Source organism: Gymnogyps californianus, chromosome 2 (genome assembly GCF_018139145.2).
Source record: "Gymnogyps californianus isolate 813 chromosome 2, ASM1813914v2, whole genome shotgun sequence".
Classification (NCBI taxonomy): domain Eukaryota; kingdom Metazoa; phylum Chordata; class Aves; order Accipitriformes; family Cathartidae; genus Gymnogyps; species Gymnogyps californianus.
The window spans coordinates 103,980,280-104,240,363 of record NC_059472.1 but is presented as its reverse complement, the minus strand read 5'-3'; the positions used below and the strand labels follow the sequence as shown (position 1 = coordinate 104,240,363).

The window sequence follows — 260,084 nt, the reverse complement described above, 5'->3', positions numbered from 1 at the left end:
TGAAATTTTGAGCCTGGTGAAGGTGAAGACTGTCAGCATAGCACATTAAAGTGCTTGGAATGTGGGATTTTATAACAGTTAAGTAATCCTGAAATAGCGAAGTAAAATTTTTTTTCTTTGCTTGCAAAAAGCAAGCGTAGGCCCTTTGCCAAGCTGAGCACTGGTTATTTTATGAGATATTTCTATGACTAACATTTTTCCAAGCAGCTAAAAATGATCATTTCTGATCCAGATCCTATGACATGATTTTTGAAATTGGGGGAGAGGAGGTTGAAGAGGGAAGGCTTTAATTACCCAATTTATCTACTGGAACTTATGCAAAGACAGTGATTTTTCTAAAATGAATCTTAAAGGTTAAATAACTGTCTAAAACTTTGGACCTGTGGAAATACACAATTCAGTTCAAATGATCCTACTTTCATGGCTCACTGTTAGTGCAGTGTTGCACTTTATAATTTTCAGTTTAGAAAGGGATGAGAACCCAGGGTAGGAGAGCCAAGCCAGATGCTGAGAACAATATGACGATTTTAAAGCAAGTTTCTAGAAATCAACAGAAGATTTGTGTTTAATTTATTTATATGTTATATATGTGTAAGAGTTGAAGAGAATAAAGTTGATGTGGTCCGCTAAAAAGCAAGTGTCAGGCAATTTGATAAAGAATGAGGACGTAGATGCATGCATTTTAAATGAGGCATCTGGGATTATATGTCAAAACTACTGGGTTCGAGACAAAATAGCTTTGTCTACAAATTTTAATGACGGTACATTGAGTTCTCTAAGGATCATCTCTGAGTTTAAATGAAAAATAATTAAGATCATTAAATAAGTTAATTAAAGAAGCATTTCTTTGCTCAACTTCAAGCCAGATGAAGTTATATTTCATACATAATGAGCCTTTACTGGAACAATGATTGAAGGTCCAGTGAGGTCTTCTGGGTAGACTTGAGTAAATAAAAGCATTGTATATAAAGCTGTGGTGTACTGTCCATTGAGAAGTACAAAATATATACTTTGGAATAATTCTCTCCTTTTACTTAATAAAAATTACATTTTAATCATAACCCTTCCTTTTGTTTTTATCATTTGTTCTGTGCCGTGTAAAGAAATCCGCTACTTGGCATCTTTGCTCTGACATCCTCTGAATGCGTTTCTGGACAAGTTGCTTATCTTTTAATTGCCTTAATTTTCTTACCTGTGATTTTAAATTCATCTGCCCTCCTAAAGTGTGTTCAAAGGATAGACTAGTCAATATTTGCTTCTATTTCATTTGTCTGCTAAGTCATTCAGGGAACAGGAGTGGTCTGTGCCACTCTTGTCCACTTCCACAGAAAGACAGAAATTAGGATGCTTGGTGGTATGATTTCTCTACAGAATTTCTAGCACTGATTGTCACTACCCTGCATTGTCTTTTACTAGTCAGGCTGCCATATAGTGTCTCCTCTCTGCTGCTGCCGAGATAAACTCTCTGGGAAGAAGTTTCCAACTTTTTACCATCTCTGTACGAGTTGGTAGGGGAAATAGCATTTCCAGTGGAATGCCCAAACTTGAGTACAATGCTAGTAGTCACAGCAAAACACCTTTTACCCTTTACCTTGCTGCAGATCAACTTAAACCGAAAAGCAGGATGCAATCTGTTTTCTTCCTTTCTAAGTCTGCATGGATTCTTGAGGCACTAATCTAGTAAGTAGAGGCTGGATCGAGCATGTTTCCTCATAACCAGTCGCTGGTTTGACCTACCATGCTTATGAACAATGGCATGATTCGGGCAGGGACCACAGACAGTGCCATAGGAGAGAGTGTCTTTTCTCTTGCTGCTGGTCTCAAATGTAATTTGAGTAATTACATAAATTGAGTAATTTATAATGAAAGGCTGAAAACAAGAAAACAATAGCGTCTGAAAAGGGATGAAATCCAAAACTCAGTAATTTCTAAATGGCGTAAAATTCCAGAAAGGAATTTCAAAGTCCACCCCATAAACAACAAAAAACCCCATAGAATAGTGGTGAGAGTGACACAAAGTAAGGTAGATTATTCCAGTACACTTCTTAACCACTTTTTTTTGCTGTTTTATATCTTGAGGGCATTTACATCTTGCATTGATTAATTGGTATTAGCCAGAAAACAAAACAAAGCAACCCCCCCCAACTTAAGTCTTTTTTCTGCTGAAGAGCTGCCGTTCATGAACAGCTGCTGTTTGCAAAGAGCTGCTATTTGCTGGCATTCATGGAGAGCTGCGGTTCGCAAAGGGCTGCCCTTCACGAAGAGCCGCTGTTTGCTGCTGTTTGCAAAGAACGGCCGTTTGCAAAGTGCTGCTGAATATAAGCTCCTGTCTCAGTTATGTCACAGTTCATGTCACAGTCATGTCACAATCTGTGTCACAGTTACAGATGGAAACTTAAATGGTAACTTTTTGAATCGGATCATGTATACTTTTTAATACCAAGTCAAGAGCTGTTTCTTCTCTTACGGGTTCCTTGAGTAGCCTTTCCAGCATACTTTGTTCTGATGTTACATCCTCCCACTGATTTTTTTCCTTCATTCTTGACATATCTGTTTACCAATATTCTCATTTAAAAGCAGGCATTCCAGTTACTCTACATTATTTCCTAGGTTTCCTGAATTTGTGTAGGAAAACATGTTTGGGGGGTTTTTTTGCATCCTTTTTAAATGACATTTGGTTTTTTTCTGACTTTTTCTTTGTTTTCTATTTGACTATTTCCATCTTCCGCACTATCTGTCTTTTGAGGCTAGATCAAAATGTACTCAGCAATATGCAGCAAGCTAGACTGGGGAGCATGCTATTTTCCAAGCAACTTTCATTTCCCCTAGATTTCTTTTGTTATGGTATAGAAATAAGCTGTCATCATTAGAACTGTAGAAATATTTGTACAGTAATTTGCTCTGGAATTCCATTTTACACAATCTCAAGCAATAGCATGATGCTGCATATTGTCTGATTGCAGACATGCTTTAAGTTTTCGTCCCCAGCTGACCATTCTTATTTCTTGCAGCAGTTTGTTATCTCCTCATTTATGCTGGTGCACTGCTTGTAGAACTCTGTGGAAGAAGCAGCAAAGAGCTGTCATGGAAATGTCTTTAAGAACTTTTGCTGCTAGAGAGAATGATCTTCAAATTAATTCATCTGAGGTAATCATTAATCATTAAAAAGGGCAGTTGCCTTACTCCAGTTGGTAATCTTCTAGGAATAACACTAGGCTGGTACTCAGCCTCCTTAGCAATCCAGGTGTGAAGCAGTCAAGAATCACTCTGCTCCCAGGGAAGGCCCTCATCCTAAAACTGCACAGTTGTGCTCCCATTCAAAAGGGCCTGCAGGAGCATGCTGGTATTTTCACTCTGGCTCAGGATCGTCACAAAAAATTCTGCTTGAGGGACTGTGGGCTGGCAATTTCTCACTTGAACAGAGCTCAGCATCATCTTAAACCCGCCTGTAAACATGTGGGCCTTGTATCAAAGCATGCTGTGAGCACCACAGCTTGGGGGCCATGTGTAAAGCAGAGCAAAACACAAACCTAGGCCACTCAGTTATAAGCCTGTCTGATTTTTACCATCTGCTATCAACAAAACTGCAGAACCCCATTTTTTCTAATGTCTTGACATTACATATAGACAGGAGCTTGCTATGTTTCAATGCAAAACTGAGCTTATAATTACAGATAGATACAAGTAAACCAGCTACAGTAGCTCTTACCTTTATGTGTATTTCAGACTGTTAGAGACTTACTGGCTACAAGAAATATTAATCCATTTCGCTTCCATATTTCAAAGAGTAGGATATTTTTTTTTAAATAGTTCATTGGTGGTGAGAAATGCCAATCAATGTTGTCTGGAATAACAAATACCTCTTCTTCAGTCTGATTGAAAGACCCTTAATGTCACTGCAAGGCTTAGGTCTTTCTTTTGATTTCAGAAGACTTTGGGATCAGACTTGATCCATGGAAAGGATGTAAGAGCCAGAGGTAGCTTGAAGCTTCCCTGCACTTGTCCACTGCAGCTCTTCAATCAGAGTCACTAAGAAAGGAGAATCACGAAGAGGAAAGAAGAGCCATTAAGAGCTCATTTATGCTGCACTGTACTTGGCCTCTCTCAGCAGGGCTACCAAAACAGGTGGACACTTGAAGGTGCTTAGGCTTTTCTCAGTTTTGCTGGAAGAGCACCTGAGTAGGTTGTTTATCGGCAACCTCTTGTGCTGGCAGTCTCTAGAGCTGTCCAGTAAGAGATTTTGCTTCCAAAACATTTTTTTTTTTCAGAGTAAAGACTAACCCTGGAAGAACAGCCTTTCTTCTGAGGACTGGGAAGTCATTGAATTACTTTGTTAAACATTTTAATTAAACTCACTCTAAAGGTTGATCTTTTCAACACACTTACTGCATAAATACAATTGCTGGGACCTACCATAAGTAGAAGTGCACCTAAAGGGGAGCAATGTCCAGGTAACGTTTCCCACTCAGAAAAAAGCTCTCTAGGGGACAAAGTTTGTCTAAGAAAGCAGGCCCCAGATCTGATGGCTGTAAGATTACCCTGTCAACTCTACTGGCTGAATGAAATATAGAACAGACTTTGAAACTGAACTCAAGTATTTAGCTGCTTATTAAGGTGTATTATCGCTTAACTTTTTGTGACTGTTTCCAATTCTAGCAATTATTTTCCTAACTATATTTTATTGGTATAAAGCTCGAGTTTTTTGTAATCTTGCCTTTAAACTCTGTCTAGTCTGTAAATATACATAAAATGCTCCTAAAGACTAACTTCATGTTGCTTTGGCAAATACTCACACATCATCTGCACTAATGAAGGTATTAGTGTATACTGGTTTATCCTTCAGCTGACATACTCTATACAGATAGAGCCTGTGGACTCATCTTCCTCAGCTTGCAAAGAGCTGGCTATAGGGTGCTATTAGAGGCAACCAGATCTGGTGAAATAAACATCTGTGGGTGGGTTATAGAGTGCTGGCAAGCAGCTTTAAAGTAGAAAGGGTTGGTGACTTGGGAACACTCCAAAAATTTTGACAGGTTCTAATTCAGAAAAGCATTTATCTGGAGTACTTCAGGATAGTCCTTTGCTTGAGTTCCTCAGGGGTGCAGGAGACTACTTCTGTGCTTAAAGTTTGGTGCCAAAGTTAGGTTTTTAAAGGACATAGGTCCAAAGACTGTGACTATCTAAAAGAGTTTTCTTGTAGTAGATTTTTTTTTTAAGCAGCTGTTTTGTCTAATTAACACATCTGCTGTAAAGCATCTCATCTGAGCTGCTCTGCCTGTTCCTTTTTCACTTAGTCCAGGCAAGGCTTGAGTTTCTAATGGAATCTAAATAAATGACAACAGAAGAATTGTCATGTGTGCACAGAGAAGCTAAGGTGTGTTTCCAACTATTAACTTAACTGTATCGCTTTTGTTGCTTTTTCTTGAATTACCTCACTGTACATCCCTTCTGACATTACCAGATAAGTTGTATGGCCTTGTTTCAGTGTTTAAGCACCTGTGATACCACCACTTAGGTGCCAAGTTAAAATTTATTTTCTAGGAGTACCAAGGTCTGCAGCCTTGAAGACTTATTTACAAATAAAATATGATAAAAGGAACTTTGATAATATGTCTTCTCCCCAAAGGCGTATAAACAAACATGACTGAACTGAAATCTTAAAAAAAGAAACAAAAAAATAATTTCTTGAGTATTCCAGGAAGGTTCTTGCTCAGCCCAAGGAATTATGCAAAGCAGACACCAGCACTGATAAGAAAAAGGGTATGGCAGTACATCAGAAGCTGTACATCATCATTGGAAAGTGCAGAACAAAAAATCTGCACAAGTGAATATTTCTTGATAGAAATAAATACTGAGATCATTTGTATGAACAAATACTGAGATTGCTGATACAAACCAGGAATTTTCCCATAAAGGTGATGATTAGGCAAATAACCCATTTACACAAGCATATATATGAGTCTCTCTGATTGTGGTAATCATACTGTGCAAATTAGATGAACGACTGTACAAGATTTTTCAATGACAGAGTGTGCAGCTAATCTATTTGAGTAAAAACTCACTGACTTAAACTTTGGATAATTATAATTATTATCCTTTCTCATTGAAAGCATTTGGAAACTTGACAGAAAAAGCAGTCTGACAGCAAGGCTGGAGTCTTAGGGGGAATAATAATATTACTTCGAGAATTTTGTGTAGGAGGTTTAACATTTGTTCTGCTTTCCTCTTTTCTCTCAGGAATATAAAACAAATATTGGGATGGTGCCATGGGAACTAGAACAGCATTTGCTTTTCTGGAAGCCCTCTTTTCTGCATTAACCTGCTGCCAATTATTGTTCTAACATTCAATTCTTATTTGTAGATTGCATATTAAATATAATGTAGAGCAACACTTCTGAAACTGAACAGTAAGTTATGTCAAGTTTTCATATAGCTAAATCACTGAACCTTTGGGGAGTGTAATCTAGCTCTAAATGGAATAAAAGATTCGTGTCAACTGATAGCTCCTTTGACAAGGAAACCAAGAGTCAGGTGCAGTTATTCTGAAGTTTTTATACCAGAAATCTGAATTTCATTATCCGCATCAGGGGTTACTCCTTTCTGAAGTAACTAACTATGAACAGGTTTATCACAAAATAAAGTGACTAATCAGAAGCAGAATTGGTAAACTTGTCCTAGAAGCATTATCTTTCTGTTAATGCTTTGTTCGAAGAAATGAGAAGACAAGAGCAACAATCTTTGACTTGGGGGGAAAAAAAACCCCACACACAAAACCAAAAAAACCCAACACCCCCCCTCCCCCAGCTAGTTTTCTTGTCTTTTTCTGAGGAGGATGCTAGAAGGTAGCTAACTTTGGCAGGCCTCAGAACCCAGGGGGATTCCTGCTGTCCCAGCCTGCCAGATGCAAACCTGCTGCAGCTCCATGTCCCCAAGTCCAGCCAGTAGCGAGACTGAGCATGTATGCCCAATAGGACTGTTAACACAGGTGACCCCACAGATCACAACAGATGGAAACAGTGTCTGGTTTGAAGTTTTTTAGCATTCACACACATAATCAAGCACATCCACAGAGAAAGTGGCTAGGAACAGGATTTCATGTCAGGACAGAGTATAGTGATGGCACAGTCAAACAAGCATACTGAGCAGCCACCTATTTAAACACAGCTGACCTCTTATCCACTTTTCCCTCTATTTTGCCTATGTGGAGGTATCACTGTGTGCCTTGTAGAAGAGCAAGAAAGCAAGCAGGCAAGTAGGCAGAACCACAGCTGTGCTCTTCCTGGAAGTCGCTCACGTGGCACAGTTTGGGAACTTATGAATGCTCCTGATTTAGTGAGTTCTCTTCCTTGTGAGATGCAGCCAGTTTTTAGCTGCATCATGCCAACAAATCACTTGGTCCCTGGATACATCAGTTTCTGCATCTTAAAGAAAGAAGATTCTGCATAACCTTGTGCAGTCCCAGACACTTCATGAAATCAAAAAGGCACATCTGTGCTTGCATATGAACGCAGAGAGAGCCAACAGAGAGCAAGGGAAGAGCCAGAGGCAAAGAGTTAGGCAGTTAGGCAGACTTCTATCAAGGAAACCTTTCCCCTCAGTTTTCAGAAGAATTATACCTGTCTCAGAGCATTCATACTGAGAAACAACACGTCCTCCCTTGTTACACTTGTACTGAATACAGACCTACATGCTACATTACAGTAGCAATTTTCAGCCTATTGGCTCTTGGGAAAACCAGAGAATAGAATATAGTTTTTCCTTCTGGGACAAACACTGCCTGCTAGTGGATGGTGGAGCTCATGGACCTCAGTTCTATTTTTGTAACAGTTTCAGCCCAGACCACTCTGCAATGGACTGAGCTTCCTGAAGCCCCTGGGTCATGGCAGCACCAGGAGCAGGGCTACTCAGCGAAGGGGGATGAGCTGGGGGTGGGAGGTAATCACAGCACAGGCACTGTTAACCAATGAGGGTGCAGTCCCACAGGCTTTGAACATAGCAGTGCAGGGTGCTGAGAACAGGGTCTGTTGGAGGTCCCCAACAGGGCAAAATAACCCATCAGATCCAGGGTCCACCCACAAACAGCAGGAGATGGGACCAGAAGCAGGACTGGGGACAAGGGCAGAATGCACATCCAAGAAGCTCACCCGGTAGACAAGCTACATACAGCATAGGTCCAAAGCTGACCCAAGAGCCAGGACTTGAAACAGGCACACCTACAGCACAGCTCAGGCAGAGAGTAACACCCCAGGCTGGGGCTTTGATAGTGCTCCTGGGCCTATGGACAGAGGGTGTGGGGGGAAGCCCCACCTGAGGCTGCTCAGGGCCATTAAGGTGGCCCCGGTGCACTCAGAGCCCTGACCTGGCTGATGGCATGTGCCCCTTTAAAGCTAAATGGGGTAGTGCCACCTCAAATGTACTTCATAGTGTTGTTTCTGCGTTTTGAAACAAAATAGAGCTTGGATGAGCATAGGATTGCCTGCAAACCTGCTTTGCAGCTGTTGCAATAGTTTAAATACTTGGACTCTTATCTAATGTAAAACCTTCTCCACGTGCTTGGCTGGATTTGGGAACCTTCTGAAGGCAATTAGTCAGATTCATAAATGGGAGGTGAGCCAGGTTTCAATTCTCTGAAAGTGCCTGTGGGATTAGTTCTTTAGCCTGTAAATACTATTTTTTTTCTTCCCTTTGTTAGCTTTATTCTTCTTCTACCATTTTGCTCAGTGTTGTTCTTTAGTTTGCATTCAAGACTTGTAACAGCATAATATGTAGTTGTCGTGGTTTAACCCCAGTCAGCAGCCAAGCACCACGCAGCCGCTCCCTCACTCCCCAGGACCAGTAGTGTGTATGGATGCTCTGTTAGTTTTCCTCTTTTTAATCATCCACATCTGTTAACTGGGAGGCTGGTGTGCTCAGCAAGCATTTACTGAAGTGATTAACTAAGTTGCATTTTATAATACTTGAAAACTTTTTTTTTAGTTACTGAAACAAAATGTGGATGCTTAGTGTGGATGTTTGCACAGTGCTTATTACTTTTTTTTTTTCCAGCTTTGCTCAACATAATACTAAGGATTCTCACAAAAAGAAAATAAAAAAATGTGACTGATGTGCTTGAGCCAGATCATTCCTAGTTTTAGAATAGTCTATTCCTGGCCTTGCTACTGACTGTTAAATAGCTTTGAGCAACTTATTAAAGCTTTATCTAAAGTACATTGAGGCAGCATTCGTGTGGGTGCCCTTAAGATCAACCTTCATAACTCTACAATGCCCATGCTTTCAAACACATCTGAGGTATTACAAAACCAGCTCTGGGGGACAGGGGTGCAACAGTAGAGAGGAAATCTTGGCCTGGCCACTATAGTAGCTACATTAGTCTATTGGGTTTGTGTGGCAAGGTTTTGGTAGTAGGGAGGCTACAGGGGTTGCTTCTGTGAGAACCTGCTAGAAGCTTCCCCTATGTCCGATAAAGTCAATGCCAGCTGGCTCCAAGTCGGACCCGTTGCTGGCCAAGGCTGAGCCCATCAGCGACGGTGGTAGCGCCTCTGTGATAACATATTTAAGAAAGGGAAAAGAAGTTACGGGGGTAGCAGTTGCAGCCAGAGGGAGGAGTGAGAAGATGTGAGAGAAACAACTCCGCAGACACCAAGGTCAGTGAAGAAGGAGGGGGAGGAGGTGCTCCAGGCACCAGAGCAGAGATTCCCCTGCAGCCTGTGGTGAAGACCATGGTGAGGCAGGCTGTCCCCCTGCAGCCCATGGAGGTTAACTGTGGAACAGATATCCACCTGCAGCCCATGGAGGAGCCCATGCTGGAGCAGGTTTGCTGGCAGGACTTGTGACCCTGCGGGAGACCCACACTGGAGCAGTCTGTTCCTGAAGGACTGCACCCTGTGGAAGGGACCCATGCTGGAGCAGTTCGTGAAGAACTGTAGCCTGTGGGAAGGACTCACGTTGGAGAAGTTCGTGGAGGACTGTCTCCCATGGGAGGGACCCCACGCTGGAGCAGGGGAAGAGTGTGAGTCCTCTCCCCTGAGGAGGAAGGAGCAGCAGAGACAACGTGTGATGAACTGACCGAAACCCCCATTCCCCGTCCCCCTCTGCCACTGCAGGGAAGGCGGTAGAGAAAATCGGGAGTAAAGTTAAGCCCGAGAAGAAGGGAGGGGTGGAGGGAAGGTGTTTTTAAGATTTGGTTTTATTTTTCATTATCTTACTCTGATTTGCCTGGTAATAAATTAATTTTTTCCCCAAGTCGAGTCTGTTTTGCCCATGAGGTTAATTGGTGAGTGATCTCTCCCTATCCTTATCTCGACCCATGAGCCTTTCATTATATTTTCTCTCCATTGTCCAGCTGAGGAGGGGAGTGATAGAGCAGCTTTGGTGGGCACCTGGCGTCCAGCAAGGGTCAACCCACCACAATTAGGCTTGTCAGAAGACTCAAATCTGCCTAGTCACCAGTGATGTCATGGTCAGGATGACACTAATTAATCACGGCATGATTTCTTGGCCAGTGTCCTATTTACACACCTGCCTGATGTGCACACCTGAAAACATTGGGAATTTTTATTCATGCATACAGGTGAAGCCCGTTTGGACATGTCCTCTGTCACCCCCTCTCATGCCAACCAGTGGAAGACAGCCTCAACTACTTAGGGTCTTTCAACAAGTGTACCAGAATTATGAATGCATGGGTACACAAGTAGGAAAAACCCAATGTTGTCTTTAGGTGTTGTCTTTACATGTATTCCCGGACTTTCAAGGTAGTACTTCCACACCCCAGGTTTAACTTTGCTAGATCAACACTTTGCAAAGGGGCAAGGTCTGATATAAGCCATGGAGAGCTGTCTCATCCTTGAGCTCTACATTATCTAGCCTGGTCTGTATGCTGATGTCAGGAACACAGTCTTGACCATTGTGCCTCACGGGCATGGGCCTGGTCCGCCCATCACCATCCCTCCTACCCATGCATCATATGCCATCCACCCAGCTTTTCCTTCCATCTGCTGATGCCTGTTACAGTCCAGCCTACACACATCCCAGTCTGGTTTCTGTGTTTATCTCATTCCAAACATGCAAAGTATACTTTCCAGAAAAGGTCAGTCTCTTTCTGGTTGTGGGATGGGCTTTACAAGGACAGTTGCGTGATTCAAATGGGCATCTTCTGAGGAGCATGTAAAAGGCAGGCTTGGTATTGATCTCCTGCTGAGAGATTCTCTCTGCTCATACCTCAGGACTGCATGTTGGCAGTGTGAATGGGCCCTTACAGTCCTCCTCCCCACCAAAAGCCCCTGTGGAATCATAGACCCTTCCAAGAATTTATACTAGAAAAGATTTATGGATGTCATCTGGTACAACCCCTTGCTCAAGGCAGGACCAACTTAGATCAGATTGCTTATGGAATATCTCCAAAGAACAGAACTTTTGAAGCAATCAGCCCCACTACCTGCTGCATTTGCTCACTCTCATGCGTACAGATGAGCAGTCCTGGGCCAGTTTCTTGCAGCTGACACTGAAATATGCTGGTCCTGCCAAAGCTGAGACTGGTGAGATTTCACACAGCAGACACACGGGCATGGGGCTGAAGGCCTTAACACGTTCAGATTTTGTGCCCATGAAGGAAATTAGGAGATGCATTCCGTACTCACGTCCCTGCAGGAAAAACAGTTTTATTTCAGTCTTCCATGGAACACAGATGGAGGAAAGGCTTCTTCCTTAGCATGCTGTCTCTGTGCTACCTGAGCTGCGGGCTGCTAGGCAGACTCTGACTACTATGTCCTTTTCTGACTGCATTTCTTAATGAAAAGTCCTTGTCTCAAATCTTGTATATTTTGATTTTTATTTTTGCACTCATCTGCCTTTTTGGAACTTCTTTTTCTTAGTTATGGAAAGAGAACAGTTTTTCTCCAGGGTAAGCCTGGACAGAGGAAGGAGAAAGACCTAATATCTTCAAATGCTGTTTAAAATGTCCTCCCTGTCTCTATGCAAAGAAAATCCATAGTTGGCTATTGCTTATTTCAAGATGAAATCTGACTCTAACATTGAGTTAGATATATTTTTTTCCTATATTAAATCTTTGTTTGACTGGAGTATGACAGCAGTAAGGTGCAGGCATATTGTTATCAGTTTAATTGACGTATTTATTGATAATAATGAGTATATTCAATAATATCAATCTGTTTGTGAGGATTTTCTCACTTCTTGCAAAAAATTATGAGTAGATTTGTGCTCACATTCCTTTAGAATATAAAGACTGCTACTGAGTTAAGAAACAATATCTGGTTTTCCTGTTGAGGTTTGTCTTAGAAATTCAGATCCTGAAAATATATCAAGCCACTGAGAAGCGACAGAATAACTGGATGCTCTATGAGAACTTCAGCTATAGGATATTGCTTCTGTAGATCCACAGGAAGAGCTAACTTGTAAGAATCACTTTTCTTTTAGCCCGCACACCTGTAATTTTACCACTGCATTTCTTGACTGAATGACTCTGACTCATATGCCTGGATTTTTCTAGTCACAAACACCTGTATGAACAAATCTTTAATTAATATGCAGTATACACGGGTGTGAGTGCATATGTATAATTATTTAATATGACCAGCTTATCTTAATTATTAATTTCATAATATCATATAATTATGGTTATTGTAATAAATTATGCATTGTATTATACATAGGTATATTGACGGTATGTAATTTATACATGGGTAACACATTGTACTGAGAAAGGAAATAAAACTGCTCTGCTGTGTGCACTGTTGCTGTATTTAGTACAGCTGCACATGTGGTGTTTATGCAAAGGAGCCAGTACTTACGTCTGCATTATGGTAAGTAAATTCCTATACCCTTAATATTCATATCAAGGAAATGTGAGGCATTAGCTCTAGTGAAAGAAACCTTCTGTTTATCTGCAGGCAAGCAACTCTCACGCACTGCTTTGCTCCCATGCCTTAGTGTGAGCTTGGGGAGAACAGCCTTTGATAGGAGCACGTCCATCTGCTGTAACCTATTTGATTACTTCGATATCTTTCCTCTTTCTGTCATAGACTACACACTGCGATAGTGAGCTGTGAAGGTGTGACTGGTCAACTTAATCTCTTTCAAACTCAACAAAGCACGTTAGTCGGGAACAACTTGTAATTCAGACTAAAACAAAGTGGGATTTAAAAGGTAAAAAGGGCTGAGGAAAACTGACAATTTTCTTAAGCCTTCAGCCTGAATGAGGGTGCTCATTATCTTTTTGAGAAGAAGGCCTGTTTTCTGGGAAGGTGAAGTTTGACCTTTAGAAAACTTCCTCAGGCTTCCCACGTCTTCTATCCTCTGTGCAGATAGACACATTCCTGAGACAGATACTGCTTTTATTCAGGCAAACTTATTTATTATCACTAAGTACAGCTGGTCAGAACTATTTCAGCTAAATACTTTTTGTTAAAAATCACTCACTCTGTCAAATCATCACTTTGCAAAAATACTTTTTTTAAAAGTATTTTTTTAAAATACACAAAAATGTTTTTACCTGAAGCTTTTCAGTTCCAGCATGGTTCTGGTGAAGATGTAGCTGAAAAACATCAAAGAACAGCCAACATCATGGTCTGGGATGACTGAGGTTCAAGTCCCTGATTTCAGGGCCTACCCTTGACACCAAGGTATCAGGCATAAAGCCATCTGTGGTAGTGGACTGGAAGAGATGAAAAGGCCAAGGCCTCGCTATCTGCTTTGTCTCTGTCAGTCTGGGTGCTGCTGTTGAGGGAAGGGTTGGGTTGTGTGATGAAGGAGCTGTGCTACTACTGAGACAGGAAAGAAGCAACTGCCAGAAGCGGCAATTGTTGGACAACTCCTTCCATCCCTCTACTGGCACCATTATCAGGAAGATGGACCTGATCAGGAAGATCAGACCCTCTCAGCCCAGTTCTCCATCTTAGCTATGCCCTTGTATTTCTTACGGTCTTTCTTATAGCAAGCTTAACTTTCCTGTGTGTCTTCATCCTTCGGGTGGTAGCAAAATCAATTTTAACTTCACTGCAGAGAAGTCACAAACCATCTTTGTCTGAGCTGAGTGAACCATAGTAGGTTTCCCATACCCCAGGCTATAAAAGCCTCTGTAGCCTAGAGTTTTTCAGGGCCGGGTAGCTTCGCACTTAGTACACGGGCTTTCGTGGGTCTCACTTTTGGGCATTTGACTCCCACATGTGCAATTTAGGGGTAAATTGCAAGGCTGCAACACCCCTGCACCTGGATCAAGAGTGCAGAAATATTAAATGCAGTCAGTAACTTAGTTGAAAGCTACTGCTTTTCAAATTCTTGATTTGTAGCTCATTCCTCAGAGAAGATTCTCACTTATTTGAAAGTTAGACTTTTTTTTTAAAATGTAAACAAATTAATAAGCCCCACCAGAAGTGTGTGAGCGATACTCAGGATATATGAAACATTGCAAGCGTACCTGGGTTAACAATTCCTCCCAGAACTCTGGAAATGCAAGAGTATCATTTGTTACATTATCCAGGGTGTATCCTGGTTTGCCTGGTTATTCCATTCCCTCCATCTCTGTCAGGGATTTATGCCTCCTGGGCCAGGAAACCAGGGGTTTCTCAAGCTGTTTAGGATCTGAAGAAGACAGTGGGACTCTTGACTGATTCCCTTCCACTAAATCTCTCATAAAAGGGTATGGCAACATATGGCTTTAAGCTGTCAGAACTTTGTCTTAGAAAAATAGATATTACTGTGAAAGCAATACAATTTACCTAAATGTCCAGCATCAAAAACACAATAATCTGTTTCTTAAATATAAGTGCCATTATTAAATGAACAAATTGATTTCACAAAAGGTAATACTAATCCAACAGGGAAGTCTTAACTAAAACAGTCTGAAATCAGAAGTATAATTAAGGATAAGGTCCCACTACAGATCAGCTGTGATCACTATACCTAGCAGAATCAATATTTCACTGTACACAGGAAAAGAGTACACAAGTAAAACCATGTCTGCAAATTAAGTTAAGGAAAGAAAGATACAAAATGGAGTATTTCTCGCTGGTGATAAAAAACTAGTCTTTTGAGTAAATTCTGAGTGAAATCGATTGCACTAATCAAATAGACTTAGTAGATTTACTGGACAAGAAGAAACGATTGACAGTTCATTACTCATTGTACTCTACTTATTGCATAAATATACAGTGCAAGATGGAGTACTAGCTTGAAAGAATCTGCTTACATTTGAATACATTTTGTGTTGTTTTCGTCATTTTGTCTCACATGTGGGGGAAGACTTTTATGGCATGATGGGCTTCTTGTGGTGTCCAAAACTGATGAAAATAAAGAAAGCAAGTGGTCTTTCCCTCCTCCTCCTGCTGCTTCTGGCTGTACATCCATGCAAACTCCTCTTCCTGACCCCAGTTCTCAACTTTCATGCAGTAAGCCAAATGTTCTTACTTACTTGGTAGAAAACTAGTGCAGCAGAAATGGACGGAATAACTCTTTGCCAGTTTAGTGGGCTCACAAAAGTGAGATGAGTGTGAGAGTTGATGAAAGAGCATGGACAGAATTTTACTGCTGGAAAACCTCATTTCTAGGCTTTGGCTTCATGGCAATTGAAGCCAAACTGAGTGCTGACTGTCATGGTGTTGCCCATCTGCTGCCCCTGGCTGTGAATTCCTGTCCTTACCTTCCACCTGACTCTGATCTTGCTCTGAGTCTTCAGTTGCCTAAGTCTTCAGGAAAGTACACATTTTTTGTTGCATCAGTTTTTCTGCTGGTTTAGTACAATCCCTGATCCCAACTCTCAGTGGGGCTGCCAGTATAGATGGCGGTAGTGGACAGGAAACGTTTTGGGGCAATGGGGAGAAGCAATGGGATGGCTTGGTTTTTCCCAGGATACTGGCCCTGCCTTCAGGATCTGTGCTCATTAAACTGTATGAATATTTTTTTCTATTATTTTCCTTAATCAAAAATAAAAGGTGTACTGAAAGCACACAACCATTTTCTTTTGAGTGGAAAGTACATGAATCCTCTGCAAGTGATTCCTCTGCCAGCACAGGATTTATTTCCTGCAGAAGGCTTCATAAAGTTAATTTAGCTTCTCCTATTATTTTAATGAAACTTTTTTTATCAGGATTTTATCAGGATTCTGAATACCTACTTCTGAGATATGAACCAGATGTCTTATACACATCTGTGTGCTACTCTTGCTTAACAACCAGAAAAAATTAAGAGCCACTGGAGCCATGCTGTCTCCCAGAGCCACCCTGTGCACAAGATAGAAGACAACACTAGGGCTACCTGTAACTCTCGCTGTTGAGGCCTCGTCTGCAAGGGCCCTAGTCCTGACAATACTCTTTCTCTTTCGTGGTGCTCCCACATTGCCCAGTGGAGTAACAAGGCAACTGTATGTGGAGATCTTAATTTCTCTAGAAAATTTTTGCTCACTAGATTTAGACAAAGTGTAATGGTTTCGGTTATTTGAATCAAGACTTTCAATAATGAAGAGGTGGGAGGCACAGCCAATGCGTATCAGACTGTGGAACAAGCAATGCAAAATTTATTTTTGGTACAGTTAATGCTGCCAAAAAAGCCTGTCTTGCAAATGTATTTTGGGGGATACTCTTCCACTGACAGGAAATCAGATTGAAAAGTTCTCCTACTTTGGTTGATACTTTAAGCATCAGATACAAGTGTAAAAAACAAATATTCATCCAAATTTAGTATTCTGGAGAGAATAGTAAAAATTCCCCAGGTAAGAGTGAGTATAGATTTTGATTCCAACAATTAATTACTTGTACATTTTCTATATTATGATTAAAATGCCTAGTTTTTTTGCCAGTTCAGTATTTGGAATGTGACATGGGATTTTGGGTAGAGCAGATCGAAGTTTTTATTTTATATATGATAAAATTTTCCAGGTTTTTCCTGTCACCCTTTGCTTTTCAGCAAGTGCTCTCAGACATGGTAAGTTTTCAAGATCTAAAATGTCACCTACAAGGATGGCTTTCTAGATGCCGTGGCACAACAGTTTCATAAAATGTAAGGAATTGCTTAGGAATCTGAATTCTTCTTAACTGCAGAAGCAAAAAAAAAAAAGGAAAAGTAAGTACTGACAGTAATTTCTATATCCTGGAGAGCCTCATGCATCCCTCTCAGGTCCTGTTAGTGTTGAAAGCCAAAGAATGTAGGAACATATAAATATTGGAATGATAAACGAACCTTACTCTAGACAAACATTCACATCAGTTCCACACAAGACGTTTGTAAAAAATATTTTTACTAAAATGCTAAACATCATTATGTAGGCTGGTTTATATTCAACAGCGGAATGGACTTGCAACTGAGACAGCCACAACCACTCTTGTCAAATATTTTCATTTGAGTCACTGCAGGCATTGCTTATATTACATTCAAACTATGTGTTTGTTGCATGAATCCTGGAACAGACATTGTCTACAAAGAAAGCTGTATTTCTAGCATAACCATGTAATGCCATGCGCTGTCAGCCTTGATCTCATACTTTTGGCCTTTGTCTCCTGCTCGGCAGGCACTACTCTACCATATTCTGCATTCAAAGTATTTTTCTGCTCCACCTGTTTTCCTGCTTCATACAGATATGTCAGATAGGAATTACTCTGTAGAAACAGTCTAATTTTAATAAAGTCAGTGAAAATCACTGAGGTTTCAGATGTGTCCTGGTTTCAGCTGGGATAGAGTTAGTTCTCTTCTTAGTAGCTGGTACAGTGTGTTTTGGATTTAGTGTAAGAATGATGTTGATAACACACTGATGTTTTAGTTGTTGCTAAGTAGCGCTTATCCTAAGTTAAGGATTTTTCAGTTTCCCATGCTCTGCCAGCAAGCAGGTGTGCAAGAAGCTGGGAGGGAGCATAGCCAGGGCAGCTGACCCGAACTAGCCAAAGGGATATTCCATACCATAGAACGTCATGCCTAGTATATAAACAGGGGGGAGTTGGCCAGGAAGGATGGATCGCTGCTCCGGCATCGGTCAGTGGGTGGTGAGCAATTGCATTCTGCATCACTTGTCTTTTCTTGGGTTTTATTTCTCTCTTTTTGTTTTTGGTTTTTGCTATATTCCTTTTCATTACTATTACTATTATAATATTATTATTATTATTATTATTATTATTATTGCCAGTATTGTATTTTATTTTACTTTAGTTACTAAACTGTTCTTATCTCAACCCACGAGTTTTACTTTTTTTCCCTGATCCTCCTCCCCATCCCACTGGGTGAAGGGGTGAGCGGCTGCGTGGTGCTTAGTTGCTGGCTGGGGTTAAACCACAACAAGATGGCAGACAGAGGAATCAGACCTATAGGACTGCAAAAAATGGAGGGAGCTAACAGATGCAGCAATCTATGAAACAGTTTCCTCACTCTGCTTGTAGGTGTCCTAGATCTTGTGGGAACATTTGGGATCTTCAGAGAACTTCTAGGAGCTCTTCTTTTCAGGGTGCCTGCCAGACTCTAGAGATATTTGCTGGTAACAAACTCTAGCGATTTCTAATCACTTCTGTCAACCATTCCTTATGAAATGTGCCTTGATCTGACTGCAAGATCTAGAGGGCAGCTCCCAGAAGCAGTAGTTTCTGCAGCAGCTTGTGCAGAAGAGGGCTGTCCAGTGAAGACAGTGGGTAAGTGTTCAACAGTGGTGGAGATGTGCCACAGGGCATAGTAGCCAGCACCAAATGGAGTTTGTGTCCAGGTTTGAGTCCTGGTACATCAGTAGCCTCAACCCAGACAGAGCTCCAGAGAAAGGATGCAAACCCTCCAGATCTGAGGCTGCAGGGAGCATGCCTGTGGCTTTTCTCTGGAGCTGAGGCAGGCAGAGTCAATGTCCTTCCCTGCAGGAGGTGTGTGTTGGTTGAGAGGCTGTGATACCAAGTTAAAGAGCTGCAGGAGGAGGTTTGCAGATTGTGCTGTGTCAGGGAAGACAAAAAGGAGATTGACTCCCTTTTGATTTTGCAATTGATTGATTGCAAAGGGTGCAGGGTGAGAGATACAAGAGACACATTGAGATGGACCCCCTTCCACTCTGTTTTCTTGTTCTGAAGTGTCTGTACACAAATGCACACAGCCTGGGAAACAAGCAGGAGGAACTAGAGCTCCATGTGTGGTCACAGAACTGCAGTATCATTGGAATGACTGAGATATGGTGGAATGCTCACAAGGCTGAAATGCTGCAGTGGATCAATACAAGCTAATTGCAAAAGACTGCGAGGAAAGACAGGGAGAGTGGTCATCTATGCAAAGGAGCTCGGATAAATGGAGTGCTTCTGTGAGACAGATGACAGTCTGCTTGAGAGCTTGTGAGTCAGAACCAGAGGAGAGGGCCACTAAGGGTGACATTATGGTGTGAGTTTGTTACACACCAAATGATCAGGGTGAGAAAGTGGTTGAAGCCTTCTTTAAACAACTTAAGGAAGTCTCTGGATCACAGTCCGTCATTCTTAGGGGGTAATTTAACCTCACTGACACCTGCTGGAAGTGCAACATGATGGGAAGTGAGCAGTGAAGATTTCTGGAGGATGTCAGTGATAATTTCTTGGTGAGGAATGAGCCAACAGGAATATTATGAAACTCAACAAGGACAAATGCAAAGTCGTGCACCTGGGAAGGAAGAACCCTTTGCAATGATACAGGCTGGGGACAGACTGGCTGGGGGCAGCTCTGCTGACAAGAACCTAGGGGTCCTGGTAGACAGCAAGCTGAACATGAGCCAGCAGTGTGCCCTAGCAGCAAAGAAGGACAATGGTATCCTGGGCTGTTCCTGTATTATCAGGAACACTGGCTACAGGCTAGAGGTCTAGGGAAGTGATTATCCCCTTTTATTCAGCACTTGTTAGACCAGATCTAGAATACTGCATCCAGTTTGGGGCCCTATGTTACAAGAAAGATACCAATAAATTGGAGTGAATTCATCAGATGGCCAACAGGACAGACAAGGGCTGGAGTCCTTGCCCTACAAGAAGAGGCTGAGAGAACTGGTCATCTTCAGCCCGGAGAAGAGAAAACTTCTGGGAGACCTAATAGCAGCCTTCCAATACTTAGACATTGATCATCAAGAATATGGAGCTAGGCTCCTCATAGTGGTGCATGGTTGGAAGATGAGTGACAATGGGCATAAAGTTGAAACAAGAGAGGTTCCCACTGGATATAAGGAGAAACATTTTCACCATGAGGACAGTCAAGCATTGGAACAGGTTGCACGGAGAGGCTATGCATTCTCCATCTGTGGCAGTTTCATGACTAGAATGAATAAAGCCCTGAATAATGTGGTCTAGCTGACGCTTCTTTGAGCAGGAAGTTGGATTAGATGATCCTCTGAGGTCCCTTCCAACCTGAATTATCCTGTGATCCTATGATTCAGAGGGATATGGGAGTTTTTTCACCCAGCAGTCCAAGTTTCCTCATAGCCACAATAATTTCCATCTGTTTTCTCTGTGGTTAACATCAGTGGTTTTGGTCCTATCTCCAGGAGAGTGGTCTGCTATTACTCTTCTGGGCCACCACTCCAAGTAGCCTCAGGAACTTCTGAATTCTTTCAGGAAGCTATTGGGGACATACACGATCCACATGGAACCTTAGCCAAAAATATATTGACTAGCCTTTTCTCAAGTCTTCCTTTGCCCCGATTCCTTCATCTATGGCTGCCAATTGCTATAAATAGTCGGGACCCACGTTGATCAAGCAATGGCAATGGTTCTGAGGCTTGAAGACCAATGTACCAACCATTTGGTTTACCCTTCTTTTCCCAAGAAAAATGTAATGGTTGTACTCACTCCAACTGTCAGCTTAGCTGTTTTTAAGAGAAATGCCCAAAATGTTGCATACATACCAATCAGGACTGGCCCATACTAGTCAGCTTCCTTCTCTGAAAGTGTTGACAGAGCCATAGGGAACCTCTGAAGTTCTCAGAGAAAGGAAAAATGCTACACTCCCTGTGGCAGCATGGTATTAGAGAGTAAGGCCACCAGTTTTACACTAGCACAAAGTTAATAAGATGTTAAAAAAGCAGGATGAAATGTTAATAGATTTTACCTGAAAAGAGCATATGTCTCATCTCAAAAATATTGATGAAACTGTAGTTCCTGACAAGTGGTACATCTCTGGTTGTTTCATAAGACTTGCTTGGCAGAATAATATTAAAAGCAAGGTACTTAACATTATTATCCAATGTTAAATGAGCCTTTTGAGAAAGTGGTATAGAACATTCTATTAGTTAATGGTGTTTATGTGCATTTATGATTTCATAATCTGTTTGGACAGCAATGACTGAGAAAAACAGAGTCTCTTTATAAAAAAAAAAATGACCTTTCCCTCCCTTATGGATTTTACCATGCACTGCTGACACTAACTGTTCAGGAAGCATTTCATATCCAATCATATAATTTCTCCCATGTTCTGTCATGGTTTCTTCCTCACTAAAGTTGTAGAAGATGGCAAGCAAAATATCTCTTAGTAATTTTTCCATCTTTAAGCAGCATGGCATTTTCAACAGAAATGTTGACAGTTTGAATTACAAATATGTCACACTTCTGCAGAGTGTTTCAGAGTTTTTACAATGGCACACTACCTGAGTCTCCTGAAATAATCAAAAAGATCAATTTGTGAGATACTTCAGCCCTCATAGGCGAGTCAACATTTGATTCTTCATTTTGTTACTCACTCAAAAAGAGAAATAATTTGAATGAATAAGTTTAAAATTCAGATATTAATTATTTCTGCAACATCCATTTGAATAATCCAGATATTTCAGATGATCAACTAATGGCAACTGGTTTTTGAGAAAAGGGCTCTTCTAGTGCATTTCATAGTTTTCAAATGGTTTTTGTGCTTGCAGTAAGCATAGGTCTGGACGCTTACATGTTTCATCACCCTTTAAGAAAAAGCTCCAGTTATATTTTATATATTTTCAATCAATGGCTTTTAGCTTGGTGACACATGCTGACATCAAGTGATATGTGAAAGATAACCAAGAAAAAACCCACGTCTTCTCTGGAAAAATGTTATGGCTCAGATCTTTCAAAGAAACAGTGCATTTTATAGGCATACAGGTAAATTCTCCGTATATATCTCTTCAGAAGTCTATAAAAAACCTCCAGAATTTGCAGTATGAGTGCACCAAATATGCTAGTCACATTTGACTTCTTCTTGGATGATGCCAGGTGAGTCAAGATATCTCTAAGTAAGGAATGTGGAGTGGAAAGGTATCTTATTCTCCAAGAACAAAGAAAACTTTCCAAGCTACCATCCGAGTCTGTGCCTCTCAGACCCTTGGTCCCTGCATATGGGGTGACACTTTTGTCATCCTTTGCTTTTGTGTTAGCTTGTATTGCCAAATACAATTTACAGTTCTTGCAATACTTATACTATTTATAGATGTTTTTCTTAATGTCACAATTCCTGAAGTCATACAATTTTTAAAATACTCATTTACAATATTTTGGGAGAAAAGCTTTAAGAAAATGTCTAATTTCTTATTTCAGACTCATTTGAGGAGAAAAAATGCAGAAGAAAAAGTATTCCTAATTAATAATTTAAAAAAATCTCATGTGTTTTTAGGCTTGGGTTATGATACCAACAGTATTGGTAATATTTTTGAAAGTTATGTGACTAGTATTTAGCTGTCTGTGTTTTATCTATAGTCAGACTAAAATGTTCCAGTTCCTTTTGTCTTAGTGGTCCTGCGAAGATCCTTTCTTTCCAGAACTGAGGAAACAAGGGAAACGTCAGCACTTGTGAAAATGGAACAATCCAGTCCCACAAAGGAACCAGAAAATATTTCTGATTTCCTTTCCAGATTAACCTTTTTTTTTCTCCTTTTGCTTCTAGCCATTATCAGGAAGATATTATCTATTCTAGCTGCTATACATAAACCAGAACAATAACTAAGCTTCAAAATTATCGTTATGGCTTGTTGGGATATGATCCTGAAACTTGCATGGAATAAACTCGGAACTAATCCAGAGCTAACGCCTTTGACTTCTCAGAGACATAGTGATAGTGCAGAGTGGAGAAAATAGTCACCTGAATTTTTCTGAGGATACTTCAGGCTGCTGAAACTCAGCTGCTCTGCAAAGCAGGTTAGCTGGCCATATGTCTGACACAACAGTAGACACCAAACTGGGAACAAAATGGCCTTCAAGAGCATTCTCTTCTATCCAAATGCTTCAAGGAAGGAAGCTGATGCTCAGTGAGTCATGTCGGGAAGATGGGACAAAAATAAGAGAACTGTCAAAAGTCAGATTTCTCATACAGATACCATATGTGGGGAAGAAATTGATTGAGATATGGTGAAAAGAGGGGAAAACATCACCTAAGATAGGGAGTTTGAGGACCAATGTATGTCTTAATTATCGAAGAATCAAGGTGAAGCACTGCCCAATGCCTTTACAGAGACAATGGCAACTACTCATGGAGTCATTAAGAAAATCAATGTTTCTTTTGCTTATCTGTACTTTGATAGCTCTGGTATCAGAAGTCTTGGCAACTGTAACAGCTACTGCTGTGGCATAATCAAAAACCTTGAGATTGTGAAGACAGTCTAGAAATACTGGTGTGCTGGGCCACGGTCTTGAGTTTCAGATAGTCATGTTTGTTAATTATAAGATACTGAGGAATGGGTATATAAATCCTTGTTTCTCTCTCCTTCTGTTCTGCTGATCTTTCAAAGACACAGAACACTCTATCCTAGCAGAGTAGCAAGGAGCCAAATGTGTTGCTGGTTGTCATTTTCTGAAATAATGTTGCAATTAAGATTTTTTTAAAAATCAGGATCAAATCCTTTAATATATTCCAAATATATCCCAGAACCTCCAAAGGAAATGAGGCTTATGCAATCCTCCTGCCTTTGTGTGTGTGTCATGCTATGTGTGTCTCCAGATTCGCATCCTTTCTGGTCTTTTTAGCTCGTTTGTTGGCTTGTTTCAACCATTTGGTACAAGTAGGGCCTCAAGCAGGTTAGTTTTCTACACTTTTCACAGACAGGCAGCAAGAGATAAAAGACCTGATTTATTTAATGGCAAGTGGCTAGGAGGGAGCAGTGTGGGTCCCCACAGTCTTGGTTTTCCTTTACTTTCGGTCACTGTATTGCTAACTTGATTTTCCGTTACTTTTGGTCACTGTATTGCTCAGGCAAATCCTTCTTACTGCTGTTCTGTCCTTGCCTGTGTCCCAGGCACTAATTCTTAGCTGCATTCACTAGAAGCTTTCCCTGCACCCCCAGACTGATGTCTCCCTCTCAGTTTGTCAGCTGCTGGCTAATGATTCTACATACAGATCTGAAGTAGCTGGATGCCTCATGCTCTTAACCAGTTTTTTCTAAGATGGAGATTATACACAGTACTTTCTCTTTGCCCAACTATCTGATTTTTCTCTTCTCCACTCCACACCTTTCTTCTGTCCTCTGATAGAAGAAATACTTCTTCGATCCACACCTTTTCTTCTATCCATGTGCCCATGAATTATGACTGACTGGGGCAATTTCAGCCAAGCTTGACGGAGAAGCATAGACTTTCAAAGATGTTGCTCCAAGTTTTGTGAGAATTGGATGAAAGAATCCTAAATTCATGCCTACAGTGAGCGAAAGGCAGCGAGAACTTCCACCCTTCAGGCAATCCAACATGCAGAGATCATCTGGGCAAATAACACATGTTGGTATGTCAGCGTGCCTGTAGCTCAGAACCAAGTTTACCTCTCCAAGACAATGACCTGGGAAGGTCAAAGTGACCTGGGAGGTGAGATATAGTACTGAGTCCTGACAGGCAGAGGAACTCCAACAACCAAATCAGAGGGAATAGAGCACCTTGACCACAGCTGCTCCCAGGGCATCACAGGATAGTGTGCAGCCCACTGTCGGGACATGAAATCCATCAACATAAGTCAATGAGAGAGGCTCTCAGGACCACCTGACAGGCAGAGGAGGAGGTCACTGCCTACAGCAGTGTGGGACTCATTATAGAATGCTGGGCAGATGCATCTTGGGATTGCTTAAGGGAAGAACTAAAGGTGGAGAAAGGTGGGGGGATCACAATGGTTTGAGGAGGAGCAAGCATGGGAAAATAGATGGATAAAGGGAAAAAAGGGACCGGTCATGTGTAAACAGATGGCTGGTCACTACGTTTTTCTGGCCATGCCTTGTTCCTGGTCAGTGCAGTCTGTTGTGTCTTCTAATTAAACTCGATTTCTGACCATTTCCTGGGTTAAGGGACTCTCTGTTCTGTGTGGATGTGTGTGTATGGAGGTTTAAGTGGCAGCAACTGGAGTGGGGACTATAAGTCATATAATTATAAGCTGGATACTGAAGAGACCAGAGGGTGTGTGAGTTGGCTACTGGAGGGAGCACGAGGTTCAGGCCAGCTGCTGGAGAGACCATAGGGTCTGGGGGTTGGTTGTTGGTAGGGCCATAGGTCTGGACCAGCTATCAGAGAGAACTGTTTGCATGTGTGTGTCTCTGTGTGTGAGGCAACTGAAAGACCAGGGGATCAACGGGACAGCACCTGGACAGGCTACGTGTTTAAGGCCAGTTAATGGATGGATCAACAGTAAGTGTGTGAATATGTGTGTAAGTCTGAGTACCAGCAACTAGAGTGGGACTGTGGACACTGGGGGATTGTATGTCCAGGTGCCAGCAACTGGAGAGACAAGGGAATCCAGGGGTCAGCTACTGGATAGACCTGAGTGTCTAAGGAGGGGAACATATTATGTATACATCTCTACATATTATCCACTAAAGGGCTTCCATCCTAATCAGTCACAGGAGGGAACAGGATGGTGCTCTTTGTATGTGTGTGAGTGCTGTGTTTTCTGTCCGTGTTGATCTGTGTGGCCAGCCATGTGTACTTATATATTACATATGTTTCTGTGCCTACAGGGAATACATGCTCAGCCCCACTACAGGCAGGACCTGGGGAAATGGCGCTTCTGCAGCCTCACCTCTCTCAGGCTACTAGATTTGGCAACTCCTGACAGATACAGATATTCATGTTATTAAACCCCTAGAATAGTCACGGTGTGAAGTAAATTTTTTTCAGTCACTTAAAAGGAGTTGATGGGCTTCTGGGCTTCAGGACTCAAGTTAGTATTTTCAAGAAAAATTGGTAAGATAGAGATTATTGTTACTGCTTCCTTTATGTAAAATGTTTTCCTTTTAGAGTTTCATAAAATCAAAGCTTTTAAAAAATCTTTGTGATTTTTTTTGAAAAAGATGTGATTAAACTAGTTTTAGAGTAAGGACAATTAACGATTCCTAACTGTATTTTTCTCCAACAGAATTTCATCACAATAGGCATTTTCCTAAAATATCCTAACAAAAACAGCTGCATTTTTTTCATAACACTGACACATTTTCAGCTAGCACTAATGGAGATAGGATTGTGATACAATAGCACAGGCTTTTTGGAGTCTATGTCACGAGCAGCTAGGACTGACTGCTCTGTAAGGGAAGGTGAGCCAGGAGCTGAGAGTGATCACAGCTCAGGTAGAGACCTTGCTGACCAGGGCACTGTCCCACAGCACCTGAGCTGGGCAAGCAAAGCAGGGTGCTAGTAACAAGGTCCATTGGCAGTCCCAGACAAGGGAAAGAAATCACTCAGATCCCAGGTCCATTGGGGGAGTCTAGTCAGAAACAAATAGAGTCAGGGCTGGGGATAAGGCTACAATGCATGTCCTGAGTCCATCCAGGAGACAAGCTAACTGCAACATAGGTCCAAAGCCCATCCAGGAGGCTGTACCAGAGACAGGACCACAGGTAGGCACACCTGCAACATACCTCAGAGACTGAAACCCCAGGCTTGATCTTTGATAGAGTTCCTGGCACAACAGGCAGTCAGTGTGAGTGGAGGTCCCTGATGAGGCTGCTTAGAGCAATTAATGCTTATTGGTGCAATTAATGCTTATTGGTGCACTCATGGCCCTGACAATCTGCTACTTTTTTGCATCAAACTGAAGGGAAGGTTTTAAATTAAAAGAAGAACAACTTGAATGCTAAAGAACTTGGCAGTACTGGCTTCTGCTTCATATTCATGTTATGAGAAGCTGCTTCTTAGCAATAGGTCAGGCTTCAATGTTACGCAGGAAATTTAGAGGTGAGCAGACCCTAATTGTCCTTCTTTGTCTAGACATACTCATGTTGTGAGTAAAAATCATTTATCTGAGAGCTTAATACGTTAGCCTATTTTAAAAAAAAATTCTGATAAAGCACATTTGTATAAATTTATTATTAAATATAAACCTTGTCCATGCCATTAGGTTTATTACTACTGCTCCATCTCTCTTATTTTCTTATATAATTATTTAGTTTGTTTTGACTTAATAAATAAAAGCCATTACCACTATCAGAAATGAGAAAACAAAAGCAGAGATCATTGTTTGCGCTTTAATCACCTACATATTGTATTTACTTTTACATAGTGTTACTATTGTCTTGTAATTCTTTTCTCACCATTTTGGGTTTTTGCTGTCACATGAAAGGAATGAGCAAGTTAAGGGCAGACTAACAAAGGGATAATAAATCCCTGAGAAAATGTTACTGAGGAGAGGAAGTTCATCTAACACAGCTGCCAAGAATGAGGCAAATGAACATCTGCATTGGATTATAATGCTGCAGGAAAGCTAAAATGAGTCTGCTAAAAGAACCCTCTGTTAATCTTACTTGTTTTTTCCATTTTTCCTTTGTTTACACTTTCTTGGAGTCAAGGAAACACCAGTGTCTTTATTAGTACAACTACCATCCAGATGTGCAAACAAGTGCTTGTAAAATGCCATTTTTATATATGCTAGCATCAGGGCTAGTAACAACAACAAAACAGAATGCAAAACTTCAGGTATTTTTTGAGAAGTCACCTCTGTAAACACAAACTTTAACTGAAACAACCCCGTGCTCTGTAGCAGCAGCTACTACAGCCAGGAATTGACTTATTCGGTGGCCTCTCTCCTGCTGTTTATAGCATTTCTAAAGGAAAGAAGAGAGAATTCCTGAGTAACAGAGCAGAAGCTCTGTGATCAGCATGTAGCCTTGATCTGTGGAAGGACTTCATAAATCTGCATAGGCTATCAATTGCATATTGGTCACACCTTACTAAATGCACTCAGTTTTAAATTAAAAATGTAGCTTTCTTCTGCTTTTTGCAAGTTCACCTGTGTGCCAAAAATCCAACCAAGACTTTTTTCTTGCTGGTGTATTACCAGCTATCAAAATTATCTCAAAGTAAATCCTTAACTACTCTTGTAAGATCCCACTGCTAGTCTGGGCACCTCCCAAGCTGCTATCATTGCCATTGCAGGCGTAACTGGTTGATACGTACTGCTCAGGTTTTTTTGGCAATACTGAAGAAAACGTAGGAGCTGGGCATGCAGGACTGAGAAGGATAAAAATCTGGAAAACTAGCATTTTGTTGGTCTAGTTAGCAAATGTGATTGTTATGTAAGTCTCCTGGTTTTGTTGTTTATTTTGTTTTCTTCCAAGAAGCAGAACTGTTCTAGGCAGTCTGAGTCAAAAACATAGAGAGGATGAGAGAAACTACAAATAACTGCCATGCTTTATTTTTGGAAAATCCAGAATCTAAGATCTGCTTCCCCTCCTTTCTCTTACAACTAACATTCAGAAACTTAGCTTTAGCTTTTCTTGAAAATATATCCTGCTGTTTTTGTTTGATTGTTTGTTACATATATCACTTTAAACTGCTGTTTAATTTTTAAAAAGGTTGAGATTTCCTTTAATCTTGGAAGACAGAAAGAGAAATACCTCTTCTCTCTTCCTCTTTTGCTCTACGGTGCATACCTCTCATGCATGATCCTGACTGATGTAAAAGTAACATGTGCAAATATATATTTTTCCCTCTTTGACTTCCTCTTTGCAAAGCATGTAATTTGAAGGTTTTTCCTCTTCTTTTTGTTGGTGTTTTTGTGTAACCAGTACATCAAAGAAGTGGGTTTTACACAATTGTTGTTGAAGATCTGAGGTTTGTGGCTGTTCCAGCTGAACAAGGCAGTTAGAAGAAAACCCTGAAACCCAAGTCAAAGGTCTATACATATACTTCAGGGATGCAAAAATAGAAGTGTCATCAGCTGGTTTGGCTAGGCAACAATATGAAAAGGTTAGCTTTTCTTGAAATGCGTTATAGGTAAGGAATTAATGTTTGATGTCTTGAGGAGTGACTGACAGCATTAATATACTAGCACCCAATTTATACCACAGTAGCAGGTATCACAGCATCACAGAGGGCACCACACTAGCAGATGTAACTCTGTATCTTAAGCTTATTTCAGGTATTCTGTTAATTCAGTCCTATCACGTAAACACAAATGGAAACTTGAAGCATGTTAGTTTAAAACTCATAAAAAGAAAACACTGAAAGTGAATGACAATGGATTTTTTTTTTTTTCCATCTGAGAGCTGACTAGATTTCTAGAAGGCTTTAGGGATGTGCTGTGTGTGTGCCGAGGAGAACTGCTTGTTGAAGTGCTCAGCATTCACAGTATTGGCTCATGCCCTTAAATGATTTATATTTTGCTAAGCTTTGACTAATTAGCTACTACAATTTCCTATCCAGGAAACCTATGTCTGCCTTAGGTTGTGTTATATGGAAAGCTTAAAATAATTCAACAATGTCTGATAAAGTATCAGGTGAATCTTAATAAGCTATGCAATCTTTAAGCCTTTAGAAACTAACATTTGCACATCCTTAGTGAAACTGAATGGCTAAAATATTGAAAGTGTCTCTCTTGTTCTTGACTCATTACTCTAAGCAGACTTCAGGACTGCATCAGAACTGAGAGCAGAAGGACTAGACTCCTGATATGGCTTACTCTTCTGCGGCCTCACTGCATGGAGGAAGGAGTCATCTGTTTTCAGTGATCAGAGAACAAAAGATGAGTCTCTGAGGCAGTGGGACTAGATAACATAGTGGAGGAAAAGGTTGAAAGGAATGAAATGGGGCATAAACTGCGTTTACAGTCTGTGAGAACATGGAGAGACAGGCAGGGACTGCAAGCTGGAAGAAAAATGTACTTATAATCAGGTGAGACAGTGATGGAGTGGGTAAGAAAGAGGAGTGGGACTCAGGACCACAGGAGATGATTAGTACATGCTTCTCTTCACTGTTCAGCTGGTTTCTGAAGCAATGAAATATGATGACAGGGTATTCGGAATGGAGTCTGATTAGTGTTCAGGTAACACAAGACTGTATGTCAGGCAGGGATAAAACAGATGCTGAGTTAGCACTGCCTAATTTGTGTATTGAGCAAGGAAGGAAATAACGATAAAGAATTTTGTAGATAAAGACCATCATAAATAGACCTAAAAAGCCAGATGGAGGATGTTGCCATGGCATTAATTCGTTTACTATTTCTAAGTAATTTTTTAGAGTTTATTTTTTAGGAAGCAAGCAATGCATCTGGCAGAAAGGATTTGTAGCATCAAAATGTAAACTAAGCTTTTACAGTTTGTTTTTAACCCATGAACAAGGTGAAGCTCATTGCATCTCAGCAGCAAAGGGAGAAAAAAGAGAATGAACGCTTAAGTTGATTTACCAACAACAACCACAACAATTATAGGTAGTGGGAGTCTTGAGGGACAGGCAAGATAATTTAGACTCTTCCAGCTAGTGCCAAACAAAATGGACAGAGTAGAACTGTCGAAGATAGAAATTTCCTATCCCTGTAGTTGTTCTCATGACTTGTGTAGGAGTGAGATTCTCCCTGCCCCTAGGCTAGTGGTCCTACTGATATCAAGGCAGCAGAACCAAACTCTGTGTCTGTTCTGAATGTACATGTGTCCATCAGTGTATGTGTATTGCTCAGAGCAGCTGCTGCAGCACAGCAGAACAGGCAGAAGGTGTGGCGGGAAGGAGCAACTGCAGGATGTGAGTTGTTCAGTTAGAGGATATAGGATGCAAATCTCTAGGAAATCAGGAAAAATACTCTGCATCTATCTGAAGACAGTAAGAGAAATAGATGCCCTCTTATTTATCCAAATGTGTATTCAAGGACTACATAATTTACCTGGCTAAAGCACAGAACTATTTTGGTTACTGGTAGTTTCTTCTTTTCAACATATGATTAAACCTTTGGATGATGAAATTTTGTTGTTTCAAGAGCTAGCAGGTGAAGATAACCTTTTAATTTTATGTTTGATGATGACAACTTACAGTCTGTTTTGACACAGACCTTTAGCAGTGATGCACACACCATTATACGAAACACTGCACATGGATATAGTCACGCTTCTCTGCTTCCTGTTCTCTTTCTGCTGCCCTTCCCTGCCCTGTGGTTATCAGTGCATTGCTGGCTTATCAACACCGGAACAGAATACAGCAATGCATTCTGCACAGGGCTGTGCAGGGGAGTTACAGGGTAGATCTGATGCAGATCAGTTAGGCTTGGGCAAATGCTGGAGGGAGCTATCCCTGATGCTACTGGGGCATTGGGATAGGTGACCCAGAGGCTCCTACTGGCCAGCGGTGTGGAATGAGCACTCTGGACTTTGAAGCTGCGACTGAGGATGGCCTACGGAGCATTGGTGTGGTTACTGGGGTTGGCTCTGGGGCCTGTGTTTGAAAGAAAAACAAAACCATAAGCGATCTAGGTAACTGGCAGGTTTGTAACCATAGCGGTCCCAGGACCAAGGCCTCATGTTCTGTAGGTAGATGTGGTACATTCCTGAAGACAGTCTAACTAGTGATAGCAGAGATTTTGGGCACATAAATAACATGTCTACTTCTTCTTTTTTCTGGAAATACTAGTTCATTTAATAAGAATCACCTCTAGTTATAAGCCTTGTCTTGATCTGTGTGAATTCTTCTAGCAGTGTTGAACAATCCTTGTTGGTGTGTCAGAAGGCATGCATTTGTTTAAGTTGTGGAGTGGAGGGAGGAAGAGGGCTTCTTTTTCATTTTGAATGGTTTTTTGTAAAGCATTATTGGGTGTGTTTGTGTGCCAAACAACTCTTCCTAAAATAAAAACAATGAAAAAAAGTCGGACTTAGAACATGTGAATCATGTTGTTGCTCAAAGCTTATTTTGCGCACATCTTATTTTTAAGATGTATAACTAACTGTATTTTAAATTTTGGAAAAAGAGTCAAGCACATGGGTAATGTGTTTATTTCTGTCTCGTAACTGTGGGTGGTAGCTATCCTGTAACAGTCACAGGCAGCATAAACACACTTTCTGTCCTGATGGTATTGTGTGTTTCATTTTTGTGGTACTTAAATGCCTAGCTTTTCTTTCCCCTGCTCCCTTAATTAGCAGGCTCGCCACCTGTGGCAAGTTTCATTTTTAACCTCTGTTGCCTTATCCTGAATAGGCATTCCAGAGGTCTCAGCCAGAAAGTGATCAGAAGAAGGAAAATCACAATTGGTAATGTGAGGATAGGCAATATGGAAAGCAGAATTTACTGTGTTTTGAGAAGAGAGGGAGAACAGTCCACAAAATTGCATGAAAGTAGTCTGCCACTTGGAAAGCATTTTCCAAAAATACACTGATGAAGCAGAAACAGGTATACTTGGATAAGAGTGAAGAATGCATTTATCTGCTAAAATGTGATGCCAGACTAAGGTGATCATGTACCGTCCTTATTTTTAAAGTTCTTTGACAGATCATAATCTCAAAGAAAATTATTCTCAAAGAAAAAATTTCCATTCTGTAAACTGAAAAGTGAAACTTAAGACATAAAAATTGGCATTTTTATTTAAAGTGGTTTCTCCTTTGAAAGTTTTTATTTATTTATGCCCCTTTGGTCTTAAGAATAGATGGCATGGAGTTTGGTTTTTTTAAATAATTTGCCAACAGACTGTTCTAAAGATGATTTGAAAATGCTTTGATTTTTTCTGCTTTTGGTATAATTATTTCTCCTAATCATCACAAATATCTTCCAATTTTAAGACAGTTGGATGCCTTAATTTTCTCTAAGTAATATAATGGCAGCTCAGCTATTGGGTAAAGGAGATTTGAAGAGGGAAGAGAAATCTATTTCAAAGATCTTTGTGACACTGCTGCTCTGTGTTGGCAAATAAAGCTGCCTCCCTGTAACATGGATTTTTGTCATTTTGGAAGTGAAGTTTGGTGTTCGTTAGGAATATATTTTCTACAGCACAAATATGATTAGATCAGCCTGCCAGCAAATGTAGCCATCATACTGAGATCATCATAGACAGTGGCCTTGCTTGACTGACATTTTTCCACTGACAGCTGGTGAGAACCGTGCCTGTTAAACTTCATGAGATCAGGAACTTTTGTTCTTCCACCTCTATTATTTGGACATTTCAGCTTAATATGTGATGGCTTTTTTTCTGAATAGATCTTAGTTTTACCTTATATCTTGTTTTCATTTTTTATGTCCTGGATTTTATTTAAAATTTTTTAAAAGTCCTAAATTCAAAGCAAATGTATCTCAGAGGGGAGGAAGAAGAAACAATCAGCATGAATATAGTATTCCTCCCAGTAAAGGGCTCCAGATGTTGACAACTTGCTGTAAGACCTCATCCTCATGGCCAACACCAGAGTGAAACCACCAACATTAGGACCCAGAGGAGCAGTGGAAGGGTTAGCATAACACCAGAAAAGGGGTAGAAGCTAAGAAATGTGTCTGTTAAATTTTTAATTGTATTATTGCTATTATTGCGTCTTTCCCTGTACGTAAGTACTCTAACTACCGTATTATTCATTCTTTTTCTGCAATAATTAGATGAAGACTAATCATGATCCTTGAATTAGACTCTTAAAAATTTCATTACACTAACAATCTCACAGTTACAGATGGTTGAGGTGGGAAGGGACCTCTGGAGGTCATCTGGTCCAACCCTCCTGCTCAAGCAGGAGTAGGCTGGAGTAGGCTGCCCAGGACTATGTCTGTCTGGATGGCTTTTGAATATCTCCAAGGATGGAGACTCAACAACGTCCCTGACCAACCTGTGACAGTGCTCAGTCACCTCACAAGTGTTTCCTGATGTTCAGAGGGAACCTCCTGTGTTTGAGTTTGTGCCCATTGCCTCTGGTCCTGTCACTGGGCACCACTGAAAAGAGCCTGGCTTCATCCTCTTTGCACCCTCCCTTCAGATATTTATACACATTGATAAGTTCCCCACCCGAGCCTTCTCTTTTCCAGGCTGAACAGTCTTAGCTCGTTCAGCCCTCCTCATAGGAGAGATGCTCCAGTCCCTTAATCATCTTCATGGCTCTTTGTTGGACTTTCTCCACTATGTCCATGTCTCTCTTGTACTGGGGAGTCCAGAACTGGACACGGTACTCCAGATGTGACCTCACCAGTGCTGAGCAGAGGGGAAAGATCACCTCCCTCAACCTGCTGGCAACAGGAATGACCTGTAAGCCATCCCACCATGTCTCCGTGATTCCAACAAGACTGTAGCCCTGCAGCTGCACACAGATCTCTAACTCATCATGTTTATTCCCCGTGCTATGTACATTAGTGTACATGCACTTCAGAGAGGCACCCCAGAATCCTGATTTGCCAGCAAGGGTCTGGGGTTTTCTGATAATGTTGCCTTGCTTACATGCAAATGCTGGAGGTGACCCTGCTTAAGTCTTGTTTTGCTGATTTTGTGTTTCCTTTCTGACACATTACCCCATGCCCTTTGCTCATCAACCCTATCCATCCCTCCCTCACAGGGCTGCTGGTAACTCTGTCCCTCCACTGTCATTCCTAGTTTAAATCCCTTCTTCCCAGGTCAGCCATCCTGGTGGCAAAGATACCTTTGCCCTGCTTATTGAGGTGGATGCTATCTCTCCCAAAAACCTTGGGTTTATTTATTACAATTTAAGAGGTGTGCTGCCTTTTTGTCCATAAACAAGATTCTGAGTGTAACAACTAGATCTGGAAAAAAAATATTGCTGTGTTCTTTGCTATCATGCACGTAGTATAAATACCAGGTCTCATCCTGATCATTGTCTTGATCTAAATATATATTTAGGGCAAGTATGTTGAGTAATATCTTCACACTGTAGGCATCTGAAAACCTTTTTCAATAGGTTTCAATATGATTTTTAACATTTATCTAAGCAAAGTACTTGTACACTTTTTACCTTTGAAGGTAGATTATCAGTCCTGTCCATGTTATCATGATGATTTACAAAGTAGAAATTTGAGACAATAATCTAATGGTGGCTAAAGATTTGGCATTTGCATCACCTTGTGGTTGGCTTACAAAGTAGGATTTTACTTTTCTGAAAACCTCTACTTCATATAAACCAGTGGGACAAGAGGTTTGTCCCAGTGTAGGAGAGCATGCTTTTTACAAGTTTATCTCAATGCAGTGTAAAAAGTAGTCAGTGAGGTCACTCCTTGGGTCAAGCTCTATAAATATTTTTAAGAGGAAAATATTTGAGTCAAGTTAGCTTGTACAAAACGGGGAAAGGGATTCTGGTGAAGTTTTTTACTTTCTATACCCTGTGGTAGGCTGTGTGTGCACGTGTGCGTGTGTGTAGGAGAAAATGTTTCTTCAGCTCAGCTGAACATGGAGACAGACCGCGAAAGTGCTACATATAATTCTTTCTGGGTTTATTCATATAAAAGGAATGTATGACATTTAGTCTGAATGGAGCCTTTCAGTGCAATGCATGTACTTAATATAGTTAAGACTTATTTTTTAAATATGCTTTAAAACTATGTACACTTCTGCTAATGATAAATTAATTTAATATAGCAATAGGATCAGTGCTGACATGCAAGTGAGTTTAAATTACAAGTAGAATGTCTACTTATGCCTGGTTTTACAGTTGTCCCACACGCTGTATTGAATAATTTCAATTGCTTGTTCAGTTTCTGAACACTGACCATTTTGAATTCTGACTTTGTGTCTCATGCCAATACCATAAACTTCATCAGAAACAGTTCAGCCATTTCTGGAAACAATAATTTTTGTGACCCCGTCAAATAATTGGTTAATAGTTCTAATGTTTTTGCATTTTAGAACACAAAATTTGATTGGGGCATACTGACACTTGCATGTGCCATCAGAAGTACTAAAATATCCTGATTCACAACATATACCACTTGACCTGTTGTTAGAGTATTGCACAAGACATGCTTTGCTAGTAGGTTTCATGGATGCTTGCTTATAGCAGAAGTATCACAGTGTTTTTCCTTTTCTAGTCATGCTGCCTAGCGAAAGACTGAGTCAGAGTTTGTAGAGTGGAAATATGTACGTCTAAACATTTATTCTTGGTTTTCTTGCCACCTAGTGTCAGGTAACATACCCAGACTTCCCTTTCCTTATGCTTCCTAGCTGGCTTTCAGTGGTCTTCTCAGCTTTGTCCTCACCTCTTCCCAACTTCCTGTCCCTGGCTTTCACTCAGTCTTATTCTCCTTTTTGAGCACTTTCCTCTGTAGTATTCATCCATCTTCCCCACTAGTCTGATTCCCCTCATACCCATCTGTGTGACCAACAGACCTGGTCTCTTCCCTTTTAAAAATCATCTTCCAATATAAGTATTGATGGGAGATTCCTTTCTTCCTAGGGTTTCCATTGCAAGCTTCAGGACTCTGATTCCTCTTTGCCTTCTTTGCCATCCAGCTCCAGCTGTGTGAAAGTTTTAACATTTTTTTCCAATGCTTTTTATAATACTGTGAGGGAGGGGTAGAGTAGGCAGAAACATTCAAATTATGTGAAATGAAGCACTAAAGAGCTAGAAAATGCCAGAATTCTTTGCCTCTGTGACCTTAATTTGTACCCTTCTGTAGGGTATGGTACAGGCCTGTCTTCAGGTACATAAATGTACACACTTATTCCTTCATAAGTATATATTAAAAACAGCATTTATAGACTTCTTTTTTTTCCCCAAAGGTGCCTTGTTTAAAGGAGGAAAAAGCAGAAAAATAGAGTATTGAAGCATTTGTTATGCTTGTGAAAGTGTATTATCAAACCATTGTGAAAGTAGCTGTTTAGCAGCAGTTAGCTGATGATATTCAAAACCAAAATGTCATTCTGAGTTTCTGGATGAATTGATACATCCTGCAGCAATCCATCACTTAAATGATGTACTCATAATGATTGACAGTAGCTTTTCAGGAATCCAAGGCACAAGAAGCAAGGTCTGTGCATGAACAATTGGTTAAAAGAGAGGCAAAAAGGTGAGGAATATACAGTCAACCCTTGTAGTAGAGAAAGGTCACTGCGGTAATTCTACAGAGGTTTGCACTGCCTGCCTTATCCAGTGAGGGCAAGCAGTTACGTGATTGCTGTGCAGTTAAGTTTGCTGATGAGGGATTTTTTAAGGACAGGGGCAGATTGTAAAGAACTACAAACGGATCTCCTAAGAGTGAATAACTGGAGAATAAAATGGTAGATGAAATTAATTTCTACCATTTGTTATAAATTTATTGAGAGAGGGAGGAGAAATCCTAACTACACATAAAATTACCTCTTAGGTGCAAATTATTGAGCTTACGAGAGTTCCATGAAACCGTTCTCTCGGCTGCGGTCAAGAAAGTACACCAGTTGTGTTCCTCATCAGGAAAAATACAGAGAACGTTGCTATGTCACTAGAGAAAACTTGGGATTATTTGCATCATGTGCAGTTATGATTCCCCCGACTCCACCACAGATCAAAAGTGATGTACTAGAACACAGAAACTCTGAGAAAGGCTAAAAAGATAACGGGAGTTGTGGAATGGTTGCAGTACAAGAAATGACCAAGGTCACACTCAGTACAGAAAGCAGACAAGTGGAAGGGGTATATAAAAGAGGCTTCTGAAATCACAAAGAGCATGGAGAAAACAGAATGGACAGTGAATAGGTGATCCCTATTCAGTACAAGAACTTGGAGGCATTGAAGAACATCAGCAGGACCCAAATTGAAAACAAAGAAGCAGAGACTTCTTTATGAAAGGCATAACTGAGCAGTGGACCTCCTTGCCAGAGGATATTGTGAATGCCAAACATTTATACATGCTCAGGAAAAGTCTAAGCAAAAGAGAAATCTTTTATTCTTTTCTAGCATGGTTCTTAACTCACTCAGGCCTTGGTGCATACTGCTTCTCTAACACTAATCCTGCACAAGAATATTCTTATGATTCTTAATTCCTATGATTATTGAGGCTAGAAATGTGCAGCTAAGAAATTTGTGTTGCAGTCAGGAAGAAACAAATAAACTTCTTAACACAGAGATGATCAGAAATATAAGAACACCCAGCCAGACTAACTCAGTGAACGAGTAAGAACTGCAACAGCAGAATTGTAGTCTGCCATTTCAGATCTTAAGGAATGCAATCAGTTGACAGAGCTGAGGAAAGTAAACAAAACTTCTGCCTGGAAAATGGAGATTTTTAACCAGCAGGAAAACTCCAGCCTAGTTGAAGACAGCTGGAGACAGTACTGAAGGAAAGCACTTACGTCCTAATTCAAAGGAGTCCTGCTGTGTTTGAAAAGGAAGAGACAAACAGCAAGATTAAAACTGAATGGATGTGTACAAATGTCACTGCCCTTGTGGGGAGCAAGATAGACATAGATAGATAGATATAGCAGATAGAGAGAGCCTGTTAATATTCTGTAATTGTTAGGACTATAGATGAACACTAGAAATTCAAGAAATCTCAAGGCCCTACAGGAATGGGGGTAATAAATTCTTTGTATTTAGAGACTCCTCCACTGCTGTCCATTTAAAACTAATGGAATGCAGAGGTCAAGAACATGCTTTGCCTTGCTTTCATTTATCCAGTAGCACTAAAAATATTCAGCGTTGGCCAGACATCCATGTTAAAATATCCAGCAGAAACTAAAGGCTCTCTCAGCAGCATTTCATGTACATCATCTGCACGAACAGTGTATTACCTATGGGAGAAGGAGAGGTGTTACTTCCTTTTTTCTATGAATTTTCTAAAATCAGAGGAAAAACCCATCAAATTGTAAACAATAGAAGTGTTATCTTTTTAATGAAATCTTTGCAGCTTATACTGTAAAAAATCCTTAATAAATAGTCATCTAAATTTTATAAATCTGGAGTCTGATCATACGTTTGTCTCTTAAATATATTAGTCTACTGTGAGGCATCAAAACAGCCATATGTTTTGGCCATATATACCAGATAAAAACTATACTGTAACAGGAGGCATTATGCAGGTAAGCCTCTGACATTTTATGTGTAGAGAGATAGAAGAATTACTATTGAAAGAAGGAACTGAGTTAAAAAATAGTTTAACAGGACTAATAATGGCTCTTGGTAGCTATTGCTAAAGATTACCTGAAAAAAATGGAAAACTGAGCCAAACATGTAAATACATACATTTTACAAGGATGCTTAAAAAACCAGTATTTTTCTCCTGGGATAACATATATCTAGTGTCCTAGATAAAGGCACAAAATAAATTCTTTTGGTATATGATTTGCACAAATGTTGCAAACACTGTTCCTATAAGCCGCGCTGCTGGTGGTGATAAAAACGGAGAAACTTTAGGGAGAGAGAAAGGCAAGAGCTGACAGCCTCATGTAGAAAAGGTGAATGATGAAACTTTTTCCAGCCCTGATATAGTACTATGGAACAGAAAAAGGGGGGTCCTTAGTCCTCTGAAGAAGATAAAACAGTGTGTGTTTATAACAAGAAACTTGATTAAAAGATAGTTCGATCTCTTGCTTCCTTATCATTAAGCAGAAGGTGGATAGCAAATAATGCTGGTCTGTGGCTCAGCTAAAAATATACATGAAAAGAGCTGACCTGTTGTGGTTTCTAACCTAAAAAGGGAGTCTGAGGCAGAATCAAGATTCTAGCTTTTAAAGCCCTAACCTCTGTATTTCCTTATTAAATAAAATAAAATAAAATTTAAAAAAACCAAAACAAAACACAAAAAACTCCCCAAAAATAGTCAACGAAGCAAAACCCCCAAACTCAAGCATTTTATTCACGGTGCAATTAAATTCTTCTTAATTCTGTTTATTGCTTGGGATTGTCCTCTCATTACTGCAAAAAAATTTACTCCTGTCTGTGCCCCACACCCCATCCTAGGTAAATCCGGTTTTAGTTTTGAATCTCCTAAAGCATTCTTCAGCATCTTCCAGCCTAGATCTACCAAGAGCCCACTGATCTCTTTCCACATGCAATGCTTTCCAGGCTCCCTCCTGTCCCAGTCAAAATGTGACAATTGCAGTCTTTCTTTGTTAAAAATCTCATGACTTAAAAATTGTCTGATTCATCTCAAGCTTATTCTTCCAAAAATCCTTCCTTGAGCAAGAATTGGCTTTGAAGAACTACATGTGGAAAAAAGGCTTTTCCTGAAGCTAGGAGGGAGGGGTAAAATAACACTTTTAATGGAAACTATTAGAAATGCTTAGCTACAGGATCTCTATAGCAGACACATATATGTACAGCTGCTGAGGTAGACACACACTTAATCTACATGCAGGGTGGAAATCTTTGTAAATAGGAGATTAGACTTAGAGAATTTGTCAGAGAAAAGGGTGTGGTTCAAAATGTCTCTGTAGGTGACAGAAAATCTATAAGACAGTATGGCTCCCAGGTGTATGTTGCAATTTAACTGTGACTGCTCCGTCTTGCTCATATCTTAAAACTTGCGTCTGTTAAAGTTCGGTTAAAATGGCCAGAGAAATGTCCTATTCCATATAAGAATGCTTATCATTGGCTACATAATGCTGGAGGTCATGCTTTATTGGATAAGTAAGTGGAGGTTATGAGTGGGCAGTGCAGGGGGAAAGGGGAAGCTGGAGAAGCTGTGCTACTATCTGTCACGGTACACAGCAGTTAAAGACAAGACTGGACAATGACAACGTTGGGATGATGTACTGCAGTAAGGGGTGCCCATCAATAAATAAAGTAGGAAGTTTTCGGCAGTGGTCTGACAGGAAAGTCTACACGGAGTCAGATTTCAGAGCTGGAGCACTGAATTGCAGTGAGTCACACAGAGAGCCTGAGAGCTGCCTTTGTTCCACTTGTGTCTGAACGTTGGAGGAGAAACAGCAGGCTCCAGTTTTTATTAACTTCTTATTTTCATAAGCATAAAACTCATGTGCACTGAACTTTTTCCTCACTTGAGGTCTTTCAACTGACTCTCAAAAAATGCTCTCATGGTAAGAACTCTCACTTCTAAATTTTACTTTTTCTTTTTTTTTCCCCTTATGCTCCTGTATTACACTCTTTGGTCTCATTCTTTCCCACCCCCCATCCCCCTTTTATTTTTTTGGCACACCTGCTCCAGGCATGCCTGGTGGACCTGGGACTTGCTGCTACTGCTCTTTGGCTTGTCAATCCATGCTGGTTCAGCAGCTCAGATCATAGAAGGTAAGACTTCTCCAAATCGTGTCTATAAATTGAGAGTAAGGGTTAATTTTAAGATATGCTTTCCTAATATGGCAAGAGACTCTACATTTCAGATCTTCATTTTCTCTGCTGCTTACTGTTCTTCATTTCATATAGGGAAGCTGCTGCCAGTTAAGATCTTAAATTGCCATTCATTCTGGAAAAGGGAAAATAAATACGTTGGTTCCCCAGCTGTAAGGCAGCCTATGATGCCTGCTCTCTCCATATTTCTTCAGAGTGTAATAATCAACAGAAAGTACTACAAAGAAATTGAGAATACTGAATGTTTTTGGGTGTATCACATCAGAGAAAGGTAGCAGAAAGCAATTAGGATAGACGTATGTGTCACTCTGGAGATATCAGGAATGTGCCAGGCACGGTGTGAGTGCAAAGACACAAATGTGATGCTTGTTCCAGTGCATAGAGATTTCTTCTGGTAAGTGTCTGAGCAAACAGTGATTTTCAGATCTCGAGTTAAATGTTTAGTTTTACCAGCCTAGCCTTTATGGACTTTCAGTGAAAAGTCTTTCTGTAATTGCAGATCATATGTTCTTGTAACAGAGCCAAATCCCTCAGCATCTCTGGAAGACATAGCTTCAAATTTAACTTAAGAGAGAGAACATAGATTTAAAAGTTTACATGTAATTTTGAGAAAAGTGAAAAAGCTTCATATATTACTTTTCCATTATGAGCAATGATACTTATGTCAAAAAGAGGTTTTTTACCATCTCATCAAAAATACTCTGCATTTGTTATGTAATTGACCCCTAGATAACTATGTGATAGGAGCATTAGAAATTATTGAAGGGAAGTAGATATTGCACATGAAGACTTTAATGTTACTCAGACGTTTTTTTTCCTTTTTAACTAACACTGCCATAGAATAGATGGTGCATCTAAGAGCCAAAGCTCTAGGTAGTTATTTCAGTAGGAGAAAAAGCCACAGATTTGTTTTCACTAACGAATGCTATAAGTGCAGATGAGAAATATGTAATGCTGTATTACAGATAGTTAATTAAGGAAACAAACTGGAACCAGGTATTAGAATGAGGAAAATGTTAATATATGTCTGAATAGCGACAGAAACACAATATATTGCATATATATTGGAGATAAATCTGTTGCATCAGGCAAAAATGTTTTTCCTGAGCTGACGAATGACAGTGCAGTGAGTGAGATCTGGACAGGAGAGAACCAAATTTTGGCACGTAGAAGTTAATAAGCAGAAGCTCATTAAAACTACAAGTACAGTGATAAAAAGAACAAATATTTATTTGACACACAATTTCTTTTTTGGTGGATCTATGCCAGTTTCTATTACCTGAAGCTTTGGTTCTTTAAATATCCTACCCTATGAAAGTCAGATCAGAAGTCAGAAGTAGGAAAGGTAACGCCTACTGATACAGGACAGCTTCTTCCTGTGCAGAATCTTATTACTGCTGGAAGGACTCCTAACCTTGCCATGAATGAAGATCAAGTGTGGTTGTGCAAGTCTCCTTAGATCACTGGAGACTTGGAGACTGTTCTGGGAATGTGTTCCTGCATGATGGTCCTAGCCTAATATTCTTCCCTACTCATTTGTCTGTTAATACAAAAGTTCCTGTTCCCAAATGTTTACTAAATTTTTCTACATCTGATTTTTAAGTGCCTGACGTAATAGGGAGCTCATGCTTTCTATTCCACAACATCATACTATGTTAACAAGCAGTATTTTCCTGATGCTTGGTTTAAATGTTTTCATCTCCTGAAATCAGGTGTTGAGTGCTAGAAATAGGAATAACCTTTGTTTTTTTTCTGGTGCTGCAAATACATGAAGGGTATAAATTCTCCCCATAACTATTTAAGAGTGAATAAGTAAAGAGGTATATACTTCAAATCTTTTAGTCTAGCTATTGCAGAAATAACCTCTTTTTCCTTTCCTACAGTTCCTTTTAGTAATAGAGCACACAGAAATAAATGATGTATTTAAGATGAAAATGTTTGGAGACACAGGGAGATGACTTGACCCTCTGGTATTCAGGCCTTTTGCTGCTAAACTTATGCTTTATCCAGTGTTCATTTTGTCACTGTCTACTTTAAGATTACTGCTTTCCAGGATTCTCCAGCCCATTGAATATTGTTGCGCTGCTTTTCTGATGGCTGACCTCTCCTCTGTCTCCTCATAGCACATATTTATATCTCTAACTTCCTTTTTATGTAAGAGGAACTGGGAATGAGTAAACGTGGTTTTAGAGGAACAGCACAGGTGTCTTCTGCTGTACCATTGTACAGGCTATATGCAAAAGGAAAAAAATACCTTGAGATGTTCTTGAGTTGGTTAAATAATGTCAAGAAAATTTCTCGTGGATTAAATTATTCACTGAGGGATGAGGAAGGAGTAACTTATTTTTTTACAAACCTGTAGACAAAGTAGTGACCCTCAAAGAGTTTAGAGGAGAAACATGTGTCATCTTTGCCTTCACCAGTCAGACAACCTCTTCAATGAGGTCTAGTGAATTTGCTTACTGGTATGCGATTAGGCAGCTATAGCCTTGTCTTCTTGTTTTCCCCAGGGGAGCACCGAATTGCGGAGGGGGGTGGAGGGTGCAGATAAAAACAAAAGCCTCAGCAGCCCTCCAGCAGAGGGCTTGAGCTCTGCCATGTACTTGTGAGAGAGATTAGAAAGATTAGTTAGAAAATTTTGATCAGTTTCCTATCAGGAAAAGTGTTTTGACCAAGTCTTGTTCTTCTTGAGGAAATCATATAATTATGGACAGTTCCTACAGAGAAGGAGGAAACAAACTGAAAGGATGGTGGGAAAGTGTAGCAGGAAAATTCAGATGGCAGTCTTTGAAATTGTTTGAGAACTTCTGGGTTTTAGTTTAACTTTTTAGTGAACTTGTGTGATGTTGGGACTTTTGTAGAAAGTGTTGCTTTCATTTCCAAGTCCTAGAATGTCTGACTACTGCTTTCTTTATAAAATGGGACAGACAATAAAACAGAGTATTTAAAACCGTATATTTAGAATCATGAGTTACTAATTCACAGTACGAGCTGAAACCCCTTCTTGATTAAAATGACATCTGTTTAGTTTGTTAAAATGAAGTTTGATATCTGTTATGTAACTTGTAGATCAAGCTATGTATTGTGACAGAATATAAAAATTTTTTTACCTATTTCAGTTTAAAATTCTGTTGCATGTTCTGCAAATTGATGGGATTTGGTCATTATTTCACCCAAACTCTTAAGAAATACTTGGATCTTGCTTTAGAGTGAAACTGAACAGGAGTTCTGAAATCTCAGCAGTTCCTGTGAGATAGAATTCTGAATTTTTACTAACTCTGTTGGAAGATTTTAGTCCCTTTCATTGCAGCTAGCATTGCACGTGTGCAAAAAGGTAAGGAATAATATGCCTTCTTCCTCTTCACCCAAATACAGTGTCATTTGAACTATGGAGCGCTTTTGCAGTTTTTCTCCTGTGTTCATGAAAATTGTGCAAATATAGTACCCTATTCTAAATGGGTTTATGTGTGAGAGGGTTAAAGATATGTTGGTGTCTTAATAAATTACTTCATCACTTGTCCTTTGTTCAAATTACAATTAAGCATGTATCTATCTGTACATAAAAGTGTAGTCTATGTTATTCTATCTTGTAGTACCTTGTGGTGCATGTACTTGGCCTTTAATTACACCTGATAAAGTATCTTGGTTTACATTGGTTACCCTGGCTGTTTTTTCCATGCGGCTTTGCATCTTCAGCCACAAATTAAGTTAGTGAATAGGTGCTCAGAACAAAGTCCTGGACATACTGGTACCCAGACAGTGGACAGAACTAAAGCTATAAAATCTGAATGTTAACTCTGCTGAAGTTTGAATGATAGAGTCCTCTCTGTCACTTGCTCTGGCCTCTTGCAGAAGTCATATTTATTCTTCCAGGCTATCTAGGCAGTTGTCAGTGTTTTTCAGTTCTTGGCATTCAAATCAGTGCATGCCTTTAAAAAAAATTTGGAAAAAAGTTGTTTAAATGTATGTGGTTCAGCAGTTTGTATTATGTTTATGTGCTCTAAAAGAAGCTTTACAAATTTCTCATTGACATCTGGGTTTTATTATTAGCCAAGCTGAACAGCGCTTTCTTGCCCTAAGTAACATGCTCAGCAATAGTTTACATAAAGTAAATATTTGTCTCTTTCCTTGGCTCTCTGTACACAGAATGGCTGTCATTAGGCTGTTGACATAAACTTTGCCCTCATGACCTGCTGAGTTTAATGGAGGAATCCTGAATGATTGACTTTCATTGGCTGTTGATGAACTGGTGTGATTCATACAAGCAGCTAGCCGGCACTTCTCTTCACAATGAACCGACTTAATGAGTGGAAATAAATATGTATATACATTTAAAAACTTGTTTCTATCAAGATATTACTGTATGTGCTTTGAGTGTTAAATGTGTACAATCACACTGACTTATGTGGTGATACGGATGGTTCAGTCTATTCTTTCCTAAGACAGAACACAATTACAGTAATGCTGGTCTGTAGGGAGCACAGTATTTCGTAAAGATAACTTAGATGGCACTATATCCTCTTGTACCAGACCGAGCATTTGGACATCATCAAACTGCACTTGAGTCTAAATGAAACAAGCCACTGTGTATCTTTCAGGGGCGTCTTCAGGCTGTTACCAGCTGTTGTGCATGTTTTTAATGTGGGGCTGAGCATGATTTCATAGTTGATAAAATGCCTTTCCATGCAAAACATAGTTAATTTACTATAGAAAATCAGTTGGGTTCAGTCGGGGTCATCTGTATGAGTAGCTGAAGAGATTGATTTAGTAAATTTGTTCCATTTTGTCACTTTTCTAAATGGATTCGTTTTCTGCGTAACACCCTCTACATGCTAATTCTCTTGGACAATAAACTACATGTTTGCTAAGCTACTCTACCAGGCAACAGAAGATTTTTTTTGGCCGCCTTTGAGGCCTCAGAAGGGGAAACCAGCTGGGGTGGATATAGCGTTATAATGGCTATCTTCATTTCCTCTCTGAAGGCGCCCTGATCACACTGGAAGCCTGCAGTAAGCAGGTGTTTCCATGATCTGAATAGAACTTGAAATCTCAATTGTGCTTGCGTTTGCCACTAAATGGTGTTTGAAGGACCTGCTCTGCTGAGAAAGACCATACTGAAATACTTCCTTTCTATGTTGTTCTGGCTCAGTTCTAGACAATGCAACACAAGGAATTTCGTGAAAGAAGTCCTAGTGGTCTCCTGAGTATTTAAATGCATATACATCTGTTTGGGCACTGCCATGCCCACTCATGGATTTCACACAGCCTTGTACTATTGCTGTGTTACTCAATTTGTGTCCTATGCAGCAGCTGCTGCATAAAAACTGCTAGTTCCAGGTACTCCAGGTACTTCTGGTAGTACCTGCTAACCAGCATCAATTTAATTAAAATGTTTCAACTGTGATTCATTTCCTATATGTTAAGGACAATGCCTGATACTAATGATCTAGTGTCAGGTACTGAACTACCACTCCTTGCTACAGAAGTGAAGGGATGACTGGAGAGAACGAGAAATACCGCTTTAAGTGGCTAGGAGTAGCTAGCAGAATACAGTGATTTACACTGTGTGCATAATAACCTTGGCTTGTTTGGTTCAAGCAGGTGAACACAGACACAACTACAGATTTCAGCTGCCAGCTGCCATTTCAATAAAAGAGCATCGGAAGAGAAGATTTGATTGCACTATTTATGTTTGGGATATTCAAAGGGTTCCAAAGAACTTATTTCTTATTCTAACATGTTAATTTCCAAATCAAACACTTGTTTTGGAGGCTGCCTGTCCCTTTGGCTGTGATTTTTTCCCCTTTCTTTTGGTGTGTGAGCTGTGGATTGGTCTGGTTTTTCTCATAGTGGTATCTCACATTTGACCAAATTCATGCGGTAGCTTTGCCAATTTACACAGTGTGCCTTGGCTAGAAAGACAGTGAATTGTGCAGTCTGGTGAAATCTGAAGGCTTTATTTCAGATGTCATTAGTGTTACCCATTTAAGAGAGGATGACTATTTACCACCACTGTTTCTAGGTCATCAAACAATCTTTTCCCATTTGGCCAACCCACACAATTACAGCAGGTTTAAAAACCAAAAAAATTAGCCAGCAATTTGGACCGTAGTGAATTCTATCCATGTAATCTTCCCATCTCTAGTAGCTCCTGTTCCCAAACATGGAAAGTAACAGACATTGCAGAGAGTAGAATGCAGGTAGAATTCTCCCAAAGAATAAGTAAAATGGGCAAACCCTAATTTTAATGTATATGCATATGAGGAGTGTGAAACAACAGATGTATTATTCAGGATACCTTCTGATGAGAAAGCCTTGGAAAAAGCAACAGACAGGGCTGAATGTGCCCTGCCAAAGAACTGCAGTATTTTCAATCAATATCTGTCTTGCAGCCCAATCTGAGAAGAACCACAGTCTGAACCAAGTTTTTCTGAGGGGTTCTGAAAAGAACCAGGGTTTTCTGGAGGCACACAAGTGTGTTTCATTCCAAACATTCAATTGACGGAGGCCTGAAGTTGGTAATAGTGATTCAGTGATGAGATTTTAATTTGAACTGCACCATCATTCATGGTCTTTTGCTTCACCTTCAGTACAGAAGATAGAATATTAACAAGAATGGGCTTTAGCCAGTTCATTCTATGCTTGGGAATCTCCAGGGTCTTATGACTCTGGGTCTACCTCCACTGCTGCCACCGAATCCACTTTTTGCTGTGATCAGTTCCTACCATAGTAACTTATAACTACTCAGGTAGCATTAAGTTCCAGTCCTATTTGTGGCATATCTTTCGCTGAACGGTGAAATCACAGTTCTATACATAGTCAGGATGTCTGATTCTGCTTCTTTGGAAAGCTGAATACAACTTTTGACTTCCTCTGTACTTTTTTGGTGGTCAGGGACTAAGAGGGCATTATATTGCATGGTCATTGCTCATTGCATTTTATATCCACTTCCCTTCTTGCAAGTGATACGCATTACCTAACTCAAGGAGAACAGAACCCACCTAGAAAAGATTTTAATTTTGTGCTGCCTGCTAAAGAGCAAGTTGATGACTCTTGAGAGAAAAGAATATTGCTCCAAGACATGCTTCAATGTTTCCTATAAGCACTAGCTATGTTGTGTGGATATTCTGAATAGCCCGTAACTGAGGTTTACTGCAAAACAGTTTCAGAACATAAATCAGTGTGGCATCCAAGCTCTGATTCATCTCTGGTGATATTTCATGTGACTAAAATCGAACAGTAAAAGGACGCATACAAGAGGTGGAAACAGGCTCAGGTGGCATGGCAGAAACATAGAGACACTGTCTGAGAGTACAGTAATGAGGTCAGGAAAGCCAAAGCCCATGTGGAATTAAATCTAGCAAGGGATGTGAAGAGCAACAATAAGGGCTTCTACAGGTATACCAGCAGCAAAAAGAAGACTAGAAAAAATGTGGACCTGCTGCTGAATGAGGCAAGGAACCTGGTGACAGGGACATGGAAACTGCCGAGGTATACAATGCCTTCTTTGCCTTGCTTTTTACTGGTAGGATTTCCCTTCAGGAAACTGAGCCCCTGAAACCACTGGGAAAGTCTGGAGCAAGGAAGATTTACCCTCCATTGAGGAGGACTGAGTGAGGGAGCATTGAAACCAGTTGGACATATGCAAGTCCACGGGACCTGATGGGACACATCCAGGAGGGCTCATCAAGTTGGCTGATGTCATTGAGATAGGACTCTTGATTATCTTTGGAAGATCCTGGTGATCAGGAGAGGTTCCTGAGGACAGGAAGGAAGCCAATGTCACTCCTAATATCAAGAAGAGCAAGGAGTAGGATCTGGGGAACAGCAGGCTGATCAGCTCATCTCAGTCCCTGGGAAGGTGTGGGAGCACATAATCACAGAAGCTATTTCCAGACCTAGTAAGAACAAGGTGATTAGTAGTCAGCACATATTTGTGAAGGGAAAAATCATGCCCGAGAACCTCATAGCCTTCAGCAATAGAATGACAAGCTCAGTGGATGAGGGAAAGACAGTTCATATTTGTGTCTTGACTTGTGCAAGACTTTCAACACTATCTCCTGTAACATCCACATTGATAAACTCATAAAGTACGGACTAGATAAGTGGTCAGTGAGGTGGATTGACAACTGTCTGAACTATGTGCGCTTGAAGGGGTGTAATCAGCGGTGTGAAGTCCAGCTCAATGCCAGTTACTACTAGTGTACCCTGTGGTGCATACTGAGACCAACACTTTTTCACATCCTCATTAACAACATGGGTGATGTGATAGACTGCATCCTCAGCAAGTTTGCAGATGACACAAAACTGAGAGGAGTAGCTGATACATGGGATGGTTGTGCTGCCATTCAGAGAGCCCTTGACAGGCTGGAAAAAAGTATCAACAGAAATCTCCTGACTTTCAGCAAAGGAAATGCCAAGTCCCACACCTGGTGAGGATTAACCTAGTACAAGCTGGGGTAGGACTGGCTGAAAAGTAGCCTTGCTGAAAAGGACTTGGAGGTTTTTGTGGACAAGCTGATCATGAGCCAGCAATGTACCCTGTGGCAAAGAAGGCCAAGAGCACCCTGGGCTGTGTTTGGAAAAATATAGGCAGCAGGATGAGGGAAGTGACCTTTCCCTTCCTCCCAGTGGTGAGGCCACATCTGGAGTACTGTGTCCAGCTCTGGGCTTCCCAGTTTAGGAGAGACACGGACATACTGGACAAGTCCAGTAAAGGGCAACTGAAATAATTAAAGGATTGGAGTGTCTGCCTTAGAGCAGCAGTCTGCTGAATCTGCTCCAGTTTATCAATGTCTTTCTTTTACTGGGGTCCCTAAACCAGATGCAGTATTCTACATGTGGTCTAATGAGTGTCAAGTAAAGGGGAATAATCTTTTCCCTCTTGCTACTAGCTGTGCTCCTGTCATTACAGCCAACAGTGCTGTTGGCAGCTTTTGCTGCTTGGGCATGCTGCTGGCTCATGTTGAGTGTGCTGCCTACCAGGACCCCCAGGTCCTTTTCTCCAGAGCTGTTGCTCGCCCTGTATGCTTGCAGAGATTTCTTCCTTGACTGGTGTAGGATTTTGCATTTGTCCTTGATGAATTTTATAAGATTCCTGTTGTGCCATTCTTTCAGCCTTTCTAGGTCCCTCTAGATGGCAGCCCTGTCCCTGAGCACATCAATTGCCCCCTTCCCCCCCCTCCTCCTTTGATGTCACCTGCAAACTTCATCAGAGTTCACTGCATTGCCTCCTCAAGTCACTGGTAAAGATGTTAAACAGGACAGATCTCAGAGTAGACACCTGTGGTCTGCTTGTTACCTCAAGGCAGAGAATGACCCATTAACCACTATGCTCTGAGCCCAGTCATCCAACCAGTTACTTACCCATGCAGCTGCCTGCCCATTCAGAGTTGCACTTCCTAACCTGGATAGAAGAATATTGTATCAATGCTTGCAGAAGGGTTAGAATGGCTGAGTGGTCTAAGGCATTCTGGTTTTAGTGGGTTAATTATCTGGTTAATTATCAAGCTATTTAGCTAAATAAGAGTTACCAAGACTGGCTCTTCTGTGCCATTCAGAACAGAGGACCAAGCTAGACTTCTGGATTTCTGCGTACATACCTATCCATATCATTGTAAGGACCTGGAGCTTAATGTTACAGTACATGGTAGTGTAACCTGAAGTTCAGCTGCATTATCCTTTTACAAACACAGGCTTCTACAAGGTGCAACTAGTCACTACATGCATAAGAAGATAGACTTTATTTTCAGAGCTTTGTTTTCTTTCTTTCTTTCAGTGACCAAATGGTCAAATTTCTGAAGTGACAGAGAACTGAGTCTTCTATGAGAGACAAAATTGTGCATGGTATCTAAGACAAAATACTCTGACAGCTAAGATACCCAGATTTAGATCTCAACAAATGCAATCAAAACTGACAGACCGTGAATGTTTCTGAGTCCAGACTGAAATGTACTTGTGGACAGTGCCCTCCTAGTGCGTAAGGTAGAGCTCCCAATAACTTTAAGTGTAGATCTCAGAATCAAAAAGTTCCTAAAAGTGCTTTGTTTGCCTAAGAAAGATGAAGCTTAGAGTAAGCCATTTGGATTACATTATTTTGCAAGTGACAGTGGAATATGTGCGATATGGGCAGACAGAATGCAAATAGCAGTGTTAGCTCAGAGAAGTCCTTCTCAGTTTTGTGGCAAGAGTACTACAGAAGACCAAAAGACTGTCAGTTTGACAATAGAATCTTCATTTATGTATCCAAACATGTATGTATACAAGAAATAAATACATGAAAAAGAAGCGCTTACTGCTTCCCCCAAGGAAAGAAGATGGTGGAGCACAATTTGCTCCAAGTATTTTCTACTTGGTTTTTCAAAAAAGTGTCATTGAAACTTCAGAGCATATCTGTTATGTGCATTCAGTTTCTGTTTAGGAAGTACTATTTTCTCAGACTGTCGTTATATAGTGTTCTACTTAGGTAAACTGTTTAACTAGAAAACACTACATGATTTTTATGGGCTACAAAGTAAGAGATATCAGTTTTGTCCTGGGGAATAATAGTGGAAGAAAACCAACAGAAGCTCAAAATTGCCTTGGAAGAAGCCAGAACTACCTCACTAAAGCTAAACAAACAAAACTGAAAATGCCTTTTAATGGAAATAACTACCTGACAGCAAACTTACCTGAACATCTCAGGTAGAATGTGGTCCCATAATTAAAAGCGATCCCTGCAAAAATTTTAAGACTTGTTGAGCCATGAGCCATGCTCATGGGAAAAACAAGCACCTAGAAAGAGCAGATCTGTTTGGGGTGGGAGAGGAACTATGTAGCTTTTCTAGATGTATTATTCTCTCTTCCTTGATGGTACCAAAGAAGCTGAACAGATGACAGTATGTATCAAGTCCTTTTTTCCCCACCATTATATGTATATACTGCATCATGATATGTTTGATGTCTTAATTTGATAACTAACAGCCATCATACTCAAGCGTACTTTGCAGCGTACATTGTTTCTTGAAATACGCTAATTTAGAGTTGTTACTGTTTGTCCCTGTGTTTCTTTCTGTCCCACAGAAAACTTCTGGCTCAGTACTGTTCTGTTTCATTAGAAGGTATATCTTCAAGAAGGCAAAGGGCTGTTGTGAACAACCAAAACAAATGTACTGGTAGCTTGTTTAATTACTAGGCAGCAACATGTATATGGTGGTCTACAAAGCGAAGTATGTAGTGGTGAAGAAAATAAGGGGAAAATTATGCAAAACCTAAGGCTTTTCTAGGAATTCTCTCATATTTGGAATTCCTAACATCAAAGTATCCATTGATCAGGCTCAGTAATCCTCCTTGCCAGTCCATTGGCTGCATCGCAGAGTGGGGTGTGAGGGCACAGTGTCTCTCCACAGTACGGATCTTTATTTCTGCCATCCCACTTTGGTTAACTACATACTAACTTAATACACTGCATCACTTCTGTGAATATGATGCTTTTTTATTCTCAGAGGGCCAAAGTGTTAGCTTTTCTTAGTCTTCAGCTTTTCACAAGCTGTTCCAGTTCCATCTGTTTCAAGCCTTTGCCAAACCAACATAGCTCTTGACTTGGTCGGAGGAACTACTCCTGTACAATGAATGCTCCACAGTAGTACTGCCGTTTTGCGGTGCTTGCGATTGTGTGTATGTATGAATCTAACCCGTTCCTGCTATTCACTGTAAAAAAAAAAGCAAACATTTCATCCTTTTCAGACTAGCTGTGAATGTGGTTTGACACACATGGTTTGATTTTTTTTTTCTGTCTTTAGTTTTCTTTCAAATGCAATTACAGGAAAGGTATATGACACGTGCAAGTTTTCTCAGCTGAAAAAAATCTGGCTTTTGATCAAAATAACCCATCAGTTATTGTAGTGAAATGGTATTAATGTAAAAACACTTATCTGAAAGAGTTTTGAATTTTTAATTAGAGTTCTACAATATATGATATATTAGTGTATAACTGCATTTTTTTTAACAAACAATACTTGGCTGAACTCAAAATACTGCTAAAGTGGCCTTATATTATAATCAAGGCCTTGATTCTACATGTATATTTCTTGCTGTGATTTTTTTTCTGATGCACTTACAGTGAAACAAATATATATCATGAGATGCAAATCTGACAAATAAGTACCACATGGCAATTTCCTGGTCCAGAGATATGATGAATGGGGGGTGGGGATGGTGTTCAGTATAAATCTGAACATGCTTAAAATTTAAAGGATGCATTCCCAGTGGAAAAATAAACAAATCACTGGTGACCTGAAGTATTGTAGCTCCTTTTCACACTTCTCTTACAGAATTTCAAAAGATAGAACAGAATTGTGGCAACTCTGTAACTGCTTTTCCCACACCAGCTTTGAATTGTCCAACAAGGAGGCTTTCGTAATTTCTCCTGAAATATTACCCTTCAGAAAGCTAATTTTTTCTATGTTGATCAAAGTTGCTTTTTATTTCTGAAAAAAAGACATAACCAGTGGGAAAAAACTGCTGCTCCAACTAGGAGTTAATGCAGACACCCCTGAGAATTTACAGTATGAATATTAAATGAATACTTACTTAGCAACTCTGTGGGATACTGAAGTTACTTGTATCCTAAGCATCCTATTTCAAGATATATTGTTTCCAGACACATTGCAGAATTCCCATAAAGAGTGTTCAGAAGAAGTTAGTGTCTCATTTCGCTCCTATACAGTCAGCAGAACAAAACTTTACTAGTAAATGCATGATTTGGTACAAATCCCGGAGGCAACTATGGGGAAAGCTAGCTTATCTACATGAATACCTTGTCTTGCCATCTGTTCTGTGTATAATTACTATACTGTAGCCACACACTGAAGTATTAAACTATCCCTGTGTGATATGTTTATTAGATATGAACAAAAATTATTTTTCCCCATCTGAATATTTAGCTCTGCTGTGTTTTCTCTTCTTTATGGATAAATCTTTATATGCAGATCAGTGCAACACAAACAACGCAGACCAAAATCCATGACAGAAAAGTCACGTAGAACAGTCTATTAGAGTGACACCATCATCCAAGTGGTTGGTAGGTAGTGTTTGTTTCCTTACTGAGGAAGCTGGGACAACAGTGTGCCTCAAACTCCTTTTGGCATTTCCATTTTTGATTCAAAGTATGTAGAAGGAGCAGACTTTGCATTCAGAAACCAGAAGAGGTGGGGAGGCACTCAGCACTTTTCTCCATATCCTCATGCATCTGCACAAGGATCAGGGACGATCTCAGTCCTAATGCCTGTATCTTTCCTAAAGTGCAAGTGTATCGATTTGACAGGCCTCAGATGGTTCTCTACATACTCTATAATGGTCATGACACAAAGAGGTCTCAATAGCCAGATTGCTTAAAATACATCTTGTAAGTTGTAGGGAAAACCTAAAGATTGAGGGTTGTCTTCATGTTATCTGGGGATTTCCCAAAATGAACCTCTCTTAGTCCACTTTAGAAACTTAAAGCATTCTTCACCTGAAGACAAAACTTCTGCTAAGCAGCTAGAATAGCCTGGAGTATGTAGTATATATACCTGGCATCATCCTTTCTTTCCTTACTGGAGCATCACCACTTCGTCAGCTGTTCTTGTTCAATATTCTATTACTGTTGACTTGTAAACACTAAGTGTCTCTTGTAACTACTTCAGCCACCCTGTATCTCAAGAAATTTCCACTCCTGGGTAAGGTGACGATGTGGGCCCCATCATCGCTTCATAGGTGATTATAGAGATGACAGTCAGACCCTTCTCAGAGGACAAAACAGAGCAAGAGGACAAATTACAGACAAAAGTTGCAGCAAATGAAATTTTGATTGAACAAGTGGAAAAAATTTCTTCACCATGACAGTGATTAAGTTCTGTAAAATGTTGCTGAGAGAGGTTGTGGGATCTCCATCCTTGCAGATATCCTAAACTTGACTAGACAGGGCTCTAAGCAACCTGATTCTTCAGGTTAGCCCTGTATTGAGCAGCAGATTGAACTAGATGACCTTTAGAGGGCCCTTCTAAACTACTTTTTTCTATGATTTTAAATAGGGAACTTAAAGTTGGACTTCACATGCTTAATTCCTTTGTGAATCTGGTTCTCAGTGGCTTGCCCATGGTCACAGAAAAGGGCAGTTAAAGACCAGGAGAGTGAGTACAGGTAATACTATATGACCTGGATCATGCTTGGCTGTCTTAATCCACTGCTGTTTCTGAAGCTTGTTAGAACAAGTTAGAGAGCTGGTAGGCTGCTAACACTAATTCAGCCATCAGTAACACTAAACCCAATATTTGTATGGAATCAAATACCCCTTTTCCACTTTACATATTTGTCTAAAGATGGGTCAAAGAATGTACCCTTTTCCTTTTCCCTTTTCCCTTTTCCTTTTTCTCTTTTCCCTCTTCCCTTTTCCCTTTTCCCTTTCCTCTTGCCCCTTCTCTATTCTTCCTTCTCCCTTTCCCTCTTCCTCCTCCCTTTCCCTTTCCACTTCCCTTTCTCATTCTGTCTTGTTTTGAAGTTCTGTAAAATGCTTTTGGCAAAAAAAACTTGGAGCAGAACACAGGAATATGTTACTGTAACCCTATGACTTTTCATCTTTCCTCATGGTGCTGCTGATCCTGAGGCTGAGTAAACAATGCTCTTGTCCTCCCTTCTTAGGGGGTGGAGGTTAAGGATTTTTGAAGTGTTAAGCCCTTTCTTGTTCTCTGTCCTTTCAGGGGCTCATGGTCAGGCATACTATACTGACCACAAACGCTATGGTCCATCCTTCTCTGCAGCTGTTGCACCCTGCCTCAGAAGACCCTATCGCTGTAACTATAGTAGCATTAAATGACTCACAGGAGGGGAGACCTTTGGGCAAGTGCTTATTATAGTATCTGACAAATCAGCTAATGTCCAGTCCATCAATCTGCCCCAGAAGGACTTAGTAACCTCCTCACTTGTTGTCTGTTGATTTTCTGCTCAGCAGCATGATGCTGAATAATCCTGATACATGTAAAATATCCTCCTCTTTTCATTCTAGTAGAGAAGTGGGGAGGCCAGTACCCTAAGAATGGGGAACTGGAGCAGTCTTTTTTCAAAAGAATGAGCCTCAAATTACAACTTAATTTGAAAGTGAAATCTAGCGTAGGGATCGTGGGGCCATGAGGAACCACAGCATGTCCCATAGGCATTTGACATATGCACCAGGACCCACAGAAGTCCATGAAAGGCTTTCTAGTGACTTAGGCTTTGAATTACATGGGTGCTGTAGCTGAATTCCTAATCTTTCCATGAAAATTCCATGAAATAACAACTTTAGCTGTTTGGGACAGAGGCTGAATGTAGCTCTGCATTATTACAAGCAAACCTGTTACTACAGTGACTATGATGACATTAGCTCCTGGATTATTGTCCTTCTACTACTGCACAAGTTAAACTCAATATAAAAAGTGAAGTCTCTGATTTCAAGAAGTATTTCTCAAAAAAAAAAAAAAAATCAGATCCTGAGCATGGAAAAATGTCTAAAGGCAGAAAATGAAAAACTGTCTGCCAAAAGTATTAATGATATCACCAGCATGATCAATACAGTACGTAAGATCAATTGCCTTTTCTTGATGTTCTTTTTACATGCATTTTCATTTTTGCAATACAGAATAGTATGGAGGAGAATTTCCCCTCTGTCTAACTCGAAGACATAATTCATTACCTGGAGTTAATTACTTTAAAATGCTATCTTATTATGCCAGATATGCTTACCTCAAATGTACAACAAATAGTTCAGACCCAGAGGACTCTGTCCTACAGGGGCCAGACTCCTAAAATATCAGTTTTGGTGACTTTGTCAGCTAAGCTGTGATTTATTGTTCTAATTCTGTGTTATTCCTGCTATACATATGCATATGTCACAGAAAATAAACAGCACTCTAGTTTAGGATAATCACTGAACATTATGAAAGGTTCCCATCCTGCAATATTTATGTACATTTTAAACTTAAAGCAGGCAAGAAGTCCTTGCTGAAACTGGGGCTTATACAGCTGCTAAAAGTTAATGACATACATAAGTGATTGTAGGATCAGGGCTTGAATAAACAAAGAAGAGTAGGTGGGAAGATTGAGAAAACAAACATATATTTCTTCCCTTAGTTACCACAAATTCATAAAATGCAATCAAACCTAGCACAGGTGTACACTCATTGTCTATACTTCTTTCTCGTAATTTTAACTCAGAAACAAATACGTGTGCACTGCCCAAACTGGAAATCAATGACTGCTGGAAAAAGACTTGTGCCTGTCTTAGTTGTGATATAAATCACTAATAAATTCTTATGTGTGTTCCTCATTATGTAAATTTTTACAGCTATATGACCTTACAAAGTGTTACTTGGCAGAATTCTGTCTTTGAAGACCAAGAACCACTTGCCTTACAAAATTCTTTGTGGCATGATATTAATCTGACAACACATTTCATGTTTCTCTAGATACAAGAAAATTTTGACACCCAATTACATGAATCAATTTTTTTCATTCATAGTTTTTCTTCACTTAGAAGCCATTTGATGAATATGTCTGTGCTCTAAATATATACTCAGGAAGATGTTACTATAATTCTTATTTTCTTGATAGCAGGTATAGACTGTCAGGGAGCATCAAAGGCAGGCTGCTCTGTAGAGGTCAGGGAGCTGGAAGCCAACCATGTTAAGTGACCTCATCAACAAGGGCACGGTTCCACAGTAGCAAAGCAAAATGAGCAGAGTATGCTTGCTGACGGTAAGCAAGTTCAGCCAAGAGTCCAAATCATTGCACAAGTCCACAGTGATGAGGCAGGTCCAATGTCAAGCCAGGAATTCAAGTCTGTGGGTAAAGGTCTGGATCTGGATCAGCAGGATACATGGCTAGACATGGGCATTGCTACATTGGAGCTGCAGCATAGCACAGGCAGGGACCAAAGGCAAGATCCTCTGTTTAAAGGCAAGTGCCAAAAGGAGGAGTGAGGGGAGACCCTGCTGCGGCTTCTTAGCACTGTTATTGCAGGGGATGTTAAATGCATGAGACCTAACTGTCATAGAACAATAAAACCTCTGTCCCTGCTCTGGAAATGAACCTCTTTGTAACTGAGGTGTCTTCAGATTTTAATGTACAGTAGAGAGCACTGTCTTGGTTATCTGCCTGGATGCAGAATAGTGAGTAGCTCCTCCTGGTTTTTATTACAGCTGAAGTGGTTACACCACTGATGATGTGGTTAACCTTTTCTCACAGAGAATTGTAATTACATTGCATGATCTTTTGATCTAGGCTTTCACTTCAGGATGTAGCCTTATTATTCATCTATGCATATTATGTGACTTTGTTGCACAGAAGCAATGGTGCAACCACTGGTGTGTGAGCAGCAATTCTTGTCAGATACAAAATGGCAGAATGGTAGGAATCTAAGCCCTAATGGATGGTCCTACTGTGATATCCTTGGTGCAATTGTGCCATTTGAACTTTGTCCCACCTAGGGTATAGAGGAAGATTTGCAAGGCTTTGTGGTACAGAGCAGAGCCCCATGGTAGCATGGGCATTGTATGATTTGGAGATTGAAAAGCTTAGAGATGTCACTATGCAAATCTCCCTTTTTTTCAGCTTGTTTTGCAGATATGCCAGAAGTTACTCTGTCACTGATGATGATGAATTCTCTCTGGGTCCTGGGATTCCCTGCTCCATCATAATTTTAACTGGTCTAGTTGCACTTACACACTGAGTGAAAATATGCCCATTTCTCAAAACTGAGAACCAGATATTCTCTGGATTTTCAATGCCATTTTAACTATTGACATAAAAATTAATAATTGATGTGATAGCTAATATAATGACTACCAATAAGAAAAGCTAGTGAGAGCTGTATGGGGCTCATAATGATTTTGAGGCAGCATAGCTTACACTTAGATGCATGATGTTTTGTCCAGATAAAACCATGTTGCCTTCTTATTAGTAATAATTTGGTTTTAGCTTTGCTGCCTTGTGTCTGTTATTTTAATATGGCCAACAGAAGTCTGAGAGATGGAATGGCATGTACTTCTTGAGAATCTCTTTCCTTGGCAGACAAAAAAAAAGGGTTTTGAAGTTTTCTTTACTGTCTGACAAAACCCAGCAGCCTTGTAACTGCAAAACCTGAAGTATTTCAGAGATCAGTTTTGTCTGTGTTCATGGTGTCTTTATTTCATGCCAAGGGGCTGACAAAGTCCATTGTAATTGTTATTTATTAAACTGTAGGTTAGGAATTGCATACAGGAATGTCCAGATTGTTCAGAGAGAAATTGTTATTTATAGCTGCTTCCAGCCTGCTCTTTCTCTACATTAAAGCGTTTTATGCTACGGCCAGCTGTTCAAACATATAGTTCTGCGTATGTAGAACATTGACACTTTACTTTGAAGTCCGAATCATTTCAAAAGAAACTACCCTCTACTTTCTGAACTCAGTATTGGTACTGGCTTCTTTTATCCCTGGTTATTTTGAATTCTAACCGGGGGGAATTCAGTTTTGCATGTAACTCTTCTCAAGAAAAGTTAATTGCAATGCATTGTGTAGAGACAGTAATTTTATTTTCTTAGGCGTTTCTATAACACCTCTGACCTCTGGCTATAAACCAACACATTTGTGAGGGGAGGTGCTCTGTGTACGCAGAGTGAAGACCTACAAGTGTGACACAGAGAGCAGCAGTTGATCTACAGACATTAATGAAGGAAAACTGCTTTTGGATACCTGTCAACTTTTAATAATTTTTGATTGTAGCAGATGTTCTCCAGTTGCTACTAAAGGAAATGAACTTTTTTGTACTAATAGTGGCTTAGCTCTTCCACTCTCCTACATCAATGTTCATTCAGATGAACTGAATACTAAAATGAATGCAAGAGCTAGGAAGGAATTTTTTTTTTTAATTCTGGAAGGAATATAGCTCTTGTTCCTCCAGGGACAAGCTCATCAGTGAAAAGATGCTAGGATTTTGCAAGATTTGAAGGATTTAGGCTTCCCTATGGGCAGTCCATTCTGTAATCGCTCATTTCAGATTTTCTTGTACTCTGCTTTGGGTACTAGCCATCACTGAAGACTGAAGGAAATAGATGTCTTGTGAGATAGGAAGTGGGTGTCGTCTTTGTTGCTAACATTGTACGACTCGTGGTGTACAGAAAAAAGTTGCCGCTTGCAGAGGCTGTGCTAGGGTTTTTATTTACCTCTTTTCTTTCTATTGCAGATCAAAGTAGGTCTAATTACTGCTGGATATATCCTTGCATTTGAAGTTATGCCAAGGCCAAGGCAAACCTGCTATGATTAAACATAGATTTTTTTAGCTTGTACCTTTGCCTTCCTTAAAAAGGCTTATGTTTTCCTTGCTTACAAGTTTCATTCTGGAAAGACTGCAGTAGTGAGAGCGAGCTGCAGAATCAGCTTTCTATAGATTTAACCATTACTCGAGACAAAAGTCAGCATTTGCATTCCTTAGGCAATTCTGACACACTCTTTAAAATAATAATAGCAATAATAATTTGGGATTTTCTTAAAATGTAAAGTGAAACTTTGAAATTTGTTCAACATTCCTCCACTTCCCTCAGTAAGATCTGAAATGTTACTGAGCCTTGGAAACCTGTTCTAACATCTCCCAGTTCAGCTGTGGTTCCTGAGAGTCAAACTCCCAGCTCTGTGTCAGTCACAAGATGCAGTGAGCTCAGAGGAGCTATCAGCCATAGAAGTCCTGCCCATGATGTGAGAAGCTCATAGCATTTGATTCAGGTCTTATGGGGATGCCGGCTCAAAGGTGAGGAAGATAGAAAGGCCTCTTGAGATTTTCATGCCCCCTGCTTTGAAGTCAAGGTTAGTCCAGGTTCTACTGGTCCAAGTGATGGGTCTTCCCGGCTCCCAGCTTAGTCTCAGGGCTTCTGTGCTTCTTGTTGTGGAGCTGAAAGCAGAACTTTGGAAGCCATGAAGTCCCTGTCTCTGGGAATTCTGTACTATGGGACTGTCCTGAAGCCATGAACTCTAGACATTCAGGTGAATTGAAAGAATCAGTTAGAGTTTTATGTTTAGTATCTGATTTTATGTAGCATGTCAGATCTGTCAAAAGAAGCATACTTGTGTTTTGGCAGAAGTTCATTGACATTAACATGTTTTCTAAAAATCTTTAATCGGTGGGTTTTTTTGAAAACTCACTTCATTAGAAAATTGATTCTCACATCAATTAGGACAAAAAAAATCAGAGCTATGTACCTGAATAACAGGAGTAGCTGTATGTAATAATTACTGCTAGAAAAGAAAATTCAGGCAAGCTGAATGCTAAAATGAATACAAAAGCAATGGAAAACTGGAACCAGAGGGATTGAAATCTTTGCTGTTTTCTGCTAGCTTGGATCCTAAACCAGCATGCAGTGTGGTAAGGCCATAGTACCATCATGAAGACTCAGCACAGCCTTGAAAACAGAAACTGCACAGAGGAAAGAGTAAGGGCAGATGGAATGTACTGAATCTTGTCAACATTCTTTTCAATGTTAGTGACTGGGGTGTGACCAAACGGTTGCAATATAGGACTAATGAGTGGTTCAGTCTTTCTGTGCTTGAGTTGGAAATGTTCAGTAGACACAGGGGTGAGTGAAGTCGACACATTTGGGTCAAGATACAGTTTGAAAGATGGCTTCACTGCACAGAAATTAGAGGATGTCCAACGTAATTCTGAATGGTTTGTAAAAATTGCTATGAATTCCACAGATGAATATGGATTTCCTGGTGTACTGAACACATACAAATTTTTGAACACATAGAAAATTTTTAAAATGGCTAGGAACCTTACAAGAACTGTTGATATTGAAAGGACTTTTATAGAAGCTCTAAATCACAGAAATGCATTTTCAACCACCTATATGGAGAGATTGTGAATTTGGTGCAAAATTTAGTTTTCAGAAGTCCTGATAAAAGTTTGGGCCTTGAGGAAGAAAGGAGAAAAAATTGTCTTAAATTACAAACTTTATAAATATCGAAGGGTACTTTGATTTGATCATTCTCAACTTTTTCTCTTTCTATTATCTGCAGTGAAAATCTAATCTCATGAAATTTGCCAAGTAACTGATTCCTTGTGTTTGGGTAGTAATAATGATAAAGATAACCAGAAGTCTGTGAGATGTCTTTGTCTCTCTTAGCTGACTTATATGGAAGTGTGAAACCACTGGTAGAATTGAGAGCTGATTTATATCTCTACCTCTTATAAGAAGTTGCACAAACAATTTTAATTGCATTCAAATAAGAGAAATATGTCATGCACTACAAATCCCATAGCTTTTTTCTTTAACACAATAATGGCCAAAGAGCTTGATCCAGATCCACAATGCGGAATTTCTTTTTTCACTAAAAGGTGTTATATTTTGTGAATTTGGTTGGACACGGAAAGACAGACTGGGCAGGGATTTGGATATTGTTATTGTTGTCCTTGTCACAAGAAGTTATGTAAGAAGCAGTTAATCAAAGGGAAAACATTTCTATGATGCCTATAGAGTAGATAGATAAAAAATAAACAGACTAAAGGTACGCCACTATCAGTGTTTCAATCATCTGATGATATTCTACAATCAATCAGAATATTCAAAAGCATAAAATTAAGCATGAGAAAGACATGGTCCTGCTCGAGCAGGTCCATAGGAGGGCCATGAAGATGCTCAGGGGGATGGAGCACCCTATGAGGACAGGCTGAGAGAGCTGGGGTTGTTTAACCTAGAGAAGGCTCTGGGGAGACCTTATTGTGGCCTTCCAGTACTTAAAGAAGGCCTACAGGAAAGATGGGGAGGGACTCTTTATTAGGGAGTGTAGTGATAGGACGAGGGGTAATGGTTTTAAACTGAAAGACGGTAGATTTAGATTAGATATTAGGAAGAAATTCTTTACTGTGAGGGTGGTGAGACACTGGAACAGGTTGCCCAGAGAAGTTGTGGATGCCCCCTCCCTGGAAGCATTCAAGGCCAGGTTGGATCGGGCTTTGAGCAACCTGGTCTAGTGGAAGGTGTCCCAGCCCATGGCAGGGGGCTTGGAACTAGATGATCTTTAAGGTCCCTTCCAACCCTAACCATTCTATGCTTCTATGATATACTGCCACTGAGCAGTATAAAAATAAAATAAAAAAAAATTATACCACCATCAGACGTCAAGCACTGTCTCCCAGAGCCACCGTCTCTCCCTTGCAACATGGTAAATGCCATTGTAAATCCTAGTACCTCAGGGATGGGTGCTGACATGCAGTCTGATTTCTCCCAGGAAGGTAAACTGTTGCCAAGTAGTTTTGCAATACATTTGCTAGGCTCACTGTTTGCTTTTTAAAAACAACAACATACACTTAAAATGCAAAAGTAGTCTGAGTATTATAATATCAAGACTTGCTTGGAATAATACTTTACAGTGTTTTCAGTAAGATTCTGCAGGACTTCTGGGAGTTGCTAGTTTAAGGACATATATTATAAAATTTCTTTCTGTAACATTTACCTCATTTGTCTTTTTTTCTTCCTCCACATTCTCCCTGTGCTGCCTTCAATCCTCGTGCAAGGACTTAAACTTTTATAGTTCTTGGGAACGTTTTACAAAGTATTTGTTTTGTCATGTGCTCATTTTTATGTTCTCTGTTACAGGTGACAGAAGAATATCTATTCTGAGGCTTTTGAGATTGTATTTCTCCAAGATTATTTCTCATATGTCCTGTATATCAGCAAAACCCCCATATCATTCAGTAAAGTTAACATAAGAAAGCTGCTTGTTAGAAAGGTTACAGTTGTTAACAAGATAAAGGAAAAATTTTACTCCACAGTCCTTCTAGTATAATGCTATTTGTGAAAGGAACACTAAAGTAAATGCTATTAGTGTCTGTCATGACTTGCTTCTGCAGTGTTCTGGACTATTTCCCTTAGAGTGCTGTTAATATTTACAGCCCTATCAAGCATGTTAATTATCAAAAAAACCTCCCTGCTGCACGGAAAATATTTTTCATTATATGATCCATTCCATAGCATATATGATCAGTGATGATGTCAAAGTCTGATTCCCTACTGATTGTAGTCAGGTCAAAGAATATACAAGGACCTGATAAATCAGTTCTGTAAGAAGCACAGTAACAGGTCCGCTATTACCCTGTATCACAGAGCTGGACAAATCTGTCTGTGCCTAAGAAACATCTGTTTTACTAACTCTTCACACAAAGGTGCTTTGTCTTTCCCTTTTAAACAAATAATCCTTTAGTCATTAGCTTTACTTTTGGGGGATTTAATGCTACCTATCAACAGGACATCTGTTAGCTTTTTATGGTAATTATATTGTGTAGGATTCTTTTGCTAAAGCTACGTGAAGTTTCAATGAGATGTGAATTCAACATAAATTTAGCCAGAAAATAAAAATGTCTGTTGGCAGGAACAATGAGGATATCACCATATAACAGAGGAAAACTTTATCATTTTCTTAAAAGCACCAAGATGTTCAGCCTTTTAACTACACCAATAGTTTTGATTGTCAGGGATCTGTTTTGGAAATTTCACATTATATTGCTAATAATTAGATGATTATGAGTAAGAAGATAGCACAGCCACAGTTCAGGAGAGTATTTCAGCATGTTCCTGCTTTTAGAAACATAAGTACTCACATCAGTGGGGTGACATGTCCCAAAAGGCATATCTCTAAGTGCCATTCTGAACCAGAGTCTAAAAAACACTATCCTGCAGCCTAGTGATATCCTGAGAAGAGGCTTGAAAATGTCCAATATCTCCTAGAAGCAGAACTTGGGAAGCAGTTCTTCCAAACTTCCCAGGATTGTGCCCATAAAAATTAGTAGGATGGAAAATGCCTGGCAAGCAAAGCTGTATGAACATTTAGGTGTTTGTAGTATTGATATTTACCATAAAATTAATGGCAGGGATTTTAATAGCACTCCAGGAGCCTCAGACATCTTCCATGTTTCTTTTTTACTGCAATTCCTACTCACCCTGTTATCCTAGCATTTGCTGCTTAAACCTCCCTCTCACCCTCATGTACTTTTCTACAGACCTTTTTTAAAGTGTCTTCTTCAAAAGAAATGCTGTCTACCAGTCTTCCACTCCTCCAAGATTTTTCTAAAGGCATGTTACTTCCTTAGGAAATCAGTGGAACAGGTTCTTGACTTGAAGTGCATGCATAAAAGTTTGTGCAATGTGGCCTTGAAGTTCTCAGAGCAGACTTGTTGCCTCCTAGTCACCTTTAAAATGCCAATAATATTCACAGTAACGTGTCAGTGAGTAATGACAGCTACAAAAGATGATTGTCCACCTGTAAAGCAAAATCATGGAAATGCAGGTTGGAAGGAAAGGAGCTCTGAAGATCGTCTATTCCAACTTCTCACTCAAGTGGGTCATGACCATTACTAGACCAGATCAGCTTTGTCTGGTTAGCCTTGAACTTCCTCGATGTGATGTACCTCCTTTGAGATAAATCTCTTAACACTTCTAACTGGTTGATACACGTGGCACTGCCTATAGCCTGGCAACTGAAAGCAAAACATAATGCTTCTTGGGAAGATGATCCTGCAAGCAGCACTGGCAACGTCATTCTCTTCTGTGTACACTGTTACTCAGTTCTGCCCTGATATAACACTGGATTCCAGTCACTGGAGTCTGTAGCTAGAAGGGTTTGTACTGTATGGCCAAGGAAGAATCTTGGCCAGTATCTTCAGAGCATTGAAGAGAAAGGAATGAAAAATAAACTTACATATTAGATACATAAATGAAGTAACTATTTTAAGGGGCTACTTTTTAAATTATGTTTTAATCAGATATTCCTACATTATGTACTCATTTCACTGGCATTAGAAAACAGTTTGTTGTGAAATGCATGTCTGGAGAGTATATTAAACAAGCATAGAATTCTGACTGCTCTTGGTTCTAAATAGGGTTTGCAAAATCTATGCTTAAAAATGTGAGAGTTATTAAATGTGATTCCAAAACAAACAGTTTCACTCCTCATGGCCTCTCATAACCCTTAACGTGCTGGGGACAAATGAAGTAGAGCTGCACAAAAAAATGTTAAAACATGGCAGTGGCTGAGTTTTTTAAAGATCTGCACCTAGAAAAACATCTTCCACAAACTGTGAATCCAGGCTGCTGTAATTCAAACAGTAACTCCATTGATCAATGTATGGAATGAAAGAAATTCCTATGGAATGTAGGAAACTGTAGAAAGAGAAAGGTAGCCACTAGAGCAGTCCGTATAAAGAAAACAGTCAAGCAGTGTGTGCTTTGAAAAAAATCCTTTTATTTTGTAATCATGTTTTAGATATGATGCTGACTGAGGCATTTAGCATTTAGATGATACATTTAGCAGATGATACTTTACTGGGCTTCATTTTGAGAGTTAAAACATATTTTGTCATAAGTGAATTTGATTCAGAAGCTAAGCAATAAATTCCCATTCATTTTCACTTTTAAAATAAAGACTTAGAAGGGAATTTTAAAACTGCTTCTCAGGAGTATGACTGTCATAAATATGTATGACGAAATCATAAAGACATGAAGAAAAAAGTGGAGAAAGATCATGTTTAGGCATACAATTAATCTGCTTCCTCTCTCAGCTTGGGATCCTCTTGGAAATTAAGTAGAAAAATGTGACAAATATTCAAATGTAGTACCTTTCCCTAGCTCTGAATTTCCAAAAGTTGAAACTACGTGTGTCTGTAAAGCATTGTTTCTTTTCTGTAGTGGAGGATCTTTAGTTCACTGAAGAGAGTGAACTCTGGAAATAGTTGTAGTACATCAATATGTAAACGATGCAGTAATATGTGTAATGTATACATCTTCTGTGGACTTGATTAGATTTCAGAGTTTTCAACAGAAAAGAAATTGAAAGAAATGACTGAAAGTCTGTCAGCCAAGTAGAATAATTTCAGCAGTCAGGACCCAATCCTCTGATTGGGCTGAAGGATTTATAATTCCACGTAGAAGTAGGCTTGTGTGAATTAAAGATAATTATGATATTGAACAAACAGGTTGTGAAGTAATATTAAAATATGTTTGGAAATAAACAAATACACATATCTGGCATTACTTTTTTTCTTACTATGTGCCTACACAGAAAACACTAATATATGTTTTAAAAGTCAGAGTTACAAATATTGGAATATTTCTACATCCACCACAAAAAGTGACAAAGATATATCACACAGTTATTCATACAGAAGTGAACAATTACGTGAGTCATGCAGAATGGCTAATGAAAGAGGCAGTTGCTGTTTATCCCTCCCAAATAGCACATTACACTTTCAGGATTCTCAGAAAAGATTTTTTTTATCACTGTATTCATTTTCCATCATAGAAAAAAATGCCTAAAGTATCTACAGACTAGGAAGTCTTCACTGATACAGTCTAAAGTACAAAAGAAGAGCCAGTCTGGGGAGTTTATGTATGAAGTTGGTAGTAGGTAATTTTCTCTGCTTCAAACTGTTTGTAACATAGAAGGGAGACATCTGTAGACGATTTTACGCGTGTGGATTAAAGGAAGGTCACCAAACCGGCTTAAAAATCGTCAAAATCCAATCTATTCAGTTGCATCATTGAATAACCATTAGCATATCTAGGTTTAGATGGATGTAAGAACTTTTTTTTGTATTACGAGAAAGGACAATAATAGTGTGATCAATATCTTTTGAAGTAGAGTAAGTGTGTTTTCCAAGAGGTGTCCCAGTTATGGAAGTATTCAGTTAAAACATGGCTAAGAAATCATCAAATAAAGTTCTGGGACCATATTTTGAGATGTGCTGAACAACAGCGAAGATTTTTGAATAGATTTTAAAAAAAAAAAAGTTTTAGTAATAAGCTATAGAAATGTATTCTGCTTCAGTATTTATGAACCACAAAAAAATGTGGTTCCACAATCATTAATAGCTCATCTGTGCATTATCCAGTCATGAAAAAGTATTTATTTGATATCAATCAGGCAGGATGTTTTACTGGTTTAGATGAAATTTTTCTGTATGCCTGCATCCGATCCAGAACTGGGCAGTCCAGGAATACACAAATTTCAACTTAATGCTCAAGGCTCAGTTCTACCATATTGGCTTTATAGTACCAGTAAGGAGATAAAAAATTCCTGGCAGACTGTAAAGGCAGTCTACACAAAGCTAAACTAGAAAATGCTGTCTTAACGTTAGGTGGCGATGATATTTTTATACAATTCCAGAAACCCTGCAATCTAAATTTATGGTATTGTTAAATTATCCCAGAATTATAATCCATGGCATGGCTTCATGTTTTATTTTACAATGAGATAATGTGCATCAATGCATCTCTTAAAAGAGTTACTTGTGTATCATAACGATTTTGTTGTGTTGCTTTAATGAATTTTAAAAGGCTAATTAAAAAAACTTGTAAAACAAACACAAAATGGGTGCATGAAATTAATCAGAGTTCACAAGGCATTTGCAATCCCTGTTGAACTAACTTTCTCTGGCCTATATGAAGTCTCCTTTTCACTCAAAAATGGCACAGTTAGTTAATTTCATTAGTGGCTATGGTAAATAAATGTTACAGTCCTGTTAGCAGTTAATGACCCATCAGTAAAATACATTTTCATTTCCAAAGGGAAGTATGTGATTTTTCCAGTTGTCTGTGGAGAGCATGTGCTGTTTTTCTTGCTTTTCAGCATATTATTCCTCTGCCTTGTGTCCACTATTTGTTTTTCTTCAAGAGAGTAAACCACAACCATTCCTACTTGAAGTGCTTTACATCTCCTCGGTGCTTGTTCTATCTGGGTGCAGCAAGCATGCTGGCTTGTATTTTCATTCTGTCCCACTACTGGTCTAAGTACAAATACAAGTGCTTATTTCAGACTTGTCTTAATGGAAATAAATGAGCAAAAAATATCCAATCTTTAGTCTGAAATATCTGTAGCTGCCGCATAGGCAAAGCTGGATCAAGCAGCATAAGGTCCTGCTGTTAGCAAACACTTTACCAACTGCTTCAAAACTAGACTGAGCAGCTCTTGTTCAGGAAAAAGATCTGTTACCACATACTGTTTTAATGTTTATGGGGATTCCAGAGTGGTTGCATAATTTGAGTGAATTTGTCATACTTGTGCATTTTGGATCATGTAGTCCCAGAAAGAAAATTTTTATCATTATAAAGTCACAACTGGATAAGTTAAATATATTAAAAAAAAAAAAAGTGTGCATGTGTGTGTGTATGTATACACACACACACACATGTATCTCAGCAGCATTGATCAAGAGCAGAGTACATGATTGTAGGCTTTTGGTGCATCACCATGCTATCATGGTTAACTACCTGAGCAGTCTGGCAGTTTGCACAGCAAGAGTTATTCAGTCCTTGGTTTTTAGACTGTTTCTCCTCAGTGGCATGTTTTGTTGAAAATAAAACAGGACTTCCAAGTGGGAAGTCAGTAAGTGGCTCTCTTCACTGTGAAAAATATTTTGAAATGAAAGAATAAGAAAAAATGGGAAAAATAAATACTTTAGAATCTATTCATTGATACTTTTTAATAGATATAGATATAGATATAGATTATTTTCAATATATATTAATATGTGGCCTATCTGGATCCCTTTTCACCTTTTTTGTCTCTCAAGAATTTAACTTCCTCTCCTGAAAAATGTTGTGCTTGGACACTTTCTGTTCCCTTTGTTTTTCAAGACACTTGCACAACTGTTCTACAAGTGTTGTACTGCTAGAATCAGTTCTGGATGGAGGTCAAGGGTGAAGGAACCGTAAAGGTAGGCTTGACCATCTGTTGTAATCCTGTCTCTTGGTCACAGAACCACACAATCACAGAAGCACAGAATGGTCTAGGTTGGAAGGGACCTCTGGAGGTCATCTGGTCCACCTCCCCTGCTCACCCAGGGCCACCTACAGCCTGTTGCCCAGGATCACATCCAGACAGTTTTTGAATATCTCCAAGGACAGAGACTCCACAAACTCCCTGAGTAACCTGTGCCAGTGCTTAGTCACCCTCACAGTGAAAAAGTGTTTCCTCATGCTCAGAGAGTTTCCTGTGTCTCAGTTTGTGCCCATTGCCTCTTTTCCCATCACTGGGCACCACTGAAAAGAGCCTGGCTTCATCCTGTTTGCACCCCTCCCTTCTGGTATTTATATCCATTAATAAGAACATAATAATGAGATCCTGTATGTCAGGTCCTTGACACTCCTTTGAGAAAGTTGCCTCTAATAGCTACAGAAATATGAGGCTTCAAAGGACCCAAGCTCTCTTTTCTCCAGCCACGTTTCCTGTGGAAAACTCGTATTTGTGTGTGTGTGTATGTATGTATATATAAATATGTACATATATAAAGAAGCTCTGTCTGGTTCCTTATAACTCATTCTTCCTTTGCGTACAAGGAAGTCTTTGCCACAATATGAAGTCTTTGCCACTATGACCAAACCAATGAACCAGGGTACCACTTTCTCAAAAAGTGTTTATGAAGGCAAGGAAAAGGCACAAAAGGAGGGACAACGGTGAAAACACCCACTCTTTTTAAACTACATATATTATGTTGCCATTCAAATACAACACTGCCTCATAAGCAGATTTTTTGTTATTAACAGACTGCTGCCATGAGCTGTATTACTAAGTAGCAATTATTTTTAGTAATTAATAGCAGTTACTATTAACCACCAAAAGTTACAAAGCAAGACAGGAGTATAAAGATAGTGACAGTATTGCTGGCATTTCTTTTGAACACTTTTTCCTCCGAGTCAGAATTTGTATCTTTCTGTTGGTTCCCTTTCAGACTGGCAAAGACCCCTCCACTGGGACACAACTCTAGATATCTACTCACTGTTTTTTAAGAACCTGTCTTTATTTTCTTGCTTATCAGAATTCGCTAGGTCACTTCAGGTCACTGCAGATGTTCACATACCAGTTATGAGAGTGTAGCCAAATACATTAATATCTGTGTGACTTTGGCTATGTGGTCATGTAACAGAACCACAAAATTTCAGTTGCAGAAAGAGACATGCTGTTAGATCCAAGATAAATGTCTTGTCCTGTTGAGTCTGAAGTTCTGCAGTTGCATTCTATAAGCCAAAATAATTTTGTGATTATTTTCCTTACTTTAAAATAACATAAAAGCCCCCTATATAGGACCCCACAGGCTGTATCAGCTAGTTCCTTGGTGTTATTCCAAAGCAAATGATGCAGCTGCCAGGTAGACCACTGGGAACTGACCTGGCTCACAAGGAAGTTAATCTTTATGGAAATGTTCTTGGGGACGGTGTGGGGAAATTGATACTTTTGATCTCTGTATTGTAAATTTCAATGTTCTGGTTATATCTTCTACTTCCAGCTGCAATGATCATGTAAAATTGTAATTTGTGTTTCTATGGAACATATTTAGCATTTAAACAAGAGGGTGATGATTAAACAAAAGGGTGATGAAATAACTGATGAATACAAGTTTGGTTTTACCGTCAACCATATGTTTCTACATTTGCAGAGTCTCAGTTTGGGTATTGGGGGTAGCTGCTATATTATATAAAATTGTCACAGCTGTACTGAAAGCAGCAGAACTACTATAATTCACCCCATCTGAAAATTGGTTACACTACTTTGTTTTTCTAACAACTACAGAGCTTTTGAGAAAGAAGAAATCAATTTAAAAACAATCTTTCCTCCTCAATTTTCAGAACTGTTTCAGGTTTAACCTATTACAATATGGTTCTGCTGTTACTTGAATGTTCTTTGTTACTGCTGCATTTTGCATGTAGAGCAGCATGTAAAAAGAAGATCAAAGCTCACTGAGTGCTACCAGAAGTCCTAATGTTCATCTTTCAGGGGATGAACATGAACATGTTGAGTTTTTTGTTGGCAGGACTTTTATGACCTGCTGTATGCCAGCAAAAAATCAGTGAAGCTACCCACTGTAAAATTGTGACATAGGGAGCTGTACCCACTCTGTTTTCTAAGCAACTCATGTTTATCTATTGAACTATTAACTTCAAAGGAGGACTGACTGAGACAGCTTTGGATTTTTCCACTCGCTTCTCTCTTGTTAATCACATTTTCTGTTACCTGGTCTTTTCTTAAGATATATTTTTCCAAGGGATGAGTTGTGATTTGACAGTGGAGTTTCCAATAAATGGATTTATCAAGATAAACTTCTTTAGCAAAACTATATCCAGATGCATCAGCTTCCAGGTTTCTCACATAGATGGCAAGCTGAAAATGTGACCTTAATTGAAGCTATATCCTCCCTTCACAATCATATGTTGTATGCATGCATGCATACACATGTGCAAGGAGGGTAATCTACTCAGTTATGGAATATACTTATTTCTCACATACTTTGGCCAGAAGAATAGGTTATCTCTGTCGATTCCAGAGCAGTCATGCTAATTGGTGCATGCTCAGAAAAGTGTACATGGGTATTACTATTCAATTACTAGGACAGTTTATAAAACAAAACAAAAAACCCTGTATAAGCTCAATATTCTTTTCAAAGACTGATAAGAGAGAGGGAATATCTAGATCCTGTTCACTTTACATTTTCTTGATAGCTGTGCAAATGCAAGTAGGGAATGTGGGAGAGAGAGATGTAGACGTTCGGAAGATTACTGTGACATTTTTGTTGATAAGAATGACAACACATTCAGAAGAGACTGAAGACTTTGATGCCTGTTGGTCTTATACAAGCTCATTACTGTTCACAGGTCTGGCAGTAGTTTGCACAGCATATGCCACAGAACAAGACTAAGCTGTGGTATGTTCTCAGGGAATAGGGCTGCAGCACGACCTATAATATTTTTCAAAAAACCTAAGGTTTGAAAAATGCCTCCTGAAGCTGGAGCTCAGTGCATTGGATGGCACATCTTTGTCCAGTGTTTTCGGCAAGAAGCTGCTATAGAAAGTCAGAACAAAGATGAAGTCATATTCGACTATATATGGCATGGTGGAGGAGGAAAGTGATTCCAGCGAATGGTGGAAGAAAAAGGAGGCAAGAACAGACAACTGAAAGGATTTGGAGAACTCACTGTTCAGAACTTGGGAAGCTTAGCCTTTAGCCTGCATGATGCTGTAATTTCCACTACCTGAAGACTTCTGTTGAAGTCCTGACACACTGAAGTGCATGCTTTAGTTCAGACATAATTAAAACTTTATGCAACATAGTTGTGCTATTACTAACACTCATCTGTTTTTATCACCAGTGAAACTGGTGAAACCAGTGTCTTACAATACAAATGAGGGTTCAGACAGTGAAAATAAAGAGCAAATCCTACAATGAAAGCCAAAAAATGCCAACAACCTTGTGGTTTGTTGTTTTTATTATGTGGGTTTCTTTTTTTGACTTTCTGAATATTCAGTTCAAATGAGCATTAACAAAAATGCAATAAATTCTAAGGACATTACTTTTTCTTCTTCTTCTTCTCGTCACAATAACAGCCTTGAGAAAGTAACCTTTGACATTTAAGCCAAAAGTACAATATTTTTTGTCAACTAGCTTTTTAAAGCAGAAAGCCAACATGTCTTTAAATGGATTTATAAATATTGGATACAGAGGCAAATCAGCTATATTCTTCAAGTTTGGGATAGTATGCAGTTGAGACTTATGTGGGAAAGACTTTCAACTGTATATCAAGCATTAAGACTTCAGAATAACTGCGTATGCTACTTTTATCTTTTTGGGGTTTTTTCAGCTCTTGGATCAAATAACATTTGAGTGAACTAAAAATATAATATTCACCAAAAATAAGACTTCTGCTATTCTCTACATACTCTGGAGGAAATTAAGTTATTTTTGGCCATGCACATGTAAAACATAATATATTCTTTGTGTGGAAAAAAAAGAAAAAGTTAATTTTTTCCCTTTGGTCATACAACTTTAAATCCTGAATAAAATGTAACAGACAATTCAGTTATTCTAGACATAATCTACTGATTAATCCATGTTGTATACAAGCAGTGGAGATCAGTTCTTGAGGGCAATAAGTTGCAGAGACAAAAGAATTAGTTCAATAATTAAACATGATAGTAGAGCTGTTAAAATGAATGTTAGCAAGATGGAAGATGTATTATCTACTATTTCACCTTGAGTTGGTGATCTTACTGTTAATTATGATCTACCTGACGATCTCGTCTATCCGATTTAGTTGCCAGGCAGTGATCGACATTGTCATAGATAGATAACTCAAGCTTTGGTATACATATAAAATTTTATTTACATGCTACAGTCTGGTTAAAATAGTGAACTGCATTGATGAAATATCTGATCCATGCGGCTGTTCTAATGTTGTCATACTGCTTCTGCCATATTTCCTTGGAAATAGCACAAGGGAAATGTAGCTTTGAGTCAGAGAAAAAGTTTGTCTTAGCGCTCTCAAATTTCTCAAGCTACTGCGTGAGACTGCATTTTGGGTCATGTGATGGGGGCAGATAAGGATGGAGTGAGAGGGGGGATGCGTGCTTGCAAATGCAGCTACACTATGAGGAAAGACTTCTGGTCTTCAGCTACATGGAATAATACATCTCATAGCATGGTCACTTTCTGCATAGGACCTTTTTGGAAAAAATCAGCAGTTTATTAGTGTTCCATGGTATTATTTCAGTTAAAAGTGTGGGGTCAAAATAAAAAAATGTTTATAAATCTTGTTTGTAGAACTTGTCATGAGTATATTGGCCTTTTTGGAGCTATCTGACAGAGCTAGCAGTGAGGTTAGTATAGGTCTATACCTGAGGATTTATTCTGAACTTGTAGTATTTCTGGTTGTGAAAAAGTCCCTGAAACATGGATGATGTAATGTCTGAGGCTGTGTGCATCTGAAGCCAGGTGAAAGTAAAGTCACTACACTGATTTACTCCATCTATATGAATGGGGTGCAAAGTCTGAAATATCTATATCCAGCATCCCATTAGTATGTCTTATGCTAAGTTCAAGTAGACTTTTTATTTCATTTTTCTTCTAAAGAAAAATTTTATGTTCTTCTTAATGAAGATAACAATTCCCCTAATAGGTGCTTTGCAAAATATTTGTTTATGAAGTCGTGTAGCTAAAATCGGATTTGCTTGGTTTACTGTTGCATAGGATCATGCGAGGTCCACAGTGGGAAATCTGTGGTTTGTAAGTAGTAAAAGCAGTTACTCCACTGAGCTGAAGAAAGAGCCTGCTGTATTTGCATTCAAGAGAAGAGCTGTAGGCATGTATTACAGTGATGCATTGAGTTTAACCTGGTTTCAAAAGGAAACGAGGCATATATAATTGCAGCATGTGTCTGTGCAACAATTTCTGAGTCTGCTTTGAGTCTGAGCTTGTATGCACCAAATTTGACAAAGACACAGAGGCCTGACGGCCATTAAGTTCTTACAAGTCTCATGGAACAGGAACAGAGTAAGGATGGGAAATGCTATTTGTGTCTCCACTAAGAGAGGGACTGTTTGGAGAACCAGCAAATTTGCATAAAATGTTTCAAATGCTGGAGAAGCTTTGGTGAGTGCTTACCCTTTCCCGACAGCAGAATCCAATCACAAGACAAAATTCTAGTCAAAATGAGGCTTCAGCAGTTCTGCTGCTCACAGCATTTTCTTATTCAGGTGGCCAGTTGACTTTTCCTTCCACTGGAGTAAAGACAAAAGTGGCCAGCCAGCTCCTTCTCCACACATAACAGGTTATAGTGGATGGTTCCCCTCCTACAGAGCTGAGAGACTCCTGTACAGAGTTTTTTCCAAGTTTACTCTAAAGTGTCAGGAGAATGTTAAATTAAACTGACAAAACTCCAACTGACTTTGTAAGCAAGATGAAAGTGCTTTTGCTTCTGTAATTGTGATATGTTCTTAGGAGACAATTACTCAAAGAAATCTGTCCTGAGGTGAAAAGTAGCCCTTGAACAGCACATTTATTTCTGTCCCAGCTTTCTTAGCCTTTTAAGTTTCAATGTGAAAGCTATGGCAGGTGAAGTTGGTCAGCATTCAGAAAACTAATGTTGTCACAAATAGAGAAAAAATATGATGCAATCAACAAGGTGGTTCAAGCCGTTTGACAGAAGTGTATCTAAAACAGCTTTCCGTGGATCTGGTCCTACTGGTCCCTGGCTGAATTTGCCACAGCAGCAGAGTGTGCTTTTGCAAATTGTACTTGCTTATACTGTTTCTGACTGTGAAAGCTTTGTCTGGCCCTAGGCTGCCATTAACAGTGTGCTGTGGGACGTGATCATTTATACTAATGAGTCACTTTAAAACAAGAAGGTCTTTCACTTAGGACTTTAGCCAGGATTTTAACTTAGAACTTTTTGTACCAGAAGTGACATTTTTAAGATATTCTGTTTAATCCATTCAGTGCATTCACTGGGGAAATGAAAAAACATGAGCATAATAAAAGCATATGTGATTTACACTAAGATATAAAAGTAGTGTAATGTAGCTCTTGGGAAATGAAATTCTTGGGAAAAGGAAGATGGAAGAAGTAGGATTACATTGGCTGGATTTTTTTGTCTACATTTTTACTGCTGCATTCATGCTATAAAAGCATTTAGCTGTAAGAAATATTAATGTCCAATAGAAGACATATTTTTAGATTTTACTGTTCCCATATCACCTACCTCACAATCGTTTTTCAACTTCTCTTAATCCCGGCCATTTATAATATCAAATCTATTAGCTACTAAATGCAATAGTGTAGAGAATATATGAGAATATACTTAGAAGGATAAAAAGCAATAATAAGTGTCAGGTAGATAAACTGAAGAACATTTATGGAAGGGATGCTCCTGGAAGACAACAAAAGTCCTCCTAAGGACTTGAAAGTAAAACTTTAGTAACAACATATCAATTTCTGTTGCTTAACATAAAAGAATGGATAACTCAGTCATCTGAGAGAGGAATGCAGTCCACCGGGTCTCAAAGTGCTGTGTAAGAATCAAGGATGCATTAAAAAATCCTTTAGTTTTCATTATCTTAATAGGTCCATAACCCTTAATTTCAACCAAAAAAAACCCACAAAAACCCAAACCCCAGTTATTGCAACATTTTTATTTTTTTCTGTTCTGATCTAACCTGACCTGGAATTAAGTGATTTTCCACTCTCAGATTAGTGGAAGGTCTCATAAAGCTTTGCCTAAAGCTCTGATGATGTCTTATAGATGTATCAGCCTCCATCACACAGAGACCGTGCTAGACTGTAGAAGCTACACAAATATATCAGCTATTTGTTTCTCTCATGTCCCACTCAAAGACTCCCTGCAGGCAGCCTTTCCAGCTATATTTGGATAATGCTTGCCCTTGGGTGTTCTTGGGTAGGCTTAAGGCTCTGCTTGCAAGATTGCACTGCACACAGCATACAAATTTGGCCTGAAGGCAAGCCTCACTAGATGCACAGACTCTGGCTCTTAACGCTGTGATGGAAAAGGTGTCGTGAAAGTGGTATGAGCAGGCAGCATGACATTTGCCTTCTTACAGCACCACTGACTATGCAAGTGGTGGTCTGGAGGAGGATTTTCTGACAGGAGAGAGAATCCTGGGTCATTCACAGTGTCAGAGGAAAAGCAGAAAGGCGTGCTAAATTACTCATGGGAAATATAGGGAGATGGTAGTGTTTCAGATCATTTGATTGAGCTAAGAGATATGGTGTGGTAGGTGTGAGGAAGGAAGGAGCATTTCTGGATGAAGGTATCTAATTTTCATAGAGCGAATTGTAACCCACTATTCCCATCTGCTCATATCTTTCTTACGCCCCTGGTCCGAGGACAGAACTTTGTAGTGGAGGTGGGGGCTAGCAAGGACAGCAGAAGCAACTGCAGGAGCTGCTGATTAAGTGTTCTGTATCCTGGCTTCCCATTAAATTTCTTTATATGGGATGAGAATTTATATCCAGGTCAGTGTGCCAGACTATGTCAGTGTCTTTAAATAGGTGTCCGTTTTTCCACATTTGGGCAGAGACTCTCTGCTGGCATATACAACTGTTAAATCTAGGAAAGTGTCAGACGTCTTTCCCAGTACTTTAAAAGAGAACTGTCTTCATCATCTTAGAAACACATATTTTGGCAATGAGGGTGTTGGTCACGGCCTTGCAAGAATTTTCTCCCTTAAAATTCAAGATAAAAAAAGAGAGAGGGAAAGAGAAAACAAGAACAGCAATGTAATTTTTTTCCCCATGAAAATACACAGCAGACTTAGTTTAATGTATTTTGTCTGATTTCCAAGGTCATTGTGAAAGAAAAAGGGCAGGGTGATAATTCACATCTGTTTTGTTATGAACGTAATGGAAATTAAAACATATGCTAGCTTAGATGTTGTAAAAAAGCACACACAGCAGACACTGACACTGGTGATTCATAAGTAACATTCTCCTTTCCTAAACCAAAGCTCCAATCTGATTTATGAAGTGCTGTGTTGCTGCCTAGTGGTGAAATGCAAAAGATCCTGCTCCCCTGTAATCAGTAAAGGCTACTTGTCCTTGCAGCTGGCAATGATATTGCCCGTATCATAGTTTACATATTTACACCACACACAAATTTCATTCCATAAAGCCAGTGTCCAACCTTGCCACAGGTGCATACTATCGAACAGCTGCAATATTCAATACAGACTCTGTAATTCTTATACAGATTAACTTTGTCCAGTTATCTTTAGGAGGGTGGATGTCCTAGAAGACTGCTCTTTCGCTCTCGTACACACACCTGCCCTACCTGAACAAGGCTGGGTGCAATCGCAGCTTTGCATCGTTCTGAGTGCAAGAACTGCACAAAACCCATTTCAGTGCCGACTTTGTCACAGGAAAATAGTTGGGATAGGGTTCTGTATTTCTAAAGAAATAGTAAAGTTGCTCAAACTTATACTTTTGTATAAGGTTTTGTTCTACCACCTTGTGCTGAATCCTTTTTCAGATGAGCACCTCGGATGAGCTCCTACTTGTCCCAAGCCCTGTCCCTTCTGAGCCTCCAGCCACCCTTCAGCAGTTCAAGTTCTGCTGCATTGGTCTAATTCCCCCCAGGACTCTGTTCCCTTCCATCCAGCCTATTTCCATATTCTCCCTGACACAGATACCAGCATAGCACCCCACACATTTGTGCCTTTTTTCCAGCTAATCCTCATTCTCTCCTTCCCTCCTGCTGTTGCTGCTGTTTGTCCAAGTACCTTACCCAGGATTATGGCTGAATGTATGGCCTTGAGAATGTCCTTTAACTCAGTGAAGCCTGGTCATGCAGTCTTTATCTTGAACATATCCCTGTCACCTTCCAGAGCTGAACCATTCCTCCCACAACCAGGTGTTTCAGAGAAAGAAGGCACTACTCATCTATCTCATGTTCATGGAGAACTTGGTATAATTTTCTACAGATACACCAATCGGGTCAGATCTAGTAATTTGATTCAACATCCAGCAAAGAAGACTCCTTACTGTGATCTATTATTGAGTGTCAGCATTGGACACAAAGAAACATGAATTGCATTACACTGCAATGAGAGAGGTTAGTTTTACGTTATGCTGCTGTTATTGTAAATGCTGCTTAGTACCAGAGGAACCATGGGTCAGACATTTGGCGTTTTTTAGTGTGGTCACTTTCAGATTAAGATCTGGGTAGCCCTTTCACAAAGCTGTGCCCCACTTTAGGGTTCTGTTTCGATATTCTGCTAGCTCCTGATCCACACATTTTTAAAGAGAATAAATATTACTAAAATAGTGCAAGACCAAAGCTCACATCCATTGAAATTGATGAGGACATTCCTACTGACTTCAGAATCAGTAACAGGTCTCTGAGGAAAATCTGACTTTTTTAAAAGGGCAGTGTTTAAATTTAAGGTTCAGGCAAACATTGATCAGTTCTGATTCTGTCTTGATCTTAAAGATCAATAAAATGTTTTGTTGTGCTGCCAGAACACGTTTGAGGTAGTACTAGGGAGATGGATGCAGTAATGTGCCACCCGTGTTTTAAGAAGTAACTTCCACTCAGAAATATTTCTTCCCTGAGATAAATGATATAGCCTAGCAGAACAGGATTAAATGCACTTTTTGAAATTTAAATGCAAAATATTATTTAGCAAATACATTAACAATTAATAACTGTGAGAAAATACACAAAACCTTATCCTGGAAATACATTTTTCCCACTGAAATCTTAATAAATGTAAATAATGACCTGATACTGTGCCTATATTGTGTACCAGCTGGTGAAAACATTTAAGATTCAGTATTAACCTGACTTGTGGAACAAGATAAAGAAGTTTGTGGTGCAGCCTTCTGCACATTCCTGTGCCTTCATCTGTCATGTAAGGACAGTTGTTTTCATGGATGTAAACAATTACCTAACAGAAAAATTCTCAGCAGATGGCACATGTGAATGCATCTCATGGTTTCTGTTTTGTAAAGGACTAGGTGAGCAAGTGCAAGTCTGTGCGCTGCAGATGACATCTTGTTTGCTGCTGTTTGCTGAGATCAGAACTGTGCATGCACAAAGGAGCCAAGTGATCTTGCTGCATAGTATCTCCCTCAACCATGCATAGGAATGGAAAGGTGGTAGGTGATTTTATCATAAACAAGTAGATATTAAATATCTCTGCACAGAGCTCAATTATGCAGGGTACAGGCTGTCAACAACAGCCTGTGCTTCACAGCAATTCTTTAGATGCCGAAGGCAGAAAATGTGAGCTTGCTAATTCAAAGTGAGATTGATCTATGTAGAAGTCTCCCACATCACTAGACATACCCTGATGCTACAGTGCAACAAGCATTCTTGTGTGCTGACAAGCAGTTTTACTTTGTCTGGGATAAAGTTCCATGGTACATCTGCTATCTGATCTGGCTATTTGGCTAGGTACTACATGAGTACTACTCTTGTTACAAGTAACTACTACTAGTTACACACAGAGACAACCCATGATGCATGGCTGCCAACTGTCCAGCAGCAAATGTCATCTAAATGCAATCAGGCAATGGAGAAAAGGAAGTTTTGTTTCTTGTCCTCAAGGGCTGGAGAAAGGCAGATTGATTCAGTCAGAGAGTTCATGCACTCCACCAGCTCAAAGCATGAAGTCAGTTAAGAAGATAAAAGTTAGAGAGGAAGCAATTAAAATGGTAACTCTTGATGTAACAGCCAAGCTGAAAATGTTTGCTGACGCCTGTTGCTAAAGCCACTGATCAACCCTCCTGAAGTATTGAGAGCGGGTGAAGAATCCATGGTCCCAAATACTGGAAGTTGGCACGAGTTAAAAAGGATCAATCAGAATTCTGAAAGACTTGGTTTTCAGACTTCCACTGTTCTGAATATTCTAAAATAGAATAGAGAAATGACTGTATTTTCCATCAGTGTAATCTGACAGGGTACATAGACGTAATTAACCATTTATCCTGACTATTTGTACTACTATACCATTACGATAGCCAAGAAGTCTATTTTTCATCAAAGAAATGTCATTTAGAAGGAACTTCTGGAGGTCATCTGATCCAGCTGCCTCTTCAAAGCAGGACTATCACCAGCACTAAGACTATGGATTTGCCTAGCCAAGTCCTGAAAATCTCCAGGGAAAAGATTTCACAGCCTCTTTGAGCAAGCTGTGTCAGCACTGCTCCACCCTCTAACAAACAAGTTCATCCTGAAGTCCAAACTGAACTTGCCACACTGCAGCTTGTGGCTCTTGATCCGTACTATGTCATCTGGCACTACTGGGAAGAGTTTGCTTCATCAGCTTTGTAATAGGCTTCAGGTAGTTAAAGGCAGCTATCTGATCAGTTAAAGCATGTGTTCAAGATAGAATTGGCCAACTAGTACATAGTTTCTGTTAACCAGGAATGAAAAGTGCATGGAAGAAGTTCTAGGCATGGTAGTTTTATCTGTCTGAGGAACTTGTTAAGTGAGTATAGGTGTCATATGACTACTTCTACTGAAAGGAAGCATGGAGGAATCCTGTCCCTTCACTTTCAGAAATACATCTGTATCTCTGTTAAAGCAGATGCTGACAGCTAGCAATTCTGGCACACATAGATAGAAAAAACTCTACTTTGTAGTTAGAGAAATTGTTTGTGCGGTATATATCTGCTACATGCTTGTGACAATGCTAAAGAACTGACACTCTTTGGTTGCTTGAATACTATAAAAGCAGGTTGGTTCAAAATTCTGCTTTATGAAGACAGTGAAACTGTTACTATGGCATTGTAAATATGCTTAGACTCAGAATGAAGGAATCATTGAGGTTGAAAGTGACCTCTGGAGATCATCTAGTCGAACCCCCCTGCTCAAAGCAGGGTCAACTGGAGCTAGCTACTCAGGGGTCCAGGGCTGTGATGCTACTGTTTGCCTTGTTTCATCTTCTCAGGATGCTGAGAAGATCATATTATGAACATCATTTTATGATCACTACAGCAAAGGCTGCCCCCAGCTTTCACATCCCCCACTTCTTCCTTGATTGTAAGTATGAGGCCCAGCATCCCCTCATTGGCTCCATGATCACCTCTATTGGGAGGCTATCACTAATGCACTCCAGAAGTCTCCCGGACTGCTTGTGCCCTGCTGTGTTGCCCTTGCACGCTTCTAAATTCACGGTAAATATTTTGCAATGTTGGGGTGGGGGGCTTGTATGTTTGGTTGAAGCTCTTTTTACACAGAAGTATTCCTGCAACTCTGGAAATCTTCTTTTTCCATGAAGGGCATCTTTACTAATTTGTCTTTGCTTTTTGCACTAGTGCACATGGAAATCAGTCCTGTTTCTCCTTCTGACCTTGCAGCCTCCTGACACTTTTCTCTGTACTTGCTATACTCCTTCCGTGCCTGGTTCACACTTTTCTTATGAGGCCTTTGAGCCATTTAGTTACCCATGAAAGGTATCCCTTCAAAGATGATTCCCTTTCCTCGTGCTAATCCTTTGGGGATGTACCAGGTCCAGACGTTCTTTCTTTTCTTTACAGTCACATATATGCCTACACATGTGCACACACAGTTGTTCATTATTATAAAATTAGGTGGGTCACTGTGATTGTTTGACCTTAAATATAGCCTGGGCCATAAGGTTGCCCTAGATCATGCAGCAGACAATGGATGGTTTTCACTCTATTCTGAAATAGTCGACTCTGAAATCTCTTCTGGTTAACAGCTCAGTTAGCTTTGCCACACCACTGGCAGTGGTAGTTGAATGGCTAAATATTTCCCACTTTTACCTCTCATCTGTTTCTGAGGAAAGAAGGACAATAACTATTTAATGTCTGTGCTATATTTGATATTCTATACTGCTGTGGCTCAAAGAAACTGATGTGTTTTAAACACAGATTTTTGTCATTAAAGGAGAACAGTTCATTGAGTAAAAGTACATATTAAATGTCCTTGGTTTTACATACAAAAAGCCATGTGCACAAAAATGTATGTGAAAGATCTAGACAAGCAGCTAACAAAACAATAAGAAAATAGTCGAGTATTAGATCAGAAAAACTGAAAAAATGGCTTGTATGGAACACTTTTTTTTTTTATTGATTAGCTTGGAAGCATTGTAATGAAATAAAGTTTCTCAAACAAGATAAGATGGAAAAAAAGGAAGACTATTTTGTGTAACATAGATGCATACCTAACTAACTGTATTTAGGTACGTGAACTGCATACATTTTTGTCCAGTAGAGGGCAGAATGATAATGACTTAAAAGCGGGAGCTGGCAGAAAGCGTTGGAAAACGGTTTGCACAAAAGAATGTTGGGCCTGATGTTGCGTGTCAGTAAGTACCGCAGCTCCTACTGACTGCAGCCTTACTTTTGGCTGTGCAACACCACTAAAAAGAGCTTCTGAGGTTTCCTTAGGCGTCTGGAAGAAAATGCTCCAGCCTTTAATACCAATATATCCTAGCCATGTTTTCCAACAGTGTATCAATGGCAGCTAGAAATGTGTTCAAGCTGGGGAAGCAGAGCAAACGCTGTTTTTCCTGCGAGCAGCCATGACGCTAGCCTCTTCTATTTCATGTAGCACATCTGGGACTGTGTCGAAATATTTCCTTTATTTTTCCCTTTGCAGTACTTGATTAACTTTTATTTTGTAGATGTGGAAATTCTTCTCTGCTTTATGTTATTGCTATAAATATTTCTTGTTAACTGCAAAATAAACACACTTTGGCAGCAGGGAAGAAGACATTTTCTTACTGCATCTCACAACTGCGTCCAGTATAAAATAATGTTCTATTACAGTTGCAGCATTTCTTTGAATGCAGAGTAGAGACAACATAGGCTGAGCACTGCGCCATCAAGACAGAGATGGTTTATTTACCCTGCTGGAAAGGGAGCTTACAAGCTAAGTTTATAATTATTTGGACTGGAAGAGGACAGAGAAACGAGGTCAGCTTGGCTCAAGTTTACAGACACGGAAGTGCCTGTCGTTGGCTGCTCTGAGCCTGGTCTGGATTTGAAAGCCTTCGTGGAATATTGCTTTTATCCCATTGCCTTAAAAGAACATGAAAAGGAGCTGCCAGCAAGGGACATGCAGCAGTGAACAGCAGTGACGCAAGGTGTTGTTTCACAGGATGCAAAGCCAGCCACCATGCAGCAAATGGGTTTTCACAAGCATGAGACAAGATTATGGACAGCAACTCTGATAAAGAGTGTCTGAAGAGGAACAGGGAGAAACTCTAGGTGAACTTAAGTTATAAATTAAAAAGAAAGGGAAAGCAATAATTTCATTCAAAAGCCAGCACCCACCCCGTTCCCATCCCCAGACCTCTGGAGCCATCCAAGCCCTCCCTTGACTGAGTTAAAAACAGCTGCCATGATGCTGGGTGGTTGGCTTCTTACATTTAGCAAATAGCATCTGCTTGAGCATGTTATTCTGACTTTTTTATGTACCTGTTAAGGTTCATTAACCTGGAGTGGAATCTGGCTAAATGTGGCAGCTGATGTACCTGAATAACTGTGTTAAAAGGCATTTCTGGCTAAAAACATGATGGATGAAATAAATGTGACAATCCTTAAAATATCAGCTGAACAAATATTACTGCTAAAAACTAAGTGGTTGGGGCCAAATATGACAGTCCTTTATGTTCGACTTCAGTCTTTGCATTCATGTAGTCGAGATAGTCGAGCTCAAGCATCTTCTTACAGCATGGAAGGGAACAGCAGTGTGTTTATTTTGCGGTAGTGCAACAAAGGTTGGTCTCACCATACAGTGTTAATCATTTTCTTTTGCTCAAAGGACTTGTCATCAATATTGCTTTTCTTTTTTTTAGACTTGGGCCTTTGGAACTGTATGTTTTAAAATGGGGCTGAGATGGGTAATTCTGTCTATGTCAAGGATGACAGCTTTGCCTTTGAACTCTGCTTCTGATATATGTTCTAGTGGTGAAACCAAGGATAAAAGTACACTGAAAAACAGTGTCCTTATCAGTAACCCTCTAGCCTTTGACTCTGTTGTAGTAGGTTTCCTAAAGCCTGTATGCTAGTATACTTTATACCACCTTAGAAGTTAGGTTGTGTGGAAGTGCAGTGTATTAGCTAGAAACAGGGGCTGTGGGTATTCCATGTTTTATATGAGCTCTGTTAGACAACAGGAAATACACATACTCTACTCCAGGTGTTAGAAGATCTCAGGTTTATAATTACTATTTGTAAGAAAGGTCCAGATTCTAGTTGTATTTCTAAAATAGCTTTTAATAGAAATCTTTACGTTCTTGACAGCATTTAAAAAAAAAAGGCAGGCAAATTCAGTCTTGGTCATGGAGTTGCATACACTTACAACAAGGCATGTGTCACTTCACCTGCACTTGTTAAAAACGGGTAAACAAGTACATGAATCCATGAATCCACTGTTAGTCTGATGCAAAGCCTGCTAGGTTCGTAAGGAGTCTTTCCACTAATTTCAGTGGACTGACATTGGTCTGATGAGGCCTGATCATCCAATGGTTTTGGATCAGGCCTAGCATTGGGACTACCCTGCTCCACATGGGAAAGCGTGAGGAGAGAGCAGCCAGTATGAGGTCATGTGCATGCACAGTCCAGAGAGCAGTCCTCTGGGTTCCAGAACTGTAGATCCAACCAGGCTCTGTACCCCACCTATCCTGACCAGGCATTTTTTCTGCATCTGTGTTCTTTCAGTGATTCAGGGATCTTTGCTACTGCTCTCTATTATACAGTACAGATACAGCCTGACCTTTGGATATGTCCTTCATCTGCATCCATGTACTTGAACTCAGGTCCATTTCCTTTAAGGGTAAGAGACAAATCTGTGCGTCTAGATTATGAGAGAGTGACATGCCTCCAGAAGCTGTTAGGTTGGAGCAGATTGCCTTTTGGTGTCACTGGTTACTCTCTGCACTCTGTCTGTAAAGACAGCTAATGCATCTGAAAGAAGGCTCCTAACCTAAGAGTTACAGATGGGTATAATAAGCTAAATGATATGAATCTGGGCCTTTCTCTGCCTCTGCCTCCATTCTCATTTATAAGATATAAATACTGGGTTTGTGCTTTAACAATTAAAGCAAATGTAATAGACCTCCAAGCAGGCAGGCTTTTTCCTTTCCTCTGTACTTCACCCCTTGTAAGCAGTGGAAAAGTACTTTGGATCCCACAGGTATGCGATTCCACCCTGCTTAGTTTGTGTGGGGTGAAGGTGAGGTATGTTTCTCTTGCACTCCACATACCTGACAGTGATCTGGAGAAAAGTAGCGCCATTTGGGGTCAGGTGAGTACCAAGGCTTAAGTCACAATATTTGTCACCTCACAGCTGCAGTTTCAAAATGGCTCCCACAAATGCCATTTCTATACCAGTAACTCCGTTTTTAGGAACTTCTCCAACTGCTGCCCTTCTACTGTCAACATCATGTTTCTTTCTGGTCTCCTTTTCTGTCTAATGAGTAAACCCTTCTCCTCCTACCTGTTTCTAAAGAGCTTTGCCTTTTTTTTCCAGTCCCTTTTGAGCTTCATAATCTTCCACTGTTATTGATTGCTGTGCTAGAGACACAATAGGGAAACCAGGTATCTTCCAATGCCAAAATGGTGGTTTGTTGTTTTTACGGTTACACTATTTTCAGTAGTGAAGCAGTGAGGTAATTACATGCAAAAAATGTAATTAAAAGAAAAAAAAATTCTACTATTGTCATCTACAGTCTTGAAACAATCCATATATAGATTTACAGGATGATTTTTACAACACACTGATACTTCTCAGCTGGTCCCTGAAGCTACTCAGTGGGAACCTCCAGCTATCTGCAAATTCTGTAACAATTCCAACTATAACATACAGTAACAAATGGTAACAAATGCAAAGTATAGCACAGCTCATAACTCTAGAATTATAAAAATACCATCCCAATTTATGGTACTCTACCACTTTCTTTTTTGAGATAAAATACAGTTAATATTAAAACTGCTTCTGTATCACACCTTCCAGTGCCCCAGGTCTAGGAAACATGGACACAAATGGGATGAATTCTGAATGCTCCCCAATATCCAGTGACTTAGTAGGAATACATGTTTGAAACAAAATTATACTGGTGCAGCATAGTGCTCTGCTGGCTTAAAGGTACTTAAAATAGCATAGCATTTACCTATTGATTTAAGGGAATAAGAGGGCATTTTTATTCTAACATAACTGCAGCAGGCGGACATGAATTTGTCAGAGATAATTGAATGGGAACAAAACCTGTGGCTGTAAGTCCATATTCTGCTCTTAACTGTAACTGTAGGTCCTGATAAATCCATTAAGAGTTGGGGATGAGCTGTAAGTACAGAATTTGGCTAGAAGCTTCTTGTTTTGCTTTTCTGTAGTGGATAGGTGCAAGCTTCTACCCCAGTCTCACTGAAGTTCAGATATTTGCTGAGCCTTCTGACTTGTTTTACTCATATGAAAATCCTGATTCTTCTTTACTGTCTTTTGCTGCCACCTTTTGCAAATATGTTTCATTTGTCTCAGAGCCTATGCTAAAAGAGCAAGTGTTTTGGACTCTGTATGTTACTGTTTGGTATGTGACTAGGAAAATGCAGCTAGACCACAGCTCCACATGCTGTGTGGGGAGAATTAACAGGCTTTTTTGCATTTGCCAAATCTTCCTTTGAGAATGGGAAGTGGGAAACTACAGTTCTATTAATTAGATTTTCTTCTGGGATGCGTCCTGCTATCCAAGTCTGAGAGGCTGATTGCTGGCCTCCATCTGCTTTCTAGGTCACTTTTCCCATGGCTCTTCGGGAGTAGGTTTGGTATCTGTGTACAGATCCTATATTCTCCTTCAAGCTTACTATTTTCCTTACCTTTTTACTCTTGAGTAATGGCTTATGCATTTCATTTGTAGTTGAGGTTCCTTTATGTGTATGTACGTGTGAATATAAAACATGACACTATGTTAGATTCACAATCAAAAAATCATTAGCTTCGTTTGGCCAGAAAAAGAATGTGTCCACTTTTCAAACTATTAGGAAGGGACAAAATCTATCAGGCAAAGCATTTAAAAGTGCCTAAGGGAAATAGCTTCTGGAGAAGGAGCTAGTTTTTCTGCTTCTAAACATAGCTTCTATACTTTCTAAAAATACGTAAGGGAAATTTTTTCTGTATGGAGCACATCAGACATATTTTTCCAGTTAATGAGTTCCCTTAGCAAGTAAGTGTTGAAGCTAAAGTACAGAGAAGATGATAGATTAGAATTTATTTCAACTGGACTATAACATCTTTGGTGCAGGGAGAACATTTTACCATTTCTTTGCAAAGCCACTATGACAATGGAAACCACTTTGCAAGACATAGCCCAGGATGGTAGTGCATATGAATAATGAATAACAGAAGTATATTTCAGCTGAAGAACCTCTCTCTAGCTCTTCATCAGAACCAGCTTGCCAGGTTTCAGAGCAAAGTGCAAGATTCATTTATTTTGCCTGATTTTAATCAGGTATTTTAAATAAAGTTTTTCAGTTCACTTTGTTTGCAGTATTCAGATGGACTGTCATACCTTTTCCATTTCTATTCCATTTGAATTTATTCAGCCTGTATAGCTATTAGTTACAGTAGCTGAGTAAGTTTAAAAGTTGAAAGATACTTCATCAATCCACACTGCACAAATATATACATTATGAAGGACTTGGGAATGCTTACAAATCATGGAACAAAGATTAAAAGTCATGTTATAACCAATAACTTTGAATGACTCTCTACAGTCATTTTTAATTGTTTTGTACAGTTTTGTTTCAAATCACCAGCCTGGGGGAAGGTCACTGTCTCCCTTGAGAGATTAGACTGTAGGCAGAGATAGCATTGTCAGTACGATTTTTCCTCATATTAAGATATTTTCTGCTTTTCTCAGTTTAATTTCATCCCATTATCTTTCCTGTAACAGAGGACTCTCTATGTAAGAGCACTCAGCTTTATTATATTCTTGAAACCCCCTACCTCATGATGTGGGAGTGGCACATAAGTATCTTAATGAGACAAAGCTATGGTGAAAGCTGTGAGGTTAATTATCCAATTTCTCCTTCTTGATGGCCAATTATCATGCCTGAACTGGCCAGCTAATACAATCACATGCAGCTTGGAACCATCCTTTAGCACATACTGGGGCAGGGGAGGGATGTAGGAGTGCTACAGGTAATTGGAGGCAGAAATAGGTCCTATGCACATGAGGAAGAACTTGAGGTATTCCAGGTTGGCAGGATGTACTGAGCTGAAATTAAAATAAGGACGCAGATCCTAGGAAACCAGGTGTTACAAGTTCTGAAGCAAAAGTTGTTTGTAATTACATGTGTACATCCCATGATTTTATATGCAACCAGGAGACTTCAGCTCATCCTGTGACGGGAGTGTACAGGCTGCTGGTAAAATGCAGGTCATCTTAGGGTGAAATGCATCAGAATCTGGGGATGACTTGGTCCTTGGCAGGTAGGCTGAGCTAGGAGCCAGCTCCATGTGTCTCATCACTGCTTACCTTTAGGCAGACCGGGAGCTTGCTTTCAGCTTCTGTAAGTACTTGTTCAAAAAACAGATCTGGGGACTGACTCATGTCTGTTGTCCCTAATGTACCTATAAAAAGATGGGCTGGTTTTAGCTCCTGTCCTCTGTAAATGTCTGCAGTGTTAGACTACCATAGGTAGTATCAGTTCTCCCCACGTTGTGTTAAAATTAAGTGACCGTTGAGCAAGCTAACTTTGCTTAATACTGTCTGGGGACATCATCCTAAGGAACTTTCCTGATGCAGAGATGTCATCACAAGGAAGGGCCTTGGGAATACTAGCAGTGGGAGCCCTAGTGGATGACAGGCTGTGTAGGTACAAAGAAGTACCTGACCACCACAGATACTCTTCCAGACATGTTATTCACACCTGCTGTGGTAGAAGGGGGAAAAGTGAAGCGTGAGACACAAATTCAATCTGTTCTTAGTGAGGTTTCAAGACTGTTTGCCTCATCTGTGCTGTTCTACCACAAGACCTCTGTTTTCCACACTACTTTTTATCTGATGGAGTTAATCTGAGAACCATGGTAGACTGGGGTGTGAGGTAGATAAAGAAAGGAACTGCAAAACTGGTTCCAAATATATCCTCTCTTTTACCCAGGATCTGAAGATTTTCAGCAGAGAAGAATGTAGAGAGAAGCTAGGATGTATTTCATCAAGAAAGTGATTTAAAAATCTAACTTTCTTGGATCATGGAGATCTTTTTTCATGTCTGCTGAGAAAGTCAGCAGTTACTTAGTCATGAACTGGAGTTTACGAGTGATTATAGTTTCACATGATGTAGCTACATTAAGACCTACCCTAGCACTTTGTTTGCTTCTGCATACAATAAATATTCTCAAAAGGGTGAAAATGTACACCGGGAAGAAGAACTGAGACTTAGATAAAATGAGAAACTTAAAAATGTAAGGTTAGAGGAGATTGCAAAGGGAGGAAAGGCTTTAGATTTGAGTGGAGCTCTGTATAGATTCAGATCTGAATCACTCATGATTAAAAATGGTATCATTTTTTGCTTGTTTTTACTTCTTAGAAGGAGAAAATTGGTAGAAGTTCTGTTTCTGGTATGCTGCTAGACTATTCCTTCCCAAGGCTCTAGTTAAAATTGGATGTAGATACTTAGCTGTCGTCATTGCTCCTTCATTGCCAGGAAGGAGTGGTGTCTCTGGGCATGTTTGGCAGAGATACTTAATTCCATGTGTTTGCCAAAGCAAAAATACTCTCATTTCAAAACTGAATTTTGATTGCTGAATAGTTTTTGTTATGTACACAGTGCAACTGAGGAGATAAATCCAAGAATAAGGGCATAAATAAAATCTAACATCTGCTGTAGGAGCAGGTAACTGCAAGGGCTAAAGCAAATCCACTGTAATTTTTATCCTGTATTTGTGAAACTGTGTCATGCTGTTTGTAGAGAACTCTTGCTGTCTTCTTAGTTTGTGAGGATAAAGGATCTCAGTTTATTTGAGAAAACAAAAGATTGCTCAGTCTTCACTGAATCCACTCTGCAAGCACATTCAGCACTTTTCTTTGTAGTTTATGGGCAGCTGAAGTAAAATACATGTTGCAGGAACTACTTGTTACCACTCAATTTCACCAAATGTTTACATGTGCCTTTCTTTAGTATATGAGTAATCTCAGTTAGTCAAAGGACAAAGAATGACACGTGTACTTAGCTAGATGTGTTTAAGCACTAACTGAACTGGGGCCTAAAGTATTAGAACTGTGTTACTGGTATTATAACGCTTCATTACAGTTTTTAAGGCCTTTCTTAAACCATTAAATTAAATGGGCTGTGCACCTCAAGAATCAATAACATGATTTTTCTCACACACTTTACAGAACGAGGTTCAAAAGGACATCTTGACCTCACGGAGTTAATAGGAGTTCCTCTTCCTCCTTCCGTCTACTTTGTCACCGGCTATGGAGGGTTTCCAGCTTACAGCTTTGGTCCAGATGCTAACATCGGTCGATTGACAAGTGCTATAATACCATTGCCTTTCTATAGAGATTTCGCTATCGTAGTTACAGTGAAACCAAACAGTGATCATGGAGGAGTGCTATTTGCAATAACAGATGCCTTCCAGAAAACTATTTACCTGGGAATGAGACTTTCACCGGTTGATGACAGCACCCAGAGAATAATTATGTACTACACAGAGCCTGGTTCCCATGTCTCCCGAGAGGCTGCTTCATTTAAAGTGCCAGTGATGACTAACAGGTGGAATAGGTTTACAGTGACTGTTCAGGGAAATGATGTTGCTTTGTTCATGGACTGTGAAGAATATCAGAGAGTTCAGTTTCAAAGGTCAGCTCAAGCCTTGGTATTTGAATCTGGCTCTGGGATATTTGTTGGTAATGCAGGAGCCACAGGATTGGAAAAGTTCACAGTAAGTACTGGCTGATAAATTCACATGCCTCTGTTTTATGTGTGTACTCTCTACCCAAGAAAGTCTGCTTACAATGGTTATATCCCAAATGAGGTTACAAATTATATAACTTGTATTTTGCGTACCTGACTAGCACTCAGGCAGTGCAGATATACAAACTCTGGCTTAAAATGCAAATGTTCCTAGAACCTCGGAAGTTTATTAATGGTCCAGATATTAAGCTCAATGCTCAGTCTGAATACTAGGAATTTCAAAGTAAATATAACACATAACTTTATATGGCCTTTTTATGAAGGGCAGATTTCAGAGTATCCATTTGTTTAACTTCTGAGAATAATACCTTAGTAGAAAGTCAATATTTTAAACTCTTATTAGCTAGGTATGTTTACTTCACATTCAGCATAAGGAAGAGAATGATCTCATCAAAGATAAAGATAGTTGGAAGATGAAGCTGTATTTCTACAATTTATGTATTACTTGAAGCTTATTGGGTGCTTTGGAAAAATAGAAAGGACCGAAACTGCTACTACAAGGCTCCCAAGCCTTCTTAGCTTGAGTGCAAGCATCCTTCCTGCTGCATCCCGACTGGAATTCCCAGCCATTGAGCTTCCAAATGGAAATGTGAAAGCTGCCAATATGCATGAGATTGACTCATTGTCAAACTGAAAGGGAAATGTCACACCTTTTCTGTCTTGTTTTTGTACTTCCCTTGTACTTCAAAACTTGTACAGTATTTTGTGAGATTAATATTTCGTCCCCTAAATTAGTAAAGCAGCAGCACAAAACTGAGTGGATCCTTTGCTTTAGAGAAAAAAGATGTTCTTTCCAAAGTTCAAGTGTATTGGCAGGTTGTGAGCTCCATCATTTATCTGACTAGTCTAAGCACCTAGAATTACAGGAATATATTGATTAGCAGCAAATAAGTGGTGGGAAGGGATATGTAGGAAAACTGCCTGCTGGTGACCTTTCTTAGACAGATGGGATGACTGGAGTATTCAGGATGCCTGATTAGTAAGTAAGAATGAGAAACATTCAAGAAAATGAGACCACTTTGGTACCCCACCTGGAAAACGCATGTGTGATGATCAGTTGCTGAGATTATCACCAATAAATCTGTAAATATGGTGACAGGAATGCATGGTGGATTACACTTTAAGGCATTTCCACTGAAATAGGCTGTTCTGTATGCTATATTGAGTACATACATTTCAGCCAATATTGTGATTGCTTCAGTACTACTAATTGTGACGTGTACTCTAGGTCTTGTGACTTTATTTCTTCATGCATCACATGTCACAATTGCTTTTGGGTAGAAAAACTAAATGGTTGATTCCTCCTCAAGCTCTGTTTGTATGACAAGAACTGTTTACATCGATTGCCCAAACCAGAAACAATTCACAGCAGATGATTGTGCAAATGTCTCTGAACGGATGTCAGTTGCTGGTTTGCTCTGGCTAATGGGAATTCGTGTCTAAAGCTCTGGTTGCCAGACACAAAAGGACATCACTATCATCAGATTTTATGGAAACAAAAGGAAATTCTACCTCTGGTGCTTGTAAAGAAAAGTAGAAACCAGACAACAACCAAATATAGCTGAATCAGTGATGATGCCAGCTTCTGAAAACCAGCTTTAACAGGGAAGGCAACAGCAGACACAAGACCCAGAGGGGGACTACAATACATACCGTTCCTGCCATGGCAGACTTGGCCATGACTTTCCTGGTTGGAGTAATTGGCTAGCAGCAACACGTGGGAAACATTAGCGCTCTCCGTTTTGCTTCCTTCACCATCCAGGGCCACAGATTAGAGCAAGAGGAGAAAAATGTGTTCTCCAAATGTGATTCACTCGTACTGTGAAAACAAAGCATCACTTCCAAGAGACTGCTTAAGTGTCTGGTTGTGCCTCCTTTCATGTATAATTTTCAGTGAACTGTTCAGTTAGTCTGACATCATTCAATATCTGAGTTGCCCATTGTTAAGTTCTGAGAGAAACAGGATGGTTCAGTTCACTGAGCTGTTATCTCAGATTGCCTGCAAACCCAGGAGGCACCAACTGCATGAGTTTCATGGTCTTTGAAGGCACAGAAATTAGAGGATTGTTAAAGATAGAATCTCAGATTTTGTTTCTTTCTGAAATATTCTAGAAGCCACCAGAAATATTGCTTCAAAAGTACTTCCTTGCTTATAATTCCCCAATGCTTCTGGGACAGGGAGAAAGGACCGCTGCACAGAGGAAAGAATGAGCAGAAAGTCAGACATAGCAGTGTATACAAGTAGTAGCTACCCCTCCTCTGGATTTTGCATTTTTTGGTGGCATTAAGTAACAGCAAAGCATACTACTTTTCTCATCTCAACAGTTGTTGCAGTTTTCCTTACTGAGACTCAGGCTTTCTATACCCCTGAGTGAGCAGATCTGCTGTGTGTCTGTGGTAATACTCAGCAGACAGAGCACAACCAAGATATCATTGCACGGTATAAGCGTTCTAGCTCCTTGAAGAGAAGTCACTGGAGTGAGAAGTATTCTGTGTCTGTCTAGAGAGAAAGACTAAATCTGTCAGCTTCTTCAGGCTCTTCTCTACAGAAAATACAAAAGCAGAGAAACAAAATATACAGTCAGCAACACAGGAAGAGGCAGGTCATATGTGTTAGTAAGATGGCTCTTGATTTGAATATCCATCTTTTTGTCCTACGTGTGCATCATGCCTAACTCTGTGAGACCTCATAACAAGGAAACATCCCCCATGTGTTTCTTAAAACACTTTGTGTCTTTGTAATCTAAGAAACAAGACTTAAATGTTTAAAAAGAAATTGTTGCTGCTCCTTCAGCATGTCAGACTGACAAATATAATTTGTAACTCTGAAAAAAGAAACATTTGTTATCAGAAAATCCATCTCCTTTCTTTCCGCTTCAAAAAGTTTTAAGCTGGTTTCTCCCTGACCCACTTCATCACTTACTGCTATTTCCTTCCCATCCTTTGTCTCCATTTTTAGGGGTTTTCACACACCATTTTTGGAGCTGGAATGCACTTCTTAACTAGAAAAAGCAGACAGTGCTTTACAGACTCTAGGACGTAATGTAGGACTAGATCCTTCAGTTGGGGCACTAACAATACAATGTAGCAATTGTATTGTCATTGGGACATGATAGTCATTGTATTCTAGCAGCTTCAATTTTTTCTACATTTTGCAAAAGGAAAACATAAGAACATATTTACATTTTTAAGTTGGGTTTATTATCATAAAAATTTATGCTTCAGATCATTTTCCAAGCAAATCAGAACAAAGCCCGGGGTTTTTTGTTGATTTGTTTAATTCCCACCCCTCCACCCCCACTTCACACATGCTACTTAAAATACTACTTCATTGAACTGTTTTTGTTGTTTCATGTAGGGCTCAATTCAACATCTGACAATCAAATCTGACCCAAGGGCTACTGAAGATCATTGTGAAGATGATGATCCTTATGTGAGTACTCTTATAAACACTTATTAATATATCCTCAGCGCCTCAGAGATTTCAAAGTCATTTGCCATTAGACACTTTTCGTAAGACTAAATGTAGTATTTCTTCTTGGGAACATAGTATCATACTTAAAACTATCTGTGTGGGGGAATCTCTTTTTTTGACTACACAGCCCCTAAAACTGTGATTTTTCAAAAAGCATAGAGTTTTTTTGTCTATAACACCTTTGAGAAAATGAACTATGACTTTTATTTTTCTGAAGGGTCATTTTCATGAAATGCTGTAAGTACTGAAATAAGTTAATCTCATAATGACACTGAGGCTTCACCAACTGAAAAAAAAAAAGTTTTTTCTGCATTGAAGTAGCCAGTTCCTCGGAGATCATACTTTTTTATCCTGACTTTTATGAACTTGCTCTCATGATTGGGTTTTGCACAGGCTTCAGGGGACATCAGTGGCAATGGCAGCACTCAAGAACATGAAGGTATTTCTGAGACACAAGAAGTCCTTGCACCTTCTCATCTTCCCATAAGGGTAAATTTATTTGATTTATTTGCTTTACATTTCTGGTTTAATATTACTTTTTTAGATAGTGAGGTCTGGATTTTGTCACTAGTTTTTCATATGTGGCAACTTCCAAAGGCACCTGTGAGAACAACATGCACCCATCCATAAGAATGACTGCACTGTGCCAGATCAAAAATCTGGTACATTTGACAACAATCAGCAATCAGTACTTTGGGAAGAGTATAATAATGGATCAGGAACATAAATATGACACTTACCGGGAATACTCTTTCACTCTGCAACAGTTCCCACCTCAGGAAATGCTTGAGCCAGGAGTGTATTTTTTTATGTTTAGTGGACCTCAGCTGAGTTTTTCGCTGTTGAATTTCTTGCTTTGTGGGTTTTTTAACCCATGGGAATTTTACCATCCTCAGCTACATACTTCAGAGTTACTTAGCTTATTTAATGACATGTTTTGTGAAGGACTTTGATCTTTTGCTTGCCCTTCTGAACATGCTACCTGCCACTCTCATTTGGTGGTAACTATAGTGGAAGACAGAGTAAACAGTTGTTCCTTACTTACCATAGCATTTGTGATTTTAGAGATTCCTATCACATCATGTTTCCCCTCCCTTTTTGTGCCGGGCGGAAATGTTCCAGTTCATTCCTCACAATGAAGCTTTCCATGCAGCTTATATCAAGCATTCTTCTTTTATCCAAGTTCTCATTGATTCCTTTAGAGAAAACCAGTAGGTTTGTGAGAAATTAATTTACAGAAATCATGCTCACATTCCCTGATATAGCACATACTTCAGCTCTTTCATTGTTGAATCCTTCAGAACTCATGGGTAAATACTGTTTGGTTGTGATGATTTGTTGCCGTTCACTTAGTCAGTGTGTTTCCTACCCTTTTCTTACAAAGACTTCAGTTTTAGACATATCCTCTGCTGAGTTTCCAAAGAATATTCTTTCGCAGGAATTTTAACATGAATGCAAAAAACTTTTTTTTTCTGCTATGGCTTAAAATTCTCTGAGCACTCTTTTTACAACTTAATTGTGTATTGACCTGGCTTCCTGCTCCTGATGTGTTTGAAAAGAGATTTATTATTAATTTTTATGCCTTTTACGTACAGCTCATTAAACTCTTTTTGGCCTGCATTGTGCTTTTCACAGAATCGCAGACTAGCTGAGTTTGAAAGGGACCTCTGAAGATTGTCCTGTCCAACTCCCTTCTCAAAGCAGAGTCAAGTACAGCAGGTTGCTCAGTGCCAGCGGGTTTTAGATTTCTTCAAGGACAGAGACTCCACTTCCTCTCCAGTTCCAGTGTGGTTTTTTTCTGATGTAGAACTGGAATTTCTTGTATTTGAATTTGTGTCCATTGTCTCTTTTCCTTTCACTGACTACCACTGAGAAGGGTCTGGCTCTGTCTTCTTTACTCCCTCCTGTCAGGATTTTGAACACATTGATAAGATTGCTCTGAGCCTTCTCTTCTTGAGGCAGTCCTCGCTTTCTTATCTTCCTCTCCTAGGTCAAAAGCCCTAATTCCTTAATCACCTACATGCCCTTTGATGGACTTGGTCCAATATATCCATGTACTGGCGAGCCCAAACCTGGACACAGTACTCAAGATGGGGGTCTCACCATTGCTTAATACAGAAAGATCACCTCCCTCAACCTGCTGGTGATACTCTTCCTAATGCAGACCACGATGCTGCTGGCCACCTTTGCCAGAAGGGCACGTTGCTGGCTCTTATTCCACTTGTCTACCAGCATCCTTTCCTGCAAAGCTGCTTTCCAGCTACTTGGCCCCCAGCTAGTACTGCTACATGGGGTAATTCCTCCCCAGATGCAGGACTTGCATTTTACTTCGCTGAACTTCAGGAGATTCTTGTCTGTTTATTTCTGCAGCCAGCTGGGGTTCTTCTGAACGGCAGCAAAATCACCTGGTGCCTTGATGGCTCCTCTCCATTTTGCATCACACCACAAAATTTAACCCGTGAAATCTTATTGTGCTTTCACTTTTTCTCATTTGGATACAACTGTAGCTAATTCAGGAAAGATGTCTAACTTCTCTAGTCTGTCCAGAAAAAATCAATTATTTTTGCTATTGCTTTAAGTTTCTGTTTAATAATCTTCATAATTACTACACTGCTCAAAATTACACACAGCAATAGTAGAATTTTTGGGTTTTATTCCTACTTTTACAAGGATTCCTACCACAAGATGTCGTGGTTTAACCCCAGCAGGCAACTAAGCAGCACACAGCCGCTCATTCACTCCCCCTCCAGTGCGACGGGGGGAGAGAATGAGAAGGGTAAAAGTGAGAAAACTCATGGGTTGAGATAAAGACAGTTTAAGAGGTAAAGCAAAAGCCGCGCATGCAAGCAAAACAACACAAGGAATTCATTCACCACTTCCCATCGGCAGGCAGGTGTTCAGCCATCTCCAGGAAAGCAGGGCTCCATCACGTGTAACAGTTACTTGGGAAGACAAACACCATCACTCTGAACATCCCCCCACCTCCTCTTCTTCCCCCAGCTTTATATGCTGAGCATGATGTCATATGGTATGGAATATCCCTTTGGTCAGCTGGGGTCAGCTGTCCCAGCTGCGTCCCCTCCCAACTTCTTGTGCACCCCCAGCCTACTCGCTGGTGGGGTGGAGAGGCAGCAAAGGCCTTGACTCTGTGTAAGCACTGCTCAGCAATAACTAAAACATCCCTGTGTTATCATCAACACTGTTTTCAGCACAAATCCAAAACATAGCCTCATACTAGCTACTATGAAGAAAATTAACACTATCCCAGCCAAAACCAGCACTCAAGAATGTTGTTTCTCAGCATAATCTCAGCATACTATTCACTGTTGCAGAGTACAAAAGGTAGAAAATTTCTATTTTAATGAGCAAGTGTTATTGTTACATTGCTAAAAAATTAGTAACACATCTATGATTTACATGAACAGGGACCTAAAAGTGTAATAGCTATTGTTCATTGCTATATACCACTCCCAGGGAGTAAAAATGTGACATTTTCCTTTGATTTTCCAAACATATGAGATCAGTCTTGGGTGCCAAAATGTTATTTCAAGCTCTGACAATGTCAACGTAATACAGCAATGTCACGCCTTCTTCAGAAGACCTAGAAGTTGCCTACAGTTAACTTGAATTCCATAATTAAGCTCGAATCAATGCCCAGAAGGAAAAATGTCACAGAAAAAGTATTACAGAATGTAATTTATTAATTGGTAATGATGAAGCTGTGGTTGTCATAAATGAAGACACAAAGCATACCTTTTCCTGATGCGCCTCTCAAAGACACACTTGCTCATCAATGATTATATCATTGCTAACATTTTTCCATTCAGCTGTAATACTTTCCCTTACTTTATTTTAATTTCTCCACAAATTATTGTCTGCTTTGGCGTTATTTTAATTTCCTCGTTAAAACATTTTTAAGGTTGTCTGGGAAACTGTACACAAATAATTTTCTCTGAAGTACTACATCACAATGTTAATAAAGCAAATATATATATATATAGCAGATTATCACCCTTAGAAAACAAAAAGGAAAGAAGCCTCTTCATAGCTCTTTTTTATTCTACAGACACTTTTTTGGTGGCGGATTGTCAATTTCTTCAACTGTGTAGAAACAATCTTCATTGTGTCTGTGTGCAGTCCCAGTTACTACTACAGTAACTCTTTGTATGAGCCAGTCACAGAATGGATGATGATACATAGGTTTCTGAGCCAACTAATCACAAGCCTGAACGGCCAGTAAATGACTATTTTCTTCAAAATCCAAGAACTTCATGTGAAAGTATTTCCTTGGATCACACACATATTTTTTCTAAAATCCGTGGGGACTTCAAAAGGCCACACCAGCATGTCAATAAATACGTAGTCTCCTTTAGCAAAATGTTTAATGCTATTGCCAAATTAGAAATGTCTAAATGCAAATGACTCATGGGATTTGCGTGCCTTCCAAAGTGACTGCCCATGGAGTTTTAATGGGTTTATTATTTAGAAATATTAAACAAGAGACAGAGAAACAAATGACAATTTAACAATTAGTCCAGTCACTGACAGAGGTTCCTGAGAAAGTTTTTATTTATCTTCTACTCTGAAAAATAGCTGAACAAACTCTCTAAATCAGCACTTCGAAGTAAATTGCTATGCTGAGCTGGAATGAAACAAGTCAAAGGTCATACTTGAAAATGCAATCTCTGAATAAAGACACTTAGCAATGTTGCTGGTGCATATTCTAATTTGTATTTTTCTGCTACGTAGTTCAGTACTGTGCAGTAGGAATGAATAGCGTTCTTTGGACTATTTCAGCATATTTCCATTTAATGGGCCTTGTGAATCAGCAAAAAAGGCCTCAGTGAATCAGCAAAAAAGGCATGTTTAACATTTGTAGAAGAGGTGTCTCTTCATAAGAATTTTTCTGTGGATTCCCTGCTAATTGATTGAATAATGCCAAAAACTGTCCTTGGCATGTCTTATCTACAGGGATCTTCAGAAAAATTTAGCCTGAACTACTCTGTATGTCAGAAAGGCACTGCCAGAAAGGAAAAGTAAGGAACAACAGTTTTCATTGTTGGTTCACAAGTGTTCAAGCCATTTCATGTGTGTTGCAGTACTGGGTTTGAGTGATTTTTTTCCAGGAACAATGCTATCCATTTTGTTTCATTAACCTTACATCTTTATGAACTAACAATCATAAAAATACAATCAAGGATCATAGAATATTTCAGATTGGAAGGAAGGTCATCTAGTCCAACCTTCTGCTCAAAACAGGGTCATCAGTCAGGTCAGATGACACTTTTCAGAGCTTTTTCCAGTCTGGTCTTGAAAACATCTGAGGATGTAGACTGCAACAACCTCACTGTACAGCCCGTTCCAGTGCAGGTCTATCTTCAATGGTGAAAATGTTTCTCCTTATATCCAATCAGAGCCTCTCTTGTTTCAACTTAATGCCCATTGTCACTTGTCCTACTGCCAAGCACCACTGTGAAGAGCCTAGCTCTGTATCATTGATGAACCCTGTGTAGGTATTGGTAGGCTGCCACTAGGTCTCCCATAAGACTTCTCTTCTCCAGGCTGAAGAAGACCAGTTCCTTCAGCCTTTCCTCACAGGACAAGTGCTCCAGCCCTTGTCTGTCTTGTAAGCTATCTGCTGAGCTCACTCTAGTTTATTGATATCTGTCTTATAACAGCGGACAAAACCAGGCAACATTCTAAATGTTGTCTAACAAGTGCTGAATAAATGTGGATAATCACTTCCCTAGATCTACTAGCATGTAGCCAGAGTTCCTGTTAACACAGCTTGCTTTGCTGCCAGGGCATGCTGCTGGTTCATATTCAGCTTGTTGTCCACCAAGATCTCCAGGTCCTTCTCTGCAGAGCTGCTTCCCGGTTTGTCTGTCCCTGGCCTGTGTTCTTGCAAGGGGTTCTTCCTTCCCATGTGCAGGACTTTGTGTTTGCCCTTGCTGAGTTTCTTAAGGTTCATGTTGGCATATTCCTCCAGCCTGTCCAGGTCCCACTGGATGGCAGTCCTGCACTTGAGCATATCAACTGATGCACCTCCAGCTCCCACTTTGGCAGTATCTGCAGACTTTATGAGCAAGCACTCTGCTGACTCCTCAGGTTATTGGTAAAGATGTTAAACAGAACAGATCCCAGGATGGACCCATTAGTATGTCCCATTAAATACTATGCTCGGAGTTCAATCATCCAACTATTTTTTTGCCCATCTTGTTCTCCCATCCAGACTGTAATGTCCTAGCTTGGATACAAGAATATCGTGGGAGACTGTTGAAATCTTGCTAAAATCAAGGTGGATGACATCCACTGCTTTCTCCTCATCCACAAATCCAGTCATTTTATCACATAAGGTAATCAGGTTGGTCAGGCATGATTTACCTTTGGTAAATCCATGCTGACGGTTCCTAGTTATGTTCTTCTCCTTCATGTGCCTAGAAACATGTTCCAAGAGGAGTTGTCTCATAATTTTCCCAGAGATCGAAGTGAGGCTGGCCAGTCTGTAGTGACGTAGATTGTTCTTTTGGCTTTAGAGTGAGTGTAATAATATAAGAGTAAACGTTCCAAATGAGTTTTGCCATTTTTAAAGTAATTTTTTATTATTCATACACTGATCACAAGAAATTGAAAAAATTCTAAATTCTTTTTATGGGGATTCTAAAGTATGTTCTGGATTTCATATTAGTATTTGGTATTCTGTATCTGTCCTTGTTTCTTCATTCAGAGTTAAATTTAAAATCGACTAACAGATTTTACCTTTCAATAACCTAGTCCCTCATTGTTTAATCTGCGGTCTTGACAGAAGTGACACACACACTTTTATACATATTGACACAAACGAGTGTGGAACCAGACTTGCCTCAGTAGTGACAGACAACAAAAGTTGCAAGTTTTAGCTGGGGAGGTTCGAGCTGGATTTCAGGAAAACTCTCTTCAATAGGGTAATAGTGCAGCACTGGAACACTGGTATCCAAAGAGGATATCAAACCTCTGTCCTTAGAAGTTTTCAAGATTTGGTTAGACAAAGTCATGGCTGAGCTGGTCTGCTTACATTAGTGGTCTACTTACTTACATGACCTTGAGAGGTTCCTCCCAACTAAAATTTCTTCCATGTGCCCATGCAGCCTGTGTGAATCTTGACTCAGTGACATGGGTTGGGGACCATTTTTTCTCTATGTCTTTTCAAGTCCCCTGTGGCTGGACACAATACCAAAGAAAACGTATCATTAGTGCAAGAGAATGAAGTCCATCATGGAAAAAGTTACAGTGAAGTTGCTCTTTCCCAAGGGAATGATTCCAAAGTCACATTTACACAAGCTTTATCTTGCTGTTGTGCCTGTGGTGGCAGAGGTTACATTCAAGAAATTCCATTCTTACATTCTGAACATCATCCTAAACACAAAAGGCAGAGATCAGAGACCAGAGAGCCTGGGAAGACCTGCTGGGCCCAGAATGAAGGCTTGTCCTCAACAATGTGAACCCTTCAGTGACACACTTTCTATTTCCTAACAGACCAGGCAACGTGGTGCCTACCACGTTCCTTGAAAATCATGTGTACAGCCTAAGCACTTAGTTCTTAGGCCACACAGTTGTCTCCCAGAAAATGTGGAAGCCATTGTGTTCCCAGTTAAGGAATGCTAAAAAAAGTGTTGCTAGAAGGTGTACATAAGAAAAAACAGTATGTAATGAAGAAACAGAGGATGTAGATTGAACTACGGAATATCTCTTTCTACTGTCATGTCAAAGGAAGTGATTAAGATCCCAGTGCTTGCTGTACCCACACCAGACCTCTCTCCTGTTACTGAGGGCTTTCGGTAAATTTTGGACCTTTCCTGAGGGAGAAAAATCCTCAGTGTCTGAATTGGGGTGTATGTATGGGTGCTAAGAACTATCAAAGAAGCAGCCTAAACTACAAGGAGATGGTCTAGGTGACACAGAAAGTCTTTTCCTTATCACCAGAGGACAGAAAATCTGGAGAAAACTATATCTGTGAGTTTCCCAAGACGCATTCTCCTCTGGGGGAAAGTTTTGAGATGGGCAGGACAGCAGGAGAATACGCTGAATCTGGTTTTATGCACAGAGGCAGGAATAACCTTTTATAACTCTGGTTTTAGGTAGTTCTGAATTCACTCCCCTGCAGCAGGTAGATTGTAACTGGCTGTCCTCTCTGTAGTGTCCTCCTATTCATTAGGAGCTGCAGATGCGAAAGCAAAGGGACTTAGTGCTTCTTAGAGCTTCACTGACTTCTGAGCAGCTGTACCTATACAAATACTGCTCTGTATATATATACAAATATACAGCTCTGTAAGGAAGACTGCTGTGGGCAGTCCACATGCAGTGGCATGCTGCTTTATTTTCTGTGGGGCAGGAGAAGATACTAAAATGCCCACCTGTAATCTCCTAATCCATTTCCCACCTGCCTTTGTGCACAGGGAGTACATGTGGACAAGTAGAGGATATCCACCCTACAATTCTTTTACTAGACACATCTTTTCAACTCCATTGGCTGATGTTGATCACTAACCTTTATGCGTGGTTATTAGATACTACTTCTTTATTCCACAGATACATCTTCATGTCTAAACTGACTGGGATTATTTCAACAGATTTCGTTGGGGTTTTTTCCCAATCGCTTCACTAAATTACAAATGTACTTTTTTCATTATCCTAATTCTTATAATTCTGTCAGGCAGGTAATCACTATTATCTATCAAGTTTACATTCTTATGAGTGTAGTGTGACATTTGGGTTGTTTTTCTACCATCTTCAAGTAAATATCTCTATTTTTCCCATTGTTTTCTAGTTAGAGAGTTAGATTTGGGATATTTACTAATACTGGGGTGGGAGGGTCAATTTTACAGCTTTTTAAATTATTTCTCAAAATGAAGCATTTAAATCTTTGTCCTACTGTTGCTTTATTTATCTTCCCAGTTAGAAAGAAACGTCAGGAATGCTTTATAGACTGTACAATTGAGCACACTCTAATTTGTGTGAATTATTTTCTACTGTTCTAATAACTGTATTAGTTATTCTGCATCAGAAGAGGGAAGTCACTGGACATTGCTTAAAGGAAAAAGTTGGTCCTCTTTTCTCAAAGTAGCCAAGACCTGATCTTATTAAGGATTTTAAAACACAAAAGCCTGTAATATATGACTAGCTTAACACTGTAAGTTTACTACGGTTCAGATAATAAACAGACTGCATAAAAAGGTTTATTGGTCTCTAAAGGTTAACTGAAATATTCCTACACAGAATGTCAAGAACAAGGTATATAGTTATAAGAGAAATAAGAGCAGAGGAAACATGCATTTGTTTCTTTCTCAAGTGGAGTAAATAAAACTGAAGTTAAATGAAAGTCCTTTTGTCAGCTACAGTGGGGATCAGATCCAGCCCACTGTGGAAAAGATTTCCTTTCCGCTTCAAATGCAGCCCTAAAGCCTATTTTCAATATGTTTCTTAATAACAAGAAGTATCTTGATGCTTTTCCTCAATTATAAGGATACAAAACCAGTGGGATAAAAATCATGATGTTACCTCTCTTCCTTTTGCTGACAACTCAGGAACTATTACAGCAAGCCCTATTATGCCATTTTGCACATCTTAACCTGGTTCAAGACCAGGTTGCTTGGCCCATTAAGTCTGCTCCAGGTTACCATGGCAACATGATCACTTTTAAATTTTATTTAAATTGCAAATTCAGGTTTGCATGAAGTAATCTCCTCACTACATTGAGACAGCACTTCTCCAGGTGTCTAATTCCACTAGGGAGAAGGCTCTTTACATTCCTGCATGCAGCTGATACCAGGTTATCGAAATGGCCACCTCTTGCCCACCCACAACCAGCATGGGGAAGGGTGGGTACCAGCCAGCTCTAGGCTCTTAGACCTGCAGTGATAACTTTACATTCCTTGTGTTTTTCTCCCTCTCTATGGCTTTGTCAAGTGTACATCACTTGGTTTGGAGGAATGGAGTTCAAAGGTATTGTGCTAGTTTTTCTCAAGAGCTTGACCAAAGTAGTGTGACATCTGCTGATAAGCAGAAACTAGATGTGTACTGTACAGAGGAAAAATGAAATAGAAGGTGAAATAAATCTAAAACTTGTAAATGAAAGAGGGTGTATAAATTGGCCATTAATAAATTTCAGTTTTTATGATAGCAATGACAGTTAATGTTTCTAAGGGCAGCGTAAGAGTAAGGACAGATACTGGTAAGATATTAAGTGGGAAAGATCTGGATTTCTGTTTTGCTTCATAAATGTGGTAGTTCTGATTACTATGCTTTGAGGAAGGTAATCTACAGATTCATGCTTTAAAATTTGTGATAAGCCTTTTCTCTAAACAGTTCTTTGGGATTTTATGTTTTTTTTAGCCTGAAGATACGTTGGCTGAGCCAGTGGAAGCCCCCCCAACTATATTGTCTTATTTGGAAGAAAACGATTTCTCTGGAAATCACAGATCAGAAGAAACCTCTGAAGCAACTAAACTTAAAGAACAAGGCACTGCCTCTTTTTTTGTGGGGAGTGGGGTCATTTATGTTCTCTAGGTCTGTCTGTCATTTCCCTGTGTATGAAAAGCCACTATCATATTTTGGGTGCTGCCAGGAATGGAAAATCCTATGGTTTTGGACATCCTGTGTGTTAGAAAAGAATTGGCACATCAAACATTTGGTCTTTGAAACTGCAGTCTGTTAGACTGCAATTTGTTAAAAGCAGCAAAGGTAAGTGGTAGCAGCTACAGCTACCGCTCAATACATCTCTCACTTTTCACTCCATATAGGTGCTTATCTCAGTCATTGTTGTTAAACATGCAGAGAATAGATTTACCCATCTATAGTGTGGAAGTTTCAGTCACAGAACTGTTGTTTATATTTTAAAATGAAAAAAAAAAAAAAAAAATGGATAAAACAAAGAAGCTGACCTGAGGAGCTGCTGCTGTGATACTCTACAACCCTCCAGTAAAGTGCAAGTGTTAGGTGACGGGAATGAAAGGAGAAAAATCCTCTTCATTCTGCTCAGGTCAGTGAGAAGCATGGCACTTCTTGAGACATACCTCTGCAAATAGTGCTACTGGCCCTAAAGTCATGTGGCACCTTTAAAAGGAATTTAAGATGAGTATTTAATTTGATGACCTTCTGTTATAGTGAAGCACAGCCTTTCATGTAAAACTGAATACCACCACTGAATAAACAACTATATCCTACTTATGTTCCGTGCAAAGGATATGAATCTGCCTAGTGCATCAATGGGGTGGTTTGGATGCAAGTGTAGGCAACAAAGTAATAAGAGCAGGACATAATGCACTGAGGAATCCAGTCCTCCACTATTAAGACAATTTCAGTGCACTCCTATAAAACAAAAAGTAAAGCTAGTTATCTTAATAAGGCCAGAGACAATGTTTCTATTTAAATTTCATACATACTTCAGATAGTACCTGTTGTACATACCTCTTATTTTTTATGCTATATAGATGAAAAATAGGCAACCATTAGACTAGAGCTTGAGGCAAAGAAGATGATGCAATACAGTCTTTGTCCTCAAAATAAACATTTGTTTTATAATTTTATTCTCATTTTTCTCTTTTTTTCTTTCCTTTTAAAATTTTCAGTTATGAAATGACTAATATTAATCTTTGGAACGTATTTTGGTCCTAATCTAAATAATTTCTTTTTTCATACAACTTGCAGCATCTGTGCTCTGATTAATACCTCTGGGCAGGTTTTATTTTGCTCTATCTCTCATTAATAAGTTATTATTTTATTTAGATTCAGCTGTCATGGAAACTGGACAAGGCAACAGTGAGTCTACCACTGTCACACAGAAAATCTTAAGAGAAGAAGATGGCTCTGGTGCTAGTGTTTTGCCAGGAGTAAGCGAAGAGGAGGTCTGTACAATGGGTTTATATGCCTTACCTTTTTGTCCCAAGAGCAGGAAAACATATGAATTTTAGGTGCTTTTCTGAGTCGGTACCTTTATCTATTCCATCTTAGCAGCATGCCAAAACAGAAGTTAATTTTTAAATTCTTGAATGTCCTCTCATGACATCAGGCTGAAAAGCACTGACAGTAGGCAGAAGTTTGGATCTATAACCATTGAGATGGACTTAAAATTTTTGACTAACAAAATTAATTTGTTCTTTCGGTTTTGCATTTTTTCATTTTGCATTTAAGAAAGTGAGAAACAAAGAAAATAACCAATGTAAATCCTTACCATAAAAGCCCACAATTTTTATTTCCTAAAGGCAGGCATCTTGGTCTTACTCACAGTAACTGCCTTGCAGGTGAAAGTCCTGCTTCCTTCTCAGGAAGGCATATCAACAGATTTAAAATTATATCCTTTGAGTGCTCACCAAGTGCTTCTGTGTGAAGTACCAAGTGCAAAGAAGCACTTCATTATCACAGTGCTTCATTATTAGGTGTTCCAAACAGAAGACTAAAACTAAAACACATTAAACTCTGGAGGAATCCATGCCTAAAATGTGTACCACTGGCTTTCCTTAGTTGCCCACACACTAATCTGAAAATTTATGGTTTATGCAAATTATCCCTTTATAAACCCAATCTTACTTGAATTACTATCCAAGAGGTAGATCCTATATTCCGTGTCTTGACAAGGGAATGACTGCGTGGATTGCACTGGAAAAGTGTCTGCAACTCCTAGTTATTTCTTTAAGAAAGCAGTGTATGGTGCCTCCTGACAGCTGCGTATGTTAACACCCAGAGATGAAAAATCCATTATAAAAGTAACCAGCAGCTTTCCTGGCACTCACAATAAAAAGATGCTTTGACTAATAAAATATTAAGATTGAACAACCTTTCCACCCCTAGATGGCCTTATAAAGGATCAAAGTTGAGGCAAGTCAGTAAAGTTGTTTGGGGTCCTTGTATTACTCATGTCTGTGTCAGAGCAGTTCCATGAATAAATGCTGTTTACAGCCATGCCTAGCTTCTCTCTAGGCTGCCAGCACATTTTTTAAAAGTGCTCTAGAAGAGGCGATATCTGGACATCTTTCACCTGTCAGAGGTGCCTTCCAAAAATCCTGGTCAGGCTGTCTTGTTGTAAACGTCCAAGCAGGAATTCCTTTCAGGATCCCTCCTGATGGAAAAAGAGATTCTAGAAAGTGTGTGTGCTATCATCAAGTGAGTTTTACACTACTGAACAGAGGAAACTCTGACAAAGATGGGCTGTAATTTAATTGACAGTTCAATTCTGTCAGGACCAGGAATAACTATAAATTATGTGCAAAGCATTGAGACTAGTCACATTTTCAGAATCGCTTTTAGTGAAATCCCTTGTAAAATTAGATACTCCTTTTGGGTAGACTCCTGTGGGCCTGACTCCTAGACAAGGAAATTAAGAGAAACCACCGGGCTGTAGCCCGTCTCTACTTTGAGGTTCACACAGTGCTAAGAAAAATGGCAGCCGTTTTAACTCCTGAATAGAGAGTACTCCAGCCTACATGACTGCGGGCACTAGAAACCCCAAAGTGGGTGGCTATGCCATACGTAGCAGAGTCACCCTCTCTGGTGAGATACTGGGCTTTGAAAGATACTGTGCCTATTGCATTTGTAAGGTAATGTGTAACCTGAATTTTGTGTGATTCTGCAAATGAAAATTACATATGGCCCTCGTTTGGAATCCTGTGAGTTGGAGGGCTCCAGCTACTCAAATACTTGCCCTACTTGTTGACATATTTCAAAATAATCAGCTAGTAGCACATTTTTCATTAATTAACATTCCTGATCCAACAGCCACCACAGATTTTTCTAAGCAGAAAATAAATAACGACCTTTCCTTCCTCTTGCCTTTGTGACTCCTACGCCAAAACTCCATTCTTCGTATTGCTTGAAACTGCAGTCGGTTATGACTGCTTCTGTTTGCCAGAAAACATGCAGCATCAAGAATGACAGAACTTTTATTCTAAAGTTCTACATTGTGTGTTTTATTCAAGTGTTTAAGGTTGCTCCTTACAGGGTCTTCTAGCATTTCCGTGTTTATTCTGGTAAATTATAACAAATGGTGAAACATTAGATTAAGGATTATCCATTGGAGCTGACACACAAGAGGCTTTAATATTTGTTGGAGGACTTCCAAATATGATTACTCTAACATTTTCATGCCTGCATTCACATTTTTTAAAAGCAGCAATTTTAATGTTAGGATGAACTATTGTTCTTACAATCTATTTTTTTCAGTTTTGGGCTATTTCTCTTAAATAAAAATCCAGTCTTGATTTAAGTAGTGTGACACAAAAAGCTTAAATCTATTATGACAAGTAGTTTTGCTACTTACTCATCTTTACAAGCTTTTTCTTGAACTTATTCCAATTTCCACATCCTTTTCACTACATAGATACCCAAGATGGCTATACAATATGCTAATGAACAATCTTTTAGAAAATAATAATAAAAAAAATTGTTACTCTATTGAAAACTGGCCTTTGTGAGTACGTGGTAGAAGTGGCACTATCTCCTGTAAGTTTACCATTGTACATGATCTCCATTGTACCAGTTATGCAATTTGTAATCCAATTAATATAGGTGACACTGATTAGGCACAGCATTATTTTTTTCAATGTCGTATAGAACTCAGACAAATGCCCCTCAGGAAAATTTCCTAAAGTCGGATCAACAGTGTTACTATTATCAAGCACACATAACAAAGAAAATTATGACCTGTTTGTCAGACAAAAACATGCTGCTTTAGCATTCATTATGTTCACACTTCAATTTTATATTAGAATGGAACGGAACAGAACAGAATAGAATAGACTATTTCAGTTGGAAGGGACCTACAATGATCATCTAGTCCAACTGCCTGACCAATTCAAGGCTGACCAAGTTAAAGCATGTTATTAAGGGCATTGTCCAAATGCCTCAAACACTGACAGGCTTGGGGCATTGACCACCTCTCTAGGAAGCCTGTTCCAGTGTTTGACCACCCTCTCAGTAAAGAAATGCTTCCTAATATCCAGTCTAAACCTCCCCTGATGGACACAGCTTTGAACCATTCCCACACGTCCTGGCACTGGGTACCAGGGAGAAGAGATCAGCACCTCCCTCTCCACTTCCCCTCCTCAGGAAGCTGGAGAGAGCAGTGAGGTCACCCCTCAGCCTCCTTCTCTCCAAACTAGACAAGCCCAAAGTCCTTAGCCGCTCTTCACAGGACATGCCTTCCAGCCCTTTCACCAGTTTTGGTGCCTTCCTCTGGACACATTCAAGTACCTTAACATCCTTCTTAAACTGTGGGGCCCAGAACTGCACACAATACTCAAGGTGAGGCTGCACCAACGCTGAATACAGCGGGATAATCACCTCTTTGGACCAGCTGGTTATGCTGTATTTGATGCACCCCAGGATGCAGTTTGCCGTCTTGGCTGCCAGGGCACACTGCTGACTCCTGTTGAGCCTGCTGTCGACCAGCACCCCCAGACCCCTTTCTGCAGGGCTGCTCTCCAGCCACTCCTCTCCCAGTTTAGACTTATGCCCAGTGTTGCTCCTTCCTAGGTGCAGAATCCCGCATTTGGACTTGTTAAATTTCATCCCATTAATCATTGCCCAATGCTCCAATCTATCTAGATCCCTCTGCAAGGCCTCTTGTCCCTCAAGAGAGTCAACAGCACCTCCCAGTTTAGTATCATCAGCAAACTTGCTAAGGGCGCATCCAATGCCTGCATCCAGATCATTGATAAATATATTGAACAGAACTGGCCCTAGAATTGAGCCCTGAGGAACACCGCTGGTGACCGGTCGCCAGCCAGATGTAGCCCCATTCACTACAACCCTTTGAGTTCTGCCCTTCAGCCAGTTCTTCAGCCAGCACACCGTGAACCCGCTCATCCCACAGTTGGACGACTTGTCCAGAAGGATGCTGTGAGGGACAGTATCAAAAGCCTTACTAAAACCCAGAAAAAACTACATCCACTGCCTTCCCCTCATCCACTAGGCTGGTGTCCTTATCATAGAAGGATATCAAATTAGTTAGACAGGACTTTCCCTTTGTGAAGCCATGTTGAGTGTGCCTGATGATTGCATTATTCTTTAAATGCCTTTCAATAGTACCCAGTATAATCTTCTCCATAATTTTTCCAGGAACTGAGGTTACACTAACAGGTCTGTAGTTCCCTGGGTCTTCCCTCATACCCTTCTTGTAAATTGGAATAACATTGGATAGCTTCCAGTCAGCAGGGACCTTCCCAGACTCCCAAGACCTTTGGTAGATGATCGAGAGGGGTCCTGCTATAACATCCGCTAGCTCCTTCAGTACTCTAACAACCTGTATCAACAATCCTGTTATCTCACTCAGGTTATGATCTTACCCACAGCTTAGTTAACTAGGTTCTCTTCTAACACTTTTCCAGCTGGGAAAAAAATCTCTAATGAGACCAGATGAAAAAATGTCTGGTTTTTGCGAACTTTCCTAGTGACAAAACCCAGAAAGATCTTTAAAAAATCAGCTAACAGCTCCTTTGCTGAAAGCTGTCGTCCTGCTAACTTTAAAATGCTTGGATAGTTACAGTATTACATCCCTCCTAGTTTCATTAGCTACTAATGGAACACAAAATATTTCATTGCTACTATAAAATGTGAGTAAATCCTAGTGCTTGTTTCAAAATATGATACAAAAATGACTTAAATGTTCCTTCTTGTATACTGGATTTTAATTTAAATATGTATGTGTCCGAGCTTCACCACTGAAAGGGTTTATTTTGTTCCTGGTGTATTTAAACTGTTCTTTTTATTATTCTTACTTTCTCTTGACCAAATACTGATGCTTAAGAACTCTTTGCTCTTGCTTGTTGTCCATTTTTACTCTTTGCTATCAGTTCCTTTGTTTCATCTTCTGTCACTTTCCTTTTTAACTAAGCTGGATATGTAACCCTCTTTTATTAGAGCTGTAGGTCTCTGGGCAGTTGGCTAAAGCATTCCTAAACATCTCTTCTTAACTTTCACAATTTTCTCCCAGACAGACTGAGTTTGTGAAACTGGTCTTTTTCAAACCTATGTTATTGATTTAGACTGCGCAGATTTGTGCAGATATTAAATTAGACCATGGTCATTTGCATCTAGGTAACCAGTTCTCATTTTTTCCAGCTCAGTGAGCAATTTATTTGTACTTGCATGAATGATCTCTAATCTGGACTGCCTTTGCTGAATGGAGTATATTTTTTGTATGGTGCCTAACAGTTTTCTGACTGCATTGAATAAAGCAGGGGTTCTAGGAGAGAGGGAAGAGAGGTGGAAAAAGAGAGAGCAAAAATGGGAAAAGTAATGCAACACATTTTTCATATTTCACATTTTAATTACTCAGGGCCAGAAAGGTCAGGAAGGAGTGCATGGGCCCACAGGATCTCCAGGAAGGCCAGGAGTAGAAGATGTGCAGAAAAAAGATCAAGGACCTCCCGGACCTCCAGGGAAACTTGGACAACATGGTCAGCCTGTGAGTATTTTCTGTCTATTTGAAAAAATGCATGTATTTTAGAAAGGGTAATAGTCATTCATCACACATGCATAAAGGGCTGAAACTCCACAGCCTCACACACTGTCATCAGTTATACTTCTACAAGATGGGCTTTTAGCCCCACCAAATCAACTCAGGAGTGTCATATCTGCTTTGCACATGTGTCAACGGCTATAGAAGGGCCTGATGAGAGACAATCAGCAGAAAGCACAAGGCAAACACCTGATGTGCCAACATACTAATGTTCTTAGAGCGGTAATTCCACAAACTCTTCTGGCAGCCTTTGCAGTGTTGCACCGCCCTCCCAGCTGTCATGTTTGAACGTGTTCAAAGCTGCTGGACTTCAGAACTCACATGCCTCCTTCAGTGGCTTCTGTATATCCAGGATGTTTCACACTTCATATCCTTCTGAACCATCAGCACAAGATGTATCCAATTAAACAGAGGCACAAAACAGATCACATTGTGACATAGTATTTGTTAGAGTTCTGGTTTGTTATTTTGTCACTACATGACACATCAAGCTATAGTTAATTGCTTTTCTCTTTTGTTGCTTCTTTGTTACAATGTTTTATTTACCTTTCTAACAAAGATGTTTTATTTTAGGGCATTCCTGGTAAAAATGGCTTACCCGTAAGTACTCTTCTATACATGTTTTAGTTAACTGAAGAAAAAAACCCCAGCAACATTTTTTATCGGAGACTCAGCTACACTGAAGCTTAAGCAGCAAAGTGCTTTCTGCTTATGCTCTCTTTAGAAGGCAGCTCTGGTGCTATAGTTGACTTCCTCAGGTTGTCAAGAGAGGGGGACCTGGGTTTCTAAGAGAAATTTATGATTTCCCAGTTGCAAAGAAAGTAAGAGGCATGGCATGTCATAAGCAGCTGTACAAGGAGTCCAGCTCTGGTGAGGCTGGCTTTTTTGCAGAGGGGAACTTCAAAAAGAGGACATACTCAGACCCAGGCCTCTTCCAGGGCAAAACAAAGTGCTTCATCAACCTTTCATAGACACATGCTGCCATGCTCCTAATCTCAGCTGCTATTAACTTTCCAGATGTACCTCTCACTCCTCAACTCTTGTGCAGTAATTCAACTGCACCTTCTGCTTCATCCTTCCTGCTTTCCTTTCTCTGCGTTCCTCTATTTTACCCTCCCTTCTGTTACATTTGCTGTCATCTTCCTGTATTGTTCCTTCCTCCCTTCTCCAGATTACTCCCATCCGTGGGTCAGTTCACCACAAGCCGCTGACAGGTTGCATATGCATCCTCTATGGTGAAGTATTGCCCAGCAATGCTCACAATAACAAATCCCTAGCTGTCATATTCCATGAGTGTCTCAGCTGCTGTTGCGTATCTGTCCTCTGTTGACGCTTTACTGCCTGGCTTCTTTGTTTCCTTACTCGTTGTCTGTTGCTGCCACTTTGTGCATCTTTCCCGTCTCTGAGACCTTCCCAACCAGGGGCTGTCATCAGTACCATGCCTGCTCCTCCTTTTGTATACTGCCATGCACCACTGCTGTGAACTTCCTGTCCGTTCCTGCCTCCTGCAAGCGAACCTCACATGAAACTGGTATGTTTTAAGATATTAAAAAAAAATAATTCAGTAGTCATTCATGGGATGCATTATTCAGCTCCTGCATGAATGCTGCCTGCATACATTGGTACGTTCGGATAAATGTAGCTGGCTTTGCAAATATTTAGCCTAAACCTAGGTTATATGTCATTAGGGTGTTTATGGACAAGAAGTTCACATTTTCTGTATTAACAGAAGTCTGACTACTTTCAAGCAGAACATTTTCAAAGAAAATTCTATGAAACCAAAATAATGGGGAAATGTCTTATAGAAAATTCTTCAAATGTAATTCAAATGCTCCAAAAGCAATTGTTTTGTCCTTGCAAACAAATGCTTGTAAAACAATCCTATTTCCTATCACAGACATTTTGTTATATCTTGTGAAATGAACCACTGTCCTGTATTTTTTATAGATACTCTTTTGTCCATGTGCAGCTGGGTTCTGATCTTGCATACACCTATGCATACTATTGGATTGATGGAGCTTCACTCAGCAATAGAATTAGTATGCACTAGATTTATATTGGCCATGTGTTTGCCACTTTTCTATAAACTTGATACCAGTTACTCTACAGGAAAAATAATAATAGGAGAAAAAAACTTTTAGTCTTACAGATATATTTTTCTCCATAATAAGTTTATATAACCCATCTTTAAAATTAGTACAGCCCTAAAACTTGAGCAGTAGAGTCCATAATCACAGCTGTCCAGATTCCCAAAATGCCATTAAGGAAAATAGAATTTATTTGCCTTCTGAATTTTTTTCCAGTGTCCTAACTGAATTCATAAATAGCACCACTTTATAATAGCACTGACTTTAAAGCTGGTGGGAGTTCTTTCTAGCCAATGATCAAGCCTCTATAGGAAGAGCATATGCATGTTACATGTAGATAAGATGAACATATGTAGAAAGGTTATTTGGGATTAATTTGATTGGTGAAGTTTAGAATGGAAAATGGGGTGAAATGCTAGGTAGTACCACACTTTCCCTGTCAGATGCATGTCCTCAGGAAGCATCCTACTTGGTAGGAACTGAACGTATTCAGGTGGGTCAAGGCAAAAAGGATTTCAGTAGAAGGTGGGAACAGGCTAATGCCAATGGTATGATTTGGTGCACACAGAGCAGCAGTTTGTAGTACTGTGTTACAAATATATCTCACTATTCTCTGTTGACTATCACTTCTGTATGAAACTAAAAGTAGATTTCTTCCAAGTGTCCATTTTCTCATAGTTTGAAAGTTGTTAGGGAAGAGGCAGAATTCTAGCCCGGAATCCTGCTGTAAGCATATTCAGCAATTTTGAAATAAATGAAGACTTCCTTACCTCTAGATAAGTAAATGGCTAAGAGGCAGAACATTTGAAGAGGACTTTTCAGACAGCTGTCACTATTTGTTCTAGTGGAACATTATCGTTTTCAAAATACTTGTTATCAGTGCTGTGTGGTTCAGTTGGCATCCTGTCAAATCCAAATGCAGCCTGGCAAGTGTTTCCATCTGTATCCCTCACACAGGCTTCACTGCCACTTTGTTGTGGGCAGAGTAGATGTGGTGAGAGGCACATTTTGTGCACTGCTAGCTTCGTAGAGGTGTAAGTCCCATATCTCCTCCCACTGCACAAACCAAGACTTAGAATCCAGCACCCTTACATCCAGTCTCTGCTGCTAAGTGTACAGCCTGTTTAACCTGCATAAAAGATAATGTCTAATTAAAAAATCTATTTCCTTTTAGGGTAAAAATGGACTTCAGGGGTTGCCAGGACTGAAAGGAAAAGCAGGCCTAAAAGGTGAAAAGGTATGTGTCCTGTTAATAACCAACAGCCAATCAGATACCATTTATGCTTCGACATGTGTTAATCTGGTACTCTCTGAGAGAAAAAATAATAATAATAGGGAATCACAGGAAGAATTTAACCATCCTCCTCGTCACCCATGAATCTGCATGAAGGGCAGCCATAACAGAATCATAACGATTTTTCAAGAGTATGAATAAACTTCAACAGTGGAAAAAGTTGAGCTTTCACAGGAGAGCTAAGGAAGATATATTTAATACTTACTTAATAAAGAAAAGTCAATTGTTATATATAACTGCTCTGTGCAACTTACTCCACTGGCTAAGTGATTTAACAGAGACAGTATAATCATATTACCCTTAGGAAATGAACGTAATTGAAATAAAATCTAAACCATCTGAAGTAACAACTTGTATTACTTCTGAGCTGAAGTGAGCTATAATGGATTAATCTATCATTAAAGCACATGTATACAGAATTGGCATTCAGCCGTACTCCAAGTGCCAAATTAATAACTCATTTCATCTGTTTACCAAAACAATTCAGGCTTCATATATGCACAAACATAACCCGTATAAAGCTCATGTATTCAGATTCAATTTGAAAGGGTCCAGAATAATTTCAAAGGTAAAATTAGTCTTCAGCACAGGTATCGGGTCACAAGACTGTATGGCAACCCCCCCATATCTCTGTCCAGCTGAACAGTCTGTCTGTTGCAATGGAAAGGTACACTGGGCAAAGGGTCATCGTAAGCTGAAGAGAAGTGAAAGCATGTCAGGCAGTTAGGAAGCATCTCAGGTACAACATGATGAGGGACACTCTTGCACTCCCCTGGTGAAAGCAGCATGTCTGGGACCCATCTCAGGTACGTGTTCACAGAAGCAGGCAGCATGGGAGACAAACAGGAGGACTTAGAAGTTCATGCACAGTTACAGGGCTATCACCTCTCTGAGGTTACAGAGACGTGGTGGGATAGCTCACAACTGGAGTGCTGCAGTGTATGGATACAGGCTTTTCAGGAAAGATAGGCTGGGAAGGCAGATTATCAGTAAGACTTTAAATCAGTTCGCAACAGGCATTACAGGTGCTCTGTACAGGCATTTCAGAGCCTCATTTCTGAAACCTCTGAGCAGTCTCAGATCAGCAAAGGGCAGTTTGATGGACTTGTTGAGCCAGGAGTCTTTCCCTCCACTTTGTCTCTCCATTCCTCCCCACTCTTCATCCTATCCCCAACCCTGGACTGCACTGGCAGAGTTTAGCAGCAGAAATCAGAAGACTCTAGACTGCAGGGAAAAAATGAATGAGAAGTAAATTCCAGATTAAGGACGGTGATATTGGTGGAGGACTTTGACAGGGTGCTACTTACATCTCTGTCAGTGCTAAAACCTATAGCATAGGTCACAGAATCCCAGAATCACTGAGGTTGGAAGGCCTCTCTGGAGATGAGCAGAGGCAGCTAGAGCGGGTTACCCAGGACTGTGTCCAGTTTGGTTTTAATATCTCCAAGGATGGAGATTCCACAACCTTTCCTGGTAACCTGTTCGAGTGTTTGATCACTCTTAGAGTAAAGAAGGGGGGGTTGTACATTTAAATGGAATTTCTTATATTTCAATTTCAATATGCCCATTCCCTCTTGTCCTTCCCCTGGATACCACTGAGAAGAGTCTGGCTCAATCATCTTCTTCATTCCCACCCATCATATATATATGCACATTGACAAGATGCCCCCCAAGTCATCTTTTCTCCAGGCTAAATAGTTTAATCTCTCTCAGCCTCCCCTCATAAATCAGAAGCTCCAGTCCTTCAGTTGTCTTTGTGGTCTTTAACTGGGCTCACTCCAGTATCTCCCTATCTTTCTTGTACTGGGGAGCCCAAACCTGGACAGAGTACTTCAGATGAGTAGAGCAGAAGGATAACCTCCCTCAACCTGTTGGCAATGCAGCAATTGGTGCATGGTGTCATCTAAGTGTTCTGTGGTTCAGACACTGAAAGACGTGATGGTGATACCACCAAGAACTGCAGTGCCATTAATCTCACTGGAAAAATATCACAGCAGTTCTAGATACATTTTAACAGGAGCATACTCTTAAGCAGTGTGGCATAACTCATTGTGCTATTAGAGTACAAGATAGACTAGGCTAAGGTTTCCAAAGCTAGAAAGAGTAGCATGCACTGATTTATAGTAGTCATGTACCTAAATGTCCCTACTCTAATAGGTCCCGCAAAATGACTACTGAGTTTGTAAGTGGATGTCACTGCTATGACTTATATGACATTCAGTACTACAAGCTGTCAGGTAAATACCACAACACTCTCCATGATGGCATTATGAGACGGTTTTTCCTTCCTTTCTGAATAACCTCCGTCATATTTTCATATCATGCCAAAATGTGTAACCAATACAATCACTTTCTAAAAGAGATGAATTTTCCACAGCACTTCCCAGCCAGCTCAGCGCTTCTAAGATAAATCACACAAACACCACTGAGAATAGTAATATACGGTTTCTAGGTTTTACTAATAATAACAATTCTATATGTAATATTAATAATTAATTATACATATATCTTGGTATAACTCAAAGGCAAAGTATAATTCAAGGAAAAATATTCTGCAACAAATGAGTTAACAAGGTCTTGAGTGATGAACAATAGATGTTAGGAATTAGTGTCATGGTAGTTGCCCATTTTGGACAACACTGCTCCAGAGAACAGCACTTCACTGTGTTGTGGGAGGGGCAGACTGATTTTGCCCCAGGAGCTACGTGGACACAAGAGCCTGCCAACTCACTATTCCCTTGCATGAGTGGACTGCACGATAGGGTGAAACAATGGCTGTTCTGCTCTTGGAGAGCCATCACTGGGACAGTGATATGCAGGAATAGTACCTCATCCTAAGCTTGATAACGTGGTACAGCAGTCTCTGAGAAGAAAGGTACCATCTTGCATAGCACCACTGGTGGCAGGTATTCAGGCTTTCTTTTGAGCTGGCACTGGTCTCAGACACTTTGTGTCTGGAATATTGGTCAATCCTTCATGACGTGTCTACACACTTGTCAGCCTTTCCATGACTTTTGCTGAAGCCCTTGAGCAGGAGTAGAATCTCTGGACATAGCCCAGGAGCTACACAGATTTCTGTAGCCCATGATTCTCTATAACCCTCTCTCCCCAAATGGCTAATTCTCTACATTCTTCTTTCCTGATACAGAGCTGATGCAGATAGTGCCTTCCCTCTCTATGGACACTTGCTAGGAGCCTCCTTTGGTTCTTCTGCATGGTGAAACTACTATAGCCCCTCCAGTAAAGGCTCAGTTTCCCCTATAGTGTTTGTCAATCACACAGTGAAAAAGCTGAAAAAAATGGCCTAAACATCATTTGACAATTAGCTTCCCAACTTTCCTGCAAATCTGCTTTTGTCATTCTTGTGACCAGAGTCATTTCCAGGATGCTTGGTACCGACATAAATAATTCATGTTAGTAAACCATAAAATCAGTCAGACTGCTTTTAATGAAAACAAAGCAAATGGAAAAGATTTCAAGATTATGGTTGTTTACATTTCTTCTACTTATAAGCAAAGTGCAAATTAGCAAAAGAAGCTTTATTTTGCAGCTGCTGCAGCTGCAACTATTGTTAGGTAACCATTTTGATCTCCAGCAACAAGTGCTACATCTATACTGCGAAATGAAACAGGCCCAGAAACTGACTGAATTGCTGATGATTCAGACTTGCGAGTGTGGTCCCTGACAATGTTTTGGCCCATGGCAAATAGACCTCTCTCAGATAATGCCTCAGCATTGTTCAGGGGTAGCATCGGTCGTTAACTGTTCCCAGTATGCTGCAAGATGAGACTGTGCATAGGTTGGCTCTGGTCATTCTACATGCTCCCCCAGTGCTATCGCAGCAGGCTTTTTACTTTCAAATACTCATCATACTGATGGGTTGCAGTATAGTTCTCATGTTATTTCATGAAAATTGCACAAAAACCCCATACTCAAAATATTAGCTTTGAACATACAGGGCTAAAAGGAGGCCAGGGCCAAGTACCTAAGTACTGTGAACACAGCCAGTCTGTTTTACCTGACCTCAGGGCCAAAGAATGTTCCCTAGCCTTATTTTATTGATTAGAATAGGCATCAGAAGGAGAACATTTTGACAGCAGGAGAAGCAGCTTAGCTGTAGTGAGCTAAGGTTGTATCTGAAGAAAAAGACTCCTATAGTCTATTCCTGATTACTTATATGGCTATTTTAGTAAAGACATCTTAAGCTTTGTTTTCCATTTTTAAAATTGGGCTAATATTTTCAAGGGATACTTCAAAGAGGCATTGTGAAGATAAGTTAGCAAACAGGTACTAAAAATCCTAACAATACGTTCAAAACCACTAAGGAACACTGACAGTTTCATATGCAGAGCTTTTTCTTGTCGATACTTTAACCAGACCCAATTCCTGCAGCAGAAGGCAGGACAAACAAGAAGACACTGCTCTGATCTTCTTTTACACATGTGAATAATTTTTGAATTATTAGTTGTCCAGAAAATTATTTCATTATCCCAATCAGTGTCATTTCCTAGGACCCGTTATGTTGGTAGGGTAAGCAAAGCTTAAAGAATTGATCTGTGCACACACACAAAAAATTCAAACCTGTTATGCTCTGTAAAGACAGTCAGCACTTTTTCAGCATAATAATATTTAAATCTGAGGAACAGTAGCAGGATCCACCTGCCTGTTTCTGGTTCTTCTCATTGAAAATGGAAAGCTGGGAATGAATGGGGTGCTACATATCAGTGGAGAGTGGGGAGCTGGCTGTTGCTTCTTCACTGTGGTCTTTGTTCAGTGTTGAGATACAGCCCTGAGATGCTCCTTGGGAATGGATACAATTAGGCTTCCTAGACACGACTGTGATCCAAATGTGAGAGCTGGGGTTTTTTTCTTCCTTGTAGCACACACAAAGTGGAATATATTGCATGAAAACAAGCACAAAACACTGACAGGAACTAATGTAATAATCACTGAAAAAAAGCAAAGGATATGTTAAAATGAATGAAGAGTATCTGTAAATGAACATGCTGGCAGACAGTGAAAATAGCCCCAAATTAATTAAACACATTCTCTGTGAATATTACTGAAGTATCACTATAGGAACCATTTGACAAAGCCACAGGGAACAAAGAAATGAATGAATACATTTATCTAATGAATTCTGAAGTATAAAGAGCAAGTGACCAAGAGGCAGGTAAAATTCAGTGTTTCCTGCTATGTGACTGAATATATGAATTTAGAGAACATAATTAAAATGCCATAAGCCTGGATAACAAATTGGCAGGTTAGAGGGTAAAGCATAGATCAGTAGAGGCTGGCTAACGGTGTCAGTTATGTCTCTGTCATTTCTAGCCCTTTAAGAAAGCTCAGTGCAACCAGTCTGGTTTCTCTCCTCCTGGTGCAAGCTGGGAAGGAGGTCACACCTTGCAGCTCTGCAGTGTCAGGATGGACAGGTAGGAATCTGGGCTACGTGAAAGCATTGGTAGAGGGAAGGCTGAGCTTTTCACTCCCAATGGTGAGAGAAACTCTGGGATATGAGCAGTTACACTGCTCTTTCTTCCCCTCTAAATGTACATCTGTCCTGAAACCAAGATCACCATGTAGGAAGAATGTCCAAAATGCACATTGAAGAACTCCTCAGAATGGTGAACTGCGGTTACTGAATGCCAAAGGCAAGAAATGTGAGACAGCCAGGGAGGGAGGGGAGGACACTGTATTTTCTCCTGGCATTCTTTCTGTCAGATGTATCAGGTAAAAAGCAAGTGGGATCAATCTCTTTGAGAGGTATACAAGACTTCAAAAAATGAAATTAAATGAGTGCCAGTCATTTGATGAAAACAACATGCATATTTAGCAATCATAATGTTTTGGTCTACCAGTTATTTGTGATCCTATTGGCCCCATTTTAGGGGATGCAGAGGCACATCCTTCTCCCAAAAAAGTTTAAAACACAAAGGCCAAATCCTGCTTAGTGAATTCTCCAGAAAAAGGCACATAGATAGTTGAGACTGAAAAGATACACTATAAAAGACTTCCAACTAAAAAAGTTGAGGCAGAACCTCAACTCTTGACTTGAGTGAAAAGTGCTGGAGTCGAGCAGAAAATTTAATAAAGGTTGTAAATATCTTAAGCAGAAGCACTTCAAACTAACCTCAGCAAAATGTCAAAGATGATGTAAGAAAGCCAAAGAAGAAAAGATGGTAGTAATTATGAGAGAAAATGACACAGTTCTGAACAGGGCCTTTCATTGTGTTGGCAGTAGATAAAGGTCAACACATAGAAGAATAATCATGACATGGTGGTATTGGAAAAAGCATTACAGATGGTAGCAATAAAATGAAGAAATTTGCTTATCGAATAAATTTACTTATTGAGTACCATGGTGTGACCACACTTTCTACTTGTTCATTTATTGGGGGGAGAGGCATATAATGTACCCTAAAAATGCAAGATTCACAGTAAAACATTATTCTGACAAGAAATATACACTGTCTAATGCTGCTAATGTTGCTTGTACATTTGCAAATTCATTGCAGAAGTTAGAAAGGAAAAAGTCCTTTCTTCCTTTGCCAATGCAAAGATCATGTTTCTTGGGAGCTTGTCTTAGAAATGAAGGAAGTTCAACTGTACTCACAGCATCTAAGCAGACACTTTTGTTGTTTCTTGTGACTAGAAATCCACACAGATTGCAGCTAGTGCTGAAAAACCCTGCTCTGCGTTTACATGATTAAATCCTTGATGATTTATCTTCACTCCCATTTTAGGGTGATCCTGGTGAGGGATTGCCAGGACCCCCTGGGCTACCAGGACCCGCAGGACCATCTGCTCCTTCCAGAGGATTAGTGAGTATTTGGGGTTCTCTGTCAATGAGCTCGGCTTGCCACAGAGGAATCCAGAACTAAATAGGAGGTTTTCTCTGGGAAAGTAGCCTGACTGCCACAGAGATAATATGAGTTTGTTTCTAAAACACTCATGCAGAAATGCAAATAAATGTCTGGCTAAAGTGTGCGAGTACTGTAATCTACACAAACAGCCAGTATTCACATTTTAAAAAGCCAGTCGATGTGTGTGCTGTCCTGTGCAAAAGCAATAACATGTGGGAGAACAAGAAACAAAAATTTCCTCAAAAATGCGTTATAAGCCTGAATTAATCATTCTTCCCGCTACTGAACACAGAAATGGTTTGACAGTCACTTACGTTTGCTGTCATTAAATACTACAACACATACCAGCGTGGTGACAGTGTTCATATTTTGAATGCTCAGTACTCAGGCAATGTTAAAGAATATGTTTCAGATTCATCTCTCTTCTGTACTTGGACCCTTCCCCTGTTTTCATGAGGATACATGAGTACGCAGCTGGAGAAGGAATCTGGCCTGAATTTTCAATTCATGGTGTGGGAGCTGGTCTTACATATAGACACAGCCCACCACTGGAGACCAATGGAAGTCCTGTGGTGGACTTTTAAACAAAACTATCTGTCACACTGAGTATTGTGAGTATTTAACAAGATAGTTTGCAAGATATTCCAGTGACCAAAATGGATTATATGCTCCCCTGATCTAGGGTCTGCTAAATTATACCGATCTGTTTCTGTAGCATAAAAATAGAGTAACAGTGTTATGAAGGGCTGCACTATTTAGCCTCCACTGGCACTGACTTCAAGAGTCCAGCAAGGCAGCTCCAGACCACTAGGACAAGGTGCTCCAGTCCAACAGCTTTTCCCACCCAAAGGCCACTTCTCTAAATGTAGCAGTGTCCTGCACCAGGTCCTGCACCGCCTTTACTTTCCTGTTGTCTGTGATAGCAAGTTTCAAGGCCCTTTATTCTGGAGTAAAGGGAAAGAAGTCTCAGTGCAGCCAGCGAATGCACCCCTGACTCCTGGGCTTTTGAAACATTAGCTTTGGTGCTATTATACCTGATTCAGGTACTAGTTCTCTGTGTACTTTGGGCTGTAGTTTACAAAGTGTACACAGCTATGAAACTCATCAAGGACTTGCAATGGGAATCTGTAGTTAATTTATTTTTATATGAGTTGACATTATTTCATTTTAGATGTGGTGGAACTCACATCATGTAGAAAAGTCATATTTCAACTGCCAAGTTTGTTTGTTGCACATCTTGGTTTATTCCTTTTAAATTTAAAAATTATAATTTCTATAAAACTTTCATAGCAAGTTCTATAATTTAAAAAAATGGATAACTGGACTTCATTTCATGTTTCTGTATATACTATGCAGACAAATCATGGCAAATTTTCCATGAAAAATACTTTTTTTCTTTAGAGGTTTTAAAAAATTCTTTGACAGTATGTATGCTGACCGTAGTTTGCACTATAGGTTCCATAATACAGGAAGATGGTTTGAAGCTGAAGAACCTTGAATCTATGAAATAGTCTTACAGATGAGTACAACTAGATTGCGATACTAAAACCAAACTGCTTTTCTGACAAAATATTTTGGAAAATGCTTTAGTATATTAATTTCCCTTTATAAAATGCCTCTTTGGATTCCAGTTGTAGGAATCTCAGAATTTGGCTTTTGAACTAAGAGGCACTTTCTAGGAAACAGTGGCTAGTTGTTAGGTATGCATTTTAGGATATTCTTAATGTTGACAGGTATCTTTGCAAAGTTAAAATTTGTCTGAGATATTGCTTCATCTTCAGTTCACTTAAATGGTCACATAGCATGTGTGTCCTGCAGGATTGTTATCACTGTACTCATAGAGCATCTGCAGGTAAATATAGAGCTGAGTGTCTACAAAATAAAATGGTATGAAACACCAGAAACATGAATGAAATGCTTTTGTTGTATTATAATTTATTTCACCAATGACAGTGCTGCAAGGATATTGACTACAACTGTATTTACAGTAATTGGCAAGTGATATTTTCATTTGTCATCTTTAGAAGCAATATTTTAAAACAGAATTCTCCTAATTTCAGAATAGACTGGAACCTGAGGAATCAGGTTCTGGAGACATTGACGGAGAGACTGAGATTTTAAGAGTAAGTATATATTGATGTTTATTTCTCATTAGCATAATAAAGAGCTTTACTATCCAGATTGTAAAGTGTCCATTTTCATTGACAGCAGTACAATTTCACAGTGCAAATTTCGTACATGCTTAATTCACAGCATCCAGAAATGCTTTGTAGGGAACACTGGGGGTTTCATTTCAAGATCTGAAAAGGCCTAAGTCTATGTGAGTGGGGAAGAAGTCTGAGAAAGAAAGAGGACAACAGAGAAATAATGACAAGAGGACTTTTTAAAATGAGAAAATGCTTTTAATCTCATTCTGAGAAGACAGTAAAGAGGAGAGAGATGAGAATGATACTGTTCTTTGCTTTTTTTAATTTGGAGTACCTGTTCTAAAAAATAAATATGTCTGTATGAAATACTTTACCCTGCAACTTCCACTGTTGATCCATTTTGATGGTCTTTTGAACTTCCCTGTATCCTTGCCTTTGTGAAGAATTGTAACACTGTCACATCAAGGCTGGCTAGCAGAGAGAGATGCTTTGGCTTAGCGAAAGTTAATAAAATTTTGATGCACATGTTCCTGAGTGAGGTTCTCTGGGCTGCGTAACATGGGAGACCAGACTTCTGTCATTGGGAAGGAGTATTCATGCCAGGTAAACCTGAGTCTTGGGCCATTAATGCACACTTCCCATTGGTTAAACTGGGACAGTCAAAGCAGTTGCTGCCTTAGATGTTCACCTCATCCTTCCCCTGGAGGTGTCTATCTCAGCTTCAGAAAGAGCTCATATAGCTTGTGAATCTACTGAACTACTTAATTTTGTAGACATAGTGTTCAGGAAAGTCAGCATCAATTTCAGTTCGTTTCAGTAGCCTGTGCTGTAAAATGCAGCTGATTCACGAGCTTTCAGCTGTGTTCGGGGTCAGCACGCTCCAGGAACAGAGCAGAACAAGTGGGATGATGAGTACTGGTTTAACATTTTAGCTTAGTCTGTCACTCTTAGCATTATGTGTCAACAGCCTCAAGTACGCTTTGTTTTAGGGATTGAATTGGTGCATTGGTCTTGTGCTTTCCCTTCACAGAGAGCTGACATATTTTGAGAGACAGTACTCAGATGACCATGGCTCTGGATTAAAAATGGGACATCTGGCTTGTTTTTCTTGCTCTGCTTCTGAGCTGTTGAGTGGCAAAGGAAACATTTGGAGTAGGGATTTTTTTTGACTTATTTTTTGCTGGACTATTTTTTTCAGAGGAGACACTATTTTTCCTATACATCCTGCACAGAACAATCTGCCTTTTTTGGGAAAAATAACATCAATTAACTAGAACTTGCTGCCAGATTTGGAATTATTTTGGATGTTTTGTTTTGTTTTGTTTTGTTCTTGAGCTACTACTTAACCTATTATCTCTAGACAGTCAGCCAGATCTGCTTTTACCATGTTCCTGTTGAAAATCCAAGTAGCAATCTATAAAATATGTATTGCAGTTGCAAATAACGTGATTTTCCATCCACAGAACCAGTCATATATAATGATTCAGGCAATATATTACAGTTAAGGACAAATGTTAGGAAAATGAGAAGCCAAGTGGCTGAAGATGAAGAGACATAAATGAGAAGACTTTTACTGATCCATCTAGATGGAGTGAGAGAGAATCTTTTATGCAGTCTTTGGGATGGACCATTTCCACTCTTTGATTAGAAGCTGTTTCATCAATAATACTGCAGCTTTCTGAGGAATGAACTCCCTGGATGCCTGTCTCTTGCAAACTCATGCTATAGCATTCTGAGGCCTCTGTTTTGCAACAGATCTAGTGATATTTTTCATCCTCTCAGACTGATTTCTGCCTCAAGACTTCTTTTCTGTTTCTTCTTTCCTCCAAAGTGCTGAATACTTTATTCCCAAGGCTCTTCAGGAGGGAATTGGCACGTGCTGAAAGTTACTTATCTTGCCTGATTTAGGAGACTAGCATTTTTAGATGCCCTATGTAGTTAACGAGACAGGTGAGTTCTTGGAATGGCTCCCTGCAGAAGGCTCTGTTGACTGTACTGAAAATCCAAGATGACCATCTTCCTAACAGAATCCTGTAGATGACCTTCAGTCAGAATTAAAGAGTTCTTGCTTTACAGTGCCATGCCCTAAAATTTCAAACTGTTCCTGTTTGCCTGCTAATGCAATCAGTAACAAGGATGGACTTGCACATGAGAGAGAATATTTGCAAATGTACTATTTCTCCTAAAGTAACATATTTCATTCATTTTATTCAATTTAAATAGATCTGCTCATGTCCACGCAGGATAGATCTTTGGAGCAGAGGCCATTTTTACAGCACTAAGCTGTAGCACTAAGACAGTCAGGTCTTGACTCTGAGTACAGATTCCCAGTGCTCCAGTAACAGCATGGAGAAACCCTTTGAAATGAGCAGAGAAAAAACTAACGACTTCCTTCTGTTCAGTGATCCCTTGATTTCATTTTGGTTAAATTTCTTAACATTAGGTCAATCATTGGAATATCTCTAAGGTCTTTACTGGGTTACAGAGAGCTGACAGAATTTTTTGGTTTTTAACTTCCTGCTTGCTGTTGCATGCCGTGAGGTGGCACAGTTTAGAGAACAAGGATGGAGGAGGTCAATGTGACCCTATGTAAGGAGTGTATCTGTGAAACTATGATTGGTTCTTAATGAAGCAGAAGGGGGATAGTAACCCAAGCTGAGAGTTTTATGAACCTGAACAGTCTGTGTGAGCTTTTCCTGTTCCATGTATACACAAATGAACCTGGCTAGGGTCATTTCTAACAATGCTGCTGATTTACCCAGGGTCTTCCTGGGCCACCAGGCCCTCCAGGACTGCCTGGTCTTCCGGGAAAGCCAGCACCGGATTCAAGTGTAGGACCTTCTGGGTCACCAGGGGAAGATGGAGCTTCTGGTGAACCAGGCCCTGAAGTGAGTACCCATTTGTGCACAAACGATAATGTTGTTTCTGTCCTACAATACTAAGTTCTAAGGCTTACAGTCTGTATAATTCTTAATAATATTGCAGAATATTTTAAATTGAAGAGCTTGGATTTTATGCACGTTTTTTACAAAAAAATAACAAAATAAATGTCTAGTTAACCAAAGCATATTACTCCACAGCAGGATGTACATTTGGCAGACAGATAGATACTGGTGAATCTGGACCAGAATAAATAAAAAGTAAGGATGCTTTTACCAACACTGAATAAGACTAAGGATTATTTTTCCTGTGGTGCTTTCAGGAAAATGAAGTTTGCTAAATCACTTGCACAATCTGCAGGGAATTTTTAGCATAAATTGAATTTTCCTCTTTCAGGAACTGTCTGTCTTCTTTTTCTTCAGCTACATAGAAACACTTATTCCTGTGGACATGTGAAATACAGTTCTACTGTAAAAAAGGTTGCTAAAAGTTCGAGTGTTACCTATTTGTTAATAAATCCTCAGTAAAGTGTTTTTTCAGTGAAGAAAACCACTTTTTTAGCATTGATCAGCTGTGTGAATCCTCTCCGGAACTATATTTACTAATATGGTTCCCTTATTCCCTATCAACAATCTTCCAGTAGCAGTTGTTCTCAGGACTAGATTTGATCTATACATTCACATTACCTTCAAAGTGGGTCACCATTGCTGTATCTGACAAGCCATAACTAGCATATATTAAAGAAGTGCATTGGTGACACATGTTAAAGAGGAGATCTCACTGCATCTCAGTTGTGCTGGGTTTTTTTGAGGATAACCAAGTCAGGAGTTAATACAAAATCTAAAAAGGTGGGTACAGTAAATTTTAAGTGTCTGGCCATCGAGGTGGAAGGCAGCATCCTTTGTGCAGAGAGAAATTAAGCACCTGAAAATCTTTTAAATGGGATCCAAGAACCATGTGGATGGGAAGCCGATGAAAACCAAGAGCTGAGGATGTATGTACCCTGAATTAGCCAGTAGGGAAACCCTGAGAATAGCCTGAGTTGTATATATGATATCCCATCCATTACCACAGAGCCCTATCCTGAAAACCAGTCCTTTTCTGTCAGGAGTTCTGTCTCATACTCTCAGGCTACAAGAAAGCGTAAGCATCACAAATTTTTGTTCATCCAAGCTTTAGGCCCTTGCAAGATGAAGTGTCCACTCAACATAGGTCAGAAATCAGGGTAATTTTTGGACTTCAAAGTTTCAGAGTGTTCCCTCTTGGAATAAATTGTATCCCTATGAACCTCACTAAATTAAAGCTGTGATAAACAGAGTGCAGAAGATGTAGCTGTACCTGGACTATTACTTTGCTGAGCTACACGCAGTTTCAGCGTTTGCTGCACTTAAGTGCTTTGGCTGTGTTTTGAGTATTTGCTTGGTTATTAACTGAAATGTCCTTTCGTTTTACAATTTTACAGGTGATTGATAAGGCAGTTAGTGGTTCTAGCCTGGTAATGAGATATTTCACTAAGGTGAAATAACCTGGTCCCATGGAAGTAGGCTCAAAAAGCAGTATTTTTCATCTAGGCTTTTCACTGATGTTTCAGAAAGGGCCTTCTCTGTGTATGCAAAGGAGCTTAGACAACCGGATTGCACCACAATTAACAGCTGTAGTCCAGATTGTTAGAAATGTGTCACTGACTTAAATTTGAAAATAAATATCAGACATTTGTTAAATTAGTGTATTGTAAACATTGTGCTTTCTTCTGTTATTCTTTGCTTTCTAGAAATTATCAATGGATTTTTCAATGGTTTTATACAGTAACTGTGGTAAGATCATGTTCTGCTTTCTCAATGGTTTGTTCTCAGTGCTAGTTACAGAGCTAGCCTCTGATCCAACAACAAGATGCACTCAGGACACGTTTGTCCTGCAGTTACAGTAGCATAAGCCAGTTCTTGTAGACTGCAAGTAAGCATGGAAGTAGTCAACAGTGCTCATGCAGCCACATGGAGCTCAGAGCCTGCCAGTCACAAAACCAAGGCTGGCCTGCACTGAACTTCATGCTGCTACAACAGTGACAACCTGCACAGGCTAATTTAATGCACTCCTGACATATCCTACAAGGAAAAGCCTTAAACGTGCCTGGAGCTCCAGTGGTTTCTGTCTCATCAAACATGTCTAAGCTGTAGGGCCTCGGTGTGCTTCTGTGTTTTAGATTGCTGACCTTGTCATATCCTGATAGCATAAAAGGATAGGACCCAGCTGTCTGCAATGCCTTTCCACCTATATCCTTCTATAGCATGGTTTCCTTGGAAGAAAATCCCAATCTCTGGGAAGGAAAGAAGTGTCTGGTCTAGAGGATAGAGGGAGCAGGACAAAAGGATGCATTGAGAGCACACTTGCCCCACTAGTTGTTAGGAAACTTTCCATTAACAACCCAAGGGCTGTGATAGCAGGAAACCATTTTTCATTCTTTCCTATTCTTAATTAAGGAAATAAGGCCTGAAGAGCCCATGGTTTAGTTGAAAAAAGCTGTAGGTGGACTGACAGCAGCTCTCCAGTGTCCTGCACAGTGGCCACACTCCTAGCATGCCTTCCCCACGCTTTGCTTATCCTGCCGTACACATGGCCTATCAGTCCTTCCTGGATGTTTTCTGCATTGATTGCAAAGAGGAAAAATTTCCACGGCCCAGCCAGTCTTTTTCAAACTCCTTTACAATATGCCAGACCCTCCCTCCCTGGCAGTGAAAGAAGAAGATGAGGAGCTCATCCATGAACACAGACTGGACTAGCACTGGATAGGTTACTGTCTTTATCACAGTACTTGACTCCAGGACAGAGCTTGCTTACTTGCTTTATTTATTTGTTTCTTTATTGTCAGATTATTATTTCCCTAAAATCATAAGCATGGCTGAGAATCCATGAGATCAGTCTCATGAGACTGAGTCTTTTTTATTTGCTGTTTAGATCGTGAGATTTAGTATCTCTGACAAACATGTTTTCATGTTTGTGGGTTTGTTCGTTTGTAACCAAAAAGGCTAGAAACTTGTTATTTCAGTTAAAAGCTGAGATTCTCACCTGACTGTGGGGAGGATATCCAATGTTGCTAGACTTCCAATAATATTTCAAGAATACAACATTGTTGGAGAGCAATAACAAACTTGTTGAAGTGGTTTTTTTTTAAGATGTGCCATAAATATTTCCCACTAAGTGCTGTGAATACTTCAGACTAAGAGAACGGCAAGTGCTAAAGACCGTGGCACTGCAGTGGTTTAGGCATATGCTTCATTGTACCTTTTGTCTCACTTTAAGCATGAAAAGAAGTCCTAGAATACAACCAGGAAAAAGGCATAGCTTTATTACATAAATGCAGTGCCTGGCCAGTCTTTCCTTGTTTTCAATTAATTAATTACCCTACTTTGTATTTTAATTGTTTGAAGGTAAGCTATTTCTAGTCATATCTAGTCACTGAATGACTGGCTTAAACCTAAAAAAAATCACATCCTCTGGGAGATAGGAGAGTATCAAGTATTCTAAAAAGTTCTGCAGAGACCTGTCACGAAAATGCCTATTTTGGCAACATTTCTCAGAACCACAGTATCTTCAGAAACACTGTATCCTCAGAGAATAATTGGAGGTCTTCTCTCCTCTAATACAGGCCAGTGTCACTCCCCAGTGCTCATATATTTAAAATTGATAATCATTTTTCAGTAAAACGAAGATGTTTAGCATCTTAAGGCTTACTATCAGAAGCAATCTGCTTTATGACCAGGCATATTTTCCCATAAAAGAGGATATTCTTTATATTTAGATAAAAATTCTAAAAAAAATACAAAGAGAGTCTAGGATCAATAATAGAAAAGCAAAAATTAAAGACATTAAAAAAAAAAAGTAGTAACCACATTCAGGTAGTCAGCTTCAGCATGAGATATAGTGATCAAAATTAGTATCAACTACTTTTCATGCTTGAGATACAAACAAAACCAAAACCTATATAAACTTGGAGCATATCTGAAAAATAAGAAATTAAGGGACAATAACTTCAAATACATATGGGCTTTAGCCTGCCTAGGAATGATTCATGAAGTCTGGAAGGTGGAAAATTCCCCCACAACAGCGTAAATAGAGTAGGATGGATTGGGATAGGTTTTTATTAAATAATCGAATAGATGCAGAAGTGTGATTCTCTTAAAATAAATACATGCTTTTGGCCTCAGTTTCCCTCCCTTTTCCCATCTCTACTGATACAACAAATCACAGTGGCCTTGCTGCGGCCATTATTCTCTGCATCTACTGATTGTAATCAGGATGGCACTCTACAATAAAAGAGCCTGAAAAGCTGGCCAGATTCCATCTAACTGTTATGATCCCAACAGTACTTTTTTTTTTTTTCCTGAATCCAGGACAGATCAAATTGTATTGATGATTATGGCTGCAATTTTAAGAAAATCCATTGGCAAGCCTTGTAAAATAGACAGTTACCCTAATGCTTTATTTGCTGCATTTGACAAAGTGCAGTGTTAGATTAAAAGGTCCTTTATAATAGCGTCTTTTCTATTCAAAATATACTTTCAACATCATGACTGTGCCTGTTTCTATATCTGTAGAAGATAAAGTAACTAGAATGGTCTAGGACATTTCGTTAGAATTTGTCATAAAGTAATAATGTAAAAAGAATTCAAAGAAAATGGAGAAATACGGAATGATTCATCTTCTATTTTAAAGATGAATGTATTCCCTGTTGTGCAATCTAGGATTTCACACGCTAAAATATTAACTACTTGTAGCCAGTCATTTTTCTGCTGCAACAGAAATCACTGTTGTCCACTTTCAGGATAATTCCTGGGAAACATATCAATTAAAGAAGTAGAAGGTAAATGTTAACCAGACTACTAAAGTACATTTTCAGAAGAATCAGACCATGACAAGTCTGCAGGCTGCTAAAGGAAAGCTCCAGCTATTAACAGTACAGACCCATGCATTCCCACACTTTCAGATGACCTAAGAAACTGTAGCCCTGCTCTCCCAAGATTTGCACATATTTGCACCCTCTGGATAAATTACGTGAGGTCTATTCACAGCAGAGATTTTTGGATGGGAATCCTCATTCAGTAACACATTGAAATAGTTGTGTAATTAAAGGTCTTCAGTTGCAAATCCTAATTTCAGTAGACCAGCTAATTACTTGAAGTTGTGTGCAGGCTTAAGTCCTTGCTAAATCAAGAGCTTTGTGATGTAACATCTCTTCTCATGAGAAACATGTCTTGGAACTGTTTGGATAAAGGCTGCCTTTTGTAACGGGAAATAGCACTTCACTAACTGCTCCACATTGCATCTGATACTGATGTGATACAGATCTGATTAAATACATATTTTCTAAATGCTACATGAAGTTAAATTGCCTCATGGCATTGTATAAGGATATTTTCTACGGTTATTTTTTTTAAAGTAGCTCACAAATGCATGAATACACTCTGAAGCGAATAACAAATCTGCAAGTGTTGCTTGCTAGCTATATAAGAGAGACTATTCAAAAGCTGTAAAGGAAGTGAGCAATTTTAGAGCAATGAAGCTTAAAATTGCTAAGCAGTATAGGGGAAATAGTCACTAAAATTTAGAACAATTATTGTTGTTAGCCCAACCTTTCTTCTAATCCTCCTCTGTCTGTGTAATCTTGGTAAAATACGATATGAAAAGGTTTGAAACATACTGATAACATTTCTGATCTTTTTAATATTAAAAAGAATCGATTAGTCATTCTATCACACACATCACATACATGCCCTTTTGCATCCAAAGGGCAAAAACAGGGGGAAAAAAGTAAGGAGAGCAGGGAAAATGAGGCCTTTGTGACAATTCTGAAAACACCAGAGAAGAAGAATGTTTTCCATCTATCTCCTTCTGCAACCATTTGTATCCTTCCCCAAAATAGATGAACAAATAAATGGATAAAAGATTCTCAGAGGCCAGAATGCACAACTGTAAATTTAATTAAAGGCTTTCACAGCCCAATTTTAAAAACAGGGCATGCAAATATGTGTGTAACTGTTCCCTTTCTTGCATGTATAGTTACTGTGGGCTGGACTTCAATAACTGTACTGATTGACTGATTGACCCTACAAAGCCAGTTTTTCCCAGCCTGGCTGCTCACTCAAATGCATGCTAAGCCATGGATACAACACAGGAAATTGGGTGGAGAACTAAATATACATTTTTCAAGGCAAAATGAAAGTGAGGCATCACACAGAAAACCTGGGCCACTTTCTGACTTTGTCAATACCAACATTTTCTCAGCTAGCTCTCGTCTGGCGCTGAGGTTGCCAAAAGTGTGGATGACTGAAGTCCATGTGGATTTCAACTCCATCGCATCTGTAGCAGTGTTGTCAAAACCTGCTTGGATAGCACCATTATTTTGCATGCTAACATTATATTTACGTTATGTTGGTTTCTATTATTTTTTAGTATTTTGTGATTGTTTGCTATAGCTATTAAAATATATTTAAATACTGTTTTCATACAAAGGCAAACTCAGAAAAAAAAAAAAAAAAAAAAATATTTAAATACTGTTTTATACAAAGGCAAACTCTCAGAAGACAAGAAATACAAATGTTAGAACTTAATGGTGAAATATATTTAAATACTGTTTTGATACAAAGGCAAACTCTCAGAAGACAAGAAATACAAATGTTAGAACTTAATGGTGTTAGGTGCTACCTGGTGCTACACATTAGTCTTTTATAATGCTGTATCATCTGTTGGTCCAAAATACTTACATGCATGTGCTAGGAAGAGAGCTCTCAAGTGGCACCTGCTTTAGATTCACTATCATCTACAGGGTCCTCAAGGTCCTCCTGGTCTTGATGGAGTGGTTGGCCCACCAGGACAGAAGGGAGAAAAGGTAAGTTAAACGTCTGTCTTGCTCCTACTTCAGCGGAAAATCTTTGTCAGTTCTAGGCTATAAAAATCATAAATAGTTGTCCCTGCAACACAGTGTTGGCTGGCTTCAGTATTTTTTTAATTGAATCCAGCTGCTAATGGCTTATTAGAACACATCTCAAAAGGCATATTCAGAAATCCAGAATTCCCTATTGGGTACAATCTCATGTTCTGCAGCGTGCAATATTCAAAATGCAATATGAGCTACTCTGTTGGGATTCACCTGTAAAAAGCCAGTCATGACTGGACTCACCTACGGGTGAGTCTGTAGGGGGAAAGAACAAACTCCAGCTAGTCCAGACTGGCACAGACGGACGGCATATTCCCTGCAGAAAGCACCCTCTGTAGCACATGTGTATACCAGGGCAACTGGAATTACTTAAGTTTGGATTCTGTGGACCACTGACACATCAAGTTTTGTACACTTCTGCAGCAGCCCGTATTTGTCTTAACTGCTGACTACTGCACTACTGCTGCCCCCAGCTACGATATCCTAACTCCACATTTGTGGCAGTTCCAGCCTTCACTCACCCCTTGATGAGACATTTCAGCATCCTAACCTGGCAGCAAAGGGTTACTTAGTTTTCTGTTGACTTGCTGCACTGGTTGGCTTCATGCATGATCAGATGAGCTCTATGGCCAGCAAAAGGGAACGAGTGGGGAACATGTAAATGAAAGCAAGGGATCATAGAATCCAGCAGATAGATTTTCTTGTGTTACCGTAGAACCAAAACCTACCTATTGCAAAATTGTCACTCACTTCAAGTTTCCCCCAAATACTGCATTCATTTTTTTTGCACCCTACTTCAAGAAGGATGTGGAAAAGATGGAGACAGTGCAGCAGAGAGCTACGGAGATGGCCAGGGGCCTTGAGTACATGACCGATGAGGAGAGGCTGAAGGAGTTCAAACCATTTAATCTGGCAAGAAGGAGACAAAGGCATGGCCAACAGATATAAAGATATCATTATAACCCTTTAATGAGGGCTAGTGAGTCTGCATTTGAAATACTGAATCCATTTTTTTGCACTCCACTTGAAGAAGGATATGGAGAAGACAGAGACAAAGACTACAAGAAAATTTCATCCTCCAGTGAGCTTCTACACCACACTTTATGCACAAGAACTTGAAAGTAGATTCCCAAGTGTACACTGAAAACTCACATACTGTAGGGGAAATGAAAAAGCAAAACCTAAATGGCCAGAATATCAATATTTATTTATTTATTTATTTTTTAAATCACAAGGTTTTTTTTAAAATCTCTGGAGGCTGAAGGATCTGAGTTGTGATTTCAGAAGCCTGAGGTTGGTAAAACTGCAGCACACATGTGACTAGCAGCTATCCAGAAAATGCTGTATGTATGTTACAAAGCAGGCATCCAAAACTTGGATTGTACTGTCCATTGTAATCAGTGGTATGTGTTTTACAAAAAGGAGTCTAAGAATAGAAAGAAGTCTAGCTGAAGTAAACTGAACCTGAATCACATATTATAGGGAGAGACTGATGTGGAAAGGGAAGTCATTGGAAGAAAAATTAAATTTTCAAAAAGGGCATAATCCTCAAAAAAAGGACAAAAAAGCAAATGTTTTGCCTCACTGAGACTGTTTTCTGTATTGTGCATATTTGATAAAAGTTTAATTAGAAATTAAGAACTACATATTTGCACCTGCTTAATACAATCCCCAGCACCTTGGGATAATAGGATTTTTCCATTTCTACTATTCATTTTTTTCTGAAAAACTTGATTTAACCTATATTGTAATATCTAGTTTTAATAATTATTCCTGATTAATCCAGAGAAGATTACAGGGAGAAACTGCAGGATGCACTGAAAGTAAAGTCTATTTGTTCCTTGGAGTGAAATTTGATGTGGTTTTTTTGTCATTACTTTTGGAAGAAAACATTGTTATCATTTTACTCCTGGTGCTTACTCATTTTTTTGAGACCTTACTCAAGCAATATTTCCGTTGAATGAGTAAGGACAGGAGCTTGCCAATATAACGATTAATTCTGTTAGATTCAGTGCAATTGGGAAAAGAAGTATTTTTATGCTGTGACTTTCTGTCTATTCCATGAACTAGAATTGGAAAAAACAGTATCTAAGTAAAGTGTATAAAAGCAAATCAAATAGCTTGATTGCTGCAGAGGAGCCTTAAAATCATACTAGTCATCAAATCCCTTGTTTAGAATGGTGCCCTAGACAACTTGTGTGGGATCAGTTTCCACTTCTGTTATATCTCATGAGAGTTTTGACATTTAAGTTCAGAAGCATGAGGATGTGATCCACAATGCTTAATTCCGTGTGCTCCAGACCTTTAAAATCTGCAGTAATAATTGAAATAATACAAGATTGCATCCTGTCTGCATACCAGACCAGAGCTATTCTTTTGTTATTATAACTCCTGAATTACAGATTGTTTTCTTTTTAACTAAAAGGTCTAATGTTTCATGTACAGGACATTATGACATCAAATTAAACAACACAGAAATCTGTGGGTATTTTAATTAAGCAGAAATATCATAAATGTGGTTTTGTTGCCTGTCTAATGCTCCTACTGTAAGTAATTAGCATCGGTTTTCTTTTACAGGGTGATCAAGGTCTTCCTGGTTCTGTTGGTCCAAAGGTAAAAAAAAAGACAGTGTCTTATAGGATAACAGTATCACTCTAATACAGCACGTTACTGAAAAGGGCTGAGAAGCCTGAAAGATTATTATTGTGAAATCTAATGAAGTTGGCAAACTTGGCTTCTCAGCTGGCCGAAGTACTTCTCTAAGAATTGTGGCCAGGAGGTTGAGGGAGGTGATTCTTCCCTCTACTCCGCTCTTGTGAGACCCCACCCGGAGTACTGTGTTTAGCTCTGGGGCCCCCAGCATAAGAAAGATATGGACCTGCTTCAACAGGTCCAGAGGAGGGCTATGAAGATGATCAGAGGGATGCCCCCTCCCTGGAAGTGTTCAAGGCCAGGTTTGATGGGGCTTTGAGCAACATGATCTAGTGGAAGGTATCCCTGCCCATGGGATTTCAGTTCCAAACTAGATGATCTTTAAGGTCCCTTCCCACCCAAACCATTCTATGATTATATGATTCTACTTACTTGCATCTACTTATGCATGTTCAGTATGCCAATAGACTGACCTTTCATTTTAGGGTGATACTGGAGTCACTGGATCAATAGGCCCCAAAGGAGAAGCTGGTGCTGTTGGGTCTCCTGGGAAACCTGGACCACCAGGACCTCCTGGGCCCCCTGGGCCCCCTGGACCTCCTGGACCCCCAGGACTAAGCTACAGTTTGGGATTTGAGGTATTTTGCTATTATGGGGTTTGTTGTACCTATGGATCTACTTCCTTCAGAGGAGGGACAGTGTAATCACCTATATATTTCACAGCTATTTAAGGCTGAATTGATGACAGATAGAGTCATTTGCTCTAGATGGAAATTTGCCTAGGAGTACCCTACAATTCCTTTTACATTTGACCATATAATTGGCCATGCTTAGACCATGGAAGTAATGGATTTCTTTGGGCAATTTTCATGAAACTATTCAGTAGTAACAGTGTTCAGATGCTATTTTTGATGCTTATATCATTGCTAATATAAAATACTCAAATACTGTACTACAAGGGAAACTTCTTTAGCACTTTTTTCATGTAAATAATTTAGAGCAATGATCTAAATATACATAAAGACCTGACAGTATTCATTAAAATTGAACTGCAGGTCCCTCTTAAGCCACGACTTTTCCCATGCTGTCATTCTGGAGGCCATGAGTTTAGTTTAGGCATGTCACTTCCGTAACGTGTAAATACAGAGACAGATGTTGGACATTTCTGACCTCATGGTCTGTTCTCAGAAAAAAAATGTTCTATTAAAAAAAAATAATAAATTGCAGATGCTACTCTTTCTACTTCTGAAACTAATACCTTCATCACTTTAAAATATGAGATCTGGTCAGCTCAAGCTGAGTTTTACGTAACATTTGAGAATTGCTCATGTAGATGATCTTTTTGGAGCAGAAAGCGGCTTTGCAGTACAGAAGGGCAAAGGGAGCACACTCAGGTTCAAGAACTAGAGCTGCTGCATTAACATCTTTGTGAAGAGAGTTTGGCAAATTGCCTACATCAACATTGACATATGAGTCGTCCCTTTTTTTCTTTTTCCATGCATTTTCATTTCTCATTTAGTTGTTTGGCTCAGGAAAGTCTTTCCCGAGTTTTCAGTTTTTTATGTCATGGGATATAATACAAGTTTGCATAGAAACTGAGGGCAGTTTCATCAGAGAAGTAAGCAATGTTTGACCAAAACAACCGGCCATCTGTAGAACCGCTGCGGTAAAGTGGTGGTGTTTAAAAGATACCAGTTTACTCACACATGTTTCTCCTAGTATCTACACTACCCTTTTGTATTTCTCTTTTCTTTACTCCAGAGACACTTTGAGTACTCCAAATACAGAGGTGACCACTAATGCATGTTTAGAGACATATTCTGATTTCTGATGTCTGACTAAACAATATTGTACTATATACACTACTGGTTAATAATGTCACTGATGTCAGTGGATTTCAATGGATGAAAACATCTCTCCAGCAGTTCACAAGTTCTTAATTGCCAGCACTGCAATCGTTAGCAAATCTAAACGTACAAACATGCCATTTCATTAACTTAGGCACACTATAAAGGCTGGTACAGAGTCTCCCCTGAATAAATATGTACTTGTCTCAGAATGAGATAATGACTACTGGTAAGCCACATCTTCATCCTAGGCCTGGTCTGAGTTTTAGCCCAGGATGATGGCTTCTCTGACTTACAGTCATCTTCTGTGACCCTTGAGGATCCAGTGTTAAGAGATTCTCCACTCTTCCCCATTCACACTTTTTGAGTAGAAGCCAGCTTTGCCTCATTATGCCACCAGAGAGTTCCCCTGCAGGTAGATACTTAGGACCAAACTCTGCCACTTCTGATGATACCTAAGTCTCAGAGGAGCAAAGTTCACAGATGAGCCGGAGAGAGTGAAAACTGGAAGTCCCCACTTTTATGGACACAAATACAGAAGGACCCCAGCTCTAACTGCAGCAACAATATCTTGACCAGCTTCATCTTGAATTTCATCTAGTCCAAACAGAATTGGCATGATTGTAATTTCCCTGAGAGGAATACTACTGTTAACAGGCTTGCTAGTTCTAGCTGATCTTTTGGATGCCCACCCCTGCCATCTGTTAAGGCAGCACCATGGTCTGCCAGTTTGTTAGGGCAACACTACCTTTTGGTTGGCAGTCTGTTCATTGCTGTAAGGCTGTTTCTGCAAAATATTCCTGTTAGCACTTGTTAGCATCTGTGATCAGCTATGTGCAAAAACCAAATGGCATGGGGTTTGCTGGCACTTATGCTTGCCAAAAGAACAGTTTGAGCTGCAGAAGGTACCTGGTAAACCCATTAAAAACATGCAGATGTCAAAAGCAATGGTGTGTTATATAAAGCAGGCATCAAGCACTCTCTTAAAGGGAAACATATATTGGCACAGTGGAGGCAAGGCAAAGGACCCAGAAATACAGCTTGTGGTTTACCCTAAGTAACGAGTGTTTGGTTAAACAGGCCAAACAGAGTATCCGCAGATTTTCTGTTGATATTTGACACACTGATAGCTGATGGAGGAGCAAAATGAAAGTCTGAATAACATTCAATCTCAGGTGAAGTTGCATGAAAGGACTTGAGCCAACCTCATGACTCCATGTCTCCCACCTTGGTCTCCGAAAGGAAGGACCTGATTCCAGCTGTGCGCTCCTGCTTCTCTTGTTCTTGTTCTTGTGGAGTTGGTGGAAAAGGGCAAAAGAATGAGATCTCTCTTTTTCGCTGGAGTCAGATCAGTTGATTTTTTCCATAACTTCGACATTAGGCTGTCATACCACAGCAGCTTAAGCTGATCTAATTGGCCTTCCACCCTTTCCCTTACACGACCTCCAGAGTGTATCAGACCTATGGTAATCTGAGCCATTCCAAGTCACTAACTAGCAGAAAGCTAAAAGTAGGCAAGCAGTATGGGTCCTCTAAACATGATAAGCTGATACAAGGGCTCGTTGTCACTAAGGTGGAGATTCTGCTTTGCTCCTCCTCCCACCTGCAGCCATTGCTGGCACATGCCTGCCCTTCACATGCACTAACATCCAGTGTTCCATCAATCCTTCCACAAGCCAATTTAATTTACTAAAATTTTAGAGAACCATCCCACCCCCAAAAAGTAACATATTTTCTGCCATTTTAGTGATTTAAAGTGGCTCACAGGAAAGTGAGAGGATTCAACACACAGCACTGATGTTGAAAATGAAGGCTGTACGGCTGCGAGCAGGGAAGTGGAGCAAAGAAAGATCAAGATTTTCCCTTTTCAGAAAAAGGAAACGATTAAGCCAGCACAGCTGCATTTAAAACTGCAGCTAAAAGAAAGTGAAGAGTTTCCTGCTGGCATGGTTCATCCAGATGGTTTGAAGCACAGTCTGACAAGTTCTAGATTAGGCATAAGGCAAGGGATAGGAACATGGGCTGAGATGGTGCTGGGGGTAAAACAGATAATTATGGCAGCCTGCAATTTTATTTCTTTGGCTGCTTTGGAACTGGCAGCTCCTGATTCTGCCATGGATTTGGAATGTCGCAGTCAGAACAATGAGAGCTGGAGGGAGGTTGCTGCTTTCTGTGTAGTCTCCTTTAAAACCCCTAGAAAACCTCCACAGTAAATATGGATGCTGCTGTCAAGGTCTTCCACTTCACAGAGATCTTTCTGAAGTCAACAGAGGGCCACAACAATGGCCAGTGGCCTGGAGCACATGACCTATGAGGAAAGACTCAGGGAACTGAGCTTGCTTAGTCTGGAGAAGGCTTAAGCATTTTAGCAGCCTTCTGATACCTAAAAGGAGGTTATCGAGAAGACACACAGCCAGGGTCTTTACGGTGGTGCACAGAGTGATGAGCAACAACAATCATAAATTGAAACAGGGGAGGTTCTGACTTGATACAAGTAAAATATTTTTCACCTTGCTGACAGCCAAGCATTGGAACAGGTGCTTGGAGAGGCTGCAGAACTTCCATCTCTGGAGGGTTCCAAGACCTGAGGAGACAAAGCCCTGAGCAACCTGATTTGAATTCAGTGTTGATGCTGCTGTCAACAGGAAGTTGGACTAGGTAGCCTCTGAGATCTCTCCCAAACATAATTAATCCTACCATTTTGTGATAGAATGTTTTTTTTCTGCTCAATTTGATTTCAATAAGCTGTATTTTAGGCAGGAGTTCAACATTCAACTGTAAGAATTAGGAAGGACCTTTATTTTTGAATAATGATTGCTGCTCTTAACAAACTGCCTGCAAGTTCTCCCTGTCTTAAATCAGTTACGTAACCCTTACTAGTCATTACAGTATTTCAGTAGCCAGGTGGCAGGTAAATGCTAAACATAAAAGTACTGCTCCAGCATGCTTAAACATAGCACATACTTAAAAATGTGATGCTCTCTCACTTCTGCCTGATGCCATCCAGCCTGAAGTGCTGGAGAAATGGTATCAAACTAGCAAGACTGTAAAGACCAGAGTTTCTGTAAGGAAGATCAACATGCCCTTATCGTATTTGAGTGGAGCCTATCTCCAGAACATCATGCATTGGTCAAAAAAAGGTTAATGAGAAAAGATAAAAATATTTGTGTTCAGTATCTTTCCAGTTTTTTACAGGACTCCAGAAAACAGAGCAGTTGAAAAAAAAAAGAGGAAAAAAAGAGATAAATTCTTAAATTCTGTAGCATTTTTTCTCTTCCATTAGGACATGGAAGGATCAGGTAGCATTGGCCTGTTAAGTGAATCCAGAATTCCAGGATCAAGAGGGCCAAAGGTAAGTGGATGTTTTGGGGGAGGGGAGTGTTGTTTGTTGTCGGGGTTTTTTTTCAAAAACAAAAGTGTCTTCCTCTCTGCTTGTTGGAAACGCATAGCCCCAGCCAGCTATAGATTTGGAGTCACTGCATTGCACTGGATTCAATTGCTCTAGAATGACATTACAATAACTGTGTCCTCCAAAGAATCTAAATGGTATTTCTCTGATACCTGGTTAGCCGATGACTTTTAGATTCTGCTCTGGTATATTTTCAAGAGATTAAAGGATGAAATAGGGTTTTTTGTATTATCTAGCTCTCTATTTCTTGTTTTACCCTAATAGATGCTCTTTTTGCATATGAAGATGAATTACATACACTAATGAAACTGAAATGTTATAGTTTAACAATCAAATGTTTATAATCTGAAGTACCACTTAAACTAAAAAAATGTTCCCAGTAGTGTGGAAGCCATGTCCCGGAAGAAGGGATGTTTTTTCCTCCATCACTGTGTCTCAGGAGATTTTTGCTAGTGTGGGCAGCTTTAAAGCACCAAGTAGGGAATATGGGAATACAGTGCATCAGTACTTACCAGATCATTTGGGTTTATCTTCATTCTTGGCAATAACATCAAAACCACAGCCTATGATGCCTTCCCCAAAGCAGGCAATTATCCAGCATTCCTCCTCCCAGAGCTGCCTGCATTGTTCTAGTTTGGTCCTCAGAAGTCCTGCCCCTATGCTCACTCCAAAAGAAACATTCAAACTTTCAAAGCATAGCTTTGAAGAATGAGTCTTGTTGCTCAAGTTTGGAGAAAGTGCTGATGATGATGACCTTGGGTTATGGTAGATGCCAGATTGAATACTAGGCAACAGTGCACTATCACTGCAAATAAGGCAAACTCTGTCCTGGAATACATCAGAAAGAGCATTGCCAACAGATATAGAGTTGTTATTATTATAGCCCTTTACTCAGGGCTAGTGAGGCTGCATTGAAATACTGAATCCATTTTTTTTGTACCCCACTTCAAGAAGGATGTGGAGAAGACAGAGACAGTGCAGCAGAGAGCTATGGAGATGGCCAGGGGCCTTGAGTTCATGACCAGTGAGGAGAGGCTGAAGGACCTCAAATGGTTCAGTCTGGCAAAAAGGAGACAAAGGCATGATCTAGTAGCTGCTTACAAGTCTTTGAGAGGCAATTGCAGATATGATGAAGGCAAACTGTTCCTCGTAGTGCCAGATGGTGCAACAAGGGAGGGTGGTCACAATTTGCAGCTTGAGACATTCAGGCTAAACCTTAGGAGAAACCTGTTCACTAGGAGATTGGTGCAGAACTGGGGCAATTTGCCCAGGGAGGTTGTGGAAGCTCTATTCTTGGAAGTTTTCAAGACCTTGCTGCACAGAGACATGACTGACCTGATCTAGATCTGGTGACAGTTCTACTTCAAGGGGGTGGCTGGATTAGATGGCCTACAGAGGCCCTGTACAACCCGGTTTCTATGATTCCATGAATGATCAGAAATGACCTGAACATTGGCGACAGGACCAAGTTTGAGAAGCTCTTTACTGTGCTGGTTTAAAGTGCTAGTAATTGTGAGTCACTGAAGTTATAGCTGACTCAGTTTAATATCTTAGAGACCTTTGTCCCCTCTTATATCTTTTCCTAGATACTAAAAAAGTGACACAAAAAATAGTTACCAAAATAAGAATAGAATTCGTTAGCTGAAACAAGCTAGTATCCAAAATGAGATGTCCAAAACCAGTGCCAAAATTGCCCATTCTGGCCTGCCTAAATGACAGCCTTACCCTCAGTTTTGGTTTTATAACAGGCATTGTTTCCAAGTCACTCAGCTATAAATACTGAAAAAATGTCTTATTGCAGCTGAACAAAATCCTGGAATTTTGTTTTCCTGTTACTGCTTAGTCACTCCACAAAGTTTGAGTCAGTAAAGAAAGCACTTAAGAACTTTCCTGTAATCATGAAAATGATTATACATACTTACTAGTACTGCATGAAAGCATTATGAGCCACTTACACCCTATGACAACTCCAGAGGTTCCTGATTGTGTTTGAGTGAAAATAGAGTATCTGCTTCTAAGAGGGCTGTAACTCAAAGCAGCTGCTAGGAAATAAATTACATTTATTTGCACTATATTTGTATCTGTTGAATTTTGTATTAATCTTTTATGAGAAAGTAGTGGTTATGTTTTGAAGTAGAAGTATCAAATTTATTTTGTCTGTAGGCTCAGCTATAGTTTCCAGGATTTCTATTCTCTTTCTTCCACAGATCAGTGTAAAGTTTTGTTGATGTTTGGTTTATTAGTGTCTTGTCTTCATATTCCAGATGAAGACAAAACTCAATCACTTTGTTGAATTCTTTTTTTTCCATTCAACTTTCTAAAATGATCAATAATGAACTGTTGTTCCTTTTACCATCAAAGAGTCATAACTGTACTTTACAACTGATGTTACCATATGGAGACGAGAGGACTTTGCATCCCCAAATGTTTGTTTCAAGCTACTTTTAAACCTAGCAAGACAATGTTGTGTTGCCTCTAAACTGGTAACATATCTTAATTTTAGCCAAGGAGGCAAATTCAAGAAATTGTAAGCAATTGAAAGCAACCCTTTGCAACAAATGCACATGGACAACTTTATTTCTAATATTTTGTAAAAATGTGTATAGTATGCAGTGTCAAGATTAAAGTTGTCTTTGTAAGAAAAAAAAATTTTAGATCTTTGCATGATAATATAGAGCAAGGCAGTATTTATTAGAACAACAAATCTAAAACAATTCTTACATTTTATTACTCTCTGTTGATACTACTGGTCTTCAACATTGTTTTTGTAACAGTCGTGGTTATGAATTAGGTTTTTTCCTGAGAAAATTTATTATGAAAAGCTACATGGATTTACCAGTAAATTCAATGTAATTTTATAGGGTTCTGCAGGAAGACATGGACAGCGTGGGCCATTAGGACCAAAGGTACCCTATGTAACAAGGAACACTGGAAAGCTAACCTATTATTTTGTTTGGCACATATTCTTCATTTCTATATTCCCAGCATTTACCTTAACAAAACAGCTTTTGTTTAACAGTCATATACTGACTAAGTATGGGACAAATCTTGTTCCCATTTACACTGGGTATCCACTCAGAATGTGTAATAATAGAATTATTTCACATCCACACCAGAACAGTGAGTAAATACCAGCTGGGCCACTAGATTCCAAGGCATTTGGTGTAACGTGGCATTATTGTTTAATTTTTTGAGGACATTTGGCAGTGTCTCTTTGTTGCTCATTTATACATCATTCTGGTTTTCAAGAGGTTACATGTATGCTGTTGAAGGAGAAACCAGCAGGAAGAGACCTACTGGCATGATCTCAGAAAGTGATAGGAAAGCGTTCTGGAAGGTGCTGGGGGGAAGAAGGGAGAGGTCATGACTACTTTGCCTTGGTTTTGATTTGAGCTCAGTAGTGACTGAATTTTTCCACTTTGATGCTGCTATTGGTTAAGTAACCCATGAGGAAAAAATGGAGAGATGAAAAACCAGAGAAAAAAAGGGCAGATTTGCAGAATGGGACCTTAGGAAGAGGCTTTTTCTATTCTCATGTAAAGTACCATTCAGGTTAATAGTACAGCATGACAACATCTTTTCAGCACCTTAAATGTGGAGTTAAAGAAATTCGAAGTCTTCATTGCCCTGAGAAATGATAGCAACATTGAGAGAGGAAATGGAAAACAGTGGGTGGGGGCCCCCATCCTCTCTTCCTAAAATTTAGACCTGAACACACACAGCACTGGTCACTGACTACCCAGAAAGCACATATTGCCAGCAATAACTGCATGCATCTGTTTCATAGAAAAACAGCAATCAAAGATCTGACCAGTCCCCTATGTCTAGAGTCTATAGAGCTCAGCTTACAGGGCTGAAAAAAAGTCCCTCCATTGGGTACTACTCCTGTTAATGCTGGAGGACAACATTACTTATGAGTGAAAAAAATCAAGTATTTGGACAGCACGTGTTAGTGAATGATACTGCAAAGGACTGGCTAGAATAGATGTGCTCTCACATGATGCTGCTCTATGGGCACGAGTAGGTGCTGAATCTCCATGCTGAAAATACATTTTTTGTTAAAAACCTATTCTCTGCCCTTACCTAGAAATTTTGTTTCTAAAATACTGTGGAAATATTGTTTCACAAAGACTTCAGAAATGGAGGTAGCACGATTCCTAGGATTTAGGAACTGGACTGGGACTGAAAAGATAGTCATAAACTTTTGCCAAGAGACTTCACCACCACCTACAGTAAGATTTTAGTTGTTTAATCTTGAGTCATTCATCCCCAAGATCATGGAGACACAGAAAGGAACATACTATTGCCTGACATCTTACAAAATCAGGTACACTACAGCAAAATTAATATAAAGTGGTTATAATACACTATCATTCTCATGGGCATGAATTTTACACCCACTTTTCGTGGTTATAAATGACTTCACTAGGCAACAGTGGCAAAACACAACAACCACCCACTTCCAAAAACCAAGAGCTAATGCATCATGAGGAGTTTAAGGTATAGTTATGTTTCATACATCCTTCATCCTTCAAATACCCCAGACTAGTACAGCTGTCAGAGAAGGCCTGCTGTGATCAAAGTTTTCTCTCTTTCTTAGCAAGTAAGTATAGATCCAAATTCTGCTTTCACTTTTATTATTATGAGAAACTGTTTTCATTAAAAAACAGTCTACAGTCTTCATGCATTCATGAATATAAGCACTCCTAAAAGACAGTAAGCATAAACAGCATAAACATAACATTTGAGGCAATGGCTGCAGCTCCTTGCTGATTTATTCCTGTTTATATTCTCTATCTCAAATGAAATAAATAAACTAAATTGCAAGTTCTCTGTCTGTAATGAAATCAAGGAATCATGTCTAGTAAGAGTTAGAGTAGTGCGGAATCGGTCCCAAAGGTGGAACAATGCAGCACTCATTACATTGCTCGTGGTATGACACGGTGGCTGGGTCGATGGGGAGAGCAGTAGTGTGGGGGAGGCTGAGTTAACTGTGTTGAAGGAAGATGGTGAGTCATTTGTGGAGGCACAAGGTCATTGTGGCATTGGTAGATCTGGGGAATGTTACCATGTACTGATTTCAGACACCAAAATGAAAGTTCAGGCATGTGGCTTGGTAGATGCTCAGCAAAAATAATGTGTGGTGACCAGAAACTCTAAGATGTGGGTGGCAACTGGGAGGTTAAACCCCCAGAACCAATTCACAAATGTATGCTGAGCATCACTTTACCAAAAATATGCCCTATTTTTGCTAATCATTTTACTCCATTCAGTCTCTTTGTTTGTAAGGAAAGTAACATACGTGTTTAAAATCCTTGTAATTACTGTTCACTTTTTGATATTTGAGCCCTACTGTGTCTCCATTTCAGGGAGAAAGAGGCAACATTGGTCCACCAGGTTCAAAGGTGGGAAATTCATTTAACTTGATCTAAAACCTCAGTCCTTTCTTCCTCTTAGTTTCCTTTCTTCTTTTAATGCACTCAGGCGACAATGAACATTTCTTGCTCTGTCAGCATATTAAAGCCCAGGGAGGCTTCTCTGGAAAAACAGAACCCTTTCTCAGTTGAATTGTGATTATCAGGAGCGAGTGTAACCTGTTGCTTAAGACTTCTGTTTAAAATATGGTTAAAATTGCATTTAAAATCCTCAGGTGCATGATGCCATGGTGTTTTGTGAGGCTGTTTACATTTTCACCAGAACAAAAATGAAAATCAGCAAGCTTATATAAAAAACTAAGTTCCACATGCCCCCCTACTCCTTAATATCATGGTATGTGGCTAGCACCCCACACCAGAGCACTCCCCCTATGACACGTCTGTGGTACAGTAGTAGATTCATGCCATATTGTGCAGAGGCCTCAGGAGCCATGCACAACCCCAATCCGGTGTTCAGCACAGAGGCTGCTGTTGTTGCCTATTTCTGTGCTAGAACCTGCCCATCATCCTGCAGCCAGGCTCCTCCTAACCCACACCTGACCACTCGGGAGGTATGAGATTATAGAAATGGTGGTTGGAAGGACCTCCAGAGGTCATCTAGTCCAATACGACACTCAAAGTGGTGTTATCACGAACACTAGATCACATCAGCAATGGATTTGTCTCACTGAGCCTTAAATACCTCCAGGGAGGTTCCAAAAACTCTGTGGGTATCTTGTTCTGGTGCTTCACTATCCTCTTTGGAAAGACAGTTTCCCTAACGTGCAGCCTGTACCTTGCAAGCTGTAATTTGTCCTAGCTGTCTAACTCACCCCATGCACCAGTGTGCAACCTAGGCCTGCTGCTCCGGATCAGTGCAGCTTCTAGACATGAGGCCCCATTGGCAAGGACACCTGCCAGTTTACACTGCTTTACACGGTGTTAGTGCTGAAATGAATGGAACTGGAGTCCATTCTTTCCTCTCCAATCATTTTCCCTGTCCATTCTGGTTTGGAGTCCTATTGGAGCCCACCCCAAAGCTTCTGTTTGTATCTATGTGTGCTGCTTTTTGCCAGACCCTGGCTGACTTGCATGCCTTTTGCAGGCATACGCCAGCAGAGGGCGGTGCTGGGACTCATAGAAAATAAAAAAAAATTAAAATAAAATAAAATAAAATAAAATAAAATAAAATAAAATAAAATAAAATAATAATAAAACAAAAGCTTCTCTTGCATTTGGGACAGCACTGAAATCAAGAGTTGCTCTAGGAAACAAGATAAAAGCAATTACAAATCTACACTTCTGCTTGCTGAATATTTACAAGAGTATTATCACAGTCTTCCAGCAGCATCTGCTTGTTTATTTTTAAAAAAAATAACAATATAGCAGGACTTTGCTTGCCATAAATTCCATCTGCTGTACATATTTTGAATGTTGCCATTTCACAGAGATATTTGTCAGCATGATAATTAAAGCTGATGAATTGATGCATAGGACAGTTGTTTAACTCTTTTTAATCTGTTTGAGACTATAGATTATTTTCTTATTTATTGTACATACAATTGCTTTGTTCTATGGTCCTTGTTCTAGTAATTATTATTGTTGATGTGATAGATACATTTCAAACACATGCATATGTTTTAAGTGGAGTGACTACAGTGCTACTTAAAAATAATCAATCTATGTTTTCAATCCTCAGATTAAAAAAGATCTTAGTCCTCTTATATTTGAGCGATGAGCTACATTCTTAAAATATGGAGGGCGTTAGAAATAAGGATGTGTCTGGATACTTTACAGTAAAACATCTTACCCATCCTGGATCTTTTCTTTGAAATTAAATTTCGTTAGGAAAATCAATTGGTGAAATTATTCAGCATTTGTAATAGTAGGAAGCTGATCTGCAAGTACCAACATGCCTGAAATGACAACATTCTTTTGCAGAAATGCTGTTGGTCCAAGGTTATTTCCTCTGCCCAATTACCTTTCTTGCAGATAAATACATATAATTTTCCACAAGCACTGAAGAGACTTAAGACCCAAGTACCATTTTTACTAGTCATGTAGGTGCCTAAATCCCAGTAGTTGCTTAGGTGCCTAAGTCCCATTAGCATTCAGAGACACCTTTTATGCTGCACTTGTCTATAAAATGAAAATTAGAGTGCTTCAGAAATTATACTTTATCTTAATGAACTGTTTATTCCTGAGCTACATGCTTTGCTGATCACAGACAAAAAATAGAAATAACAGTGAGAATATCCTTTCTTAATGAAGTGAACACATTAAATCTTTTATGCAGGTGGTTCTGTAGAAAGGCATAAGAAGAGAGAGGATCTTGCGTCCTATGAACTGTTAATTTGAATTTCTTCTATCACACCAGAAATGCAGCAGAGAAGACCATTTGACTCTGGATGCTTTGAAACTCTGTTGTTCTTTAAGACACTTCTGTAAAGTATTAGATATTTCTCAGTGGTTTTATTGGGTCATGTCCATCCGTCCCAGTATCCTGTCTCCAACACTGTCAAAAGCATATGCAGTTTGAGCAGATGCTTACATGCAATTTGACCTTATAAAAGGGCAAGTATTACATCATAGTTCTCCTGAGTGACCTCCTAAACTCCAACAATTTGTGACTCAGGGACTTTCTCAGCTGCAAATGGTGTCTGAACCACAATTAGATCTCTTCAAGTGAACTTGATGTCTCCCCTGGAACTCGTGCAAACTTCTACAATTTACATGACCTTGGGGCAAGGTGCTCTGTCAACTTAACTACACATCCCATTAACCTCTTCCAGCTATTTTCATTTGATGCCCACTATTTCTTCTATTAGAGTGTAAGTCCTTAACTACTGTCTACTTTTAGAAGCCTCTACAATATTATTCACCCACCTCCTCATTTGTCTCTTTTCCAAGCTAAAGAGTCATAGCTTGGAGACAGACATATGAGACAGACACCATCATGTCTCATATAGAAACCATTCTGTACCTTGCATTATTCCCATTGGCCTTTTCTGAAGTTTTTCTAGTTCCACTAGATCCTTTTCAAGATGGAAAATGTGAACAAACCAGTGCACAGAATTCAAGTTATGGGCGTGCAATAAGTATATACAGTGGCATAGTAATGTTCTGTGCTTTTGTTTTCCTGTCCCTTTTATAATAATTTCTTGTATTCAGTTTATCTTTTTGACAGCTACTGAGCTGACCTTTTAAAGAATTGTCTATGTCTACTAGATTTTCATGGTACTATCTACTGTAAAAGCCCAAAAATATTTTCCTGAAGCAGAACAAAAAGAACCAGAACAGCCTTTTCTTAAAAAAAAACCCAAAGCACTCCCCGCCCCCAAAAACCCAAAACCCAAACCAAACAAAAAAAAAACCACCAAAAAACCCCTACCAACCAACCAAGCAAACAAACAAAAAAAAAAAGCTCCATTACTAAAACAAAACAGGGCTAATCTGTCACTTGGATGAATCATTAGGTTGTTCTGTGTCATTTCCTTTGCTCTTTCATATGACACGGAGAAAAACAGATGCAAAAAATGTGGTTCACTGTTTATCTGGTCCTTTAAGAATTCAGAGTCTTCTTTTATCCATTTTTCTCTGGGCAAACTGCATTATCATTACTGAGTGATATTTCTGGTTTTCCCGTAGAATAGAGTGACTGATCAGATTCTTAGCAGTAATATACAGTCCTGCATTAAACTAGAGCAGGGACTATCAGACTTTTTGCCCCACATACCAACTCCCATCTACATTCAATGCCTCTCCCTCCTCTTCCTCCAGCCTGAGAGTCACTTAACTGAAGGGTGGAAATAACCCACGAAATGTATCTTGGGGGAAAGCAACAGAATCCACCCTTTTGCTAAGCAGAGGTGGGAGCAGTGAAAAAGAATGATTGAAGCTGCATTAAAAAAACCTGCTCTGGAGACGGGGAAACAGCAAGAGGAGTGGAGAGAGCAGATGACTAATGAGATGATGCTGACTCCATGGAGGCCCCCACAAGCCTGCCCCCTAGTCCGTTCAGAACCATACTGTGTCCCTCCCAAGAGTGGTAGCCTCCTGCCTGTATGAAACGGAATACAATTTAGAGGGAATAACAGTGTATTTGTTGTGGCAGGGAATGCGGGGTACAGATGGAAAACCAGGCTTTCCTGGCATTGCTGGACATCCCGGAGATGTGGTGAGTAGGGCTGTCATAATCCGTGATCACCTAACACATACTGGCTCCCAAACCTATGTCTTAAGGACTGGCAGAAGCCCTAACAGTACTTGCTACCAGCGTGTGGAGACCTGGGCCTGGGTTTGTCCTGCTTAACCTGGAGCAGTTACCTCAGACACCAAACACAGGAGCAGAGTGTCCCTTGGCCTTGCCTCCCTCGTCAGTCAGAAGGGATAGAGGCATCTCCAGAGGCTAGTTCTGATTCTTCAATGCTCCTTTTGCTTTTAATTATTCAGAAATCGGCTCTGCTTTTAATTAGAGGGAAGTCAACAGGCACATAGGTGATTTTAATGTATTTCTCATGCTTAAGAGCCGCGAGGATTACAGAGCTCTTTAGCTGGGAAGTCTCATGTCTCATCCCCTGCCACCTTCCTCTCACTCGTGCCAGACAAGCTGTCTGCGTCCCCAGCACAGTGAGTTGTATCAAGGGGCTGATCAAGCTTAGAAACAACCTGCCTGAAAAATGACGGTTTAGCTCACCTGTGTTCCCCTGCCCGGTCCACTGGGCAATCCTGGACACAACTGATGTGATTAATGCTGAAAAAGGAAGGAGCAGCCAGGCATGGCTGGTTTTGGTGCAGTGAAAGAAAGGCTTGTTGAATTAATCCCCAACTAATGAAATGTTGTGTGCCCACTTGCTTCTGGTCATCTGTGAACTCTGTCAAACTGCTGGGAAATACTTTTAAATATCAAATTCTCAGAGGGTCTGAGTAGAAACCAGCTGGCCCCATCTGTGGTTTGAGAGAGCTGGGGATCGATCATTCTGTACCTGCATTTTACTGTTGTGCTTTTTGTGAAGCTAGAGAAAGCACACTTTCACAATTTTTCCTTTTAAATCACTTATGCTCATTTTTTTTATCACATGCAGGGTCCAAAAGGGGAGAAGGGTGACCCAGGACCTCAGGTGAGATTGTGTGGATTTCATTCTTTCTGAGAAATCTATGTGAAATGTAGTACTTACTTAGTAAATGGGTTTTCCACCTATAATGCTTTTGAAATAGGGTGAACCAGGACAGGACGGGAACAGTATTGTGGGACCGCCTGGACCACCAGGACCACCAGGACCAATCATAACAATACCTGAGGTAAGCATGTTTGTCAAGCATTAAAGTCTCTGTAACTCATCTTACAGAGAAGAGGGCACAAGCAGTTAACAAACTGGCAGTTCTGCTGTTGATGTTCAGGTCTTAAGTCTACTCCTCAAAACAAAAAAATCTCAGTATGTCTCTATATTAAATGAATTTGTTTTGAAAAGACAAAATAGGAAGGAAAGCGGGTGAAGAGCTTACATACAAGAATCATGGGGTCATATCAAGAGCTTCTCACAAACTCTCCAGGTGATTCTGCAGGAGTTGTGAACATCAAATAAAAAACAACAGAGAAATACAAAACTGGGAATGTTTAACAAAGCAAGGCACCTGAGACACAGCAGTATGTAGGAGAGAGATACGTTGTGTTTTCTGATGGGTGTCCACTATACAAACCAGAGCACTGACTCTGTTGTTGAAGCAACAGCCAAAAGTACCAAAGGGCAAAATGCTAGAAGCTCATAAAAACTGTCCAGTATCCTTTAGCTGCATGTATATTTTCGGTCAGTTTTGCTTTGCGTACATCAGCCTTTGCAAAAACAATACTGGTTAGCAGTAATGAAGGCTAGAGATTAGGATGAATCCCATTGCAAGCTAACAACAAAAATCCTTGTAGTTGGCCTGATACGACATTAAGAACTGGAGAAGCTGTGAGTTGCTGCAGGAAATTCACCTCTGAGAGCTGAAGGTGCCTAAAACAGCCAGACTAGTCCATAGGAATGCATATAATGGCAGTAAGAAGTGATTTGTGATTGCAAGAAGGGAAAATGCCCAGCTGAGAAATCTGTGTTAGGGGGAGCTGGGCACCAACTTTATCGTAAAGCTGAGCTACACGTAACATTTTTTGTTGATTGAAACAACTAGGCTTTCATTTAGGCTTCTGCTACTGATAGCAAATATAGCATAAATTGGCATCTCATAGCCCACATAACTAGTCCCAAAAGAGTTGGATTTTTTTACTAAATTTACTGAGTATCCACACAGAATCTTAGAATCCTAAGATCTTGGATGAGCAGAATTATAGATTCACAGAAATGTTGGTTGGAAAGGGTGTCTGAAGATCATCTAGTTCAAAGTCCTGCTCAAAGTGGGGCTGTCACCAGCTCTACATTTTATCATGTTTCTATTGGAGTTTCTGGGAAATTCCTTAATAGCTGTGACAGAAATGCTGATGTAAAATTCATGTTCTTTCTCACAGCCCTGCCATGGTGTCACTGTGGGGCCTTAACTTTTATCAGTGACTAAACAGCTCTGTTAGCAGTAATAATGAACTTGAATGTGTTGGTCCTTAGCTCATTAATACTTGAAAAAACACTGTGAGAGCCTCAGAGGGAGGACAGTGTGTTTAAGAAATGTAAAAAGATTATTGAAGCTGACATAGCAAACTAATGACTAAACTAGTTTTTTGGAGGCTGCATGGCTCCCTACACGTTGTGATAGTCACAGTCCACACGTCTATCTAATGTGTAGCTATGTCTGAAGAAACCTAACGTGCATCCTCTAATTCTCCTGAACTTCTGTATGAACTACCTTCACCATGCATTGCAGAAATGTATAGAGCCTGGTGGAAGCCGTATTGCGTTAGGTGGATTACAAACCCATACCCATTTCCTTCTTTAAATACCTTGGAGTTTAAGAATTAAGCTCTCTTACAAAGTAGGGTGCATAATATATGCGGCTTTTTGTACATTTGTAGCAAACAGGTATTATGGGGGGGTACAGCAAGAGCCATCTATCGTCATATGCTTCAAATCCTCTATATTGTTAATCAGATGATTTCTCCGTGAACTTGGTATGCTGGATTTTGATACAGTTAATTAAGCATGTGTGTGTGTAGGTATATATCACTATGTATGACATTGAGTTCTACCTACCTCACAAATGTTTGTATAAGAACAGGAACTTTGCTTACTATGCATTTGCTGAGATAGAAGATTAAATTATCCACATACATTTTGTTGACTCAGTCTCTCATCTTCTGTAGTGAGCTTCAGATATGGAAAGAACTGCTGCAGGTAGACCTATCAATTGCAGTTGGAATTACAGAACTAAAATAAATACCAGTACCACTGTTGTAATGTGGATATTGGCTTGACGTGGGTAGAGCAGTAGAGATCAATTAAGTGATCTAAGTGAACCACAGGGCAGTTAGAGAGATCACTCACCAGGTCAGGGTCTATTAGTTCACTCATTTAACCATTGTGTAGCCAAAGACAACAATACTTCTTGGGCTACAGAAGTCCAATGGACTGATCCATCATAGTTGGAAGGAAGTTTTCTTACGAAGGGCTGTGTGGCTACAACTAAACAGATTTTATGCTGCTTGATCAAAATAAAACAAATTAAAGAGCTGGTGCAGTTTCAGCATTGTTGAAATATTAAGATCTGACATGGACAGCTGTGGCTCATGGCCAGGCCTCACCAGTATCTGGCCAATAGCACATTGATTGAACTGCACTGAAAAGTGGACCTTGGTTTCCTCCTCATTTAACCTCGTCCCTATGTGAACTGAGGGGATTTGATTCCTTCAGGAACCACTTCTAACACTGTGAAAAGACATGGTAAGATAAAACTGAGGTCTGCAGTGGAACCTAGCCTTTTCCAGGCTTCTGCAGTACCTACCAACACCGTGGGTCTCAGAGGCTTGCAGTCCTTCTGCCTCCTCTGTTGCCTCCTGCTGTCGGTCAGGAAGTGTCTGTTTAAAAACAGTCTGAACTGTCCTGTTTAAAAAACAATATGTCCCTCAGTTTGCTGCTGTTTGATATTCCAAAATACTAAAATCAGTATTTCTCATCCTATATTGGCTATTTCGCTCTTTTGGAGCATAATCTCTGCTACTCAGTGCATTTTCATGCATGGAATCATGATAACCAGTAACTCATATTTATTGTTGCTATGATTTTATCACTCCAATTTAGTTGGATACAGTACAGAAATAATTTTGAATAGAGAAATTTCATTGGATTTAAATTAAAACTTTTAAACAATTATCTATTGCTGCCATTATTCATCCATAGTTTAGGTACAAGAACTGAATGAAAGGCCTGGAGAAAGGTTAATGTTGGGGGTGTAAAATAAACATCAAAAGATTTTGTGTTTCCTAAGTTCCTTCTGTAATTCTAATAAGGGCATGTTCATGCCATTTGGATACAAATCTGAAGGTTTACTTAGAATCCAACCCAGACAATCACACTAAAAACTACTGTTTCTTCCTCTTCATAACAGTGAAGGAAATATGAAAAACAACGTTGCCCTTACTTTGTAGTCAGCACTTTCTGAACTGATTTAATGTGTTGAACAGTTGCATTGCTGGATTGTTGCTGTTAAAGCTGCTTGCACATCCAAAAAGAAAGATAAATAACTATATGCCTGTAGCAGGTTGTGAAGAGTGCAATCTTTTTCTCTAATCATCATCCTTGTACACTCTATTTTCATATCTTCTTCAGCACTGTGTACAGTTTTCTGACTTCCAAACACAATTTCCATTTGCAGCTAAACTCTGTTTATAAAATATACAAAGTGCCTGATCCCAGGCTCAGCAAAGCCTTTGGTATTCTTTCCACTGACTTCAATACAGTTTGGATTGAGCCCAAAAAGAATGAATACTGAGTAATTCCACAATGAAAAGACAGTGTAAACCCAGGGCTCCTGGATTTCTGCCACCAGCTGTAGATAAAGCAGAACAATTGCAGCAGTAGGACTCTTTTATTACTGTCATTAAAGTAACAGCCCATGTCCTGTTCCCTTTCTGGGCCATATAGAGCTGGGAATATAGTGGGACCAACGGCATCGTGCTACCCGTGGAGCAGTGCAGCAGAGAGCTCATGCAGGCTGGGAGATGGAGTGCTGCCTGCAGGACTTAAAAGGTCTTTTTATTTGACAGTTTTCCAGTGGTTTTTGTAGAACATGAGGATAGGGAGCAGCACCCAGTAAAAGTAACAGGCTTTAGCTGCGTGAATCATGATGCCAACATGACCTCAAAGTACAGAAAGTTGACCGTACACTGCCATGCTCAGATGACATAGGATAGGATAGGATAGGATAGGATAGGATAGGATAGGATAGGATAGGATAGGATAGGATATGTGATGTGACCAAGCAGGTCTGTCCTCTTTTGTGTCCTCCTTCACATCCCAGATTAGAAAAATAGTATTCAGAGACTCGTAAGACAATTGGAAATGACCTCTGGAGGCCATATGGTTAAACCTCCTATTGAAAGCAGGGGTAGCTTCAAACTTAGTTCCTGTATACCGTATTTGTAACAAATGTTGCAAAAGATTGAGATCTGATAGCATTGATCTGCACAGGGTTACAAGCAGAAGAGGCATTCAGATTTCACAATACCTCAGTGACAACATGCTTATTCATCTGCTAAATGAATCCCTGGCACCTGAAGGCATGCCCTGCCCTGGCCTTGTGAAATTCAGAATATTTTCATTACAGTGAATGGGAATATACTGCTGCACACAGAGCCTTATCTTGAAATGGACAGCGTGGCTTGCCTGCTAAACAAGTGGATTAGTTCAAGCCTCTAAGGAGATTCAGTACATATTTCTGAATCCAAAACAAGGCTAAACTGTCACACGATAAATGGGACTGTTGGAGTGAAAGAAATGAAACAAATGACAAAAACTGAGTAAGGATCTCTTTTCACCTACAACATTTATGTGGAGCAAGCACTTACATATTGTCTGTCCTGAACTGTAATGTATGACCATATGATATAGTATTGGGAACACCTATTTAAACCAGAAAGGTAGCTTTCTGAAACCAAAATTAAACCAAAATGAAAGCCTAATCATAACATCAGAACAAGAATCTGACTGGGAGCAGCCAACATGGATTTACTAACGGCAATTCATTCCTGACCAAAAAGATTGCTTGTCTGTGGACAAGGGATGGGCACTGGATGTTGTACACCTGACTTTAGCAAGGCTTCTGATGCAGTCTCCCATAGTCTTGCTATCACCAAACTCATGACCTATGAAGTGGATAAGCAGATGATAAAATAAGTGGAAAACTGGCTTAACTGATGGACTCAGAGAGTTGTGATTGGCATTCATGAGACTGCTTCTGGAGTGCTGTGTCCAGCTGTGAGATGCCCAGTACATATTGACGTAATGGAGCAAGCCCCATGCAGGGCTGCCACGATGGTCAGGGGACCGGAGCACTGAGAGAACTGGGTCTGCTCAGCCTCGAGGAAAGATGGCTAAGGAGAGACTTTGTTGCTGTCTACAACTACCTAATCAGAGGATACAGAGAAGATGGAGGCATCCTCTTGGAGGTGTATGGCAATATTATAAGATGTAACAGACACAAGTTGGAACATGGGAAATTCCAATTAGATATAAGCAAAAACTTTTTACCCTGACGATGCTCAAATACTGGAACCGGTTGCCCAGAACAATTGTGGCATTTCCATCCTTAGAGGTGTTCAAGACTTAACTGGACAAGTTCCTGAGTGACCTGATCCAATTAGACCTGCATTGAGGAGGGGGTTGGACCAGATTACTTCCAAGGGTCCCTGTCCATCTTCATTATTCTGATTGTGTGATCAAATTATGCAGAAATGCCTGAGCTAATGCTGAGCTTACTAATTCCAGGATAGGAAGCAGTATAACAGCATTGCTATTATACTGCTCTGTTCAGGCTTCTTGAGACTTGGAGCTGATTAGCTTAGGTGCTGCTCCACATCCAAATGACTATACTGTTTTGGGGATCCAAGCTAATTTCATTGATTGCAGACACAGCAGCATGATCAGAGCTGACTTAGGAATCACTGCATGGCACTGCATAGTGTGATGCAGACATGTCCAGAATATAACTATAACTTCAACTCTACAGCAGGATGAGTGTGGTCAGACAGATTCACCGTCTTAGAACGCCAGTGACATATTGGAGTATAAAACTTTCATTTTGATCTTTATCTTACTGAGGAGAAATTACTTTAGGCTGCAACATTTGATGTCATAGTTTTCAAATTAAAAATGAGAGTCAGTTAATTAAAGTTTTGAAAGCATTCTGAGATCCTTACATAAGAAGTGTAAAACAAATGCTAGGTTTTGTTATTCCAGATGTATAACAAATCTTAGAAGTAGAGAACCTTTTCTGTGGCTTTATTTGTGGTTTTCTCCCCATAGTTATAAAGGGATGCTTTAACTGTCTATACATTTCTAAACATGTATGTGTTCCCTAGATAATCAATTTGGTATTTGAAATAACCTGTTCCTTAACCACTTTTTTAGCTACTACTCAATGATACAGATGGAATTTTTAACTTTACTGGAATTAAAGGACTGCTTGGGCCTCCAGTGAGTATATGCTGCTTTATTAAATCTTCAGATTTGCTTTGTCTTCAGTGTCTCCTTTTAAGTATCAGCTAGAGCTGAGTTTCCTATGCTTTAGAATTGTGTTCCTGCTAACTTCAGCACTAAGCTCTGTGGAAGTACTTCAGGGCAGAACTGAATTCTGTGTGAATGAATTGCTTTTACGCATTTGTATGAAAGAAAGGAAGTGGCTTAGCTCTGAATCTGAACTATATGCTCAGAATGACAGAAATGTGGAACTGATGCAAAAATAGAGACCAAGATTTACATAGCATTTGTTCCATTTTTTTCTATTCTTGTTTTTCAAGTCATAAAATGTTGGGATAAAGTATTTTGCTCAGTTCTGCTTGAGACTGCAACTAGGAATGCTAGGCTGCTGTGTATGAGTTTAGTCTCACAGCAATTATAGCTGTGGATGAAAAGCTGGAAATTTCATGAGACAACAACAGATGTGAAATTTCAGGTTCTGTTTTGCAGCTAGGAGTATAGCTGCAAAATAGTTCAGTCAAATATTTGAAATTCTGAATGCTTCTTGGTAATGATTTCAAATTCCTAGGACTGGATCCAAAGAGAAATCTACCTTTTCCAGGTCGTGGAGTCTATTCAAACTTGCCTGAAAGTCTACAATATATTGCACTTTACAAAATTTTAATTCCCCCAAACGAAGCATCTTACTTCACAGTTAGTTTCATTTGTGGACTGTTGTTTGTGCATTTTATTTTATCTATTTTCTTGTTTGTGAGCATAGTTCTCTCCCTCACATTCAATCCCTGATGAAACAAGGAAGACCAGAATGTGTGTACCTGATAGCAGAATTTCACTCTACATAGCCATAGTTTGAAAAAAACATGTATCTTATTAATACAACTGTCCCAAAACAAATATTTACTAAATCTGTCAGTGAACTGGGAAGAAGGGCATTAGCTCCAATAACAGCTTTCAACCTTTATCTGTTAGCCTAGCATGCCTAACTTGTTAGAGTTACAGTCCCAACAGAAAGAAGTAGGTCCTGTAGCTCAAAGCACAATTGCAATTGGAAAGGTCTTTGAACCTCAGCCTCTGAGCAAACCCTAGTCAGGAAAAAGGTGCAGTCTCATAGTGGCTCTGGTAATACACATCCAGGTGATCTGAACTAGAACTAAAGCGTCTCTCGGCAGATATCACAGTGGGGCAATCTCAAATATGCCCAGTACAAATCCAAATCCATGTTTCTATTCACAGCCCATTACACGCTCTATTTTCTATCCACAGGCAACCAGGAGAAAAATGGCAAAGGTGGGAGGGCTACTGTGATCTCTGTGCTGGAATCTGGAAAAGATTCAAAGGAGGCTAAATTACAGTTGCATGCCCTACATATGTGGAAAATGTCACCTTTCTTCAGCCTTTCCTGGATCTCTGTCCCTTCAGTTTTGGAAAGTAAATGCTAATGTCCCAGAAAAAGTTAGAAGCATTGGGCATTGTGGAGTGTTCACAACTTCGCCACTGGCTGAATGAAGTTCTTAATCCAGTTTTAGAGCAGTTAACATTCACAAATTATGCAATACATGGAAAATGCATACGCTGTTTTGCAAGTCTGTAATATGTGTTTGTAAGGGCGTGGGTTTTTTGCATTTCGCAGGGGCCAGATGGCAAGCCAGGTCTACCAGGATTTCCTGTAAGTATTATGTTCCTTGGATTTAAGTAAGTATTTTTCAGTATAGTTTAATATTTAAAAAAATTATATTGTACAGAATTTACACAAAGTCTAATAAATTTTCATATGGGAGACTGTAGGTCTTTATGGAATCAACAGCTACGGTAGAAACTAACTCTGCCGGAAATGAAGTATACTGTAATATGCACATCTCATATTTCTGCTTAACTTAGAATCAGTTCTGTAGTTTAAATCTAAATGTAATTGACTGTGATGAAAAATTACTACCTAAGGAAAAGACCTATGCCAGGAGAAACAAATGGAACAAATGGACTTCTAAAAGTTATCTTCATATGTATGTGTAATTGCATTACTCTTTGGGCTTTTTTTGTCACCACTACAGAGTACAGTAAAGCCCTACGAGGTGTACCCTTTTTATTTTATCCTTTTGGAAACATTTATTATTTTTTGTAATAACATACCAGTGACACCATGGAAGCATTGCACAGCCATAGTATCAAAAGGTGCCTTATACTATGCTGTCTACCTACTGTGCTCAGACTGCCACACCATATAAACGTTATCTGGCTTGTGACTTCATATAGTATTGTTTACACTATTATATTTATATTCTATATAATGTGATAGAATTATTTTCCCTTGTTATGATTGTTTTACAGTTCAGATGCGTGCATCTGGTCTCAGGATCCTTTGTCTATTGCCTAAGAATAACTAAGGAGAAAACTGGGAAAGCTGAAAAATGATGTTGACAAAATGCTGGCAAATTGCCCAAAATTCTACAGAAGGTTGTTTACTAAGTCCTGGGTATTGTGGACTGCATAGGAAGCCAAAGAAAGGGGGAAAAAACTCCTTAAAAATACTTTTCATTTGAAAAAGAGCTGATAACATTTAGAAAGTGATATAATGAATTCTTAGTCTCTCTGTCATTTACAGAATTTCTACAGACATGAAAATACCATTATTGTTCTTACGTCAGGTCCTTTCTTTATCTCCTCACTAATGCAGAAATCATGTAAACTTGAATTTAGTTCTTGGTAGGTAAAAAAAATGCTTCTGAATGCACTTATAATAGAAGATCGTAAAACAAAATGTGATCTGAGAGGAATGCTTTCACCACAGAACAGATACAGAAATTCTCTCATTTTTAAATATATAATCTCTATTTCAGATTAAAATATTTTCTTAAAGTAAAAATACAGCTTCAGAAATTCTGTTGAAAATCAGTCAGGCTGAATAATCGTGGAGGGAGAGAGAATAGAGCAGGGAGGAAATAGAGAATTTTAGGCTGAATTTCCACTCTTATTAATGTTTGCATATTTCTCTTTGTGAATGTGTGTATCGTCTACACTGTGATAAACATCGGGGGGGGGTATTTCGCTCTTTTTAACAGATTCTCCCTATATGATATTTGTTTTAGGGAATACTTTAATTCAGACAGCAATTTATTCTTGTAAGAGTGCTTAGATTGCAACCAGAGTGATTCAAGTTCAAGTTTTCCAGTTATTTAAAATTGCATTTAGTAAAATAGCCTAGCTCCATATTCTTAGCAGATCTCACCATGGATTTATGTACTTGGTTTTGCTCAGGGCCCTCGGGGACCTAAGGGTGATACTGGTTTGCCTGGATCACAAGGACCGAAAGGACAACAGGTAAGAGAAAATGCATAGGGAAAAGTACATGCTGCAAAATGTGTTAGATGACAAATACTTAGTGACATTAGAAGTTTAAAGATTTTAATTTTACTAGGGATTGGGATGTTAATAAGTTTATGTGAAAAATTTACTAAGTGGAAATTGAAAGAGTGCTAAACAAAATACCTTGCTATAATACTACTGAGAGCTAACGTTCCTGCCTGTGTTGAAATTCTGCAGTGCAGTATGCACTTATCAGAATAAGTTTGCATAAACATTAAACATGAGGTGACCTCTTCTTGCAAGCTGATTGATTGTGCTGACACCTTGGAATCCTAACCGAAAGGCCAAATAAAAAAAGATCAGTCTTTTCCTCCTCATTTGGCACAATTCCATTCCCATTGAAAGTATAAGACTTGGCGAGCTCTCTCCTTAGGATCCTTTCTCTTATTTCTTCACAACAGTGTTTATTTTTTAGTACTGCTGAGAGGTGACTAAGGACTGACTGCTGTTTTGTAAATATTGCAGCTGTTGTTCTGTTTTTCTTCCCTATCTCATCCACCTGCAGGAAGCAGGGGAGAGGAACATCTAAGCTATTACAATCTTGGGGATAACAAAAAGAAAAAAAAAACACTTTCTGCTTATTCTTTGTAAGTAGCTGACCTCACTTTCTCACAAGTAATAGGAAGGCTTGGAAAAGGTTAATTATGGTTTGAAATGGGGTTGTAGATGAGCAGCATCTTCATTGCTCGGAAGGAAGCATGTCAGGCCACAAATACCAGTCCCCTTTTGTCATAAGGATTCCTGTTCTTTTACAGAGTGCATAAAATGATCAAGCTCAACCTTAAAACCAGTTGGGTGGTTTTTCGTTTGGGTTGTGGGGTTTTTTTTGTTTGAGGGGGGGTTTATTTGGCTTCTGCTGTCCACACTGGAAGGAACTCAGAACTTTGAAGCCATTATATTTTGTACCCACCAATGGCACAGTGATGTTTCTGAGGCATGAACACCAGGTTATAGCTCAAGGGTGATGAAGTTGGGAACCACAATGAAGCTGCACAAACACCTAGGAGCATTTTGCTTTAAGGATCATAAGATGCTTCTGTTGCAACCTCAGATCCATAAAATCACAGAAGACTGTCAGTGAAGCCAAGCTTTAGGGAGACACCAAAGTATCCAAAGTATCCTCAGGGAGACTCCAAAGACTCCAGAGATTTAAGAACCTGCAAGAGGAACTGAGTTATAGCACTTCCTGCTTAGTGGAAGTGCTATAACCTGGACTGTCATTTTAATCAGCAATGCAATTGTTAGTTTCAAGCCAGATTTCTTCCATTAGAGATCTTGGGAAAGCCATTGTACCAAGCTGCCTGAGCTAGGAGGAGGAAAGTTACAGCTGAAAGATCCAGAGTGGGAAACATGTGCTGGCACTGAGGAATGATAATTCATGGTTGTGGTGGCATTATTCAATGGAATTACCCCTTGAAGAAGTGGAATGCAGAGGGTCATAATTTGAATGCTGGGAATTGGCCTTCATTAAAGGTAATGAGGCTGCATCATGCCAGGCATATAGAGAGAACGATTCATGCTTTCCTGATAATAAAATCAGGACAGTTAGTGTTCTATCAAGATTTTACATTTCCAGCAGGATTTCCTGACCACTGTCTAAGCTGATGGTACACAAGAAGACACCAATAGCCTGTCTGCCTTTGGCAGAGATCTCTTGTGAACACAGCATATTTCACATAGTTACTCTATTGAGAGCAATTAAAAGTCTTTTTTAAAAAATAAGTACTTATTCATCTCAGGGAGATTTACAGAGGCAGGATATTTTTAGTGTACTTCATTATGTTTTAAGAAAGATCAGCCCTTTTCTCCCCCAGAATCAAACTTCACCCTCCTCACACTGATACCACTTTATGTTTGATATCACAGCATGACTGATCTGTCTTGCTTCAAACAGCAGTAATGCTGCTTTGATTTCTTCTGATTCATTGAGAACTGCTTTGTAAACACTATAAAATAACTTTGATGATTGCAGGGTGAAAAGGGAGAACCAGGAGCTATCATTGCTGCTGATGGATCTTTAACTGAATTATTAGGAAGAAAAGGGGAGAAGGTGAGCCAATACTATGTTGTGTTCCTCCAGAATGTTTGGTGGCCTTGTTACCAGCACCTCTGGTAGGTACTGCAGTTCTCCTTGTCATTGCTCTATGTGTGTCTGTCCTCAACAGGGTGAAGCTGGAGTGGTGGGACCAGTGGGACCAATGGTAAGACATTTCCAAAGATGAGTGGATTCTTTTTTTTTATTTTTCTTTGGTTTTACAGATAATAGTAAATGTAAAGGTAGTTTGTTTTAGCTTTTCATTCCTTCTGAGTAGGGATGATAAGGAGTATTCATGCTTCAGGATGATCAACGTCCTTCAGAAAAGAATGTGGTTGTTACATATGTGGTGCTGTAAACTACTGACTTGATTCAGAATTAGAATTCTGGTAGCACAAATGTATCCGTTGCTATCTAAACAGACAGTGAAATATCATCAGAGCTAGAAACATACATAACTTATGACTCTGAGTGAACTGGGTTTGTATAGCCCCAAAGATAAAAGGCTGAGAGGAGCTCTAATTGCTCCCTGCCACTGCCTGAAAGGGAATTATAGAACAGACAAAGTCAGGTCCTTCTCAGAGGTGCACAAGAAAAAGACAAGTGCCAATGATCACAAGTTCCAGCAAGGGAAATTCCAATTAGATATAAAGAAAAAAATTCACAGTAAAAGTGGTTAAACACAGAAATAGGTGCTTAGAGAGATGGTGGATTTTGGAAAAAGGTGCTGAGTGGCATGACCTAACTTGGAAGTTTGTCTTGCTTTGAGCAAGAGGTTGGACTAGATGATCTCTAAAGGTCCCTTGCAATCTAAATTATTCTCTGTTTCTATGACCTACATTAAAACAACTGACTACATCAGGCTCAATTTCTGTCGGTGACAATAATTCGCAACTGCCTTGGATTCTGAGGAAGCTGCAAATCAGGCAGTAGAGTCAGATCATTTACCGAAATCAGGATTTAGAGGCCTTCTTTCAGGTACTTGGCCTGATATTTTTGACTGGACACAGAATGTTGTATGAAAGCACAAGAAATTAGTTAAAAAATAAGAACAGTTGCCCAGACTCAGTAGTGTTAGAGAAGGAATTAATTTCTTCTAGTCTAGTATTCCAAAGATCAAGGATATTGAGTGTTTCTTTGCTTCTGCTTTTGATGTAGCCTGGTCTCTGTTGTGCCTAAGTGAATGTTAGTAGGTGTTGTCATTTCTGCACACCAAGCTGTGTAGCAGATTTTGCCATCAGTTTCTGTGGTCTTTAAAAGGGGATAACTGGGTGTGCTGGGTAACTGCTTTCTTAATTACTGTGTATCAAAATACATTGAGGGAGCTATCCTAACTTACCAGAAAGGGAGTTCCTTTTCTCCTTGTATAACTGCAAGATGAGTCTATCCTTTTACCTTGACATAGAATCATAAAATAATTTAGAATGGAAGTGAACTTCAGAGATCATCTAGTCCACACCACTGCCCAAAGCAGGTCTGTTTAGTTCAGGGACTTGCCCAGTTGAGTCTTCAACATCTCTTAGGATAGAGGTTCCACAGCCTCTGTGGGCAGCACATTTGAGTATTTGATGACCTTTGGGGTAAAAAAAGTTTTCCTTATATTTATTTGGAATTTCTCATGTTCTAACTTGTGTTCATTGCCTCTCATCCTATTGCTGTGCACCCTTCAGGATATGTCCTTTTTCTATCAGCCCCAAACTCTGTGTTTACATCTCCTTTTGTACTGCCACGAGATGCTTCATACAGTTCAGCATGCAGACAAGGCCATTCAGAGGAAGTTCTTGCCAGCACTGGTGCGAATGATTACGCTGCAGGAGAATTTGGCACGCAGAATCTGTCTCAAGACTTTGCTCAGCCAGTTCCTCTTCTTAGTGCAGAACTCTAGTTTCATATTGCTGCTAATGGAGATGATTCATTTTGGTGTTGTCCCATAGAAAAAATCCCTTTGTAGTCAGTGGGAGTCCTGTGCAGCAAAAATATAGACTTCAGAGCACTGGACCAGAGCCTCTGTGGCATAACTTATCAAAGCTGTCACTACGATGGTTCTGTTCCACTTTGCACAAAGTAAGACTCTGGCCCAAGAACAGCTTTGAGGTAGCTGGGGACTCTGATCATTCCTCTGTGCTGTTAGGGCACAATGAACTCACACACAAGTTTCCAGAATTTAAAAAAAATTTCCTACTCATTGCTCCCCTCGTTTTCGAGACTTCAGCTGGGCAGAAGAGAGGATCACAGCAGCTTGGAGCACAAGGAGCTACAGAGAAGTAGTGGTTTGGCAGATGAGAGCTAGGGATAGTCAGGAGGTTAGTACTGTTAGTAGCAAAAGCAGAAGAGACAGACTGAATCCAACCTCCTGCCACAGGGGAAATGAGAATCTTTTACCTGCTCGATTATGCTGTTCACTGTCAGTGAAGCAGACCGCTGCACATATTACTGAATAGGAGCCCTTAGTAAGAACCAGAGTGTCAGTCTGCCCAAATCGACTCTCTGCTGTTGTAAATGACATTTCTTTTTCTGGTAAGCAGTCTCCTGTGGCTTCCTCACTTCCTTCTTTCACTTCTAGCTGTGACTGCTGGCTTCTGTCTCAGGGAGTCGCTGACATCTGTCGGGGTGGGCTGGCACTTTGATAGAGGAAATAGTAAAGGTGGCTCCAGCATGGTCAACTCTCACATTGTTGATGTTTATTTAATCACAGTTAAAGCATGAGATCCAGACACTTCTCTTTATTTAAACTAATAAAAGAGTCTGTTTCTAATCATCTTCATTGCTCAGTAAAGCTCAGATTTGCATATTCTTTAAAGGCTCAAATACCGGAAAGTGAAATAGAAAAATACCCCACAACATTTAGGATTTCTTTTTTTTTTAACCCCATTATTGGATATGGTTGCATGGAAGGGTGGGTTGAATCATTTTGACAGCTTGGGTGCACAATATTGAAGTTCACATCTGCCAGAGTCCACCAGCAATCTATTGCCTGCTTCAGACACTAGTTAAGGCATTAGCTTTGATCATATGGGCAGAAATTACCTTCAAACAGGAAATGAAATAGAAGTTTAATAAAGGTCCTACCCTTTTCGAACAGTTTCAGCTGCCGTTATTGAGCTTTAAATTCTGATTACAATGGTGATGTTATGAATCAATATGTTCACGTTAACCATTTCTGAATTTCATCTCTAATCCAGTCTTCATTTTTGGCGTGATAAAGATTACAAGTAATCCATGAATTTCAGCTTGATGCTAAGATAAATCATCTGATCATCATCAGATAAATTTTCCATGAATGTACATCACTTTTCAATTAAATGATATTATATAAAGGCAAGGACAAACTCTTGCCAATTTAAAAAAAAAAAAGGTTTTGTTAATTGAAAATTCTATCAATATGGTGATAGTTTAATTCATAAAATGGATTGGTAAGAGACCGGTATTTGAATCCAGATGGTATTCCCGTGTCAATATTCTGCTGATCAGATGAGATGTGAAAATCTGAGTATGCGAATAATCCAAGTATAAACATCAGGCTATTTCTTGCAACCTTTCTAGCTCTTCACTTGCCCATGCTCCCTCTATGCCTTGAACTGAGAGATAACATGGCAACAGAACATGACTGTAAATAAGGAGACTCAGTTCTGCACAGGCTTGCTTCCTTCTTAGTCTCTGCTTTCCTTAATAATCAAGAGCAAGTGAGTGACAAGATGGGGACTTCCTCTTGTTTTTTGATTGTTTGCTAGTTATCCTTTGAAGTAGCAGTCACAATGCCAACACGTTTGTTACCGTTGAAGTGATGTGCTGAAATTGTGGTAAGCAGTGCAACAGCCAATGTCTTTCTTCCATCAGCATAGGTCTGTGTTAACCACCATATTGCAGGTAGTGATAGAAAGTCTGTTACAACAATCACACCAGAAGTCCTGTGATTTCTCAGGGTTAAACACCAGTTGTCACTGGTATCTGCATGAGATCTATAGGCAGAGATTATTTAACCAATAATGCAAGAAGGGGTATCTCAACATTTCACCAGACTGAAAAAAAGGAAATGAAACCAGAAAGATTGATACATATGTAAAGAGATTGTCTAGACCCGTGTGGTTTAGTTGAGTTTCAGGAAGCTGACAGTGGTTGAAAGTTTGTGGTATCCTCAGGTTTACTGCTTTTTGTTGATCACTTGCTTGTTGCCTAGAAGTTGCATGCTTGCAAATGCCCAATCATAGATCATCCATAGGTCTGAACCACTTTTCCCAGGCAGCCTGCTTGCCCTTTCTTTTTGCAGTCACTTTTGTCACTTTGTGAGGCCTGATGGGTCAGTCACTCTTGTAAAAAGAAGGATCTGTTCTGTTTTAACTATCATCAGCCCCATAAATCCATACACCCAGGCTGGCGAGAGGCATGTAGAAGCCTGGCACTATAATGAATTCTCAGGCTGATCCACAGACATCTCCTCATAGGGCCTGATTCAAAAATAATTAGAAAAACAAAGCAAACAAAAAGGAGAGCACAAAGCATACATCACTAACTGCCTTTTTTCTACTAGTACATTTAATTTTCCTTTGATACATGATGACTCAGTTTTGAATTGCACATCCTACAAATGGCTGAGAGTTTAGACTTCATTTCAGATAACCAGTCTCTTCCAAGCCAGAGTTGACTGTTATATGCAGGCCTCAGCTTCTGAGATGTCGTGGTTTAACCCCAGTCAGCAACTCAGCACCATGCAGCCGTTTCCCCCTCCCCCTCCCAGTGGGGTGAGGAGGAGGGGAAAAAAAAAAAAAAGTAAAACTCAGGGGTTGAGATAAGAACAGTTTAATAACTAAAGTAAAATATAATACTAACAATAGTAATAATGAAATATAATAATAATAATAGTAATGAAAAGGAATATAACAAAAAACGGAAGGGGGGGGAGAAAAAAAACAGCGATGCACAATGCAATTGCTCACCAGCTGCTGACCAATGCCCAGTTAGATCCTGAGCCGCGATCAACCCCTCCCGGCCAACTCCCCCCTGTTTATATACTGGGCATGATGTTCCATGGTATGGAATACCCCTTTGGCTAGTTCAGGTCAGCTGCCCCGGCTCTGCTCCCTCCCAGCTTCTTGCACACCTGCTTGCTGGCAGAGCATGGGAAACTGAAAAGTCCTTGGCTTAAGATAAGTGCTACTTAGCAACAACTAAAACCTCAGAGTGTTATCAACATCATTCTCACACTAAATCCAAAACACAGCACTGTACCAGCTACTAAGAAGAGAGTTAACTCTGTCCCAGCCGAAACCAGGACATGAGATCACTCAGCAGAGCAAGTAGAGAGGACATTCTGTGCATTCTCTGCAGACAATCACAGACTGATTTTTAATGCAAATATAAAACTATGCTTCTTATTCTAAATAATCAAATATATGTCAAAGATACGTTCTATATATTCTCCATAATCACATTTTCTTTTTTGTCCAGGGACCAATAGGACCTACTGGACCTAAAGGAGAACTTGGTTTCCCAGGACGTCCAGTATGTATTATGCTCTCAAGTGGAATAAAGATAGAGGAGCTTGCTTCTGACACATACTACACTATTTCTATTTATTTCAGGGCCGCCCAGGACTGAATGGACTGAGAGGTGTGAAAGGTGATCGAGGTGAAGCATTTAATGTAAGTTCTTATGTATTGTAATTAGTTGAAAAAAAAATCCTGTTAAAATCTTAAATCAAGTCTGATTTATATGAATTCCTTTAAAATGATGACAGGACTGAAAACCTGAGATGATCTAGAAATAATTCTATGTTTCCGCTACTTTTCCTATCTGGTAACAGTCACTGAAAAGTCAACTTCTGGGTCCATCTGGACAGTTCTTGCAGATATACATAGTTGTATCAGCTCCCAGGTTTAACACTTATATTTATGATTCAGTGTTATCATAGCTGGTTCAAATAGCAAATGATCTGGGATTGCCAATTCTTTCTATATATCAAAGTCTTCCTGATCCAGGCCATCAGTATGACCCCTCGTATTGTGAAGATACTCCCATAGGCTCTTAACTATCTAGCACAGGTACAAACAGCACTTGAGCATATCATAATGAAGTGGCATCTACCCTGCTAACAAGGAGATACTTGCTAATACCTACTACCTGCTTTAGTTGCCATGTACATGCATCCAGAATAATGGCCACTGCATAGATGATAGCATATCCATGCCCACCTACAACCTGTATTTATGGAATGACAAGCGGTGAACCAAGGGCCTGGTGTGGCAAGTCTGTTCTTATGAAAAGACTTCATACAAGTGGTCTCATGGCAAACATGAAGACTGGACTACACAACAATAAACACTGCTGAGCATAAGCAGTAAGTTTCACAATAGCAGAGTAATTTGTGTAGTTGTTCTGATGTCATGGGGTAATCTGTGCTAGAAAAATTGGTACCCATACCACAACAGCAGCTCATAATATTTCATCTGCATCAGAGATATGCTGAAAAAAAAGGCAGGGGTATTTTACTGTGTTAGCATAGAAATCATAAGGTAGGCATCAGCTAGGCATCAGAAGAGGTGATCTAGTCAATATCACTGTATTTCAGTAGAGCACTTTTTGTAAATGAATTCTGTTGTATGAGTCCTCTGGTTCTACTTTGTTTAAAAGAAAAAAAAAATATATGGCACACAAACTCCAAAACACAAGTATGTTGTCTATCATCTGGACAATAAATATTAGTGAGATGATGATATTGCTTTATCTGACTGACAGGGAGACTGAGAATTGGTATGTATCTAAGTATCTTCACAGAAAGAAAAGACCGGGTACTAAAGGTTGCTTACACCCCTAGAGAAAGGTGTAAATAGAAATTCAGTTGCTGGAAGGTGAAACCAGATAAAGTAGACAAATTCTAATTGGAAGAAAATGACAGAAAAGATGACTAGCCACCGGAAGAAATTATTAAAGTAGGTTTTTTGTTCCTCCATATCTTCAAACAGTATCAAGGTTTGTTTTCTGGATTGTCTGCCTTAACCAAACAAAAACTATTAAAGCAAGTATAACTAGATGAAGTACATCAGGCTGGGAGATTAGAGCAAACAAGCAAACAAAACAGGCTACATGTTCTAATAGTCCTTCCTGGAGTGCTAGGGAAGATAAAATCTAATGGATCTCTAATTATTGATGAGATGACATGTGTCACCTCACAGAAGCTTACATTGATGTGGAGTGAAAGATGGACATGGCATGGTGCCAGGTTTTTAAATAACACAGTAAAGAGTTGGCATATTGTTTTGTAAAGGGCAGTTATGCCTCCAGTCTGGCAGGGTTCCTTGAAGGTGCTAATTAGTGTGTAGTTATCTGACTGGCACTTGAAAATACATGAATCTCAGTAGTCTTGAGATCCCAGACCAGTCTCGGATACCTAGTTTTCCTTGGATGAGAGAGTCACTGCCTTTAATTTAGTTTCAATTTTTAGTGCTTTGGGGTTTCCGGTTTGGGGTTTGGGTTTTTTTTCCCCATGGAAACAACAATCATCTTAGACTATTTTCTTCTCCACAGAGTGCTTTAGGTTAAATATTAAAATTCACCTGACAAGTTGGTCCCTGTAACTGAATGCTCAGTCTCCCCTCAAGCCATTTAACCCAAAACTTCTTGGTTAAATGGAGCCCTCTGAGCCCCTTGGCCTTCTTTCTGTAGGCTCAGTTGTATTGCGTATGAAAAGATCTGTCTAATATCTTCTGTCTTTCACTTTCTCTCACCAGGGCCTTCCTGGCTTGCCTGGACCCCCAGGGCCCCCTGGACCTCCAGGACGTATAGTTTATATCAAAGGAGTAAGTACAACTGGGGATCAGTTGCTAGTCTATCTCTATAGCAGAAATGTGCTGCTCTAGAAACAGTTTGCAAAGGGAAACATCAAAACTTGCTTCAGGCAATGCAGTTTACAGTGGGTGACCTTACTTGTGTGCGTAGGAAAAAATCTCTTAACTGGAGCCACTGTCATGTTAGAGTTTTGCCCCACACACACAGAGTGGGACCTGCTGACAGATCCGTGAGAGCTCCCAGGCAGCAAGCTGGGCTCTCTGCTCAGGAGGTGCTGATTTTTCTTTCCAGGCTCTGTCCCGTCATGTCTGTCAGATCTATTTGGTGTGTTATCTGCTGTATTATACCTACGTTCATTAAAATAATTTCCCTTCTTATTTTCAATAGACAATTTTCCCAGTCTCTCCCAGACCTCATTGCAAAATGCCCGTAAGTCACACACAGAATCTGCTCTTAGCAAAACGCATGGCCATGACAGTACATAACCAAAGTAGCTATATACATAACCACGGTAGCTTTGCAGCTTTTCTCCCTCTGCCTTCTGCTTTGCACCAGATATGTGTTTTACCTAGTCTTCAAGATAACAGATTTTCAAGTGTTTAGATACCCAAAATTAGCCATATACAAAATATATAACAGAACTAGAAACACTAGAACATTTTGCTTAAAGCACTTTGATTACTTCGTTGTCCTAACACTTTTAATGCCTTTCAAAGCCTGTGTTTCCATAGTTTAAGAGTTGCTTTGGGGAGCTGAATGTTTATACATACATGTACACACATTTTTCAGATGTATATATAAATATTGTCTCCATGTTGTTATGTCTTTAGCTGTTTTCAATTTCCCTGTCCAAAATAAGACTTGTTATGTATTTCATTGTGGCATGAAAGATGCATCAGAAAATAAAGATCATGTTCTTTATTCAACCCACAAATGCAGTTTATTCACATATAAACATTTATTATCTCAAGAATGGCAGCAGGTGAAGCTCTCCCCCTGCTTTCCAGAGGGAATGACAAAGCCGCCATTACCTTCAAAGGACACACAATTTCGCACATAGTATCAAAAGGAAGGAGATGGGGTTTATATTTTCAGAACACCCTGATGCAATTTTTGTTTCACAAATCATGGAAATTACATCCTACAATGATGAACTGCGAACAGAGTTCAGTCCTGGACGTACTTTCCCTAGGGCAATATTGTACTGTTAAGCCGTGCATTAGGTACTTGGAAAGGATGTTGTCTTTGAGAGCCAGTGTCCTCCCCTGAACAGTGTGGTGTGCAGTATGGCTGTTCTACTTTTCTGTTAGACAGTATAGCTCAAAATAGTATTGTGCCCCCTCCTCCAATTTCCATTCCAGTTCTTTTTCACTTATTTTAGAGAAGCAGCTCTTGAGTTACGCTACACTAGATGCATTGATAGTCATCATCACCCTACCTTTACTGCTGAAGAAAGATGTATCCCAGCTTATGGATCTTTCTGTTAATTAATGATAGTCATTACTCTATGGTAACTTGACATTTCTATGGTTTTGGCCCACCACGCCCAGACACCAACTTTTTACTTCTTTGATTTCTACCCTTAAATCTTCCCATTCCCACCATATAACATTCTTGTATGTTAATCACATATGTCCATAATCACATATGGATTTGTCAGCCTCACCTCTGAAACCTGACTGGACAAGGCCCTGAGCAACCTGATGTAGTTGATCCTGCTGTAGTTGATCCTGCTTTGGGCTAGACAATCTCCAGAGATGCCTTCCAACCTCAACTCTCCTATGATTCTCTGTGGAATGATTCAAACAATACAAGCCTATTTTAGCTGAATTTCAGATAATAATAAGTCACTTTTCAAGAAGGTTACAGTCAGTGAATAATAGCAGTAACTTTTATGTGCACAAGTAATAGAAACCTGTACTTATAAACACCTCTGTGCATCTGAGTATGCTAGATAGATTTGTCCTACATTTGTGAATAATCTCCTAAACCTATCCGAGTTTATAGATAAGAAGTCTGCTGTACATGCCTACATAAATGAATATCGATAAAGAACTACAGACTGAACCCCACACGTTTTCCTCATGTGAACTGAACTTCTGAAGTTAATGGAGCTATTCATGTGAGTAAGACTTCTAAGAGCTAATACTACAGGATTAGCCAGATGCAGCACCTTCAATTTTTTTACATACGCTTGCTTAGATTCATATAAATAGTACTAGCTAGTACTAAGATCTGTCCATTTCCAAGCACTGTGCCACATTTTAATTCCTGCACTGTCCCTGTTTTGAAGACAGGCAGTAGAGGTAAGTAGCATGCCCACTGTTACAGGTGGCTGGTGTCAGAACAGGATAGACTAGAATAGCTTCTGCCTCTCAGTTATAGTCTCAATGCATCTGGAGCATAGGTCAACATCAGACAGTAGGCATAGCCATGGTCTGATGAAAAATTTACAAACACAGTCTGTTATCTTACAGTCAAAAATCAAATCCTGCTTTCAAATGCAGTGACGTAAATTCAGAATTGTTCTTGGAGAATGAGTTTTCTGATGCTTCACTGGCATGACTGAGAGTAGGATTTGCTGATGCCTCCAAAACGCATGTTGTTACCCTCTGGCTGAAAGCATGTTGCATGTTAAAGGGAGCACAATCCTGAAAAAAGCTTCATCAGCTAATACTCAGACCTTGTCAAACCAGAGATAATCCCGGAGTGTTGTTATAATATTTACTGTGATAGCATGCAAATTTTCCAGGCTTTTCAGTCACACCAAGTAATGCACTTCCATTGGTTAATGTGTATGGATAATTTTTAATAGATTTCTTTGTCTGTAGGTGAGCACTCCTTACCCTGGAAATCAAGAAGCTCTTCATGCCCATGGTGAGCAATTCTTTTCTTGTACTTTGGTTTAAATAAGCTTTTTTTGTTTTTTCTTAGTTAAGCTCTTTTTGCTTTTTCTTGGCTATTGCATAACTGGGTTTATGGGGAAAAAAAAGAAAAAAAATAAAACCAAAGGTGGTCTCACTTCTTTTTCCAGTGAAACTGTAAGATCATATCTTGGTCCAGTCTCAACATGTAGGCCAAAGAACAAATGAGCCTAGGTCTGCAATTTGAAGACTAAGATCTATAAATTGAGCAGTGCAACACATTTTCTGCAAGATCTTATCTTAGAAGTCCTCTGTCAGAGCAGAGGTGTCACACATGGCTGTGCCAAATCATTACTCTCTGCTCTGGCAATGTTTCTAAGATGCAAATTCTAAAGTCCACCTGATACTAGATCCCACCAAGCAACCGGGTGGTCTCATTCCTCCAGTGTTTGACTGATGGTGTCAAAAACACTTCACCTCTCTGAGTGACTGATACCAAAACAAACAGAGCTTGTAATCACAGCTCCCATCCTTTTGCTTGAAAGAAAATTATCACAGGCAGGATGAACACAAACTGGCTGCTGGAGTCCCAGAGAATATTGCTGAGGGAAAGAAACAAGCTATTAACAATTCTTTCTGTGAGGGGGCAGTGATTTTTCTGGTGAGACAGAAGAAATGTTTCTCATCCCCTCCTTCACTAGGAAGGTGAGGCCTGTTGAAAAGAAAGTAATTTCTGGGGTTTGGGGGTAGCTAGGACAAAAACTTGACAGGCAGACAAAGAGGGAAGTAAGACTAATGGGGAAGGAGGATGAGAAACTCCACACATGACGACCTTGGGGAAGTTGTCACAAGGCTAGAGAAGTTTTGTTAGTTTTCACTCCTTTCAATGCAAGGGGGTTTCAGGACAATAGAGGGTCAAATTTGTAGGGTATAATGATGCCCTGAGCTTTCTTTCTGAATCCTTACTGCTGAATGACTGACTCACCTCTTACAAGTGAAAGCTTAAGTCTTGTGCTTGGCAAACTGTCCACATTTCTTCAGGGCTATGTCCACAGAATTAAGTCCATAGAGTCTAGGCTGTCCAGTGCTGCTCCTAAATTCAAAGACTCCCAATTGCTTGTGTTCCCCTGTACACAGGGACTCCAAAAAAATTTCTCCGTCCATATTTTTTTTTAACAAAGAATCCATGATGTAACAGAGTAAATGCCCACAGAGAGCCCAAAGTTCTTGGTTCAAGGCTTTTTCCTTAGTTCTAAGAGTTGACTCCAAGGTGATAAAGGACATTCTGCTCTTTTTAGACTTTCAGCCTAGGTAAAAGCTTGAAAGTGATGATTTTGACTATGACAATTTTGTTTAAAACTTGTTGGTTTTATTCAATTAATCATTATAGTTTCTTTTCTCTAAATGCATACTATTTCTCAACCCAAACAGTAAATCCTAAAGTCACTCCAGCATGCATCCCTTCTTTCTTTGGTTTAAGGAGAAAAAGTCATCATTTACGTACAGTTTTCATCCCATTTTAAGATTATTGTAATGGTCTGACCATTCCATTCTTGAGCTAGTACTCCACCAGATACGCACAAAGTGGTCACTTACTGCGCGCACCAGGTGTTAAAATTAACACAAGCCTGCGTCTGTGGTTCAGTGCTTTTGTCCTTCCTCAAAGACATGCTCCAAGGATGGATTCAGTTACATGCAGAGGGAAACAGGTAGCAATTCTGCGCCAAAAAAAATGGTGAATGCTGATTGAAATAGCGCTGCCTTGACCAAATTGTGTGGAAGTTCTTCAGTTCCAAGGGTAGCAGAAAGTTCTGTGACAGTTTTTTCCCTTCAGAGGTTCTTGGAGTTGGAAAAAAAGTCGGGACATTAAAACAAAGCCTCAGAGCATCCACAGGGAGCAGCCGGCAGTTTTCTTATGATCCAGTAGTGCACAGTGGAGAAGGAGGTCTTCTCAAGATCACGGAGGAAATAAAGTCAGTGGTCTTCCACCTTTTATTTAACTACTTATAATAAAAATTTATTCCTGCCTATTTATTATACTTTCAGAGTAATTTTGTGGAAAAAAGCAGTAGTGCAGCCTCTAATATACAGCCTGAGCCTGTTTCCCTGTTCCCATGTTCCTGGGAATTAAATCACTGTTCCCATCACTGTGCAAAGGAGTCTGGAGAGTTTACAGTTTAATCAGATAAGTCAGAGCCTGCATGGCAAAAACAGTGCAAGCAAAACAAGTTGAATAATGCAGCAGTAGTATGTGTTATATCAACTCCAAATGCTGGGGCTTGGGGCTATTTCTGGAGGACAACATGGCTATCTGGGGACCAGTTCTCTAACGTAGTCCAGAGAGCAGGCAGTGGGTTGATATCAGCAACTGGAACAGCTCCTCTCCCTCAGCAATGACTTGAGACACTTGGAAAGACCAGGCCACCTTGATCCAAACGGAAAAAGAAAGGAAGAGAAGGAAAAGAGTGCAAGGGATCAGGATAACGGGCAAGAGTGGACATAGTAAGTGGTAAAGGAAGATATCTTGAAGAAGAGAAAGTCAGAGCTTGCTTGTATAAGCTCTGTATTGGTCTCAATATTGTAAGAAGATGACCTAAAATACTGATGACTGGACTGGAAATCTGCCTGGAAAATAACTCTGGCGATGTCACAGTCGGACAGTTAGGGTTCAGATGACAACTAGGAAAACTGTCTAATTGCGCACCTGAGAGACGGTGTGACTGGCCTCTGCAACATAAAATGAGGCCCCACCGTTCTGTCAATAGGCATTTGAACATGGGCTCGCAGCTGGAGGCTGAGTCACCAGACAGATCATGGGGAGACCCATGGGAGTATGACCAGATTTCACCTCTCATGGCTGAAAGACAGAAGAGAAGGGTGGAGAGGAACTGTCTCGAAACTTCCATTGTAACATGGGGCTCTGAAAGGGAAGAAGTTCATCTTATTCTTCTGTATATGTTGCCATTCTGCACAACTAGAAGAAGGAAAAGTGCTGTAACTATTTTCCAAACTAAGGTTTTCTTACCAATAAAGTCTTCATTTATTTCTTACCAATAAAGTCTCATTTATAAGTAGCACCAGGTCATGGAGCATGGACTGGGTACCCAAGCAAGAGATTGTTTCTGTGCTTGACCCAGTGAAATTTACAAATGTAATCAGATCAGGTTAGAAAACAGCCACTGTTCTTAGTGATCCACTGACTCCCAGCATAGATCACAACTGACCACAGGGGCTGAAGATATCACGGGCAGGGAACCATTAAAAATTACTTCAAGAGATGTGTCTTGTATCTGCTTGTCATTGTGCTTCAGCACCCTTCCTGCTCATAACTCAGAATAGGACCACCTCACCTTAAACTTGAAAAGGCATTTCTACCTGAAGGAAGTGGCTGTAAGATGTTACTGTGGCAGAACAATGTTATTTTACATGAATTTTGCAAAGATATTAGCAATTACTCAGGTAGAAAAAAGACCTAAGAAGTCTAAATACTCAGGGGTCATTTTACCCAGATATTTTATAGGGTAAAAGGTCACAATGAAAGTTGAATAATATCTGGAAAAACAGAAGGTTTATCCAGATGTATTTGAGTGCAATTCTACCCTTAGCTTACCTGGATGGAAAATTATGCTAAAAGCATTTCTGTTCTCAGAGAATATTTTCTTCATTATTAATGCTTTTATGACATGAAGGAGCAATAAACGATATCATTTTTGACACTCACAGTTGCAGATATTATCATTTATTGGTTTGGTTTGGAGTCTGGAGATAGTAGAAGATGTGGTATCAAACACAGAGCCATAACTTAAGAACTGTTTCTACACTTGCCCCAGTGAAATTCACAAATGCAGTGAGAACAGGTTTGTTCAGAGGGTCTTAGGCTAGGTGGTTAGGGAAGGGAAAGTAAAAGATTGACTTGTAAGAGAGCAATTGTCTTGCACATATTGGTGTTGATAAGAGAGGACAATCAGGCAGCCATTCAATGTTCATGAGGAGAGTGAGACAAGCATATAGGGACTGAAGCCACGTGCCCCACATGTATGGAAAAGTCTGCTCTCACTTTCGGTGGTTTGGTTGTCACTGCTACAGTCTCTGCTGTTTGCAAGTTCTCATGAATTTGTGATGCTTTTATGGCAGGTGCTAAAGCAAACAGAGATTCCTGGGGGCTGCACAGATCAGCGGACTTAAAAGGAGAAAAGGGAGACAGAGGTGCTCCAGGACCACCAGGTATACTACATCTGATACGTCATTGACATCCTGTAGAGGAATACATGTTTAACTGAAAAAGCAATTCAACAAAGAACTTTGATACTTACCCCTGCAGCCTTACCTGCCTAAAGACTTACACCTAGGTTCCTTGCTGAACTTACACACAGAGCAACAAAGCCCATAATGTTATCAAAAATGTCTTCTGAAAAGAAGTATTTGTACTGCACGTTTGTGAGTATTATGAATGCGTTAAGTAGAAGAATAGATATTGAAATGTAACTGGCTGGTCAGAGATTTTTTGAAATCTTAGAAGGACATCATGTCCACTTCCTGAGATATCATTTTGTTGTCAATCTTTTTGAGGCAATTGGGCTAAAATCCAGTGCTTCCCATTTCAGGGTAACACACCTCTGCATTCTGAGTTCAAGGCAGTCATTTGTTGGTGACAGTCCCGCTTCCAGCAGGAGGTAGAACTAGATGATCTATTCTATGCTTTATTTATGATAATCATGAAAAGTCTGTGTGAACTAAAAATACCAATTCACTGGTGGTAGGAGCATCATAACAGATGTTCCTCACAAAAGATTTACTTTTGTGTATCAAAAAGTTGATACCCATTGCTAATTCTTACACATTCAAAAATAGTTACAGAAACAAGCGTCTATTTGAAAAGATTGCTGTTACAAACTCTTCCTTTTCTATACATTTTTTGAAATCTCATATACTGAGATAAGGCTTTGGTCAGTGCCAGAAATCATTTGAAATAGAAGAAGCAGTATATCAAATTAATGTTGCTATACCGTATTTATAATCTTTGTCATCTAATGTGTTGATAATAAATACAAAACTACATCTATATGGATATTTCTGTCTTTGTTCCAAAGACACAGTTCTGTTGACTGAAGATGATATTTTGGTTATTTTTAGGAGGACATCTGTTTGTTCTAATAAAATCTGTTTCCTTGTCTTGTCCTCATTAATTTTTATTCTGATCAATATCCAGTGCCTTAAAATAAGTGGTTAGTGCTTCCTAGTCATCAATAAACTTCTAAAAAGAAGAAGCAAGAAGCATTCCTAAACAGAAATTAAGAAAATTTTCTCTTCTTTGCTGGCTTATCCATCATGAACATGTCTGTTCCCTCCCAGGTTCTGTATTTAATGCAAATTAATGTCCTACAAGTATTTTTGCCTATACCTGATGATTTCAGGTGCTTCAGAAGGAGAGGATTATGAAAGGATTATGCTTATGATCTTGTTGTAAAACTGCAGCTAGTGGAGGATGGTGAAAATAACATGAGATTCTGGTTAAACTGAAAACTGAATTCACCTTTCTCCTGAAATAACAGAGATTTATTCATTTGTTTGCCAACTGAATCCAAATAGATCGACTAGCTTCCATATTTTGTACATTAAAATATGTTAACTAAGACCAATTCTGTTGCTGCTCTAAAAAATATTCCTGTTTGGTTCTTGCTCATTGATGTAGCTGCTAAAATATTCTTTCATACAAACCAATTCTCTAGGTCTCACAGATATCCACATAATCATTGACAGTGAAAATTCACAAGCCAGAAGTTGCAGGGTAGTGGAACATGCTTTAAGTACAGGAATTTTTCAAAACCTTCTCTGAGGGACAGATGGCTGAAGCTCCTTCCACTACCATATCTGTTGAGTTCCAGTGATCAGAAAAGCTCCCTGAACTGTGGTACTTGTCCATGCAGTGGATTTTTTTTTTTTTCCCCACAAAATGTCTCCTCTCCAACCTTACAAACAGGCTCTATTAACTGATACCATGCAAAAATATGAAGCCAACACAAAAAGTGGGTAAATGGCAGGCCGCACTTTATTTAGCTACTCTGTATAGAGATAGGTGTAGTAAGTATCCAGACCATAGGTGCTGTGTTCCAACCACACGTGCAATGCTCCAGCACAATCCCGGTGTTTCTGGCTGGAGGAACACAGTCTGGAGCCTTGTAAGAAAACACAGTTAGAAACAGAGGAGGAGACTTCACTGTATCATAGCCTCAGACCCAATTGCCTAAGGCTGAAGATCCGCTAATTGAAAATGCAGTGTTTATTGCAGTGTGCTGGCCCTCGACATAGTCAACCCCCTTCCTTCCTGTGGGTCATTCCCCAAAAGGCCAACCTGGTATTCTGGACAAGTTTTCACACTCATCCAAATCCACCCTTTGGCCTGTTTGTTTGTCCTGAGACTTTCTTTTCTGCATAAAGAAGTTTCACCCTTTTCTCTGTGAATCCTGGAAGGAATGGAGCTAAAGGAAAATCAGTGAGGTGGAGCAAGATGGCTTCTCACTGGGCAAGCATTAATTCTGGTAATAAGTGAGTTCTGTTGCTCCAGGGGCTAAGTTAATTTCTAGATCAGATCCCAGATCTGAAAGCAGTATAGCTTTTCATTTGCTAAAAGAAAGGTCACCAAAGTTCTGTGACTTTGTGATTGTTGGGAGCGCATGATTTTGCCATTAATTACGCACATGCAAAGTGCTGTTAGTCTGTTTCAGCACCATCTGAAAACAAACTGAAATGAAAATGTCTGGTCTACTAGCAGAAGCCACACAACAAAGTATGTTTCCATCTGGCTAGTGTTAAGATCCCTAAAGGTCCTGCCAAAAATTGCCTACCAGCCCTCCACTGAATGTCTACAGAAGAGGACTGAACTAGGTTTCCCTGTTGAGAAGCCATGTCAAGCAAACTTCTCTGGCTGTGTACTACTAGTAAACTAAACAGGCCCAGGACACAGAGGACAATTGTCCTGCCATTTAATTGTTCCCATGTTTCCTGGCCTGGATTCGGCCTGCAACAAGTAACACTTTCCCAGATAATAGGATGGTGTGGAGGATAGCTTAAGCCAGGGATTGGTACAATAGGCTGTATGGATAAGTCTCTCATGCTTTGGGAGTGAGGAGGACAGTTTAGCTCTATGGATGGAAGCTGTGCCACTTTACCTCAGGGCTGAGGAACTGGTCTAATACAGTTTACCTACCAGTGTAGGTAGAGCCTACTGGTTCCCTACCACAGATTTTTGACTTCCACTTTGAGTGGTGACCTCCCTCTTCCTCATGTACCTTGCCCAGGCCTAGTCTGCTTGTTGGTCATCCTAGAAGGACCTCAGATATTGCCCAGTGTAGAGATTAATACTAAGCAACATCTGAGAAGGACACCTACCACTCCATTCCACCTGTCTGTTCCCCATCCCCTCACACGGATCAAGCAAATCACTGCAGCGAGCTATAATTGGCAGGGTTGGAATAAAATCAAAATAGCTGCCATAGTGGGAATACAATTCTGTCCCAGAGTACAGATGTATACAATGTCTACTTGACTTAATTGTATCTGAGATAGCATACTGAGATATGAGTCCTATGGCTGGATCCATAGGGTTGGATCCAAAGATGTCAAAAATTAATCAGAACATATCTGAAGAAAATGCATTGAGCTGTTATAGGCAGCTGTAAAACAGTCTTTTTTCCAACTGTATGCCAAACAGAGAACATTTGAAGGCTTTTTAGACTTTTTGTGCTGGCTTGATGGCTTTGGCTGACCACCATTTGCAGACAACCCAACACAGGTGGTATAACCATTGATTGTGGTATTAGTTTTTGTTGCAGAAAAATGTCAAGGAACAATTATTCTATGAACAGCAGCACGGCAGTAACACTGTTTCTCTTGTCAGTTATGGTACTGTCCTTGCATGAAAGATAACGCAACTACTGATTGGCCACCCCACTTCTGGCAAAACATATGGAAAGCTTTTCTTTTACTTTGGTTTCCATCAAAGGGGTTAATTTGGATGCTTCTCTTTCACCCTCTGCCCAGCTGCCATTTTTTCAGAAAACTGGGAATTTTTCATCTTTGAGCCTTCTTTGCTTTCACATTTGTCTGAAATTCACAATCAGATTCAGAAGTTATTAAGGTGGAGGAGTGACAGACAAGATAGGGCATGTAAGCCTTGCTTTGTTAGGAAACCAAACTAAAAATATCTGTTAGATTTAAAGGTTAATGTTATTATTGTAAATAATTTTCCTTTAAACTCCTAAACCAGTAATATCCAAAGCAGTGCTTTTAAAAAGAAAATTACAGATAATTATTGTACTTTATTGTGTTTTCTTCATTTTTCAGGTCCACCTCTGCCTCCATCATATTTCAGCCACTTTATTAATAGCATAAAGGTAATTATATCCCATTTGTGTTTGAGTTCTGTTAAGTTTTTTTTAAGGTGTGCTTTACTATAAATTAAGCATAAAACAGTATAGCATGATGAAATATACAAAACAGATAAGAGCATCAGTAATTACAAATTATATTAATTTCTTAAACTCCAGCTGCATACACAAGTTTATTACAAGTATAGAGATAGCAGATGTCAGTAGTATATAAAGATCACTTTTGAAAAAACTTTATTACTGAGGCTTTTTACCTTCCCCATGGTATTAAAGTGAGTCATAATTCACTGTTACCTAACATAAGTTGGTATAAATTGTCTGCCATAAATGAATGCTTTTGTTTCTATGCCAGCTCAGGTAAAAGACATCCATTACCTAAAGGGCTTCTATAAAAATTTAGCAACAATTAACACATGGGGGGGGTGGGGGGGTGGGGGGGCGAAATCACTTCTGTGTAATACTATTTATCTTTTAAGCACACTGAATAAAATAAGTTAAAGTGATGGAAACTACTTTTCCTGGAATCTTTTACAAGAAAGTATACCCATACCTTGATGTGTTTGGTCTCTCTCTGTTCCATTATTCTCCTGACTGCTTCAAGTAACAAAAATGAATACCAATGCAATATTATTTTAAATGTTTTTAAGTGAACAAGGCTCTTTATCAGTAGAAGATCTGAAAAAAAAAATGAATCAAGTTATCATTTAATGATGCTACCAAAAGCAGTGTACTGTCAGCTTCCTTGAAGGACTCTTAGTGCTGTCTGGTTTTCAGATTTAGTTTCTGCTTGGCTGTGCACACCTAAGTTATTCCTATGACGTAAAGTGCCCCTTGCATGCACGGCAGAGCTGATATGGCTTCTTTGATCTTACAGAGTAGTGTCTGTAGCTTTACAGCTTTAGCTACAAAGAACTCATTTTTCATCTAGTCCTTCATCTCTGCAAAATGGCATGCCATACAGAAAGCTTTATAGTCCTGTTTACTGGGAAACTAAAAAAAAGAAAAGTCAGAGGAGGAGCTATACATAGCCATCTCTGCTGGCTTTCTGCAGCTACCTGCCATTCTTGCTTTGCCCTTTGCCTCTTCTATTCACAGGTTTATTTCTCAGAAAGGTGAAACAAAGTAGACCAAAAAAAGTTGAAGGAAAAAAAACAGCAGACAAACAGAAGGAAATAATGTGAGGAGGAACCTACAATTGCTGTGGCTCATTTTGCACAGAGAGATAATGACCAAGTATTTAAACACTTCTTCCTACCTATCACTCTGTTCCCCAAACTAACTGATAATCAACGATGAAGGACAGGAGAAGACATGCAGTTCAAAGTGTCTGCAAATTTGTGTGGCGTCTCTTCTGTTATCCTGGTACACACACCCGCCCTTCTCTCTCATCCTATGCACAGTAATCTTCACTTTGCCACATACTTTTAAATATCTGTCCATTCCATGTCAATCTTGCTTTGCTTTTTCCTTGATGATGGAGAAAAGCAGAAAGCCAGGCTTTTATGCTTCCTCTAACTTTCTCTTTGCCTCCAGCTATAGCACAGAACAAGGTTTTGCTGGGTAGAATAGCAGGAAACAGCAAGAGAGGCATTTTCTCTGCCTCCACCTAACCCCACCTCCCCTAGCCCCTGCCCTGAGAGAGCCTTGCAGCCTCAATAGAGAAAGCATTCCTTTTCATTCCTTATCACTGAAGAAGGAAGTGATGTCAAAAAGATTTTAAGCAGATGCTTTCCTTTATTAAGCTCAGAGATTTCATGTAACTTTAAAAGATCAGTGCATAGAGTTCTGATCTCACTTCAGCTCAATTTTTAAAATATATTCTCTTTAAAGGGTGAAAAAGGAGACAATGGAGTCACTGGTGTAAAAGGAGAAAAAGGAGAACCAAATGGAGGGTTTTTTCTGACAGGACCTCCTGGACCGCCTGGAAGACCAGGATTAGCTGTAAGTCACGCAAGTTGTAGAATAGGAATATTTGTGGGTACCCATTTTAATTTAGAAGGCACTAAAAAGAAACAAACATCAAGATAATGCTAAGAACCATATAAAAACTCATATGCTAACTATTAGGTGAATACAAGACAGTTGCATTAGATGTAAACACAGGCACTTCACTGTTGTGCACAGAATTAATTTGCTATGAAAAATTGATGTAATGTTATGCTCGGCTGTCTAATACAACTACATCAGCATGTAGATTCATGCTATTAATAGCATTACAAATCAAGGCAGTATATATAACTTGTGATGTTGGCCCCATAAAGGCCAAAATAGGCTATATAAAGTTAGACAGAGGCTGACTTGAAATTTATTGGCCATCTAAATAATTAATCTTATTTTCTATTCCAGTAATCCAAAAACATGAATAAAAAGTCCAGTGTGTACCCATCTGGATCATTCCTATAAAATTCAGCCACTGTCTAATCTCTACCTAGTTGTTTTATCTTCTGGTAATTGCCACTGCAGCTGCTTTGGAATCAAATGCACTAATTCTTTGAAAACTAGTTTATCCCTGTGATCTGGCAACAAATGTGTGCATTGCATTACTCTATTGTCATGTTCTGTGCCAAGGAGCATGAATGCCTGGGTCACAGTTGAGGATGAAGTGTTAGGTTAGCAAGCCCACCTTCAAAAATCCCCCTGGCACTATTCCACGTTGCTGAGAACCATCTCCCTGTTCAGAAACTGTTCCACTGGCAAGAAGCAGTTGGATGGCACAGCTGAGATCCATCAGAGACTGAGCTCTCCTAGTCCAGGATCCAAAAACTGTTCCATGTACACAGGCCAGTTCGAGCACAGGGAGCACAAGCCCTCCTCATTCAGGCTGAGGACACACTGCTAAACTGGAAACGTAGAGAGCTGGAGCCATTTTAATCTGGAAGGCTGGCAGCTGGAGAGCTTAAAGGATATGAGCTGACATTTGATCACAGGAGGGAGAAGACAACATTCGTTATGAGACATACACCCTGCATAGACACGCTTCATGTTAAAGCTTTCCACCATGCACCTTCAGACAAACTCTTACCTTGTAAGCACATCAAAGCAAGTAGTCTCAGCATGAGCAGAGTTGAGATCCAGGACTTTGAGAGTACAGTTGAGAGTTTTGCAGATATGAGCTACTCAGGAATAGGTGCGAGAACTTTCAGAAAGCTTTCTGAAACTTAAATTCTTGAATTTAGTTCAGTATATGGTCAAATTTTTCATTTTCCACTAATATCCATGCCTCCTTGAAGAAAATTACGTACAGACTCTTGTCTAAACAGTGGTGTGGTGGCAGGCCTTCAGAAAATGTTGCCACCAGAGATGAAGGCCCTGCAGCAGTGAAACTGATACATTCAAAGAAATACTTTTCATCACTGATAGGGACCAAAAGGGGATTCAGTTGTCGGACCCAGAGGACCTCCAGGGTTACCTGGCCTACCTGGCTTACCAGGTTATGGAAAAATTGGACCTCCTGGCCCACCTGGCCCACCAGGCCCACCAGGACCCCCTGCAATATATGGCTCAGGTGAGAGGGTGTGATTTTGCTTTTCACTGTATATGCGAGTGCATAGGCATGCACCCACACCCCCCACACACACACTGCCACTTCCTTTACATACCTGATCTTTCATCTGCCCACCCACTCTGCACACCTGAATCAGGTTGCTCCCCTCTCTCCTCCTGCCCTGTACCGATTTCTCCTGGGGGGCGAGTTGGAACTGGGAGTACAAAAGGGACAATTTCTCTGCAGTTTTCACTGACTAGTGCCATGGGAGCGCTATTGCATGAAAAACCTTACTGTGGCTGTGGCTGTGGCTGTGGCTGGGAGGAAGTCTACATAACAGAGACAGGCTGCCTTGAGAGCTTTGCAAAATCTATCAAATTGAGCAGTTGGCTAAATTTGGGAAGATGTTAATGTGGGCCAAGACGCCCTTCTTGGGGTGAATGCAGTTAAATTCAGTTGGCAGCTGGTCACAAGTGGTGTTCCCCAGGGCTCAGTATTGGGGCCAGTTCTTTTTAATATCTTTATCAATGATTTGGATGAGGGGATCGAGTGCACCCTCAGTAAGTTTGCAGAGGACACCAAGTTGGGTGGGAGTGTTGACCTGCTTGAGGGAAGGAAGGCTCTACAGAGGGATCTGGACAGGCTGGATCAATGGGCCGAGGCCAATTGTATGAGGTTCAATAAGGCTAAGTGCCAGGTCCTGCACTTGGATCGCAACAACCCCATGCAACCCTACAGGCTTGGGGAAGAGTGGCTGGAAAGCTGCCTGGTGGAAAAGGAGCTGGGGGTGTTGGTTGACAGCTTGCTGAATATGAGCCATCAGTGTGCCCAGGTGGCCAAGAAGGCCAATAGCATCCTGGCTTGTATCAGAAATAGTGTGGCCAGCAGGACTAGGGAAGTGATTGTCCCCCTGTACTTGGCACTGGTGAGGCCACACCTCGAATAGTGTTCCGTTTTGGGCCCCTCACTACAAGAAAGACATTGAGGTGCTGGAGCATGTCCAAAGAAGGGCAACGAAGCTGGTGAAGGGTCTAGAGAACAAGTCTTATGAGGAGCGGCTGAGGGAACTGGGGTTGTTTAGTCTGGAGAAGAGGAGGCTGAGGGGAGATCTTATCGCTCTCTACAACTACCTGAAAGGAGGTTGTAGCGAGGTGGGTGTCAGTCTCTTTTCCCAAGTAACAAGTGATAGGATGAGAGGAAACAGCCTCAAGTTGCACCGGGGGAGGTTTAGATTGGATATTAGGAAAAATTTCTTCACTGAAAGGGTTATCAAGCATTGGAACAGGCTGCCCAGGGAAGTGGTTGAGTCACCATCCCTGGAGGTATTTAAAAGATGTGTAGATGTGGCCCTTAGGGACATGGTTTAGTGGTGGACTTGGCAGTGTTAGGTTAACAGTTGGACTTGATGATCTTAAAGGTCTTTTCCAACCTAAATGATTCTATGATTCTCTGATTCTCTGATATAAAGGCTCTACCCACAGTAGAGTTTAGGTCTAGAATGAAACTGCTGGAGAACTGCTTCTAAAAACTAGTTGTTATGCAAATGCTGAATAGAAACAAAACTTTGGGAGGGTTTGTTACTGTACCTTTAATGATTTTCAACTTACTGGATTAGAAAAGGAGTAGAATGTGCCACAAATAGTCACATCAGGGGAGGAACTTTCCAAACAAGGTGGCACTGGAGCTTCAGGTGGATTATTTCAAACTTGCATCGAAAGGAATATGTGGCTATAAACCAAGTGTCACAGTTCAAGACATTTGTGCTTTTGACTCCTCTTGGGTCACAGGTCTGCTAGTGACAAGCCTCATACTGTTAATGTCCAGCCTTAGACTAGGTTCTGGTGGATGGGGTCCTGGGCCTCTCTGACATTACTTGACAGGTCTGCCTGAGCGAGCAACTCTGATTCCTCCCTCTGGGAACCGTGACCAGCATGGGAATCCAGCCAGGTAAAGCAAGAGCAAAGCATTCCTTAATCTCAGCTGAAGATGGCATACTAACAGAAAGGGAATTGTTAACCAAATAGAGAGGCTATAATGCAGATCTGTCCTGCCTAAAGTTTGGGCAGGTCTAGCTGATACAGATCTCCATTTCTGAGAACTAATGATCAGTCTGTTTCCCCACAAGACCTGTGGCTCCAGTATGCTAGTTTGGGGAGCAGACTTCTCTGTCTCCAATTTGTTCTCTCCAGGTATTTCTTGAACCTGGTCAGACTGGTTTATACAGCTGCCCAGGGACAAGGTGAGACTTCCAATCTGTCATCCAGTAAATATTATAAATTGAGTGTCTATCAATCAGAAGTGCTCTGAAGAATATTTGAGAAAGAAGAAATCCTTAGTATGTTCAATGTTGGAACATAGGCCTGTACCTGAATTAGCCCCTGATCATCATAATACGGACAGATCCTCAGCATCCATAAAGTCCATAAAGGCCTTCAGGCCTTTTCCTGTGTAATTTGTGTTAAGCACTTCTGAATATTAGCTAAGAGACCCAGTCAGACAAAACAAATCATTATTAGTACTCCATCCCTATACTTTCACTTATCCTCTCTGCCATTAGTCCATCATCCTCCTACACCTTTTCCGCTTTGCTTTGTAAAAAGCTTCTTTAGGCAGCACACTGATGGATGTCCATTTTACTAAATGCTATGAACACAGATGTTTATTTATTTCCTATCTTCAAGGCACAGTTATCTCTGTTAAAGCCTTTACTGTAATATGGGGCTTACATACTATAATACGGGGAAAGAAGAATGGCTTATCTGCAGATAAATAGCTCTGAACACTTCTGAGACTGAATGCCTTTCCCTGCCATTGGCATGAAGGAACTGCTCTGGAGGATCCTTGTAAATGCTTCAGAGCACAGATTCTTCAATTTGTAAAAGGTGATTTCAAGGCTCCTCTGAGTTTCACAAAAACAAACATTTTTGAACACTAGAACTTGCTTTATTGGTGCATAACCGCAGCCTCTTAATTCAAGAGTTACAGATCAGTAAAAAACAAGTTCTGGAATGCAGCAGTGCTCTCAGGGTTAGCCTTTACTGACTCTTGAATGGTTCAAACTATATTTTAAAAAAGTAACTTACAGTCCTTTATTCGGACTATCAAACTACTTCAGAGTGTAAAGATACAATAAAAGAGAAGATAGTCAATACTTTTTCTTCACTGAATGTGTTTGCGGGGGTGAAGGGGAATCTATAGCTCCACTTTCACTGAAGACCACTGTGATCCTCATTCCATTGAAAATTATGAAGGCAGAAGGTACGCTCCTTTAGCTTATCTTCTGTTACTCTCCTTCAATCTTTTTAGTTGCTGTATCCATTAAGCTGTGGATGAGTGGACTTTGGTTATTGTGGGGAGGGCCACGAGATGCGCTTACCAAAATTTCTCCAAAGGGTGATTTTAGAGAATATTCCTCCATTCCTCCATTTCTCCTTCACTTTTGAAGAGCAATTCTGTCCATATCTGGGATTATAGCACTATTTGCATAGCTAAGAGCAGCTGAACACCGTTTTCAAGTGCCCAGCAAGGTAGGAATTGGGGAGTAGTTAGGAGCTGAACCTTGCAGTTCTTTGTGCATGTTTCATACTCCAGATTTACTGGCATGCTAGGACATGCTAGACTTCCCCATGCTCAGGTAGTTTGACAACTGTCCACCAACTATTAGGTTTCTTTCTTCCACGTCATACTAGCTCTCATCATGCCTTTCTGTTCCTTATCAGATTTCTTACTGAGCCTTTTATATTCCCTCCCAGCAGCATACTAGTGTACTCTCCTGGATACCCCCGGACCTGTTTTTTTGCCCCTACTTTGCGTCTCTCTTTTCCTCTACAGAAGGAGTTTCTAGTTATGGTTAATACAAGATCTGCCCAGATCTCCGCTACAGAGCCCTGCTGGGACACACCATGATGCTCAGCAAGGTCCGCATGTAGAAGCTCTTTCTTCTAAACAGCTTCAAAGTTCCATGAGATGCTTGCTTTCAGTCTTCCATCTCTTTCCTTCTTTCCTTCCTTAAAAGAAAGGAGTTTTTACTCCAGAAAACAGGGACTTTCAGCTCAAGGTGAAGAAATTCAGTTTTGGAGTAGAGACAGGTACTATGTACTAGATGTTGTGGACCACAGTCTCAGAAGTTCAACTTCATAATACTGGAGAATTCTTTGTTGCTTTGAAACATAAGCTGAGCTTACACTTGTGAGTTTTTTATCTAAGGAAAAGTTCATTTTTGTTTACTTTTAGAGCAAAAGACATAGTGACTCCCTCAAAGCCTATATGGGCAGGACCTAAAAGTTCTTCCTCTTCCATATGCACATCATTAGCAGCTAGCAGAAGAGCATTCTGGTCAATTTAAGTGGATCTGATTCTTCATTTGCAGAGTATCTCCAACAGATTGCAATCTGCTGACCTTAACCTCCCAAATAACAGAGAAAAGACTGAGTTTCACCATTGCTTTTAAAAAAGTCCTTAGAATGCATTTTCTGTAGTTGGCTTGAACACAGATATTTAGAACTTGACTATGTAAGGCCTATGGCTATTTAAAGCTCCCACTACTCCTAGACACCACCACTAAGTCCTTTCTTTATGTCATTCACCTTCTCTCTCAAAAAAGATGACCTTCAACATGTATTGTATGCTTGTTTTATTTTAGCAGCCGCAATGCCTGGGCCACCAGGTCCTCCTGGAGAGCCAGGGTCACCTGCAACCAGGAATCTGGTAAGACAGCAAAATAAGGAAGTTCGCCATTGAAACCTTGCCTCAAATCTTTTGGTGGTCATTGGTAGCACTGAGAGAGGAGGGAAAGCGCCTGTGTTTTTATTTATTAGAATGTTTTCTGGTTTTCTGAATCTCATAATTTTTCAGCAGGGAATCCATATAGGTGGGAAAAGTGATGAGAGAAGTCTGTCCATTGCCTTGTTAGTAACAGCCTATTCAAACAAATGCAAAGATTGATGGCATGCTAAAGTAATGGAAAGGTGCATATTCCATGTTCAAAGCCATGTCTTTGAAGTATGGCAACTTAACATGCTGAGATACTAGAATAACTACTGAACACCCAGTTTCCATTAAAAAAACACTTTACATTACTGGATTAAAATCCAGTAATATAGGTCATTTAAGAAGAAAACTGTAGATTTCCCTAGCAAATCCAAAAATTGTTGTGCCAGAGAATACACATAAATTTGTTTCCTTTTCTTACTGCACGAATCAAATCAGAATTGTATACCAGATATCCATGCAGTAAAAATGACAGCTAAGACTTCTGTCTTGTTAATTTCCAAATTAAATATTCGTAGTTTCTGGAAAAAAAAAAAAGATTCAAGCTAGCAGAGGGGGTTCATTGCAATTTTTTCCTTTTCCACATTCTCACATTATGATAGAAAAGCAAATTCACTGGATATCTTGGGCAATCATTTGAGAATGCATTAATAAACAAGCAGACTTTCAGATCATCTACATCATATCAAATGAACTAACAAGAATCTGAGTGTAAGTTTCTTAATGCCTTGCCACCATAGTGTCATACCTCTGCTAACTGCCTTTTCTCATAGAAATTCAGGACCTGACAATGATTACAGTTCAGGGGAGAAACAGACGTTCAAAGACTGGTGCCCAAAGGTAGAGGACTGTAGTTACAGGCTGGGACCTACTGTCTCAGATAGGAGATCCAAGCCCACTTAGGTCACCAACATTAAAAAACAATATGCAAATCTGCAGTAGGGTCTGCATGATTCATAAAGCATTAATATGCCTTCTGACACTGAAGAAATGAGAAAGAAATGACACTCAAGTGTCAAGAAATGACAGTCTCAAGAAACTTGCCCCTGATTTTACACTACCTGCAATTATCAAACAGGTTGTAGAAGCAACCCATCTTAGAGAGGACTGTGTTCTTATCTTCAGGTGACAAAGACAGAGGTAATAGGTGCAATGGCCATATCTGACAGACATCAGTTTAAGCCTCCTAACGATCTCTAAAAGAGAAATTGAAAAATACTTGCTGTGTAAACTAGAGGCTTCATAAAGACACGGATGGAAGAAAACACCCTTAAAGAAAAGAGATCACAAAAAACCTAAGAAAAATATAACAGAAGCAAATGTATCTAGAATTGTGTGTGATATTTATAAGCCTTATCAAACCTCTTCTGAACTCTGCCATTTTGATCTAGTATGCTAAACTGTAGAGGTGCAATGATCTTTACTCTGTGCAAGATTAACTATTGGTGTAGTTCTACTACAATCCACAGAATGATGATGCTGGTATGCCAAAGTAGCAAGATATTTATGTTACTGAAGATTTTGTATGAAATGACGTAAAACTGACTTTATGAGCATTTCCTGCAGAAGCAGCCTTGACATTTATGTGTTCAAATGAGAGTTCAATTTAACAATTTAACTTGCAAAATGTTTTGTGTGTGTAATGAAGCATGTTTCATTTTCCTACTTGACAGGTTACGACATTCCAAAACATTGAGGGTATGTTGGAAAAAGTTCATTTGGTAGCAGAAGGTACGCTAATCTATCTGAGTGAAACCAGCGAGGTTTTTATCCGTGTTCGAAATGGATGGAGAAAATTGCAGGTACTATTGCACTACGTCCTAATCCTTTCCAACTCCCTTACTCAAAATGGAGTTGTTGCAGATATTTTTTACACAGGCGGAGAAGTATGGGTGCAAAGATTCCTTTTTTTAAGTTCAGAAGCTCCTGGTGATATGGTTTTGTTTGCTTTTCCTTTGGGTTCTTTCAGCTTGGTGAGCTAATTCCTATCCCTGCTGACAGCCTTCCTCCTCCAGCCATATCAAGCCACGTAAGTACAAAATATTGGATTGTGAAAAACTCTGTCTAAATGTGCAAAAACAGGCGGTACACTTGGCAGAATTTGCAGGCAGATCCCTGCACAACATGATTTTCCACTGAGGCTTGTCAGTTCAAATTAAGCATCCTACCACTACATAAGCTTGCAAATCGGTTCACTCTGACCAATCATCTGTTTCCATTATCTTCTGAGACTCCAAATGCTACAGACACAAAACAGCATCTACAAAAAGCAGAACAAACCAGGCTGCCTACAAAAAAAAAAACCAAAACAGCATTCTGTTTCGTACCACTGAAGTCGGTCATATCAAGCCCTGGGCCCTTTCAAGGAAACTCAGAAAAGTGTTTCTGAAAAGCAGGTTTTCTTTAAAAGATGATAGTCCTGTATTCAGGGTACATCATGATCACCTACGTGTAGCTTATCCCACAGTGTGCTGAGGGTCTGTTCTAAAGCCTTAATTGTTAGTTTGTACCTGACCCCATTCTGCAAGTTATTGTACCAACCTGCATGTGAACATGCTCTCTGTCCCAAAAAATGCAGGAGGATGAAAACCAGGAAGTGGCGAAGGGGATAGGGAACAGTCTCGTTGATGACAGGTTAATTGATCTGACTGCTGAGATAATGAAAGGGGAAGAGAGTGCTAGGAAGGAGCAGTGAGAAGGAAGATGGCCAGAAAGAAATAAAAAAAAAGTTAGAGTAGGTCAGAGGGAAGTGCACTTAGCACACTGGGAAAATGTCTAGACCTCATGTTATAAGAAATTGTCTGCAGCCTCCAGCTGACACCACATGAGTTTCGCAACTGGTACAGTCAGTGGCTTGTTACTCATACTTACCGTAACTAGAGAAGAAAACTTTGCTGTTCCTGAAACAGCTCTGAAGATCATTGACCTTCTGGTCTCTACATGCCAGTTGCTTAGGAGAGGGAATTATCAAGGCCTAGAGAAATATTCCCACCCATTACATTTTCTGTTTCCACATCCTCCTTACCCTTTCAGTTTTAATTTTCCTGAACTGGTCTTCTGCAGGCTGCTTCCATGCAGGACTCCAGGTGCAATCTGGCACTGACACCAGCTCTGGCAGAGCACTGTGGAATGGGTACACTCGGATCTAGCAAAGCAACTCTGGCCAGGACAGCTTTCAAACATGTATTTATGTGACACACTAAATTGATAGTATGTAGAGAAAGTATTCTGGCTACACGATTTAGGTTTATTTTTCAGAGGCAGCACAGTTTGAGATGCTCCAGTGTTCAATGTTTGCTTTATGTAGAAAATTATTGAATGTCTAAAATTCAGATCTGAGTAACGTGTTTAACATATCTGTTTGCATGTGTTAAAATAACAGGGATTTCAGTCTCTTCCAGCACTGAGTCCAATATCAAATATGAACAATGGAAAACCAGCAGTAAGTATGAAATCTGTATTGCAACTGCATAGCTGTGGTTTGAAACATGACAGTTAGCATCTTGAGGGAGATTTGTGATATTTCCTCTTCAAATTCACAGATTTTACTTTAGAAATTTACAAATACACTTCTTTAACTGTTTTAGACATCTCAGAGTCAATTTTAAATTGTCTCCTCCGGATCTATTTTCATCATTCTAGCCCCTTTCCCATCTCAAAGAAAAAAAAAAAATCCTGATTCTGAGCTAGGAATACCTCTTCACTTAGTGATTGTACCTACAACACACTTTTAAGTTAACAATAGTGTTACAATTAAATCATTAAAATATTCATTAGAATATTTTCTGTCTTCATGGCGCTGCTTGTTTTAGATAGACACTTTAGAATCTAAGCCTTCATTTAAAATACTTTAAAATATTTAGACAAAGACAGCAAGGTAACTGAGTTATATCTAAAAGAAAAAAAACAAAACCCCCAAAAAACCCAAAAAACCAAAAACGTGGATTAATTCTTGTATCAGTACTGTTTGACTTCAGCATGCTACTTCTTGTATTTGATAACAGTGAATTTTTACATGGCATATGGTCACTTCTTACTACTTATTTCCATACTTGTAGGATTTGGGATTTTGTTTGTGTGATAACTCCAAGACTTCTGCTTAAAAATATTAGCTGCATTTAAAAGAATTTTATTTTTTAGGAGTATATAATCATCACGGTTTACTTAATGTTCAAAGATAAATAGGTATTTCAGCTATTGGTCTCATAGCTTTAAGAAATGTAATGTTATGGCAGCAAATAACTTTCATACCTGGTATGGAAGGTACTAGTTCCTCTGTTGGCAGGAGGAGGGGGGGGTCTAGTTTGTTTCCAATATGTGTCTTCCTAGTGTTACAAACTTAAAAAAAAACCAGTGGCTTTTCTTCTTTTTTTCTCCAGCTGCATCTGGTAGCTTTAAATGTGCCGTTTTCTGGTGACATGCGAGCAGATTTTCAGTGTTTTCAACAGGCCCAACTAGCAGGTTTGATGTCCACCTATAGAGCCTTCCTCTCATCACATTTGCAAGATTTGGCCACAGTTGTCAGAAAAACAGACCGATACCATTTACCAATAGTCAATCTTAAGGTAAAAATGAGTGTTTAGTACCTGTTATATTAGGATAGGCTGTAGGTGCCCCAAAATCTTGGAAAATGGCAAAAGCAGAAAGTTTCAACTCAAACTGCATTTTATAAAGAAGCAGCTTTGCTTCATATTTCGGAGTCAGGTTCAAGAAACAAAAAAGTAGTGATAAAGTAGAAAGTGACAGACTGTCTCACATTTCCTTTGCCTTTTCAAGGGTTGCTTTTTTCAATATTCTAAGGCTAATGGTAGAAATAAAGCTATGAGAATAGCCTACTTCGAGCAGACTGCTGACAAAGCAACAGTATGATGTTCGGCTTTCTGGATATTTTTTATATTAGCAGGGAAAGTGCATCCTCATTTCTCAAAGATAGCTATTATGTTCTACCTTCTAGTATGATCACAGAGTATAGTAGGCTAAAATGCCTGTTTTTCTCATTTCTAAAGATAAAGGCAAATTCTGTGCTTAAGAGTGATGCTGGATTTACCCCAATGAAACTGAGAGGGGAGTCTAGAGCATGAGTCATTTTGTGGTCTCACATACACAGACACACTCTAAAACTGAGGAAAACAAACTATGTCTCTGTAGCATTGGCTGGCTCCCAGAACAAACGGCCAAAGAAACCTACAGGAATAACACGTGATGCTTGGAACATGCTGAACGGATGCTACTCCGAAGTGCATGCAAATACAGAGCCTTGGAGACAAATTCGTAAAGACAATATTGTTTCAACTTTGACTGGAAAAACACAAAAGCAGTTTGAGAGGTAGCCTGATGCAAAGCTTCTGCCTTGGACAAAATTCAGAAACTTCTCAACAGAAGTTCCAATACAAATTATCTCTATATTTTCTCTATAGCTACAGTAGTTACAAGCAATTTTTCAAACAACCCCTTAGACTGTTAGGAGGAAAAGGACAGTAGAAATGGAGATGATCAAGCTGAATATTTGGAGTGACAACAGAACAGAGATGCAACTGTGAGGCAAAGGTGTGGATCAGAGAGCTATTAGCATAGAGATGATAGATGAGACAAGTTTGTTCAGCAGTGTCATGCAGAAACTGATGTGAAAGCTGGAATCAGAAGTGTTCTTAGATGCAGATAAGATTTGAGATGTATAGATAAGTCTATAAAAGTCAGGTATGGCATGGATTTTGGAATTGTTTTGTTTGTAAAAGTGGCTTTGAAATTTTAACAGGGAGAAATACTTTTCAACAACTGGGAATCTATATTTAATGGAAACGGTGGACAATTCAACATTCATGTTCCAATATACTCCTTTGATGGGAGGAACGTCATGACCGATCCATCTTGGTGAGTTTACATTACCATTTATAAGTTTTACATGACATTTATTTTTACCAGATAGTACAAGTAGCAATATCTTGGGCTACTAGAAATGTGATAAAAATTTCTCCCTTTCCTTATGCCTTCTTTTCTATTTCTGATAGCCTATGAATGGGATATCAGGTTGTGTTCTCCTTTTCTTCCTCTCCTTTCTATCTTCATCTCTCCCTACCCACTGTTTGCTTCAAGCAGAAGGAAAGTGGAAATACAGGTCACCACACATAGGTGTGCAACTGAATAAAGCAAGAAAGAGACTTTTCTTAACTTCTGAACATTACCTTTCAGGCCTCAAAAAGTAATATGGCATGGTTCAACTGCAAATGGGATCCGACTGGTTAGCAACTACTGTGAAGCCTGGCACACAGCTGATATGGGAGCTATGGGACAAGCATCACCGCTGAAGACAGGGAAACTTCTTGATCAGAAAGTGTATAGCTGTAGTAATCAGTTTATTGTTCTCTGTATTGAAAACAGTTTTGTATCTGATCTCCAAGGAAAATAATTCACCTGTTGCACATAGGAATATTCCATTTTATGACAGAAAAAGCTGACACTGAAATTTCATTTGTAATGATGTAAATATTTTACATTTTGTAATTGCACATTTCAGGAAAAAATAGCCAAAGAAAACATACCTCAACACAAACCGCATTCCAGTTCGGTGGAACATCCAGTGCACATGCGGCTGACTTAAAGCCCTTCCTTCCACTTGAACCCCACACGGTTCAAAGTTTGCCAATAATTAATTCACAGCCCCTTGTCTTTCTGGCTGAGCTGAAGATCACTTAAGGGCACAAGTCAAGTGTGGTCTCTGAGGAAGATCCTGTAGCCTGTCTCATAAGCAGTCTGGCTCAGCAAGGCTGCTGCTTCTTCACAGTTGAGAAGCTGCATGCTCTATGCTCTTCTTTTCACTTGCATAGATTTTGAATACCCAAGGCACTATTCATATATATGTATATATACCTACTGCCCCTGAGCGAATAATGGGAGGCTGTTACATCTTGCAGGGCTGGAATTTTCGAAAAAGCTTTAAGAACAAAGGTGCTCACCTCCTTTGAGTTTCAGTGGAAGCCGAGTACCTAGCTCCTGTAAGCTTGTACAGATCGCAGCCTGGTGCTTACACATAAATTTAGCAGCTTCCACATCTTACTGCAGCTTTTTTCTGTGCAGATTCTAGGCATAGGGCTTTACGCAGGAGGAGTGAATTTCACCTAGACAAAATCTGGTCCTTATTTTGGTGCTATTGTTACCAGGAAACCTGGAGCAACGTTAATAGAAAACATCCTGTTTTACTGGTAGAACTGTGCAAAGTAAATGCAGACAGACGAACCATCTGACCTTTATTTATTTCATTGCGTATTAGAGGAAGTCATTTCCTGTTGTGGCAAACTGCTGAATGAAAGATGTCTGTCTTGGTTTCTTTAAAATAGGTTCTAGACATTGTTATCCCACTAAGTTATATGTAAAGTGATTTTCCTTTTTGTGAATTTACCCTTCTGGCATTCACATAATTAAAGAATTATTAATATAATATAACAGCAGCAATGACAGGAATGATCAGTGAATGCTAATATTCTTCGCAAACAGTATCATCATAGTATCTCAAGTCTTTTGCCTATATATTTGTCTACTGCATACTTTAAACAACATATTTACTTATATTTTATCAGGCAGTAACTATGGAGGTCAAACTCCACATTATCATTTTTTAAGATTTAATCTAGAGTCTGTGTCGGAAATACATGTTCATTTACTGACAAATAGAGTATTAAATTACTAGATAGCTACCTTCAAAAGACAAAAGCAAATCACACTTACTAACTAAACTGATATATAACAATATTGTGAAATCCAGCTTTATTTTTCCAATTTACTATAAAAGCTTATTTCCCAGGGTCAGCTGAATCATATCTTCTTTTTTTCTTGGAAAAGTCATGACTCCATTATTACAACATGGTAATGAGGCAAAACCAGTTTATATTACATTTAAAATGTACGCACTCATTTATAGTGCATTTCCCTAAAATGCCAAGCACTCTTGTGAAATGCCAAATTCCTTCAGTTCATACAGTTGGAAGAGTTGTATATGTACGGCAGGGTTTCACTCTGAGTCACAGAAGATTCAAGGGGGAAAATAAAATGCTTTTACGTGCTTCCACCAGGAACCATCTACCTTTAATCCTTTGATTGTTGGCAGACCCTCAGCTCGGCCAAGTCATGGCCCGCAGGGTTTATGCTTGCAGCCAGTCATCACACAGTCATCATCGTCAGTTCTCACTCTTCCACTCCTGAGCTAGAGCCAGCAGTCGGGGAGCCGGCTATTTCTTTGCCTAGAACTGCAGTGACAAGAGGTAAGGGGGAGATGGGATCACACAGAAGAGCTGTGTGAACGGGGAGGAGAGAAGACTAAAAAAACCATGCAGTTTTTAGGAGATACTGAACTAGCGTTTAAGTCGGGCCCAGCAAAAATGCGTCCAGAATTCTGTTTGTGCTGATCCTTTCACAGAGCTAACCCCTCTCTGTATCCTGAATAGCTGCTAGAGCTTAGCAGGGAACTGAAATGGTTAAGCACCATCAATGGGATGTTAAAGAACTCTCAATCGTTGCTTCCCACCTCTAACATTAATCTGCAGGCTACAGGAATTTATTGCACACCCTTCAACTTAATACAGAGCATGAACCATGTATCAGCTGCACTGCTGTGGTGCTGAGTTCACATGTGGTGCTCACACGCCAGCAAGGGAGTTGGCTTACCAGAGAATGGCATGAGAGATCTGTTAGAAAGATGAGGTTTTCCTTGGAAAAAACACTTTTTGTCATTTTAACCAGAGCCAGTGAGGCTCTTTATACTCCCTAGTATAACTGAAGAGAAACAGTAATATTCATCGAGGATATGACAGAGAAAAAACTAGCCCAGTACTTAAAAATAAATTCGCTTTCCCTATCAAAGCAGAATACTTTTTTCAGCATGATTCCAACACAAAGGTCAGATGCACTTGAGGAAGAACATTTACTAATTCAGGTAAGGAACTGTGTATAAATGAATCATCAAACTGAGCACCAGAGCAAGGTTGAAAAGAGTAAAACTGCACTAGAAACCAATGTAGCAGTCTGAATGAATGAAAACAGAGTATCAGTCAAATTAGATTCTTCCATCTTTAAGAGGAAGGCTCGGGTTGAAAACATCCATTTATTTTGAAGCTTTGATGCACTTCAAAAGGAAGAAGTTAATACACTGTAAATACAGAGGAGATGAAAATCTTATAAACCATCAGAACACCAGGGCTGGCTGATGAATAAAATACAGCAGATCCATTTCAGCTATTGGAATGAGTATTTCTAGAAATCAAGCTGATGATAGATTTGTCTTTATATGAATTGTAGGTGCAAGCTATAACAACAGAAGCTTCCTTTAAATCAAGAAGAATCCACAGTGGGGTTTGCACTTCTGCAAAAGAATCAGTTCTCCGTTAAAAATAATTACAATTTAATTTTAATAAAGCTGGTGCCTAACCTGAAAGAAAAAAAGTTTAAAAAAAAAAAAAAAGAAAAAAAAGAAGAAAAAAAAAACAACCAGAAAAAACCAGTAAGGTCTAGGGAAAGTTAATAACCATTTGAAAAAGGAATATTGGATTGTTACTGGACAGACTCACTCATTTATTTATCATGGATACTTTGGGGATGGTGCAAAATGCAGGAACACATAGTTGAATGCTCACTACAGATTCTTTCTAAGTGAAAAGAATTTTTTGTTATGAAGGTAAATTGGCACATGAATTAAAAATTGACTTTGAATATACCACTCCAGATTGGACTTTGTTAGAATCAGACAACAGTTTTCAGCAGAAACATCACTTTTTACTGCAACATTTTACTGGTTTGTATTAAATTTGACAACTATCTTCAGTCCAAAGAAAGCAACAGGAGACATTAACTGTGTCATTTTCAAAAGACATGCTTTAAGTCAAGACATTTTTCTTCTAATTTACTTGCTCTTTAATAATCAAAAGGAATTAAGATGCCTCCATAACAAATGAAAACATTTTTTCATTGTATGTTTTACCTCCTCAAGGACCATTCTTTTTAAAAAGTGCTAATACTGCAGCAGATCCCCCCCAGAAATAAAAAAAAAACCACCTGTTATCATCACCGCTTTATGCAGCCAGAATATAACTCCTGCCAGCAGGGTAAATGTGTACCTTCAAATCGTTAACTCTTTAGTATTTTGAAAGCAGTTCAACACATTCAATAATATAACATCTGTCTGAATTGACTGGCCACATCCAAAGTACCTTGTGGTATCATGCAATGATTTTTAAAATAATCTTTTGACTTGAAATAGCAAGGGTTGGGATTTTCTTTTTCTTCTGAATTTGTAGCACATCCTTCCAAATTGTTTAAAAGTTGGTGTGGGAGAATATAATTTTTAATCTGATTAGAAAAATGGGGGAAGTCATATTGGGAGAAAGGGCAGGAGTGTGCACACATGCACATATAAATGCAGGCACGCTCATCTCCAAATAACTTTTTTCATCCTTGCCACCTCATACCCCATGGTTGAGTTAGTCTTTAACTGCCTCATCAGCTTCTTTGACCTCATGCACGCAGGTAAACGTTATATTAGGATGGAGGAATTTCTGACAATCAGTTCACAAATCTGAGCCCAACAAAAATGTGGCTTCCCCTCAACTCACTTTCCTACAGTTCTATTTTTCATAATAGCAAATATTCCCCCACGGGGTCATATTTGTACTGAATTGCGAATATAAGCAGTAGATTGCAGAAACCCCACAATCCTGTTCTGGCCCATTGATTTTGTTAGCGGTAAGTAATCAGCAGGTCTTTTGCCCTTTTCAGTTCAGGGATCTTTTCTCTGGGCAGTCGCAAAACATGACATGTTATCATTGATCAGCAGTGTGCTGCTCTGCCTGGATGAACTACAGTGAGATGAGCGGTTTCTCCTCTCATTGCTATTATACGCAAGCCAAACCTGTGAGTTTCTGCAGTGCAGCATATATACCTCAAACGACTGACAATTAACAAAACTAGTCTGGGTGTAGTCAAAGACTGTCCAGCCTTGCTTCTGAGCTGTGCATTCAGGTGAAAGAAGAAAGAATGAGTCGCCGTATGTCCTGCTTCAAAGACTCCACAGTTACTCTTCTTTTCCATTGAAGTTTAAGTGTTCCTTCTGAACTAACACTTGCAATTCTTGTTTTCACTCCAGTCCTCTGCCTGGAGAAGAGAACCTGTCTTCTAGATTTTAAACGAATTAGATGCTAGAATTGCAATTTCACTTTGGCGTTCAAGTATTGGAGTTAATGGTATGCATGCATCTTAAAAAACACCTGATCAGGGTTTGGCTGGTATTTGTTGGTCTGGTATGTAGTTAGAGCCTGCTCTGGAACAGTTCCTCCCTGCTGTCTCTCCTTAATGCTTCAACAATAACTGGCCAGAGATAGAAATATTTCTAGATGAGCATCTACTTAAGCAAAGTACTTGAAGTACTTTGCTACTTTAACCTGAACCTAGCCTCCCTTTTTTAACCTGTCAGAGGGCTGCTACTTGTTGCATCTTAAAAGGCCTATTTTGTACCTCAGTGCAACTTCCACTATTACCAGTTGATCTAAACTTTTTACTTACCAGATTCTCTTCCACTGTATCCATAGTCAAAAAAAACCTGTTCTACTCCTAAGTAATGGCCATGTATACACAACCTAATCTGGAGGTACACCCAGAGTGGATGGCTCAGCTCTAGCAGTATTAGGCTTTGCCTGGGGGGAGAGGGAACGAGAAGTCAGAACACATCTTCATCCTGTATGGGCAGGAGAGAGAAATGGAATGGGGCTTTTTTCATTTGTCCTTTCCTCCACCTCATGATTGACCTCCTCCTTCACTTGTCCTTTCCCAACCCTTTGTCTTTTATTTAAAGCTTGCGTTGCTCCTCTGCAGAAAAGCTGGACACTGTTCAGAGCTGCCAGCTGCTCTGGTGCAGCATGCTGCACATAAAAGTTCCACCTTTCACGTGCATCTTCTGCACTCTGTTTTCCACAGCACCCAAATAAGCACTGAAGGCCAACTTCCATTTGTGTGTGTTTTGCTAGGAGCACTGGATACGGTGGTAAGATGGTAGGGAGTCCAGAGAGGTCCCTTTGGAACTAACAAGAAACCACAACTCCTCCTTCCCTTACAAAGCAGCTAACCTCCCCACATGCTCCTACAAAGTACCATACTGCAGCTCTTTCAAGCTCAGTGCACAGAATTACAGACAGCACAGGCTGTGGGAATTTCTACATGTGAAGATAATTCAGCATCACACCTTGGTGTTGATCAGGGGCAATATTATAACCTGCTTTCCTCAGCTGGTCTCAGGGGTACTAGTGATGCTTCAGCAGAAAAGGGGGTGACAGCCCTGTCTGACCTTATAAGAAGTACCTAAGATCACCTGCAAATTCAAATTCAAGCCAGGATGATGATGACAATGCCTCTGCAGGAAAGGTACGTTTTGTACGCCACACTTCAAGTATGTTCATATGAACAGCGGCAGGGGACTGCCTAATAGCTGTGTTTCTCCACTGGTCAGTACCAATACCACCTCACAGTTGTTTTGTTTGGCCTTCTTTGGTTCCAGACATATTCACCAAGATCCTAGCCTCAGTAATGGCTTGCTACTGGAAAAATATTATCTCCCCACTGAGGTAGAGGATGGGTTGGTGTTAACCTCCAAAAAACAGTTCACTGGTGTTTAGCTTTGCTATAGAGTTATGTACTTTAACTTTGCAGGCTCCAGGGTCTCAATTGAGGCTAGTTACATTTCTGAGGCTACATCTACACTAGAAAATTATCAGGGTCAGGGTACAGGCATTAGCACAAATAGCATGACTGTTTGATTGCTGAACTATTCCCTGGCACAGTTCTGGTCAGTGCCACCTGTAACCCTTCCAGCCACTGCCTTTGGGGTATGTTTTGGGGGGACAGCATGTGCCAATGGCTACTGCTGTGGATAGTCTGAAGGAGCCACCCCATTTTGGAACAGAAAGGTTTAATTGTACTCACACGTGCTTAACCATTGTGCCTGGTCTCAGGGCTAACTGGAGTCCTCATCCAGCTGAAAGCCTGTAGAAGGACTGCAGGACATGCATGTCTGATACTTATGGGACACACCCCAATACATCGTTATGGCTTTTTGCCAAGCTTAATACACAACCCTCCTGCAAACATCCATTCGTATAACCCGTATGTCCAGACTCCATTCATTCAGGGAACCCTCCTAAAGCCATCACTGCCCTACACAAATGCTCTCATGCCGTATATAGATATATTGTGCCATCCCATTATCCTCACCTCATTCAACAGTGATGAGCACCTTGGCTGGGGCATGGAGTGGCTGTTCACAGAGCTGGGAAGTTTCAAATCTGTGAGAAACAAAGGGCCCTGGAACGGTCATCCTGTACAACTAGTGCCATGATGTTTTACCTTAGCGAACAGGGCAACACAAGACATTTGCCCATGTCCTTTACTCCAGCACCTGCTGGATCAGGCATCATGTTTATGTGTGTACCGTCTACCCGTTAGGAGCACTGCACAGCTTCCAATTCTAGAGTCAGCAGCATCTTCTCAATGACTCTTTTCAGAGCATAGAGGTGTGCCGAGATTTGCCTGAGACACCAAAAGTGAGTTCCCAGAATCATCCCACCACCCTCTCAGCCAGCCTATCAGAAGCTTTCCTGATACCTTGAAATGTGAGACTGCATCCCTTGATCCTACACCATGTTTAGGGTAGGATGAGTGGTGTGTCTGAACTCATGAGCTTTCTAAATTCTCATTGTGATGTTGACCAAAACAAAGCCCAAAAGTCATATTAGATTTCCTTTTTTCAGCTGAGTTGGGAATTGCTCATCAGCTTCATCAAAACTCAGCAGCAATTTCCAACTTGTTGATCCCGTTATTTTCTAGTCCATGTTTCCTTCCAAGAAGGTATACCCCCATGGGTTCTGAACCTTCACAAGTCCCTAGGGCTTGGGAAGTCCCTAGGGCACATCTGTGAACAGGTTGCTTCAGAAGCATTCACTGCAGCACATTTTCATTAATGTGTCTTTCATTGCTATTAGTTCTGCCTACAGAGTAAGAACCTGGCTCACTCTCAGCAGATTTTTCCCACACCACTACTTTGCAAAGTTTCTCTATCATTATATTAAAGCCATTCTTCAACCACAAACTTAACTCAGCCATTTTTTGTCCTTGATCTCAAACACCCAGGATTCAGAAGTAGCCCGTATCACGAAGACGTGGCAGTCTTGCAATGATACACTCACAAGTCAAGGTCTTTCAAACATATCCTGAGACTGTTTGCCTCCATTGTTGGGATATTCAAAGCCAAAACCACTGTACAGAAGCTAATTGGCTAACAGGTTGTAAGATTACGCTACAATTTGCTATGGCAGAGCTGATCTGAGTAATTAAAACATACACCACTGACAAAGCTTGAGCACTGGGGGGCTTATTTACAAGTGTGTTCATCCTTGAGGCTGCAGAATGCCCATCTTGACCCCCATTTTCATCCAGCTAAAGCTTACAGAAATTCAAAAGAGCAGACGTAAGACTGTTGTTTGTGCAAAGGGTTCAGATCCAGCCAAAGCTGATGCCATGCATTAATCCACATGAATTAGAAATGGACATACAGACTGTTACTCAAAAGTAAAAAAAATACTTATTAATAGCCAGATTTCATTGAGATTCATAGATCGAATGTGTATTCACTATCTCTCTCCCCGCTTTCCTGTAGTTTGATATGTCTTAGAATGGTAGAATAATTTAGATTGGAAGTGATCTCAGAAGGTCATCTAATCCAACTCCCCGCTAAAAGCACAGCTAAGCTAACTTCAAAATTAGATCTTCTAAAATTGCAGGTGGAGGAGCTGAAGGTGCAGCAGTGTGCTCAGATATCTACGCCTCCATTTTAAGAAGGCAAAAGCTGGTATCTGTGCGTGTGCCATGATACTTTTCTGTTAGGGCAGGAAAGTATCTAGTTGATGGACAGAGGTAATTGTCACCAAAGTCAGAATAGATTTGTGGCCTGGACCTCTCAAAATATATCTTCTGAAGAAAGGCCTCTGTTTTTACAAAGAAAAGGTTAGGGGAGAGAAGCAAGATAAGTTAGTTGCATCTAACTCAGTCACCTCCTAATGTCCACATTTTTTTCCTGGAAAAAAGTAGTGAACCCTCCCAACCTAGCTATTGATGATATATCAGAGGACACTGCAAGCCTTAGGCACACACTAAAAAAGTCCTGTTCTCAATCGAGTGCCACGTAATGACAGATAATAAGATACTCATTCTGTCAAAGTCACTGAATCATAGTATCTTTCTTACAAAAACCCAATTGCTCGTCACCAGGAGAAAAGGTCAGGAACACTGATGAATAGCCTAGAGGAGGGATCAAAATAGTCACTTACAGCTGTATCCTCTTTTACTGGTGTCCTGGTTTCGGCTGGGATAGAGTTAATTTTCTTCTTAGTAGCTGGTATAGTGCTGTGTTTAGGATTTAGTGTGAGAATAATGTTGATAACATGCTGATGTTTTAGCTGTTGCTAAGTAGCGCTTATCTTAAGCCAAGGACTTTTCAGTTTCCCATGCTCTGCCAGCAAGCAGGTGTGCAAGAAGCTGGGAGGGAGCATAGCCGGGGCAGCTGACCTGAACTAGCCAAAGGGGTATTCCATACCATAGACCGTCATGCCCAGTATATAAACCGGGGGGAGTTGGCCAGGAGGTGTGGATTGCTGCTCAGGCATCGGTCAGCGGGTGGTGAGCAACTGCATTGTGCATCACTTGTCTTTTCTTGGGTATTGTTTCTCTTTTTTTTTTGTTATATTCCTTTTCATTACAATTATTATTATTATATTATTATTACTATTCTTAGTTAGTAGTATATTTTATTTTACTTTATTTACTAAACTGCTCTTGTCTCAACCCAGGAGTTTTACCTTTTTTTTTTTTCCTTCTCCCCATCCCACTGGGAGGAGGGAGGGGGAAGCAGCTGCCTGGTGCTTAGTTGCTGGCTGGGGTTAAACCACGACAATTGGTACACTCAGTAGGACATAAGGTGGGAAGGGAGAAGGGTAAGAAGAGTCAAAAGGATTGAGGAGGAGGAATAATAAAGCACTGAAGTTGTGGTGAACTCTATGAATGAGAAGTTAGAAGAAAATAGCAAATTCTCAGCTCTGTGTAGGATCTATAAAAGCAACTCTGAAGGTGGTAAACAAGCTAGTCTACAAGTTGGAGCTATAAAAGGGACAGTGAACTCAGAGGAGTTGTTTGTGAAGAGCAGCCTAGTTAAATCTAATAGATGTCAAACACAGTGACGAAAAGTATTTATGTATTCATGTACAAAATTCATGATCCTCTAATTTCCCCTCAGCCACTGGTAAATATGCATAGTCAACTATGCTTCCATTGACACTCTGGGCAATTAAAGAGCAAGAATCTCTTTCTGTAGCCCATGAATAAGAATCCACAGACATTGAAATAGCTCCAATAGGAAGGACTCAGAGTAGGACTCCAATATCCTTTGTCTTGCAAGTAAGGTCTGTGAGCACAAAACCCTTTGGCATTAAACCTGTATTTCCCACTAGGATAATGGGTTAAAAGGTAACAGCTCTCACATATACTTTTGCAGAAAAGGTCTGATTCTACATAGAAACTTAAGTCTGTGGAGAGAGTGAAGAAGTTTAGGCAACACTTGGTGCCCTGCTCACAAGACCTTCTGTTAATTTTTAAGTGAGTATCTCTCTGTACATTGTGCAGAGAGCTTAAGGACCCAACAGTAAAAAAACTACAGTGGTAAGACTTGAGCTGCCTAAATCTAAAATAATAAGTTACTTCTAAACTACTGAAACCTATTTTAATCAAAGGCAGGTCAAGATAAGAAGTAGAGCAGCAACTTTTTGCCATCCAAAATTACAGCCTGCTCGAAAGTTAGTCCTAGTTCACATGCAAGAGAAGCCTAAACTTGTTTTAGCCTAAAGTAAAATACAGAGGATGAATGTGGTAACAAGCCACCTATTCCACTACTTCTGGGAGAACTTGTCAGTGTCTTTCATTATTATCAGTACTGCCCAGTAACAGCTGTGACTCTCCCATCCAAGCCAACTCAGAAGCATACAGAGAAGTAAGCACAGGACAAAGTTAGAACAGCACAGAACAGGACAGGAACCTGCTGAGACCCAATTATGCCTTTACAGGTTTTGGTAGCAATGTTCAAATACACACTGCATTTCAGCCTCAAGCGGTTTGTGGTGGTTTCCTTCTCACAACAGTTCTTCCTCATTTCGCTCACAGGAAAGCAATGTCCAGAGAACAAACTAGGATTATTCATCAAGGGTAAGGCTGTCTGCAAAACCTCAGCTTCATATGTTACAAATCCTGCAATGACTAAGGCATGGTGTGGCCAAAGAGAAAGGATGATCTCATGTTTATGGCAACAGAACAGTGCCTGAAGGAACTGGATTCTGTCCCCGATTTGCTCGTGGAAGCAAAGCTCCATAGAAATTGATCCATTTTAGAGTCGGTTACAAATAATGTGGAGTAGATCAACACGCAATTCCATGAGAGTTAAAATTGACCTAAGTCAGTTCAACCAGATACAAACACCTTTGTGCTCCATGTCCCTCATTCTCGCTTCTGCCCACCCTCGTTATCATGAAGCCCCACAGAGAGCACAACAGATCAAAAGCAAACCCTGCAAAGTAAAAGATACTTGTTCCTTGCTGATTTAGCTCTTTGCTTTGGCTCCTGTGGGATAAGATATGGGCAAGTGCCAGCAGAAGGGAGGGCAGAATCACACAGCCACAGGTGCAGAGAACAGTAGCGCTTGCTTATGTTGTTGAGGTACTGCACCCTAATGTATAGGCCACCTGCTGAGCTGTGAGAATGAAACAAATTATTGAAGAGCTGATCACTAAGTGGGCTCTGCTCATTTTGTGCACTGAATAAGGCAGGGATTTCGTAAATATGATCACAAATTTTAAAAACATACTAAAATGTGTAAATCCAAGTGGAAATGGGGCATCAGTAACCCCAGTTCTGGCACTTTTGAGTGCTTTACTTCACAGTGTTGAAGATTTTTTCTATCATAGTGTTTTTTCTGTATGTATAATTTATGACATTTTTTGTGCACCTAAACATAACTCCTTTTATCTCACCTCCAGGATAATCCTACAAATGCTAAGAAGCATTTCTTCTCAGCCAGGCTAACAGAACAAATTAATTCTGGTGTGTTTGTAGGCCAATCCATTTTTGAGAGTTGATTCAATTAGAAACTAAAACTGTATTTAAAAAAAACACTACAGCCAGCCTTCAAAATGTAATACTTACACAGTTCTTTGACCTCTAGCAAAGTTCTAAGAGAAACTGTATCCTGGAAAAAGACAAAGCATTCAGCTTCTCAAGAAAATCTGTTCTGAAAACTAACAGCATGATAGACTGGACTTCTAGTGACTTTAACTATAGCTACAAAAGGAGTAACATTCTCTATAAAACTAAACCACAACAGGATGATACTCAGAGATACTCTAATCTTTTGCCCTAGTGAATACTGAACACTTATTAAGCTCTTCATTTTCTGTCCTGTAATACATTCATTAACTTTGACAAAATTAATCTCATGACTAGTTAGTTAAACTGAAAAGATCTCCTTGCCAGTGAAGGCTTTTCCTTTCCCATCTTTTACTCTTCATTAGATCAAATATATATATTCTTGCTACCATCATTTCCAATATTTTGTTGGCAGAATGATCCAGTGCCATGATGGACATTTTCCTGACATCCATTTAAAAAGCTCATTTTTTCCTTAATTTTATCTTGTCTTTAAGTTAGGAAGTGACGCATTTCTCCTGATTTTTTGACAATGGTCACTTTTAAACACCACTGTCAACAGGCAGTTTGGTTGGGCAGGTGTGACGAAAGCATTTTTGGCACTACTATTGCAGAAGTTCTGGAATATGTAGGTTATCTAGAACCTTGATTTAAGCAGATGCAAGACAGAGGTCAAGTTTGACTGGATAGTATCTCTTTAGTTTCAGTTTTGACTATGACCCCTCTTGATTTCAGGAAGAGGAAATACTTGGGATGACGGCAGTGGCAAGAAATTTAAACATCCTCTCAGACTTTAACAGAAGTATTTACTTCTTCGGGTCTACTTCCTCTTGCATTTCCTGTTTTGTCGCTTGTGATGGTCTCCACATAGTTTAACAGCAGTTAACCTTCACTATCAGAAGTATAAAAATAAGTTAATAGATTTGATATACCCTAGCTTTTAGGCGCAGTTCTTCATGAATTTTCATAGGAAAGAACTACCACAGTACAGCAGTATTTGCTGTTTCATAATCTGTAAAAACTAGTCCTGTTTCAGAGACCAGAAATAAATTCTCAGCTTCCAAAGTCCAATACTATTATCTGCTCTTGCCAGTGGGTTGTAACGTGCCACAGAAGCAAGATGGTCCCCAGAAGGACAGCTACTTTGTTCTGAGTACCAAAAAGGGATGGGGAGTTAGCGGTACAAATCCGCTAGGGGTGTTACCTGCAGGTACAGGTATCATCTTACCAAAAAGATACTGTCAAACTAAAGGGCATTCAGTGAAGAGCAGCAAATCAATAGATCTACACTATCGGATGGAGATGCTAAAGGTTGGCAATCTGCAGCAACAATCACCACTGAAACGGTGAGACACATTTGTCCATTAACATTCATGTGACAGAGGTATTTTCTGCTTCAGGACATACCATTTTTGTAACTCTCTGGTATTTTCTGCTCACATCATGTGCCTTTCCTTTCAGTGTTAATAAGCTAAGACACCAGTCCTATACCAAGGTCCAATTCAGTAGATTTGCATTCCTCACAAGTGCGCAAAGAAACTGTATGATGTACTAGCATGGGATTTTTAAAAAATAAAAATTTTTTTTTACATTATCCTTCTTGCACAGTCACTGAAATTTGAACCTAACCTATTCAGAAATGAATGGAGGTAATTGGGCTGAAAGAGACTGGTGATTTGTATGCTGCCCCCCTAGAAAGTAGCACACAGTTAATTTTGCTGGAGGAATGCAGAGCTGTTCACGAAGTTGGAGAACACTTGGTGTCCAGATTCTGGCATCTATTCTAGTAGCAAAAAGACCTGGTTACAGCATGGTTCAGATTCTGGCATCTATTCTAGTAGCAGAAAGACCTGGTTGCAGCAAGGACTGCTGAGTATATCGATTTGGCTTTGCTAGTTGGATAGCCACCACCCAGACGTCAGCGCTCAGGGTTCTGCTCACAGCCCAGCTCAACATGGCACAACACAACTTCACTATTCTGTCAATCACCAAAGGGGATCTGTGAACTGCTCACAAAAATCAGCAGAAACAAGCAATGGAAGGTAAGACTAGAATCCCACATCTCTTGGCTCCTAATTTAAAAGATACATGAAAAAGCCTTTTCCCTGTCAAATATATTAGAAATATTTTACCAGATGTAGGCAAGCAAATAATTGAGTGCCAGGAAACCTGTATGACGCTTGCTAGGTCTGTGACTGTGCTGTGCTGTTGCAGTGCTGAACTTTTAAAATGAAAACAGAAATGACTCATGACTTCAGGAGAAATTTGAAGCTGTATTAGTAGACAAAATTAGAGGTGTGAGTCAACTGTTATCTTTATGTACTAGGAAATTCTGAAAAGTTTTTAGACAATATTCCCACGAGATTAAATACTAGCAAAAAAAATTATTAATTGATGGGAAATGGATACCAGCAGTTATCTATGAGGACCTCTCATTAAAAAGGCTTTTTTCTCCTTGACTTGAGCTTATTTATTCATGTGCTGTAAGACCCACCTACTTTCATGGACACCTGGGGAGAGCATTACCTGAGGAACTTGCCAATTGAGGTTGTCACTGGCAGGGAAAATAGATATGAAGGACATGATAGGAATGGTTTATTTTTTTAGATTTTGAAAGTCAGAATCTTAAGTCTGGTTAAAAAAAAACTTATGAAAAAACTTAAACTGTGTATCAATAGAAGGTCATTCCTGATTGCAACTTCCCATTTTTTCTCACTTTATCTTAGCAGCTGGCACTCTTCCAAACCATCATAGTTAATATTTCATACTGTTTGGAAGCAGGATAGTTAAGCTTTTGGAAGCAGGATGTTTAAGCTTTTGAAAGCAGTACTGTTGCAAATGTAGTAATATTTGAGACAATGTTCCAGTCAGAACTGAAGTTACATCAGGAGGAAAGACAAAATGATTCAATAATTTGTTAACCATCAAACATAAAAAACAATTCACACTTTTTTTAGAAAGATAGGGCTCACGTCAGGTAATAACGATATATCACCAGACATTCACAAGAATGCACATTATAATGTAATCATTAGTCTTTTGCACCAGATACATACATAGACAGGAATATTTCCATATCCAAAGACACAGGAACTAAATATTCGCTTAGTCTGGTTTTGTATACAGTTATTAGGACCTCAATAATCCGTGGTCAACAACCCCACTTAGAAAATGAAGACCTAACCTGGAAAAATGCCTGAAGATAGAACAGAAAGCAAGAAAAGGAACAGTTACTCTCTACCAACAAAACATTCCAGACTCAGTAATAAAAACATTCGGTTTCTTGTGTGAGGATATTGCAGTTGTTACTGTCTCAAAAGAAAAAACAAACCAAACCCCCTACTTCAAAAGTTTGTTTACTAAGGCCATGATTTAAAAATACATCCTTCCAAGTGGTTTATCATGCAGATGAAATAACTTTTCAATATACGAAACAGTTTTGTGCATCCCTAGCCCTTCCTAAAAGAATTTGAGATTTGAGAGCCTCCACCATCTCCATAGTCTCTCACTACTTTTTCATCCTTACTGTGTTCTTCAAGCCTTATGCTGTCGGCTAGCTGTATTTTAGTACCAGCATTCTTGCTACATTCTTAAATTCTCAAGAGAGACAGTTTCTTCAGCAATCTAGTATTCAGTCTAATAAGACTTCTTGGATAAAAGTCAACCTTTGGCATTGCACTTAAGGGATATGGCTGATGGAAAATTATGTCTGTAGAGAAACAGAATGAAGTAAGTTCTTATTATTTGCAACCAGCAAATGTTGTTCAGGAGAATTCCCATACTAACTCAGAAATGAAAACAGCATGAATAATTATTTTTTTATAGGTCCAGTGACAAAAGTCTTCCCTGTTAACAATGTCACTTGGAAATGGAGAAATAACCAAGGACTTAAACAATCTCAAAATTATATATTCTTGGAGAAAATTTAGAAACTTAACTGCTCAAGAACTGGTAAAGAACAAAGTTCTACAACTGATTTCCACCATCTCTCTTTTCACTGAATAATTTGTCATCTTATTCAAATAGATCTTTAGTCTATTTTTCTCTTTTTTAATTCTTATGCCTGAGTAGGTACAAACTCTGTTACCTGATTTAAAGGAAAAAACACCTTTTTAGAACACACTACAGAAAATCTCCATATAATTTTATTGGACTGCTCAAAGTACAGCACCTTTAGAGTGAACTGTAGCTGTTGTTTACAAATGAACAAGTGAAAACCTACAGAAAACACTGCTAAGAGAGACTACAGAAACAGGATTTTGAAACCACCAGGCAGAACCTGAACTGTGATAGAAAGTTTGAGGTTATCACTTCAGGTAACATACAGTCACCAGCAGTGAAGAATGCTTGGGAATGCATGAATGGGGAATATGTAGCAAGTCTAGAAAAGCTGCAGTGAAACAGGCAATTCCTACAGCACGCTATAGAAGAAACTCTCTCTTCTCTCATTCCCAGTTTGCAGGGTTAATAAATCAGTGTCAGGAATTAATCATTGCTGAAGGTGTGTTATTTTCTTCTCTTTTTTTTTTTTTTTTATTGTGGGTTTACACTTAACTGAACAAAATGTTATTTTAATGACAGAGTGAAAGTTTTATTTAAAAAACTGATTTCTTTTTTAAGGATGACTGATATTTAATCCAAGCTGGAATCTAGATCCCCAAATCTAATGCTTTGGGGTCTCAGCAGCTTATCACCACAATACCCACTTCCTGCTCTAAGAAATTTCTTGTCTGTAATGAGCCCTAATTCCATGAAAGAAGAAGTCAAGCTTGTCAAACCCACAGGATACCTACCTACTAATGGGCACACAGAGGTCTACAATAGGAAAACCTCATGATCTGTGCATTGCTAGAGAGACATTAACTTCTGGTGAGTGACATATGCTGCTCCTTCCCCACTCGAGTCTAAACTGAGTCCAATCTCAAAACTGGTTTCAGTGTAGGAGGAAACTGGCCTCTCTTGAAAAGCAGAATGATATAAATTATTACTTGCACCATCAACTTGGTATGAGGAGTAGCATTCAAGCAGGTAAAAGCTGTACTTCCATGGGAAAAAAGTACCCTTTCTTAATTAGAGGCAGGCTACTTTAATGCATCTGTCCTTCACTGTAGTCATAGGTGAGATACTCATGCAATTTCAGGGTTGCTATAGCAATATAAGGCCTTCAAATAGATAATGACATACAGTCTAAAGTCATTTCCAGATCTCGCTGATGTCAGCCTCTTTGCTTCTGGCAACCCCTCCCTAAGCTCACCAGTCGTCTTAGTCAGTTCTGTCTTCAGCAACGTCTTGGACTATATACTTCTTCCCTGCTTTCAGCATAAATTAGACCTCTCTTTAATGAGACTTACAATCAACACTGCTCTCTGAATACATTCATACCTGATTTCAAATGAAGTTGGATATCATATGTGTAGGAAACAAGCTCGGCAGCTGATGGACTCTACAAGCTGGAATGAAACACTAAGTTCGAGGGGTTTAACAGCAGCAGCGCAAAACTGTCATCATTGAGATCTGCTTAACTGCAGACTCAGAACTCACAATGCTATAATGTATCCACAAACCTATTAGCTGTGTAATAAGGAGAGTGTTTAGCTGGAGGGATCAAGCAGCTGCATACTGATGTGGTGTATTGCTGGGCTGCCCAATTCGTAACTCCGAGATATGGATCTGGTGTGTTTCACAGACAGTGAATTAAAAGCGAAAAAGGGTTTCATATGTCTTAAGCTTTAACTGGCCTTCTGTTAATGGAGATGATTAACTGGGTTTTGAATAACTAAGATCTCACTGTATTTAGTTTTGGAAGCACTAATGAGGCAAACCAGGCAATGTTTATAAAGGTTATAAAATGAGTAATTCTGAGTATTTTATAAAGCAGTGACTTCAAAAAAGTGTTTTCTTTTGCTTGTCTCTGATTTAGCAAGATCACAGATCTTTGCTAAACTTTCTGATTTGTGTGCTTATAGAAATTGCACACTAATAAGCACTTTGATCCTTTCTGTCCTAGTTTGAGTAAAACTGCCTGGAAAAATCAAGGCCTACGGGGGTGGCAGGGCGGGTGTTCATTGTTTTGGGTGGAGTTTTTTTGGAAAATAGCTTATTCTGTTGTTTTGGTACATGTTACACATTCAGTATTTTTCCTCTTGCTGAGTTCCTTGGTGAACGTAATTTGTAAATATCATGATGCACTGAATAGTTCTTTAAAAAGTATATAAAATTTAGCTAATTACCATGGAGAGAAAACTGTAAAAACTGCAAATGAAGTTCTGCGAAACCTTTATTTCCTCTTGCTCTAGGACTAACTGTGCATATTTTCTTGCTGAGAGAAAGATTCATTAGAATTCTTTATTACCCTGATACAGTATCTCTTACACTGAAAGACTAATAAAGCTTTTAGTGGTCACCATTAATAATATTTCCTACCACGCTTCCATACATTTTTACTTTAAAAGCTAAAAAATTTGTATTTATTAGTGCCCATTTTCTTAAATAAATCTGCTTATAATGCAAGAACATTCATATCCTTGATCTTAGTCAAAGATGAATCTATAGAACAATTCGTTTTGTATCATTTTCTATCTCACCACTTGTCCCTTGTCAAAACTGGTTATATTTTAACATTCTATGTTGTTTCTTAGTACATGGGGGTTTTTTGCATTACCGAGTTCTGTTTGAACCTTTCATGCAGTCGCAAATATTTTGCTTTCTGTCTTCCAGAAAGAAAGCATAAGAAACATTCAAAAACTGACCATAATTCTTGCAAGAAATAAAACTAGCACTAAGTAAAGATTAATTATTTCATCCTCTCTCCCTGCGGGTGCTGCATATGTGTATAAATGTCATATTCTAGTACAGAAGCAAGAAATTAACCTGTGTTTAAATTGCAGATATTCCCTGTATAATAACCTGCCTTGCTCAATCTAAAAAGCAAGGATTTTTAAAATAAGTTCAACCATTTTGATGATCTAAACAGATCTCTTAGAGCCAGATAATTTGGATTTTCTATGTTGTCTTGCTTTGTGTTCTATCTTGCATTAAAAAATTGATGAAATTTGTTGCATCTTTCTATAATTGGAATGGTGGAAATTCATTAATTTATGACATAAATATGGCTAGGCAAAATGTTTTTCTTGCCTATTCTTCTAAACATATTTCCACTGACTACATTATTGCCATTCTCAGTAAGCATTGTGAAAACAAAGATGGATTAAAGTAGGTAAGAAGTAGTTTGAAGGATTCCCTTACATGAAACACTGAAGAAAATGTTTAATACATCCAGTTAAAATGTCATAAATATACAATGGTGAGGAGTTGCTTTCTATTGAACTTGGCAAATTTGTACAGTGAAATTGGTTTTTTTAACGTTATTTTGGCAAAAAAAGGCCAAGCAATCATTGTCATTTTGAAAAATCTGAAATTGCAGAAGAGTTGTTTTCTTCCTAAATAAAATGTCATTTTACAGAAAGGCGTATCTTGGAAACTGTTTGCTGACTGTGTCATGGTCTGACTTAGTCTCATTTGCCTAACTAGCATATTTAAGGATGAATGTTAATTAGGTGCAATCATAAATAAGATCTCTTCATTTTCTTTGGACTGGCATTCAATTGTTTGCAGACACAGGGAGAAACCGATGAGTTAAATCTTCTCAGGCTATCATTTGTATTTTGTATTTTTTATCTAACTGCTCCATCTTGTATAGCAAAAAAGACAGATTTTATTAATTATCAACAGCATATGTAACACAAACTACTGTGCAACTCAACAAATAAATTTAAGTACCTCTCACATAACCCTCCTAAAGATACAGAGTCCTACGCAGACCAGCAAACCCCCTGCTTGCACTAGAAGCAGTTACGAAGCTCATATGAAGGTACAGGAACACCGAAATACTGGAAGAGGAGAATTGACTGCAGAAGTAACAGTGGGAGAAAGATGATGGAAAAACACAGGGATGAATCTTACAGTAACAAGGGGGAGCTAATGGGGGAAAGTGCAGGCACTGACCTTCACAGTCAGTGACCTTCCAACAAGAACAAGATCCAGTTGTCTACCAGAGCCCTTTTAACATCAAGAGTCTGTATCATAAGCAGAAGTTCTTAATCAAGACCAGAAGCTGCAGTCCTAAGAATCTGGAAACATGGAATAGAAGCATGGCAAGAAAAGGGGCGATTCTGGACATACAGAATCCATTTCAGTAGCTTTGCAGTTGCTGCTTCTGCCCAAGTTTACTTTGGCTTTTGAATCTAATGTGGTACCCAAGATTACAGATAGGTACTCAGGGATCAGGACAAGGGATGACATAATTGTAGGTATTTTTACCTTGTGCATGTTATGAAAGAAGGGTGGGGCCTGGCAAAAATATTTAATTTGTAGTGGCACTGTTCACTACTTGAAAGTGACCTGAAACCATCCTAGTTGGTGAGCTGTCACCTGCAAGTTACTGACTTATTTTATTCTTTCTATGGCTCGCAGCCAAACATCGCTCAGGATGCTAATTCAGAATGCTCCCCGCAGGACTGAATTGGGAGCCCTGAAAGAAATCCTTCACCATGCTCTGCTTCCTGTTTCCTGCCTTCCTTCAGAGATATTGTCTGTGGCCCATCCTTAAATCCAGAAGATCTGTGATGGGGAAATGAACAGTGGATTTTTTTTCCCAAGCACATAATTTTCTTAACTTAGAGTTTCAGTGCTCTATATGAATTTAAAAGATGCCTTGGGATTTGAGTAATTTTAACAGTGCCTCGGGATTTGAGCAATTTTAACAGTGTTTCACTATTTCTTTTTGATGCTAGTGTATTACTTGAGGATTAGCCCTTTAAGTATTTCTACATATGGATAACTAAGAACATGTTTGCCTGGTGTTGTCAACTTCAGTAGTTCATTACGGCATGAATCTGTATCAAATCCAGACGTTTGGTCCAACATCTGTCATGAAGGACATCTATCATTAAAATATTTTGCAAGAGAAAATACAACTAGGGTCTGTTTATATATGATGCTGATCATTGCTTGGAGAGAAAGGGAAAGAGAATGAATTAATAAAAATTTACCTCACTTTGAACTGTTACATTATCAAGATTCTTATCCAGGTGAACTGTACTGTAGGAGAAACAAGACTTTTTATAAAGGCTGTGTTGGCTGAACAACCGCAAGTAAAAAGGAGACAGGAGATCAGTGTGACGTGGAAGTGAATGCGGCACTGAGGAGCGTGGAGGTTGCTGCCCTGAACACTATGAACTGGGAAGTCACCATCTGGCAGAGACAGTACATGAAGCTCGCAAGAGTGACTGCAGGTAACAAGTGGAAAAGCACCTGTGACCTATGTGACTTGTCCTATGATTGGAAGGTCACACAGCAAGCAAAACAAGCAACAAAAGTAGTATAAAAGCATATGCTGAACTTGAGGGACTCTGAACTGATTCAGGATCTGGACACAACAGCCAGGGAATGGAGCCAGGACTGGGGGCGGGGGGGAAAGGGCAGATGCCCAGAGCAAGCAGGTAACTACTGGGAGAGCGGTTACCTGATCCCAAGAGGGAAGAAGAGAGCCTTTCCTCCTTCCCTACCATCCATGCAAAAGCTAATAAAGCTATGGATAAAAGTAACAATCTTAGTCATGGTAATTTTCTTCACAGGGTGGATCCTAGTTGCCACGGGTTGTAAGATTAAGTAGAACCTCAAACAGCTATCTGGACTGTGCAAGTTCACTTCTGATTCCCAGTTAACTCCTCCAGTTACGCGCAGCGAATGCGCAGACTGTGAAATAGGACGGGAGCTGCACGTGGGGACTAGCACTGTTCTTTTCTCACACAGCACTAAAACTTGTAGGCTCTACCCTACGGCTCTTCGTGCTGCAGGAAGACAAATCCTTTGCTCCCAAATTGCGAAGCAGGCTGTAGGACTAGCAGCACGAAGGCTGAGCTGTCTCATACGTACGCCAGCTGGTACGTTACCAGTGAATAAGCTGTCAGGAGCGTTCGTGTGTTACATCTACAAGCCCTCCGACAACCCACGTGAGAAGCATCGCAGTGAGCAACGAAAGGGCTCCGGACGCTTCTCCTCGTCCGTCTCCCATCCGCACAGTCTCCAAAGAGGAGTAATTCCTCGGCTACTGTGGCTTTTCCTCCTCTCCCAAGACAACCTGAGGGCTGCCCAATTCCTCCCGCATCTCTCTCCAGTGGCGTCGCTGCCACCGCGGCCCCGCACCTCACAGCCAGACAGCCTTAGGCGGCGAGGGCGCCGGCCAGGACGGTTCTCCCCGCTGCTGGCGAGAGCCGCCGCAGCGCCTCAGCCACGCGCCTGGGTGCTCCCCCACCGCCCGGACGCGCCGGGCGCCGGGCGCCCCCCGTTTCGGAGAGAAGCTACGGCGCCTGCCGGCAGCGCCCGAGGCGGCGTGCGCGGGGACAGCGCCTCCCGCCACCCCAGCACCTCACCCAGCCGCGCTGCCGGGACTGCCTGCGCTTCCGCCGGAGCCCCCTTCCTCCCCCCACCCCGTCCCCGCCACCGTCTCCGCCGCCGTCCTCGCCCGCCCCGCGACGAGGCGCCGGCCGCCAGCCACCCGCCAATCACAGCCCAGCCCCGCCCCTCGGCCGCGCCGGTTGCGCCCTCCAGACGCCTGTTGTTGTTGGGGCTCTCCGCAGCTGCCGGGGGGCGGGGGCGGAGCGGGGCGGGGCGAGGCGAGGCGAGGCGAGGCGAGGCGGGTGAGAGCGGCCAATCAGGCGGCGCCGCTGCGTCAGTTACATTAGCGGCAGGAGCGAGCCGGGGAGGTGCAGGCAGCGCGAGCGTCTCTCTGTTTCTCTCTCGGGTGGGAGGGGGGAGGGGCGGGGAGGGGAGGGGGGTCGCGAGGCGGAATCCTGGCGCGCGGGCGCGCGCGCGCGCGCCCTGGCTCTACGGTTTCGGGACCGGACCATGGCGGTAGCGGCCGCTCGGCGGCCCTGGGCCCTGCTGTGCCTGGTGGTGGCCGGGCTGCTCTTCCCCGGGGCGGCCGGTGAGTGCGCGCGTGTCTGGGGGAAGGAGGGAGGGGAGGGAGCGGGTGAGGTGGTGCCCGGGGCGGGGGGAGGAGAGCGGTGGGGGGCTGCGGGTCCCCGTCGGTTCCTTTCAACAACATGGCGGAGGGGCCGGCTGGGGCGGAGTCGCCTTCCTCCCCCCACTCCCCCGGTGTCCGAGCGTGGCGGAGCCCGGGGACTGCTCGTCCCTTTGTTGGCCGAGCGCACCGGCGGCTCCGCGGGAGGGGCGGCGGCGCGGGGCAGACGTGGTGCGGCCGGGCGAGGAGGGGCGGCGGCGGCTGGCGCTGGGGGGGGGGGGTGAGGGGTGGACGCGGTACCCGCGGCGGCTCCCCTTGACACCCGCCCCCCGCCAGTGCCCGCCTTGCCCCCTTGGAGTAGCGCCTCGGGTGGCGCCTGCCCGGGGTAACTTTCCCGCGCCCCCGGCCCCGTGGGCTGTGGCCGGCCCCGGCCCTTCCTTTCCCACGCGGGTACGAGTGGCCGTGACCCGCGAAGGCAACTTGGTTATCGGTGGCGGAGCACCCTCGTCCCTCCCTCCCTGCGGGCAGAGCAGCCCGTGAGAGCTACCCTCCCGGGGAGGGTGCCCGCCCGCGCCCGGGCTGCGCCAGCTTCGGCACCGGACCGGGGAAAAGCCGCCGTGCCTTGCGGGCTCTCTGCGGCGCGCTGAAGGGCGCTTACAAACAGTGCCACGGGGGAGGAGAGACAAGCGGCGTCGGCTGGTGTAGATACGTGTTGAATGTTCACGTAGTGAAGGTAAAAGACTCCCTGAACTCCCACGTCAGATGCTTTAGCTCCGTTACACGCCACGTTGTGGTGTGCTGGCAGCGTCTGTTCTGAAAGCTAGTATCGTGGTGATTTACGTAGGTGATCTTTCAGCTACAAACAGCTAACCTGTATCTTCTGTGAGGACCGAACCGTGCAGAAATAAAATCTCTGGTGAATATTGTACAGTAAAACGGTTTTGTTCCTCCTGCCTTCTGTACCTATGCTCTTGTAAAAGAGATGTGGTATCAGAGCTGTGCTGTTGCAGAGCTAATGCATGAAACAGGAGTTCTTAATAGCATTCAGAAATGCAAGAAATAGATATTTTTCTTTTTTCTTCTTTTTTTTTTTAAAAAGCCTGTTTTGTTCTTCAGTTAGCAGTTTGGGCCATATGTCGTAATAGGGCGTACAAATGTTATAGACACCCTACTCTAATTGGTTTAGATTTCAATTTCATCTGTAGTAAGTTAGATGATGTTGACAGATACACAAAATCTGCATTTTGTAATTGGTTCACTTCCTAAATTCTTCTGTAGGTGGATTGTGTGTTGCTTTGGGTTTTAAAGAAGCACCACGACTTTCTTCTTCAATTACAGGTTTAAGACATCCCTCGATCTGGATTTTTACTATGCTGTTCATAATTCAATCTAAGATGGTACTTCTGCTGTAAAGAAGATATTACCTAAAGAAAACATAACTTGCTATACTAAAATGCTGTGTTAATTGTCCATATTCTTATTGAAGAAGATGAAGAATCTTTGATGTGGAAACAGTGAAATAAGCTTAAGTTATCCATGGTGGTTCTTGTGTTCTTGAAAAGGTGCAGCAGGCTTTAATAATTTAAAGCTTTCTTATGTAACACATCCAGTTTAGATGTTGAAGGAAATTTTACCTTGATTTGAGCTTTGAACTTTTCTTTTGCCTTTTAACGCCTCTGATCAATCAACAGTTTTTACTTAATCTCAGTCATGAAATTAAGGTCTAAAAGCTTTATGTGGAAACAAGGCAATAGACTTCCATACAAAAGCTTAAGGATGGAAGTGGTGTGCTACCTTTTGCTTAAAAAAAGAGAAATCTTTCCTATCTAAGGGAATAGGAGGGGATCCAGCGTTCTTGATCCATAACTCATAGACAAGTTCTGGTACTGGTAAAGGGGTTAATTTGTCTGAACATTGTGGTCTAAGTTGACAAAGAAGCGCAAGGTATGATTTAGCTACTGTTACTTAGTATTCTTATCATGGGCTGACAAAAGGTAGGCATTTTCTGATAGCTTCTGATGCTGCTGTTCTGCAATATACTACTGTTCCTGCATGAATGAATCGTCTTGTGATACAGTTTATATGGACATCAGACATGTAATGAATCACAGCAGCTAGCTGAACAGTAGAACAGCCATAATTTGTAAGACAGAGTCTGAAATTTACCTTTTTTTTTTTTTAACTGTGTGAGCCATATTCTTTGGTCTCCAAAATTCTGGGGAGTCATCTCTTGGAAACTCTTGCATTCACACAATTGCTCCTAATTGCAAATAAAGATGGAAATCTGATTTGTGTGCTGAAATGAGTTTAAAAGTACAAAGGAAGGAGATCTTTACTCTTTCTGTTTTCATAACGTTAGTAAAATTATAACCTAGGCTTTTAATTTTAACTTTCTTTTGTTTTTCTAAAGTATACTCTTCTATGAAAGATAACAGAAACAAATTTTTAATGTATCTTGCTGTAAGAGACATGAACGTATCTGTGAGTAGCTTAGTGGATGAGATGCAATAAAACTGATTTGGCACTTGCACTACGGAGAATATAATAGTGCTTTTTTGAAGCAAGGGATTTTTCACAAGGCTTTATCATTACTTCGCAAGTTGAGGATAGAGCCCTAATAGTTTGTCTGTTTTCTTGAGTGCATCACTTTGGTTGCCAAAACCTCCTGTTTTCAGTGGAAGTTTTGTTTAACGAAAATGGATTAAATGTATGTGAAAGTTGTCCTGAAAACTTGATATCCAGTGTTGTTACTTTACAACAGTTAAACTTAATTAGTGCCTTTGTGAGAAGAATGAGTTAGTGAAGGTCATGAAGTACTATGGTTAAAAAAATGTACCCATGTCCCAGATATTGTAAGACCTAAACATTTTTGTATCTTGAGCTAGAAGAGTTCAGAGATGAGTCAGTTATATTGTTTGAGGGGGTTGTCTGAATCGGAGAATGGGAAGCTGACGGCACCTTTCTGTGTCACGCTTTTTTGCTTCTGGCAAATTTTATTGGATAGGGGGAAAAAAATACCAGTAAACACTACAGCCCTCTTGCTCATCTCCCCAAAATCTATTACTGTCTCTTACACATCATAGCCTCGCTCCTTTATATCTTGAAACTCTACATCTTGTGGAACCAAGAGTCCTGATTGTTCTTCTGGTGAAGTTCCACTTTCTGGTGAAATTTTTGTTTCAAAAATTGTATTTTCCATGGGAGAAGAGTTACAGTGTCACAAGAGAGGGATCTGGAGTTTCTTCTTTAGCATAATGCTGCTGTTGGGGGCCTGACTATCTATGTTTTTTAAATTTGTAGAACAAAGATATATGATTAAATGAAAGTATTAATATAAAATTGTTAATTACTCATAATGAGATGTGGGTTTGGGGGTTTTTTAGAACACCTCACAAGTTTTAACTGCTGTCATACACTTTCTTAGCATCCTTTGAAAGACAGTATTTCAATATATGATTTCCAACCAAAAATTCTTTGGCTGAAGGTGGTGTTCTGTGCTAAACTGTCTGGTTGAAGTAGTTCGCAGGATGTTAGCAAACACTATATAGTGATTCATAGGGTTTTATGCAATTCTAAAAATAAAGGCTTTGTGCAATTTTCTTACTTCAGAAAGACAACAGATACAAAAAAGACTGTTTCGATAGGTACCTAATGGTACAGACTTCTAAAAGTTAAGTGGATAGGATGTACTTAATTCTCTGTTCACGTTTTGTATATAGTATTAATATCTGAGCTTTTGGTATCCAGCTTATTTTAAGTCTTGTCAAGCTGTGTAGTTTCAGTGTCTCACTTATGTTGCCAGCTTGCTTTATCCTCACTGTGGGCTTTCCAGCCTGCAACACCCATGGAAGAGAGGCTTTTTAAAGGAAATACGGAACTGTCAAACTGAGAGTCTGAGCCTGAGAAATTACCCAAGTAATTGTGTTCAACACAAGAGGTTAATCTATTATTAAATCAGATTGAGGTATGAGAAGTATGCTGTTGATAACTTCTGTGACGTGGTATGTGTCATAATGCGCACATACACTTTCATAACTGCATTGTCTCACTGCTTTCTGTTATGGTAGTCAGTCACATAAAGCAGGAATGATTATGTAGAATGGTCATGGCGCAGTGAGGAAATGCGATAGAGAAGGCACTAAATTGCTATGGTGACCCAGTTTCTGTTCTTGGCTTTGTCACTGGTTGTCTATATAATCTTCAGTGCATTTATTTAGCTGTCTGTACTTTCATTTCCCAAGCTTGTATCACTTAAACAGACATGGCCTTTCATTAGTTGGTAGTGGAGCTTCATGCTAGTGGTTCCATCCAAACACTGTTGTAATACTTTAAAAAAAAAAAAAAAAAGTTCTGTGCCATGGAAAAGATGACTAAGAGAAAATTTTTTTTCTCCTCTTTGAGCTTAGTAGTTTTGAAGGAGCTTTTTGTGGTAGTAGATTTAAAGGGTGTTTTCCAAATTTATTGAAATGCATCATACCTGAAAGATATTACTGGCTCTAGAAGCTTAGCTTACATCAGAGTTGTCATTCTCTCATCGCATACTTTTATCAACCCATTCTAGAAATGTATGTATTCATTTAAGTGAACTTGGAGACCTGACTGGTTTCTGTCTGAGTTTTTAAAATTACTGTAATGCTTCTCTGAGAAGAACATGGACTACTTGGAGACAAAGCAAAAATTTCTGTCTCCAAGAGGACAACATGATATTTTTTTCTTTCAGATCAGTTATAAGTGAAAACACTTCCTTATAGGAATGAAGTCATTTAACTACAGTTGGTCATTGACATCATCTCATCCCACTGATGTTAAATCTCATCTACAATGTGTTCATATAGTCATAGTCTTTGTTCTTTTACGCATAGATAACTGGAGAGTGAGATGTGGGCAAGGGTATTCCAATTCTGTTTCCTCTCCTCCTGGTATGGATTGTGGCTGAAGATGCTGAATTAGTTTTCCTGATAGTAAAATATGGAAATTCTACTGTTACCCACTTGAGTTGGAAGGCATGAAGAATTGTAAATGGCAAGAGTAGGAAGGGGGCTGAAGCATTTTTAATGTGTGGGGTTTTTTAAGAGTATGTCCACTAGAGAGCAGCAAAAACCTGTATTCCTAGAAGCTTTGGCTATTCAGCTCATTAGGCATTGTTTTCCCCTTTTAAGGGAGGGGGAGAGTAGCTTCAGAAGAAAGTAGTGATCTCTTTGTGCCAAGGAAACCATTCAGTTTTGTGTGACAGTGTACTGTGTCTTGGCAGGAGGCTAGAAGATAGTGGCATCAAACTGGAACAAAAGTATAAATTGTATCAAATTGCACTCATTGGGAATTCTGTAGCAAAAGAGGTGGGAACAAAATGAATGAGGAAGATAAGACACCAAATGCTTTGTTTAGTCACAGTGGTATCAATGTGTCTCTACAACTCCACAAGATCAGGAAGATGAATAAGCATAACAAGGTCAACCCAAACCTCATTTTTCACTTCAAGTAACTTGGCCTCTGTACAGTGACTCAATGTAAATGTATCTTGCTGAATATCTGTCTCTTACTGTAGGCATTCAGATGCATGTGCAGTTATGATGAGCCAAGAATATTATTTAAATAGGGGGAAAAAAAGTCATGGATGAAGCAAGTGAGATAAAGGCCTGCTTGTTAGAAAGTTGAAAGAAATATCAATGTGTGAACATTTTAAGAAACTTTTAATGGGTTAAAAAATAATTTGTTCAAGTGTAAATTACCAAAGGCACACCAACAGGAAAATAACTGTTAAATGTTCTCATAGTTAAACTCTGAATAATAAGACTTTCCTTACTTCTCTGGTGAGGGGGTGGGAAATGGCATCTTCAAAAAGTGGTAGTGTTAAGAAGCTTTACCTTCCTGTGTCCAAGTTCTCATTTCATATACCTTTGAATTATTTTTTCAATAATCTTCATACTAAACAAATAATTTTGCAGTCCCGTTCAATGTTTTTTTCCTCCCTTTTTCTGACTGGTCTATGGGCTGGTGACTCTCTCTGAAACATGGGTTATCTTTCTGTAGCAGGTCCTAAGAACTTTATCATATATTTTCTGTAACAGTAGAGGATGATTGGCAATAATTTGTTTTGATTCAAAATCTTGGGGGAAGGAGGTGTTTTCAGAGAAGGGGGTACCACTTGGAATCAAGACTTTGAGATGCAATATATATTTGAGATCAGATCACCATTTATTTAAATCCATTATATCCAATGATAGAGAGGGGTGTAAAATCCAAGGCAATTCAGGTGGTTATCTTAAACTCTTGAATTTAAGTGAAACGCCAAATTCCAGATTTTGGGGCATCTTTTGCTTTGCCACCTATTAGTCCTCCACCTTTGGTGTGAGATTTTTGTATGTACCCTTGAAAGAGGCTTGTTTATGGCTCAGTGCATTTTTGTGTTTTGGGCACGAATGTTTAAGATTTTAAATTTGTCTAAATTTCTGTATTTTAATCTTTCTGTATGCATGTACACAAGTTCTATGCTGGCTTTTGCTCTCCACGAGATGAACAAGTGGAGTCAGAGTGTATTGATACTTTTATTGTTGCTACTGCACTGTTTTCTGTCTGCCTTGTAAATGCAGGAAGGAATGGAGAAAGAAATTTGAAGTAGTACTCTTCCTTCTCCAAGAACTTCTGCAGTTTAAAGAATGAAACCTGATCATCTTAGATGTGATTAGTCTGTCATTCCTGCTTCCCTCCCCATGCCCCCTCCTTTACTAGTGCAATTGATAGCTTTAGTAAACCAGGAACTTGAGTAATGTAAGGCAATATTTTCCTGCAGCTTCATAAATAACAAGTCTAAACCATATTCTGCTTGTGTGAAAGGGTATGTTCTCAGGTCGTTCAGGGTTTGTTTTTGAATGAGGATTAAGCCTTTAATGCCCTTTCCCCGGCGCAAAATTGAAGCCATCAAGTAATGTATAAAGTATTAATCTTGGGTAGCCAGCAGCATCCTGTTTGTCACTTACTAAAGCTATACCCGTGGTTATTGTGAAAAAATGGCATTATTTGTATTTGGTTTGAAAATAGCAGAATTGCATGCTATAGAGGATACAGCGTTATTAAAAAGTCTAGATCTTTAGTATGAGGAACTGTAACGGAACTTCTTTACCTGGAGGAACATGTAGGATTGCAGCCTTTCTCTTTTAATACATTGTATATTTGTATAAAGAGAGATGACTTCAGCTTTAAATTTAACTTTCTTTCATCGGCTCATCTCCTAATTTTTTTGTCCCACTAAAAAGCCTTGTAGTGTTTGTCTTTAGCGTTACAGTTCTGTGTTTATGTAACCAAAAAGATTATAGGCCTCCTAGTGTTTTGAACTTTTATTTCTTTAGTCATTCAAGTTGTTTCTCCACTCAGAACATGTACCAATACTAACATAAATGTTTTTTCTCAATACAGCATTACAGTGTTACTGCCATCTATGTACAAAAGACAACTTTACATGTGTGACAGATGGGCTATGTTTTACCTCAGTAACACGAACTGCAGACAAAGTCATACACAATAGTATGTGTATAGCAGAAATTGATCTGATTCCCCGAGACAGGCCATTTGTTTGTGCCCCCTCCTCCAGAGATGGAGTCATTACTTTGCCTCATTGCTGTGACAGAGACCACTGCAATAAAATAGAACTTCCAATTCCAACACCAGGTAAGGGGTTTTGGCATATTTGATTTTTTTAAAATTTTTTTTAAACAGAAAATTCTGTAAGAGTGGAAGTTTCAGTTTTGAAGTTGTAGGTGAATTTGAAGGCCTAAAGTACTACCTTAGACTCCGCAAATAAAAGTTCAAGAGATTTGGAACAAGAAATCTAATCTTCTGAGTAGGGATGTTAGGGCCAGTTTTGAAGACTTATATGCAAGTTAAATGGAAACTGTGAGTAAGCACGTAGTTGCTTTTGTCCTTTGTAATGCTTATTTTGATTCTTGGAACAGTTACTGTGCAAAAGTTTTAACAAATACATTGAAATAATTTGAAGATCACTGTGAAATACAATAAATTTAGCTGCATAAAACGAAAGAAATAGTTTTACCGTTTTCTTTTTATTTTTACCGTCAGGCCCTACTCCAGGAAAACCAGCTTCTAATCTAGGACCTGTGGAACTGGCTGCTGTCATTGCTGGACCTGTCTGCTTTGTCTGCATTTCACTAATGTTGATTCTGTATCTTTGTCATAATCGTACTGTAATTCATCATCGTGTGCCAAGTGAAGAAGATCCCTCACTAGACCGTCCCTTTATATCAGAAGGAACTACTTTAAAGGATTTAATTTATGATATGACAACTTCAGGCTCTGGGTCAGGTAATGTCAGACTTCTAGTAGTAATTACTTGGTGTTTAAGAGCCTTGTAAAGCATAAAATTTTTTTAATATTGTCAAATCTGCTTAAACTTATAATTAACTGGAAAAATGACTAGAAAAGCTACTTCCATGTAGATTAATTCAGTATCAGTGAAGATTCAATATATGGAAATAAGTGAAATAAAAGAAACATTGAGTTGCTGCTAACTGTTCCTCATCATTCTGAGAGTACAGTCTGATATGCAGGGAATACCACAGTCAGCTATTGTAAATGTTTTGTTTCCTCTATTAGTAAGGCTCATTCACTTACCTTTTTGTTCTGCCCAGCGTATCTAAATTACCATCTTCTGTGGTTTTGAGATAATTTGTCAAGTTTTTTTCTTTAGCTTTAAACTGAAAATTCATTTATATCTGTAGCTATTGGTATATGAAGAATATTCTGAATTCTAAGTATGAGTTAATATTTTAGCCAGTTCTCTCCTTACAGAAGATATTTTTTCAGTTGCAAATAGGCATTTCTATGTGTATAGAATGGATGCAGTATGCAGACCACATCTGAAGAATTGCTATCCCTTGATTTCATGAATTTTTGTTTTAATTTGGACTTTAACAGGTGTTGCTCTAGGAAGATGAGGCAGTAGTCTGTTCACTGCATATAGTCTCTGCTATCATAATCCTGACATAGTTGCTTGTAGGATTGTGGTGGTCTGTGTCACAGAAACATGGTTTAATAGGTGTTGATAGGGGATGATGTGTCAGATAAATCATTGTACAAATTAATTAATCTCTGGTCCATGTTAAGGAGCGAGACATCAGATTGTGTACTGCAACCTCTTGTCAGCCTTCTACTATATAAAAAGTTTAAATAATTTAATACTGAAAATTATTCCTACTACTTGCAAAAGTACGTGCTGAAACATCCATACCCTTTCAGAGTACTTTCTGCAAAGAAATACTGGTGTTTGATTCTCAGCTGCTGAATTCTTTAATTGGAAAATATTATAACAACAAAACCCAAGTGTCTAGGTTGTGTTTCTTTCCCAAGGGCAGTAACTGGTAAAACTCTTTAGAGTCCATTGCTCTATCAAGTAAAATTGATGTAACTTGCTGAACATGTTTAGAATATAGGTCAAAATAAGTCATCTTTAGTCATGTCTTCACTGAAGAACATGAGGTTGCACTGAGTGTGTAGGCACTTATGTTTGTTGAGAGAGGTTTTTGTGTGTCCAAGTAAGATTTGATCATGATAGGGTAAGTTGCTCTCTGGAGAACTGGAGCTTCAGTAGTTTGTGTTTATCTCAATTTTCTCATTTACTAACAGCCATAACTAAATCAAATAATGAAAGTGATTAATAGAACTTCCAATATATTGGGCTAGAACTTGATAAAATGCAGATGCTGGACTTACTCCTCCAGTTTTGTCCTTTCTAGGAGGGGTATACAGAAGTAAGAGACTTTCAGAATATGAAGGAGTCAGAGACTTACATTTCTTGGAATGCAGGAAGCTATGATATATAATTGTTACACTATTAGGAGCATAAAACTCTTTACTTAATGTCTGCAGGTACAGACTTTTCCTAAAGAAGGCTGAAAAGAAATTCTAATTTAAAAAAAAAAAGTTAAACCTTAAAGAGCAGGTATATGTTCTATATGTATACGAAGTAATCTGCGATGTACTAGCTGCTACCACTTCAGTAAACCCAGGAAAGAAAGTCTTTAAAGTTTTCCCTTGAAACTGTTTAGTCATAGCTGTTTTGAAGTACTATCTGGTTGATAGTTCCCTTCTAACTTCTGTAGATAATCACAGCACTTCTGCCACTTTCTACATGGCTGCTTTCCCACACTTCTTTAGATCAGAAGTCAGGCCTGTGATAATGTTAATTCAGGCTTAGTTGTCAGTTGGTCTTTCCATTTGTTATCAGGAATATTCCTTCATTTTCCTTCTGGCCTTCTTCCCTGTGGTGCTTCTGGGCCTTTCTTCATGTTTGAAAAGTCTGGAAGTACTCCTTCAAAATGAGCTCTTGAAAAGCAGGGAATCCCAGTTAGAAGAAACTTAGGATTCTTCCTCCAGAGCAAATGGTTAGAAACTACTGACTCTTCCCTTGCCTATTTACAAATTACACTGTAAGTAAAAGCAGCATGCTGGGGAATTACTTAGTTTTCAGAGCTTCAGGACACTCAAGCTGGTCTAGACACCCAGCGCACCTGACCTACTATAGTATTTGAGCAATGGCTACTGATGGCCGCATCAGAGGAAGAAAACCAACAAATATGGTTGAATTTGACTTAACCCTAAGGAAAGCTCTTCACTAATTTGTTTTTATGCTTGAAAGACAAAGTCATGTTCCCTGTAAAACAACACTGGATGTTTCCTTGAGAGTGATCTTTTAACTTCAGCTGCAGTGAGTTACAAACAGCTGAACAACATGGAAGACAAGTATTAGCCTTATTTAGTGTTCTATACTTCCCTTTTATTATGACAGTGGGATAGGAGGCGCTTCAAGTACTTATTTTCTGTACTGTTGGCAGTGTATATATTTGCAATGACTTGTATCGCTTTGTCTCAAAATTAGTCAATCAATGACTATATAAATTCACAGTGCCCTAGCACTTGAACTGATAATTTTCTTGTGTCCTGAAATATGCGTGCAGCAATTGAATCTCACTAAAATGTGTATTTTAATCCAGACTTTAGTACAGCACATTTAAAATTGAGAAGACTGTACATTTATGGAATAAACTGGGGGTGGGGAACAGGGTCTCTGAAGGGATGAAAGTCAGAGCTGCTAGTTAAAATAGTGCTTAACCCTGTCAGAAACTTAACTGTGTGAAAGGGATGCTGTTGGGGTGAGAGGTTGCAAGAAACACAATGGAAATGTACAGAATAGACAAAATAATCCAGACCTAAGAGGCACAGCTAAGGAAGTGTTTGGTCTGGTGACCTAAAGTACATATTCTGCTCTTAAATTCATGCTGAGGGACCAAAAGAGCTCATAGTCAAATAAAAAGGATTCTACCAGTTTTATATTATGGTATTCTCTGAAGAGAAGCATCTAAACCAGAAGTGAATCAAAACTCTAAAAATGAGATTACTACTTAGATCAAGAGGGAAGTAGGATTCATTTTCTGCAGTGATGAATAGTAAGCTGTTATTAATTATTCAGTCTTTACTTCTGTTAGTATTGCCCCGTTGTTCCATGACGAACAAGACCTGAAACAACTAGCGGCTTGATGAGAGGCAGGGATGAAACATCTAAAATAGAAGCTGTGGCTTCAGCAGAAGGATCTAAGAGAAGGATTTCAAAGTCTTTTGGAGCTGAGAATGATTTTTCAGATCATGATGCAAATCTCTAAATATCAACTACATGTTGTATAGGCAGATTGGGATGCCCAGCTATTACTCTCCAGCTCACAAATGACAAAGTAAATTAGTTGCAAGGAAATACGAAGAATTGCCTAAAACGGAGGAGAAGCTTTAGTTATTATTGGTAGGTGACTTCAAGCAGGAACTTAAAGTGTTTAGAAATCCAAAGGGTCACAAAAATCAATGTAAGTTGAGTCAGTTGAAGTGAATGTAAAACTCCTTAAACTTATCTGCAGTTCATAGAAGCTTGAAGGGAATGAGATTTTTCACAGTTCGTGGGGTTGGTGTTTTATTACTCTTCAGGGGAAGTCTTCTGGGCAGAGACTTATGAACAAGGGCAAAATTCTAGCAGCTGCTTTTGTTGGCTACCTTTAGTGCTTTAGAACTTAATTCCTGAATTATCCAAATCAGATACAAAGTTCTTATGCGTTGGACGGTCATTGGTCCAAACTGATCAGAGTACAGTTAAGATATGGAAAAGAAAAAGAACTCTTTTGTTAAACTCTCAGAAGGCTTGAGGATACTTTGTTATGATGTATGAAGATGATGATGATAAATTGGGATGAATTGGATGACCATGGCTGAATACAAGATGCCAAATGTTATGAGCTGCTGTTGAATTCAACATGGGCTTGAATTTTCTCATCCTCCTGATTAGCAAACTGACTGTCGTCTGTCTTCAAGCACAAGAAAGATTTTAAAAGAAGCTGTACTCCAAGAGCTTGAAGTACAGTTGTGCCCAATGTGTATGTCAAAGGCTAATGTAGCTATCTCCAATGAGCTACTTTTCAGGCAGTTTGGTTTACAGTAAAGCAGTTGCTCAAGTTCCTGGCGATACAGGGCTGTGTTTCCTCTGTAGCAGAAAGAGGAGACTGCTCAGTTGCAACAGAAAGTCTGTAAGAATTCCTTATAGATGTAAGATAAATATGGATTCCAACCTTCTGGTTTTGTTCAGCAGCAGTAGTAAGAGAAAGCACAGTTGCAAAAAACAGAAACAAGCTGAATATTGTAAATATTGTAAAAATAAGTATATGAGCAAGGTGGATAGATCAGTTAGCCAGGTTTTTAATGTATTCTGACATGTTAATGTGATGATTGGGGGTTTGTAATGTGAAATTGAAATGCTTCATGTCTGGAAGGTTTAGAGCTTAGTACGTGTTTAGAGGTTAGCTGATATCCTTGGACATCTTTTTTTAAACAAGAAGGTATGTCTATAAATGGTAGAGCAAGTTAAGAGCCGTGCATCCAAAACAGAAAATATGCAAACAGTTTTCTGAAACAGCTGTAGGAAAAAGAAAATACTAGGTGTATCACCCATTTCAAGTATACAAAATCAGGCTGTATTTCACATTTGCCAGTGGATTTTTCAGCAGTACATAAGTGCTAAGGAGGAAGCTTTCTCTGGCCAACAAAGTCAAATTTTACATTTTCAGGGTTGAGTTTGGTCCTGTGGTTGTTCTAGTCTGGCCTTTTCTGCATTTCAAAAGTCTGTCCATAAAGACTGCAAGTTAGGCTTCACAGATGAGCCTTTACAGTTTGAGCACGCAGCACAATTGACCTGAGGACAGCTATGACAGCAAAAATTTTCAGTTTCTCAGTAGGAGTTATTGCAGCACCTGACAGTGATTAAGTCACTGGTATGGTGTCCATTTTTTCCCCTTCCTTTCTTCATGTAGGTATGTTGTCAGCACAGATCATGCAGAAAATTCCTGTAGGTCTGGAAGTCTTGAGGAACTCCTCTGAACACTGCAGTGTTTTAATTTGCCCTCCTCAGACTCAGACACTAGTGTGGCAATGCTGCTGACCAGATCAGATGTCCTTCTAGTGCTGTTATTAGCAAAGAATGTCCAGAGATGGACAGGAACTATATATTTGAGCTATTAGTTGGGATTTATTTTCTGTAGCATAAGAAAACACAGATGTTCTTCTATCAGTTATTGGAACAGCGATTATGGAGTAATAGATTACTTCATAAAGTGTTTAAGTGAAATAATCCTATACCAAAAGAGCTTATTGTGAGCAGATAACCTGGCTGATGCATTCATCCTGCAGTGTAGTATCACTCCAGAATTCTGTGACAAGCCTTGCAGTTACAACAGGAAACTTTTAAAATAAACAAAACCCCACCCTGGTTGGGGATGCCAGTGCTTCTTGTTTGTTGTGTAAACTTACTGAAGCACATTGAGGTGTTGTGAGTTGAAAGCATGTAGATGTTCTGAAGCTATAAAACCTTGATGAATATAAGCATCTTTCTCAAGTATAATTATAGTGAGGTGCACAAGAGTGGCCTGTAAAATGGGAAGCTTGTGTTACAAGGATGTCTTCCTATTTTACAGTGGCTTGAGAGTACTAACAGGCTACTGGCATACTTGGGCATGAGTATGAACTTTTGACAGTCAGTGTTGCTGATAAGCATGGTTTAACTTTAACTTAGAAATGGACCGGGTCATATCTAGTGATAAATCAAGTAAATGAATCAGTAGCAAAAGTGCTTTTGAACTGCTTTGCCAGGAGAGTTATGGGCAGATTCTCGTTTTAAAAAAAAAAAAAACAAACCCCACACACACCACCACCCCCCCCCCCCAAAAAAAAAAAACCCACAAAAAAAAAACAACCCAAAAACCAAACTGACAACCAGCTGGGGGGGGGGACACACATGACAAACCACCACAAACAAAAAACCAAAATTCAATCCTGGTCCTGATTGCTTTGTGGTTTGTTTCTATTTTTATTAACCTACATGCTTGTTAGCAGTTCACAACAAGCTGTTAAAATCTTAAGAGAGTTTATGTGCATTCTAAGAGAAATATCTTAATGGAATATGGATCTTATATTTAGTACTTATAGTAAGTGCTTATTTTGTTAGAGTGATGTTTAAGGTTAACGTTAAATCTTCTTTTTAGGTTTACCTTTACTTGTGCAAAGAACAATTGCAAGAACTATAGTACTTCAAGAAAGCATTGGTAAGGGTCGTTTTGGAGAAGTCTGGCGAGGGAAGTGGAGAGGAGAAGAAGTTGCTGTGAAGATCTTCTCTTCAAGAGAGGAACGCTCATGGTTTCGCGAAGCAGAAATTTATCAAACAGTTATGCTACGGCATGAAAACATTCTTGGATTTATAGCTGCAGACAACAAAGGTTAGTGATACTATGAATTCATTTTGCTGATTGTGTGCCCGGTCAGAATAGATGGTAAATGGAGGGGAAAATAAAGTTGTGAGGATCCCACTAAGAGCAGCAAAAAATAATTTTGTTAGTAGAGCATTTCAGGGGTTTGGCAGGCTTTTCATAGGTTTAATGAAGGAAAAAAAGTACATTTTCCTTTTTCTGGAAAACATACTTTGTTTAAAAAGAAAAAATTATTGCATATTTAATGTAATTTCTACAAGCAAGTTAAAATACTGGTTAAGTTTGGTGTCAAAAAGGAGATGCCTTTTTGAGATTCAAAGGAGATTCAGCCCACACATCTGCTGAATACCTGTACTTCCCTAATAGCCTAATAAGATAGATGTGTGGGACCAAAAGAGATCATGTCTAATCCTGTTGTCCTAATATAAAGTAGGAGATAGAGGATTCATTTTTAAGGCTGAGATATGAGAAATTATTTATTTAGAACTCCAGTTAGAAAAGAAATTGGAAAAAGGGAATTAATTGTTTGTTCCTAGTATTAAAAAAAAAAAAACTGTACCTGTTTCCTGAAGCTCTCCTGATAAGCCTTTAAGTATCTACTAAGAGGAACAGTTTAACCATTTTTTCAACTTGATTTGTTGTGGTTTCAGTCAGATGAAAGTTGCTTGGGTTTTCCTGCCGTCCAATTTAAGACACGAAAATTTGGCAAAACTAGTGAAAGTTTTGAACTTCTTACATTAAGGGGAGCTAAAATGTAATGCTGTTTCATTCAGTTATTTTAATCTGAAACTGCATGTTTCACCACAATGGCCTTTGACTTTTTTGTGAAGAAAGCATTAACAGAAAATTCTGTCATCTTAGGGAGGAGTCAGGAATCCACACACATCCTGGATTCTTAAAGGGCTCTCGGTTTTGTGGGAAATTCCTAAATGGTTTTAGTGTGGTTGAAGTATACATGTAAATGCAGTTCTTCTTAATTATGACTAGATTAATTTCAAGTTTCTATATCTATATAAATCTGTAGAATTGGAACAGAACCCAAGAGGTTGTGCAGAACACTGCCCTTCTCCAGGTAGGGTTAGCTGTAGCTAACTTGGTCCTAACAGATGTTTGTGCATCTTAACGTCCAAGAGCTTGCAGATCTACAGCATACCAGGCAACTTTTTCCTGCAGCTTATTATGCTTACCATTAGAAACTGTCTTACTTTCATGCCCAAAGTTGTACTGGATATTAATAGCACCTGCGAGAGCTTGAGTTTGTTCTGATGGACCTAGTGGAGTATCTGGAGCCTGGGTTTAAAATTAGTAGATCAGTTGCATTAAAGACATAAATGAAAATCCATCTCTGCAGAAGCCTTAGGTACTATGTCTCACTTAAAAGCATAAAGGATATATTACAATACCTTAGCTATAACTTTAAACAAAAGCTATCTGTGGTTAAGCATACCAGTCTCCCATTTTGCACCAAACCCATAGATAGTTTGTCCCAAAAATACACTTGACTACTGTGCAGAGGAGATAAGAGGAAGGTTTCCTAAATGAGTGGGTTCTTAAAATAATTTCCTGATTGCTGACTCAGGTTCCTGATGCAATAGGATGAAATTCCATTTGACTTGGTCACCTTTAGGTTCCTTGTAATATAATATAATGTGATATAAAATTGTTTCTGGTTTCTATTTTTAATATGCTGTACATACAAAGAAAAAATCTTTAGTTGATAGGTCATGCCATTATTTGAGGCTTTAAGGCTTTAGGGCAAGGCTCTTCTGTTTTCTTGAGAACTAGTTGGTAATTGGTTTATGAAAAATGGATAAAGACGTGTTTTGAAAATGCTGCTATTCTTGACTCTATTTTCTAACAGTATTGTTGTCTGAGCAGATGTGGAAAGCTGGATTATTATTTTTAACCCACCAAAGCAGAATTCTCAGTATAACCTTTTGCATTCTCTCAGTGAGGAAGTATGTACACACTATTCTCTCTCTGGGTTAAGCATTCAGAAGTCCTGAATATTCAAGGAGGTTAATACTTCAACTCTTTTTTTAGAATACTTCAGGCCACCTGGATCCCATTAAATGGGACAACATAGAGAGACCATTATGGAGGTAGTTCTTCCAGTTTAGCAAGTGTGCTATCATGGTACTCTGAAAGGAGCAAGTATATCACAACATGGCTTTAGAGACCAATGGCTTAAAAACACCTATTAACAATCTTTCATTGTAGATGCTGGTGCTAACTGATAAATGCTTATTACGTGCCAGGTGCAAGATGAAGTATTAGTTCACAGCAATAATCACTATGAAGAATTTGTATCCATTTTTCTATAGGGCAGACTGTTGAATGCATTCAGGAGTTACTACAGCCTAGCTGGAATGCACAAAGTCATTAGACTAAGAATCTGACTGTGTGTGAGACCTTGCAAAGATGACTACAGAGATATAGCAGTACAAGGAATTACTTGTACAATCCCAATTCAGTGCTTACTGAAAGCTTCAGTGATATATGGAGAAGAATTCTCAGGAGTAGGTTCTTGTGTATCCATCACAAATGCTGAGGACTCATATCTCCTGATATGTAGTTTGTAGTGTAAATGTGGGCCAGTGTCATGCTGCATTCTTGCTACTAGTAAAGGCATTAATTTGGTCTCTTCTCTTAAGCAATTGCATATTTTTCACAACTGCTGGGGAACATCTGGCTGACCATTGTAGTTTTAAAGTGGGGGGAGTGCCTTCAGGTAGAAGGGTGCATGTATAGATTAGAAAGTGTTTACAAGCACAGCTAAGTCAGTGGCGTTCAGCTCAGATGCGGAGTCATAAAGCTTGTGACTGAACTACTGTCTTCACTCCTTGTTCTACTACACTGTTTAGACATTCCATGTGCCTTAATGGCACATTATCCTCCTCCTCTACTTCCCTGCAGCTGTATGGTGTTCAGAAGGCTACAGGAGCTGGTCCAGTCTGTCTGTTTTCCCATCCCAAAATTTACTGGGAAGTAAGTGCTGCTGTTAAGCCAGCTTGAGGGCTGAGAAGCAATTTTAACTGCAGTTGTGTTCTGTCCGGCTAGCATGTTTGTGTTCTGGGTAGCTATTTACTTAGCCAGGAGTATATGCTAACTTTTAAATACTGCTAGGTCAGGGAAGTTACTTTCTGGGCCATGTGTTGCCTTGTTTTGAACCATCTAAACAGATAGTTTGGGTTTGGGGTGGGTTTTTTTGTTTTGTTCTTTCTGACCTAGATACTTAATTGTAAAGTGTATCAGGGACTACTTATCTGCACTATTCTACTAGCAGAAGAGCAGTGGCAGCAACCTCCGTTTACAGTACTAAAGGTTTCCCTGGATTAGCTGTCTGTAACCATAACTCTGTAGTCATGTTACAAGTAAGGTAAGTCTTGTACTGCACACTTTCAGATAACTTTATGCACTAAAATACTTTGGCCTCTCCATTCCTTTCCCTTAATTGAAAGCCTCGCTTTCCTAGGTGAAAGATTTGTTCAGTCAGACTACCTTACATGGTAAGTAGATCCCCAAGAATGATGTTAGGCAATATGCTGCGGAGAAATGAGCAGAATTCCTTCCTCTTGAGAAAAGTAATATTTGAGCCATTTATTCTTTTTGAAGCTCTGGCTTTAGCCTGAGAAGAAGGAATTTGGCTGGAAGATCTTGCTAATCTACACAGCTCAAGTGCTTTTCATCAGTTTAATCAGATGACTATCTCAATGTGATAGTCAAGCTGTTTCACTAACAAGATATCGGTCCCCTTCCAGCCACAGACAAAAATGTTTTCCCTGACATCTCCCTGAATATCTCATTTCTAAGAGTTTTCTACTTACAGATCCCATCTGTATCTGATCTTTTCACTGCTTTTTCCTCTGTTTTTTCTGTTACATCATCTGCATGCCAAAAAAGGCTTATGTATCCTGTGCTCTGCTTTGAAACACTTTACTACATGACACTAGAGAACACATGCAATTAGGCAGTTTCTGTAACTTCTTTTAAACATTCAATTTGGAACATAAGTCTGCAGTTCAAAACTCTTGTATCAAGCAATACTGTCACACCTTAAAATCTAGTATTTGGTTTAAAAATAAGGATGTGCCAAATCCAAATTTTTGTTTTGCTAGTACCAATGTGAAAAAAGCATTTTTCACTTAAGTGAATTCAGTCAAATCAATTTTAATTGAAACTTGATTATATACTTGATAAAGCAATTGTTATAAATTCCTTTCTTCAGGAGACAGCTTGTCTAAGATGGATGTTGCTTGGACTTCACTAATGTTTTTCTTAAACTGCAATCAGTCTTCTAACAACAAATCTGAAAGCTGCTTTACTCAGAATTTCAAATTTGTTGGAACTGCAAAAGAAAATCCTTTTACTTCTGAGTGATTTTGATGGTCTAAAATACTTTCAGGTTTCTTGCAAACAGGTGAAATAACTATAATCTTTTGAATAGGTTTCTAAGATTCTTGAACACTCTGAAATTGCTTGAGATTCTTGATCATGGTGTGTATATGAACTAAATTAGGTTACTTTGTCATGGAAGGCTGTGCTACTGTACTGTATTACTACTGTGCTACTGTATTACTACTGTGCTACTGTATTACTACTGTGTGTAATTACTTTTTCTTACCTGATAATGCAAATCCTGTGATTGAAAGCTTCATGGCAGATGCTGTTTACTGTGCAGCCAAAAATACTCAGGGTCAGGTTAATTATTACTTGGTAATTATTAACTACTGTCAACAGTATAAGGAGACTTAAGTTCATCATAACATGTGTTCTGCTTAGATTGCTAAACAAATGTGTAGCTTGTCAAATACAGCAAGGTAAAGAAAATGTAGTAGGTCCCATTTAGTAGCTGGACACTGTACTTATTGCTGCATTTCAGCTTGTTGGTAATTCATGTAAGCTTTGATTTAACACTATCCTTTCTTAAAATCTGGTTGGAGGGCCACAAATATGACATTAAATAGGAAAGAACCATAGCTCCTTTCAGAATGGATAGTAAGCCCAGTTTTATATTTTCTCCTTTGGAAGGAAGGTAAAAACAGACTGAGTATTAAGACTTGCAGGTAATAAATAAGATAAAACTGAAGTAGAAGGGTCTGTAATCAGCAGCATATTCTCTTCTTAGGTGGGCACCTAGAGTTAAGAGGGGAAAAACTTTATGCAAAGACACCATAATCTTGATTCAAAGCAATGATAATTCTTCAGAAACTTTGACATCTTTAAAAGATCTGTTTAAACACAATAGGTCTGGTAGACTACTTAAAATTAGATTTCTAATTTCCCTACTTATTGTTGTCTAGTTTAGACACCTGCTGAGGTATCCCATTCATAAGAAACAGGAGAAGAAATCAAATACAGGATCAAGCAATGAGTGTGTATAGTGTTAATGCCCAGGAGAGGATTATTTCAGGCAATGTAGGGTCATAGTTGGTGAAGCAGTAGAATAAAACAGTGTGAAGAGAATATTCTGAACTGATTAAGTTAGTTTATTTCGAATTTCTACAGCTTTTTGGAGCTCTTTGACTATATGTATTTGAGAGCACCTTTTATATGCCTGTGAACAAATACCTGTTTCTAATGGTTCTGTAAAACTGGTTCAGTGAAGCTAATACTGTTGGATTGACTTTTCAGAGACCGTAATTCTCTTCGGAAGAAGTCACATTTAATGGTATGCTGAGTTCTACAAGTTCATGCTTGGATATGCAAAGTAGCAAAAGAAGCAGCAGTCCTAACTATAAAATAGGGTTTTTTAAATATCTTCAATTTTAATTTCCTTTTTTCTTTTTAAAAAAAAAAGCTTAGGAGTCACTTCTGTGGGCCTATTATAAGAACTTCCTGCTGCAACAGCAGCTTTCTCAGTCTTTTACAGGTTAGAGCATTTGACCGCTTTCTTTTTGCGGTTTAAAGTAACAACTTAGTTGAGACTATTCTGTGAATGTAGCAAGGCATTATGAGAATTGTTTGAATGTAGATTAGACTTTTATTTCCCTACTCTGAAGCATTTGGTGGCTTTTAATGGCATCACTGGCCTGCCTAGAGACATCCAAGTAGAAGGCATGCTTCAAAGTTTTCCCACCCCCACCCAAGTGCTTATTTAAAGATAAGCACAAGTACTTCTATAAAGGTAGTTTCTGTCAATCTGTAGATCAAGCATTTTGTGCCTCTGACTTTTCTGGGCCAAGTGTGTTCTTTGAGGGGAGTGGAGGAAGAGAGGAAGGAAATGTAAGAACCTCTTATTTGGAAACTAAAAATTTTTCAGTATGTTTATGATGGGAACTAACTTCTGAATTCACTTCTTCCTATTCTTAATATTTAGTTCTGGAGTGTGCATTTTGATAATCCTTAAGGACTACCACATAATGAGGTATCTTTTTGGCTTGTGCTGAGTTTTCTCACTTGTTCTTGGGGAATAATGGCTGTATAATTCAGGATAGAAGTCCAACTGAAATCTTTTATGGGATAACTAGTCTTTTAAAGAGGTGAAAGACTCTTCTACAAAAGTAGTTAGCTATAAAAACACTTCTCAGATCTGCCACATGAGAGTTGGTTTTATAACAAAACAAAATTGGAAAACCTATTTGGTGGCAGGATTGTTCTTTTCTGAGTATATTTCTACTTCTTAGGTCAAAAAAAACTTTTGCTCCCCTCTTGATTTGAATTCCTTTGATAGTCTTCTCTCTGTGGCTTAAACTTCAAGGTATTTTGTGTCCACTAGTGTAACAATATGAACAATTTATTTCTTATCTGTAATTTGTATGCCTTGGGATATCTGCAAATGTATTATGGCCTGTCTTGTTCTTCATAGTTCAGTGAAAAATCATACAGCAAACTGGTTTTCTCATAATCAGTGTTTTTTCGTTGTTTTTACCCTTGTGCCTCCTGGAAACCTCAATTTTGGTCAGCAACTTAGAGGTCACCAGAGGTGGGATTTGACTTTGTTTTTGAAGTAATGTGTCCGATTTGCTGCCTGCAAGCTTCTATTCCAGGAGAAAAAAATCCACCAGCTGCTGGTAACTGGCAATTGTCTCCCAGGCTGAGGCCGGATAGGTTATGGGAAGACTGAACACGTTATGGGGCAAAGCTTGAAAGACGTTTTGGTTTGGTTTTTTTATGGGTAGCCTGGGCAATATTGTACTAGACCGATAGTGATAGGATTAGTTTTGCATCATGCGTTCAGCACTGTTCCCCCCAAGCAGAAAAGTTAGGGGAAGGCAAGGCCTGGCTAATACCCTGAATAGTTCACCTCAGAATCATGGTGACATCGGCTTTCTATGGTTTGTCTTTTAGTATAAATAAAAGAATACTCACTGAGCTGTTCAGAAAGCCTTTCATGGTAGTTCAACCCCTTAGAGGCATTTAAATGTTACAGGGATAGAAGTAAAGATTTAAGAGTCTAATTGGCTGAGGTTACTTGCAAAATATAATTTGTACTTCATAAGCATTGTATAAAAGTGGCATATATGGTTTGCTTGTCTTTTGTGTGTGTATGTGTGATATTCATGCCAGTGTTATTTTGCAGACAATGGTACATGGACTCAGCTATGGCTGGTGTCAGACTATCATGAGCATGGATCACTCTTTGATTACCTGAACCGGTATACAGTAACAGTGGAAGGAATGATAAAATTAGCTTTGTCCACTGCCAGTGGTCTTGCTCATCTTCACATGGAAATTGTTGGCACGCAAGGTAATCTTACAACTATTCAGCCTGTCATGTGGATAATACTGGATTTTGTTAAAAATGACACATACGTAGCTCTTTCTACTCTAATTCTATTCTTCATTAGAACATTCAACCTTTTCAGGGCATAGTTGCTTTGCACACAGCTACTTATGTGATGAGAAAGCAGCTGCACTCAGCACAGATATCCAAGTTAATGCCTTGTGGAGCTGAGTGACTTGAAAAATGTTTGTTTGGGACCTGTGATAATTTCTGAACTAATAGACTTTCTTAATTTGGAAGGTTTTTTACCTTCCTTTCTATGGTATATCTCCAGGTTTTGTGATGTAACAATCCTTCCTACAAAACACCTATTAAAAGGCACTAAGTAGTGGTGCCTGTAGTATCTTCTTAACTTGGATTTGAGGCAGCACTATGGGTCTGTTTCCAGAGATATTAGAAACTTTTTTGTGGCAAGTAGTATGCGTATGTAATAAATACTTGCAGGAAGAGGGAAAGGAGCAGTAGAGTGGAGTAATATGGTAGACATTTAAAGCACTTTTCTGGACAGACAGCCAGTCCACAATGAATGATTGCAGGAGTTACCTTGATGCACATAAAGCAGCAGAACTGGAAGGAATCTGTAACTTCAAACAAAATCTGCACCAGGCTTAGAATAATAGCAATTATCTTTTTACAGATGTGTTATTTCTATTTTTTCCCTTACAGGCAAACCAGCGATTGCCCACAGAGATTTGAAATCAAAAAATATATTGGTAAAAAAGAATGGAACATGCTGCATTGCAGACCTAGGATTGGCAGTTAGGCACGATTCAGCTACAGACACAATTGATATTGCCCCAAACCACAGAGTGGGAACAAAAAGGTAAAATCATTAACGTGATGTTTCAGGTGACTTTTGTAATAAAATGCTTTGTTTTTTCTTGTCCTATATAGAAGATTTTTGTGAGTACAAACACAAGCAGCAGGAAAATTTAAATAATGGCAGGTAGAGTTCCTAGGCACTTCCTTGCCAACTGGTAATTTAGTTAGACAGTAGGCGCTTAAAAAGCATGTTGAATCTTGGCATCTATTATTAGCACGTGTAAAATACTGAAAACTTGCAAAATATTGTAGGGCACAAGTATATATTAAAACAATTAGGAGACTTCATGAATGACAGTTTTAGACTTCACTGCTGTATCTTTGTTCTTCTTGCCTTGTGTTGCATGGAAATGTTGCTTGCAGCCCAATCTGGAGTGTAAGACAGGATATTGACAGTAAAAGTAAAAAACTGGATTTTTTTCCGTGTGAAGCCTATGTGGTAGAACATACAAGGTACAGAGTCTTGGATGCAGGCTTTCATGGGATCATATTTTTGAGAGAAATACGAGAACTTAAAACAGCAGTCATCTTTGTCATCTAATGCATAAATAGAATTATCAATGGATGAGTCAGTATACTCCCTTTCTTTTAAAGGCCTACTTCTGAATTTGGAAATACGGATTTTCTTATCCTCAAAAGAACTGAGCTGTTTAACTCCATCAACACAAGTGCAATTAAACTTACTGGCTGTAATTTATCATTGCTGGACCTTCAGACAATAATAACTGGAAGCTGTTCTGAAGAGAACATTAATTTCCTTCAGTACTCTGTGCAGCTATATAGCATACAGAGATAGCAGCGCTAACGGTGAATCACAGCAACAGAGTTGTGCAATGTGGGCACCCTTTTGTCCTTTTGATGCCTACAGGTTCAGTGGTATGTCAAACTGAAGTTTGTATGCCTGTCACGGAGAAATGTGTGGAAGCCCCGTGGTTCAGGGCTGGACATGATTAAACTTCAGCATATGCCCTAGCAGTGTTAGAGAAAATTCTGTGTTGATGTTGCCCAATCTTCAATCCATACATAAAAAAAATATTTTTTTATATATCTCTTTAGTAATTGATACTGGAGGGGATGGGGGAGGGGGTGTGATTGGGGTTTTACAATGAACTAGGATGCCCCTTTAGCTGTGGCTTTTTGGAAGAAAAAACTTTTTTTTAAGGCTCAGTGAACAAAAGCTTTTAGAACATGTACTGAAAATTTACTGACAATTATATCACTGAAATTACTTTGTTATAAAGCTCTGCTGTACTAGTCCTTTGCAACTTTAAAAATACCACACAAATGGTCAGATGAGATTTATTTTCGGAACTACTACTAGATTACAAAGTACTGGGCATTATTCCTTCTCAAAGTCTCCAGTAATCATTGGTAGTAAAACAGCAGACTATTTTGGAATTTGTGATTGCAAACTTAGCTGTGTGCAGGGCGCATACCACGTGTGACTTAGTATTTTCTACTACACCTACATGCAAAGAAAAATGATGTGCAAATCAGTCACTTTCTTTAGTCTTTGGAGAAAGCATCCTGTCAGCTGTTTCTGTAGATCCCACTTACAAGATCTCTTCTTGTATAGGCGCTATTAAATTGCTCGTTCATCTGCCTTATGCTTCTTCACAAGGGTAAAGCTCTGTAACTCTCTTGCTTGCTGCAGTGGGCAGCAGCAGGACTGTTTCCTGCTTTAAAGACATTAGTCACTTCTACCTCTCTGAAAATTTGTTCATTCTCATAAAAGGCTTGGTCCCCTCTTCCTCCCTCTTGTGCATTCCTAGGTAAGTAACTCTGCACCTCTGGTTAATTTTTCATGGTAAAGTTTGGATCTTACCTGTTCAATGACAATTTTAACTCCCATTGATTGCCACTGCTGGTACCTCTTCTGCACATGGAAGCTCTGTGTGCAAGTTCAGGGAGATTTGACTAAGTTTATATTTTTCTAATGATTGTCTGTTGTAAAAATGTATGGTCTAGGGAGCAAGCATCACTCTTGAATGAGTGATCTAAGTGCTGAGTCAGACTGATGATCCTTCTCTCTGACTGAATGAATCTTTATTTCTTTTCTGTTCAGAGGCTTACCTTGACCAGAGGGTATGAACTGTGTGCTTTCACAGCTCAGCCTGCAGCATAAAGCAGGGAATGTGAGCTTTAAACTGAGAAGGAAATAGAATCCCTCTCTCAATCCCTGAGGCAAGTAAAAAAAAAAAAAAAAAAAAAAAAAATAGACTGATTCTCCTTTTTTTTTTTTTTGAGAAGTATGGCCCAACTGTTACTTTTGGTAGTTGAAATAGGCTGTGTTTAAAAAAAGTTTGGCTGCGAATTCCACCTTAACATGGGTGCTTTTCTGCAGTTTACCTAAACCCAATATGAGCAGAATTCTAGCTGTGCTTGTGGAGAACAGGCTTGGTGAAGGGAGATGTCACACTCGACATGTTGTGTATGGGTCTTGTTTGATGACACCAAGCTCCCTATATGTTGTACAAGAAATTTAGGCAATTAATACAGAGCTTTTGGTCTAAAAGGGGTGGGGGGAAGAGGTCAGCAGGCACCCAAAGTTTGGCAAGGCCATGCTCAACATAATTTGTAAACTCTTTGTAGATTTATCCTTTCATTCTTGGAGGGTACTGAGCTGCAGACCTTGTTTAGATGGTCAAAGTTAGTCTATGTAGAGTAGTTCTCTCCAGAACCTAAAATACTGTTTCTGACAAGCAATGCATTTCCAATTTATAAGCTGACAAGGAGGTGCATGTTTCTTTCCCTTTAGTCTGATAGCCGTGAAACGGCTAATCTGCTAACCACACTAGATGACCTACTTGCCTTTCGCCTCTCTTGTTCCAGCAATAATCTCTCAGACTTTTTGAGCAGTCAGTCACCATTCTGTGTTATGGAAGCCAAAGCCAATCTAAATGCATTGATGGAGGATCATGGTAAGAGGTCAATTTGCCAATAAATTCAATGGAAGTCACGTTTGGGGGGGGGGATTTTTTTCTTTTGAGGGTATGAATTCAGCTCTGTTGCCACATTCAGGCCTCTTAAGGTCTTTCCTGTTAAAACCCTTGTCCTTAGGATGATTTACAGAAACTGAGACAATCTCCTTTACTGCTTGTATAAGTGATTCTGGCTGCCAGTCTTGCAACATGGTAGGGGTTTTTAGTTTGGTGTTTTTCCAGCTCCATCACTCTTATCCCCATGTGATCTTAAGATAGATCAAATATTCTTTCTTCTAGACCCAAAGCTGATCACTATACTGTCAAGTACATGAAGTAGCATAAGAAGATTATCCAATAATGCAAAATCCTTGGAGAGCATTAAAACACCCAGCACAATCTTGCATTCTTGATTAAAAAGTTTTTGATACGGGTGGCCCAGAATAATCTGAGCCTTGTCCATATCAAAGACTGTGACATATGTAAACTTAAGACTCTACTTCCATTCAATAAATACTGTCAAAGTAAACTTAGGTTCCTCTTTAGACAGTTGTCCTCTGCTTGTGCTGTGTTTATCACTTGTGGGGAATTTATATGCTTGTACAGTGCTTAGGAGAACTCTCATGTCAGCAACCTTTGAAGTTCTGGACAACTGGTTGCATTTTTGCTCTTTTGTTGATAGCCTTGCTTCCTTGTATGTATGTCATTTCCATAAGACACGGTAGTGCTGAGAGAGTTCTGAAAGGTCTGATAGTCCTGAAATTTAAGTAGTGTGTCTTGTATTCTGCCTACCATCTCTGGTACTAGGAAAAGAAAATCCTAGTATTATGTTGATTAAATGAAATTGTGCATAGGCTTCTGTGGCTGTTCCAGAGGTTGAGCTATTGCCTGACACTGTATTCCACTCCAGTAATCCATGCGTGTTGCTGTTTTACCAGTTAACTGTGCTCACCAAAGCCCTGGTGTCATTGTTTGCCTGCTTCATTAATATGTCAGCTTGAGATTGACGGGGCAGTGATGTGGAGAAACACACTGAACTCTGCTGAACATTACATACTGGATTTATCTGCCAGAGCTATACCAGATTGAGAGAGCAATACTACAGCTGATGTTGACTGATGCAGCAAATACCATTAATTCTTTCCAGCCGCCAGTAGAGATGCTGCTGTCAGTAACTCTCACAATGCGGTCCACACTGACATTGTGCTTGATGTTCCCACATTAGGGCTAGTCACTAAACAATGTAACAATCACTTGGATGCTATGGCCAATTTTCAGTCCTTGTTTCTCAGTTGAAAGTCTCTTGCAGATTTTTCCATTGCAGGAAATGTTGATAAAGTAAACTTTTCTCGTGAGCACAGTTGTTAATGTGTGACCCAAATAGGATTTACTATTCAAAAAAAAAAAAAAAAGCCTGGCATGGTTTATGATGGGACTTAGACTGTATGATGAAGAATCGGTTACTGCAGTGGCAGGGACCTTTGTTTCCAAGGAATCCTTAACAGCGCTGCTTTTTTAACCAGCCGTTCATGTCTACTGCCTCTCTAGTCTTGCTAGGGGATGTTATAAGTGGCTGCTACATCTTGGCAGATTCCAGGAGCTGGGGCTTCCTCCTGCCTGGCCTTTGGAGCCCAGCCTGCAGTGTCCAAAGGGCTGGGGCTCTGTCCATCCCAGGCCCATGGATGTGGCTGCTGCTTTCTTACTTGGGATTCAACCAGTAGTGAGGCTGGGCATGCACAGACACATACGATACTGACAGGGCTGATTACACAGATTGCTATACACCATGTGCTGTCTTCAACACCCACATAAAACACTGTCAGAACTTGTATAAAATATAAGTATAGACAGCCAAGTCTCCTTCCCTGTCTTCCGCTGATCAGGATTGAGCTTCCTTAGTGAAAACGCACACACCCTTCTGTAGCCTTACAAGCCCATGCATGTGTATGAATCCCTCAACTATCAGTACAACCCTCAGTGTGTCTGATCCCCTCTTCTGTGCTCCACAGGTCTCCTACTCACCAGCTGGGCTGGGTTAATGCACAGTGGCAAACAGATGCATGTACTCGTATGCACACCTATGTGCATGGATTCCCTCGAATACCAGCGCAGGCCCTCCCCCTGTCAAACATCCCTGCCTGGGCCACCTATTTGCTGGCTAGACCTGCTTGAAGTTTGCTGGTGAATTACACCCATGCACACCTGCCATACATACCAGGTTTGGGGGAAATACAAATGTTCTGGCTCACCCCAGCAGCTGGCACCTGGGCACATAGACCTTATGACCTGTGGTTCCCACTCCAGTTGCTGGTGCTGAGAGGCTGTTACTCTGCTTCTCTCATCCCAGTTCTCCCCTGTAGCTGGTACCTGTAAGCATGTGGCTGAAGCCTGTGACCCATGGTCCCACTTCAGTGGCTGAAGCAGAGACCCTCATTTGCTCCAGTTGCTGGCGCTAGTGGGCCTTCACCCACTGTCTGACTGCAGTTGCTGGCCCAGAATTCATTCATGCTGGTCCCACCACAGTAGCTCCAGATACGTGCTCCTAAGACCTGTGGACACGTGCTCCTAGGATCTACAGTTCCCCTTCTAGCTGCTGATGCTGAGACCCTCCTTCTCTCCAGTTGCTGGCAGCCCAGGCCCAAGGGCAAATTCATCCGTTGTCTGACTCCAGTTGCTAGCCCTGAATTCAGTTGTGCCTGACTCCAGTTGCTGGCATGTAGTCCTTAGAGCACACGTGCACATGGGGTTGAGAGATTGCATAGAAAGCTAGTTAGGATTTAATAAGAAGATAGGATACACTGCAGAGAGCAGGTGCAGGGCTTGGTCAGACATGCATAGTGACTGGCAACTGTTTATGCAACTGGCCCCTCTGATATCCTTTTCTATCTATTGTGCCACTTTTGTTCTCCCAGTTACCCTTCTCCTCAACATTCCTTGATAATCATTGCATAGTCCCGCAGGCCTCCCTTGAATATCAATAATCCTCGTGTTCCTCTTGTTTCCCACTTATTAGCAGTTACAATGTCCAGACTGGCCCTCTCTGAAGCTGTGCCTGGAGTTTCTTAATAGCTCATCAATTAGCAACTGGAGACTTTTGGTCTTTGTCATTGTCTCTGTTATCCCATGTCTATCAGGTTTATGGCTCTATTTGTTTATCATTTCACATTTTACTTATTCCCCCTGTTCCTTTGCTTGTTCCTCTCAGTGTACTTGTCCCCTTTGCACTGAAAGGTCTTTGATTGGATAACCTTAATGAAGCAGATTTTCCTTTGTCTCCTTTTCCACATAAATATTTACATTTGGTTTTGAGCTGATCAATAGCAGTGAACTTTCTCTGCAGTAAGTATTTATGAAATTAAATGTTTTCTTTTTTTTTATTGCAAATAGGTACATGGCACCTGAAGTTCTAGATGATTCCATAAATATGAAACATTTTGAGTCATTCAAACGAGCAGACATCTATGCAATGGGATTAGTGTTTTGGGAAATAGCTCGGCGATGTTCAATCGGTGGTATGTGGCAATCTTTACAGAATTGGACATGCTAAGGAATTATAAGTAACTTACAAAACCTGAATAAGTTTGAGTAAACAGTTTGCTCTTAAAAACGGTGCAAGGTAATAGCCATTATGTCTCAGACTTCCTAACTGTTAGTCCTGTAAATGATGACTGGTTTATTTGACCTCTTTGTAAATTGATGAACCATACCTGCTGAAGAAAATAGGAAATATCCTTGTCTATATTAATTTTTTTCTAAAACCTTTACATAGAGGGGAGAAAAGGGTGAAGTTAAATGTCCTTGAGAGCAAGGGGCAAACACCAAAAATAAGGGCTAGCTATAATGTGTTCAGATAACATCCATACCTTATTTAAAATAAAACATGCTATTATAAATCATATGCTTCCAAGAAGCGTGTCTTTAGTATAGCATATGAAAGATTTGACATAGCTTCCATCTTTTCCAAATGTATAAATTTCAAAATTAAAAATTCTTCAAGGGTAATGTAAACGCTCCTAAGGTATGATTAAGAATTTTTTTTATTTATTTGTCAGTCATTGTAATGTAATTTTTAAAAATGAAAACCAAAAAAGAAAATGGTAGGGTACTGATAAGGAACACAGTGAAAAGTGAAGAATATGTAATTTAGTGTTAGCTAAAATAAAGCTATTCTCAACCTGTTACAGGAATCCACGAAGATTACCAGTTGCCATACTATGATCTCGTTCCTTCAGATCCTTCTGTTGAAGAAATGAGGAAAGTTGTGTGTGAGCAGAAGTTAAGGCCCAATATTCCAAACAGATGGCAGAGCTGTGAGGTATTAACTAACCTTGCTAAAGCTGCTTTAACGGACACTAGAACTTTTATTGATTTCAATGGCTTAAAAATTGTGCTTGTTGTTGAAGGGTAAGGGGTTGATTCTAGGAGAACTTAATTTCATTCTGATCACTGTGGCTTTATTGAATGTCATTGATCCTTGGTTATACATTAAATATTAATGTAATCTCACAAAAATTAATAGCTAACCCTGCGTGGAGGATTCTAGGATCCCTTCCTGTGAAGCACAGGTGAGGCTAATGTAAATTAAAGCTAGTCTGAATTATACAGGAAGCATCATTGCAAATAAATTGTGCAATGGGAGGTTGTACTGCCTCTGGCTGGCACTGAGTTAACTCTCTTCATAGTAGCCTGTGTGGTGCTGTGTTTTGGATTTGTGACCAAAACAGTTTGATAGCACGCTGATGTTTTAGCTGTTGCTGAACAGTGCTTACACAGCTTCAAGGCTTTCTCCATTTTTCACTCTGCCCCCCCTACTGCTGAGTAGGCTGGGGGTGGACAAGAGGCTGAGAGGGAATGCAACTGGGACAGCTGACCCAAATTTATCAGAGGGATATTCCATACCATGCAATGTCATGCTCAGCAATAAAACTGGGGGGGAGGTTTGCAGTTGCTCAGGGACTGGCTGGGTATCAGTCGGATGGCAGTAAGCAGTTGTTTTTGTATCACTTGTTTTTGTTTGTTTTGGCTTGGTTTTCCCCCTTTGCCTATTAAACTGTCTTTATCTCAACCCACAAGTTTTCTCACTTTTGCCCTCCTGATTCTCTCCCCTATCCCACTGGGCAGCGAGTGGCTGTGTGGGGCTTAGCTGCCTATTGGGGTTAACCCGCGACAGGGGTAGTAAAGATGCATGAGCTAATCAGGTCTGTGCCAATTGGTTTGTAACTAGGCTGGTTATCTCTTTAAAGAAGTGGACGTGCTAGTTTCAGCTCAGTACTCTGCCAGCGCAGCAATACTGCTTGTTGGGACACAAATGGTATCTTCAACCGTGCTGTGCTGCCTCATGTGAATGCTCGCTTGGAACTGACTTACTCAGGGGTCTTTGCCCTATCATTGTGTAGTAAAGGCATATCCTACAGACTAGCCAAAATAGTAAATGCCTTTAGGAATTTTCATCCAGAAGTGTTGTGGCCTTAGTACTTTGTGTGTCTCAGAATTTCTACTGTATGCACTTACTGAAAGATGAACACAGTCATTAGGAAGCTGAGACTCTAGTAAGCCAAAGACTTAGAACTGAAGTGTGCATGTAGTGACCACTCCTGACCATGCCTCTGTAGAAGTGCTTACCTGGTTCTGGGATGAGTTCATTATGCTAGTAGTCACTGCACGGGCAGTAGTGTGCACAGCAGCGAGCTCTTGCCTTTCCAGCCAACTTTGTTCATATTGCTTGCTCTAGGAACCCAACTAGGGCTAGAACCAATGCTTTCTGATTCAGAGCTTAGGATAATAGCTGCGGTAGGCTACAGTAGGAGTAAGAGATTGATGAGATACGATGTACTTTAGATGGAAGAGGGAACTGGGTTGTGGCATGTGTGAAATGAATACATGGGTGAAGGCCTGAGATAAGAGAGATTGGGCAAGAGAACGCAGGTAGGCGAGACTGGTGATGATACACACCGACAGACTGTAGAGTCATTTTTTAAATGCAGCTATTCCAATCCTGCAAATTTACTTAGCAGCTCAATGTAATACAGCTTTGAGTGTAAAATCTTGGAATGTAGAGCTATTACTTTATTTCATCTTCAGTTTTTATGTTATTTGCATTGTTACTTGTGTAGTAGCATTCACAGATTTCAAAGAATGGCTGTTTGAAGGATAAAAAGACTCCAAAAATTTTTGGAGTCATTACAGAGCTTCAATTTGAGGAAGACAGCTGATAAACTTCTGAATTGCTATACATTGAACTAACTGGAGGTACAATAAAAAAGAGTGTATTTTTGTCTAATGTAAAAATTCGGAAAGCAGTTACAGACAAGCTGCTAATTTTTCATTACAATATTTTTGCGTGGGCTGAAATTCTACTGAAAAATATTAGCTCTGCTCTACAGTATTTTAAAGAATTTTATTTTTCTGTAAATGAAGTAAGAATTTGAGGTTTTTATACAACACACTCTTCCATGCAGCTGTAGTACTAGTAATAGACTTCAGAAATGCATGAAGAGGCTAAGGCAGAACAGAGGTTATATGTGCTGCTGTTCCAATGTAGTCCATGTAATTACTTGTCTTTCCTTTGCAGGCATTACGAGTAATGGCAAAAATTATGCGGGAATGCTGGTATGCCAACGGAGCTGCTAGGCTAACAGCTTTGCGCATTAAGAAAACATTATCGCAACTTAGTCAACAGGAGGGGATAAAGATGTAATCCTGGATTTGCTACCGAAGAATACTGTAAAAATCCGTATCTGCACCAGAGTGGCGTGTTAAGAAGGTTAATTGTTCTACCTCATTGGGGGAACAGAAGGATATTGCTGCCTTTTAGTACTTCATAGGAACGTCACTTATTAGGATTTTTGTGGACGTGCTAAACAGTTGTGTTGGGTCCTTTCTGTGCACTATGAACCTCTTTCCCAGGTTACTTACAAAACATTGTGTAGTCTAGTTTTATTTTTATTAACCTATAATTTTTTTATTTGGAAAGTTGATAGCTGGTCTAAATTTCTAGTTAACTGTGCTAAAAATAGGAGGTCACTTTTAAAATGGAACTGGTTCACTATATTGTTCTAGAGTGCATTGATGGCTCTTTAAGCAACTTTATTCCTGGCTGGTACATTGACTCTTCTGAACCACTGTCATGGATCTTTGATTCAGATTGTGAATGTACTGTTGGAGCATACTTTGCTAGCTATTAAGGTAGTATATCTTTTGGACTCTTACCTTGATTTACAAATTGACCTCATTCAGTTGTGGGAACATAATTTATGCAATTATACTTTATACATGATAACTGGGTTTTTTCCACTTTTTCAGAACACTACATTGCCTTCAAAATAGATTGTATTATACCAGTAAGTGCCGCTTTTGAGTCTTTTAATGCAAAACAGTAGGAGCGTACAAAGCCTATGGTACTTTTGGCTTCAAAAACACAAGTTAAAAATCAACTGTTCCTTTGCCTAGCTAAGATCTAATTCACACTTGTTTCAGCAAGTGAGTACATAATTAATGGAATACCTTTTATTTTACCAAAATCTGACTCTTTAAACCACTGTAGGAGTTTTAAATAGTGTAAGCTAGTTAATTCACTGTCATATTTTGTAATTGTCAAGTCATGAGTCATAATTATATATAAGCTTTTTTTATCAAGTGGTACTTCTGAAATGCTTGAAGTACCTATCTACTTCAGAAAAGTAGCAAGAGGAGTAAGATGTTCTTAAGGGAGATTTTGCTCCATTAAATCTAATATGAAAAGCATATTTTCTGTGCAGTTCTGCAGAGTCTTAAGGCTCAAAGAACAATATTTGCAATTAAACAAGGATTAAGTGCACCTGTAATTAGGGAGAAGTTATTTGGGCTTTTGTACTAGAAAGTTCAAAGCTGCTTATAAATTTTATGTACATATATTTTGTGTGTGCCTCATACACAGAAAGTGGTGAGCTACAGGAAGTGGTGAGCTGCAGGTCTTTGGATACAAATACCAGAGGATTCCAGCAATCCTCTTCATAGTTACAAGAACAAAGCTTATGGTGGCTGGTGTTGTCGTAAGAACACAGAAGAATATGCATGGCTTTAGTCAAGATTTGCCTGAGATTTTAAGGGTATCACAAGATTTTCACAAACCTGTTTAGAAATTGAATTGCTTCCTGCCCAAATGTACAACTTCTGGAGGGGACTGAGGGAATTAATATGGAAAATTCTCTTTAAAAAAACTGCTGTTACCAGGATATCTTTTTAATTGCAGTTTTAGGAAGAGTCTGGTTGACCTTTGGTTTCATTAATGCCTAAAACACTCACTAGTATTTCAGTATGTAAACGTGCCTGGTAATTAATATGTCACCTAACCTCCTACTCTCCAGAACACATCAGTATCCATCCTATTATGTAACACACATGGCAGCCTTAACTCTGCTTCCTTTTCATTCTTCAGCATACAGTCCACTGAGAGTTTTTCACAAAGCTAGTAGTAGTGGCAGGGTGGTTGCTAGCAGAAGCATAGTCAAGATTGTATTCCGTGGTCTGTGATATATGGTAGTTAAAGCAGTAAGATGGATGGGTCCTAGTAAGAAGAGGCTGTATAGGTGACGTAAGACTTAGCCAAGGTAAGCCTTAGCACTTTGCTAACTCTTGCATATTTCCAAATCCTTAGTGCTTGCTTGGAGATAGGTTTAAATGATGTGGGAATTACAGACCTTCGGAGGTTGAACTGCAAATAATTAAATGCTTTATTCAGCCACCTTTATGGATGAGTTTACTCATAGTGGAAGATGGCATCCAGGACAAGAGGAAAAAATAAGAGAAGTTCTTAGAAAACAATAGGGTTTAAATATATGTAGAGCTGTGACACTTATGTTTGTTTGGCATTATCTGACCAGTCAGGCTTATGTGCTTCAGGCCTCTATCAATCAAAGCTGGATCAAAAATGACTTGACGTAGGTATTTTAAATAAACTATGCCTTTGTGCAAATGGACAGCTGTGCACCACAGAGTTTTTCAGTTATGACTGTTCTAAAAAAAAAGATTGAATATAACTAAACTCCCAAGTCTATCTACTTGGGATGCCTCTCGAACAAGTTCTATGTATTTAGACAAATACTTAAAGAAAAAGGGTCAGCACCGAAGTAGAACTTACTATATCTCCATACTAATTTCAAAGGCTTCCTATTTAAATAATTGGTTAACTTTGTTAAATTTTGAGTTTTTCATAGGCATAACTGGATCTTTACCATAGATGCAAATGGTATACTTCATACTTTAGAATCATCAGCCTACTGGCATGCTTCAGATCTTTATAGTAATCTTGATGGTAATGTGAGAGAGCTTCCAATGTAATTAATCAAATAGTTTCATTAGTGCCTTTTTTTAGCACTTATAAAACCTTACCACCATAATGTTTAGTTTCCTAAAATACAAGGAGCTGTTCTGTTGCATTTAAAAGAGAATCTACGGCAGCTGAACAGCATCATGGCACGCAGATTATTCAGTCAGCTGTACGGTGGTTTGTTACATCTGTCTCATCTCAACTACCTACTAGTCTTCATTCTCCTGAATTGCTAGCAGCTATTCTTAACATTGTTCTAATTTTTCGCTTTGTAATAGAAGCTTGCAAAAACAAAGCACAGGAAGGATGCTTGATACAGTGTGTGACGTTAGGAACGTTATTTTGGGACAACCTTATTATTCATATTGGAATGCAGAACAGGAAAATTCTGAATAGAGCTATATGTATCCTCAGTTCTGACACCAAAACTTCAAGCTTTGTTCTTCTTTTCCATTATATAAACTGAACACCTTTTACAAAGGCTGTGTCTGTATATATTATGTAACTTTAAATGTTACCTGTGTAAGATCATATCTTATATATATGGACACAGGTATACATAAGTATTTTTTAAATTAAGATTGTAATATCACCAGATCTGCTCTTGGAAATCCAGGGGGACCAAAATATTTTAGCATTCAAAATATTAATTTTGTATCATTTCAAGTATATACCAAAACAGTTTCTGATGAATACTGATGCAAATGTTTATTGTAAATATTACATACATTATACATTCACTTAAGTTTTGTGGATTTGATCAATTTTACGTTTTAGTAGCCTTGAAGCCTCAGTTGGGTTTACAGACTTGTGTCTAGGTGGATATGGACATGGAGAATAAAGAAGCATTGGAAATGGTCTAATGCTGAAAAGCCTGAAACACTGTTTTTGGAATGCTGGAATTCTTCAGGGACCTTCCAACCTTAAAAGCTGGAATTCTGGGATGTTTCTCAAGCTGACTTTCCAAGTATGACACACTGTCACCCTCCAATGGTTCCACTTGTAATCCTAAGAAAGACTTTGTATATAGGTAAAGACATTGGGATTGACTGTATGGGGACATGAAGGTGTCAAATTAAATAAGAGGCTATTTTATTTTTTTCAGCAATGGTTCTGAGTGTGATTGCCATGAAATTCACCTTTTAGTTAGTTCCTTGTTTATATTGTGCCATTGAAATGATTGCAAGTTGTTAATCATTTTGTGTTTAAAAAAAAAAACCAACAAAACTTCACCATATCAGTTGCTTTAAACTCAAATTACCTCTTAAAAGACCAAGGTACATTTACCTCATGTGTATATAATGTTTAATATTTTTCAGAACATTCTCCAGGTTTGCAGTTACGTGTTTCTAGAAATAGGGGTATTACTAAATTTACAACTTCAGCGGTACTAAATGTATTATGTGGTGCCCCAAAACACTTTAATTTTCTGTATTTTGTTGTATTAGCAAGTTTGCTGCTTTGTCACTGTAGCACCTGCCCTTACATAGCTGTGTGGATACTGCCTTGTAAATTTTACTTTTTGGATGATTTGAGGATCCTGTACAGATGAGTGTCACTTTTTTAAACCTTACAAAATTGTGCATTTCCCTTACATTTCTGAAAATATGTATTGTATTTGTAGAGTATACATTTCAATGGATTGTAAATAGGACAGTAGAAGAGTGGATGCTTATGTTAAGTGCTAACACTACAGTAGAGAGATTAAAGCAGTGAAAATAAATAACTTTTTTCAAAATGCATGAGTTGTTTTTCAGAGGAAGAAGTTGCAGGTAGGTATGGGTTTGGGTGTGATTTTCTTACCTGGCAAAATGTGGGTTTACTGTGAATTCCTTTCTTTAGGAGGAATTTCTGCTGGTATAAAAATTATGAAAGAGGTTTGC

General features: G+C 39.7%; 2 protein-coding genes across 8 annotated transcripts; both read left to right on the top strand.

Moving 5' to 3' along the window:
• The first annotated feature begins 40,958 nt into the window (after positions 1–40,958).
• LOC127013308 (collagen alpha-1(XV) chain-like) lies at positions 40,959–201,125 on the top strand. Its single transcript, XM_050892108.1, has 42 exons — positions 40,959–41,019; positions 41,148–41,230; positions 91,956–92,503; positions 95,894–95,968; positions 96,404–96,499; positions 106,382–106,508; positions 107,774–107,892; positions 113,319–113,447; positions 114,075–114,101; positions 116,763–116,825; positions 123,626–123,703; positions 125,806–125,868; positions 128,655–128,780; positions 135,593–135,655; positions 138,281–138,316; positions 138,841–138,993; positions 143,486–143,554; positions 148,981–149,016; positions 153,140–153,202; positions 154,110–154,145; positions 154,243–154,326; positions 160,575–160,640; positions 162,274–162,309; positions 163,896–163,958; positions 165,976–166,053; positions 166,169–166,204; positions 171,484–171,537; positions 171,618–171,677; positions 173,763–173,831; positions 174,208–174,249; positions 176,652–176,697; positions 180,819–180,908; positions 185,028–185,077; positions 186,902–187,012; positions 188,432–188,576; positions 193,198–193,262; positions 194,999–195,127; positions 195,295–195,354; positions 196,708–196,767; positions 197,705–197,890; positions 199,081–199,196; positions 199,515–201,125. The coding sequence occupies exons 1-42, from the start codon at positions 41,009–41,011 to the stop codon at positions 199,729–199,731; spliced, it is 3,864 nt and encodes a 1,287-aa protein (XP_050748065.1). The 5' UTR covers positions 40,959–41,008; the 3' UTR covers positions 199,732–201,125.
• Positions 201,126–222,510: 21,385 nt separating this feature from the next.
• Positions 222,511–259,305, top strand: TGFBR1 (transforming growth factor beta receptor 1). Of its 7 annotated transcripts, XM_050915777.1 has the most exons (9): positions 222,511–222,585; positions 230,035–230,286; positions 230,695–230,937; positions 237,204–237,434; positions 244,948–245,115; positions 245,818–245,974; positions 252,282–252,406; positions 253,079–253,209; positions 255,466–259,305. In XM_050915777.1, the coding sequence occupies exons 2-9, from the start codon at positions 230,145–230,147 to the stop codon at positions 255,589–255,591; spliced, it is 1,323 nt and encodes a 440-aa protein (XP_050771734.1). In that variant the 5' UTR covers positions 222,511–222,585; positions 230,035–230,144; the 3' UTR covers positions 255,592–259,305. The 7 variants fall into 7 exon arrangements, with proteins under 7 accessions (XP_050771734.1, XP_050771736.1, XP_050771735.1 ...); XM_050915779.1 differs by lacking the exon at positions 222,511–222,585 and having other exon boundaries at positions 229,982–230,286; positions 230,707–230,937; XM_050915778.1 differs by lacking the exon at positions 222,511–222,585 and having other exon boundaries at positions 229,982–230,286.
• Positions 259,306–260,084: the final 779 nt, after the last annotated feature.

What these genes read in the sequence shown, in the direction of transcription:
- LOC127013308 (XM_050892108.1), top strand. An exon ending in CTGGACATCCCGGAGATGTG is followed by an intron (nt 153,203 to 154,109) that starts GTGAGTAGGGCT and finishes TATCACATGCAG; the next exon opens with GGTCCAAAAGGGGAGAAGGG. An exon ending in ATGGATGGAGAAAATTGCAG is followed by an intron (nt 195,128 to 195,294) that starts GTACTATTGCAC and finishes GGGTTCTTTCAG; the next exon opens with CTTGGTGAGCTAATTCCTAT.
- TGFBR1 (XM_050915778.1), top strand. Translation starts at nt 230,016, where the DNA reads ATGTTTTTTCTCAATACAGCATTACAGTGTTACTGCCATCTATGTACA. An exon ending in GGAAATTGTTGGCACGCAAG is followed by an intron (nt 245,116 to 245,817) that starts GTAATCTTACAA and finishes TTTCCCTTACAG; the next exon opens with GCAAACCAGCGATTGCCCAC. An exon ending in CACAGAGTGGGAACAAAAAG is followed by an intron (nt 245,975 to 252,281) that starts GTAAAATCATTA and finishes TATTGCAAATAG; the next exon opens with GTACATGGCACCTGAAGTTC.